Below are 269,942 nucleotides of genomic sequence, written 5' to 3' on the forward strand. Positions count from 1 at the left end.
TGAACTACGGTTTAGAGAGAGGCTTAGCGCTCACTTTATCGTGCCTACAGGTGCCTACTTTTAACACCTAAACATGCTTTCCTGGACAGTTTTTTATTTGGGACAGCAATTCAATGGACTCTGCAGGCGAATTTTTGATCTGGGCATCGACGTCGCCATAAGGTGCGCTGTAAGTGCGATAAGATCGCTACGCCGCGCCATATGCTGTAAATGCGACAAAAAGCACGGGGGAGGGTGAGCCGAAAGGATCGGGGATTCTTGCGCGCGTAAGGAAGTGGGCATGCGCGAGGTCGTCTCGTCCGCGCAAGGAAAGCGGGGGTGGGGGGTTTAGCGCGAGCCTTCTCGCCTGGTCAGGGCGGCGCATGGCGCGGATGAGTATGGCAGCGGGGATGTCGGCGGTGGGTGCAAAGCTTAGTCGAACCCAGACGGCTGGTGGTTTCAGGGGCGATGTGTTCTTGCCCGCTTCGTGAGCACTGATGCGACAGGCAGCAACTGCCGCGTCGCTGAGAATACTCGTCATCACACCAACGATGTGACGCCGAGTGAGATGTCCTCGTGTTTGCCTGTGCACGCATGGTACCATTAAATTAAAAATTAAAATATTGGATTTTACGTACCGAAACCACGATTTGATTATGAGGCACGCCATAGTAGGAGGCTCTGGAATAATTTGGACCACCTGCGGTTCTTTAACGTGCATCTAAGTCTAGGTACATGGGTGTTTTCACATTTCGCCCCGAGCGAAATGGGACCGCCGTGGCGGGTATTTGATCCGGCGACCTTTTGCTTAGCATGAGGTCGCCGCCCAATACCATAGCTACTGAGCAATCACGGTGGGTGCCGGGCACCATGCTTGTTAATATAGTTAGTAGGCGAATGTTTTCTGCAATTCATACAGCTGATAGAACTACAAACCTTATTTTGTGTAGCTCCCTAATGCTTTGCTATTGCTGGCAATGCTTCGCCTTTCTGCCGAAACTGTCATTTTTTTTCTTTTTGCTTCGAGGACACATTGGCTTTCTTCTTTCCACAAGATCTCGCAGCATTAACATACGCTGCTGCTAATGGCAACCTACCTCGCAATGTTGTCTACCAAATAAGCGCACACACAGACTTCAGTCGAGCTTGTGAGGAACTTCCACCACTTGCCTGGCATTGGTCACTATCGCCATAGAAAACGAGCACCAAAAGTCTCCTCATTCGGAAGTGAGCACGCAGCTCATTGTTGCACTGCAAGCATGGATTTCGCACAGAAAGGTGCAGCGTTGAGGAAGGTTTACTGCCGATTGGAGCTTGGATAGGCTTGACTGTAGAATGCGCTGCTTGTGTGTTAGGCTGAAACATGCAAAGTTCACTAGAACTGCTGTCGCCTGTAGCTATATGTGATGAGCTTTTGTGACTGCTCTGTTCCTTTTGTGGTTGTAGACATATACCAGCCAATGGCCGCTTACCTGAACTTTGCACTAGACCACCAGTACCTATGCTCCTTTGCAATAAACGCTGGATAGCGCACAGCTCTCCCCGCACTTTTGCTTTAAATATGCGAATGCGCATCCAAGGAATTTTATGCTCTAACAGTCCAGCATTTGATTAGACAAAAAACAGCTTGCGAAGCGCAAAGTCAACAGTATGCAAGAAATGCTTAAGATTAAAATCTTGTTAACAGTTATCGAGTCGTCACATAATTGTGGCAGCAGCTGTCGAAAAATATTATGCAAATGGCAGTATTTGATCAGGCGACCTCGTGCACAAGGTCAACGCCCAATACCATAGCCGCTAAGCAACCACGCCGTGAACAGGTATTCTTTATGCTCAACGAAATTTCGAATTTCTCGCAAATGAACACTCGAGTATTTGGAAATATTGGATGCGCTTTGTAGAAGATCACAAAACAATAGACGGGACAGGCGCAATGCGCCTGTCCCGTCTACTTCCCTGTGATCGTTTTGGGTGTGGGACGGTGTCGAAAGCTTTGGATAAGTCAACAAAAATGCCGTCAATCTGTCCGCCTAAATCTAATGGCTGACAAATATCATGCGTGAATTCGATTAGTTGGGTAGTGGTGCTATATCCGCGACGGAAACCATGTTGGTAATGGGATAGGATATTGTGGCTTTCAAGAAATTCCGTGATGTGTTTAAAAATTATGTGTTCGAGTAACTTGCATGTGTGGGCAGTTAATGAAATGGGTCTGTAGTTCTGCAGAAGTTAAGCGTTACCGGATTTGTATATCGGAATGACCGTAGGAAGCTTCCAGGATTGGGGAACAGTGAAGGTGGATAATGATTTACGGAAGATAACGGAGAGGTATCTGCTTGTCCAAAGGGAGTAGCTAACGAGGAAGGAATTGGGTATGTCGTCTGGGCCGCAGCACTTTTTAGTATCTAAATGAAGGATCATGTTCAGAACACCTGAACTAGAGATGACGATGTCTTCAATAGGAGGGTATGGGTCACAGCTAAAAGGTGGAAGTGAAGAGTTATCCTGTGTGAACACGGAACGAGAATCGGTGTTAAAAGCGGAAGCAATCGTGAGTGAATCTGAAACTGCAACGTCCTTAACAACTAAACTGTTAGTTGTGCTGTTACTTGGCATTATCAATTTCCAGAACATACGAGGGTTTGTTTTCATTAATTTTGGCAAAGTAACAGCATGGTAGAAATCGTTGGCAGGTGTAAGTTTCTGGCGAAGTTCCTTCTTGCCATCATTGAACTCTGCATTTTGTCTGGATTACCATTTCTTTTAGACTAGCGCAATCGCGAAACACGACGCGATAAATGCAGTAGTCCTCTTGTCACCCACGGTGAATTAATATTTTTCTTTTTTGTTTTCAGGGGAACAAACTGGTTAATACATGTTTCAACAATATTCTCAAAAAACCCTACGGCAACATCGACGTCATTGTTCAAAGATAATTCATGAAACTTCTCAAACGATTCGCTAAGTGTGTCGGTAATTGCAGCATCGTTGGCACGGCTAAACTCACGAAAAGTGCAGTACTCAATCCGCGGTTTGGGAACAATACAGCAAACCGAGAACAGTACGGCTTTGTGGTCAAAAATACCATCAGTAACGCAGCACTGGAAGCCACTTTCTAAAAGACTTGAGCCAAGAAAAACTAAATCTAGGACAGCCGTTTCCCTGGTGTTCTCGTGGACAATCTGTTTAAGACCGAGTGATAGGGAAAGGCGCAAGAATTTTCTTGAGAGTGACACGTCGGAGCCGGTAATGGTGAGAGAGTGCCAGTGAATGCCTGGTGCATTAAAATCTCCCATAAGTATTATATTTGATAATTTCAAATCATGCAAAATGTTGATGAGAAAACCGAACTGATCCCTACAAGAGCCAGGAGGCCGGTAAAACACTGCAATTAGCACGGATGACCTTTCAAATGAATCTTGCACAAAAGCAATTCAATTTCACATGGGGTCTCAAGAACTGAAAATTTCAGGTGGGACTGTATATAGAGGGTGACACCGCCGCCTCTACCATTTGGTCTGTCAACTCTTACCAACGTGTATCCACTTAACGCAACTTCGGAGTCGTATATGCCGTCATGTAGCCATGTTTCCGTAATGCCTCTAATATGGGGGGAATGAGCAGTTACTAGAGAGATGAAGTTGGAAAATTTATTGAGAAGGCTTCTTGCGCTAATATTTAAAACTCGGAGGTCATTGGTTTTGCGATGAAGGAGTCAAGGCGGAGAGACAGGTGCGACGCTATTTAGTGCTGTGTTACGATGTAATTTCTCTAATGTATTAGAAGCGCTGTTCCAGTTATAGCGAACGCGAACTTTATCGATAAATATACGGTCAAACAGTATGCGGACCGTGCACCCGTTGTTCCTTGAACTCCCAGACGCTTCCCAAAGTTTTTGCGGATATTTCGGACACGTAGTGAAAAATCTTCCGTAATACGGTAATCGGTTTCTTTTAGCTTGTGACTACTTTTTAACACCGAAACTTTCTCCCGATAGTCCATAAGTTTCATAATCACGGGTCGCGGACGGTCACGTGAAGGCCTTCCAAGACGATGGCATCTTTCTATTTGAGGAGAGCTCATTTTAAGTTTATCCTCAAACCATATTGCAATGTCTGAGGACAGGCGCTCATTATCTTCACTGGAGGATTCTGGCAGACCATGTAAGATTAAATTGTTCCTTCGAGCACGGTTTTCTAATTCATCATATTTAGTTGAAAGGTTGAGAATTTCGTTTGTTAGACGTGCGAGTTCACTTTTAAGGCTGCCGCTTGGGACGGCAGGCTTATGTGAGGACTCCAGAGCGGCCAGACGCGATTCGATAGTCTCAAAAAATGTATTAACAGATTGTTGAAAGTTTTTAATTTCGGCGATATCCTCAGCTAAAAAAGCGATATCAGTAAAGGGGAAGAGTAATACGACCATAGTAAAACACAGAGCGCTACAGGGTACAAGGGGTACGAAGTGCTCCAGGGTATGAGGAAAGGTGTAATGGTTCGAGCACTTACTTTTCGAAATGCGATTGTTTGCTTGAAATTAAGGGTGCAATCAGGATGCGATGGCAACCAAAGGTTAGTGGGACGTCTCGCATAGGGCCCTCACGGGAAGACTACAAATGAAGCTGTGCAGCGTGATATGGGCTTGACAAGTTTTGAAGGGTGGGTAGTTCACAGTCAAATTGATGATAAAGAACGACGGAAGAATATCGAAGAAAGGAAATGGGCTGGGAGAGTGTTGAGGTATTTGTACATCAAAGACATTAATTCACATGGAGGAAAAGAACTAGGAAGCTTACCAGCAAGTAAGCGGCATGCAGGGTGAGGAACACGGCAACAAAGAGCGTCAAGTGGAAAGCCAGAGAGGCCGAAATAATCTCATGGGTGGCGGCAATGGAAAATAAACCTGCCATGAGCAACTACTTAAGAGGAAAAAAAAAACGGAATCAGTAAACAAACAATTTATGATAACTTAAAGGGAAGCTCATTACTTTTCGAAGCGAGATCAGGATGCCTTAGAACACGCACCTATAAAGCGAGATATTAGAAGGAAGAACAAGCATGTGCTTTGTGCTGTAAAGCTGGAGAAACGATTGAGCATGTTTTATTAGACTGCGAAGATCTTTGACTAGCGCTGGATTTAGGCACCAATGGTCTCCTGAAGCTCTTGGGTTTAGCGAGTGCCGGGGAAAAGTAAACGTGTCCGCAGGAGAGATTAGTAAGAGGCGATTGAAAGATTGGTGGAGGAAAAGTAGGGAAAAGTCAAAAAACGGAGACGTACAAGAACAAAGTTCGCAATAGGGGGTCAGAAGATTTGGTTATGGGAATTCATTGTGCATTTTCTTCCTTTTCTTTTTTTTCTTTTTTAAACTACTTAGGACATTAGGCAGTGTAATAGCAAGCCCTTGGTGGCGCAACCCACTGCCCCGTTGCAACAACATGCTGGTGACGTCCATCCATCCATCCGTGTCAAACCCTTGAACTAAGGTGCAGCTTAGCCCTAGCCGAAAAAATTCCTGAATCAAACAGCGCGAAGACGCCGACGAAACTTTGAACACCTACTACCACCGGGCTAACCGGCTGATTTTTATTATTTTTCTGTCGTTAAACAATATAGAGTGTTGAGGACTCAACGAAAGACGGCACTTGAAAAAAAAAATAGACAGCGATGGTTTGTTTACACGTTGATCACCAAAAGTTATTATGGGTCAATGTGCCTCACGGCGATTAGATTCGCGATCCAGTCAGTACGATCACGCCGCAATCGCGGGCGTTGTATACACAGTCCTGCTGAGTGAACTCGATCACCTGTATCCTGGCTACCATTCTTAATGGCCACCAAAAAAAATGATGCAAATCAGGTATATCGCAGTATATAGACATAGGGCGAGTGACACTGATAATATAAAAGCGAGTTATTTCTTTCTTTTTCTGGGGCATTGCACCAGATTCTCGTTTTGCTCAATTTCTTCTTAAAGCCCAAGAGATATCAGTGCTGCAGTCCAGTCATGAAGATATCAATATGGTCCTATATCTTCGATATGAGGATCAAGCGACAGAACCGGTATTCGGCTTTGACTCAGGAAGAGGACCTCACTGTTGAAGCAATAAACGACAATCTAGTGGGCATAATAAAGAAGTGCGCAATGGAAGTCGGTGGTAACTCCGTTAGACAGCATACCAGTAAGCTATCGCAGGAGATGAAAGATCTGATCAAGAAACGCCAATGTATGAAAGCCTCTAACCCTACAGCTAGAATAGAACTGGCAGAACTTTCCAAGTTAATCAACAAGCGTAAGACAGCTGACATAACTATTTATAATATGGATAGAATTGAACGTGCTCTCAAGAACGGAGGAAGCCTAAAAGCAGTGAAGAAGAAACTAGGAATCGGCAAGAATCAGGTGTATGCGTTAGGAGCCAAAGCCGGCAATATCATCACTAATATGAATGAGATCGTTCAAGTGGCTGGGGAGTTCTATAGAGATTTATACAGTACCAGTGGCACCTACGATTATGATGGAAGAAAGAATAGTCTAGAGCAATTTGAAATCCCACAAGTAACACCGGAAGAAGTAAAGAAAGCCTTGGGAGCTATGCAAAGGAGAAAGGCAGCCGGGGAAGATCAAGTAACAGAAGATTTGTTGAAGGATAGCAGGCACATTGTTCTAGAAAAACTGGCCACCATGTATACGCAACGCCTTCTGACTTCGACTGTACGGGATTCTTGGAAGAACGCTAACATAATCCTAATCCATGAGAAAGGGGACGCCAAAGTCTTGAAAAATTATAGACCGATCAGCTTACTGTCCGTTGCCTGCAAAGTATTTACTAAGGTAATGGCAAATAGAATCAGGAGTACTTTAGACTTCTGGCAACCAAAGGACCAGGCCGGATTCCGTAAAGGCTGCTCAACAATTGACCATATTCACACTATCAATCGGGTAATAGAGAAATGTGCCGAATATAACCAACCCTTATATACAGCTTTCATTGATTACGATAAAGCGTTTGATTCACTCGGAAACTCAGCAGTCATGGAAGCATTACGGAATCAGGGTGTAGACGAGCCGAATGTAAAAATACTCAAAAATATCTATAGCCGCTCCACAGCCACCGTAGTCCTCCATAAAGAAAGCAACAAAACCCCAATAAAGAAAGGCGTCAGGCAGGGAGATACGATCTCTCCAATGCTATTCACAGCGTGTTTACAGGAGGAATTCAGAGACCTGGATTGGGAAGAATTGGGGATAAGAGGTAATGGAGAATACCTGAGTAACTTGGTATTCACTAATGATATTGCCTTGCTTAGTAACTAAAGAGACCAACTGCAATGCATGCAATGCATGACCTGGAGAGGCAAAGCAGAAGGGTGTGTCAAAAAATTGATCTGCAGAAAACTAAAGTAATGTTTAACAGTCTCAGAAGAGAACAGCAGTTTACGATAGGTAGCGAGGCTTTGGAATTGGTAAGGGAATACATCTACTTAGGGCAGGTAGTGACCGCGGATCCGGATCATGAGACTGAAATAATCAGAAGAATAAGAATGTGCTGGGGTGCGTTTGGCAGGCATTCTCAGATCATGAACAGCAGGTTGCCATTATCCCTCAAGAGGAAAGTGTATAATAGCTGTGTCTTACCAGTACTCACCTACGGGGCAGAAACCTGGAGGCTTACGAAAAGGGTTCTACTTAAACTGAGGACGACGCAACGAGCTATCGAAAGAAGAATGATGGGTGTAACGCTAAGGGATAAGAAAAGAGCAGATTGGGTTAGGGAACAAACGCGAGGTAATCACATCTTAGTTGAAACCAAGAAAAAGAAGTGGGGGATAGGGGAGGAGATATAATGAGGAGGGAAGATAACCGATGCTCATTAAGGGTTACGGACTGGACGACGTGGCCACAATTAGTACATGACTGGGGTTGTTGGAGAAGTATGGGAGAGGCCTTTGCCCTACAGTGGGTGCAACCAGGCTGATGATGATGATCTTCGATGAGGTATATCGACGTTCTTATCGATATTGTCACGAGAGGAAAAGCCAGTCAGTCAGTTCTAAGCGAACGGCCGTTTACAGTTCGTTTTTTGCAGCAGCTGCCACGCACACTTCTTCTTCCTCGACTTCTAGCGTAACTAGCGCGTGCCATTACTCCTCCCTCCAAAAAAATAATAATAATAAAATAAAATAAATAAATAAAGTTGGGGAGAGGTTAAATGCCACAAGGAAAAAAATAAAAGAAATGAGAAAGACAACGGACGTGACGACAGGGGCCGCATCACAAAGTTTGTGGATGAGAGTCAGCGCGAATGGTAGGGCTTCATCCTGGTAACGTGAACAATATCAGAGGAACGTGGTCGACGGGAGTGGTGCGAACTGTCGGCTGGAATAACTTCGTAGTTCACAGGACTTAGACGACGCAAAACTATGTAGGGTCCAAAGTATCGGCGCAATAATTTTTCTGACCGGCCTCTCTGACGTATAGGGGTCCGAACCCATACAAGATCTCCCGGGTTGTATGTGACGTCTCGGTGGCATATGCTGTATCGACGAGCATCTTGACTTTGTCGGGATAGAATTCGTTGCCGCGCAAGGTGCCGCGCTGCTTCGGCACGCTGAACAAAGACGTCTGTATCTGGTGCGGTAGGTTGCGACGAAGTTGGTAGGAGCATCACGTCGAGCATAGTGGTGACGTCGCGTCCGTAGACCAGACGAAAAGGAGGAAACCCGGTGGTTTCTTGTAGGGCAGTGTTGTACGCGAATGTCACATGCGGGAGCAGTTCATCCCAATTTTTATGGTCCGTGGCAACATACACGGAAAGCATATCCGCAATCGTTTTGTTGAGACGCTCAGTTAAACCGTTAGTCTGCGGGTGATACGCAGTTGCCGTACGGTGCGTTGTCCCGCTCAGCTGCAGGATATCTCGGACCAACTGGGCAGTGAAGGCCGTACCACGGTCTGTGATGACGACAGCGGGAGCACCATGTCGAAGGACGATATTTTTGATGAAGAAGTTAGCAACATCTGAAGCAGTAGCTCGCTGAACGGCTTGTGTTTCGCAGTATCGAGTGAGGTAATCGGTGGCGACGACGATCCAGCGGTTATCAGCCGAAGACTTGGGAAACGGGCCGAGTAAATCCATCCCGACTTGTTCAAAAGGTGAGCAAGCAGGTCGGACAGGCTGAAGCAGACCGGCTGGTTTCAGTGGTGGAACTTTGCGACGCTGGCAATCTCGACTACTTCTGACGTACTGCTTCACGGTTTTTGTGAGTTATCGCCAATAGTACCTCTGCTTGATCCTCGCGAGAGTACGCGTGAAACCAAGATGCCCGGACGTTGGTTCGTCGTGGCATGCACGCATAACGTCGTCGCGAAGAGTAGCGGGAACAACGAGCAGGAAAGCGGTTGCCGTAGGCTGAAAGTTCCGCTTGTATAGGATGTCGCCACGTAGGCAGAAAGATGACAAGTGACGCGCGAACTGCCGTGGGGGTTGTGGGCGGCTTCCTTCAAGGTATTCAATCAAGGGCTGGAGCTCGGAATCTTGGCGTTGCTGTTGAGCAAGGTTTAAAGACGGAAGAGTACAAAGAAAACCCGAATCGTCGTCAGTATCTAGTGGTGCGGGTTCGACGGGGGCGCGGGAGAGACAGTCGGCGTCAGTGTGTTTCTGGCCAGACTTATAGACGATGGTCACATCAAATTCCTGCAACCGAAGGCTCCATCTTGCGAGACGGCCTGAAGGATCTTTGAGATTCGCCAGCCAGCAGAGAGAGTGGTGGTCGCTGACGACACGGAAGGGGCGTCCGTACAGGTATGGGCGGAATTTCTGGATAGCCCATATGACTGCCAGACATTCTTTTTCAGTTGCTGAGTAGTTTTTTTCAGCAGCAGACAAGGTTCGGCTGGCATACGCAATAACGCGCTCAACACCAGCTTGAAACTGTACGAGTGTCGCTCCGAGACCAACGTTACTAGCATCAGTATGCACTTCTGTGTCAGCCTCGGTGTCAAAGTGACCAAGGATCGGTGGTGTCTGTAGACGTTGCTGAAGGTCGTGGAAGGCGTCGGATTGTGCCGGGCCCCAAACAAATGTGACGTCGTTCTTGATGAGTCGTTGCAATGGTTCGGCAATTTCACAAAAATTGGGTACAAAACGGCGGTAATACGCGCAAAGCCCTAAAAATCGGCGGACATCGTGTTTTGTCTTCGGTATCGGGAACAGAGCGACTGCCGTGGCTTTGTCAGGGTCAGGGCGCACACCGGTGCTGCTGACAATATGACCCAGAAATTTGAACTCCTCGTAGCCAAAGTGACATTTTTCGGGCTTCAGGGAGAGGCCGGCGGTGCGGATAGCTTGAAGAACCGCCGCAAGCAGCTGGATGTGTTGTTCAAACGTGGTGGAAAAAACAACTACATCGTCTAAGTAGACTAAACACGAGTTCCACTTGAGGTCAGATAAAACTGTGTCCATCATGCGTTGGAATGTGGCCGGAGCGGAACACAATCCAAAAGGGAGGACCTTAAATTGATAGAGACCGTCGGGTGTTATAAACGCCGTTTTTTCCTGGTCCCGTTCGTCAACTTCAATTTGCCAGTACCCACTACGCAGATCCATTGAAGAAAAGTAACGGGCATGTCGCAGGCGATCCAAGGAGTCGTCAATTCGAGGAAGTGGGTAAACATCTTTTTTCGTGACCTTGTTCAGTTTGCGGTAATCGACACAGAATCGTAGTGAACCGTCTTTCTTTTTAACTAATACAACAGGTGAAGACCAAGGACTTGTCGATGGTTGAATGACATCATCGTCGAGCATTTGTTTAACTTGATGACGAATAGCATCCTGTTCTCGTTGCGACACGCGATAAGCGTGTTGGCGAACAGGTTGGACGGTCGGTTCAGTGATGATTCTGTGTTTGATTAAAGGAGTCTGTTTGACCTTCGACGTGGTGGCGAAACAGTCGCTAAATGACGATAGCAGAGTGAGGAGCCTCTCCTTCTCGTTTTGGTCTAGCTGTGGGTTGACGTTGATGTGACTGGTCAAGTCCACATCGCTGGGTTCCGGAATCGGGATTGTCGTTACCGAAGCACAGGCGTTGGACTCGGCCACCGTTTCAAAGTAGGCCATGGTGGTATGCCTCGCAAAGTGCTTGTATTCGCCACTGAAGTTGGTAACTAGAATCGTGGTTTGCCTATGTTGGAGCTCTACGAGACCTCGTGCGACGCCGACTTCGCGATCCAGCAATATGGCGAGGTTACCTTCGGCGATGCCTATTCCTAGTTGTTCTTGGGGGCATTCAACAAGGACGAAGATGCTACTGCGAGGCGGTAACGTCACGCAGTCATCGACCACGCGTAAAGCCGTGCGGTGATGTTCATCCTCCACACTCGAATCCGAAGATACATCGTTAGAAAAAGTCACGAACAAGTCACGAAGGTTAATGATCGCCCCATATTCCTGGAGAAAATCCATGCCCAGGATAACTAGCCGAGAACACTGGGGCAGCACAAGGAAAGACGCTACGAAAGTCGAAGTAGAAATTGCAAGTCTGGCGGTGCATCGTCCAATGGGTGACACGAGGTGTCCTCCGGCCGTAATCAGATGTGGGCCGTCCCACGCTGTCAGCACCTTGCGTAGCCGAGTGGCCAGTGAAGCACTCATAACCGAGTAGTCAGCTCCCGTATCGACAAGTGCAGTTACCGGATAACCGTCGATTGGAGCAGTAATAGCAGCAGAAGTTCTTTTTGCAGTTTCGAATGAAGGCGTCAGCGGTACGTCGCGAGGGGATGGCGTCGGCGGAGGATATTTGACGGTTCGCATGACAGCGGCCTCACCCCCGGAGGTCGCCGTTTTCAGTTTCCCCGGCGCGGGCTTCCACCGTTGACTCCAGCGGAATCAAAGGCGGGTCGAGCACGGTTTGGTGACGCGTACCGACGAGGTGAAGGCGACCGGGACTGTCTTCGCTGTTGGGCAGGAGGAAGCCGGTTACTTTCTAAGTATTGCTCGATGTCGTGCGGGCGTTCGCCATAGCGCGGGCAACGGGCGTCCGGATGGTATCCCCGCAGACCAATCTGTCGGTACTGGCAGTCGCGATACATGTGACCAGCCTCCCCGCAGTGATAGCACAACGGACTGTTGTCGGGGGCGCGCCATACTGTAGATTTGCGCGGACCAGGATGAAAAGGTGCTTGCGGATTCGTGCGGTGGATCGGACTTGGGGAGCGTCGAGAAATCCCAGCAGGCGGCTGCGACGCGGAAGCCCGAAGAGCATCCGCGTACGAGAACGTGGGAGGTTCGGGTCGTGTTGGAGGCGAGGGATGAACCACTTTGCCGATTTCTTCCCGAATGACATCCGTAAGAACCGCGGCACTGGGAGGTGCCGGAGCTGATGCATAGGACTTCTGCAGTTCTTCTCGAACGATTTGTCGTATTAGCTCGGTAAGGGACTCCCTGTCATCATTTGCAGGTACGAGAGAGCATGCAGCAGTCATGGTGGTCTGGCGTTCATACTGCGAGAGCCGCTGCCGAAGAATACGTTCCATAACTGTTGCCTCACGAACGAACTGAGGGACTGTTGTAGGAGGATTGCGCACGAGGCCCGCGAAAAGCTGTTCCTTTACGCCTCGCATTAACAGACGCACCTTCTTGTCTTCTGGCATTAGTGGATCGGCCCGACGGAACAATCGCGTCATGTCTTCGACGAACATGGCGACGGTTTCGTTTCGCATTTGGAACCTCGAAGACAGTGGCTGTTCGGCTCTTTCTTTTCGTTCGGGAGTGCAGAAGGCTTCGCAAAGCAGTCGGTAAAACTCCTGCCAGCTGGTAAATGAGGCTTCGTGGTTCTCGTACCATACTCTCGCCGCGTGTAAAAGGGAAAAGGAGACGTTCTTCAACTTACGGCGATCGTCCCAGTCGTTAAAGGCGGCGACTCGGTTGAAATGGTCCAACCAGTCTTCAACGTCCTCAAAGGCGTCGCCATGGAACGGGTCAGGCGTGCGAGGCGCGTTGAGAATGCATGGTACGGCAGCATTTGGGATCCCCTCGGTTTGGCTTGCGGTAGTTGTTGACATCTTCCTCATGGAGCTTGCCAGGGGGCTGTATTGCGGTGGAAGACCTTGGAGGCGACGGCTGCTTCGATAGATTTCTGCCTTCCCCGAGGTACTGGCGTCGGTAGCTTCTGGTTGAGGACCGGTAGGCATACGATGGATACGTACCCAGCACGTCCACCAGTTTGTCACGAGAGGAAAAGCCAGTCAGTCAGTTCTAAGCGAACGGCCGTTTACAGTTCGTTTTTTGCAGCAGCTGCCAGTTACGCTAGAAGTCGAGGAAGAAGTGTGCGTGGCAATATAATACTGTGCTCGCCGACCAGAAATATTGATATATCCCTCAATAAGTGTTAAATATTGTCCCATATCTGCAAAAAGAAATCAAGGGCACCGTTGCTATTTCTCAACTTGTCAATCTCTTGGGGATCGCATGTGATAATCAACAGAAGAAGTCAGAACAAGAATCGCTATTCATTCATTTTACTTAAAGGACCACAACTCGCTTTACATGGAAATAGTTCTTATGCGGTGACGTCAAATTGTATTTCTAATATTTGATTTTGTGAGAATAAAGCAACAAGCAAAAGAAAATGCCGAATTTGTTGTCACAAATGCAGAATGGATTTATTTACCATGAAAAAGGTACAGAAGACATGTGACGGTCCGGAACAGTCGATCAATCCAAAATTTCGCGCTGCTTCTTCCTTCTCTTCCACGTTCCTCCGATGCGGCGTTACATATTCATCCGGGGTAGACGATGCTCACCGATCGAGTCGGAGTGCGCGTTGATGGCACGGTTTCAATCGTGTGACGTGCACAACTTGAGTCTTGCGTGAACGGCGGTGTTCAGCCGTCACTTTAGCGATGACTTAGGTCATTTCACTCAAGCATTTGAGAATGACGAACGGGCCCGAATACTTAGAGAAAAACTTTTGGCGAATCCGCCCTTTCGGGACCGGTGTCCACAGCTACACGAAGTCACCGGTGGCGAATCTGACGGGCAAATGTTGTGTGTCGTAGCGAGCCTTAGCATGAACATGCGATGATAGGATTCTGAGCCGGGCAAGTCAACGTGCTTCTTCGGCACGGCACAATATCTGCGTGAGAGAAGCATCGTCGTTAGGTGAAAAATGAAGTATGGTGTCGAGAAAAATTTGAGGATGGCCAGCGTAGAGGAGAAAGGATGCATATGCTGTAATTTCATGCTTGGCTGTGTTGAAGGCAAACGTGATGAACGGTAATACGGCATCCCAGTTCTTATGCCCCGTCACACATACATTGAAAGCACGTTGACGAGAGAGCGATTGGTGCGCTCGACTAGACCGTTTGTTTGCGGATGGGAAGGCGTGGAATGAGGATATTGAGTTCCACAAAGGCGTAGCAACTCTTCTACGACGTCAGCGGTGAACTGCCGGCCGCGATCACTTATCACCACACGAGCAGCTCCGTTGCGGAGGATAACCGAATGCATAAGAAACCCCGAAACATCGGATGCTGTATCTGAGACAAGTGCCATTGTTTCAGTATAACATGTTAAATAATTCACGCACACGTTTATACAGCGGCATCCAGTGGAAGACTTGGAGAAATGACCGACTAAATGTATACCCGCTTTCCCAACAGGTGAATTCGGCGGTCTAACCGGTTACAGAGTTCCTGCAGGAGCTGTAATTGGTTGTTCGTGCGTTGGCAGACATCACAGGTGGCGACATACTAATTGGTTGTCTTCCATGACTGATGGCAGTAGAAACGTTGTTGGAGTTGGTGCAGCGTTCGATCGAATCCAAGGTGACGGGATGTAAGGTCGTCGTGCATGCCCCAAAGTACTGCAAGGCGCACGCATTTCGGGACGACGAGCAGCAGTGCTGCACCGTTTGAATAATTCTTGTTAAAGCAGACCATCGCGAATCACAAATGGCGTAGCCCGTTCGGATATCTGGGTCGCATCAATAACCAGCTTTAGTGAAGGGTCGCGCTGTAGGTTGTTCTTGAAAACGGCAGTCAGGAAAATCTGACGAGATTGTAGGTAAAGGGACCGTGAAACGGTTCGGACAAATTTTGTAGACGTGTAGGGTACAGGGAAAGTTAATTATTCGCACCACAATTTGTGTGAAACGTGTCATATTAAGAGAGCTATGGACGACTACAAGTTGGGATCCTCGATAACCATGCATTTTCTCCTCAATTCGTTCGCCGAGTGATCGCGGCTAAGCTCCGCCTTCACTGGCTCTGCGTCATGATGGCACGTCATGTCGTCGACTTCTGGTTCTCTATGAGCGAGCGCGCGAAGCCTCTCCAAGCTCTCCGCCAGCTGCTTGGCAGCCGACCTCAAGCGAGAGCTATCGAAGTAGCGTGCGTTGCGAGCATTCTGTCGCTGCGCCGAACGTGTCTGGTATTCCGGTAACCACAGGTGAGCTGGGCGTTTCGACGGAACTGTCGAGGCGTAAACTCAAGCTGATGAATGAACTTTAGCGCAGACGTATGTGAGCTGCCTGATCGGTCTCCACGGTCCAGCCACCCGCTGGCGCAGAGCTTAACCAGCCAAACAAAGAGCTAATATTGCTCAAACGAAGTGTAAAAAAATTTTCAACAGTTACAAAAACAACGTCTTAACGATTACACTCCTGCGAGGAATGTGCACCTGCAGCAATGAAGAATACATTTCGTTGCTGCTACTGTGTGTGGTTGAGCTCTGTGCCACCAGGTGGCTGCCCCCTGCAGACCATTCACATTTGCGCTTCTGTTCATCCCCTGAAAGGACACGCAAGGGGATACGGCCAGGCCCTGTCCCCTTGCGCTTGTGTTTATCCTAATACCGGTCTCGGGAAACGCTATTGCGTTAGTAATCTTCCGGTGTAAAGTGACGTCCGCAAACGCGTAAATCCTGGTGCCGATCGGATAGCTCGCCCTACTGATGTCAATTGGGTGATTTACGTCATATGGGTAGGGGCGTCTAGAAATTCCACCGAGCAGTGTGCTGCAATCGGCAGCGATGAACACTTCTAAACCTTATATTAAATTACACGCTTTACGCGGAGCACTTAGATGCACCAGTTAATGATCAGAAGGACCTACTCTAACCACTCTGTACGTTTGTACAAAATTGTCAAAGTATTTTCAAAGTCCCTTTAAGTAGTTGTAGGAGTCGTCATCATCAATACCCTCGCTTTGAACGGGAAGACGAGATAAGCAGTCGGCATCTGTGTGGCACCGACCGCTCTTATAGGCAGGTTGCGAACGTAGTTCCCGCGCCTACTAGGGCGCCCCTCGCGGCGGCGAGCGCGGAAACGGCAGGATACGACCGGCCCGCTTGCGTTCGGAAAGCCTGTCTGTGCACTGTTTCGCGCGTAGCTGTTGCCTTTTCTGAGCAATGCCGAAGTTCAACCCGAGCTGTTGAGTAGTGGGCTGCAACAGCACATGCACCAACTCACGAGGAACAAAATTTTACAGGTTTCCAAGCCGACCGTATGAAGCAGAACGGCGTCAACACTGGATAGCGCTCGTCCGCCGGCATAAGCTGTTTTATGTTCCGGCGTTATGCCAAGTGGGTTATAACGCTGAATTTCTTGCTTTTACAGCAATGATGGTAGCAATGGGACACCTACAGTCAGTGGCGTAGCTAGGTCGTCTGGCACCCGGGGCCCATAGGTCTTCTGTCCCCCCCCCCTCCCCCGGGTTTATTGGAGGAAGGCGAGGATATCAACAATTTCCGTGTGTCTCCAGACGTATATGACACCCCCCCCACCCCTCTGGCCCCTTGCACCCGGAGCCCACGCCCTCACCCCCCCCCCCCCCCACTTTGCTACGCCACTGCCTGCAGTGCGTACCAGGATATGCATCAAAGTAGTTTGTTCCCACTTTGTCCCGCAGTGAGGCTGTGGAACTTCCCAATCCTCTCCCATTCAAACAGCGCTAGGGCTTGCTGAGAGATTTGAGGAGGGGTTGCAGCCGGCTGAGCTGGCATACTCTCTTCTGCGCCCAGCTTATCAACGAAGGGGCAGATGAGATCACAAAAATTTTTGACAACGTGGTTTATTGGAACCTCCTTTGCACGCACTGAAAAATAAAAGTATCGCACTTCCAGTAACTTGGACGAAAATATTTGGACGAAAATATTTTCCCAGCGTAGTCTAACACAACTGGTAAGTTCATCCCCCCTTTTTTTTTGTGTTTGGGGAGAGCAACGTTAGAATACCTCTGGTAGGTCTTACGAGTCGTTCGTACGCCCCACGTTCTTGGATGAGATGTTTTGGATTCGTATTTGCCGTCCTGTATGTACAGGGAAACTACCGCGGCGTCCTTGCACTTCCCTGCGATGCCAGCACGGCAATCGCAGCTCCCCGCTAGGATTTGTCTGCTGTCGCCGATCTTTAAGAATCCATTTCGCTTACGATTTCATGCGTCCACACCGTAGATAACGAAGTAACTTACGCTGAGCTTCACGCATCTTGCTGGTGCATTATTTTTCGTTTGCGGAATAAACCTAGCAGTCACTTCCTATCAGTGCGAGTTCAACACTTTCCTCACGTCGTAGACGTGCCCCACTTCAAATGGACGACTTCCTTTCTCTAAATTCTTTTCACGAAAAAAGCTATGAAGATCTTGTAATTCCCGAAACCCGGTTTCGCACCATCGCTACCGTTTAACAGGGCGCCAAACACGCAGCGCGGGCTGCTGACGCCGTGAGTAATCCTACCACATTCGCGCAACTATTCGTCAGATGGCGCTAGGCGTCGGAAAGACAGGGCACCGCCTAGCACTTGCAACGTGCCCATAAGCAATAGAAAAGTCGTAATATTGAAGACGGAATGCCATCAGAACCAACCACCCAGCTGGGCCACGCAGTCCAACAGTTGGCGGAGAGAATGATGGTCGGTCACAATATTGAAAGGGCGGCCACACTAATAAGATCTGAACTTGTGCATAGCGTAAACAACAGCGAGTTCAGTGACTGTGTAATTGCTCTCTGCTTTTGTCAAAGTACGACTTGCGTAAGCAAGGAGTTGTTCGCGTATGACATGAAGCTGCACGAGCACAGCGTCAAGATCCATACGATTTGCATGCCTATGCAGTTCAGTGAACGCCTCAGGATCGAAATGACGGAGAAGTGGTTCAGGGGTGAGCCACTTCTCTTCAGGTGCTGGAAGCCGTCTCGCACTGAGCGATGTAGGGAGACTCATTCCGGAGCAGGTCAGTCAGTGGACAAGCAAGGTGGGCGAAGTCTTTAATAAACCTGAGAAAAATAAGAATAAAGGCTCAGGAAACTTCTGAGGTCTTTCACTGTCTTCGGCTGCTTGAAGTTGCGAACAGCAAAAATCTTTTAGGGATCTGGCCATATACCGTCCTTGTACACGATATTTCCTAGCTCAAGGGCTTGACGCTCATCGAAACGATACTTCGGTGAGCGCCGGGGTTCTAGTCCCACCTAAACAAAAATGTACCAAACTTTTATTTTCCAAGACGTTAATTTAATTTGCTTACAGGAACCACGTTGAGAAATTGGACGCCAATCCGATCATTTTTTACTCGTTTTTCTTTTCTTTCGCCTCCGGCCATTTTTGGTACCGCCCATCGGCCACGCCGACGGATTTTCGCGTAACGGGGCGTGTAATAATTTTGCATTAAAACTTGAAAATAATGAACACTGCAAAAGCCTCAAAGCCTTTCATTGACACCTATCCCACAGTTCAGAGTGGCAGACGCTTGCCGCGGGGGCCAGCCACAGCGTACTGCTGCAATACGAGCACTTCGTTGCGCATGCACCAGTTCTTCAATTCACGAGGTTTCTGTCGTAGCTGCGTCGTGATCACGTCGCGGCAGCATGTGCAGCTCATGGGAAGCTGACTGGCAGGTTCTGGCAGTCTAACACTACTGGTGAATTCCACTAGTCGATCTAACGCGGAGTATTGAGTCCGGGAGCGAAAATCCAAATCCGTCACGGGGCGACACAATGCAGATTGACCAGCGAAAAATAAACATGCTCCGGCAGGGAGCGCGGCGGAAGTTGGATGTCTGCCATATCCGTCAGCGATAGCGCGACTTCATCATTTGCACCTTAAATACCATTTTGTAAAGCACCTACAACTCCTCGTTCCTGCTGCTCCTTTCCGAGGAACTGGATCTGCTGTCAGAACCGCTTAAGGCAAGAAGCACTGCAACACGGTTCAACGACGCCATTTTGAAGATGTAAACAATGGCACAGGTTTACCAACCAACGCCCCAGAAAGAGTTGGGAAAAGCCTAGCCACCCGAACAATCCCGAAGTGACGCCAACGCTTCGTTGTTGGAGTTCCGGTGAAATTCGTCTCTACTCGGCGGATGAACGAGGAGCGCTCCGCCGCGGAGCCCGTTGATCCCAATCGACCGGTGCAACACGCAAGGTTGCTCTAGATCGACCAGTGGAATTCGATTTCGTTCTCACCGAGCAAGAGGACGCGCTCCAGATCTGCCAGTGGAATTCACCATATCTTAACTATTCGGTCTATTGGACGCCACCATGTACAGTCGACCGATTTTTAACGGTACCTCGCGAGCGGCGGCTGGACGGCCAGTCAGTGCCTTCGAAGATCAGCAAGAGCAGCGCACGCACACCAAGTTCACTGGACAAGTCGCTATCTCCGATAAGCCGTGGAGCTTCCACCGACTCAATCGTGCCAAGGGCTGGGTCGTGCTGGTGGAGAGAGCCTAGGAGGCGGAACAGTGAACTTGGTGCTCATGCGCTATTCTGGTTGATCTTAGAAGGCGCTGGCCGGCCGGCCAGTCGATACTCGCGCGGTAGTGTCAAAGAATCGGTCGAATGTACAACGTTGAGCAGTAAGATAAGCAATTGAACAGCGCCTTTCGAGGTCAACAAACGTTTATTCGGCGAAAACAATAAACGCTACACTATATTCGTCCACAACGTAAGAATGAAATGTTACATTTACGCTGTCCAATTCAAACACAACTTGCTCGAGCCAATGAGGTTCACTTATTTCCGTGATTCCAAGTGGTTTGGCATGTTTAAAACTGCTCTTCTTTCTGCACATATTTGTCGTCGTATCCCTGCTTTTAGAATGAAACTTGAACGTCGTGTCAAATGTTATGAATTGTCCTAATAACGGTGCTCCACCAAGGGTAATATTTTAGCTTTAGCAACGAATTGTTCTTGGCCAATTAGCGTAGCACTTACAATAGCAGAGGCTCTGGGCGAAATAGAGGTGAAGGAAAATTGCACTGCGTTTTTGTGGGTGTAGTTTCCACTTAGTTTAAGTTGTGGCCGACGACAAACGCCAAAGATTGTCCACCAACATATCCACCAAATATTCCCTCGGAAAGATATCTTCGCCAACAAGAAAACGAGTTTTCAAAGCGAATAAAAATTCAAATATTAAGGCCACTTTCGGAAAAACGAAAACCGATATCACTGAATCGTGGTCACAAATATGCAGATATTGGACCAAAATGCCTGCAATATTTTTGCAATTTCTTCGTTGCTTAATTTTTTTCAAACGACTAATTCCAGGTTCTTTACGTCGGGAGTCACTACCGTTTCGATTATTCTTTAAATGCAGTGCATTTTTTAAAAAGAATATGCAGTTGGCGATATTGTGTTCTTCCCATGAATTTGAATACAAAATTAGAAAATTAGACTTGTACTTGCGTTGAAGCACATTCTGTAATTTCTGTTTTCCTGCTGGAAAGTTCAAAATATATTGCCGACGAAACAACATGCAAGGTATTTTACGCATTTGCAGTGCAATGTAACGCGTGCTGCATGCCTTCGCAAAGGAAATCATCCTGAAATCACGTGTGACATTTCAGCGAAGTCACTTGAAGTTATTTCCTCAGCAGCGAGAGCTTAGGACACTTAAAAGCTATTTGTAATTGAGAGCAACTAGTATAAGGCATCTTACTCAAAATAGGCATCTCATAAGAGAAGCGCCTTCTTTGTGAAATTAGGTGACAATTGCGGTATTGACGAATGCAGTCGATAGAGTTTCGAGCCACTTTTACATGGCATAAAGCAGGAGGAATTAGGAACCATTCTGCTAACAAGGCGAAAATTCCGGGAGCACTAAAATATTAAAAACATGATGGGAGACATACTGCTATCGAAATTAGAGACACAGACTATTCTTCCATATGCACATTGTATTGAAAAATAAAGCAGAAAGAGAAACACATAAAAAGCACACAGCACTACATAAGTAATATTCGCAACTGTATTCACACAGTTACATATACACAAAATAGCATCATAGACCTCTCGCAAAAAAGAGCGTATTCTGTGTTTACTGGTAGTGGTTATATTGATTTCGCTTTCATAAAATAACTACAGCTACTGGTACGATGTATTTAAACATTGGCTCGTCATATTTTGTTCGACAAAATAGGACTTTCCATAGTTTGATGCGTGTACTGTATATTGGCGCCCTACTTTTGAAGAGTGATAATGGTCTTAGAATATACACCGGAGTGTTATTGCTATATTTATATGGCACCGTCATGCTATATGAACAAAGACTTTGGCCAGGCAATGCAGAAAACCGGCTCAAAATATGGTCGGTTTGCATATTGCAAGGTGCACTGAAGTTATGTGTCTACCATTAGCGTTTTAACAGTGGCGTTGTTCTAAGTCGAACCTGCGGCCTACTTTGTCTGGTGTCACGCAGAGGGGCAGGGGGCAGAGTGCGCGTGGGGAAGGGGATAGGAGAGGGGTATAGGAGCAGGTGCTTCGCCGGCGCGTCGCCCTTTTACTCCATGGATTCCGCTCGGCGCGATCGTGTGCGCCGACGTTGCGGAAATCCCGAGCTTCGAGAGCGAGAAGCGCAAGCAGAGCGCCAGCCGAGGGAATCCGCCGACGATCGAGAACGGGAAGCGCAAGCCAAGCGCCGGTGTAGGCAAGCCAACCTCAACTTTCAAGAGGAGACAACCCAAGCCAAGCTGCAGCAGAGGCAAGCTAACTCTCAACTTCGAGAGTAGGAGGCCGAGCATAGATGTCGATACAAATAGATTCCTCCCACGGAGGGTGCCGATGCGCGGTTCAAGAGAGAATCCCTCGACCGTGAGTGCGGCCGCAGCTGCAATGTGTATGATAGACTGTGGTTTGATAACAACCTCACGCAACTGAAGAGTGTGCGCAATCCGGAACCGAAGCTCGAATCAAGCAAAACGACAACGAAACAGAAGACTCATGAAAATTGCGAAAAACACGAGTTAGAACTTGAGAAAACGACCACCAGTTTGGGTGTTCTGACAGCTTTCACTTCGTGGAACTGGTTTTAGATTTTTTTGTATGTTACGCCACTAATGTAAATTCCATAATTTAGTTTTACTCTAAATAAGAAAATAATTGCGTCAACAACGAATTGTAAGTATGTAATTTGATACTGCGTTGTAGAACACGGGCCAATACGTGCAGCCCAATACGTGCAGTTCAAGGCCGCTGGCTGTGTGTGTGTGTACTCAGACAGACTCCTGTATAGATATGGTGCATACATAGTGTATACTTCCACAACAACAGTATGGTTGTGGAGGCGTACACCGAGTGTATTGATAGATTCAACAATGATTAAAAACGTTCGACTGAGAATAACATTTCTTGTGAGAACTACAGGCGACTGTTGTAGGAGCAGAAACGATTACTTTAGCTTTGCTAGCATAGCTTTACAGTGAATTTAAAGCACTCCATGTGCTTAGGCCTTGAATGTATTCATTTATGTGCAAATGAAGTGTTTTAATGTTGGCGAAAAGTAGTAGATGGAAGGAAAGACGGAATAGACGCTTTGTACGAAAATTCGAATAAGATTTCCGATGTGAAAAGCGGAGAAAGAAGAGTCACTGAACTGCCATCTTTTCTCACTCCGCGAACAGGGAGACCATCTACGACATCACACAGTCATTTTCCAAGTCTTATGGGCTCATGGCCGAAGAAGGGTAAGCTTCGAGCTACCATCTTTCACTTTAGAAGTCGTAAACAATCTGCTTGTAAAACACGAAAGTAAAAGCGGGAAGAAAGGCCAGGAGTAGTTTTGGAATATGAGGTTCAAATTGTGGCTCATGCCTACGAGAAGGCGCTTCGGAACGTTGCAATATTGACTACTTTAGGAAGTTGTTACTGCTAGTTGAAATGCGGACATAATGAAACATAGGGATCTAGAGAGCATACATGGAGAACATAGAGAACTATAGGGATGCAATACGTACGAGGGTCTCCAGGTATATGTATGTGCAAATGTGTAATAGTTTCAGGACTTATATTTCGATATGCGATAGTTTTCTTGAACTGAAGTGTACATCCAGATCTCCATAAGGTCAGTGGAACGCCTCGCATTGGGCGCTTACGGGAAGACTACAGATGAAGCGGTGAAGGATGCGCTGGACAGGTTTTGACGTTTGGGAAGCTCAGAGTAAAATTATTGGAAAGAACGACTCAGGAATATCAAATAAGGCAAAGGGGTTGCGAGAGTGTTCATGCATTTGTACAGGAAAAAACATCGACTCATGCTGGAGGAAAAATAACTAGGCAGCTTACCAGCAAGTATGCGGTAGGTATAGAGAGCAACATATAAACAATGAACGTGAAATGCAGTCGGAGAGGCTGAGACAATCTTCTAGGTGGCAGCAATGGAAACACCTGCCATGAGAACCTACTGAAGAGGTTAAAACTTAATCAGGAATGAAACATGCTTTGATAACTCAAAGGAAAGCTCTTTTCGAAGCGAGATCGGGATCGCTTAGAACACGCACCTATAAGCGAGATATAAGAAGGAAGTAGGTGCATGCGCTTGCCGCGGTAAAGCTGGGAAAACTACAGAACAAGTTTCATTAGAATTTGAGGATATCTACCCCACTTGCCGTTTAGACTCCTCTGGCCTCCTTGAAGCCCTTGGCCTTGGGATAGCAGGGGAAAATAAACACGTCCACTATAGATAATAGTAAAAGCCGATTGGAGGTTTGGTGGCACAAAAGTAGGCAGACGACAAACAACGCAGGTGTACAAAACGAAGCCCCCTATTGTGGTTAAGAATGCTTGGTGCTGAGTATTTTTTTTTAATGCGAAAGCATTCTAGGCTCGTGAGGCGAAAAATGTGGTGTTGTCGTTACACGATGGTCCAAGAAGGATACGAGCCCTCAATCTTTGGTGGGAGTCGAGCCCATGACTTTCGGTGTGAACGCGAAGATGATTAATGAACTATAATTAAGATTTATGGCAAAGAAGTCCGACAAGGCTGTGGACGGCACGATGGACGCGGACAAGAAGACGCAACAGCGTAGGCTTTGCCAGTCACACCAGGAACAGCGTCTAGCCCGAGCCCCACTTCAGTAGCATTGGCGATGCGGCTGCGGAGCTCTGCACGGTGCACTTCTTCCTTACAACTTCCCCCCCGCTGAAGACGGAGCCACACAGGAGGCCTAAGGCGTCGTGAGGACGAAGGGCTCGTGATACGGCTTGAGCCGATCTACGTGCACAGTTTCGCGGCCTCGGAGACGCAGGTCCGTAGGGGGCATCAGAGGTTCGATTACGTAGTTCACCGGAGAAGTTTGCTGTAGAACCCGGTAGGGCCCATGGTATCGGGATACAAACTTGGAGGAGACACCTGGTGTCGATGTAGGAGGCACCCACAACCAAACGAGAGCGTCAGGCAAAAACTGGTGGTGGGAACGCCCGTCGTCATGACGAAATTTCTGTAGGGCTTGTTCTTCCGTTGTAAGGGAGAGACCTAGTTGCCGACAATCTTCTGCATACCGGGTGGCTTCGGAAACAGGTGTGCCCTCTGATAAGTCGGGACGCTAAGGAAGAATAGTGTCAATGGGAAATGATGGTTCGCGGCCATATAGAAGAAAGAAGGGAGAAAAACCCGTCGTTGATTGGGGTGCCATATTGTAGGCGTACGTGACATAGGGAAGGATGAGGTCCCAGTCGGTGTGGTTGGAGGCGACATACATCGAGAGCATGTCACCAAGAGTTCGGTTAAAGCGTTCTGTCAATCCGTTTGCGGGTGATATGCTATGGTACAGCGATGAATAATGCGGCATTCAGCGAGAAGTTCTTGAATGACATCGGCGAGATAGACGCGGCCATGGTCACTCAGGAGTTCGCGGGAAGCGCCGTGACGTAGAACGAAGCCTTGAAGGAGGAAGGAGGCGACGTCATGAGCCGTCGCGGCTGGCAGAGCGGCCGTTTCTGCATACTTCGTGAGATGGTCTACAGCTACAATGACCCAGCGATCGCCAGCAGCTGTGTATGGCAGAGGCCCGTAGAGGTATATGCCAAACCGGTCAAAGGGTCGCGAAGGGCGCGGCAAAGGTTGCATTGGTCCAGAAGGGCGGCAAGGATCAGGCTTCCGGCGTTGACATTCTGTACAAGAGCGAATGTACTTTTGCACAGATGTGTACATAACACGCCAATAAAACCTATGACGTAGTCTGGTGCAGGTCTTGAAGAGACCAGCGTGTGCGCACTGAGGGTCGGCATGGAAAGCGGCGCATACATCAGTGCGGAGCTGGCGAGGTATTACCAGCAGCCATTGGCGGCCGTCGGAACTGTAGTTACGGCGATAGACAATTCCGTCGCGGATGGCGTAGTGTGAAGCTTGTCGGCGTAACGCTCGGGATGGTGGGCGTGCGGGTGAATTAGAGACCTAATCGATCAAAGATCAAATCCACGAGTCCTTGCGCTGCTCCAAAGCCATGTCGACAGAAGTGATTGGAAGTGGGTCGTCTAGGACGGACACACTATGTCGGCATGGACAGGCGAGCGCGAAAGAGCATCGGCATCGGCGTGCTTCTTGCCTGAGCGGTAGACAACCCGGATATCGTACTTTTGGAGCCTCAGTGCCAACCGGGCTAGGCGGCCATAGGGATCCTTGAGAGACGACAACCAGCAAAGTCCATGGTGATCTGTAACGACATCGAAGGACCGCCGTACAGGTATGGGCGAAATTTTGTGAGGGCCTAGATGATCGCGAGACATTCTTTTTCCGTGACAGAATAGTTCGCTTCAGCTTTCGTCAGAGTGCGGCTCGCGTAAGCAACACCATATTCTTGGCAGCCGGGCTTTCGCTGGGCAAGCACAGCGCCAAGACCAACACCGCTAGCATCCGTATGGATTTCCGTGGGAGCAGTTGGATCGAAATGGCGCAGTATCGGTGGTGTTGTCAGCAGGCGACGTAGCATTGCGAAGGCATCATCGCAAGTCGGGGACCACGCGGAAAGATTAGGGTCTCCCCGAAGAAGCTCTGTCAGAGGTGCCATAATCGAAGCGAAATTTCGAGTAAAGCGGCGGAAGTACGAGCAGAGGCCAGTGAAACTTCGCAAGTCTTTTAGAGGCGTTGGCCTCGGGAATTCTTTAACAGCACGGAGCTTAGCGGCATCAGGGAGAACGCCGTCTTTCGACACAACATGTCTGAGAATTGTCAGCTTGCGTGCCCCAAAGTGACATTTTTTCAGATTTAGTTGGAGGCCAGCGTCACTGAGACAGCGTAAAACCTGCTCCAAGCGATGAAGGTGAGTAGGAAAATCTGGCGCGAACACTACTACATCATCCAAAGAGCACAAGCACGTGTTCCATTTGAGGAACCAGGAACAGCGTCTAGCCCGAGCCCCATTTCAGTAGCATCGGCGATGCGGCTGCGGAGCTCCGCACGGCGCACATCTTCCTTACATTAGAGACAATTAGGCCACTCGATCCCACAAACATTGGTGGGAGTCGAACCCACAACTTTTGATATTGTTACGGTGAAGGGAAGGAAGAAGTTGGATTGGACTAGACGAAGACGAAGTCTGGCAGTTGCCTGAACGCCATTAACATCAGTTGTAAATATACATTATTTTACACTCGTGGGCCTGCTTTCTTCCTGCAACATTTTGGTGGAAGATGCGGGGTACATTCACGGAACTTCGCAGCGGACGTCATCTACCTGCCGCCACAATGGCAAATCAACCAACACAAGCGACAACGCCTCAGCAACTCTTGCCAACGGTCATCCTCACTCACCCGCGGGACCCAGGAACATTTTGTGGCACGGACAACACCGACGTCGAGGACTGGCTTACGATGTACGAGCGAGTGTGCGACAACAACAGGTGGGATCCAACAATGATGCTAGCAAACGTGATATTTTATCTAAGAGAAACTGCGAGGCAATAGTACGACACACGCGAAGCTGACCTAACGAGCTGGGATGTCTGCAAAGAAAAAATGCGAGACCTGTTTGGCAGACCTGTCGGTCGACAGCTGGCAGCAAAAAAAGAACTTGCATGCCGCGCTCAGACATCCACAGAATCCTATGTCATGTACATACAGGATGTGCTGGCCCTCTGTCACAAGGCTGATGACAAAATGACCGAGGCAGACAAGATTGGTCACATACTGAAAGGTATTGCAGACGATGTCTTCAATCTCTTGATGTGTAAGGATTGTGCCACTGTGGATGAAATTGTAAAGGAGTGCCGGCGCTTCGAACAAGCGAAGAGCCGCCGCGTCGCACAAACTTTTGACCGATCGCCCAATACCGCCGCGACATCTTCTTGCGAAGACCCGCCGCGGTTCGTTCAGCCCGCATGACCGGAAGATATCACGCGCTTCGTTCGCCGTGAGCTTGAGGCCATGGCTCCGGCTCCAGTTCGTCCCGACTGTCGGGAAAGCGTGCCCGCTATCTCCCTCATACAAGCGGTCGTTCGGGAGGAAATAGCAAGTCTGGGCATTCCATCTCTCTGCTCGGTCCGCCATACAAACACCTACCAGATTTCTCCGGCCGCTCCCTCCCAGACGCAAAACTTTCCGCCACCCCGTCGCAACCCAGCTGACTGGCGCACAGCGGATGATAAACCCATCTGCTTTAATTGTTCCGGTATTGGACACATCGCCCGTCATTGCCGCAACCACTGGTCGTCGCCTCCTCGGTCATCGTCTCCGAGTCACTACTGCCAAGTACCGGACAATCGTACTTTCTCGCCCTATACGCCTACTAGGAACATCAACGCCGACAGTGCTGCACCAAGATCTAGCCGCTCCCCGTCTCCGCAATGTCGTAGGTCCCGTTCGCCTGTCGTTCACCGCTCTTCGTCCCCTTCTGCAACCGGTCGCTTCGCTTCGGGAAACTAGGCGGTGCAGCTCCTTGAGGTGAAGCTGCAACTACGACCCGGCCCACAAATCCTCTGTTGATCCTGCCTACATGTGGAAACCTACTGGACATCGAAGTTGATGGCGTTCCTTTTAGATCTCTCGTTGATACAGGAGCGCAGCTTTCAGTTATGAGCGCTGCTCTCCGCCGAAGGCTCAAGAAGGTTCTGACACCCACCGTACTGGGCACTGTGCGAGTCGCCGATGGGAGTACTTCACCTGTCCTTGGAATGTGCACAGCACGTGTGACCATTGCGGGCCATTATGCCGCTGTTGTATTTATCGTCCTTGAACACTGTCCGCACGACCTAATTTTCGGCCTCGACTTCCTTTCGAAACACTCTCCCCAAATTGACTGCTCCGCAGGTGTTGTACAGTTGGATCTGCTGCTTCCTGCCGACAGAACAACTTGTGCTTCACACCGCTTATGTTCTGCTGAGTTTGCAAGGCTGTCTCCACAAGCGGTTACAAATGTCCTCCTGACGCCCTGTCCTGCCGTACCTGATGGCGAGTACGTCGTGTCGCCGCTTACTGACGTGATCTTGTCGCGCAATATTGCCCTGCCGAGCACCTTAGTTTGCACCCGCGAAAACAGCACTCGCATGCCCATCCTCAATTTTGGATTTTCGTCGCATGTGCTGCCACACGGTATCGCCATTGCGCATATCACTCCTTTGGAAGAATTTGAGGTTTCTTCTTTGACCTCTGAATCCTCCCTCAGTACCAACGGACCATTGTCACCTACTCCTCCGTACTCAACGCCTACAGACGATGTTTCTAAGATGAGCGCCCCTCACCTTCCTTCCGAGCAAACAGCAGCTCTTCGTTTCCTCCTGTCATCTTATCGGGACATCTTTGATTTGGACGACCGCCCACTTGGCCAGACATCTGTTGTCACGCATTGCATCAACACCAGTGACGCCAGCCCCATTCATAGGCGGCCGTATCGTGTCTCCGCAACAGAAAGGGCCATCACAGAAAAAGAGGTAGACAGGATGATGGACAAGGAGATCATTGAGCCTTCAAGTAGCCCGTGGGCATCACCAGTTGTCTTAGTAAAGAAGAAAGACAACTCGTGGCGCTTCTGCGTTGACTACCGTCACCTCAACAGGATAACAAAGAAGGATGTTTATCCCCTGCCTCACATTGATGACGCTCTTGACTGCCTTCACGGATCCCAATACTTTTCATCAATTGACCTCCGCTCCCGCTATTGGCAGATTAGCGTCGATGAGATGGACCGCGAGAAAACCGCTTTCGTCACACCAGACGGTCTGTACCAATTTAAAGTCATGCCCTTTGGATTATGCAATGCGCCAGCTACATTCGAGCGCATGATGGACTCTCTCTTGCGTGGCTTGAAGTGGTCTACATGCCTCTGTTACCTCGACGATGTGATTGTGTTTTCGCCGAACTTTGAGAGCCATCTGCGGTGCCTCACAACCATACTCTCCGTCTTTCGCAGGGCTGGCCTTCAGATAAACTCCTCCAAGTGCCATTTCGGTCACCGTGAAATTAACATGCTCGGCCATTTCGTAAACGCCGCCGGAATCCAACCTGATCCACAGAAAGTTCACGCCGTGCGAAAATTTCCTGTACCTTGTTCAACAAACGATGTCCGTAGTTTTCTGAGCTTATGCTCTTATTTCCGGCGATTTGTGAAAAATTTTGCCGACATAGCTCACCCTCTCACTGACCTTCTTAAGAAAGACGTCTCTTTATCTTGGGGTCCACTGCAGGAGAAAGCGTTCTCTACCCTGATTCAACGGCTTACAACTTCCCAATTCTGTCACACTTTGACTCTTCTGCGCCAACTGAAGTACGAACTGACGCGAGTGGTCATGGCATCGGCGCTGTCCTCGCTCAGCGCCAACAGGGCCAAGACCGTGTCATCGCTTGCGCTAGCCGCCGTCTTTCCACGCCTGAGCGAAATTACTCCATTACTGAGAGAGAATGTCTCGCGCTCGTATGGGCGATCGCAAAATTTCGGCCATACCTTTTCGGTCGGAGCTTCTGCGTCGTAACCGATCATCACGCCCTCTGCTGGCTCTCCTCTTTGAAGGACCCAACTGGACGACTTGAACGTTGGGCCTTGCTTCTACAAGAATATACATTTTCTATTATGTATAAATCAGGGCGCCTGCATAAAGACGCTGACTGCCTGTCCCGCAATCCCGTGGATCAACCGGACGATACCGATGCAGACTCGGACATAAGTGTTATATCCCTCTCCGGCTTCCTCCATATTGGCGACGAGCAGCGCAAAGATCCTGTTCTTCGAACAATTATGGAACGCCTAAGCTCCTCGCTCCATGACCGGTCCCTCCGGATGTTCACCTTGCGCGATGGAACTTTATACCGTCGTAGCGTTCGTCCTGACGGCCCGGAGCTCCTCCTAGTCGTTCTCAAGCACTTTCGACTAGCCGTGCTCCAGCAACTTCACGACGCTCCTACTGCTGGACATCTGGGCATCACTCGTACATACGACCACCTGCGGCAACGCTTCTTCTGGCCCGGCATTTATCGCTCTGTGCGCCGTTATGTTGCCTCTTGCGACCTATGTCAGCGCCGGAAGACGCCTGCTATACCTCCCGCTGGTTTGCTGCAACCAATTGATATCCCTACAGAGCCCTTCTACCGGGTGGGCCTAGACCTCCTTGGCCCCTTTCCAATTTCCATCAAAAGAAACAAATGGATTGCTGTAGCAACCGATTATTCCACGAGATATGCCATCGCACGAGCGCTACCAACCAGCTGCGCCACAGATGTCGCCGACTTCTTACTATACGACGTCATCCTGCACCACGGCGCCCCTCACCAGTTGCTGACGGATCGCGGCCGCTACTTTCTATCGAAAGTCGTCGACGATCTGCTCCGCTCCTCTTCTACAGAACACCAGATTGCTACCGCGTACCACCGTCAAACGAACGGCCTCACCGAGCGACTCAACCGCACGCTAACTCAAATGCTGGCCATGTACGTTTCCGACGATCACCGCGAGTGGGACGTCGCTTTACTATACATCACTTTCGCATACAACTCGTCCCGTCATGACACTGCCGGATTTTCACCATTGTACCTGTTGTATGGCCGCGACCTCACCTTGCCCTTTGACACGTTGCTACCTTCCGCAGTAAAAGCACCCAGCACTGGTTGCGCTCGCGATGCTATTGACTTAGCCGCCCAGGTCCGAGAAGTCGCCCATCATCGCCTCGCAGTCTCGCAAGCTTGTCAAAAGCGACGCTACGACCTTCGGCACCGAGACTGCAATTTTTCACCTGGTTCCCTTGTCCTTCTCTGGACGCCTTCACGTCGCGTCGGCTTGTCGGAAAAACTACTTTGCCGTTATTCTGGTCCGTACCAGATCTTACGCCAACTGTCCGACGTGACATACGAGATCGCCACAGTCGGTCAGCCTTCAGTGCCATCCAACGTCACCATCGATGTTGTTCACTTCGCCAGGCTGAAGCCCTATGTCCCCCCATTAAGTGATGCTCTATAACTTGCACCGGGACGGAGCTACCCCGCCGGGAGGGTGATGTTACGGTGAAGGGAAGCAAGAAGTTGGATTGGACTAGACGAAGACGAAGTATGGCAGTTGCCTGAACGCCATTAACATCACTTGTAAATATACATTATTTTACACTCGTAGGACTGCTTTCATCCTGCAACGATATGAATTAAGGATGTGGTAATTGATGTATAGCTAATTAAGGTACATTTAGTTAGGCACTCAAACTCACGACCTTTGGTGGGAGTCGAACGCTCAACCTTTGAAGGGATTTCAAACCCCGACCATGGGTGCTAATTAAGGTGTAGAAAATTAAGACACCGTTAAGATGAAGTTAAAACACTCGTACTCACGACGTTTGGTGGGAATTGAACCCACGGCGTTTGATGGTAATGAAGGTCAAAATAATTAGAGAACATTTAATTAGGTTACAGTTTATTAAAGCACTCGAACCCGGGTTATTCGTTGGAAGTCGAACCCTCGATCATTGATGGGAGTCGAACCTATGACCTTTGGTGCTAATTAGGGCGAAGTTATATTCAAACGACTGAAAGAGCTGCTGTTTCCGAAAGCAAATATGCAACTGATATCGCATGACGATGAAGTACCATCTTTCGTTCTTTTTTCTATATTTCTTTTATTCTTTACTTTCTTGCGCATCTTACAATGGGCGAGACCCGGCAGAGATGCAACGCAGTATTTTTTTTCACTTTTCAGTGCGGATGTCTCTGTTGCTGACACAAAACGCATCCCACAGCATACAGGTCGCTCTTGCCAAACAACAGCTGAAATTAATTACATTACCAAATGGTACATGGCTGAATAACTAAATTGTTTGGATTTACGCGCCAAAACCATGATTTTATATGAGACACACCGTAGCGGGGGCTCTCGAATAATTTTGACCACCACGGAATCTTTAACCTGCCCCCAGCACGGAACACGGGTGTTTTTGCATTTCAACCCCACCCAAATATGGCCGCGGGGACCGGGATTTGGTCCCGCAATCTCTTGCTTAGTCGCACAACACCATAGCCGCTAAGCGACCGCGGGTAGTGATACTACCTTGCCAGCTTTGGATTTGGTCACGTGTTATCACAATGATTTCCTTACTTGTAGTGTGCTAGACAATTCGCACATCCTGTATTCTGCTTTAGTCATTTTGATTTGTCACTTTAGGCTGTGTTGTTCCGTCAATCATTTGTGAAGAACGAAGACAATAACTAACAATTGCTAGTGTAGATCTTACGCATTGAACAGACCTAAAGTATTACACGTTGTGCTCGACCTTGCATATCGTCTAAGGTTGAGGCCGTATATATTGTTCTGGATGTTGTACTACACCAACGTGCCCGATTACATCCGTGGGAGAATGAACTCAGCAAAAGTTGGGCAGTTTGAGCGAGGTTACAGATTAGCGACAGTCGATATTTACCAAACTGTGTGGTTTCTGTTGCCTATTGCCTTTGAGTTACGCCACATGTTGCGGGAAATCAACGGTTCACCGAGAGACTTGAACCATGATCCGTAGCTGTGCATATACACCACAGGTGTACTGCGGATGTGGAACACCCACTTTGCTGCAGACTTACTTTGCAAAGCGTGATGTTTCGTGTGCGTTGCACATTCGCCAGTCACGGCTGGCTAACACTGGCCCTTAGAGTGGCACGTGCTAGGCGTCAGAGGCTTGTGCCAATTCTTGCGCATCCAAGATATTGAACAAAAATGTAGCAGTCGCAGTGGCTAAACTTGGTACATTATGACACACGTCATGCATAGCTCCCTTCTTTACACAATCTGTCTGCTTCCTATAGTATTGGGTGCTAGGTAACAGAAAGAAAGATAATTCAAAAGAACCTAGAAGCTCGTACTGGATAGCGTGGTTTATAGGACAACGGGGCGCGCCGGACAACAGAGATGAAAACACAGCGCTGGAAATGAATTTTTTAGAAAGCCTTCTTGAGGCTGTGACGCGACATTTCAGCGCGAAGAAAGGCCGCACACGAATTGCCACCAGCACGATAATTTGATGAGTTCCGGAAAATTTGATTTCATGACCTTTTAGTGTCCCTTTCGAAGCTTCGCAAAGCAAGACCGTGCTGTTCAGACTACTACCAGACACGAAGCTCAGAATAATACTGAGGATGACGACGCTGTCCAATTTACACGGGCTGCCTACGACCTTGTGTGCCACTCAACACGTTGTAAATAAAAGGTGCGGAGTAAAAGACGGCAAAAAGACGATAGCGCCCATTGAGGTAACTCCAACAGATTTACCACTAAAATGCGGGAAGCAGAGGGTCCCTCATACGCTGAAATGTATCCGGGGCATTGCATAATCCCCACTGCATTATTTTGAACTCACAGAGGCCGTCATGTGTATAAAAGCAGTCATGTTATCTCCAATATGGCCGTACTCGAAGTGAAGGTCGATAGATAAAAACAAATGCTGCAGATCCAACAAGTGGGAATCTTTAGACGGCGAAGCTTTGTGTGAGTGCATAAAGAGCCGAAACACACACAAGCGCGGGCGCGCAAAAATTATGCAGAGCCTGTTGTTATGCGAAGTTGCTGATTACTACCGACTACGAAGGACGCCCTGAACGCATCATGGCGTTCAATTTGAGTCCATTCAGTCCGCAAGAAGCACTTGCTTCCTCATTACCGTGCAGCCGCGGATGCGCGAATGGGGCATTTTTTTTCTTTTTTCCTTCCCTTTCCCGTATGGCCAGCGCCGCCGCCGGATGGATGAGCGTCCCCTCTGGAACGCGGTGGTAGGTTGCGCCACCAAGCTCTTGCTATTGCACTGCCCAATGTCCTACCTAGGTTAAAAAAGAAACAGAAAAAAAACGGGATAAATTCCCATAACCAAATTTGCTCCAGAGTTCGCCGTTGCCGCGGAGGTGAGTGCCATCTGGTGGTGGTGGTGCTAGCCACACAGCGGCACGCGGTGCGCCCATGCTGCGCTGTGACTGTTTTTCCCATTCTGTAAGAGGCTGCAGTCCCTGTCGCGAAACGCGGCGAGGGTTGTAAAGAAAGCCATCGCATTTAATGTTTTGCGCCTTGTAGGCAATCCAGGGTGTCCGACGCAGTGCATAGCCATCTTTTTTTGCTATTTAAAAAATGCCAATCGTCCACTTAGAATCGCCTGATGTCAACCTTATTTCTGACGAGTATGACATGGGAAGCTCAAGAGTGCAGTGAAATCTAGAACAAGCCGTCGTCGACTTCCTTTTGTAATACTTGGCGTTCAGTAGGGAAGACGCGGTAGCGACCTACGTGCACTGGGCTGACTTGGCCGGTGTGGATGCCGTGCTTCACAAGAAATATTTGGCACAGAAGCTGGTCACCGAGATAAAAAATTTCCCAGTACGAGGGTCGAAGGCAAAGAAGGGCATCCGCAAATTGGGCTGGTAGGTCAGGAGCAGTCATTGTCTTCGAAGTATTTCACGCTGGAGATGTAGGGCACGAACCAAGAGTTGTAAGTAACAGAGTGCCACCACTTATGGTAGAAATGTCGCAGGCCGGGGCAAGGATTGCAACGGATGAACCGTGAGGTAGTACCCGATGGCATAGGCCGTAGTAAGGCAGGTGTCATTGATGCTGAGACCGTTTGCAATCGTCGTTGGTGACGTGTGGATATAGCTACATAACTCACGGTCGCGTGAGGTAGGCCAACATAATCAGTGGAACAAGTTGACTCGCGTAAGGATTGAAAGGCGCAACGAAATCGGTTAGGGCGAGTTGTACAATGGCTGCAAAACAGTCAACAACCGCTGAATGAACTGACAGAAAATCAAAGACGATGGTAATTTTGTGGGGGCACAGCTGCAAGATGTAGAACAAAAGAGGAACGTGGCGCCCGGCAGCAGTGGCACAGGTGGCGCACCTTCCTGTGACAGCCGGTGTTTTCCCGTCGGCGTCACGGACGACAGATAGTGCGGCACTAGTTGGAACTTTCTTTAGCCACGCGCGCATGTTCCACTTGTTAGCCGATATGTCCGCTCCTGTGTCTCAGTGCTCTTACAAGGCATGCCCTCTACGTCCGCATATATGAGGTTGCAATGGCCAGGGAGCGTTAGAAAAGGAATTTCGCGCAGGGTAGTCATGACACGTCTTGTAGCTGCACCAGTTTGTTTTCCGAAGAACGGAGGCAGGAGTAGGGAGACAGGGAGCTATGAAGCAGGAGAGAGCGACGTGGTAAACGGCAACGGTTTGGTCACGCAGGCAAATATGTCGAGCACGGTGTCTTCTTTAATGTGTGCCAGCAGGCGGTGATTGCCATATGACAGGTGTTTGTAAAGCTTGACCGAGGCTGCAAGTTCCAAGGACTTCAGAAACGGCGGGAAATATGTCCAAGGCGTCCGCACCAGAAGCAGATAGGTCTCCCATTGGAAGTGCGCCATTTTGCCGAAAATGAAGATGAAGTGTACGAACTTCGGGATACATCGGGTGAGCGGTATTCGGGTGGGTTAACAGGGCAACGAGATCTCAGTCCAATGTTAGCCCATTTTTGACGCAGAAATAACGGGAATTGTTCCTTGGAAATTGTCTCGGGACACGAACCAGCGAAAGAGCTAGAGAAGCAGCTTTATTTTCCTAGCGGACAATGCCCTCGAAATTGTGCCATGCAGCAGGAATGGATGGGAGACGGAGGTCTTCGAAGTTTTAAGGATAAATGACCATTGTTCAAGGCATTAGGCGCAAAGTACACCTTCACTCGGCGTATTCAGCACGAATATGTAAAATTCTTTCTCTGTCAGCCTAATTGGCATCATTGGGGATTTGTTTAGCATAGCGTTGAAATGAAAAGAGGAAAATGAATGTACGCTTTTCCCATATTCAATTTGTCTTCCTCCTCCCAGCTCATAGCAACAAACCATTACTGTCGAACCCTGTTGTTTGTTCACCTTAGTAAGTGCATTTGATTTTGCTTAACCAGAGCAAGAAACAAAGTATGTATACTTGATGTGCTTTAGGACGCAACAGTACTTTATTTTTCGGGATACCGCACTTGACTAAAACTACGTTTACCGTTTTCTATACACTCTTGAGGACTTGACTCTTTGCAGCGTGTACTTCCTCAAGTTGAAGCTCCTTATGACATCCCGGAACGTGGAAGTGGTGCACTTCATCCCGGCGCTCACCGTGAGTAACGCGCAACACAACTCAAGGAATGCTCGTAATGCGTGGCGGGTGAGATTTACACATTTCTAGGACGAGGGTTGACTTCCCTTTGCTGTAGCAACCAGGCTGAAGCAGCGCCACTCATGAAATTAAACGTAAGCAAATGGAAATCTATGCACATACTACACCGAGCTTGCATCATAAAAATGTGAACATGTTTTTTTAAAGAGGCAGCTCTTTGTCTTTAGGCTCCTACAAGTATCTCAGCCTTCATTTTGCTAATGATATGTTATGGTACAAGCCTCTAGGCCATCCTGGCACTTACGTTAATTGTGTGCTAAGATAATGGCGCAGAAATATTTCCTCTGTAACTTCGTCTTCAAAACTGGCGCTTCATAAAACACTCGTTCTCTCAAAATTATTCTATGCCTCTGCTAGTGCGCATTCTCCTTAAGCATGAATATTCCTTGGCCATGATACCATTAAAAACTGAGCAGCTTTCTTTTTTCTGTCTAATCACTTCCGTTAGCCGAAGTTGTCTTACATTTTGTGGTTTTATGTGCCAAAACTACGACTTCATTGTGATCCCCACCATTGTTGGGGTCTCCGCTTGATTTATGACCACCTGGGGCACTCGTACGCGCACCTAAATAAAAAAATCAGGACGCATTCTAGCCTGGGAAGATGGTTGGGGGTCCACCACATAGGGTATGGCGACGAGACAAACAGTAAACTTTGGGAAACGTTCTTCGTATTACTGCGATATACTGATTACTGTGGTATACACTGCGATATACTGTTATATACGACGCTATGAGCCATTGCATATTTTGCTTGCTAAGGGGAGTATGAGCCATTGCTTCCGAGGGTATGAGGCATCACAGTTTTCCACATATTGTTCTCTATGATGCTTCCCCGTTTCGATATAGCGCCGACCCGTTTAATCTATCACTACAACCTAGAACTGGGACTGCTAGGCGAACACCCCCGTTGAAATTAATTAATTAATTAATTAATTTATTGATTGATTGAATTATACAATACTGCAGGCCCAATGGAGGACCCAAGCAGGAGGGGCAGGATACATAAATATTTATATGTACATGTATATATATATATATATACATGATGAAGAAATACAAAAGCAATGCAACATATGTAATGATCAGAAAAAAATGAAAGCTACGACTAAGTAAAATTATTAGCAGAACACTGAAGGAAAACAACTAGACAAACATTAGAGCAGTATCACACGCATATATGAGCACTTGCAACCATAATCGTGAAACGGAAAAAAATCAAGTACCAGAACTTGAACGAGCGACCATTGCAAGATGCTGAAAATAATATAAGGAAGACGTGGAATGTATGACACAAAATTCGCGTTTAAAAAAAGCAAAAAGAGAACAGTAACGAGGCTTGCCGACATAGCAGTACTGTTAACGTTAAAGACAGATGCGTTCAATAAAACCGTTGTTTATCAATTGTGATAATGGCAGGCTGTTCCTATCTGCTATAGTGCGCGGGAAGAAGGAAAGCTTAGAGGTTAGTTCGGATGTTATAAGGTATTAAAGAATCAGCTTGACGATGCCGTGTTGGACGCGCTGTAAGTGGTTTAACATAAGCCTGTGGGTAGAGGGACACACAGTTGTTTTTAAGCAAGAAAGAAACTTCAGTCGTATTTTCTTACGTAGCTGCAGCATTTGAATATTATGTTGAATCACTGGGCTAGTACGAGAATCAGTCTATACTTAGAAAAAATTAACCTGACAGGTTTACGTTGGACCATCTCTAAAGCGTTAATGTTAATTTTGTACAGGGATTCCACACAATGCATGCATATTCTAGTTTCGGTCGGACCAGTGAATTGTAAGTCAGTAATCTAGTTCCAGAGAGAGAGCATGCTTTCGTTTGTAGCTTTAGTTTGTAGACAAAGCTTCCTGAAATGCGGGTTACATATGTTAGAATTGGGGCTATTTCAGCGGAGGTCACTGGTTATTGTGATTCCAAGATATTTAGAGTTATCTATTGGCTGACTTTGGTCAGCGGTCCAGCGCTGAGGTTATAGACAAAAGACATTCTATTTTTTTTCGTTGTGGACGTGTAAACTGCTTTTTCACTGTTCAATTCCATGCCCCGGCCACTTCACCTGGAAAGAGTGTTTTGAAGGACAGAATTAAGCATTCATTGATCTCCATGTCAAGTAACCTCGTTAAACAACACACAATCGTCAGAGAATAGTCTAACTTGAACAGGATGACAAATTTCCTTAGTGATGACGTTTATTTATATTAGAAATAGAAGGGTTCCTAGCACGCTACCTTGAGGTATTCCAGAGGTTACTGAAAGTTCGTTAGAAGAGTAGCAATCGAATTAAAGAAACTGCTTGCGATTAGACAGATAAGCCGCCTTTCAGTTAATGATATAGGCTGGAAAGTCTATCGACTGTAGTTTCTATATAAGTTTATTGTGAGGAACAAGGTCAAACGGCTTTTTTAAGGTCTAAAAATATTACGTCAATTTAGCTTCACTTGTCAAGAGCACTTGCAAAGTTGTGAATAACTGCGGTTACTTGTGTTACAGCAGAGAAACCCTTCCGGAAATCGTGCTGATGAGGAGACAGTACGTTGTTGTCACTTAGGCATTTGGTTCTTGCATTAGCTATAATATGTTTGATGAACTTGCAACATGATGAAGTTAGTGATATCGGACGATAACTAGGCACTAGGGTACTGTAGCCTTTTTTCGGTATGAGAACGACACGTGCAGTTAGCCAGTCTGTAGGAAGATTAGCCGAAGATAACGAGGAATGGAAGATAACAACAAGAAAACGGGCTATCGCTTCAGCATACCTGCGCAGAAAAGCGTTCGGTATGCCGTGTGGTCCTGGAGATTATTTAGCTTTGAGGTTCAGTAACATCGACACTACGCCCGGTTGCGAAACAACATCAGAGGTACAGTTACATGACACGCAGTTAAGGTTTATACCATCATCGAAATTTGAAAAAAAAGCTACTCTGAAAATAATTATTGAAGGGCTCCGTGATACATTGTTTCTCGACAATGACATTGCCCTCGTGAACAATTTGGTCAATTGACTTGGTTTTTGTGCTTTGAAAAGCCCAAATTTTTTGGGGTGCCGTTTGAATGAAATTTGGCAATGTATGGTGAAAATACCAGTGCTTAGCTTGCCGTACTTCTTGGTTTAGTTTATATTGGATTTCGTGAATTGAAACACGTGAGGCTCGTTGTCTTAAACACTTTTCTTTTAAGGTGCAATATATCTCTCGTTATCCAGGGAGTAGTCTTGGAAGCTTTCTTTAGTTATATTGGGAATAAAGCTGCTAAGGGCAGTGAGTAATAATTTAATTACCTTAATCCCAAAGCACAGTAGCATTGTTATCGTGAAAGTTATCAAGGCATTGTTCAAGATTATCCAAGACACTTCCGTCTCTCACACGAGAAAAACCTTTAGCAGTGGTTGCTTTAAATTTTTTGGTGTTGAGTTGAAACACTTCCAAAGAAGAAAAATATACCAGACTGTGGTCAGCGATTCCAGGTTCAACCGAAACTAAAATGTTTTATGAAGAACGACTTACAAAAACGAGGTCAAGTATGGTTGCTGACGTACCATGAGTGCGCGTTGGCTGTTTTACAACCTGTTGTAGATTGTGAGACAGAATGATGTCATGCAAGTAACCTAAATGTGAATTACTTCCGGTGCAGAAAACGTTCCGGTGTTAACAATGCCTGTTCTGTTGATTTGTTTTTCAGGAATCCATACTCCGAGGAAGTAATAACATAGTACTTATGAAAAACATTTTCGAGACGAGTATCAATGACACCTTCGAAATTTTTTGATAAAATGGGTGGAACAGTAATGTGTTTACATATACTAAATACAATGCCGGTCCTAATATTGATCCTTGAGGAGCACCATGCTGAATTGCCAATTTCTCTAGGGGTACGCCATTACCCTGAACATACTGCAATCTGTTATTTAAATAGCTCTTTAGCATGTCAGATGCAATACCAGGTATGCCACAACTGTTAAGCTTGCGTAGCAGGATGTTGTGATGAAGACGTTCGAGTGGTCTTTCGGAAATCTAAGAGGCCAATAGTGCACTGTTTCATTTCGATGTTCTTAATAATTTTGTCTTTTACTGTTGACAGTTCCTGCTCTGTTGATTTGTTTTTCAGGAATCCATACTCCGAGGAAGTAACAACATTGCACTTATCAAAAAGATTTTCGAAACGAACATTAATGTCACCTTCAAAGACTTTTGATAAAACGGGGGTAGAACAGAAATGGGTCTATAATTAGATATGTCATTCTTTCCCCCGCATTTATAAGCTGTACATACAAGTGCTATGTTCGTCTGATCTGTGTACACTCCGCTTTCTAACATACGATTTTTGGTGTAACACAAGACGTCACATATTAAAGAACATACATGCTTCAAAGGTACTGCTAGTATACTATCATGCCCACGTTAAAATTTTTTTCCTTATGAATTAATGGAGCCATTTCATAAGTAGTAGTTGGAATAAGCGCAATTGACTTTTTCACGGGAGTAATTAGATTAGAAATTCTGTCTGGCCCTGATGTGGTCCCCGACGTATATATAGAATTGGCCACTTAATGAAAACATAAGTGAAAGCGATTGAGCTATCAGGGCCTGTAAGTTCACCATTGACTGTCATAAAAGTTAGGGGTGGCTCTGACTTACATTTATTCGTTATTACCTAATTTCACGCCAAACTTTTTATTGTGAGACTGTGGTTTCGTAGACCGATCAAAATAGTAAGTAGATTTAGGTACTTTAGTATCCTGGTTAAGTATATTTGTGTATTTTTTAAATTCAATGAGGGTTTTGTCATCACGGCTATTGATAAACTTGTAATGCAAATGGTCTTTCGTCTTAATTATTTTGTATAGTTCCCGAGTCATCTGAGCCTTTTTAAACCTTTTTCAAGTTTTAATTTCCTTTAGTGGAAAGGCATTGTTGTAGCACCAAAGAAACTGTTTAATAAAGCAGTATATGCTTTGTTTACGTCAGTTGTATCGCACCAATTATACCAATGTGAACTTTCAACTATTGTTTTGAACATACTCAACGTGTTAGCAATAATTCCTCTGTGTAAGGTGGAACCTTCATATGTACGTCATGCATGACAGGCAGGAAGCAAAAGATTCGCAAATAATCGCTGATGTCTTGGGAGAGGACACCAGAGAGAATGTTAGTAGATACCAGATTTTAATACATACGTGTAGTAGACTACTTTTTTCAACAGTTAACATTCTGGGTAAAGTTATACAATTCCAGCAGGCAAAGGATGCAACGGCATTATTAAATTTCGTTGCGCATAAATCGTTTGACAATAACTTAATATTATGTCACCCATAATAATACATACGCATCCGGTGGAAGTCAGATACACCAGTAAATTTTCTGAAAGTCGAAGAAGTGCCGTTTGTTACCGGTAAGAGGTCTGTATATCGCAACGACCACTACATTTTAGTAATACAGTAATGCATTCCGCATTAGATTCTATTACGCAAAAACTATTACATAACGTTGGCACAATTTGTTTACCTACACAGCGAGACCACCACCCTTGCAGTGAAGCCTTAATAATCCAATATAAGTATAATTCTCAAAGTGGGGATGATCCTCATGGGATGTTAGCCAGGTTTCTGACCAAAAAATCAAATTCATGCTTTGGGGAAGCAAAACACAAGTACAGATGGGTACAGTTGTGTTTGATACTTCGAGCATTAAAATAAATAGCACTGAGCCAAGCTTCGTCCTGAAGCCTTCAACATTAGAGTCAGCACAAGTTCGCTCCCAGTTCATGGTGATCCGACATTCCATCTTAAAAAATGGACCTTACCTAGTCGTTTTTTCAGATGACCATGATCAGTGATCCTCAGAGCGTCAATCAGTTCACTTTGACATCTTACCCTTACCCAACACCTTACCCCCAATGGTCCAGACATATTTCCATGACACTAATTTCTTGCGCGCAATGGCGGAACCTAACAACTGCTTATTAAACTGAGATAGATGCTCATTATCATAAACGGCCGCTACATCCGAGAAACCAAGCTTACTGTTATTAAGTCTCTGTTTCCTTGCATTAGGACGGAACATGTTGCTTTTTTCTCGTCGAACAAAACTATTTTGTTCATCTCGTCCAAGTTCCCTGTGGGAATGCAGTGACATGTATCAATGTGTAATTCACTGACTGGTTCACCAACTTCAATTTGTTTTAAGACATCAACAGGCTCTGCATTAGCTTTTAGACCCTTTACTTTCAAATTCTTGACCCTCGTGTACCGCTGTAGCTCTTCAAGTTGTCGTGTCCACTCCTTGTTCTCGCTCCTCAAACCTTCATTACACTTAACAAGTTCGCTTACTTTTTTTCTCAGTGCCCTAACCTCAGATGTTTTCTTCGTCTAATCGCAAGTTTCGCTGCAGAATGTCACGCTGTCTTTAGCAGAAGGAAGTTCTCATCTCATTTCGCGCTTAAAATTGTCAAGAGCTCTTGCGAAATCCAGACATATTGAAAAAAAAAAACAAAAAAATGAATTGAATAAAGTTGAAGTCAAGATCAAGAAGTATGTGTCGCATGCAGTTGTGCCCACCGACTATCTGTATGCGTATGCCACTAGAAAGTACACATAATGCATTTCTCCATTGTCGCAAGATACTTGCTTTACTTGCTTTACTAAATGTCGCAAGATATTTTTTTTTCATTCCATATTCACAAAATTTGTTTACTTCTTTTCCTGGTCATTGTGGACTTGCACACATTGATGCTTCGGATAATTTAGCAAAAGCATTGCATAAGGGCCTGTAGGTTTTTTGCGTTTAGAGCCGTGCCCTCTGATTAGCCAAAGTCTGTCGACACCAACAGTGAATCCCTCCTTGCCGTCTACATTAAAATATTTCGCACTTTCTTGGAATGTCTGGTTCATGTGCCTCATAACAGTACATGGTGCCATTTAGTATTCTACGATGTTGAATTTGGCACATGCAGCTTCATATGAGCACGTGTAGCTTTGTATTACAACGGAAATAAGAACATCAGTGCTTCTTCAATGGTCTTCATCACATTGTTGGTGCCTTCTTCAATGTGCGAAAAGGGCTTGTAACAATATTGCTAAGTGTTTGATGTGAGGGTGTAGAATATGCTTTTCTTTTGCTCCTTTTCTTCTTTTATCTGTGGGTATACAGCTGAAAAAAAAATTCGTCAGCAACGCTTTTTGCATGTTGGTCTTCAAATATTGTGGATGATGGTGTGAGCACTCAGGGGTGTGCGTGAAGAGTAATGCTAGTTTGTGCATAATCATATTGTTGCTGCTCGGATGATGACATATTAGGCACATTTTTTTTCATGCAATTAATACAGATGTTTCCATCTTTCTCCTTGTCGCTCAATACTAGTAGACCTATTCGTTTTTCAAATACCTTGTTGTTCATTTTTGTTAGACATCTGCATTATGCAAGTCAAGTTAGTGGGAATATCAAGCTATTTGATGTATTCATGGAGAATTCTAGCCGATTCCTCGTCATATGTCACAGGCAGCAGTTATTCTAGTCTCTCTTCTTGTGCTAAGAGAGCCCATTTTGTATGCCTGCAGAGCAGTTGAGATTTAGAAAACAATGCCAGCTCACAAAGCATCTCATACGGCAATCAGCCAGCCACTTTCGCAGATGGAGAATTCTGCAGTTGTCAATTATACTCTTTCTGTTGCCCTTGGCAGAGATTTTCATTGCACACAGCGGCAATAAATTCTAGAACCATAAAAACGAGATGGCAATGGGCATATATGGTTCAAATTATTGTAGACTATGACCAGCATTGGGTCAACCCATGCTAATGGTCTGCAGTATATAAGAAATTATTACAGTGCTAGTTTTCATATGCTATAGCTTCTGTATGCATTAAGCCCACAAGTGCTTTCTTGGCAACGTCACCCAGGAATGCTCACTCCAAACATTCTGTCACATGCACTTCTACAGCATCTGCTTTGATTTACTTACCTGCATGTCAGTAGGGATGGGCTTAGTTCACTAAAGACTGACTATGCTGCTTTCCAATGGAACCAAACCATTCTTGAAAAGTTCTCTAAATCAGCCTAGCAGGTTTTGAGAACTTTTAATATGACAAAATGACAAAATAAAAAAAAGTTATTTGAAATAGGTGATGCAATGCTGATGATGCTTGGGCATGTATTTCAAGGTGCATGCCCAAGAGCCTTCATAATCTCTAGTAATACTGAAACTGCCAATTTTGTTCTTGCCCTATATTGTCTCTATAGGAAGAGTGCACAACAAAAACCTTGTGACCCTTTAACTGCCTTAGATGTAGGGTCATTTGATATTCACCAATATATATCATACAGGATTTAGATGATGCCTTTAAAGATGTGTTTATCATGCTTACATATAAAGGCACACGGACATTAAGCTTTTGTACTGAATTTTTTAATATAATTCTGGTTCCACATGGGAGCTCTTACGACCAGACCGTGACACTAAAAGCTAGGTGTGCTTTGAGCGTTTCTTAATGTGTGCCAAGACCTGCTTCAATAAATAAAATTTCTTTTGACTAACAACTCAAACAACTCAAACAACTAAATTAAGATTTATTTAATTATGGTGTTCTATAAGTCACAACCAGGATACAATTAGGATGGATGCCATAGTTGCGGACTCCGGCTTAACTTTCATCGCCGGAGGTTTTTTAATGTGCACCCACTCGACAGTACACAAGCGTTCTTGTATTTCGCCCCCATCAGAATGCAATCACCACGGCCAAGATCGAACCTATGACCTCAGAAGCACAATGCTTCTCAAACATTTCTTTGCATTTAGCACAAAATAAGTGTACTATACAAGCTTTTCTACTGCCACTTCTCAGGGAACATGGAACATCACCCTCACTTTCCAAGTGGCTCCTCCCATCACTCGTCAAATGTGCACCATTACAGAAATGAAAGATCAATGCTGTAGTGCAGAGAGGTACTAAGATGCTCGGTTTTCAATGACCTAATAGTGGCATGGCTTACTCATGAACTGCAGCAGGCATCATTTGTTTGTGACCTACCATTCAATAATGTCACCAGATCGTGGAGTCACACTGCCTTTGGCACATGTTTAAATGTTAGCGTTAATGATATATTTGTGCATCACGATATCTTTACAGAAAGGACTTTGCAAATACACTAAAGACATACCTTACGCATGCTTTCTAGTGACAACACTAGAAAAATAACGCTGACAAATTCCGAACATCAGCACTTGCCGTGATTCCCTCTTCATAAGCAGCCCAGAATACATAGAAGCTAGCTTATACAGATCTTGTAAACGTATTCGGGAAAACTAATACGCGAATAGATGTTGGCACTGCACACTCAATAACACTACAAGTTATGAACTTATTGAACTTATTGAACTTATGTTCAATAACTTATCCACAGCAACTTACGAGGAGCACTGCCAAAACGGCCTTTCTTTGAGGATGCGAAATTTCCGCACAGAAGGTACAGAGAAAAATGACGGGAAGGTTTCTTGTGTACAGTATTCATGCAAACAATAAGGGAAAGCAAATAGCCACAACACCTAGCTGTACCGTTAACACACACATTTTCAGCACGTCAGAACGATCGAACATGCGTCCATCCGTTTCGTCTACATATTTAGTTATTCTTTCTTGGGTAGTTTCGTTTTTATTCCCGACAATTGCGACTGCGACAATAGCAGAGCCCCAATTTCTTACAAGGGCGAAATGTTCAAACCATGTCTGACTGATCGAGGAAGGCACCACTGTAGGTTATATGAGGCATACAACTCCCGTCTCCCTAGCCCTTAGGCTCGCTGCGTTCCCAGAAAAACTACAAGGTCAGTTCCCTCCCCCTCCCCCATTCCTTCCTTCTCATTAGCTCTAGTGTAATCACTGTCCAAAGCTGTAAACCACTGAGAGCCACTAAGGTCACCAGCTTTGTCAGAATGGCAGTGTGGTAGTGAGACAGCGGTGCCACTGAACATTCTGAATACCCACCCGGGAACGCTAGTTTTCGGATGACCAGAGACAAGCAGACGCGACGAGCGGATCATACGACACTTGGGACCTCTCGGTAAGCGCTGAAAAGCTTTTCCCTTTTTTAATTTTTACGCGCAAGTGTTACGCGCTGTTCAAATTCAGCGAATATATATCACGTACCTTGGCGCACTCAAGACCGCGTGCATGCGTAAGGTGGGGGAAACAAGAGGTTAGGGCCACTGAGAATTGAAACTAAGTCGTTCAACCTATAACCTATGACTATGTCGTGCAAACTATGAAAAAACCCGCAAAGGGCGGACAAATTAGCTGACCTCTTATGCATGTAGGGCCCTCTGGGCCGTACTTATCGGCGTCAGGGTAGCCTAGCCACCTGCGGGATATTCTTACTGCGGTATGTCTTATGTTCGGTTGCGGTAGTCGGAAGTTCAAATCCCACCCTTTTTTTTACGATGGTGCATCTGCGTATGACATCCTCCAGTGCACTACATCTGCAGGGTTGGACTAGTGCCTGACACCGGCGAAAGATGCCGAGAGTGAGTGGGGCTATACTAATCCAGGTACAACTAAATTAGGAAGGGTCACTACGCTCAAACGAAGACACTCCCTCACCAGAACAGGAATTGACCTCCCTGGTGCGGTATTCGGCCACAACCTCACTAGTGATGGCCCTCAGTCCCCAGCAGCTGCGGAACACCTGACCAAAGCGGTGGTCAGACTTGCAATGCAGCACAGGGTGCTAATCCTTGGGTCTGGACTGGTCGCCATTGGAAACTGACCCTTCCAGCATTTACCACACTAACCCCCTCGAGTGAGGCTAGCTTAGCAGGACTCTCCGAAGAACTATTAGGCACTGTTTGGGATATTATCGGCTTTAGTGAGAATAAAACTGGTGAGGCTTACACGTTGCTGAATAACGGCCATGTCCTCTGCTATAGAGGTCTCCCGGATAAGAAGCAATACGGGGTAGGATTCGTAGTCCATAAGGACATAGCGGGCAAACATTGACGAATTCTACAGAATCAACGAGAGGGTAGCAGTAGTCGTAATCAAATTGAAAAAGAGGTATATAATAAAGGCTGTACAAGCCTGCGCTCCAACATCCAGTCACGACGATGAGGAAGTATATCAATTTTATCAAGACGTTGAATTAGCAATGAAAAAAGTTCAAGCTCAGAATACTGATGTACTGTGTGACTTGAATGCAAAAGTGGGGAAAAACCAGGCTGATGAACAAGCAATTGGCAACTAAAGCGCCGATTCTAGGGATGCAAGAGGAGAGATGCTGGCAGAATTCGCAGAAAGGAATAAGCTTCTAAAAACGAACACTTTTTTCAGGAAGCGTTGCAACAGAAAATGGACCTGGAAAAGCCCTAATGGTGAAACAAAAAAATGAAATTGATTTCAAAATTTCTACCATGCCCAGCATAGTACAGGATGTAGAAGTATTAGGTAGGGTAAAGTGTAGCGATAATAGGTTAGTGAGGGCCAAGATTCACCTCAATTTGAACAGTGAACAGAGAAAAAATTGTTAAAGAAGAAAAAGGTCAATTTAGAGGCAATAAGGGTAAAAGCAGACAAATTTAGGCTGGTACTTGCAAACAAATATGCAGCCTTAGAAAAGAGAGATTATGACGACGATGATGACATAGAGGCAATGAATGTAATCGTAACGAGGCTGGCTTCAGAGCCCACAATTGAAGTGGGAGGCAAGGCGCCAAGGCAACCAGTAGGCAAGCTCTCCCAAGTAACAAAGGACCTAATAAAGAAACGACAAAGAATGAAAGTGTCCAACTCAAGAGATCAGATATAATTCGCGGAACTGTCCAAATTGATCAACAAAACGAAAATAAATTATGTTAGAAATTATAACGTGAGAAAGACTGAAGAAGCCGTTAAAAACGGACGCAGCCTGAAATCATTGAGAAGGAAACTTGGCATTGGACAAACCAATATATATGCACTGAAAGAGAAGCAGGGTAATATCATCAGCAATCTAGAAGTTATTATAAAAGCAGCGTAGTATTCTATACTGACCTTTGCAGTACCCAGAGGACTTAGGACCACTCTATTCAGAATAATAACGAACAGTATACAAAAACTCCTATAACTAGAGATGAGGTCAGAAAGGCATTGCAAGGTATGAAACGGGGGAAAGCGGCAGGAGAGGATGGAATAACAGTCGCTTTAATCAAAGATGGAGGAGACCTAATGCTAGGAGAACTGGCAGCCCTCTATAATAGGTGTATATCGACTGCAAGGGTCCCATAAAAATTAAAGAATGCAAGCATCATACTAATCCACAAAACGGGCGATGTTAAAAAACTGACAAAAATTATCGGCCCATTAGCTTACTCCCAGCATTAAATTATTACGATATCATCGAGCGATGCTCAAGAAACGAGCCGAATCGACAACGACGAAGAAGTTGGTCGGTGCCCTTGGCACGAGCCAGTGTCAGCCTGGCTGCCTGGCTCCAGTGTAAATAGCGTGTAAATAGCATCTTTCGTCTGTATCTTTCCACACAACATTTGTGGTGGAGGTCAGTGATCCCCGTTCTCACCACGAAACTCCGAAGTGGTCGGCATACCGAGCTTGTCACCATGCCTCCCGGTGACAAGCCCGCCTCTCCAACGGCATCGGCTTGTCCGACTGCTCCAATCGTCACGTTTGCCCCACATCGTGACCAAGGTGTGTTCTCCGGCCTGGAGGGACAGGATGTCGAGGACTTGATCAAGCTCTATGAACACGCCAGTGCTAATAACAGGTGGGACCCAATGATTATGCTCGCCAATGTCATCTTTTATCTCGGCGGCACCCCACGCGTGTGGTACCGAACGCATGATGATGAAATAACCAGTTGGGACAGTTTCAAAGAAAAGCTACGGGAACTGTTCGGCGACCCCATTAGGCGCAAGGCTGCCGCGAGAAAGGCTCTTCCGTATCGTGTTCAGTCATCTACAGAGCCACACGTTTCCTACATCCTCAGCGTCTTCGCTCTATGCCGTAAAGCTGACGAAATATGTCGGAAGCAGATAAAGTGGCCCATGTGCTAAGAGGCATCGCCGACGACGCTTTCAATATGCTTGTTTTCGGCAACGTCTCGACGATCTACGCCATTATAAAGGAATGCCGTCGCCTTGAACAGGCTAAGAGCCGCCGTATCTCACACTACATTGCGCGGCTACCCAACACTGCTGCAAGTCGACATGTGAGGGTCGACCACGTCAGACCACCACCTGTGACGACGTCACCCGTATTGCTCGCCGCGAATTCCAGGCCGCCTGTTTGCCAGCCTTCTCCACGACGCCTCCCGATCCGCCAGCAACCACCAGTGCGATGATTCAGGCCGTCGTCAAACAGGAATTTGAAAACATGGGTCTGAACACCGTGTGTTCCACGTCTCGACCCAGCGTACCCCAGTTATCTAGCGGCCCTCCTCGAGCCCGGCAGTCCTTTCTTCCCCCATCTCGCCGCAACCCGTATGAATGGCGTACCCTTGATGACAGGTCGATCTGCTTCCACTGCTGTCGCATCGGCCACGTCGCCCGTCACTGCCGCAATCGATGGCCACCACCTTCTTGGACTCACGCCGCGACTTATTCCCCCACCTTTGGACCTTCTGTACCCTATGCCAACCGCCATGAACCCACTACCGCTGATGCCCCTGCTCCGAACCTTCGCTACAGCCGTTCGCCCTCACCTCGACGCCACCAGTGTCGCCCGCCCCAACCCCGCCGCTTCTCTCCTCCGCCTATCGCTTCCCGGACCCAGCCGGAAAACTAGGCACTGCAGCTTCTGGAGGTGAAGCTGCGTTGTCGACCCCGCCCTCAAATCCTCTGCTCACGTTACCTACTAACCGAAACCTTCTTGACGTTGACGTTGACGGCTATCCTGTCAAGGCACTCATAGATACAGGAGCACATCTTTCTTTCATGAGTGCTGCCTTCCGACGACGACTGAACAAGCTCCTCATCCCAGCGTCGGCACCCGTCGTCCGCGTTGCGGGTGGAGGTACTGTGCCTATCATCGGCATCTGTACGGCACGTGCCAGCATCGCCGGCCACCACACTCCTGTTCTCTTCACCGTAATTGTTCATTGCCCCCACGACCTCATTCTGGACCTCGATTTTCTATCCGCCCATTCTGCTCTTATTGACTGCTCTTCCAGTACCCTTCGCCTTGAGTTGCCGATGCTCGCAGAACCTTTTGACGCACCCCACTTCCGCTTACGCTCCACCGGCTTTCTTCGCCTGCCGCCAAAGTCCATAGCCTACATGGAACTGTTGTCTTTCCCACCAGTTCCTGATGGCGATTACCTCGTCACTCCTCTGCCCGACATCCTAATACAGTATGATGTCACCGTGCCTCACAGTATACTTACTATTACTGCGAACCACACTCGTATGCTTGTCTGCAACTTTGGATTGGCAAAGCACATTCTACCGCATGGTATTAGCCCTGCCAGCATTGATTGTCTCGGCGACCAATACGTGGCAGCGTTATCGACCGATGGTTCTCACGAGCTTAGCATGCCCCTCGCGCCAGCCTCGGGCGCCAATCCCAACATAAAGAAAATGCTCAAGTAAAACTCTTGCTTAGGCTAGTTGGTTCATGCTTGTAGTAGTAAAGGTAAGGCGCAGAAGATCAGGACTCAGGAAGAAGAACAGAAACGACGGGACCGGCGCCACTCACAACTAAGATCCATGTGTGATTCTTGTTTGCTCATTTGATAATATGTGCCAGATAGGATTCCTGAATGGTCAATAGATTGCTGTGTTTTTTACTTCTAAAGTTTTGTGCGTGACTCGGCGTGAATAACCTACATAAGGCAGGCTTGTTGCGAAAATAAACTTAGTTGTGAGTGGCGCCGGTCCTGTCGTTTGTACTTTTCTTCCTGAGTCCTGGTCTTCTGCGCCTTGCCTTTACTACTTCAATAAAGAAAATGGTTGCGACGGACCTGTCCTCTACGCAGGCTGAAGACCTTTGCGATGTATTGTCGTCCTACCGCGATATTTTAGACTTCGACGATCGCCCGTTAGGCCAGACGCTCGCGATCAAGTATGGCATTCTTACTGGTGATGCTGCGCCTTTTCACCGACGACCGTATCGAGTTTCTTTGTCGGAACGCCGAGTAATGCAAGATTAAGTGAACAAAATGCTCGATAAAAACATCATTGAGCCTTCATCGAGTCCCTCGGCGTCACCTGTGGTGTTGGTTACGAAGAAGGACGGCACGTGGCACTTCTGTGTAGACTACGGTCTTCTGAACAGCATTACAAAGAAGGACGTCTACCCGATCCCACGTATGGATGACGCCCTCGACTGCCTGCACGGTGCCAGCTATTTCTCGTCTATTGATCTTCGTTCGGGATATTTGCAGATTGCTGTTGACGATATGGACAGAAAAAACCGCGTTCATCACACCTGATGGCCTATACCAATTTAAAGTAATGCCGTTTGGATTATGCAACGCCCCTGCCACCTTTGAGCGTATGATGGACTGCTTGCTCCAAGGTTTCAAATGGTCCACACGCCTCTGCTACCTCGACGACGTCATCGACTTCTCGCAAACGTTCGACACTCACCTTGAGCGTCTCACAACTATACTTGATGTATTTCGAAAGGCGAAGCTGCAACTTAACTCGTCCAAGTGTCGTTTTGGCCACCGACAAATTACTCTTCTGGGCCATTTCGTTGACGCTTCCGGAGTAAAGCCTGATCCCGACAAAACTCGCGCTGTCCGAGAGTTTCCGGTTCCGAAGACAGCTGCAGGCGTTCGAAGTTTTGTAGGGCTGTGCTCGTACTTTCATCGTTTTGTTCCAGATTTTGCGACAATTGCTAGGCCCCTAACTAATCATTTGAAGAAAGGCGTACAATTTTCGTGGGGTACTGAAGAAGCCGCCGCCTTCTCTCGTCTCGTCACTCTTCTAACCTCACCACCCATCTCACCCACTTCGACCCCGATGCCCCTACAGAATTGCGTACAGATGCCAGCGGTCATCGCGTAGATGTCGTCTTAGCCCAGCGTTAACGTGGCAAGGATCGCGTTATTGCTTATGCGAGCCGCCTCCTAGCACCACCGGAGCGCAACTATTCCATTACGGAACGCGAATGCCTTGCTGTTGTCTGGGCGGTTGCGAAGTTCCATCCTTACCTTTACGGTCGCCCTTTTTCCGTAGCCACTGGCCATCATGCTCTCTGCTGGCTCTCTTCGCTAAAAGATCCTACAGGCCGGCTTGGTCGATGGGCTTTGAGGCTACAAGAATTTTCATATTCTGTGGTGTACAAGTCTGGCCGCCTGCACCAAGACGCTGACTGTTTTTCGCGTTACCCTGTTGACGACTCTGACTCCTCGAATATTGCCAGTGCTTCTTGCGTATTCTCTGCATCCCAGATGCTTCACTTCGCCGACGAGCAACGCCGTGACGCCTACATCCGAGCACTCATCGACCGTTTTGCAGCCTCTCCGGCCGATGCCACTCTACGCCTCTTCGTCCTCCGCGACGGTACTCTGTACCGTCGTAACGTTTATCCGGACGTCTCTGAGTTCCTGTTCTTAATACCTAAACACATCCGCTCCACCGTTCTAGAAGAGCTTCACGAAGCACCAACGGCAGGACCCCTCGGCGTAGCTCGAACCTATGACCGTGCACGTCGCCGTTTTTTCTGGCCGGGCCTTGCCCGTTCCGTGCGACGTTACGTCACCGTTTGTGAACTTTGCCAACGACGCAAGAAGCCTTCCCAGGTCCCCGCTGGTTACCTGCAGCAGCTCGACGTCCCTGCCGAGCCCTTCCATCATGTTTGCTTAGACCTTCTCGGCCCATTTCCGGAATCTACATCAGGAAACAAGTGGGTTCAGTCGCGGCGGACTACGCGACCCGCTACGCCGTAACCTGTGCTCTTCCGAGCAGTTGCGCAACTGATGCTGCGGACTTCCTCCTACATGATATCATTTTGCTGCATGGTGCTCCGCGTCAAATGCTTACAGACTGCGGCCGCACCTTTTTGGCCAAAGTCATTGACGACATCATGCGTGCCTGCTCACTGCAGCATAAGTTTACCGCCTCCTACCACCCCCAAACGAACGGCCTCACTGAGCGTTTGAACCGCACCCTTACAGACATGCTATTCAAATACGTTTCAGACGACCACCGTGACGGGGACCTGTCTCTACCTTACATTACCTTTGCATACAACTCTTGCCGTCTCGAAACTGCTGGCTTTTACCCGTTTTACCTCTGGCATGGCCGCGAACCGGCGCTACCACTGGACACTGTGCTTCCGCCCACCACAGCTTCAACTAGCGATTATGCCCGCGATGCAATCGCCCATGCTGACCATGCTCGTCAACTTGCGCGCGCTCGTCTACAAGTGTCTCAAGACAAGCAGAAACAACACTACGACCTCCGTCACCGTGATGCCCATTTTGTGCCCGGCGCCCCCGTGCTGCTTTGGTCACCATCGCGTAAAGTCGGCCTTTGTGAAAAACTCCTTTCCTGTTACACAGACCCATATCGCGTGATACGCAAAGTGACCGATGTCACCTATGAAATCGTTCTAGCCACGCCCACTAAGTCCTCCGCTGTGACAACTAGTGACATTGTCCACGTTGCCCGACTCAAGCCCTACAACTCTCCACGTGCCTTGGATATTTAACAGCACCGTGACGGTGCTTTTGCCGCCGGGGGGTAATATTACGATATCATCGAGCGATGCTCAAGACACGAGCCGAATCGACAACGACGACGAAGTTGGTCGGTGCCCTTGGCACGAGCGAGTGTCAGCCTGGCTGCATGGCTCCAGTGTAAATATAGCGTGTAAATAGCATCTTTAATCTGTGTCTTTCCACACGTAACAATATAAAATATTTACTAAAATAATCGTCAATAGAATAAGGGCAACATTGGACTTTAGTTAACAAAGGGAGCAAGCTAGCTTCAGGAAAGGATACTCTACAATGGATCACATCCATGTTATCAATCAGGTTATAGGGAAACGCGCACAGTACGATAAGCCTCTCTATATGGCTTTCATAGATTACGAAAAAAAGCATTTGATTCAGCTGAAATACCAGCAGTCATAGAGGCATTGCGTAATCAAGCAGTACAGACCGGTTACGTTAACACCGTGGAAAATATCTACACAGATTCCACAGTCACCTTAATTCTACACAAGAAAAGTAGGAAGATACCTATGAATAAATTGGTCATACAAGGAGAAACAATCTCTCTAATGCTATTCAATGCGTGCTTTGAAGTATTCAAGCTATTAAACTGGCAAGGATAAGGAGTAAAGATCGACGCCGAATATCTCAACAACCTTCGGTTTGCCGATTATATTGTTCTATTCGGTAACACTGCGGACGAGCTACAACAAATGATTGAGGACCTTAACAGGGAAAGTGTAAGAGTGGGGCTGAAGATCAATATGCAGAAGACAAAGATAATTATAAATAACCGAGCAAGGGAACAAGAGTTTCAGATCGCAGGTCAGCCTCTAGAGTCTGTGAAGGAGTATGTTTACCCAGGTCAACCAATCGCAGGGAACCCTGACCTGCGAAAGAAAATGGGTTATATTGGCAAACGGCAGACATCGTGAGCTTCTGACTGGGAGCTTACCGTTATCCTTGAAAAAGAAAGTATACAATCAGTGCATTGTACTGGTGCTGACATACGGCGCAGACTTGGAGACTGACAATGAAGCTTGAGAACAAGTGAAGGACCGCGCAAACAGCGATGGAACGAAGAATGCTTGGCATAACTTTGAGAGACAGAAGGCGAGTGGTGTGGATCAGAGAGCAAACGGGTATAGATGATATTCAATAGACATTAAGAGAAAGAAATTGCGCTGGTCAGGTCATGTAATGCGCAGATTAGACAACTGTTGGACCATTAGAGTGACAGATTGGGTATTAAGAAAAGGGAAGCGCAGTAGAGGATGGCAGAAGACTAGGTGGTGTGACGAAATTAGGAAATTTGCCGGTGCTCGTTGGAATCGGTTGGCGCAAGACCGAGGAAATGGGAGGTCGCAGGGAGAGCCCTTCGTCCTGCAGTGGACATATATAGGATGATGATGATGATCAATATGACTAACACACAAGCTGCAGACATGATAGCTTCAGATAGTAATACGAATATACGAGAAAGCCTAATTAGCTGGTACTCGGAAACTGAAAGACAAATCCCTTTTTCAGCTGCCTTTGAGGTCCATCCTCATTCATCCTTATTTTTGTAGGCACTCCACTTGCGCAAGTACGTTATTGAACAAATTAAATTTTTCAAATTAAAATGTGTCAGAAAATTCGTAATGTACGAGTTACGCAGAACATTCTGACATGGTATCATCGGATTGTAATTGAACATACCAGAAAAGATAGTTCTGTCACGCGGAAACTCAACCACAAGCCCCTTTTCCAGCTGGGATGGCGGTACTTGCCATAGTGTCGTTGCGACCGCAGCACACGCTGTGCGACAGATGCAACGCGCAGAGCACTCCCGCGTCAAATACGTATTGTGTGCGCATGTTTGTCACGTGCGCACGCACGCGTGGGGAAATGCAGCTTCCGTTCTCCTTCTTGTAGGCCCTCCGCATGGCGCAGGGCTTGATTGAACTAACGGAATTTTTCAAACCATGGCGTGAAATTTGTAAAGTACAATTTACGCAGAACCTACAAACTTCATAGCGTCGCACTACAGTTCGAATATACCAGAAAACATCATTCTGTCACGAGGAAACTCAAACACGAACCCTTTTCCATCTGCTGTTTTTTGTCTGAGCATGTCACGAAAAATTCCGACCAACCAGAGGCTAACAGATTTGCTGTAATAGATAGATAGATAGATAGATAGATAGATAGATAGATAGATAGATAGATAGATAGATAGATAGATAGATAGATAGATAGATAGATAGATAGATAGATAGATAGACAGACAGACAGACAGACAGACAGACAGACAGACAGACAGACAGACAGACAGACAGACAGACAGACAGACAGACAGACAGATAGATAGATAGATAGATAGATAGATAGATAGATAGATAGATAGATAGATAGATAGATAGATAGATAGATAGATAGATAGATAGATAGATAGATAGATAGATAGATAGATAGATAGATAGATAGATAGATAGATAGATAGATAGATAGATAGATAGATAGATAGATAGATAGATAGATAGATAGATAGTCCCCGGGGAGTTCGCGAAATACACTAGGATGCCTAGGCACTAAACGTGCGTCTTTTGTTGTCTTGGGGCGCGGCACAGATACACAGTCCAGTGCACGCTTTGGATTAGCGATAAGGTGCGTGACATTCGCTGCCGCTATTCGCATCACCATTGGGGTTAGGCGCTGCTTGCTGGCCACTCAAGTTACAATTATTCAATGAATGCCAATTTCAGTGTAAAAAATAACGAAAGTTAAGGCTCATAGAAATGCAAGGGCGTCGGTAAGGCCCTTCGGTCGCGATCTAATTATCCAAAGAATTGGATTTAACCACAGTCGAAATAACAGATGCATATATTACCTGGATGTTTAGTCTTGCCAGTGAAAAAGGCAGATGTTCCTTGAAGTTTTGTGTCCTGGATTGCCAAATTTATCAGGTTTAGTGAGAACATTGTGTTGAAGAAACGGTTGTAGTCTTATGATGTTTCTTTTTAGGCATTGATTTTTCAATTGAACATAATCTAAAACCTGCATACGTCAGGAAATTTTGAAAATGGAGTATGCTAGACACCGTGCCAATGACCCAAGCTGATGTAACGGTTGATTTCGAGCGTGTTTCCCCCACCAGATTACCCATTACCATATAAAATACTTAGTGACCCAAGTTGGTGTGAAAGAGGTTCGACATGGGTAAGTGGAAGGGCAGACCGACGACAGACAGACGGACAGGTGGTCAGGCAGGCAGGCAGGCAGGCCGCTAACTGGGCCAAATTTCCAAAGAATGCTAATCACATTAAGACCGCCAGGAGTGTCAAGAGAGAGAGAGATAAAGAGGAAAGGCAGGGAGGTTAACCCAATATCAGTCTCCGGTTTGCTACCCTACACTGGGGAAGGGAGATAGGGGTTAGAAGGAGGGCAGTGAGGAAAACGTAAAAACAAAAACGCACACACGAAGGCGTTCCACAAGGCACAAGAGGCGTTCCACACACACAAAAGGCGTTCCAGTTAAAGGCGTTCACAAAGGCCGGTAGAACGCAAAAATCGCAATAGTGCTTGCACGGCCTTCTTCTGTGACGGTAGGTCCTTTCGATGGTGTAAAATTCTTTTTTCCGATAGCGGTTGGTCGTCCTGCTGGTCAAGTTCGTGGCGAAGGCATTCCCTCTATGGACTGTACTGCGGGCAGGCGCGCAAAATATGTTCAATCGCTTCTTCATAGCCGCAGTGGTCACAAGTTACGGTGTCGGTCATCCCTATGCGGAATGCATAAGCTTTGGTAAAAGCAACACCCGACCACAGTCAGTACAAAAGCGTGGCGTCTCCATGGCGAAGGTGTGATGGCGCTCCAAGACTTAATGTTTAAGACGACGAAGTCGAAGATCGCGGACGTGCGCCGCATGGGCTCGCGCTTTGAGACCATTTTTCGGTGGAACGCCATGTGCTGTGGACTTGGTTTTGGTGGGATTGTCTACAGGAAGTGTCCTTGTTCCTGCGGACACCTACTTTCGGCAAGTTTGCCCCCTTTTTAGGGTTTTTTTAACGCTTTTCCTACTCAACCACGGCGCGGCAAAGTTAGGCCTCATCATTAGGCCGAGCCGCCGCCGATGGCACCGGGCTCCGGGGCTGTGAATTGTGGTTGTGGGCCTCTGTGAGGCTGAAGACAATGGAGTACTCCGTTGAGGGAGAGACTATAACGCCCAAAGAGTTCGAGGCTGGAGAATGTGCCTGTGGTTTGCAGGCTCAAGAGCAATTCAAGAAATCTGTATACGGGAACCATCCCGAGAGTAGGCCTAGCGAGAAGAAGGCGGGCAGCGACGGGCGCCAGGCGCACGGAACAGAACAAGCCAAGCGCGTGAGAGCGCCGGTGTAGAAGAAATGGGCACCATTTCTGAAGATGCCAGCCAAGGACTTCAAGGTTGTGTGCCAACCCAAGAATTGGGACTTGAGTATGGTGACGTCGAGGGAACTCGGATATGCCTTGAGAGCGGCAGGAGAACTGACGAATGCGACTGCGGCGGAGGAAGACCTGGTGTGGGTCAACGAGACAAATAACACGATGACGGTGAGCACGCCGTGTATGCAACGCTGTGGGGCATATGCGAATGTGAAGACGCTCAAGCTGAGCGGTCATGACCTTGAGATTTCGGCGTACGTGGCGGTGCCGGAGAACTCTGTGCACGGAGTCATTTAAAACACGTACAACGGATGCCCACTGGTAGAAGTTCGGGCGGGATTCTTGAAGAGCAATGACGGCATAGAAATTTTGGATGCCAGACCTTTGGGAAAGTCGAAGGCGATTCAGATCACGTTCGGGAGGAAGCATCTTCCCTGGCAAGTTATTTACTAGAACTGTTTGTACGCTGTGATTCCTTACAGAGAGTTAGTGGAGGCCTGCTATAACTCCAAACGAGTGGGACATCGGGCGGACGTTTGTTATCGCCCGAAGACTAATTTGTGTCACCGTTGCGGAAAGAACCATCCTGCGCCACCGGAAGGAGAGCCGCTGACCTGCACCCCGGACTGCATCGTGTGCCATGGGGCGCACAACACGGGGAGCCGGAACTGCAAGTTTCGTCTAGCCCGAAAGCAGCTGACGGGCCTGCAGGGCAGTGAGGACAAGGGCCAAGCTGGCAAGGAGGAGCGGTGCTCGAGGCCCAGGAAGCGGTCATCCAGCGGCGCGAGAGACGATAACAAGAGCAGGGACCGGTCCAGTTCCTTCCCACCACTGCCCGAACTCGAGCGTGGCAAAGGAGAACAGGTTTCCAGTCATGGAAGAAGTCCCAGTGCCACGAGAAAAAAGGTAAGCTGGCGCAACGCGGCCTCCCAGAGTGAGACTGCTCGAGAGAAGGAGCTACAAAGGCAGGTGAAGCAGCAAGCTGAGACGATTAAAAAAGATGGAATTAAGGATGGCAGAGATTGAACGCGCGCTTAAAAGCAACAAAGGACGAAGGCTACAGACGCGGGTGGTACAGGCCCCACTGAAAGCGGCGCAGGCGACCGTTTCTCGCGAGAGCGAGAGCACAGCTATGGAAGTGGGTAATCGGGGGATGGTTAAGTGGCCGCCATCGGCGGATGAGAAAGCTAATGCAAAAAGAGTGGCCGAAACTTCAACGGCGGACAAGCCGCCGCCAGTCGTTAAGGTCACTAGTCTTAGGGGGGAAATGGCTGTCCTTGCGGACAGAATAGGAAAACTTATAGGAAAGACAGAATAGGTTGGAAGCTCGGGCCGACAGGATCGAAGCCAGACTAGACAAGATTGAGCGGCGTCTTGACGCCTTCACCAATGATCTGCGGGCTTTCCAAACACAGGTTATGGGCATGTTTCAACAGCTCAATGCTACGCTACAGGCTAGATTGCCTCCCGTAGTTGGCCAAGCGCCAATGTTAGTGAAACTAGTGCTGACTTATGGCCTCTCGCCAGCAAATTGAGGGTTGGCAGTGGAGCTGCAGGGGCTTCCATCGCAAGCGGGGGAACCTGCAGTTGCACATACAAAATGTGGACAGTAAGCCTAACATTAAAGCTTTGCAAGAGGCTAGTGGCTGGGTGAAATTGCCGGGATTTCAGGCATTTACACCGCCAGAGATTGATCGGGGGGGGGGGGGGGAGGTGTATCGAGCGTCTTCACAGCCGTGCTAGTCCGTCGCAACGCCACGGCGATTCAACATACCATAGATAGCAGCCGAGAGGACTACGTCCTGCTAGAGGTTCTGCCCAAAAAAGGATGATAAGAGTCTCTTTGTTCTCAAAGTATATAGTTCTCCGAAAGATAATGGGGTTGGCTTGCCAGGCCACTTGATAAAGACGCAACGGCTAGCGTCTAGGGCTCAACTCATCGTGGTTGGAGATTTCAACGCACCTTATCCGGAGTGGGGCTACATCCGAGCCACTCCTAAGGGAAATAGCCTTTGGCGGGTAGCTCAGGACCTCCAATGGACAATCTTGAACAACCCGCTAGATCATACGAGGATAGGTAACAGCGCTAGCATAGACACCTCTCCGGCCCTGATATTTGTTATAGGTATTAGGGATGCAAAGTGGGTAAACACGGGACAGCCAGTGGGCAGTTATCACTATATCCTTTCAACGGTATTTAGTGCTGCTAAGCAGAAAGACAGGGTGAAAGGAACTAGAGTGACGGATTGGGACAGATTTCGGAAAGTCAGGAAAGACACAGTGAGTGGGGAAATCGAGGACTTGGGAGCCTGGGTTGAGGCGCTCAAGCAGGACGTGAAGATTACCACAGAAGGGGTTCCGACGGCGGAGGAGGGTTTTACGGCGGACTGTTACACATGTGGGAAGCGCATGCGAGTCTCCTTCGGAGGTGGAAGACACAAAAACATAATGGGGTCCTCTGTAGGAAGGTGGCGAAGCTAGAACGAAAAATCGAAACCTTCACGTTTTACTTGCAGTGCAAACAATGGGGGCAGATTTGTGACAGGATGAATGGGCGATTCGGATGCAAAAAACATGGCAGTTGTTGAGGCACCTTTTAGATCCAGTGGCAACCAAATCGGCGCAGAAGGGTCAAATGGCTAGGTTAGCTCATCAGTATCAAGGCACGACTGGGGAGTTTATTCAAGAACTCCGAATTCGTTGCATAAACGGCGAGGCGGGCGGTTGCTTGCCGTATTACTCGGGAGAGGAAAACCTGGAATTAGAGGCGGACTTTACGGTGGCGGAAGTGGAGTTTGCAATGGGGCAGCTTCATACTACGTTGGCAGCGGGTCCGGACGGGGTTACTAATAATATGCTGAGGAACCTGGATTTCAAGTCAGTGGGGGTGCTCACGGACTTGTTGAACAAATATTGGGTGGCCGGTGAGATCCCGGCAGAGTGGAAGCATGCTAGGATTAGATTTATTCCTAAACCAGGGAAGAAGATCCCTATTGAGAATCTTCGTCCCATCTCGCTGACATCCTGCTTGGCCAAATTGATAGAGCATGTGGTCCTCAACAGGCTTCAGGGTTATGTGGAGGACAAGGAGTTGATACCTAAAACGATGATTGGCTTCAGGCCTAATTTATCAACGCAGGGCGTCATGATACAGCTCAAAAAGGATGTGGTGAATCCTGGGTACGGCACGGGCACCAAAGCTATCTTGGGGCTCGACCTCAGAAAGGCCTTTGATGATGTCACCCATGAGGCCATATTAAGGAACCTGTCGGACATAGGACCGAAGGGTAGAACCTTCTGATATATCAGGTCATTTCTGGAGGATAGGACTGCGGAGATTGTAGTCGGATAATTTAAATCAGATCCGTTCCAGTTGGGGGGCAGGGGGACACCACAAGGGTCGGTTTTATCGCCGTTCTTGTTTAGTCTTGCCTTGATCAAGATACCGCCCTAACTGGCAAGGATATCGGGACTTAAACATACATTTTATGCGGATGACATTACTCTATGGGCAACAAGGGGAAGCGACGCACAATTGGAGGAAACTTTACCACAGGCATTTGGTATTGTGGAGGAGCTAGCGGGGGAGGCAGGACTCTCGTGCTCTCAGCTCAAGTCCGAGCTTTTTGTGCTTAGGGATAAACCTAGAGGGATACATGCGAGGCACTATGTGCCGCCACCACCACTATAGGTGAAAGTGGGAGGTGCACCGGTCGTTGAGGTCCAAACGATCAGGATGCTGGGTCTGTATCTGCAGAGTAGCAGGTAGAATAGGGAGGCCTTGGAAAGGCTTAAAATACGGTCAATGCTACCGTGAGACTTATCAGGAGAATCTCCAATCGTAAGCAAGGGGTCATGGAAAAGGACCTGTGGAAGCTGGTGCAGGCGGTTGTGCTCAGTAGAATAGTGTATGCGACGCCTTATATGAAGATGGTCGCGACGGAGAAAGGCAAGGTGGAGGCTATGATTAGGCAGGCGTATAAGGCGACCCTTGGGTTGCCTGACGAAATGTCTACCGAAAGGCTGCTGGGATTAGGGGTGCACAACACCCTGGGAGAACTGCGGGAGGCACACTTGGTGATGCAACTCAGTAGACTCTCCAAAACGAGAGTAGGGAGGGATATATTGGAGAGGATCGGCATTGCAGTTGATCCTCCAGCCGGGGACATGAAAATTCAGGTGAAGCGAGAAATGCACAAGGGCTTGTACATAAAACCTTTGCCTAAAAATATGCATCCGATACATCACGAGAACCTCAGGAAGGCAAGAGCCAGAGCTTTACATGCTAAGCATGGCAAGTACAACGGGGCAGTCTACGTAGATGTCGCCGAGTGTAAGAACAAGGACGCATTTGAAGTTGTGGTGGTGGTAGGGCAGGGACGCTTAGTCACCTCTGGATCAGTCAAAACCCGCTCCTCAGAAACTGCAGAGGGGGTGGCGATAGTGCTCGCTATAGGTAATGCTAAAGCTGACCTGATTTTCAGCGACTCCGAAACAGCCATCCGAAATTTGGCGAGGGGCAGCATCTCTGTCACAGCGGCAGGATTACTAAATCGGGCCACGGGGCGAGGGACTACAGAGGCGGAAATTGTCTTGGTACCGGCACACTCTGGGAACCCTGGGAACGATGCGGCTCACATGAATGCTCGAGGTTTCGTCAGCCGAGCAGGTGAGCCAGACGTTCCGGGGAGGTCCACAAGAGATGGGCTGGTGTCCTCTCACGACATTACTAACCATTACATACTTGAGCGGAGAATTTACGCACCCCCGGACAAGCAATTCGTGAAGGCACAGGAAAGCGTCTGGCGAAGATTGCTGACGAGATCTACCTATAACCCATACATGTTAAAAAAGATCTACCCGGACGTTTAGCCGGAATGCAAATGGTGCCAAGATATGGCCACCTATGGCTACATATTATAGAGTTGTAGCATAGCGCCGCCACCGGGGGGTATTATGCGTGATCCTTCTCTCGAGCAGTGGGAGGCCGTGTTGGTCAGCTCAGACCCGGTCGTCCAGACCAGGGCCGTGGAGTGGGCCACCCAGGGCGCCGTCAGCCATGAGCTGATAGCCATCTTGCACGGAATCGTCCACACATGTGTTCTGACGAAAATAAAGTTTTTCCATCCATCCATGGATCATGTGAGTACAGTCGCGTATTGCTTAAATGTGGCTCATTCCATTGCGACGCGGTGCACTGCCGAGCAAGCAAGCGGAGCTTCCGTGCTGCGTCAGTTCTAGAAAGTGGAATTGGGACTTGGTGCTCCTCAGTATGGGCTGAGCGGGCAGCTTGACCGCCCGTTCATTGCCGATAATCCCGCAATGACTTGGAAGCCACTGGAAGGTTATTTCATGGCCGGCATCACTTATACGGCGTAACGTCTCTGTGATATGAAATATTAATTGTTCGTGCGGTCCGCGTCGTAAAGGTGACACTAGAGTCTGCAGTGCCGCCTTCGACTCCCAGAATACCGTCCACTTCTGTGGCAGTTCATCACCAATGTGATGAAAGGCAGTAAGGAGCGCTGCGAGCTCTGCTGCCGTCGATGTTGTCGCATGGGTAGTCTTAAATTTGATTGTTGTAGCTTTCGCTGGTATGACGATTGCCGCCGCGGAGCTGTTTGGAAGGACAGATCCATCAGTATAAATATGCGTAGAGTCACGGTAGTTCTCGAACAAATATAGTAGCTTGATCTGTTTAAGAACTGGTGATTATAGATTAGGTTTTTTCGAGATGCCAGGTATTGTGAAGTTGATTTTTGGCTGAGTGAAGCACCATGGAGGAATCGAAGGTCTCGCAGCTGGATTGAAACAAGCTGGCAATGATTCATCATATGCGGTTATCGTTTGGCTCAAAGATGTGTGTGGCCTGTCCGCTGGTAAAGAGGCTAAGTAGTGACGAAGAGTCCTAGCTAGATATACGGGTCCTGAGCGCTTCATTTGCAATGTGGGTCTTGACAAAGTGGTCTCTAGCGATTTCTATCGTAGCCACTGTTGAAGCACTCTGAGGCAGGCCTAGACAGATGCGGAGCGCTTGAGCCTGAAGACTTTGTAGTGTGCGTAGATTCATTTTACCTGTGTTGCTTATTGCTGGCAAGCTGTATCGCAGAAATCCTAGAAAAAGCGCCCTGTACAGTTGTAACATGGCATTTGTCCACATTCCCCAGGTCTTGCCAGCGAAAAACTTGAACGGGTGGCAGATGCCTGTCAACCGTTTTTTCACGTATGATACGTGAGGGCTCCTTGACAAGTGCCTGTCGATTATGACGCCTAGAAACTTCTACGATCGGACCTGTCGTATCATTTATCCATTTATCATTGCGCGGTAGTTTGCCATGGGTTGCGAGTAAATGGCACTAGTGCGCATTTCTCGGAGGAAATTTCCAGGCCTCGATTACGAAGGTAGATAGTAGTTTGTGTGACGGCTCTCTGAATTCTTGCTTGTAACTTAGGTGTGTTAGTGCAGACGTCCATATGCAGATGCCATCCGCGTACATTGATCGGCTGAATGTGGTTCGCATGTGCTCAAGGAGAGCAATTAGTGTTAGAGTAAACAACACAGGGCTAAGTACACCGCCCTGGGGGACGCCATGGTAGCTATAAAGTAAACAAGTATGGCCTTTTTCGGTGCTTTCAAAAAAGGATCGCATGGAGAGATAGCTCCGTATCTATTGAAACATCCGAGCGCCCTCTACTACCTCTGCGAGAGCAGAGAGTATGGCCTCATGCCTAACGTTGTCATACGTCCCTTTAACGTCGAGGAATAAAGAAGCGCAGCGACGCTTACTGCATTTCTCATGCTGAATGTAGGTTACCAGGTCCACGATGTTGTCGATCGATGATGGACCACGTCGAAAGCCTGCAATGGCTTCCGGATAGGTGTTGTGGTACTCTAAGTACCACTCCAGGCGTCCTAGAACCATCTTCTTCATTACTTTGCCCGCACAGCTCCCCAAAGCGATCGGGCGATGCGATGACAGTTCCAACGGCGACTTGCCAGGCTTGAGCAGTGGAACAAGGCCACTTGTCTTCCAAGTTGTTGGTAGCATGCCATCTCTGCAAGATTCACTGTACAACTCAAGGAGAACAGCGCTCGCTCGCTACCCCAGGTGACACAGAGCTCGGTAGGAAATTCCGTCAGGTCCTGGCGCTGATGTGCGGCTACACAAAGCTAATGCTGCCTAAAGTTCGTGGATTGAGAATGGTAGATCAATGCGGTGATCACGTGGTGACGGACAACTACTCGAAGGCGATGAAATGTTGGTAGCTGTGAGTTAGCCGGATAATCTGGCGCACAAATCCTCTGCCACGTCAATCTCCCATCTTTTTGAGAGAGGGCAAGAGCATTGAATGGGAATCGCTGTACGGGCAGTGTCCGGAGACCGCGCACCATTCTCCATAGTTGAGATAAAGGCTTGCGTGGATCTAGTGACTCACAGAAGGCAGCCCAACTTTGCGATTCGAGCTTGTCTAACCGTCGCTGGATCTATTTTTGCGTGCGTGTGGTGGTCCGTAAATGGTCCAATGTTTTCGTACGTCGGTATCTTCGTTCAGCACGTCGTCGGATTGCTCGAAGTCGTTCTAGTTCCACATCAAATTCCGTCAATTTCGAAGCGCATGTGAGAGTACGCTTAGTGTCCTGCACCGCGCTCTTGATTGCCTCTTCCAAGTCGAAAGATAGATTCGCGTCGCAGTGTTCTTCCATGATAGACTGAAATTTAGACCAGTCCACTCTTTGGAGGGCATCCCGTATTTTGGAAGGGGACAATCCTCTGATGTTGGTGTACGGGGGGATATGGTCGCTTCCGTGCGTCTCTATGTCCGCAAAGCACCCTGCACGTCTGACCAGGCTTCTTGAGACGAAAGCCAAGTGAATACAGCTGCTGTACATGGAGCGACGTAAGAACGTAGGACTCCCATCCTTCAGCAGCCAAAGTTCATTACTGGAGGCGAAAGATACCAGCGCTCTACCTTTTGCATTGATCTTCGGACTTCCCCAGAGTATGATGGGCGTTGAAATCTCCAATAATAACCCAGGGATTGGGAGTTGAGGAAAGGATGTCTCGTAGTCTTTTGTGATCAAATCACAAAAGACTTGACTTGATGGAGATAAGTAGTCGCCCACAAAAATAAATGCCAAATTCTTTTTCCTTACGTTTAGGCATATATATTGATTGTCGTCGATAGGTGGTACAGGCTTATGAATGTGGGTGAGGTCACGGCGAATAAACACCGAAACCTTACTGTTTTCACCAACAATTGACAACATAAACGATTCATACCCAGAAAGCCTGATCGTTTTCGATAAGGTTCGGCTCGCAAACGATGATAATGGGAAACATATTGGCATACACGAAGCGACGGAAATCCGACAGGCGCGCTCTGAGTCCACGGGCATTCCACTGAAAAATAGCTGCTTCTCGGACCTCATCCCTAAAAGACAGTGGCTCTGGAACAATGATGTACTCAAGCGTTGCCAGCACCGGTCTCAGAGCGTCCAGTACTTGAAGCACACTTTTGGCAGACGGTGTGTGCATGTTGCTTAACAACACGCGAATGGCATTCAGTAATGACTTAATAAGAGGTATCACTTGCTCATCTGTTTTCCGTGACTCCTCGGATACAGCATCATGCTGTACGGGAGGCGGCTTCTTCTGCGGCTCTTGTGGCGCTCGTGTACACGGAAGTGGCGGCCATTTCTTTGTAGAGAGCGATCTGGCAGTTGTCTCCCTTCCAACATGGATGTGTGGAGTGCTGGAAACTTCCGCTGATGGTGCTGCTTGACGAGTTGGCTTTTCTTGAAAAGTTTGTTTTCCGTCGTGAAGACCTTCGACGGGGACGTCGTTTTCGCCGCACTTTCACAGCGGCCTCTTTGTGGGTACAGTTGTCTCTCGCCATTTGTTTAAGAATGGTGATCTCTTTCTTGATCTGGGGACAGTTTTTGGAAGAGGCGCAGGGATCACTCCGATAGTTTGGACACTTCAACGTTGTTACGTTGCAGTTGTATTCTGAGTGGGGTCACGGCCAAATTTCTGCAAACATCCTTCACATGGCCAATCTTCTGACTATTGAAGCATTGCATTGGTCTTGGAATAAATGGTCGAACCTGGTGGCGAAAGTGGCCGACCTTCACGTAGGATGGAAGGCAGTCGCCTTTGAACGTTATCTTCATACAATGTGTGTTGCCGAGGCGACCAACATGCACAATGACACTGTGTTCCCTTGCTGATTTTATGAGAACTGGGAGGTTGCATTTGTATTCTGAATGGGGTCACGGCCAAATTTCTGCAAACATCTTTCACATGGCCAATCTTCTGACTATTGAAGCATTGCATTGGTCTTGGAATAAATGGTCGAACCTGGTGGCGAAAGTGGCCGACCTTCACGTAGGATGGAAGGCAGTCGCCTTTGAACGTTATCTTCATACAATGTGTGTTGCCGAGGCGACCAACATGCACAATGACGCTGTGTTCCCTTGCTGGTTTTAAGAGAACTGGAAGGTCTGCGTTAGGTATTTCATGGTCAATATCATGTATGACTCCTGTTATTGTGGCACCACTCGATGGCACAATGGAGCGTACCCTAATGTTTCCCAGCTGCGTTACATGTTGCAGTATGTTCAGCGCGCTCGGGTTCATCACATCGATTGCCGGGATGTTTCGTAGTGTTTATCCTGACATCCTTGATCTCGTTCGGCACGGTGTTTTCTAGAAACACGGAGAGTCTTTGCCTGTTAAGGACGCGCAAGTTGCCAGTAGCGTTCTGTAGCACAAACAGGATGGAGTGAGGCCATCGTTGAGGCGCTGTTTTCACGGTGTTCGAGCTGGAAGACAAAGATCAGTTGAGAATTCTTCGTTTGGCCTTGCGATACTGGACAAGTCGAAAGCTGTCTTCCGAGGACTCTTCACCTGATGCAGAGTACAGCTCTGTGTCCTCGCTATCACTCGACGTATTTCCTCGCTTCCTCGAACCAATATCCGCGGGTGGATGTAACCCGGGAGGGTCCTCGGGGTGCTGTACATCCATCACCGCGATGAAGGGGGCGATAGGCCCCACAGGTGCAGTGAGATGTCCAGAAAAGCACAGAGACGGGTGAGATGTGTTCCGCAACAGAAGCACTTCGTCTTCCAGGAGTGTCAAACTCTGTTCACTAGGTATGTGCTGGCCATGTCTTACCGAGCAGACAACTTGGGCCACTGAGTATGCGCCCAGTGCGAACTTGCTGCTGGCTGCTGTCTGGAATAGTAAATAACTTGGATTACTGGGTTGGTTGGGTTGTGCCAGTGGACCCGAATGCACAACTTGGATAGGTGATATTGGTATGCGCCCGTTCCCGGTCCAGGTGAGTAAGGCAGCTCATTGGCCTAGTCAAGCTGTTTTCCCCATAGCTTTTAGCCTTTGGTATCCACCAGAACACTTGTAGTACTGGAAATAAAAATAAACTGAGATTGAAATTGGTTGGCGCACCTACCGGGAAAGCAGGGTGCGGCAGCTGCAAGCGTCCCATCCACAACAAGATTCTTCTGTGTCGAGCACAGTCGCTTGAAGAATAGCCATTGTAACAAAGTTGCAGCCTAGGAATACTAAGAATATAGAAGGTTGCAGCGGAGGTTCAATTCGTGGACGCCGATTGCAACATATAATGCCGTGGTTATTTGCCACAGTATGTTGCATTATATATTACGGGTAGCACTGCCCTTTCCACCTTGCACGCACGCAGGAGCCAATAGGTACTTCGAGCGCCACTTCCTCAAGGACAATATGGGAACTCGGTGCAGCGTCAGTGCTGGCCTTTGGCTCCGAGGCCCAGCGCCTCAATGACAGCGCCTCTAAAGGCTACGTGTCAAGAGCGAAAAATACAAGAACGATAGCGGTGTTGACCAGAGTTTTGGACTGCACTATCCTTGGAATCGGTCCATGAAAATCAATCAATCAATCAATCAATCAATCAATCAATCAATCAATCAATCAATCTTCTCAATTCTCTGGAATAGGTCTAAAAGCCAGTACAGGACTAAAAGGGGGCAGGACCGGGATCCTGCCTCCTTTTCAACTTTGCAGTACAAGAGACCAATAAAAAAAAGATAAATATTCCCACAAACAAACATTCGAGGAATAAGGGAATAGAAAGCATGAGGTAAGAAACAGCGGTATTCATTGCAGTACAAAAGAAAATGGCAACGTGCTATGGGAAAGAGAAGCAACATAATCATATAAATCATTGTACTATCATTGCATAAGCATGTTCAGGAAGATTGTTTAATAAGAATACTTGAATGTTAAAAGGGTCAAACATTTCTTGGTATAATTTATTTGATAACATGGGCAGAGTACACGATATAGACTATTCGGTGTAACATGCTCTAGGTGCCGGAAATAACCACAGTTCTTAATCTCTACTCAGCGGAATAAGGGTGTTTTTTTTGAAGTTCTGCCAGTTGACGAATATAATTTTCATCACTTCCTGAAGAAGATTTGCAACTCATCAAGTCTGCTATTGTTTAAAGCACATACTGGTAAGATGTCATATTTAAATAAGAGGTCACGCATTCGGAAACAGTAAGGCACACCTGCAATGCACCTCACAGCTCTTTGTTGAAGAAGGTGTAACTTGGACAAATTTGTGATACGCGTAGACAACACCGAGTGGTGAAGTTATATTGCTCTGATATAATTGGTCTGATAACTACTTAGACAGTCACAAGAAATTGCGGTTAGGTCCTAAAGAATTTTCAAGGCATGAAACTAATTATGCTCCCGTCTGTGTCACAGCTAACGCAGTTGCTGGGAGTGGTGGGTGGCTACATGGGCTTCTGGATGGAGCTGTCCACTCTCAAGGTGGTCTGGCGACTCGTCATAGGGCTTCAGGTAGGATCTGTTTGTTCTGGTACGTGCAAGAAGAGTTTCGCGTGCTTCTGAAGGAGCCAAGTTGCGAGAATTAAGGTGGTTATGCAGAGGAATACAGTAGACATTGAAGAATGAGAGCACAGTGTCTAACGAAGCTCCTTCTTTTAGCAGGTGCAATGAAAAGTTCAGTTTCCTGAAATAAATGACGGAACTTAAAACGTTCATCGCGTATACTCATCCGTTTGAATCTCTTGTGACATATAACGCCTTCGAGCACTTCCATAAGACGTTTCCAGTAAAGCCCGTACTTCACCCATTGGCTTCGCATGCACGTCAGAAAATAATGCTTCCCCCATGTTCAATAAATCTAATGCCGGTGTTCGATCCGTATTTCATGCAACTATCGCCCAGCTTTTTCAAAATCTTCCTGAACAAATACTTTGCACGTGGCTTTTTTCCTCTGTGGCCCCCGTAGGTGCCTATGTTTCGGTGGATGAAGAGCTCTATTTATTTCTATAGTCTATTGTAACGGATATGCGAAAGGCAATGAGGAGGAAGATAACCAAACGAACGAAGAGCTTTGGATGCCGGACTACGCTATCACTATCATCCATCTCCTGCAAATAAATCCATTTCGTCACAACTCCTTCACATTGCAAAGGTGGCACATACAGCTACACCAAACTAGCCCTAGTCAAGGTACTCCTAAAGTTCATTTATATAATTGTTTGTTTGTTTGATATAAACTCAGAGAGAAATTACATTACGTAGAGGTCATTTGGAAAAAACAGCACTCGACCGTGCAACGCGAACTATCAGTACGAAAATGAACATGGAAACAAAAGCAGCGAATAATTTTTGTTCATAAAGCTATGCCGCTGTTGGGCTGGTAGATTAGAGCTCTCGGGCGCATGTTGCTGGTACTCACGGATGGTTGATCACGCTTCGGTGCTGGCAGCCAAAGCTGGTCGTCACCTGAGCGAGATTACCTGACGTGGGGGTCGCTCCTCGGTTTGACAACTTTCATACTGGCTGTCTTGTACGACAGTGGAGTAGAGAAAAAAAGAAAGCTTATGCGATCCGTGATAATTAATGTAAGAAATGCGAATTCCAACACCAAGTGTATGTCATGCGATATCAAGCTTATAGCAGAAAGACTCGTAATCTTTATAACATACACACATACGCCCTATTATTATGAAACTGCTCAGCTATCGCGAAAAGATAAACGTCCTTAAAAACTGTCACGAACTTAAAAGTTCTCACTTCCGTATTTCCGAGGATTTTCTATACGCATACGATCAATCAGAAAAAAAAAGATATGGTAAGCATACAAGCCCTTTCAGGATAAGGGATCCATTCTTCACTTAAGCTTTGACCACGCATTTATTGATAAGGTTAGTTACAATTGCGAAGGTGATAACTAACACCCTCACTAACGGTCTTTCTCGCCCAACAAAAGCTATTTCCAGCGTCTCCACTATTACCCCCTGACGCCTCGGTAACCAACCAAAAAAACACCTATGCGTCTTAAATGTTAATTCCAGAAGCTTAAGTAACAGGTTTCCAAACCTTATTTCACTAATATCGGCCCATTCGCCACATATTGCTGGTGTAACAGAAACATGGCTACATGATGACATTTACGACTGTGAAATAACACCTCCAAGTTTTACAGTTGTTAAAACTGATCGACGTCACGAAAGAGGAGGTGGCGTTGCATAATTTTTATGGTCTGACTTTAAATTTTCAATTGTCCCCAGCCCACCCGATACCAAATGAGCTTCGTGTAATGTCTTTTTCGGAACCATTGCGATAGTACTGGGTATTATCTACCACCCGCCGTCATCGAACATAGCTCAGCTGCTCGCTTTAATGACATTCATGCACGAGCCTATCTTGTTTTCTTCAAGATTGATCTGTATTGCTTATCTTAACGCCCCCGGTATTTTATGGGCATCTTTATCACTCACCGGCTGTGATGCGGAAATAAGCAAAGCTCTTTTATGTGTTTCATTCTATTTTGGTTTAAAGCAAATTCTTGATTCAAACACAAGAGGCGCTGCAGTTTTACACTTAGTTCTTGTTAGTCCCCACATTTTACAAAATGGTTTCGGATGTGAAGTTAGATATGGTATTTAAGACCACAAGGCCGTTCTCGCATCTTTTTTCCGTTCCAGTTTGTAACAATCATTTTGTTTATTCTACTTTCCTTGATTTTTCACACGCCCACGATGCATCTATTATAGGTATTTTGTGCAATTCTTTTGATGATTTCGAATGTCTCAGCGAATCCAATCATGTCAACTTCTTCGGCGGTTTTTTTTAAAAGATTGTGACAAGCAGCATCCAAGGCTTAGTCCCTATAAAAAAAAAGAAAAATCGTAATCTTCCCTGGATTTCGCGTGACATACTTTACCTATTTCGTCGCGTTACTAGGTTAAGGCGTTTAACACGAAACGGTGATCCTGTTAAAATAGCCGAATTTAACGTACCCAAGGCCTCAAAATATTACATTACAAGGTCTAATGAAAAGTAACCGTACAAAACTTTGGGCTTCTGTCTTACCCAGCTCAGCCTCCACTAATACAGTTGTTATATATAATATTACGTCCGATGATCCATGAACTATCACTACCGCACTCAACGAATGCTTTCAATCGGTATTCACAACTGATAACTTTGTCTTACGTAGCTTCTATCATGGCTTACAATATTCAATTAGCGATATTACCGTGGCTCTCAAAGGCGTGTTGAATTTAATTTTGCGCTTAGAGATTAAAAAATCCTGTGGCCCAGATGGCATTACCAACGATTTTCTTGTTAGGTATTGTGTTTGGAGTAGTCGATATTTGGCTGTAATTTTTCAAAAGTCTTTATCTACTTCGACAGTTCCCTAAGTTTGGAAACTGGCAAAAATTCTGCCCTTGTATAATCCGGCCACGAACAGTCAGTCACCTTTAAAACTTCGCGCGATTTCATTAGCGTCTCAATCATTTAAACTTCTTGAACATATAATATTTTATGCATATTATGGAGCTTCTTGAAAATAACATTTTGAGTGATGCCTAGCATTGTTTCCGTCGCGAGTTAAGTACAATAACTCAGCTCGTAGAATTCTCTCATGATATTTCACACGCTCTCGACCCTAGAAATCAAACAGATACCATTTTCATAGATTTTGCCAAAGCATTCGAAACTTTTACACACTCAAAACTTCTCAATAAACTTAGTTACTTAATAACTCTTCCTTAGTTGAATGGATTGCTAGCTTTATACATAGCCGTTCCCAGTATGTTTGGTTTAATTCGTCAAACTCATCTGTAGTAAATGTGACGTCCGGAGTCCCCCGGGGTTCAGTGCTGGGGCCACTGTTGTTCTTACTGTACATCAATGATTTGCCGAAATATGTGTGCTCAAAAATCCGCAGACGACTGTGTGCTGTATAACGTAATTAACACGAGTGCTGACAACCTTTTACCTAACGATTCTTTTACACAATTTTGCAGGTGGTACGAAAAATGGCAAATGAATATAAGCTTTACCAGAACAGTAAGTTTATCTTTTAGTAAGCGCACTTCATTTTCTCTATTTAACTATTTGTTTAATGGCTCTTCCCTTGAACGGATGTCTGAAAACAAGTACCTTGGCCTCATCTTCACACCTAACATGTCATGGTCAAGGCATATTGAATACACATGCAATAAAGCGCTAAAGAAAATAGGCTATCTCAATCTTACACTGCGAAACGCTCCGCGTGAAACAAAATTACCCCCATATATATCGCGCATCCAACCCATAATCGAATATGGGGCCGTATAACGTAAAACTATTCCAATATGTTTTTATTCCAATCTCCTGATGTCAAATTTTCGTAAACGCCGGCACAAGCATCGGGCGGAGACCCGCAGCGTTGTCTGAACAAACCAATCAAATGCGCCCCTCGTTCACAGGAGGTCACTTTTGTTTGCTTCAAAAACGAACAACATTGCCTGCACTGAGCGGCTTGTCTTATCTAATTGGCTCACAAGAGGCAAGGAGCATGCTCAGGTGGAGAGAGATTCGATGGGGCTGAGCCACTGCACTGAATATAAATAACCGAATGAAGAGGGTGGTGCCGGCGTCTGCTATTGGTCCGCTTCCTCTTATTTAGCTTGCGGTGGCTCGTCGACAATCGCGGCGGCATGCAATGGAAGCTTAAGAACGACGCTAAAACGGATCCTCATAAGAGTTTGCAGAAAGAGGTCGTAAACGTGCCGAAAGTTCTTGAAAACGTTACACGGCCACGCAACAAGTTTTATTAAACGCAAATAAACCGATGCTCTCCGGCAGGGGCAAGAAGCCAGTGCCGGAGTGATCGGCGGCAGCCATCTTTTATTCCTTTAGGAACGGGGCAGCCTGTGGCTATTCAGAAGAAAGTTCACTTTTGTTCGGCATATTAATGCATCTTTAACGCCTACACGTCACTTTGACGCAGTAAGTTTTTGAGGTTTTGTGACGTCGCTTGAGAGGCAGGTGAAGTGGGTGCAGCCCAAAAACTTTTCACCAATAGCCGATGGCTAAAGGCCAAAAGGCGTCGAATCAGAAATAACCATTTTTGTTTGGTTTGGTCAAATTATGCATAATCAGAGTGTACACATCATATCAGATGGGGAGCTATCGTGGTTTTTGTGACGTCGCGTGACAGACAGGTGAAGTGCAGGTGGTCCAAGAAAGTTTTTGATCAATCGCGAGGGGCTGATTGCAGAATTTGAAAAGTTTGGAATAGCTTTACATTATAGCGTCCATGGTTGCCCCATCTGGAACGCTTACAAAGTATCTGACAATAACACCCTCAAATTAGTTAAAAAAAGTAATCCGTTTCATATGCCGCCGTTATGACCGGGATTTCCCACCCTCATCTCAGCTTGTGGCAGTAGATTTATAAACTCTGTCCGAGCGGCGTGATATTGAATGCCTTAAATTATTGCATAATCTAACTAGCACTCAACGCTACTCATTAAAGAACAACTACCTGTCTCCTGATAAATTGAAACCTACTAGGAATAACCACAAACTTAACCTTGCACTACTTCAACCGCGTACTAACCTATTTAAGTATAGCTTCGTTCCTCGTACATTTGAAAAATGAAACTTACTCCCAGGTGAAACTAGGCCGCCGCCTTTAGAGGAGTTTTTGTATGAAATAACTTGATTCATGTTGTGTTTGTTAGGCTGATTGTATCTTTTATATTGAAGTTACGTTTCTTAAGGCGTTGTAAGTTGATTTGCGCAGAAGAATGTACAAACCCATTCCTGCCATAGCCCAATTGGGCTGCAGTATGTGAAAATAATAAATAAATAAAAATCTGAATTTGCCTGTGAAGCTGTGATTGATTGTACGTATGTGGTGTTTTCAACCGAGTTCCACACCAACCATCGGACCAACTTGGTTCTCGGGGTATGTGACTGTGGGAATGTGCCACTCGTAAATTAGCTCTTTCACGCCAATTTAGCAAATTACTTCTGCAAAAGCTCGCCAAGGGAAGGAAGGTTCACGCAATAAAAAATTGTAATCTACATGTATATTGCATTAAGCTACAAAGGATACACATAAGTGTTTCTGAAAAAGAAATTCTTGTAGTTAAAAAAAAATTGTATCAGTCCAATTATTCAACCTGGGACCAGCGCCTTTCCAGGCTGGTCACTCTACCATCCAAGCTAACCAGGACATCTGATCGCAGCGCTAATCAGCGACTAAAAGCACAGAAACACTGAATATGGCAAACACCTGTGCGGAAGCCGAAAAGTTAAAGGTTCATGAAGTCAGTCAGTCAAGAACTTTATTGAGGTCCTGAGGAGTTTCAAGCCGTTGGAGATCCCACGCGGGGAACTCCTCCGGCCGAAACCGTAGGCGACGCCCAAGTCGGGACAGGAACGTGGTGACGCTCCGCCAGCTCTTGAGCCCTCTGGACGGCCTTGAGTGGGAGTTTGAGATCCGGGCTTTTGAGGGCTTCTTCCCATTCGGGCTCACTAGAGAGAGGGCCTTTTGGTAACGCGGTACATTGCCATAGCATGTTCGAGAGTGAGCAGTAAAGTTTTGGGCAGCCTGGGCAATTTGCCGGAATGTCCGAGCTGTAGTGACTTAGTAGGCCTCATGAGGTATACGAGTCCGTTTGTAGCATTCGAAACGCGGCCGCCTGCGCGCGTTCGAGTTTGGCGTGCTGGCGCGGGTATTTGGTTCTGCCTTTTCGACAGTGTGAGATGAGTTCTTTGTAAGTGAGTAGCGGGTCATTAAACTGAATGTCCAACACCTCGGACGCCGTTCTCGCGCACGGTCGTGGGCTGTTTCATTGAGGTTAGCTTTTTGCGGGTGAATGTGTTTCCCCATGTAAGCGGGGAACCAGGAGAGGCACCGTTTGTTCTTTTTTGAGCTCGCTAGTAGTACACGCACTACTTCTTTAGATACGTTGCTGCATTCGTAGGCCCGAATTGCGGCACGCTAGTCCGTGAAGACATGAGTAAATGTGGGGTCTGCCATGGCGATGGCTACGGCTATTTGTTCTGCTTTAGCGCTGGTGCTCGTTTTAACCGATGCGGATGATAGTAACGTTCCGTTGCTGTCCACGACTGCTATCGCGAAAGTGGATGTGTTGCCGTACTGGGCCGCGTCCATAAATGCGGTGGCTTCACGATCCGCGTCGATGCGGTCGAGAAATGTGCGGGCGTGGGCCCGGCGCCTACCCACGTAGTGTTGTGGGTGGATGATTCTGGGAAACGGTGAGACTTTGTAGTTGTCTCTAACTTCGCTCGGTAGGGTAACCGCGTGCTCGAGATAGGGAGAAGGGGAGACATTGACTTCGTTTAGGATTAGTATACCGGCTTTGGACGAGGATAGACGGAGTATTTGTACCGTAGTCTGAGCCTCGATTACTTCGTCGATGTTGTTGTGGATGCCTAGCTGATCAACCTTTGCTGTACTTGTTCTTTGTGGAATGCCCAAGACCTGTTTGATGCTCTTGCGCATGAGTGTGCTTAGTTTCGTCTTTTCTATTTTCGTCCAGTTGTGGGCAGAGGCGACGCAATTATAGTGGCTCATAAGGAATGCGTGGTATACGCGCAGAAGTTTATCTTCGCAGAGACCCTTCCTGCGCCCCGAGACTCTGTGGGTGAGTCTGATCATGTTTTCGGTTTTGGCGGTTAAGTGTTTGATCGTGTGTCCGTGGCATCCGGTGGCTTCGATTAGGAGCCCAAGAATGAGTGTGGGGTTGACTCGCAGAATCTGTTGTCCGTCTTTTGTGTGTAGTGCGATCGGAAGTTCATCTAAAGGAGTTAGATAACGGACTCCATGGCAAGACTTGCGAAATAGTAAGAGTTCCGATTTCTTGGAGGATAGTTTCATTCCTGTGTCTCGTAGGTTCTCTTCCGTGGCATCTAGGGCAGTCTGTATTGCCTGCTCCATGGCGGCCAGGGAGCCTCCCGGGCTCCAGATGGTAATGTCATCTGCGCATAGAGCGCAGTTTACGTTTGCGATGTTTCGTAGTTTGTCTGCGAGGGGTCTGACTTAAGTTGTGAGACTCACAGTCGGGCTTCTCTGTCCTTTAGGAAGGAGCGTACGTACTCCTGAAATCTCTGGCCGAGGCCGAGGTACAGACACCAGTACGAAGTGGTGCGAGACGGTGTCGAATGCTTTCATGAGATCGAGGGCGAGGATGCCTCGAACGTCTCTTGTTTTAACGTCGAAGATCTGTCTATTTAGGAGTAACATGACACCTTGGGTGGAAAGGTGGGGTGGGATGTTGTGTAAGAGGAGTTCGTGTTCCTCAATGTAGCCTGACATTCGGTTTTGAATGATGTGCTCGGCTACTTTACCCACGCGTGAAAAAAGGAAGGGGGGGGGGGCGTAAATTGTGCAGGTTAAGTGATTTGCCGGGTTTCGGGATGAGGACCACCGTGGCAGTGCGCCATTGCGTTGGTACCTCTCCTGTTTCCCGCACGTGGTTTATGTCTTTCGTGAGCAATGCAATGACTTAGTCGTCTAAGTTACGTAAGAGTCGATTGGTTACCCCGTCGGGTCCTGAAGCCGACCTGCTGTTTAGGTTGTGTAGCACCTCTCGGACTTCTGCTTCCATGAAGGAGCGCGTGGGTCATCAAAAGAAAATTACCATTAACCGATATCTAAAATAGGAACGCGTGGCTCATGAAAAGAAAATTAACATTGACCGATATGTAGCATAGAGCTACAAGTTCGCGCTGTGATCTGTTAGCCTCCTTTTTCACTCAAATGGTAGGACGACACACCTTGAAAGTCATTTGTTCCGGGACATCAGCACCAACTTTTCTTTAGCTGCGAAATCCGCACGGGTCTGCTTTGTAGTTCATCAGATGACAATTTCTTGTGCCAACATGCGTTGAAATCAGAATTAGAAAAAATAATAAAAAACGTATGCGTTGTTGCGTGGAATCATGCCCATGCCACATATAATCAGGAAATATTTTCTCTATATACACCGTTTCTTCATAGGCGCCACCATGCATGGATGCATGGATGTTATGAGCGTCCCCTTTGGAACGGAGTGGTGGGTTGCGCCACCAAGCTCTTGCTGTTATATTGCCTAATGTCCTACCTAGGTTAAACAATGAAAAACAGGAAAAAACACTATGAACTGGCACAACCAAATCTTCTCATCCCCTATTGCGAACTGTGCTTTCGTACGTCTCCGTTTTTTGTCGTTTCCCTACCATATTGCCACGCAGTGCCGTCATCTATGGGCAGTCGGCACGCTGGCTTGGGCGAGCGCTCCGTTTTTCACGACAAGTACACGCTCGGTGGTAGTTCCTGGCGTTTGGTTTCGCGCTCGGGCGGGCTGTTTAGTATGACATGGCGTCTTCTACGTGGAAAACGGTTCTTTGAGACGTACTGAACTAGTTTAGGTCGGTATGACCTTACTTTCTGCTGGCGTTAAGGCGGATGGAGCACGCAGCGCGATGTGTGCGCGCATGTTTGAGCCTACAATCATCCTCGGAGGTCAATTGTGAATTTCTTATAGTTACATTCACTAATGTGACCTCATCGCAGTATTATCCTCTAGAGCTAAGCAGCAGTTTAGGAGCAATGAAACATACGCGATGATCGTAACAGTGTGGGAACCGTTCTGCTACGGTAGTCCTGAGCTGTGCTGTTATACTTCGACAAGCGTTCAAACTCTGAGCTGCAGATTATATTGTGGCATATCGCCCTGCTGTATTGTACACGCTGAATGAAGATCCAGGCGTTTGCACTTTTCGAAACGTAAGCGGTGACGCGCAATGCCGAGACGAACCTCGTTCTCCTTTATTTAAGTCCCCTTGCTGTGTCACACCATGTCGCATTACCCTCTCTTCAAAAAAGAAGAAGGAAAACATACATAGGCTTGACATGAGAGCGCCGAAATGGCCTAGGACGAACACATAGGCTATAGTCACAATCACTGTGGTGTGCGATATACTCACAAGGCACTGAGGGACAAGCAACAACAAAAACTAACCTAAGCAGCTGAAAACGTCGAATATTAGGCGCTATAGTACTGTTTCAACCACACAAGGTGCACAATCTCAGATTGTGGTTGTCGAGTTTGGGGAGTCGGGCTTCCGTCACGAAGGACTTCGTAATTCACGCCATTAATTCGCTGCAACACTCTGTAAGGTCTGAAGTAGCGACTCAAAAGTTTCTCGGATAGTCCTTTTCGGCGCACAGGAGTCCTGGCCAAAGCTTGATCACCAGGCTGGAACTCGACTTGTCCATGGAGGAGATCGTAACGGTGCGCATAGATGCTTTATTGTTTCTTTGCGTGCACTCGGGCAAGCTGACGGGCTTCTTCCGCGCGTTGAACGAAGAGTTCGTCATCTTGGGTGAGGTGAAGATGATCGATGTTGTCGTACGGCAGCATTGCTTCTTCATAGTCTGCACTTCACGGCCGTAAACAAGCTAAAACGGCGTGAAACGTGTTGTTTCTTGCGTAGCAGTGTTATAGGCAAACATTACGTAAGGGAGTATCTCGTCCCACGTCTTGTGCTGTAGGTCTACGTACATAGACAGCATGTCAGTCATCGTTTTGTTCAGTCGTTCGGTCAAGCCGTTTGTCTGCGTATGATAGGCAGTTTTCCTCCGATGGGTCGTGCAGCTCAGTTTAAAAACGTCTTCAATGAGCTGTGCTGTAAAGGCTTTGCCTCGGTCTGTGATGACGTGCGATGGGGCGCCATGCCGTAGGACGATGCTCTGTATGAAAAACTGGGAAACCTCGGAAGCTGTGCCTCGAGGCAGCGCCTTTGTCTCAGCATACCGCGTTAAATAGTCTGTGGCGTGGATTATCCACCATTTGCCAGAAGATGACAGTGGAAAAGGGCCCAGAACATCCATGCTGACCTGGTCGAAAGGTTTGCCAGGTGGGACAATCGGATTCGGCAATCCCGCAGGCTTTACAGCTGGCGACTTTCGGCGCTGGCATTCACGGCAGGCTCGGACGCACGGCTTAACACAGTCGGAAAGTTTAGGCGAGTAGTAGGATTTACGCACGCTATCAAGCGTTCGCGTAAAACTCAAATGGCCAGATGGAGGCTCGTCATGACACACGAACAAAACTTCGACACGGAGGTCTGCTGGAGCCACCAAAGGGTAGGTCTTGTTGGTGGCAGCGGAGTTCTTATACAAGACGCCATGTCGTAAACAGAAAGAAGCCAATCCTCGAGTGATATGCCGGGGTATTGATGGGTTTTGTCCTTCCAGATGTTCGAATATAGGCCGTAGTGCGTCGTCTGCGCGGTGCCATGTCGACAAATCACTGAAGCTTACGGCGCCAAGGAAAGTGCCGTCGTCCTCAATGTCTTGGTCGGTAGTGTCGATAGGTGCGTGTGAGAGTGCGTCAGCGTCTTCGTGTATGCGGCCCGACCTGTACACGATGGTCACGTCGTACTCCTGCAAACGTAGAGTCCACCGTGCCAGTCGTCCAGGAGAGTCCCGCAGATTTGCAAGCCAGCATAGTAAGTGATGATCGGTTACAACTTTGAATGGGCGGCCGTAGAGGTAAGGTCGAAATTTGGCCAGCGCCCATACGATAGCAAGACACTCTTTCTCCGTGGCGGTGTAGTTGGTATCTGCACGCGAGAATGTGCGACTTGCGTAGGCGATCACTCTTTCAATATCTTTCTACTGTTGCACAAGCACCGCACCAAGACCAACGTTACTGGCGTCTGTATGAACTTCCGTGTCCGCATCCTCGTCAAAGGGGGCCGAAACTGGTGCTGACACCAGACGCTGTCGAAGCTCGGTGAAAGCAGTGTGTTGCTCTGAGGCCCAGACGAACGATACATGACAACGATGCAGACAAGGAAAGCATCCATACTATGGATGCTTTCTATCTTGCATCCTCTTCAGCTGCAGCTATTGTCATTTAATTCTATGTGGTACAATACTTGTACTCTATCTTGTACCTCTCCTGCTGCGGATATTGTCCGCAGTATTGTACCGCATAGAAATAAATAAATAAATTAAAGAAAAATTAAAGCACAGGTAACTAAGATATACTTAATAGGCACTCTAACCCACAATCTTTAGTGAGAGTCGAACCCATCACCTTTTGAGTTATAAGGGCAAGTTAATTAGGGCACATTTAGTTAATCTGGAGTTACCAAAGGCCCTCGACTTTTGCTGGGTGTCGAACCGTCCACCTTTCGTGGGAGTGGAAGATACGACCTTGCGTTGTATCTTCCTTGTGATGAGCACTGCTGTTGACGTGCCGCTCGAGTCACTTGACTCCGCCAGTGGCGCCACTGGCGCCACTGGACGTCACCGTGCTTCTGGTGACGTGGCCACTCGAGTCACGAGGTCGCAATGCTTTCGCATTCATCCACGGTAACTGAGTGCCCCTTGAATTTTTAAAGTAAAGCGGTATATAATTTTCTCGTGTCCTTTCTCGGTAAATACTTTTGTTCTGCCAACTGCCCCTTTAGAAAAGCAATTCTCTTTAATCTACAGCCCAACCAGCTTCCTTGCAGCGGGGAAGAGTAGACCCCGACGAAAGTTGCAAAAACTATGGCGGCCGCTCTGGTGCCGGGCATCAAGGACGTGCAGGGCCAGAAGCCTATCAGGAGGCGCGGACTTCGTTCCTTTAGGACTATTAAATGTTATTTCTCTCCCTGCATACGGATACGTGTTAATCGCCGTGTCGCACTATTCCGCAGGGCTGCCTGGCGTCGTCAGCGGGTGGCCGACTTGGGCCCTTGGCTCGAGCGCGCGTGCGCTTCGCCTCGTGGCTCGTGCTCGTGGTGGTGGCCGGCGCATGCGCCTTGGTGTGCTTGGCCAGCTCAGTGTGGGACGTGCGCAGCTTCATGCAGTACCGCACGACTGTGTTGTTCGAACAGCAGTCGCTCTCTGGAATCGCATTCCCCGCCATGACCATCTGCAATGAGAACGGGTACGCAACATCCGCCGTGTTGTCAGTTACCCGCAAATATCCGAGAGTGCTACTTACCAGGGCCCTTCGATACTTTTCATCTGGTCATTAAACTTCCCCGGAAGCTTCATATAGGGTCAGAAGGTGGTACCAGATGCGCTGGCGTAAGTAGGTGAACAATTTGTCGCGCAAGATGGCCGGGCTGCACGATCACGCAAATCTTTCACGAGGAAAGATGTCTCTCCCACATTTATTTCAGCGTGCTTGTAGAGAGAACATGCAACGCAAACTTTTGGCAAAGTAATTTATCGTGCGATGCGGTTGTGTTTAAAATTTTTTGCGGCGCCATTTTATGATTGAGGTCGACTCCCTTACCCTTAGCAGCCTTCCTTGCACAAACTGGTTCGTTCTGCTCTGTCTATTTGCACATTGTCTAGTTAATTCGCTGGATAAGTCAGTTCTATTTGGTTAGCTAGTGCAGTCGGTTAGTTATTAGTTGATTAATTAGTAAGTTGCTTATATTTGCTTAGTTATAGTTAGGTAGATTATGAGTGAATAATGCCATTTCAGTTAGATCACTTAGTTAATCAATTGTTTAGCTGTGCCAGCATGATTAGTTAATTAGTCTTGTTAGTTAACTTATTTATTTAGTTTCGTTGGTGCAGTATTTAGTTATTATGCAGTTAGTTTATAGGTTCAGTTGGTATGGTTGCTGTAGTTTGTTACGTTAATTATTTAGTTTAATTAACGTAACAGTTGTTAGTTTAGTTAGATTGGTTACTAAGTTGGTTAGTTATTAGTCTAATAATTATTTAGTATTTAGGTATTTTTTTGATTGCTTAATCAGTTGGTTAGCTTTTAGTTTATTAGTTAGATGGTAAGTAAGCGTTCGTGATTAGTTGGTAAATAGTTTAGTATTAAATAGTAATAATTTAGTAACGATTTATTTAGTAAATATTGTAAGCACAATTAACGTACTTCATCGTTTTCATCTGTACATCGTCATCATCACCATCGTCATCATCATCATCATCATAATCATCATCAGCCTGGTTACGCTCACTGCAGGGCAAAGGCCTCTCCCATACTTCTCAAACAACCCCGGTCATGTACTAATTGTGGCCATGTCGTCCCTGCAAACTTCTTAATCTCATTCGCCCACGTAACTTTCTGCCGCCCCCTGCTACGCTTCCCTTCCCTTCGAATCCCGTCCGTAACCTTTAATGACCATCGGTTATCTTCCCTCCTCATTACATGCCCTGCCCATGCCCATTTCTTTTTCTGGATTTCAACTAAGATGTCATTTACTCGCGTTTGTTCCCTCACCCAATCTGCTCTTTTCTTATCCCTTAACGTTGCAGCCATCATCCTTCTTTCCATAGCTCGTTGCGTCGTACTCAATTTAAGTGGAACCCTTTTCGTAAGCCTCCAGGTTTCTGCCCCCAGGTGAGTACTGGTAAGACACAGCTATTGTACACTTTAATCTTGAGGGATAATGGCAACCTGCTGTTCATGATCTGAGAATGCCTGCCAAACGCACCCCAGCCCATTCTTAATCTTCTCATTATTTCCGTCTCATGATCCGGATCCGCCGTCACTACCTGCCCTAAGTAGATGTATTCCCTTACCACTTCCGGTGCCTCGCTACGTATTGTAAATTGCTGTTCTCTTCCGAGACTGTTAAACATTACTGTAGTTTTCTGCAGATTAATTTTTAGACCCACTCTTTTGCTTTGCCTCTTCAGGTCAGTGAGCATGCATTGCAATTGGTCCCCTGACTTACTAAGCAAGGCGCTATCATCAGCGAATCGTAAGTTACTAAGGTATTCTCCATTAACTTTTATCCCCAATTCTTCCCGATCCAGGTCTCTGAATACCTCCTGTAAACACGCTGTGAATAAAATTGCAGAGATGGTATCTCCCTGCCTGACGCCTTTCTTTATTGGGATTTTGTTGCTTTCTTTATGGAAGACTACGGTGGCTGTGGATCCGCTGCAGATATCTTTCAGTATTTTGACATACGGCTCGTCTACACCCTGATTCCGTAATGCCTCCATGAATGATGAGGTTTCGACAGAATCAAACGCTTTCTCGTAATCATTGAAAGCTATATATAAGGGTTGGTTACATTCCGCACATTTCTCTATCACCTGATTGATAGTGTGAATATGGTCTATTGTTGAGTAGCCTTTACGGAATCCTGCCTGGTCCTTTGCTTGACAGAAGTCTAAGGTGTTCCTGATTCTATTTGCGATTACCTTAGTAAATACTTTGTAGGCAATGGACAGTAAGCTGATCGGTCTATAATTTTTCATGTTTAATTTTCAAGTTAGTGTAAGCAGTATTAACGTACTTCGTCGTTTTCATTTGTACATAACCATCATCATCTTCCCTGTTCTTCGACTTCTTTGCGCATGAGCTGGGACATTGCCTTTTTGGGAATAAACAGCGCTGGACAACTTGATCGGTCTCGGTACTATAATATTAATAAAAATTCAGTATTTTGGTATTCGTTTAGTAATCAATTGGTTAGCTTGGTTACCTTGAAATGCTGGTTTTAGGCACAAATATATAAAGGTGCGACGTAAATTTGCTGTGTAGCAGGTTTATAACGGTGGGGTAGATTTATTGATGAGTTAAGCGAACGTTGCGAAAGCAGTTGAACCTGGAAAATAAACAAGGCGTTGTAGTTGTTCCGAAACTGTTCGCGTTTACTTTTCTGAACAGCGTACAGAATGAGGGCGTCGATTAACACGTTGTGTCGACAATATTCACACTGCCATACATGCAGTTGGCCCTAGCAAAATAGTGAGCGTACGCAAAGAACGCCTGCGGCTTCCGTTCCGCGTCTGCTCTAGTCCGCCTTCTACGGTGCGTCCATTGCGGGCACTAAACCAAGCTCTCCTATAGCCTTATGCCTAAGTTTGATGGCCAGATAAAAGTACTGAAGGACCATGGTACTACTCAGGCAAGATCATGAGTCGTTAGTTTGTGAGTCAATATATTATTTTTAGGAGCCGCGTCCAGTACTGTTTCTTCCAAAAGTTCTATTTTGAGGAAACGGGGGAATCTTGAAAGGAAGCTCCCATAGCGAGCTAATAAAGCGACAGATATATTACAAAGGGGCACAAGACACAGATACACACTGTGGGGACGTCGCGATTCCGCATTTCGCGCCTGTAGGCCCCAGTCATGTCCTGCCGCACCCAAAAGCGCTTAGCCTTAGGAGTCGCTACTGGCCGTGAAACGGGTGCTACCCGCCTTCCCCGCGAACGTGGTCCGTCCTGCAACGAAGCTAGGGCCACACGCTACGGGCGCAAATGGGGACGCAAGGCCGGCAGGGCAATGTGGACCAACTGCCGCGGTTGCTAACCACGGGCAAGCCTGGCCGTGTGCCGCGGGTGCATTCTGGAGCAGCCACGATGAGGTGATAGCCACAATTGATGGCAGCGCCCGACAGCGCACATGAGTGTACTTCTTGTGTTTTGCTTGTTACATGCGGTGCTAGATCACCCTGCAGTGCCGTACAAACAATTCAGCACTGAACATGCAGTCCACTTCTAATATCACCTTCTATATTTTTGCTTTCTTTACAAATTCGTAAAATGTTTTATCATCTGAGTATCTTTTAACTAATGACTTACTTTTCTGAATATTTAGTACTTGTAGTCAGGTAGTTTCCATCATTTCAGTATTTTGTACACTGCTAGACAAGAACTCCTGGATGTATAGAGGAAGCAGAAGAAAATCGCCAACTCTATATCCGCAAACCATCTGCCCCTATAGGCAGAGTAGTACGTCAAAAAACTCCTTCAGCAGAACTTCGATACCGATAACAGGGAACTCTAAGCAATCGAAAGACGCGAGCCATCACTCTTCTGGCCAAGACGGAGCCGAAGGCCGTCCCCAGGCTATAGTGCCTAGAATATACTGGCTAGTGTGCAGTCCACGGCCTCCCGGATGGCACCAAATGCAATGAATGCCGGCGGCTGCCGCTAGGGGCGCTGCAGTGCAGGTGGGTGCCGCGGCACCATCCAGTCTTCGTAGCCCGCCGTGTTTCCGCAGCATCGGCAAGCGGGCTGCTGCGCTTTTTGTTTTTATTAAGCTGTAGCAGCAGCACAGTTCAAATGTGGGCAGCTGATTTATAAATCAGGGTTTGTTTCGATTACAACAGGCTTCTCTAGCGCTTGTCGCTTGCATGAAAAGCATGTGCTCAGCTGGGCTTCGAGGTGGGAACCTGATGTGTTTCTATGCTGGAAAACGTAATTTTCAAGGCAAATGCCTTGATCTCCATTTTCCAAGGCCATGTTGCGAGGTACAGAACATATCACACGATCCAAGGAAGGCCAGAAACGAACCAAAGCATGTCCAGCCGGGTATAAGAGATGCTAAATGATTAGCAAATTTAATTATTGATAATAGTGCTTGGATTAAGAGGGATTAGGCTGAATTAGAGGGATTAAGCTGTATTAATTAAGGAGGATTAGGGTGGATGAAGGAGGATTAGGGTTAGAGTAGGCTTTACAAAGCGATCGCCTTCGTACGTGTCTCTTGGGCGATAGCTAAGGACACTTGTTTTTTTTTATTCTAGCGATGATGGCAGAGTAATTTTTAAGGGTAAGTTTTAGGTTACATTTTTCATTCTAATAAAGTAAAGGAATTCTAAGGTTACGTTACTGTTCTATTGATGTTATAATAATGCATAACCATTCAAAACCGCTGTAACCGATCATCTTTTGAAATGACTTGAATTTGTCTGTTCTTTCTTTTTATTTTATTTGCTGGTATTTCTGCCTGTTATTGTTGTCCTCATAGGTTTGAATGTTTTTTTATTGTTTGTAAACCATGTACCCATCTGCTCATAATTCCCATTGGACTATGAGGATAGGATAATAAGCAAAAAAATTGCCTGTAAAATGGACTGCACGTGGTGTTCCGTGTACTATACATTTTTTAATACCTGGTAAATACGTGCAGATTTATTTTTATGTCTGATATACGTGAACAAAAATAGGATACAGATCTTTCATTTAAGCGTAACAAAGATTTTATTCATGCGTAAGAACAGTCAAACGGAGGCATATAAGACAGCCCTAGATGAGATAATGCACACATACATGAAGATAATAGATCGCGCAGTGACGTAGTTTAAGGAGCTTCTGCCGTTGCCTTTGCGCTTCCCTCTCTTTGTTGATGCCTTTTACAAAAAAACCAAAACCTCAAGAAAATAGAGAACTTTGCAAGTGCTGTCAAAGCTGGTTTTTCACGCTCTGGTCACCCTAGTTGGGAAAAGGCCAGCTGTCTGCAGCTGACCTGAAAAATCAGCTAGACTCGCTACTGGTAACTTGTTTCTGCTGAAGCGGTTCTGCCTTCACAGCGGTTCACAACGTCTGGCTAAGATAGACAAGCAAGGCCTCCATTGTCAAAATGGGAAGTACAATAATGAAGCAGCGTCGTTACTAGCTTCAGCTTTACTTACGCAAAGGAAGCCTGCACGATGTGGTCAAGAATTTTGGGCAGTGATCTTTCGTGCAACATATAACCTGCAGTATAGTAGATCAAAGCACTACTGCTCATTTTTTCTTGTTTTTTACCCCTGGTACTCAGGAAAAGTAAGCTGAATGCTTAGCATAATGCTTAGCATACGATGGAAGAATACTTCCACCGTGGGCGTGTGTTATCGCGGGGAATCTCGTGGACAACGTCATTCACGGTGATAGAGAACGCGCGCTCGGCTAAGCTGTTTTCTAAATGTTTTTCACAAACCGCAGCAGTTGGTGCCGGCCTTCTGTCCGTTCTCCTGATCATTCTTGCCCATTCTGCTGCCGCTTCGTATCAGATGGTAAAGTGAACAAGGATACACGCCCTTTGTTCGAGCGGTAACCGCTTCTACACAACGGCACAAAGCAGGTCCTCTCCTTGCATTGTTTCTGTAGCTTCGGCATTTTTTCACCGCCGCCGCATAGATCTCGCAATGACAGGCACACGAACATAACAACCACGCACTCACTCTTTGACAACACCAAGAACAAACACGCAACGCTGCTATAACACTGAAAACACAAACACAGAAACCGACGCAACAGCTGCGAAACTGATATGCGAAGCAGACGACACACGCAGTCTGCACCCACCCGTGTGGCAGCGACCTCTGCCGGCCATCGTGGGCATTCATTGCAGGCGGCGCCACGCTCGCCCATTGAAAAGAGCTGGTGGACGGCACACGTAGGCAGTATATTCTAGGCACTATACCCAGGCAGCCTGTAATGATGCGTTACATCTCTATTTATTCAAGCATTAAACATGCATTTCTACACACAAACGTGTAGATATTCTCAATTTTTGCAGTGACTATAGGCGATTGTAGTTCCTTGTCACACAATTCAGCCTTACTCAGTCCGGTTCTTTGGGTTTCTCCGCCTGGCTTTATTTCAATTATTCTGCATTAACTGTCATTGTTAGCCGAATTAGGGTAATACTTAGCACTTACTGTATGTATTAATGCTATGCATATTTTTTACTGCATTACTGTATTCTGCATTGCTTTGGACCTTCTCCTGCTTGGACCCTCATAGTCGCACTACTGAAGAAATAACTAAAATAAATAAATCAACACAATTACTCGATCATGCACACTAATGGCACCGAGGAATAAGTGCTCGAAGGCCTCACCGAGACGTACCTGGGAGTCGAGCCACAACAGAATGCGCAGCGCACCATCTACACAGCGTACGAGGGGGAAACGAGGCCGGATCTAGACTAACCTTTCAACAAGGCGGAAATCATTACAGCCTTAAGAAAGCTCACCAGCAACATGACGCCCAGACCGGACAAAATTAACGACTGGACAATTTGTAACTTGAAAGATGAGGCAAAGGCGATCTCACAAAGATACCTCATCGAAAGCTCGGAGACCGGCACTATACAGGCCGCCTGGAAATACGCTCACCTGAAAATAATCTGAAACCTTGCAAGCCCATCCAGCTGCAGAATCTGCGCCCGATCTCCATCAAGTCGTGCGCGGCGAAAATATTAGAGCACATGGCACACAATCGACTATCTCTCTGCCTGGAAGAAGGGCGACCCAATGCAATGTTCCATTTCCGGCTTCGCCTGTTACCTCAGGACATTCACATCTATTGAAATCAGTGATTGATAGCCTCCGCAGCCGCTTCGAGTGCTATCCTAGTACTCTACGTGAAAAAGGCATTCGACAACTTCTGGCACGAAGCGGTGCTTAACGTCCTACAACATACCATCTGCGAACGAAGGATGAACAACTGCATCTGTGACTCCCTGGTCACCATTCGACCCACACGGTGACCGTAAGCCTGGGGAACCTCAAGACCAAGTGATCCAAATACTGCATTAAGGAATGCCCAGAGATTGGTGATCTCCCTGTCACTGTTCAATACAGAAATGAAGTGACTACGGGACCACCTGGAAACAATCAGTGGTATTCGCTACGCAATAAGCGAGGACGACCTTACCGTGTGAACATGCATTAGATCGACGGGTGAACGACACGATACCTAGCAAGAAGCCGTCGCCAGATGAAGTGTTACCTACATCTCTGCGGTCTCACGTACTCCCAAGAAAAGGGTATTTTTTATTTATTATTCATTCATACCTCAAGGGTCCAAATCGAACATTACATGCGGGATGGGCACGTAAAAGGCGGAAATTATGATGATGACATTAGAAAGGTAAGTCGGAAAGCTCGGTGGCAGATCTAAAGCGCGCTGTATCGTGGGTGAGTGCAGTTTGTATCGGAAGGCCATTCCAGCCTCGGACAGTTCGGACGAAGAATGGCTGCAAGAAGGTAGTGGTGTAGGCTTGTGGGCAGGATTACCGCGTTCAGATGGCCTGTTCGACAAACAGGATGAGCCAGCTGGATCAGCTGGCCGTCACGAGGTATGGAATAAAAAAAACGGTGATAGAAGCATAAGCGAGAGATGGGACAACAAGAGGCAAGAGGCGCGATAGGTCTAGTTTAGTATTTTTTGTGCATTTGTTCCTCAAATGCCCCTGGAGAGAGGTTTTACAAGAGCGGTGGGCAGCTTCAAAAAGAAGGTCTTCGATGGCACTCTTGAACTGAGTCGCACGGGAGTGGTGCACCGTTTCCTCAGGCAAATCATTCCAGTCTCTCGCAGTACGTGGGAAAAACGAATACAGATAGGATGATGTGCGTGCATGCGGGGGGTATACTGACTGTGAATGTTTACTCCGGGATGAATGCGGTGAGCGCGCGGTATGACGCCGTTACTAATCGGGGCATGATAAAACTTGTGATATAGAATGAGCCTGGGCACTTGACCTCTTGTTTCTACACTAGAAAGATTTGCATGAGATTTTAACCCTGTCACACCAGTATATGAAGAATAGTCATGGAAGATAAATCGGCCTGTGTGGTTTTGGGCAGATTGAACCATGTTAGAAGCATGGTTCAATCATTGATCATTGATTGCATGATCATTGATATTGGCCATTGATCAGCATGATGGTCCCAAATTGAGCATGCGCATTCAGGGTTGGGCCTTACGACAGATTTGAAGGCAAGAGTTATTAGCGAAGGAGGGGCAAATTTCTGACTTCACCGAAGAAAGCCCAGCGTGCGGTTAGCCTCGTTAATTTTAGCGATGTGAGACGACCACGAAAGATCCTGCGTTAAAATAAGTCCCAGGTATTTATAACACCTTAAAGATGATATTACGTAGTTACGTAAGAAATATGGGGGTGCTACATAAAAATGCTTACGGTGGAAAGAGAATAATGAGGTTTTATTTATATTTAACGACATTACCATGTCTTACACCATTCTTCAACTGTTTGTAAGTCATGCTGTAGGACATGGATATCTGAGCTATTGTTAATGGGTCGGTAAATAACACAGTCGTCAGCAAATAAGCCTATGTTTGAAGATATATCATTAGGAAGATCATTAATGTAGATTAAGAAGAGAAGGGGGCCAAGAAGAGTACCTTGAGGAACACCAGAAACCGCAGGAGACAGAGGAGATGAAAAGTTATTTGCAAGAACGAGCTGTTGCCGGCTGATCAGAGAACTGCGCAACCAATTATAAATAAGGGGATTGATATTCAGGACAGAAACTTTCAAGACGGCTTTGGGGAACCTTATCAAAAGCTTTCGCGAAGTCTAAAGACGATGAGTCTACGGGTACATTAAGGTCTAATTGAGAACTGATGTCATTTATAAAGAGCGCAAGTTGAGTATCGTAAGATAAATTCTTAAAGGGACACTAAAGAGAAAAATGATTGCTTCTGGATCAGTAAATTGCCTCTCTACTGCACCAAAAACACCGCTCTTACCACGATAAGACGCTTGGTAAGCCAGAAAAAGCGCAAGAACGAAAGACGGGTGGCGACGTCCCTTGAAGTTCTCGCACGTGGTCGCTGTGACGTCATGGATTTTGATGGCATCTTCTAGGGCCTACTTAATTATATAGCCGTACAGAGTGACTACATTGTTTTCTAAAGAAACCAAATAGTCACCATGGCAAGTTTCGAGAACCTTTACCGACGGGGCCCTAATGCGAAAACATACTTTGGAATCCCTGACGTCACTCTGACGTACAGGCGTCGGGGTAATGGCGCGAAATTCAAATACTGATACTTCGATCTTCATTTGCTCGTCTAATAATTAAACTATAACTTTCAAATTACTGCGTACAGTGTTCTCAAACAATGCTTTATTAGTGCAAACTGATTTGTTGTTTTGCTTTAGTGTTCCTTTAAGAAATCCTTGCTGCCTATGATGAAAAAGTTAGAAATTAGAAATCTAACGATGTGGGATAATATTACATGCTCCATCAGCTTGAAACAAACACTGGTAATGGAAAATGGCTGGTAGTCAAGACTCGACGTTGAAGAAGCTTTTTGGGAGACTGGAATGATCTCACCTGTCTTCCAGTCCTGTGGCACCACTCCAGACGAGAGTGGCTGTTGAAAAATGTGTGATAAAATGACACTATTCACATCGTTTATGTCTTTAAGCACTTTCGCGTTGATGTCGTCGATACCAGACGATGAAGTTAGCTTCAAATATTCTGTTATTAGCTTTGAAGCGCTTGTGTAATATGAGTAATCTGAAAGAACAAATCTAGCGGCACAGTTCTGAACAGATTCAAGGGCTTTAGTGAGATTAGTTTCGTAAGGGTGAAAGATAACACATGCCTGTTCAAATTTTGGTCGCACGACTGTGTTATAGGCAACTGATTTCACGGCTGGTTGTACCATGAAGAGACTATGGCGAAGACAGCCAAGAATTTTGTTAGCTGAAATAATTATGGGGCTTACATGATTTGTCCAAGAGAAATCTTTGCAGAGGTGAATTCCTTAGTGCATGAAGGAGTCGGTGGTAGCTATAGGACAGTTATTAATCTTGTAGGCAGGGGGAAGCAGTTAGGTAGACGATGGAGTGAAATATGTACAGTCCTACTAATGTTCAGGGATATGAACCTCGTAGCACATCAGTCTTGAATATGAATGAGATCCTCCTAAAGGGGAGAGACTTCAGCGACGTTATTGCCAGGGCGGTATAGGACACAGTCATCAACGAAAAGACGTATTACAGCAATTACAGTAAATGGCAGGTAAATAATGTAGATTAAAAATAGGAGTGGACCAAGAACAGTGCCCTGAGGTGTACCAGACAGAACGGAGGAAACGGAAGATGTAAGCTTTTTAGCATCTACTAACTTCTTTCGGTTAGTTAAAAAACACCTAATCCAATTAAGTACAAGTGGGTGGGTGTTTAGGTGTGATAATTTTAGCAGAACACGAGGATGTGGAATCTTATCGAAAGCCGTTTCGAAATCTAAAAACAGGGCATAACTTGGAATGTTATGGTCGAGGTTTAAAGGGATAATGAATAAATAAAGCTAACTGCGTTTCACGTGAATGATCTTTCCGGAAGTCATGGCTGTTGATTAGGGTTAAAGAACTGCACTGAAGTCAGGAAGTTAGCAATATGAGAGTACATGACATGTTCCACAATTTTGGAGCATACGCTGGTGAATGAAATGCGATGGTAGTCACCTGGGGAGGACCTATCACGTTTCTTGAAGACTGGAGTGATCTTCCCTGTTTTCCAGTCTCTTGGAACAGTGCCTGTGTCAAGTGATTGCTGAAAAATGATACAGAGGATTGAACTGCACACATAACTTCGTATTTTTTAACAGTATGGCATTAATGCCGTCTATCCCACAGGTTGACGAGCACTTCAGGCCATCTATAACCATAACGTTCACTTCTGGCCTAAAATCAATGCCTTTCATTGGTGGAAAATCGAAAAATGATAAATGTAGAAGTTCATTGACAGTTATTTTGTAAACGTTCAACAAAATGCAAGATTGAGCACCAGGAACGTATGAGTCAGAAATGGGTGAGTCAAAATTATCACATACAGAAATATAGCTATTATTTTCAGGTTTTATCGTTTTCCAAAAAACGTCGCGGGTTACAGCGCAACATGTTTGGGACGGCCGTAGAAAATAAATCTCGTTTCGCGTGTGCTTTTAATGAGTTTTATTGTTTACTGGCTTAGTTATGTGTTTCTCAGGCATAAAGAAACCTGTTGGTTTGGCTACGCAAGATAATAGTTTTTTCTTATTGTTCAAGCGCTTTAATGTAGTGTTGTACCAGGGGGAACGCTCTCATTCATTTTTTGTGATAGTCCGAATGTAAAGACTTTTTAAACGCACCATTTTGTTTGGAAAACTGCCCAGTTAGCCGACTACAAGCGAAAAACTGCTCGATTTAGGCAATGTTATACGTTTTCAAAGCAAAGTGACCGCATATAAAGTAATAGAGTGTTTGATTGGGCTGTTGATGCAACGCTGCGTGACATCGCACGATGCTTGCGTCAGCTGTCACGCAAATTTGACGTCAGGAGATTGGAATAAAAAAATATTGGAATAGTTTTACGGTGTAGGGTCCCTGATTCTCGGCGCAGTAACGTACGGAACCCGTCACCTTGGTCTTAAGAACAGCGAAAGTGACAAGCTGAACACTAATACGCAAAACCTTGGGTTTCCCTCGAACGGTGAAGCTACTCAGTGTGAACATCCACAGTGCTTGGGAAGAATATAAGAGGCCCGCAACACAAGTCACATTACGCAACTGAAACCCACCACTATGGGTAGGAACACGGTAAGAAGGCTTCGCTACGCACTCAAAGACAAATCCAGCAGCAAATCTGTGATCTCCCTCTATGCCATAGGGAGATCACGGTGGCCAGTGTACCGAGAAACATGCACACAGAATACAGCAAGGAAACGAGGTAAACTGGATTAGAAGCTGCGAGCACGGCCTACGAAGGAATGTGAAGATGGAAAGTCAGATACGCCGAGGCAGCAAAATACACGAACAGGGTGGCACACATTTCAGCGTTATCAATGGCCAGCGAGAAAAAGTAGCAGTGGCGTCAGTGGAAAAAAACGGCGATAGTCAGTGCTGTCACATTGGGGAAGCGAGAGAAAGAACACATCTCCGTCATCACGGACTCGAACACAGCATGCAGAACCTTTAAAACAGCCACATTTCCAAGCAAGCCCTTTACACCCTGAGGAAACTCGAAAGTCATCCAGAAATATACGCTGTTTGGCCCTGTGACATGAGTACCTCACGGATAATCTAGCGTTTCACGCCACTAGCCCGAGATCACATTCTCTGATCTATCCTTTCGAATTCGCGAGCCCCGTTAGACCTACAGGAAGACGTGCGGAAAAGTTGCACATACATCCTGAACCACTAGAGACACGGAAGCAGAACTTACCCACCCCTGCACTGCAAGCTAAAGAGGCGGTGCTGTTGCGGAAACTGCAGATTGATACATTCACGCACGACACCAGACCGACCATTGTGCAGTAGGTGACCCAGCTTACAAGCTCAAGTCATGAAGACCAGCCTTGTTTGTTGAACCGGGCCAAGCTATCGGCTGAGTGCCACGGTATCCTGTACTAGGGACGCCGTCCAGCTCGGAGAATTCCACTTTCGGCTTACATTTATGAACAAAGTTTATTCTTCATTCTCACACTCTTCCCAGGTATTTCTTTGGCGTGGTACTACATAATTTAATACATGTTTGAGTACCTCATACTAGTGCACTAGAGTAGTGCTTGTTGCCACGAAAGTTCTGTTTGCCGTTGACCTCCGTTACACGGTCTGCTTTTTGCATGCCTGTAGTTTTGGTTTTTCATAATATTTCATAACTGCGTTTCTACGGGTGATATAATTTTTTGCTGCATTGTGTTGCCACAAAACCTTGTAAGTGCTTGCCTTATTATTTTTAGTCGTGAGTAAAATGTATGTCTTTTCCGCGAGGAAGGACCTCCTCAAGCTGTCCTTTCTGTACTTCAGAATATAAGCTGCACTTTTAAATAACTCGTGAAATTATAATAAAGATTATTACTTTTGACACGCAGGGTGAACATCACCAAACTATGCATTGATGCTGACCGCGGAGAATGCTCGAACGCTTCTTTCGTAAGTCAAATGTTCTGATGTATCTTGTTCTCTTTGTAGGGGGGCTACATTTGCACTATGCTGTTAACTCTGCTACCGGAAATTGTATCCCGTTAAGGTGCTAAAAATTAGGTTCAGTGAAAACACAGTTTCACCACGCTTTCTACATCGTCAGAATAAAAACAAAACATTAGGAATTTTCCACCATTCACAAAGTGTCAAATTTACAGAATGTGAACTGTATGCGAAAAGTATCCACGGGAGGCTCAAAGATGACATCAACTGTTACACATCTGGCCTACATGGAAGTACCGATGCAGTCAATTGAAATAGGTGTTAGATATGAAACTGCATGTAACATGGGAAACGTGTGAAACATTTCAAAACCAAATAAAGGGCGTCAGGCAGGGAGATACGATCTCTCCAATGCTATTCACAGCGTGTTTACAGGAGGTATTCGGAGACCTGGATTGCGAAGAATTGGGGATAAGGGTTAATGGAAAATACCTTAGTAACCTACGATTCACTGATGATATTGCCTTGCTTAGTAACTCAGGGGACCAATTGCAATGTTCGCTCACTGACATGGAGAGGCAAAGCAGAGGGGTGGGTTTAAAAATTAATCTGCAGAAAACTAAAGTAATGTTTAACAGTCTCGGAAGAGAACAGCAGTTTATAATAGGTAGCGAGGCACTGGAATTCGTAAGGGAATACATCTACTTAGCGCAGGTAGTGAACGCGGATCTGGATCATGAGACTGAAATAATCAGAAGAATAAGAATGGGCTGGGGTGCGTTTGGCAGGCATTCTCAGATCATGAACAGCAGTTTGCCATTATCCCTCAAGAGAAAAGTGTATAACAGCTGTGTCTTACCAGTACTCAGGTACGGGGCAAAAACCTGGAGGCCTATGCAAAGGGTTCTACTTAAATTGAGGACGACGCAACGAGCTATGGAAAGAAGAATGATGGGTGTAACGTTAAGAGATAAGAAAAGAGCAGATTGGGTGAGGGAACAAACGCGAGTCAATAACATCTTAGTTGAAATCAAGAAAAAGAAATGGGCAGGACATTTAATGAGGAGGGAAGATAACCGATGGTCATTAACAGTTATTGACTGGATTCCAAGGGAAGGGAAGCGTAGCAGGGGGCAGCAGGAAGTTAGGCGGGCGGATGAGATTAAGAAGTGTGCAGGGACAATATGGCCACAATTAGCACATGACCGGGGTAGTTGGAGAAGTATGGGAGAAGCCTTTGCCCAACAGTGGACGATGACCATGATGATGATGAAAAAAGGGTAACCCACTACACGATGACATACTGATATGGAGAGCAAACACACAGACGCGTGCTGTCCAACTAGGTTTTTTTTAATGCCTTACAAGTAATATTTAAATAAGAGCAGTAGTCAAATAAGAAGTATTTCGAGTTGTTTGTAGTACACTTTAAGTGCAATTATTTTCATCGGTGCTTTGATGCACTCCAATAGCATGCTCAATCGCACACACAGCGCTTGAAGTGGAGATTCAATCAAATCAAATTTATTTTAACATACAACTGATGTGCACTTGTAACCCTAGGTTCTTGAGGTTACAATAGTTGCTTGTAAACAAGGTCGCTTCTGCTACGTGAAAGCACAAAATAATGGTAGCGTAATGCTTCCGACTATCCTGAGTCGCGCAGGAACGGTATAACACTGAACCATAACAGATCTTATCGCTGGCCCACCGGCTTCAAAATTTTGATGAATTCTTTACCAGAAGAATGCCACGGACGAAAGACCTCGTCATAAACTATGTGTCCGCAAACCCACAGAATGCTTGTGTTTCCGTAGACTACAAAATTATTCTTCCGCCTCTGGCTTGTGCGGGACATGTTGCCTCGCCGCGTATAGCCTTTCTGTTGCTTTTTGAAAAGTCAGACTGAAAGCCAGGGAGGGGTGGTCCTCAGTTTTATCAAATAAATGAATGAAATATAGACTAATCATTATTATTTCAGTTAGTTATTTAATTAACACTCTTTTCCTCCAAGAGAGACCATTGCTGCCGTTCGTCCTTGTTGGCATGAGATGGTAACAATGTGAAACGCCGGAGCACACGAGGACAAAATAGCCAGGGCTTCACATCGCTGTTATGCCAAAGAGAGTCAACGGGGGAGACCTGCACGATGAGAAAGGATACGGCACTTACGCAATTCAGTGGCGAGTGCGAACAAACCGCGCTCTTTTCAGGCTGTGTTCACTCAAAGTGCGATATCAGTGGCTGCCGCATTCCCCGTCTTCCTTGGTTTCTTCCAGGCGTACGCCATAGGTACGAATATGGAATTGATGAAGCACCTGCTGCACTACTCTTACCCCATTGCGTACATGGTGGATGATTGCAACATGAAGTTCACCGGAGAGACCTGTCAGAGCTTCAGCTGCACGCACTTGTAGGTATCTTCCCATTACTGAACTCTGTTCCAAAGCAGTCATTTGGTGGGGCCAAAATGACGACAGGCTGCGAATAAGACAAAGAAAAATGATACATTGGGAAGAACTCATTGACATGTGTCATGATAATGGCCACACTGAGCATTGCCGGAATAAGGGTCATTATTTGGGGAGAGGAGGGGGAAGCTTTAGGTGTATGAAAGTGTTTCGTCGCAGTATGCAGAACAAGAAATATATTCAATCCTTCATAGTTGGAAAATTGTGCTATGAATTCTGGCTGGTCTCGTCGACTCCTCGTTGACGAGAATCTAGACAGCGAACAGCTACATTCTAGAGATGCTGTAAGGAAGCCACATACGCACGCTTTCATTGTGTTTGGGTATCGTTTCACCGATTAAATTGTGCCTTCCTTTGCCTATACCCTCCAAGGTTTGGCATTGCTGGCGCTGGGTTGCTTAATATCGCGGCATATATGTATATATAGGAACGTCTGCATATTGCCCGGATCCCGGGTTCCCGAGATGCAGGGGTACTTAAGCAGGGTAATGTGATCCGCAATATCGACGATATAGTAAAAGCAGCAGAATGTGGAACCTAAGTGGAATCACGCAATATTGATTGAAAGTTGTAATGCACAGGATAAAGAGACTCCCGCTATTAGCGGCGAGAATCAGGACTGGCGCCCTCTCGCGAGTGACGTCACGGTCAGGACGCCGCTCGCTCCGGCTCGCTCGGCTGCCGCGCGCGCTCGTTCCCTTCGTGTATACTTGAGGTATGGATGGCTCGAGCCGTACGTATAGAAGGATACGCCGGCTTCTTTCAGCTACCATGCCTTTATCACAGTTTCTTCTTCAATAGCGCGTGTGTCGAGAAACTTTGCGGTTTGGATATCGCAAGCTATGTAGCGTAAAAGGGGTCTACTGGTTTTGCAATGCATATATGCGCCGTGTCTATCGGTAAATTTTGCTTAAAAAGAAAGTCCGCAAATTAAACACGCGAAGTTGTGTATGATGCCTCGCTAAACACTTAACATTCCCTTAGTATTTAGCTATGCGAGACATTGCATTTTACATGGAAGAAAAATTTTGGGAATTGGTGTCAGCATGTTATCCGATGTTAGAAAGACACTGCCCAGCGAAGCTGTCATTATGATTCCTATTACTCTGGTGTGTTGTTCTGTTCTAATATGGCCATTAATTAATGCGTAAAAATAGATAGGCGCGCATTTCTTATGAAAAAGTTTGCTCCTACTTTCATCCCCCTCTGAAATAGGCCTCCAAAAAACTAATTGCTCATGGCTGCTAACACGACGGCGCGTCATGCAGAGTATTTACGTAGTTAATTCGCAAACACCATAGTAGAAATCACCTAAGAGAAAAGTTTCATTGTTAAGATCGTGAGCCAATTAATTGAAAGTGAAGACATGTTTCATAGTGGCCCTCAGTAGCCTTTCTCGACAATATGGCACACCCCTGATCACGTAACGGTAGCTATTGACTGTCCGTATGGCGAGCCACGCTATGTTCGCGAAACCCATCAGTTGGCTACAGCTTCGAATTGAAACCATAAAGCATTTTTTACAACGCCAACTGGAATGGCTAAAATATTCCCGACCTACTACAGCGCAGCTTAGATTGCCTAGAAAAGGAAAATTCAAGCACCTTCTGTCTAACCATGTGTCGATCCAGCGTTCTTTAATTATACAAACGGATAACTATTCGCGTCGTCGGTACATAAAAGAGAACGTTGCCCAACAGCAGGCTAAATAAAGTTTGCTCCAATCCAACCGCAAACATTCATAAAGAAAGCGCCACAAGAATTGCATATATTTTCACTTGATTTCTGACCCTCCACCGGGGAGGGGGGGAGGGATATTTCGGTATCTTCAATATGTCCCATACTACTAGTGATTGACGCTTCGACTTCTTTCTGGCTGCAGCCATGTGGTCCAACAGGCATACTTCACTAAAAAAATTGGGCCGAGCAGCCTGTGTCAGTTCGATAAACAGATTCGTCTTGTATATTCCTCAAGCTACAAGCACCAGTAAATTTCTCAAGTGAGTTGAACGTGTAGCACGGAAAAGGGAATATATATTGGCACATTCCTATTTGTATTCTGTAAATAGCTGTAAGCCTTCAATAACTTTAAATCAAATTTCCGCCGCTTAAAATAAATACTTGACGAACCGCCTAATGTTGACAAGCAGGTAAAGAAGCAAGTGGTGCTTGTAGAATCTAAACTCCAGTATTAGTTAAGTCCCCGTGCTACTGCCAAGCGTTTCTGTGAAGAAATGCAAAAATTATTCTATAGAAATGCAATATTATACCATGAACTTCTCGTCGTGAGGAAACCTGTTTTAGCGGAATAAAATCAACGTAACTGTTGTAGAAGTCATATATAGCCAGCGTTTGTGACATACTTGTTGCACCGCGGCAGGTATGGTATCATAACTGTATTCCTATAGGCTATGTTATTGCGATTGTCCATCCGCGCATGGAAAATCCGCAGTGGGCTGGTCTGCGCTCCTTCGCCTGGCAGTGTAGCGTTGCCTTCGAGAGCTGCATTGTTGTCTAAGAAATTAGCTCTTTGAATAAATGTTCGCAAAGGAAGACGTCGTAAAAATATATTTGAGACGACCACCATAAGTATACAAACAGAGAGAACCAGGGCGAACAAACGAAAACACCGCAGAAAGCACCGCGACAACGCCCGAACTGTAGCAGACGACAGGCGCGAGTCCGTGCCCTGACGTCACGCGACCGGCGCTCGCCGCGCCCCTGTAGTTCGTTCTCGGGGCTAATAGATAGCAGTTAAGTTAAATGGGCCTTGGAAGACATGTCCTCGGGAAAGCGGCTGGAGGAGATGGAAAAACAAGTAATTTATTCAAAGGTGGAGGACATATTATGCTTGAATAGTTTGCTACTCTTTATATACGCAATGGCTAGGTCACTAATTCATAAGAAGGGAGACGTTAAACGATTTAATAGGTATAGGTCAATTAGTATTCTTTCAGTATTCTATCAAATATTCACCTAGATAATATCCAATGGAATAGGGGAAACATTTCACTTTAATCAGCCACGAGAGCAGGGTCTTACCAGGTCTTATACCATACCATATACAATACCATGCTCATACCAGGTCTTACGTTCTCGACTAAACTATTCCTCGGAATTTTCATAATGGCAGCCCACAAACAAGTATGAAACACAACATTCACAGCGAATGTATTTTATCTTACATCTTCTAGACTAAATTATTAAAACTGCAAACAATATCAGTGCTCAAACCTGAAAATTGTCATTATGCTGGTGTGGCTCGGTGCGGGTGGTGTGACGACGCCTGTGCAATATCATTACATCAGGAGTTAAAGCTTTCAAGCGTGCCAGAAAATTGGCCCATCCGCGCATGTGGCGTTTGCGTTAGTCGGCCTCGCGCACACCCTCCGAGAAGTTCAAGCCAAACGCTAAACGTTGCTGTCGCAGTCAGTGCTTCGGCCAAGATGGCCGTTTTTTTTATGTACGCGTAGCTCACTCCCTCTCCCTCCTTCATTCCTTCTGTTCGACTACTATTTATCACTGAAAGCCTCCATTCTGTGAGCTTCCGTCTTGTACGTGGTTAGTACTGTTCAATGCGAAGGCAATGACCCTTTGCTATCACATCCATTGAGAGGTGCAATTGATTCTATTTTTGAAAGTGTGTACATGGCGTGCAACGTCAAAGATTACGGCCTATATTTCCAGCATGCATGCAATTCCTTTTTCAATGCTACCTGCGCCGTGAGACTGACAGTATTTCGGTATCGAAAGCGTTCTAGAAGCTTTCCGGGATGCGACAAGCTTCAATGTGCAGCAGCGAAAATAATTCACTTTGTTCAAGAAATAAATAAGGTACTACAACTCCTACTCGAGTATTAATAAATTGAAACAATCCCATTTCTTTCATGGCGTCGACAGAACATCTAAACAACGCAAGCATGGCGTAGCATAGCAACAACCTTATTTAAACATCGCATAACGTCAAGATATTCAGTATTAACGCATCCAGTTTAATATCTGCACCGAAGAAGCTTCGCTTCCACCAATTATCGCAGTCCTTGGGATCCGCATATTTCTGCAAGTTACCACGGCATGAAATCTACAGAGAAGGACGCCAAAGAAAGGCTCCCTGACTTTGAGGCTAGCACGTTTGCTGGAAGGTGTTCACATTAAAAGAAAAAATGCGCATAAACCCTCGACGATGATTGTCAATCTACGCGAATAGCCCGCACGAACGAACGAACGAACGAACGAACGAACGAACGAACGAACGAACGAACGAACGAACGAACGAACGAACGAACGAACGAACGAACGAACGAACGAAAGCATGAACGAGAGAGAGCGAGAGTGATTGCGAAGACGAAGTGGCGCTGCTTTTAGCAACCCCTTAGTTAGCACAGCTCCGAACGAAAAAACGAGAGTACGAGCCACAGAGAGAGAGAGAGAGAGAGAGCGAACGATCTAACGAACATTTTTGTTGCCGAGTCTGTCCACCAACCGGCGCCCGATTTGCCACGAAAACTGTCGAAAGAACGAAAGAAATCTGTTCATTAAAGACATTGGTTCGATGGCCACTCCTTTACTAGTCGCCCTAAACAGTTCGCGTTGCTCTGGTGGTGGAGCGGTGGCACGGCACGGGCGTCGATAGCTGCTCGCGCCTCGTGGAAACAAAGGCGTACAGTTATCTTTGACGCCATAGCATCTTTTGGCAGCTCTCACTAAGCCTGATTCTCGCGGCTGCTGTCTAGTTCGGGCGGGTGTGAGTGACGCGGCATTGTTCAGATCTCCCGGGCTTCCTGGTTCAGCGCTTTTGTTTTAATTAAGCAGGCGTGGGTATACTTCACTTCACGAGCGCGCTTCGATGGCGTTACCCACTCGGTTTCGCTGTCGCTGCCCACATTTTCATTCATGTGGCCCCGTTCAACGAGTGATTCAGCCACTGTAAGACGAAACTCCAAGAGCTTTCCTGTTTCTTTCTGTCGCTTCTGCTGTGGGCGTAAGTATTGAATGTATTATTTCTAGGTGACTGCATGTTACCTACAACAATAAGCACGCCAATATTGCCGAGCTGAAAGCATCCCACCTTTGTGTTTCTGACCCCTGTTCACAACTCTAACTCACACCCTGATAGCCTGGGCAGTAATTCACGATTTAGCATAAATAATACAAAAAAAAACTAACTGAATATCATCAGCAGAAATTAGTCTGCTGCTGAACTCGACTGTGTAAAGTATCTACTTGATTTTTTTCACTTAAATTAATGTTGTTTTTTGCATAGTGTATTAGAGCTGAAACACCCTGTGTGCTGTTCACCTCAAACAGTTCTGACTACACAGATATTAGTTATTACTGCGATAGCAACTACATCCTCCTGACTTCCGGATTTGCTTTAGGTTCAGAGATTTTCCTGAAAATTTCAAGACATGATGTGTAGACAACAAAGATAAAAAAAATGAAAGGTGCTTATTTCAGTAATGTCCTTGGCCCACGGCATGACACGAAAGCCTTTCGTATCATGCATTCGACCTAGTTTTTTTGGAGCGGGAACGTATCCACTTCATTTCGGCGTACATGCAACTAAACTTTTCCATTCAGCATACTCCCTGTATCATTATGTTTCCAGTTAATCCTACATATCACGTTAAAACGGTCAACAACACTAGAAACACCACTTACTTCTCCTGCGGCCGCCGGAAACGCCGCTCCGCTCAACGCCTCCATGTCGTCTCCTTTAATTCCGGATCCACTGGCACAACTTCGACAAAACTTCATAGATGGCGCTAGCAGCTGTCCAAAATATTGGGCTGGTTTTTACGCGGGAAAATACGCCGCAGAAGGCAAGGTGGCGCAGTATTTGACGTCGAATATATTGGACAAATATCCATAGCTGGAACTCACGAGGATATGGACACTCTAAGCGCATTTGTGCCGTCGCCGTGATGTTCTGTATCAAGTCCAAAGGCGGTAACATCGCCGCTGCGCGCTCCATACTGCATCTGCGACAGAAAGCGTGGGAGGATGAGCCGACGATGGCGTCTCAATCTCGCGTGCGCAAGGGAGGAAAGCGGGAAGGAAGCGCGCCGTCTTCCATCGTGCGCAAGGCATCGGGAGGAGAGAGGGGGACGTTTTATTACGGTGGCTGCTGCATATGGCGCGTGCCCTATACTGAAAGCGATCTGCGAAGGGACAGAATGCGCGCCGATTGCTGACAGCTGCATGCGGGCTGCGTTTTCGCCGCTTACTTCGCGTTGAAGCAAAAGGCAGCGCGAAATTACCTCGCTGCTGCTGCCACGCTTCCTGATTGCAGCGTTTTGACAGTGAGTTCCCGGGGTCATCGAGTGAGTGAGTCATCGAGTCATGTGTTCATGTTTGCTTACCCGCGTGTGACACCATGCTCGTTAATTTAGTTAACAAGTCAACGTTTCCAAGTTTATACGGCAGATGAAACAACTATATTTGGTTCGTATAGCTGACTACTAATTTCCTATCGCAATCGATGCTTCGCCTGTAGGGCAAAGGTGCCAGTTTTTTAGTAATGCATACGCTGAACTTTTTGTGAGAAGTGCCGCCTACACAGAGCAATTTTCTTGGTTTTCTCGGCTTTCAGGTGGCGGCTCACATACACGTCAAATTGGAAGGCGATGTGTTTCACTTTCCACCTCACATCGCAACGTGACGATAACCATTCCTATTCCTACTGGTCTTGCAGCGAGCCATGGAAATATCGTAAGTGCCACAAGCCCACTCCCACCGACTCCCACTAGGAGCTCGAAGGCCTATAGGTAGATATCAGCAAAACGAGAAAAATGTTTACCCTGTTCTCGTTTTGCCCATCGTCTTGAATTTCCATCTCCGGCCCTCCACGTGTCTTCCTGCAAGTGAACATGTTCCACAAACACATTTCACGGATGTGTGTTTGAACTGAAACTCTGATATATCATAGGGAATGATATCGCCTAAAAGCTGATGTGAGAAATCTCACAAGCTGTCCTCTACCAGAATTTCAGTTTATACTAGGCATCTATTGAGTTTTAATGAAGTTTAAAAAAAACACTAAATTGAGCTTCACTGCTTATTGAATGTAGTCATTAGGATGTCGAAACACCTCGGCACAATGAATTTATAGCTGACTTCATTAAATATAGTTTCAACGGAGGTCCTATTGAGAACATTAGTCTAAAGTATACCTTTAAAGAAAACGTCAATTTGTATTTTTTCTAGAGACAATTCCTTTGGACAGAGACTATGGCATTTTTTAAATGAGGAAAAACTACTTTCTTCTTAGTTTACACTGAATCACAGTTTTTTGTAATTTCAACAGAATTGGTTTCTGCAGGCTAAAGGAAGAATTTTCTCAAGATATACTATGTTCGTTTCTTTAATACCCTCAATAAACATTTGTGTGCACCCACTAATCGTAGGCAGAGAGATCTCACGTGCTTGAGGCAATTATATTTAATTTGTGTTGAAAGCATGCAGGAGCTTCGGCTAAGTCTTGCCGTGGTCGTAGCTGTGTATATGATGTGTTACAAGCTGTACATGACTGTTTCGTAGTCTTTGAATACTGCTGTCCGGAGGGAGTAAAAGTTACTTCGATTAGAAAGTGAACTGTGTAATGTGTCGGCAAAAGCCACATTATAGTCTAGCAATGGAAATAAAACAAAGTTATTACTGAAGTTGTCATACTTAAGAATAGTAAATTCGTGTAACGCTTGTGCTAAGAGGAAGGCTTTGCGAAAGAAGGAAGGACGCTTGCTTGCAAATGTTCAACGCGCTTTGGGGCGCCCACGCCCGGAGCGCTTTAATGAAAGGAGACAAAGCGGAGCATTTGCGCAAGCTCTTGGGCCGTTTGGTGCATGATCAACTAGTAAAAGGGGGTACCAGCGAAATAAGAGAACGCGTACACAAGGAAAAGGTGTGTTCCGATACAAAACTGGCCCCGATACACGAGACACGGGCGTTTTGGCGTTTCGCTCCTGTCGAAATGCAGCCGGCTGCGTCCCGGATTTGGTTCCGTGACGTGCCTAGCAGCACAACACCATGGCCGCTGCGCCACGCCACTTCCAACAACAAAGCCTTCGGTGTCGCAGGCTTGGAGCTGTCGCTAGCGGTGCAGCGTGAGCGCAGCGACGAGGAGGAGGAGGTGGCGCCGCTCTCGGCGCTGCTGCACGAACAGGGACTCTTCACGGCCGGCATGTTGAACCCGTTTATATTCACCTACGGCGAGAGATACCTCATCTCCGCATTCCAGGTGCGTGTGCCGTAGCGACTCTTATATGGCTTAACGATCACCAGCACGTTCGCGTCAAAGTCACGAATACCACCCGAATTGGAGCAGTATTGCTTGTCTAGGAGGACTGGCAGTCGGCACGATTAGACTGCGTCGGCGGTGTAGTCTACAGCATACCGATATCGTTTGTAGCGGGGCAGAGAGGCCGCTGCATAAATTGTAAGACTGCGCGAGCATGAATATACGGCGAGCAATGAATGGGGCGCTCGGCTGGCCGCACCATAGAATAAAGAAGATACTTAGAGAAGGGGAACTGTACCTTCCGCCGTGGTTCGAAAATAAGCAGCGGCAGCGCATGGAACTTACTTTGGCGGACGCCAGATGACGTTGCTCAATCCGGAAGCGGAAGTGCAAATTTTTTTTTTTAGCGCAAAATTCAATATGGCCGTTTTTTGCCGGTCGCGTACGCTGGTACGCGCCGTGCTTGCTCCGCAGGCTATGCGACATGCGTCAATGCCTTCGCTGCCGCGTAGCTGGTGCGTTCTAATTGCCAAGAGCCTCTACTGACGCCCATACAAACAAGCCACAAGTGAGTGAACAGAACGCGCGACTTTATTGGCAAAAGACAAGCAGTGTACATTCTCGTGCAATAGCAGAAATAAAATTTGCATGTCGAGATACGCTGGAATCATTGACGCGAGCTCGTAAACGGCTCACCGTCGTCGTCGCACGTGGTGGTCAGGTTAACGAGCAAGAACCAGCAGCGGAAACATATTGGACAGAGTGTGCCACTTATTTGCAGCGACAGTCGCCGTTAAAAATGCCCAAGTTGCATTGCGAAGCAATCGGGAGACGCAGGCATCTGCTGCTGCAGCCTACACAGCGACATGGGCTACCCCAGATTTTAGCCGTTCACTCCTTTCCAACCTGCACGTTTCTTTTCTTTCGGGGGCCGCTAATGTGTGGCTCACACTTGGTGTCTCACATTGTCTCGCTATGGACAAGTCGCTTTCGTGGGCACCGCCTCCATCAGCTACTTTTGCGGGCCTTTCCACCCATCTAGCTATCAACTTCATACGCATCGGACTATGTAAGCACGTATGCTGGTCTCCGTACATGCCTAATCGCGGCCGAGAAAGGCCAGAGGCACAATATGCCCATTGCTGCAGCAGGAAAGCGCGAACGGGGAGCACGAATCACGGTGCATGATAATTGGGAGTCTATGTCGCTGTGCAGGCTGCAGGAGCGAATGCTTACTTCGAGAGACTGCTTCCCAGTGCAACTGACCAGGCCGCAATGTTCTAAAAACATAACACTGCGACCATAACCAAGTGACATAACAGCAAAATTAAACAGCAATCAGTCACCGCATGAGGTTCAGACAATACATTATACATCGGCGATGAACCATATGGCAACAGTGAGCATTCACATACACGAGTCTCTTAGGGTACATTGAGCTGCCTACCTACAGGCGTAGTGCCTGCCTTCGTCGCACGTGGTGGTCTACTAACGAGCAACAACCAGCAGCAGAAACAGATTGGACAGAGTGTCCCACCTGTTTGCGGCGACAGTCGCTGTTAAAGATGAGCAACTTGCAGTGCGAAGCAATCGGGTGACGCAGGCATCTGCTGCCGCAGCCTACACAGTGACATGGACTACCCATCATTTTAGCATTGACTCCTTTCCAGCCTGCATGTTTCTTTCTTTTGGAGGCCGCTAATGTGTGGCTCACACTTGGTGTCCCACATTGTCTCAATATGGACAAGTCGCTTTCGTGGGCATCACCTTCATCAGCCACTTTTGAGGGCCTTTCCACCCAACTTCATACACGTCCGACCATGTAAGCACTTATGCTGGTCTCCGTTCATGCCTAATCGCGGCCGAGAAAGGCCAGAGGCACAATTTGCCCATGGCTGCAGCAGGAAAGGGTGAACGGGGAGCACGAATCACGGTGTGCGTAAATTGGGAGTCTATGTCGCTGTGCAGACTGCAGGATCAAATGCTTACTACGAGAGGCTGCTTCCCAGTGAAACCGACCGGGCCGCAATATTCGAAAAACATAAAACTGCGACCGTAACCAAGTGACATAACAGCAAAATTAAACGGCAATCAGTCACCGCATGAGGTTCAGACAATACATTATACATTGGCTACGAACCATCTTACAGGCATAATGCTTGCCTTTGTCACATGTGGTGGTCTGGTAACGAGCGAAAACCTGCGGTACAAACAGATTGGACAGAGCCTTGCACCTGTTTGAACCAACAGTTGCCATTGAAGATGAGCAACTTCCATTGTAAAGCAATCAGGTGACGCAGGCATCTGCTGCCGCAACCAACACAGCGACATGGACTACCCGGCATTTTAGCGTTAACTCCTTTCCAACCTGCACATTTATTTTCTTTCGGGGGCCGCTATGTGTGGCTCACACTTTGTGTCCCACTTTGTCGCAATGTGGACAAGTCACTTTTGTGGGCATCACCTTCTGCAGCCATTCTTGCGGGCCTTTCCACCCATACGGCTATCAACTTCATACACTTCGAACCATGTAAGCACATATGCTGGTCTCCGTTTTGAGCAAATCATGGCCGAGGTAGGCCACAAGCACAATTTGCCCATGGCTGCAGCAGGCCAGAACGAACGGAGCGCACCAGTTACGGTGTGTGTATACTGGGAGTCTATGTCGCTTTGCGGACTGCAGGAGCAAATGCTTACCTCGAGGGACTGCTTACCAATGCAACTGACCAGGCCCCCACATCTGAGAAACGTAACACAGTTACCACAACCAAGTGTGGCAACAAAACCAGATTCTGCAATCAATCACTTCACTGTAGCTTGCACAAAGACCCAGGCTATCAAGGAAGAGGAGCAATCATCAATGAGACTAGGAATATGGAAAATGAGAAAGCTTGCATTCAAGAGAGAAGCCACTCTGCTCTGCAAGCATTGAAGGCTAAAAACATCAAGAAAAGTAAAATGGTGCATGGCACATGTGCATAGGTTAATGCAAGACGCATGCCGATGCTGCATCAGCTATTTCAGGAGAGTAATTGCGCATGACAACATACACTCGAAGATACTGCTACAGATATGTTAGGCTGCTAGACAGTGACTGGTATTAAGTATCAGCGAAGAATCGGTTGACCTTTATATTTGGATGAGGATGAATGACCTCTAACAAAAATGGGCAATGAGAAAGCTTGCATTTATAGAAGAAAAATTACACTTGGCACAAACGGAATTAACATGGCTAGGAAGCTGATTAAGGGCAAACTGATGGAACTCAATCTTTTGGCCAGCGTCGTCCGTGCTTGGTCAGATGTTGCAGGTGCATCTGAAGACGAAGAATTTCTAGAAAGTCCTTTTTGAGTTACCTGGATGACTAAGCCAAATGTCCGTGCTGGTGGAATGGTGGCTGAAGCTCTTTGCAGTCTTAACACAGTCCTTTGCAGACTTGATATCTCATCCATATTCTTGTGCATGTGCTTCTTTGTTCTTGGTGTAAAAGCCTTGCAAATTCGGCTCCAGCCCCTTCCTGTTAGTGCAGATAGGAGCTCCTGTGACGACCAAGATGTGCTTGGCATAGACTCTGTTGGGGCAAAACGGTGACACATGAAATACAGCACAGATTAGCCAAATTTATGGGTGTTTTATATGTTCGAACCAATTACACTGAACCATAAATATGAACAAACATTCATATCTGCTGCAAACAGCAAGCCAATACAGCATAGATCAAACATATTTATTTCTGAACCATGTGTTGTTTACCTTGTAGTAGTAGCCAATGTCCACACAATGACCTTGTTGTAGCAGGCAGCAGCTTCTGTTTAGTGCGTGGAGTGTGTTGCTTTATACTGGCGCCGTCCTCATTACTGCATGTCTGGAACAGAAATTTTGACTGAATCAGAAATTGAAAAAGCAAAGTTTTGCAATATGAAATGCAAAAAGGTGTGACATATATGTTGTAATGATTTGCGACTACAGAACACATGCAAATGTACACTGTCTGTTCTAGGTTGCTTAAGCAGCATGTTAAATAAATATTGCTATTGTCCATAAAATTGAGGTCTGCCTAACTACAATGCATGTCAACAGCGCAAGTACTATTAAGATCACAAATGAGAACATTTGTGGGTTCATTTATACACTAGAAGTGATCACACTGCTAGTTCTACAAGCAAATGCATGAAAGTCATGAAGCTATTAGAACTGATGCATTATTTTTCTGCACGAACGTGATGCACCGCTTCACTACTGCAAAAATAAATGCCCTACGGTAAACCAATCTGAACAGCAAGAACATTTGGAACCAACAAGTACGAAATATGGGTGAATTATCATGCTTGCAACTGTTTAATACATTAAATTCTGTACTTTCACTTCATTTTACCAAAGGATTATTCGGTTTTGTGGACGAAAGACGTTGCCGGCCGACTCGAAAAAAAAGTTTAACATGTATATTGATAAGGCTACTCAGTCACCTACAACCACGGCTACAATAACATGAAAAATGAGACGCGCGTTCCGATATCGCTCTTTCTTTCCTGGTTGTGTGTCTAAACCAAACGACAGCCTCGCAAGTAAAGGTTTATTTAGGCAACAGCCACTGAGATCCTCACTGCCCATATGTAATGCAGGATCTAGTTCGTTAACTTGTGCCCGCCTGGAAAGTAATGAGACGGATATTATATAACGATTGAAGCAGCGGTGTTAAACGACTCACCGTTATTGCCGTTGTCAGCCGCAGCAAAATCCAGCTCCCGTTTCGATGCAGACCTGTTCCGAATGGCTCACGACCGAAACCCAACTGCCGGGCTTACATGTCCGCTTGCAAACACGTAACTTCACCCCAAGTTACATCGAAGCGCAAGAAACTAGTTTTAGAAACAAAGAAGCAACCAGTCTTGAGTGTACGAACGAATGAATCCGTGCCGCCGTGCACTCGGAAATACCGGTAAAAATTTTAAATCCAGGCCAGAGGTCACGTAAAAGATCGATGATGCTGAACGCTATTTGCGTTTATAATGGCGAAGAAACAATAAACTTACTAACAAAAAGTACAATATCTAATTAGCAATAATAATTTTGCCCTGTTTTTATGTAAAAGAAAATGCTTCGGTAATTGTAAGAGAAAGTTTGTAAGAAAAAATTGCGCTTATTACGACGCCTCTACCGGGAAATGTTGGAACTAACGAACGCATCCCGAGGTGATGCTACTAGGTCGGCTTTGTTAGCAGCGGCGCGCGGTCGATTTTTTCGCCCTCTGTGGCCATTTGTTGAACTTGAGAGTGTGCCACCCCTGGCCGCACTGTAACCGCAGCAACGTGTGTGAACGCTGTCAGGATTGGGGGCTCAATCCCATCGTCCGTGGTCCTTTGCCAAGATTGGAGTACGGCCTGAATTCGAAGGTAGCTGGCCCATGCCGTCGTCCAACTTATTTACGCTGAGATCGTTGATGAAGTGAAGAACTGTTTCTCATCGAGAACGAGGAAAAGGGTTTATTTACAGAAATTAAATCAGTCTAACATGACTGCTTGAGAAAAGAGTATCAGTCCAACATGACTGCATGAGAGAAGTGACTCAGTCTAACATGACTGCTCAAGAGAAGTGTCCTCAGCATTCGCACAACCACAGTTTTTATACACTCGATTCGCCGGCCATACGAGGCGGCGACTGTTCGTTTACTCATCACCAACTCGCCGCTGCTCTGCAGATCAGTTTACAGACACAAAGGCACACACATTCCGATGCCCAAACGACGGCGTTGGAGGGGTGCCGTTCCGGGAACTATCGGTGCCGATCGAGGGTCGCTCGTTGTTTTCCGTCATTCCGAAGCGTGAGAAGCCCCAAAATACGTCGTTCCCGCGGCAGCTTGTCCATGCGTGTCAAATCAGCTCCGCGTTGGGGAACTCCGGAACCATTGTTCAAACACCGAACTCGTTCCGTCACAATGTCGATGGGGCGGGTGGAAGGTGGCGGATTCCAGCACAAAGGCCGCTTCTTCAAACGCCTCCTAGCTGCAGTGACGGAGAGGGTGCGGAATGCGCGTCTTGCCCCCCCCCCCCCCCCCCTGTCGTAATCGGGTGGCCATCTTGCTTAGCGGCTCGCCATTCTTAACAGCGCCTCCATGGCCCGAAAAATCTCGACTGTCTAGCGCTGACAACCGCTAGGCAGGAAGAGAACGGCTGCTGGTCAAGGGGGGATTGAAGTCTTGGCTCGCAGCGACCACTTGTGCATTGATGTCACCGCCCCAAAACATCCAACAAGGACAGGCAACTGCAAAATGAACCCCACAACACGGCTCTGCGCCGAGATGACGTGCATTGGCTCTCACTTTAGACTCGCTAGGCTTAAAAAAAAACAACAACATAAGTGCAGAAACAAAAAAAAATGCTGCATTTCGCTATGCCAATTTCTGAAGCAAATTCCTGCTGACACATTCAGCAATCATGGAGGGAATCCTGCTAAATGAGAGGGGATCTTCTTCGCTTAATAAAATTAACACTAGTAACCCTAAAATTTAGGCGGGACCCCCAAACGCAGAATTCAAATTAGCCTGCTCAAACCATCCGCATTGCTATGCAACTTTCCCTTCTTATATCTAACGGAGAAGTTGTACTCTTGGAGAGTGAGGCTCCATCGGAGCAAACGGCCGTTTTTGTGTGACATTTGATTGAGCCACGTCAGAGGACAGTGGTCGGTCTCGAAGATGAACTTCGCTCCGTACAAGTAACACGACAACTTCTGGGCGGCCCAAACCAACAAGCGCATTCCTTTGCTGAAGCGCTGTAGGCTTCCTCCCTTACATTTAGTTTACGGCTGGCATAGAGGATAGGATGTTATCGTCGCCGACCTGACTAAGTACCACGCCCATACCTCTGTCGCTTGCGTCGCACTGAATTATGAATTCCTTTGTGTAGTCTGGCGCGCGAAGCACAGGGCGAGAAACCAATAGCGTTTTCAAACTTTGGAAAGCGTTCTCTTTGTCCTTATCCCAGTGTACGTTACTCGGTGCTCCCTTTTGGAGGGCGTCTGTTAATGGACTTGCCAATTGCGAGTAATTCGGAATGTACCGTTGATAGTACCCCACAAGTCCCAAAATTGAACGAAGGTCCGTTTTCGGTCGCGGCTGAGAAAATTCTCCAATCGTAGCTATTTTCAGCTCAGCCGGCCGTCTCATGTCCTGACCGACAACATGGCCCAGATAAGTAACCTGCGAACAACCAAACCTACACTTTTCCGCTTTCATCGTTAAGTCGACTTTAAACGTACGAAGCCTCGCATTCTTGTCGTAATAGACTTTGGCGTTGTTTGAGCTATTGCCATGTTCTTTCCGACTAGTTCTTGGGTTGCGCTTAGCCGTGCCAGTAAATTTAGCACGTATTCAACCACTGTTGGACTCTCCCCTCTTTCCTTCCACATCTCTCTTAACATTCTCAGTGGAGAACGGAGTGTCCTCTCATACACTAGTTCTGCTGATGAGAACCCTGTCGCTTCATGTGGAACCGTTCGCAAAGCAAACAAAGTTGCCGGCAGACAGTTCTCCCAGTCCTCCTTGTGCTCGTAACAGAGCGCACGCAAAACTCGCTTAAGCACCGAATGCCACCTCTCTACACTGTTTGACTGAGGGTGATAGACAGAACTGTGTATTAACTTTACCCCGCACTTTTGCAAGAATGTGGAAGTCAGTGCGCTCGTGAATACTGACCCTTGATCTGCCTGAATTTCGGCTGGAAACCCAACTCGTGCAAACACTGTCAAAAGCGCGTCTACTACCTCGGTGGAGCTGAGCTCTTTCAAAGGGATTGCTTCTGGAAACTTGGTAGCCGGACACAGCATGGTAAACAAGTACCTGTAGCCTGATTTTGTTTTTGTAAGAGGCCCTGCCCTGTCTATTACAAGTCGTCTGAAAGGCTCTGTTATTAAGGGCACTACCTTCAGTGGAGCTTTCCAAGTCTCTCCTGGTTTACCAGAACGCTGGCAGGCGTCGCATGATCTTACAAAGTTTTCTACATCTTTGAAACAGCCAGGCCAGTAGTATTCCATAAGCAATCTTTCCTTTGATTTGTTTATGCCTAGGTGGCCGAACCACCCATTTCCATGACAAAGACTCAAAAGGTCCTCCCTATACTTAGTAGGTATGACTAACTGATCTAAAATCCTACCCTTTCGATCTCTGTAATGCCGATACAACAATCCTCTTCTCTCATGTATCGTTACGTTGCGCCTAGCAATGCCTTCTTTAGCTGTGTCATGTAATTTAGCTAAGCTGTCATCATTCTTTTGCTCAGCTGCCAGTGACTCTCTATCCACGCGTAAGAGTTGATCAAAGTTCTTTGAGGCCGGTGATAATAACTACCCTGTCTCGCTTGTGAGCGCGTCTGCTTGCTCTTCCTGCAGGCTAGAACTCTGACACTCTAGTGCTACGCTCTCATTGAGCTGGTCAGCTGGCAGGCTCTCCTCAACTGTTCTTTTGTCCCTCGGGCCTAGCTCGGATTCGGGTATTGAAGTTATCCCCTTTTCTGCTTCCGCTGGAGGAGCTTGAGCATTTTCAGCCGAAAGCGCCGCGATCTTACGAGCTTGGCCTCGGGTCAATGCCTGTACTATGCCCTCTCCCAGTTTGAGCCGTCTGTCACGCAGTAACTGATTCGAACGATTCGAAAAGATGTAGGGATACTGCAGTGACAAAAATTTGGAAACTGCAGCCTCAGTCTCTAGCTCCCCGAATGGTCCACTGATTTTGACTTTGGCCATGGGCAGACACACGCTGTGTTCTTCTACAACCTGTTTTATCCATGCTACTTCTCCGGTGAAGTCATCTACCATCACGTAAGACGGATGGACAATGTCCAGCGTGGCGGCACTGTCTCTTAGCACTCGGCATGGTTTTCCATTAACTTGCAGGTCGTGGAGATATGGACTTAAAAGTTCCATATTCTCATCTTTTTCCTCCGCGTAGGAAAAAACTACGCTAGACTTCTCGCAGTTTACAGCTATATGTCCCAGTTTGTGGCATGTGTAACAGCGAATTGATCTAACAGATTCGAATTTTCTTTTCTGTTCTTTTTGTGCGGTTTCTCCGTTAAGTTTCTCCTCGCTCTTTTCTGCGGGCTTTTCCGCCATGTCTACAGGCTCTGATCGTCTAGTTTGCGCACCCTTTTTGAACGGAAATGGTTTCCGCGGTCCATTTCGACCGTCCCAGTTTCCCTCCTCGGCGTTCAACTTTCTACGGGTTGCGTACTCTTCGGCTAATTCAGTCGCCCTTTCCACAGTGTTTACATTACCTCTGTCTTGCACCCACAGTTTCACAGCTTGGGGGATGGTTTTGTAAAACTGCTCTAGACACATGCATTCAATGATCATGTCTCTGCTGTCGTACGCTTCCGCGCTTTTAAGCCACTCGACTAGGTTGGCCTTTAAGCTATATGCAAACTCCGGATAGCCCTCGCTATCTTTCTTCCCTGTGCTCCTAAACCTTTGCCGAAAAGCTTCGGCTGAAAGGCGGTATTTCTTCAGGAGACTAGCCTTAACTTTTGCATAATCATATGCATCCTGCACACTCAATCTGGCGATTACTTCCGCCGCCTCACACGGCAACATAGACAGCAACCGCTGTGGCCATGTACTCGGGCCGAAGTTCATCTTTTCGCAAGTCCTTTCAAAATTGCTTAGGAACAAGCCTATGTCGGTCCCGACCTCAAATAGCTTTAATAGCCTGTCCATGCGGTACGATTCTGCCTCACTTGATCGTCCCAGAGCGCCTTCACTTCCTTGAGACATCTCCAAACGTTTGCTTTCAAGTTCCAGTTGCATTTTTCTTAACTCGCGATCTTTATCGCGTTCCTTTCTCTCTTGTTCTTTTCTCTCTCGTTCTTCTCTCTTTTTCAGAAGTTCAAACCCGATTTCAATTTCTTCCTCACTGGCCTTTTCGGAAATTAGCTCCAATAATTCCGATTTGAGCATTTCCTTGCGTACATCTAGGCCCAGTTCCTCACCAACAATCAACAACTCGTCTCTCAGCAGTGTCCTTAACTCCATGACTGCTGCTTTACTGCCTTGATTCTGCTCGCTAAATCTAGCTAGGAAAACACAACCTAGCTAACACACAACAATCTAGCTTCCCTACTGTTCTAAACAGAACAACCACAAAATGAAGCCTAGAGAGTCAAAGCAAAAACCACGCACTCACCGCAGATACAGCACCATGTCGCAAAGTCCATCTCACCGCTGTCAGCCAGTTGTCAGGATTGGGGGCTCAATCCCATCGTCCGTGGTCCTTTGCCAAGATTGGAGTACGGCCTGAATTCGAAGGTAGCTGGCCCATGCCGTCGTCCAACTTATTTACGCTGAGATCGTTGATGAAGTGAAGAACTGTTTCTCATCGAGAACGAGGAAAAGGGTTTATTTACAGAAATTAAATCAGTCTAACATGACTGCTTGAGAAAAGAGTATCAGTCCAACATGACTGCATGAGAGAAGCGACTCAGTCTAACATGACTGCTCAAGAGAAGTGTCTTCAGCATTCGCACAACCACAGTTTTTATACACTCGATCCGCCGGCCATACGAGGCGGCGACTGTTCGTTTACTCATCACCAACTCGCCGCTGCTCTGCAGATCAGTTTACAGACACAAAGGCACACACATTCCGATGCCCAAACGACGGCGTTGGAGGGGTGCCGTTCCGGGAACTATCGGTGCCGATCGAGGGTCGCTCGTTGTTTTGCGTCATGCCGAAGCGTGAGAAGCCCCAAAATACGTCGTTCCCGCGGCAGCTTGTCCATGCGTGTCAAATCAGCTCCGCGTTGGGGAACTCCGGAACCATTGTTCAAACACCGAACCCGTTCCGTCACAATGTCGATGGGGCGGGTGGAAGGCGGCGGATTCCAGTACAAAGGCCGCTTCTTCAAACGCCTCCTAGCTGCAGTGACGGAGAGGGTGCGGAATGCGCGTCATGCCCCCCCCCCCCCCTGTCGTAATCGGGTGGCCATCTTGCTTAGCGGCTCGCCATTCTGAACAACGCACTGCAAGGATTTTGCATGTGAACCCATATTGCTTGACTGCACAAAAAATGAAGAGCCGGAGCTCTGGTAACGCGAGGAAGGAATGTGTCTGCACAGTATCGATTTCCTTGTGTGCTAAAGGAATTAAATTCAATAGTGATACATGTGTGTAATAACCTGGACTAGAATGCGCTGTGAACCCTTTGCCTGATATCAAGACGTCGAGGAGTTTTAAACTATACTGTTGTGTGCATTAGTGCTGACTGTGTCCTGTCACATATTTGTCCTCGTCCTCAGCGTACTGTACGTCTACTGATATTGTATCATCGGCAAGCCCGCATTCCCACCTCAGCTGTAGACCCTAATTTAATGTTTGTGGCCATCATTCCTACTTTTGCATCATGCCTCTTCCCGACGAGACGGCATGCCGTAAAACCCTGGATTTCAACTTTAATTTTGTTGCTACTAGACGTTGTCTCCAAGGAATTCAACTCAGTGTGCCCGCTATCACTGTGACCTGTGACGTCTGAGATGTCACAATCGCACGGCAGTTGTGTCAGCGAGCGCGTTGCCCAGACGGTGTACAACGCGGATGGAGCGAACGAGATTTATGTGGCTTTAAAATAGCGAATCACTTATCAAAACTGTGTGGAGAACATGGTACATACGCAAGTGCTGCAAATACAGGCTACGAGCTAGAAATTAGTTCAATGTGTTCCTCCGCTTTATCGCACGTGTGTGACGCTGTGCGCAGGAAGAGGTGCTGTCCCTGCCACCCCCATACGAGACAATGTGCAGCCAGTACGACAGCAAGAGCGGCGAGTACAGCTACGCAGACGGCGTCGTCCAGTCCGAGGTGCGTGCGCGCTGTGCAAATCAGTCACTCTACTCTATAGGTACATTCGGCTTGGTGTTTACTGGCGTTACAGAGCACTCTTGCGGCGCGCCTTTCATTGGACAGGTTCTTTAAGAGCACTGAGCCACCACTCAGTGCTGCTCTCAGCTTCGACCTGGAAAGGCAACTGAGACCACGTGGTCACGTGGTTTCAGCAGCTTATTTAGTTGGCGTGGCTTCTGCCGCACACGTGGTGGCATGCCTCGCTAGTTAAGAATAGAGTTAACTGTAACGGCTCCCACAGGGAGCCAGAGCTGCACTTCTGTTTTCCACGTGCCGCTTCGTTGCCATTTGCCAAGCGCAGCCACGTGGAACTTCTGGGGGGAAAGAGAAAAGCAGAAGGCAGGGAGGTTACTCAGAATAACGTCTGGTTGGCTACCTTACGAACCGCTCCAGAGAAACCGACCTATAGCGACACCGTTCCGCCTTTTGGCCTCGTCAAGTCCAGCGCCATTGCCATCAGCGCCGCGTTGTGTCTGGCACACATGGCAATTCCGCGGATGCGGAACCTAAAGCTCAACGCCGTACCTTGCAATCGAGGTCACTGCTTCACTCTTCGGTAGAAGTGACATTTTTGTCTCTACTGAGATGCGAAAAAAATTCTTTTACATGCATACAATATTGTTGCGCGCATTTCTGCTATTTAGCTGCAAGTAAAACAAAACATAATAAACAAGTGATATATTTTTCTGCTCGATTTCTCAGGAGTGCAGCAGCAAGTGCATTGCGGACAACTGGCAACAACACTGTAGCTGCTTCTCCAAGCTGTACTCGGTGAAACACAGGCGCCAGGGCCCTATCTGCGAGTACATCGATCATCGTGAGTACAATTATTGACTGAGTTCGTTAATCTGCGGACAAAAGAAGAAAGGGGAGCTAGTTGCGTGCGTGAGCACAGAAGAGCGAGATAGGCGACAGCCTTTGACACCGTGGACGTTTGACGTCGCCTGCCACTAAGCAGCCTGTGACCAACTTGCAACCCTGTGGAGTCCACCCGCGTTTTCTGTTCGCTAAACATCATTGTAATCTTCTATAAGCATGGATGAGTGCATTACGGTATCCATAGGTACAGAGCATTCATGTTTCCAGGGGATGGAGAGTAGGGCGGGCTGCGCCCGACCAGCTTCCGCAACCCCATATACGCAGACGCAGCCGGTCGTGAGGAGCCCCACACTAGATGGCACTGCGCAGTTTATTTGGGTGCACGTGATGATAGCCACAGAAGCACGCAGAAAGCCTGGGAACAGATTTCAGGGGAATTAGACGCTGCTCAGAGCGCCTCTACATCCTCTGCCAAATGAATACTGGTGCCTTGCAGCGGTTCTTTATAATTTGACCCGGGAGCAGACCACGCTGACGCAGCCGATCATGACGAGCCCCATGCTAGGTGGCGTTGCGCAGTTGATTTAGTCGCACGTGATGATAGGCACAGAAGCACGCAGAAATCAGCCTGGGAACAGATTGCAGAAGAATTAGACGCTGTTCAGACCACCGCTACTTCCGCTGCGAAATGAAGACTGGTGCCTTGCAGCGGTTCTTCATAATTTGTCCCGGGAGCAGGCCACGCAGACGCAGCCGGTTGTCAGGAGCCCCACACTAGATGGCGCTGCGCAATTGATTTGGGTGCTCGTGAACATAGAGTTACTGTACTGACTCTAGAGGACAAGCTACCCAAGGGCCCATGCATTGAAATCGGGAACCGCAAGAGCGCCGCCATGTTGCTACGCGCCGAGGTTGCCAGCTCCTGAGACGCTTGCTAGACTTGGTGACAGTAGTCAGTTTTAATCCGGCAACACTAGCAGCGTAGCAGCATGGTGTCTCGCTTGTAGTGTCGTGAAGTGGTGTGCGTGCAGCCGTGTGTTTGGGCTTTCTTAAGTTGCTTCTTTATTCTATGTTGCGGGACGGTGTGGGTGTGGTCCATGTTGGCCGCGCAGGTGGCAGTTATGCAACCGAAGGATGATCCTGTTGAAGTTTCTTGCGGTATGCGGTTTTCAGCGGTCACGCCTATTGCTGGAGTGTCACTCGACGAGGTTACGAGCTCGAAGCTGTGGTCAGATTCCTCCTTGGCATTCCGTAATTCTCTTCGCACGGGCGCGGTAGGTTGCAAAAGCCCCTTTCGCGATCTATCGTCGCGACGATAGATCGTTTTTTATTATTATTGTAAATACTGATCCAGCTGTAGGGCACATGTAACCGACAGACGGAAGTCTCAGGAGAGCATCTGAGATTATAATAAAGCAGGCGGCGCAGGAACTCCAGGGCACCCAAGGGACAGTGGGGGGATCAAAGCTCGAAGCAGGACGGTACGTAGGTTGGAGCCGCCGAGGCAGGTGTGTGCCAGGGAGTGTTCACACCGACAGCTCCCCTGGCACGCGCAGCAGTGCCTCGCAAGGTCGAGATATTTTAAAGGCACCTGCGCCCATGATCTTTCTTGTGCCTCGGTGCAGTGAGCATGATTAACGAGAATAAGATGGAGGGCATCCGGTGCAGTCGCGAATGCGTCATGACAAATGTAGCTCGCGTCGCCTGGCCTGTGTAGTAATATCAGAGTTGGTTGTATGAACTTTATGCGTAATACGCTTTGTTACGGTACCTTAACGGAATGGGTCTAGAGGACGGTGTTGGTACATTTTTTCGTACCGCCCTAATCCTATACCCCCCCCTACAAACACACACACATACCCCCTTTTTTCTGTATACATACAATTCCTTGCCATGACGGATCATAGCCTCCTTTATTTTTGAAAAATAGAGGAGGCTATGGACCGATTGACCAGTTCAGTATGTCAACTTGTCAGTAACTGTCATAGGAATCACTAATAAACACAATTCCACAATCGGATTGTTTACTTTCAGTTTTTATTGTAACACTGAGGACTACATAGAACCTTATTTTGTATATGTGAGAGAAGTATGTGGATATCACAAGGTTAAGCCAATGTGCATACACAGACAAAGCAGCTGCTACAACATGAACTGCATTGAGGGCCACACAACACATACGTAATTAAAGGTGCAAAATATAGGGGGAAGCTTCAAAATACGCTCTGTAGCACTGCAAAGTATAACATATATTGTATGTTTACAATAAATGTTCAATAGTACAATGCATCAATGTCCTTCAAGCCTTCAAGTTTATTATCAAGTTCAAGTTTACTGAAGTTTGTTATGAGCATATGTACAACAGGAATCTACTGACACACCCGCAGTCAAGGTGGCCGTTCGAAGTGTGCTGGCTGCGTCAGTGTAAGGAAAAGAAATTGGGTGAATGTCGACACCAGTGCCACTGCTTCTTGCTTCTGACCTGCACGTGCCTCCGGGACATCTTTGTGCACAAGTGGGCTGGTGTGGCGAGGCGTAGGAGTCATCCGAGAGAAAGAGTATCGTTTACATGGAGAAGTGGCTGTTCACATTGCCTGTCGCTTTCCCTCAAATGTTTCCTTGGCGACTAGGGTGACACACCCGCAGCCAAAGTGGCTGTTCGAGGTGTGCTGGCTGCGTAAACGAAAGAAAAATAAAGAAATTAGATGAATGTCGATACCAGTACTATTGCTTCTTGCCTCTTACCTGCATTTGCCTCCACGGCCTCTTGGCTTGCGGAGTTTGTATGAGGGAGCTGCTGTGGCTAGGCGTAGGCATTGTCTAAGCAAAAAGAAAAGGCCATTCAAATGGGGAATTATGGAAATAAATGCAGTTGTTATGTCTGGTTCTTGCACTCTTTTTGGCTAAAAGTTTTCAAACATAGTGTCCAGTACACACCAGCACTTTGACTCCTTCTGCTTTTTACCTGCAGGTGTTGCTGCGAGATCCTTAGTGTGGCTGCGTGCAGCATTGTAACACTTGGTGGAGGCATTTGAAGTGGTAGTCAAAAATATAAAGAAGCATCCCTGTCTGCACTAATGCTTTCAATTTCTAAATGCAGTGGTAACTATCACTATTAGTGCAAGGCCCCCCACATCTATGCAACAAGTGCCATAGCTCGAAACTGAATTTTTCCTTTAGTGTTTCACAAGGCGTCTGATATGTCCAAATTAGATGTGATGTGTTTGTTTTTATTTATCCCAGTGTGGAGAGAGCATCATTAAATTTTTATTTTTGCGTGTCTTGTTTTTTGGTTTATTTCTGAATTTATCAAGCAGCAGTCTCATGATGCTAAAGTGACTTATGTAATGGCAATCAGCTTTTGTTTTGCAGAAAAACAACGCATTCCCTGACCCATTGTTTGACATCCCCTCACTCGCATAATTTCGCATAGTATTCTACCTATATTGACTTGCTTGACCTCCACTAAAGAGTCTGCCATTTTCAAATACGACTCTTTCCTTAAAATCATTCGACACTTCTCATAATTTCTGTATCTTGGGCTTCTGACAGAATACTCTGCATTCACAATTTTTGCTTGTTTCTGACTAGAAATGTCTTCTTTAATTTAGAGGTTAAATTTTACCTTTGGAACACACGGAAGGGCTTGCCATTGCATATCTGCATAAAAGGGAAACATGTTTCATTAAACATTTGCAAAATCCAATTGAAGATTGATGAATGCAGCTTGCAGTATGATATGACTGAATGAGCCATAAAAGTAACTCATCTCACTTGGTAAATTAAAGCACATATTAGTGTGATGTACAAGATACGTTACACTAACGTGGTGGGTTCTCTTGCTTATACAGCAAAATAATCGGTGTGCGACAAAAAATTATTTTTGCATACCCCTGGTACACACTGATTTATGGAAAATGAGCTGGAGCTGTCCACATGATGTACTCATTTTACCTGCGAGTATGGCCAAAAAAATGTGTCCCAGCCGCTTAGTGGTATTCGGGATTATGTCAGTATTGCATATGTGCCTGTTGTCTAAAATAATTGAATTTTGAAAATGCTCGCAGGGATCTGATCTGCAGTTACGGATACATGTAAAAGACTGAGCATCAAGTGCAAGTGAACGGTCCCACAGGCCCGGAGTCGATCATGCAAATAGATTCGCTGCACAAATTTGTGACCAGAAAAGATATTCCACATGAAATAGCATGCAAGGAAGTGTTGAAAATATATCACAGTTAATAAAACGCCTATGCTATTATTATGTGGGTTGATGCGCTCGTTATGCAAAACGGAGGCGTGCAGACAGGACACAAGAGTAGAGTATTTACAAGCAAACAACACGACCGCCGCCCACTTCTGTACTCTTGTGTCCTGTCTGCACGCCTCACTTCTGTTTTGCATAATGAATCCTTACCAACTAGCTCAGCTTTCTGTCGTTCTAAGTCTCGTTGCATTCGATTTCGTCCGCATTAGGCACTCGCCTCTTAATTACTTCGTGGCACAGAAATACTCGGCATCAGGCTGTTTTTCTGCTGTGGCCTTTGTAGAAGCATGATTGTTCAAAGTGCAACAGTTAAACAGATTCTTTGAGTTGCTTGTGGCTTCGCCAGTAGAATTCCGGTGCGCTGGTCCGCCTGTCCAGCAATTTCCTACTGAAGGGAAATGTGCAAATAAAAACACCGCTCTGCATGCAGAAAAATGCTCTACTGTGACGCTTCTCAAACTATTTTGATGCACCACAAGAGCTGCCTACTCGCGTGATATTCTCAACAAGGAGATACATTCGTTTACCTACATGTGAAGGTATATGCCAGAGCACTTCGGGGCCTCGGTGGCACATAGGGCATGAGTGTACCATAGCGTCCGATGTCGACGCACGATCGCATGTCAAACCTAAACTGTACGAAACTACTACGCTTCCAAAACACAGATTCGTAACCGAAACTCGAGTCATCCTTGATTGCATGAATGCTTACTACATCGTGATTTACATAAGTCACGGATTTAGCGATCGCTTTTTGTAAACTCAATATTAACGTACCACCTTCATAAAGCCATCAAGTATGCGTTTTTAGATGACAAAGCATAAGGTGACCTGTACTTGTTTTCAGCCCTTTCAATAGTAATTGCGTTGGCCACATTGACCAGTAGCAACAGGGCGGCGCCCTAGAGGTTCCCACTTTTCCGGCCCAGCTTTTCCTCTAGAGTTGTTCCACTAACTCCATGCGCGTGAAGATAGCCACAGAAGCACGCAGAAATAAGCCTGGAACAGATTGCAGGAGAATTAGATGCTGTTCAGACCACCGCTACTTCCGCTGCCAAATGAATACTTGTGCTTCGCAGCGGTTCTTCATAGTTTGTCCCGGGAGCAGACCACGCAGACGCAGCCGGTCGTGAGGAGCCCCACACTAGGTGGCGCTGCGCAGTGTATTTGGGTGCACGTGATGATAGCCACAGAAGCACGGAGAAGTCAGCCTGGCAACTGATTGCAGGGGAATTAATATGCTGTTCACACCACCGCAACTGCCACTGCCCAAAACCTAGTGCCAAAACCTAGTCCTAGTGTTTTACTCGCCTTGCTGGTAATGTATTCCATGTGCTGATTCCATTTGAAGTTAGTTGGCTTGATGACAGGTATTTGAACTCATTTACCGGCTCAATGGCAGCATTGTTGATATTATAAAGAAGTGATAATTTAGAGCGCCGTTTCAATACCTTGGTTTTATTAACACTAATCTGCATTAGCCGCATGTCACACCATGATGATAATGTAGTCAAATGAGCCTGCAGAAGAAGAGAATTGTTAGTCTCAATAATTTGACGATACACGGTACAGTCATCTGCATCTGAGAGGGCTAGGAACTGTCTAATAGGACGTTTTGCAAAGCACTCTACAACTTTCCAACTGTAATCTTTTCCTATCCTTGTTGCTTACGAAATTAGTTCATTTATGTTGACTGTGAGTAATTGAGCAGAACAACATATAGTGCAACTTATTCCATACAATATTCAGCAACATGCATTTCGTCGCGTCGTCTCAGAGTGCATCGGCATATTTTCAAACTCTTCGTAAAGTTAGCTGGGATACCTATCATACGCCACAGCGTCTTTTTGTCTTTCGCGTCATGAAAATTTAGATTAATTTGGACATGCGAAGAGTTGAGAATTTACAAACGCTACTGTAAAATCCCGTGCAGTTCACGACCTTCGACATCGATTTGTCTTGTCTGACCATTGAAAGCCGCCGCAATTTCCGCATAGCTCCTATGTAGTGCATCGAATAGAAGATGGCCGTACACGTCTAATGCGGTGGCGACTCCAGCCTGCAGGAAATCCTCGCCACTGGACTGCGAAAGCGAGGATGATGTTGATGGCGACGACATGGCGATAGTATTGTTATTTTTAAAAAGAGAGTAAACAATGCTCAGTTTGCATTTTCGCAACTCACGCCTGGGACGAGGAAGGGGTGTAGTATTTATTTACTATGTGTGCACCATGTGCACATCTCCATTTTGCCTATTACTAAACTATTGATTGGCTAGGGGCGCCTGTCTCCTTCTGACGCGTACACCAGCCCACTGAGTCAGAACTTCGGCGGCAGAGAAAATGGACATTTCCAGTAGGTGGACACTTACCGAATAAAACCCGTGGTCTATGGGAGTGGTGGCCACAAAGAAGCTGAAACGCCCTGAATAGTGAAGAAGGGACCTGTGAGTGAATTGATAAGATTTATTGGGGCATAAATTATGCGCCACTACTGATTAAAGACAAATCCGGCGTTGTTACTCTATTATAGCTCGCTACTAGGGTGACGTCAAGTAGACGCCACTTTGGCTCGCCTGGGGCACGTGAAAGTGAGCCGGCACTTGCTGAGGACCGAAGTAGGATGTGGCAAAACACCAGTAACAAGAAGCTAGTCATGCATATTGTTCTGCAAGATATATTTGATTCACCAATGTAGACTCTCCCGGAGTGCTGAGTGATATTCTTAAATTTGCATCCCGCAGATTTCTGTCACCAAAAATAGGCTGTAAGCTGTTCTCTGCTTACACGTATGTACGTCCTGTACGTTCTACTCTCGCAGTTCGGTGCACCGACAAAATGAAGCGGCAGCTTTGGCTGCACAGCTGCCAGTCAGCCTGCACCAGGCCCTGCCGGTAAGAACGCCCACAAGGTAATCCGCACAGCACATGTCCTTCACACTCAGCACCCATCGCACGCTCCTTGGTTAAAAACAACTTCCCGTTTTACGGCTGCTCGCTGTTGTAACATGAGAGACGAAGCGACGGGAGACTTGAAGTAGGCCAAAATAAGACTATGAAATATATAGATATTACATCCTTCTTATGCCGCTATAAATCACAGTAGCAATGTGGGTTTGTTGGTATGGGCATCTTCATCCGAGTTCTCTAACGCGAACCAGACTGGACACAAGCGGAGTGGGTCCTGTATGTTTCCTCGTGCAGTATTATTCGCGCTAAAAGCACTCCCATCAAGATACAGGAAACTAGCCAAGCCATTTAATATAGCAGGATAAAAAAAAACGGCCGCATGTTACACTTCTGCAACAAGTGAAAGCGAAAGCCTACTCCAGACTTGGTAATGCGCTGTCTTGAATCCTCGCGTTGTTGCTTTTGCAGTTCGGCTTCTTCGGCTCATTTTCGACGCTTAACTGCGGCCAGTGGCGCAGTAACGGTGCGTGTGTGTGTGTGTGTGGGGGGGGGGGGGGGGGCAGCCAGTTGCCTAGTGGTGGGGGCAGGACGTCATATACGTCTGAAGACCCCCTTTTTCCACCGGCTTGATTGGGCGTAAATAGTAAAGAATGCTCCCGTAACCAGCAGCCCGAGCTCTTGTACCCAATGTACCGGATATTTAGCGCCGCAGAATTTTCCGCTGCAGCTGCTGCAACATACTACGTAATAATTGTACGAATGTGCTGGCTAAAACATTTTATTCGCTAACTGGTGGCAAAACTACTCGCCTTAGAGCAATGTTTCGTGTGCGGTGTGCTCCTGCGCTGCCCTCGTGTCCCACCATCGTTTGTTGGTCGTCAGTATGTATACAGTGTTCTATTTATCAGTTTTCTATCATTTGTATTACTTTTGTATCAGTTTCGCGGTGTTGAATAAAAATACTGTCTTCTAGACAAAACTAACAGTCTCTTTCTCACTTTGTTGTTGTCACGGTGGCATCCCATAGTGCAGGGTGTTCAGCCCTATTCTCTTTAACATAACTATGGTTGGCCTTGCTGAAATATTACCCAAGACAATTCACCTATCAATTACGCTGATAATATTCGTTTTTGGTTTTCTGCGGTGACTAGTCTTCAAGTGCGCGTGAGAATTCAATTGGTAGCTACGCAAACGTGCTCGTATGACCGCAAACAAGGCCTTAGTGTGTCCAACGAAACATTCGCGTTAATCGCGTTTACGCGCAAACCCATGACACCATACCATGTTTCTCTCAATGGCCATGGTACCAAATACAAGAAGTACCACCGCTTCTTAGATGTGTTTATTTACATGGGTCTTTCACGGAGCGGCCACTGAATCTACCCGAAGCGGAGGCTAATTTATATTGTACATATAATGAGGTTTCTGTGCGGAAAAACCTGGGGCACCTGGGTACGGGGACGGGTTACAGTCCACGATGCAGCGGTACAGCGCTCGGTTTCTGGGCGTCTTACGGTGCAGCTTGCCGGTTTTGGTGAACACATGTCAATATTCGTGTGATCGAAAGTTTACAAGGCCAGGCTCTACGAACATGTCTTAGATTTCCTCTTTGCACCTCGACTCACGCAACAATCATGATTGCTAGAGAATACTTGATTCCAAGACATAACGATTGACAACCTTAGAGCACACATTGGACATCTGTGTCGCGTACCCTGTCACTATATTGCTGCTTTGCCAGCACAAAGACCTCGAGCCAGATCATTTTCCAAACTTGTAGCGACCCATCAAGGCTACTTTCAGTCGGGCATTACGCCAGCAGCAAGGCCACTGCGAGCCGCTCTGCTGCCTGCGATCGCCACAAGTACGCGCCTCACGATTCCGGGAATTACGAAGAAGAACCGTCACTCAAGAGTAACTCTGCGTCAGTTAACTCTGTCATTAGTGAACGAGGCACATTACCAAAGAACACACATAAACACCGATGGATCTGTCTCAGCGACCAGCTCCACAGGCACTCTCATCATCCCGGCCTCACAAGTCACAATTACGTTCAGAGTGTCTCATATAATGACCTGCACGCGAACAGAACTTGCCGCTCTACGCTCCACTCTTAATCACATCGCACAAGCCAAACGTCTAAACTAGGTTGCTTTTTGTGACTCCAAAGCAGCCCTACAGAGTTCGCATTGTCCTTACGAGTACTTGGAGTTCAGAGTCCTTATGACGCAAGACCCATGCACAACTGGTGTTTGAGACTAGAGAGCTTCTCCATCAAGCCCTCATAAACGGACATGCCATCATCTTCTAGTGCCTTCCGGGGCGCTGTGGCATCGTTGAAAATGACATTGCTGATGATGCCGAGCGGTCAGTCCATAAGGAAACCTTGACACTTCCTATACCCTTATCAAGGACAGACGCTGCGAGGTATGGTTTACTTGCTCAAACCAAAGCTGGAACTTTGTGGAACACGCCGATTTTCTCCAACTGCCGTCTCCACCGGATGGATCGTACATTGAAGCTGCAGATTCCATCGAACTTATGCCGCCCTGATGCAACTGTACTGTGGCACCTCTGGATAGGGGGGCTTTTACGAAACCCACTCATTCCTTATTGGATGAAGCGACACACCGATTTTTGACACGTAGAAATATGAAGAGGCGATCGAGCACTTGTTGCGTTTTTGTAATCTCTGTGACATTGAGCGCGACGTTCTTCAGAGGATGTAAAACCTGTTAGATAGCAGACCATTTTCAGCTACTAAGATTCTCGGACCATGGCCCACAGGTCACAAGCTTACAAAGCGACGCGGGCGCTGCTACTTTTTATGAAATCGACTGGCCTCAGTGACGTTACAGGCGTGAAGTTATGGACAACCGCACGTATCACACAGATAGTAATGGCGCTCTTTGGCCGTACCTTGCGCCAATAAACACCACACATTAATTCTCACCGATAGTACATAAAGCCCCTCAATTTTGCAAAAGTAGTGTCACTCTTAGATCTTTCCGCCTCCCCGCTCTCCCCAGCATTTCCTCCTCCACGCCTCCTGATGCCCCAGCCTCCCGCACTCCTCCATTGGCCAAAGTGTGTCACATGTAAGCACGCAACGTGCTTTTGTATATTTTCTTTCTTTCTAGCGCGCCCCGACTTTTATTGCCGGCCTATTGCGACAGAGGTTCGCGCAGACGGATTGATTGCGAGAAGTCGCGGGATCAAATTGCCGCCGCGTCCGCCGCATTCCCATCGGGGGACATGCAAAGACGGCGGTCTCCCGTGCATTGGGGCACGTTAAATAACACCACCTGGTCAGAATTATTCCGAAGTAATACATCACGGGGCGCGCCTTATAATCGGATCGTGGTTTGGAACGTAAAACCCAAGAATCAACTCTTTCTCTGTCTTGTGTGCCTTGATAGTTTACAACGCCGAAGAATACAGACGCACGTAGTACACAGATATAAAATTAGCGCTTCAACAAAAGTGTTACTGCTGCTAATGAGGGGGAGGCGGATGATTATCTTTGGAACCTCTGTGCAGTTGTCCCATCAAGTTCGTTCTTGCTACCAAATTCCAAGCACTTGAACTGTAATGAATTATTAAATAAGTGGTTCATGTGTTCGTACGTTGTTAAAATTATCAATACTTTCTACGCGTGAAAACGTTGCTCATGGCTGCCACAACTCGTGCATAAGCTACACACATCTGTAAAGGGTGCGGAACGGAAGCGACCCTGTTGCAATGCGTTGCGGGCTCCACACAGTTGGAATCTTTCGCGCGCCGGTACAATAAAAGTATCATGTAGGTACGTAAATGAACCCAGGAAACCACGTACACATATTTTCGCGCCGTCAAAACCTGAAACTGACGTAATTACGCGCGTGTTTGAGCACACTGTGTGCATGCATCGTGTTTCAGCAACTCGAAGTCTCAACGTGCGGGCGCTTTGCGCCCTAAATAATGGTCCTTTTTTATTTTTTGCACAATTCGAACACGACATTATTGAGACCAGTTACCTACTGAAGAGGCAACATCTCGCCTCAAGAACTGCTCCGCAGTACTCGAACGAACTTTTCCGCGGATTTCTTCTCGTAGCGCCTTAGCCGTCGTCTGCTACGGCCGGGCCAGAATGGGCGCGGGGTGGAACGGAGGAGGAGACGTCCATCCCTCTCCTTTCTTTTCTTCCCTTCAGCCCCATCCCCTGTGTACAGTAGCAAACGGATGGGCGTCTGGTTGACCCTCCTATCTTTCCTTCCTTCTTTTCCTCCTCCTCCTGTTGTTCATGTTGTGTGACTTGATGTCACAAGTACAGTGCCCTGTTTCAGCTGCACGAAATTTTACAAAAATGTGAATATTGTGACGATACCTCCCAATATTCTATCAGGTTATGTGTCTTTGTCGCCACTGGCAACTCGGTATCGTGCAAAGTATGGCAAATAATTATTAATGATATCTGAAATAACTACTTAATCGGGAATTCTAGAGCTAACATTGCAATACGAGAATTGAGGACCTAAAGCCGTGTTATTAACTGAACAAAAACTTCTATAGACAAAATCGTCTTGGGTGATAGAGCCTGCAGTACTTTGGTACTGAGGGCGACCCAGTATGGCAGTACCAAAAGAAATATGAAATAGTGCACGAGTGACGTCGATCTCTTTATTCTCTCCACTGCGAGTGCTGACCAACAGTAGCGCACGCTTTCTCTGGCACGGGCTTCATCGCGGCCTTCTTGTTTTTTACATGCTCACGCCAGGAAGCAGTGCCCCTCCACCCATTGCTGACGATGATAGTTTCTGTACCACTGGATCGGACGCGGCGTTCCTTTTTTCAGGGCCAGCTGGGGCATGAGCCACTCAAGGCTTTCCCCTTGATAGCATCGATAGCAGAAACTTCAGAAAATGTCTCTGTAATATACCTTTCCCGGGGTCCGTGTCACAGCGACGGTAACGTCACAACGGGACATTACCAACGCACGTGCAGTGGCGCTGGTTGGCAAAACACCACCACCGCTGGCTCTTGGCGTGGTGCAGCCGCGCAGTGCTTGGTGCGAGTGCGCGCTGCGAAGTTTTATATATATATATATATATATATATATATATATATATATATATATATATATATATATATATATATATATATATATATATATATATATATAGAGAGAGAGAGAGAGAGAGAGAGAGAGAGAAGCTTGCTCTGCTTCTTACTCCAACTTTTGCACAGCTTTCACTCTGCTGCTATCGCTATCATGCACACCGCAGGACTACGGAAGATGACACAGGCGACGTAAGAAAGCATGCCACGTTTGAGGAGATAACGATAATTTTTAATAATTTATTGGCACCCCTTTCAAACAGGGCGGTGAAGATACTCACCTAGCCAGCTTGCGTTAATCAGGTATGCTATACATGCCTTTCATTGTAGCATTTTAGAGCGCAACTCTTAGGCGTCCGTTCCTGCGGCGAGCGTCGGTGTAGCCGAGCGAACGAGCTCAGTGAAAGATGAAAGAGGAGAGAAGGGCGCAGTAGACCCATGAGGTGGAAAGCGGAGAAGGAGGGTATGGCGAAAGCGTGAGAAAAAAGGCGTAGTCCGGCGATGTCTACGAGATTGCGCCGGAATAGCGCGCGTCGTCTGGGAGATCTGTCTGCGGAGGCTGCTGTGAAAACCGTCCACGCGTCACCCACGCGCTCCTTCTCGCGACCTCCCGATAGCGAGGCAGTCGCGCCACACTTCACTCCATTTGCAACTGCCGCACGAGAGAGATTGCCCGCGCTGGCCAATATATCGCGAAATGATAACACGTATAGAGCTGCGCTAAAATTTCGCATTAGAGAATTCTAATCGTCATTGACTTTCTTTCCGCCAATATCATAAACATCTTTTTCGTATCTCAACAGCTGGCAGGCTATTTCTTTGCATTCTAAATCCAAGCGCTTTTTAAGGTGCACGCTGTACGGGTTTTACTTGGAGAATACCTTCGCATTCATTAGGATGTACTGAGCGGTCTCAATTTTTGCTTCCGCATACACATGCATTTGCTTTCGCAAGTATTTGTTTCGGTATGTTCTTGTCCTTAAGCTACAATCTCGAGCATCAAACAGGACGTCACTGCTCTTTGTGCTGTACAGATTTTTCCTTCTAATTTCTTTCTTACCATTCTAGTAAACATCCTCGGTTGTTATTTTCATTCTTTGCAACCATTTCAGTGTCTGTTTTTCCCCTCACTGTTTTACCAATCACTCCTAGTTGTCTAAGTACACTTTGAAGTACCCTGTACTTGATTGCCAAATTTCTTGGTCTCTTCCTCCATTCAGTGCCCTTGTTCTTCAAGCAAAAATACATGTCATTTTGTGGGTTTGCGTTCGTCCGCTTCGTCGCTGCGCCATAGTGTAGCGTGTTTTGGGCATAGGGACCGCATCGCGGCGAAAACGCTTTCGAACTACGCGCGCGCGTGCCGCCACTTTCCCTCCGTCTTTCTTACGAGAGCACAGTACAGCAGCAGGACAGTAAAGCACTCGCTGATCTCCGCACACAAACGGACCAGGGGATCACTCGATTGGCCTCTTTTTGCGCGAATCGGCGCCCCCTCTATCCTGGCGGCTCGAGCTGACCGCGGATGTGGGGGCACGAGGAGAAGCTATCTGGCGACGAAACCGTGCGTGCTCAATTCCGATTCTCCTGGCCAGCTCTTTTCTTGACCGGCCCCGCCGAGGGTCCTCGAGCTGAGGCGGGTTCGCACCCATTTGCTGCTCGTGTTCTGGAGGATACACCAAAGAGACGCTGGCCACTTCACGTACACGGTCGTACTGCGCCGGTTGCCTACGGAGGTTATGGCGAGCTAAAGGAACCTTGCCCTGGTTAGCGTGGTTGTTGGGAGCCACCCTCCCGTATAGCGGCGTGTTACAGCTTTCTCTGACGCTGTTGTGTCACCCTTGATTTGCGGCAGCTCCTGCTCATGCGCCCCAGAGTGTAGCAGTTAGACAAAGCCACCGCAATCATGCGATAAAAGCCTTCCTTGTTCTCTGGACCTTCTCCTTACGGCGGTCTGTCTCGCTCCCAGTGGAGACGGAACGACTGTCCGCTTCGGGTGTAAGAAGCATGCGGCTGAGCTGATGCTCCCTGGCTCGGATCCTTTGACCTGCGCGGTGGCCTACGTGACACCCGATAGAGCACCGTGAGACGGAGATCACAACTTTAGCTGCCCATTTATTTTGATCCATGCACCTGAGCCTTTCTTCAAACTAATTTATTTGTGAAATTCTCTAACTTCAAAAGAGACCCAATCTATGTGCCCTATAACGTAAAGCTATTCCAATATGTTTTTATTCCAATCTCCTGACGTCAAATTTGCGTAATCGCCGACGCAAGCCTCGGGCAGTCACCCGCCGGGTTGTCTCAACAAACCAATCAAATGCTACCTCGTTCATAGGAGGTCACTTTTGTTTGCTTGAAAAACGAACAACATTGCCTGCACTGAGTGGCTTGTCTTATCTAATTGGCTCACAAGAGGCGAGGAGCATGCTCAAGCGGAGAGGGATTCGATGGGACCGAGCCACTGCAGTGAATATTGATAACCGGATGAAGAGGGTGGTGCCGGCGTCTGCGATTGGTCCGCTTTCTCTTACATAGCTTGCGGCGGCTCGTCGATAATCGCGCCGGCCTGCAAAAAAAATTAAATTGTGGGGTTTTACGTGCCAAAACCACTTTCTGATTATGAGGCACGCCGTAGTGGAGGACTCCGGAAATTTCGACCACCTGGGGTTCTTTAACGTGCACCTAAAGCTAAGTACACGGGTGTTTTCGCATTTCGCCCCCATCGAAATGCGGCCGCCGCGGCCGGGATTCGATCCCGCGACCTCGTGCTCAGCAGCCTAACACCATAGCCACTGAGCAACCGCGGCGGGTACGCCGGCCTGCAAGGAAGCTTAAGAATGGCGCTAAAACGGATCCGCAGCAAGAAGAGTTGGCAGAACGAGGTCGCAAACGTGCCGAAAGTTATCGAAAACGTTACACGGCCATGAAAAAGTTTTATTACACGCGAATAAGCCCATGCTCTCCGGAAGGGCTGAGTAGCCAGTGCCTGAGCGATCGGCGACAGCCATCTTTTATTCCTTTCGGAATGGGGCAGCCTGCGGCTATTCAGAAGAAAATTCACTTTTGTTCGGCATATTTATCCATATTTAATGCGTACACGTCACTTTGACGCTGTAAGTTTTTGCGGTTTTGTGACGTCGCATGAGAGGCAGGTGAAGTGGGTGCAGCCCGAAAACTTTTGACCGATAGCCGAGGGCTAATGGCGAAAAGGCGTCGAATCAGAAAAAAACTATATTTGTTTTGTTCGGTCAAATTATGCATAATCAGTGTGTACATGTCACATTAGATTGGGAGCTATCGCGGTATTCGTGACGTCGCGTGACAGAGAGGTCAAGTGGGGGGTAGTCCCAAAATGTTTTTGACCAATCACGGTGGGTTGATTGCAGAATTGGAATAGGAAAGTTTGGAATAGTTTTACATGTCACCCTGCACGGCCTCAGTTGTGGTTTTGCCGTGGGCCCCGAAAGCCAACCGGCCTACCGATCTTTAGTTAACTTCCAATACCGACAAGATATCCGATTTTAAGCACAGACTAGCGTTTTCGAACATTATAGTTGGCACCAATACTCCTTTCCAGACTCCATGGACGACTTTAGGTTGGCGCAAAAGTGATCTATGTTTCATAATCACTGCATTCCGTTTCCACTTTGTTTTCAGATTGGGTTGGTGGGCGCTTCAGTAAGCCGTTCATTCATTCATTCATTCATTCATTCATTCATTCATTCATTCATTCATTCATTCATTCATTCATTCATTCACAAATTTTATTAGAGTCCTGAAGCCCGGTCTTTTCAGACCCAGGCGGCCACGTCCACGTCGGCACCGTCAGGCCGAGCCTTATGGAGCCATCGTCGACCCTCTGGCCAGCCTGTAGTTAATCTTGATATGAAGAGCTTGATATCACGTTGTGCCAGTAAAGCCATTTTTCGTCGGGGTCGGCGAGAGTCGCGGGACAGCCCGTCAACATGTGTCTGATGTCAATGATGCCATCGCACACGTTACATTCTTTCCCATTTCTCTTTCGGGGTGAATATTATTTACGATACACGGAGTCGGGTACGTCCCTGTTTGCAGTAAACTTAGCGTGACTGCCTGAGCCCTGTTCAACTTTACGTGTGGCAGTGGGAATCGCCTACGCCCTAAGTAGTAGTATAAAGTGATGTCGTTGTAAGTTAGTAAATGATCTTTATGCTCCCCGGAATGGTAGTGGGCATGACTTCGGTTCTGACCGGCGCGGCAAGCAAGTGCTAGTGCCAGATCACCTCGTTGAGGTTGAGCCAAGTCTCGTCCACTTGTCCCATATGTGCAGAAAACAAGCGGATTTCAGTTTTGATAGTTTCGACCTTGTCAATAATTTTAGCCGCAGTCCCGGCGACATAGCCTTTGTCAAAGCTGGTAATTGCTGCTTTGGAATCGGTATAAATGACCATTTAAGGTGCATGGTGGCTAGAGCAATTGCGGCTTGTTCCACCACCATGGAATCCTTAGTGAAGATGGTGACGGCATCCGGTACCTCGCCCTGGCTGTAGACCACCACGGCTGTGTAGGCCTCGTTGCCTTTGACCCAGGCAGTGTCTACGAGAGCCGCCTGTTGTCCTAGCTGTTTAATTTTTTTCAACAAAGCTTTCGCTCTCGCTTTTCTCCTGCTAACATTGGGCTCCGGGTGCATGTTTCTCGGGAGGGGTGGTTCCGATCGCGTCTCTAAGGCCCTCGCTCAACTCTACATCGGCCTCCTTCGGTTTCCTCGATCTATTGGGGTCTGTCACTATCGCTTTACCAGAAAAACCAGAATACCAGAACTAAATACCAGAATTACCAGTTCTGGTATTTCTGTATGTTCTATGTCTGCAAATAAAGAATTGCATTGAATTGAATTGAAAAAAAGCCTGCCCGCTCGCGGTTTCCTCAGTCTTTCCTGCTGCGCCTTTTGTTGCGCTTCCGCCATCTCTTCTAACATATTGGGTACGCCTCAGTCCATGAGCTTCACGTTCGAGGTGCTGTTGGGTATACCTAGGGTAGCCTTGACTAACTTTCTGATCATAGTGTTGAGCTTGTTCAGCTCGGCCTGCGACCATTTCAATAGACCTGCCACGTAGGTGAAGTGACAGAGAGCGAAGATGTGCACTAGCCTGAGAGTGCTGTCCTCACCCAGGCGCCTGTGTCTGTTTCTCATCCTCCTTAGCAACCTGATGACTTGGTCCGTTTTGTTTCAAATGTGTTGAATGACATTTATTTATTTATTTATTTATTTATTTATTTATTTATTTATTTATTTATTTATTTATTTATTATACATACTTTCAAGGCCCTAAGGCACTATAGAAAGGAGCGGTACATACAAAGCAATGTAATATGCAGACAATGGTATGCAGGCAACGTTAAGCGATAGCGTGGTGGACTGCTGTTTTGAATGAAGTTGCATCTGTGATCTGAACGATGGAAGCAGGAAGGTGGTTCCAGTCGACACTTGTGCGGGGTAAAAAAGAATCATGATACTTGTTCGTTCGGGAGGATGGGACGGCAACTTTATATCTGTGGTCTGAACGGGACGAAGTGTAGGAAGGTGGGGTGATAAGTTGATTCTTGAGCACCTGGTTTGAGTGATAAACCTTGTGAAATAGGCAAAGACGAGCACATTTGCGGCGTAAAGAAAGATCTGGCAGATTCAGGGTTATTTTCATACATGTAACACTGGAATGGCGGGAATAGTTAGATAAAATAAAGCGAGCTGCTCGATTTTGAATTGCTTCAAGTGTTACGGTTAGTGATGCTTGATTGTTATCCCAAATGGCAGATGCGTATTCAAGTTTTGAGCGAACTAGGGTTTTGTAGAGCGTCAATTTTACCGAAGTAGGAACGTTAGAAAAGTTACGACGAAGATATCCTAGCATACGATTAGCATTAGCAGTAATATAATTAGTATGCAAATTTCATGAAAGATCATTAGTTATGTGAAGGCCAAGATATTTGTGAGCGTTAACGGATGCTAATGAAGTGTCATTCAGTACATATCGACACTGATTGCTATCGCTGGTTCTACGTGATATGCGCATTGATTTACACTTGTTAGCGTTAAGTTTCATGAGCCATTTTTTAGACCAGAGTGATATGTTGTGAAGATCTTCTTGCAGTTTATCTGAATCATCAGGGTTAGTAATCTTTCGGTATATTACGCAATCGTCTGCGAACAAATTAATTGATGATGACTTTACACAGTTAGGGAGATCATTAATATAAATCAAGAAGAGTAGAGGCCCCAAGACGGAGCCTTGTGGCACTCCGGATGTAACTGTTAACAATGCAGATGAAGAGTTATTGGTTGTGACATACTGAGTTCGATTAGAAAGAAACTGTTTAATCCAAGACAACACATTTGGGTCAATATTAAGCTGATTAAGTTTATGGATAAGTAGGTTATGACACACGGTATCGAAAGCTTTGGCAAAATCTAAAAAAATACAGTCAATATCGAATCCTTGATCTAAGGCGGCAAACAAATCGTTAGTGAAGCAAAGAAGTTGAGTATCGCATGAAAAAGTTTTTCTAAAACCGTGTTGAGATGGATGGAAGAACGAGTTGCTTTCCAGGAAATCGATGAGGTGAGAATAGATTACGTGTTCTAAGAGTTTGCATGGAATGCTGGTTAATGAGATGGGTCGGTAGTTCTCGGGACATAATGCGTTACCTGATTTATGGACTGGAACCACCCTGGCCGTTTTCCAGTCTGAAGGAAGCGATGAGCACTGTACTGACTGAGTATACAGTTTAGATAGAATTATAGATGAAAATAATGCAGTACATTTTAACATTTTTGAATTAATAAGATCAGGGCCTGCAGAAGCTGAGATCTTTTGATTATCAATCAAACGGTTAATACCAACCCAATCAAATAATATGGGATCCATAGCACAGAACAAGGAATCAGGAATATTTGGTAAGTCGGCAAAGTTATCATCACAAAAGAATGAGGTAAACACTTCATTTAACACGTTGCAACACTGGTTTTCGTCAACATCACTGCCATCTACATGAACTAAATGAATGGAGTCAGCTTTCTTGTCGCCAACAATACTCCAGAATTTACGCGGGTTAGTTAGTAAGAGGGATGGCAATGTGACATTAAAATAGGTTTTTTTGGCATTGCTAGCCGCATAAACGTACTCAGCTTCTGCACGATGGTAAGCATCCCAGCGATCGGCAAGATTGGTTTCTCTGGCACGACGGAAGATACGTTTCTTTTTGTTGCGAAGTCGCTTAAGGTGATTATTGAACCAAGGTGAGCGTGAGTCATAAGGAATCTTCCTTCGAGGTACATATCGGTTAATTAAGTCGAGCAATTTATTTTTGTAGAGCTTCCAGTTTTCTTCGACAGATTGTTCATCGAATTTGATAAGGTAGTTGCTGGTAAACGTTTCCAGTTCACTGGTCATTGAGGGTATGTCAGCGCGGTTATAGCCAACAATAATTTTAGATCGTCTCTTGGTAGATACATGCATTTTCAACGTGAAATTAATAATGGAGTGATCACTTACACCTTGGAGGTAAGTTAGTTTACAAACAAGGTCAGGCACAGTAGTGAAAATAAGGTCCAGGATGTTAGATGACGTAGAAGTTTTACGGGTGGGTTCATGTACTAACTGTGACAGGTTAAAGTCTGAACAGATATTCAGACATTGTGCATCCTCGGATGAGCTTTTTGCCAGGGTATGGAACCCGAAATCACTTCTCCACAGAATATTAGGAAAATTGAAGTCCCCCATAATAAACAAAGGTGACGTAGGGTACCTAACAGTTAGATTGTTGAGAACATCATGTAAATCATCGCAGAAAGATTTTGGTGCTGTTGGGGGTCTATAGCAAGCGCAAAAAAATGCAGTCACGATTATCAATAACAACACGTACGCACACAAGTTCTAAAGCAGACACTACTGGAACATTAGATGAAGAAAGTTGGTCATTCACAGCAATTAAAACACCCCGCCAGCACGAACATCACGGTCGTACCGGTAGATATTGTAGCTTTTTTCACATTCGAAAATCTCAGCGTTTCTTATTTTTGCCGAAAGCCACATTTCTGAAAGGACAACTATGTCAGCTGAGCATGCGTCAATGCGAGATGATAAAGTAGTTCGTTTATTAAGAATACTGCGTGCATTGGTGAAAAAGATTGAAGCACCATCTGCAGAGAGGGGAGATAGCTACGCCGATCTGTCATGCGCTGGGTTAGCAGGTGCTTTGCGAGTGGAAGTTGCACGCGCCTCTCCAAGGGATACCAGTTCACAAACAGTGTCAGTGACTGCGCTGTATATGTAGGCTTTATTGTTAATGACTAGTTTATTAAAACGAAGTGAAAAAGGCTGGCCGCTAGACTTGCCGAATTCGAGAAGTTTTTTTCGTGTCAATCGCGTTGCCCTGCAGAAATCTTCGCTAATGGAAACACCTGTACTTTTCAATTTAGATTTCTGTGAGAGAATACTTTCTTTGGTTTTGAAGGAAGAAAACTTCACGATGATTGGGCGTGTCTTATTTGCAACATAAGCACCCAACCTATGTGCTCTCTCCACCATGCCATCTGTAATACGCAAATTTAAATGGCATGAGAGAAGCTCACAGATATGCTCTTCCGATTGTGTCCAAGTCTCGGAAACGCTGTCCGGGATGCCAAAAAACAGTAAATTATGTCGCCGTGACCTATCCTCTAGATCATCAAGACGCGAGGCCAACGCAATACTTTCAGACTTAACGGCCTGGGCAACAGAACTACTGATATCTGCTGTGGGTAGCGCTGTTTCAAGACATTCGACAGTAGATTCAAGATTTGCCAATCTGCATGCAAGATCTGCGACTGTATGTGAAAGTTCCTCTTGGTTTTCTTTTAGCTCAGCAAATGCATGCATCACCTCTGAGTGGCGATTGTCGATTTTCGTTGAAAGGGCTCCTATGGCGTCAAGCAATTCTTTGTGCGATTTGCCAGAGTCAGCGTTTAGCGGACCGGGATTTTCTTCTATATCCCCGCAAAGCAGTAAAAGTTTCACAACAAAAATACATTGAGGTTGGTACCTCCCGCTGCTATGTGGAAGCCTGAAACTCTAATCTTTTCGACCTGCTTGATCGTGGGTACAGCGCGGCAGCGTAAGTTAATCTTGGTTTCCTCCCTGGGGACTTAGCTAGCCCCAGGCTCTTTGACCCCTACCTCGATGTTTTAGGACCAAAAGCTCCGATTTTGCCGCCGAACAGTTTAGTCCCATCTCGCCTAGTGTGCTTTGTACGGTGTGTATGCTCTCTTGCAGTCTGGTCTCCGTCTGGACTACGTTACCGCTGGCGCTCCATATGGTAATGTCATCGGCCTATATTGCAAAGTGTGTACCTTCTACAGTCTCCTGTTTCCTCGCGACTCTGGTCATTGCTAGATTAAATAACATGGGCGAGAACGCGGCCCCTTGCGGGGCGCCCCTGTTTCTCAGGTTCATCACCTTCGATTTTAGTTCTCCAAGCGTGCGACTCGCTTGCCTACCGCCCAGAAACGTGTTGACTATGCTGAATATCGTCTCGCCCAACCCAAGCTCGGACAAAACCTCGAGGATAGCCTTGTGCTATATGCGATCAAATGCTTTTTCGACGTCTAGTCCCAGAATCCCTCTCGCGTGCACCGGGATAACTCGTATGAGCTGGTGTTTGATCAGGAGCACGGCGCCCGGAGTCGATAGCCCGGGGCGGAAACGCATCATGTTATACGGAAGGATGTCGTTCTGCTCGACGTATCTAGTGAGTCTGTTGAGAATAACGTATTCCATAGCTTTACCTATGCACGATGTAAGCGAAATTGGACGTAGGTTATCCAGGTGGAGCAGTTTGGCCGGTTGGGTATGAGGATGGCGTTGGCCATCTTCCATTCCTCCGGATAGTCTCCCTTTCGCCACAACTCGGTGGAATGGTCCGTCCAGGAAGTGATCGAGTCATCGTCTAGATTCATTAAGAGTTTATTGGCAATACCGTCGGGTCCGGCTGCCGATCTACTAAAGAGACCATGGAGGGTGGCCCGTACTTCACCCTCGATAAAATCGTGGTCCATTTCCTCACACGGTCCTCTCATGTATTCTACGCGTTCGTCATTATCGCCCGGATGTTTGAGCGGGAGATGTTTGTCTGCGAGTTGTATCACGACTAACTCCCGATTCCTGTACTGGCTGACCTGATGTACTAGTTTTGTAATTGCCGCTCTATTGTTTGACTTAGTTTCGCTCTCGTTCAATGGGTGTTTGAGGATGTTCCAACTGTCCTCGTGTTGGATTCTGCTGGCTGCCAAGTGGCAAATTTCGTCCCACTGCTGTTTCACAAGTGCTCTCGAATGCTGTTCGATCTTTCTATTTAGCAACGCTCTCTTTTTCCTGAGCTTTCGGTTCAGTCTTTGCGTTTTCCATCTTTGCAGGATGGATAGTTTGGCCTCGATCAGATGCGCGAGCCTACTGTCTATACTCTCTATATTTTCTTCGGTCTTAATTTCTATAGTGGCCTCCCTGAGGTCCACTTCGAGCTGCTTGACCCAGGTCTGGAAGGACTGTCTGCCCACTTCTATCGGTTCCGATTCTAATATCTTCGCTCTAACTTTCCTAAATAGGTCCCAGCCTGTGCACCGAAACGTTCTAGTCTCGCTTTTCGGCATGCCTATACCTATGTGTATGACATAATGGTCGCTGCCTACATCGGTGCCCGAGTTTTCCCAACTAGCTTGTTTCGAGTTGTTGCAAAAGAACGTCCCTGCACGTGGACGTGCCACAGCGGGTGGGGAAAGCCGGATCGGTGATCAGGCACAGTCCCAGGTCCGTGGCAAGTTCCCATAACCCATCACCTTATTTTGTATTCCAAGCGTATCCTCACGCGTATTAGGGGGCGTTAAAGTCCCCTGTGATGATGAGCGGGGAGCTCTTTGCAACTGCGAGTGCCTTGTTGAAAAGTGCCCTAAAGCTTTGTTTCTTGTCGGTGGGACTGCTATAAATGTTTAGGCAGAAGAGACTCTACGCCCTGCCCTTGTGCTTTTGAGTACGACTTCTACGAGAGTATACTCGATTTTACTCAATCCGAGATGGATATCGTGTTCGATAAAGGGTAGCTTTTTGTCAACGGCGGTTGCCAATCCCCTCCCGCAATCTTTTTCTCTGCATATCGATTTGTACCAGGGTAGCTTGACTTCGTCCGCTAAAGTTTCCTGCAGCATAATTACTTTGATTTGACCCACATCGATCTAAATTATTGGCGCAGTGATGCCTTTTTGTTGAGGAATCCGCCACAATTCCACTGCCACACACTAAAACTGTGGGCGCTATCCATCATTATTGGATGGGATAATTTTGCTATTACCCGTGATCGTTCTCTTTGGAGCGCCCCCTGACGTACCGCAGAGCGATTTTACGCTTTCTGATCCTGACGGCAAGAATTCGTCGTCGTCGCATCTTGTTTCGAGTTTCTTGAATCGCTGTTCGACCGGTAACCTCCATTTCCATAGTTTATCAACTTTAAAGTTCGTCCTTTCCGTCGTCTCTCCGATTTCTTTCATCACCTCTTTAAGCTCGCAGAGGACTGTTACTGCTCTTATTTTCGGCGTGGGAGACTTGTCTCCCTCGCTTGGTTCGCTGGTTTGACCTACTGGTCTGGCTAGTGCTATGCTGGCAGGGCTCGGCTGTACCTTCTTTTTGAGTTCTACTACCTGTTTGGTCAGCTCTTTGTTAGCTTTCCGCAAAGAGTTTACCTCCCTAATCAACTGTTCTATTCTGGCATCATTACTTTCAGTCACCGCCGGCATGCTGGCGCTAGCTACGATTCTCACCGTACCTTTGACGTTATCCGCCCAGGAGGTCCCAACTGTCGGCTTGGCACCAGGTGTTCCGTCTTCTAACCGCAGCCCCGCTCCTCCCGACTTGGAGCGGCTCCTCTCCCTCGTGGCCGATCGCGACCGGGCGCGTTCCCTTCGGCGAGCCCGTACCACAAAGCATGTTTGAAATCTGCTTGCACGCCTTGTCTCCGTTGAGGTGGTCTCCTTCACAGAACTTGCACTTGGGCGTGCAAACGTGGTCAGCTCGTGGGTTGAGAGCTCCACACCCTCTACACTGAACAGAGTCCGGCGTGGAGCACACGTCCGAGCGGTGTCCTACCTTACCACAAGGGAAGCACACATCAAACTGTTTCCTGCAGCGATAACATCTCATCAAGGTCGGCCTGTAACGCACAAAGTTTGGCACTCTCAGTCGATCGAAGAGGACGATGACTGAGCCCGACGTCTTGATGGCCTTGGCGGCCTAAGCGAGCGCGTTGCGCTCATGCACGATATTCCTTCTAATAATGGACTGAAGTCCCTGATGTTGACTCGTCTAATCACCACTTTGCACGTGGCGTGCGGGGCCGTCTCGTACGCATTGACTTTGTACTCCATTTCCACGATTTTAAAGGACTTGATTCTCACGTGCCTCGCCGCATGGTCTGGTTCAGGCGGGCTGACCACCTCTATATTTTGCGTGAAGTTGGTGCCCACCACGTCTTCACTTGCTTGCTCTGCCGTTAGGCCTGAAGCCTCGATCACTGCAGTTCCAATATCGGTGGTACTTACTTTGCTCAAATTTAGTCCTCCACGTGGCTTGATTATAATCTTCAGATGCTCCTCGGGTGGTTGGCGCATCCTGGAGGCCTTGATTATACGATTCTTAATTGCGCCGGCATTGGTCGCGGGTCCCTTGCTGCCGCCGGTAGCGGCATCTCCGCCAGACGCTTGCGAGATACTTGGCGTCGCGTTGGCCGCGTCGCTGCTCTTCTTTCCAGCACGGATCGTCGTCCGGTAGCCACATTTGAAACGAAATCTTCCTCGTTGTTCTCTGCCTCTTCCATACGGGAGTCCGCCATGCGCGCCTGGCACGTAGCCGGCAAGGCCTGATGGGCGCTACTCCTCGCTACGGTTATCTCCGCACGTAGTGGGATGAACAGAGTCCAATAAAATTGCCAAAAATTGGTTCCGATCTCGAAGCTTGGTATCAGTCGAGTCTGGGCAACTTTACGAATCTGATGATGTGCTTGAAATTGTCGTACCTCGAATAATTGGCCAGCGGAACATCCAAAAAGATGGAGCCAAAGTAAGAGACGCGTCTACTCCGTGCTCTTCTTCTTCTCTGTTTATGTATACGCCGAGAAATTTAACTTACTTGACTATGGGTATGGCTTGCTGTTGAAGTGACATCACGTAATTACTCGTCTTTTCTATAAAGATCATAATTACCGATTTCTCTGTTCTTAACTTAGGGCCTAGATTTGTCGCTGCGTTGCAACACATACTCGCAAGTGACAGTAAATCTCTCACATTGTCCGCTGGTAGCATCATGTCCTCGACATGGATCAGTACGGGGACCTTCTGTTGCACCATTTGACCACTGCACGTGTATGATAAAGCAAATCCTAATTCTCTGTTTTCCCGACGACTTTATATGTCCTTAAAGGGCCCCTCACCAGGTATGGCCATTTTGAGCTGACAAGCCCAGATCATACAATGCGCGCCAACGATCGTGCTTGCAAAGAATTACAGCGCTAAGCGCCACGGAAAGGCCTTAAGTTTCAAACCGAATGCCGTTTCCCTCTTCACTCGTGGCAATCCGCCCGGAGAGGGAGGCTGACATAGTCGGACTCCTGCGCCTACGTAATCGTGTTCGCAGTGTGACGTCGCTCGTGGCGACACGTGTCTTCGATAATTATTCAAGACAATATCTGTTATCAGTGCGACCTGTTGATTGAATTGCCGAATTGAAGTTTAGAGAAATAATAAAACTCACAAACGGAATGCCTGCGTGTTTTTTTGTTTTACTTCACACCGAATCAACAGAGATGTACTTCCGCTTCATCTGCTTGCTCCCACGGTCGTGCGTTCACGTGCGTAGGTACCGAAACTATGCCATTTTCTACCGTGTTCCAGCACGTGATCACGCTCTCCGATCGGCTTGTTCTGCCTCAGTATTCGCGTAGCACTGAATTATACCGCTATTCACGTTTCCTTGTGCACAGCGCGGTAAATCGTGCGCTGCGCGAACGAGGCAACAGCTCACGCGCGGCGCGGTCAGCGGAAATGCGCAGCGCAGGAAAGAAAAAAAGCGAGGAGAAAAAGAATGAAGGCGGGGCCTGTAACGTGGGCGACACGCGATCCTCGAGGTCTGGTATCGGAAAACGCAGGGAAGGAATTTCACTTGCGAAGGCTAGACGGGGCGAGTGGACAGAGCGTCTTGCTTTGCAGTGGAGCCCGACTGCTGAAATCATGGGTTCGCGGCACTTAAATATTTCTATCTCGACTACTGATGAGCCGATTTGAAAAATGTTTCGGCAGAACGCTGCCTAGAGGACACGCAACAACTTCCAGCGTATAATCAAAATTTTCTATGGGCCTGGTGCGGGGTCCTTTAACATAAAGCAGGAACAACAATGAAGACAGAGGACTTCCTTGCTTAAGTCCTTGGTGAATTTTCCTGACTTCATTACAAGCGAAGACCCTTTTTCGATAACCAATTTTTTGGACATTGCAATCTTTTTCGTTGAACTGCCGCCTGCGTCATACAATTGGTTTTCAGTAGATATTCTTACGGGGTTAAAAACAGTCAGACATGTATTTACAGAATATTTACAATAATTATAGCAGCTGACAAGATGGTAGACAGCGCGCGAAGACCAGAACATCGTCTTCTTCCGACGATGATTGAAACATCTTCTTCGTCAGCGTGTCACATGACCCCCGGCGGCTGAAGCATAAGCTCGGTGCTGGTTAGGAGGTGGGCGAGTGGTACAACTTTACACGCGCGACGTGGACCACGTCGGAGCGATGCTGAGCCACGGTTGGCTCAAGAGGGGTGATTTCGTACGTGACGTCAGTTACTTGACGCAAGACACGGTAAGGGCCAGAGTAGCGTGAAAGTAACTTCTCCGAGAGGCCAACGTGTCGCGACGGCGACTAATGGAGAACCAGGGCGCCCGGTGTGTAATGGACCTCACGATGGCGGGCGTCATATAAGCGCCGCTTATTGTCCTACGACTCTACAAGCCGACGTCGGCCAATATGGCGTGCTTCTTGTGCTTTGAGGATGGCTTGATGGGCATACTCAGATGTGGAATTCAGACTAGCAGGCAGAACGGTGTCGAAAGGTAACGTAGGGTCGCTGCCAAACACGAGTAAGAATGGAGACAAGCCTGCGGTATCATGGCGAGATGAATTATAGGCGAAAGTAACGAACGGCAGCGCAACGTCCCAGTCGCGATGGTCATCGGAGACATATAGGGACAGCATGTCAGTAAGGGTGTGGTTAAGGCACTCGGTTAGTTTGTGGATGGTAAGCAGTAGCAAGTTTGTGTTTAGTCGCGCAGCACCAGTGTAGAATGTCATTGAAAACTTAAGAAAGAAAGTAGCGACCTCGGTCGGTGAGGAGCTGTCGAGAGGCGCCGTGGTGAAGGATGACGTTTTCTAGGAGGTAGTCGGCGACATCGGTTGCACAGGTTGTCAGAAGAGCCCATGTGATTGCATATCGGGTGGCGTAGTCTGTTGCTACAGCGATCCACTTGTTTCCTGAAGCAGACGTTGGAAAAGGGCCTAAAAGTTCAACACCTACACAAAAGAATGGTTCTGATGGTACGTAAAGTGGTTGAAGGCGACCAGCGGGGAGTGTGGTCGGCTTTTTGCGCCGTTGACTAAGATCACATACAGCGACATAATGGCAGACGTCATGGTATAGACCAGGCCAAAAGAAGCGCCGACGAACGCGGTCATAAGTCCGTGACACGCCATGGTGAGCTGCAGTCGGTACATCCTGAAGCTGGGCGAGAACAGTCTGACGCAGATGCTCACGCACAACGAAGAGTCGGGCAGGGCCGTCCGGGCACATGTTAGAGCGGTACAATACACTATCTAGAAATTCAAGCATGCGAAGGGAAGGATCGAAGTGAGCCGTTGAATAAGGAGCTGCAAGGAGGCGTCCCGACGTTGTTCGGCTCCAATGTCGCGAAAAGCAGCCAGAGAGAGAATGGTGACAGGTATGCCTGCCGTAGAAACGTCAGGAGGGTCGACAGGATGGTGCAACAAGCAGTCCGCATATTGATGTAACCGGCCGGTCTTGTATACACCTGAATAGCTGTATTCTTGGAGGCGCAGAGCACAGCGGTCAAGGCGCCCTGAAGGATCTTTTAGGGATGAAAGCCAACACAGAGCGTGGTGATCAGTGATGACTGTGAATTGGCGGCCGTACAAATAGGGGCGGAATTTACCTACTGCCCAAACAAGAGCCAGACACTCGCGTCCGGTGATAGAATAGTTGCTCTCCCCAGAGGAAAGAAGGCGGCTGGCGTAGGCAATAACGCGTTATCGCCCATGTTGTTTCTGTGCCAAGATAGAGAGATGGGTGCCGTGGCCACTGGCATCGGTACGGACTTCTGTTGGAGCTGACGCATCAAAGTGGGCGAGAATGGGCGGGGACGTAAGCAGCCCAATCAGCTCGGTGAAAGCGCCAGCTTGCTCAGGGCCCCAAATGAATGCAGCGTCTTTCTCGAGGAGCTGATTTAGAGGGCGCGCAACGTTCGCAAAATTTCGGACAAACCGACGGAAGTAGGAGCAAAGGCCCAAGAAGCTGCGAACATACTTGGCACACGTTGGCACGGGATAGTCTTTGACTGTCCGTATTTTATCGTGATCTGGGCGCACACCAGAAGAATCGACAAGATGCCCTAACACAGAAATTTCACGAAGACCGAAAAGGCACTTGGACGAATTTAGTGGTGGCCCCACCTGACGGAAAACAGATAGGATCGTCGATAGGCGCTCAAGGTGCATCGCAAAAGTCGACGAAAAGACGATCACGTCGTCATGTAACAGAGGCAGATGGACCACTTGAAACCGTGTAGGAGGGCGTCCATCATTCGTGCAAATGTGGCCGGGGCATTACATAAAACAGAAAGGAATCACTTTGAACCGATATAGGCCATCGGGAGTAATAAAAGCTGTTTTCTCGTGGTCCGTGTCATCGACGACAATTTGCCAGTAGCCGGAGCGAAGGTCGATGGACGAAAAATATTGTGTTCCATGCAGGCAATCCAGGGCATCGTCAATGCGTGGTAGCGTATAGACGCCTTTCTTTGTTACCTTGTTGAGGTGTCGATAATCGACGCAAAATCGCCAATTGTTGTCCTTCTTTTTAACTATTACAACAGGGGATGTCGATGGGCTGCAAGAAGGTTCTATGACGTCTCGAAAAAGCATCTTGTCAACTTAGTGTTGGATGATACGTCGCTCAGTAGGCGAGACACAGTAGGGTCGCCGATGGATCGGGCTCGCATCACCGGTGTTTATTCGATGTTTTACGACAGATGTTTGTCCTAAAGGGCATTCTCCAAGGTTGGATGTGTCCCGGTATGAGGCAAGGAGGCAACGTAGTTCTTGAGCACGCTGGGGAGGAAGGTCGGGAGCAATCATTTTTGTTAGGGCATTCAAGTCTGAAGGAGCAGGAGGCGAAGCAAGAGTTGAACACGAGGACCTGTCACAAGTTAAAGCCGAAATGTAGTAGTCTCTGGCTGGCGTTATTTGCGCCAGGGATATTCCGCGCGGGAGTACTTGTGTACAGAGTCCAAAGTTCACAAGCAGAAGGCAGGACGTGTTGTCTGAAATGGTAACGACGGTGTGAGGAAAAGCGACGTTATGCGAGAGCAGGACATCCGTATTAGGAGATACGATGCAGTCACCGTCTGGTACAGGTGGAATGGGGGAGACACCTGTGTAGGTAACGGCATGGTGAGGGAGGCGAATATGCTCTGTAAAACATAGCCGTATCGGAGCACTATCGGTAGGGTCAATAGCAGCAGGTAGAGCGAGTTGCACACACGCCAGCAGAACAGTTTATCAAAGCGGAATGTGTAGACAGAAAGTCAAGGCCCAGGATGAAATCGTGAGGGCAGTGCTCTAGTACATAAAATAAAACAGAAGAATGATGTCCGGCGACACTCACGCGAGCTGGACACATGACAGTAACGGCTGGTGTTCCACTGTCGGCGACTTGGACCACAGGCAAAGGGGCAGGAGTGATGACTTTCTTGAGACGATTCCGAAGCTGAGCATTCACCACAGATACGTGCGCACCAGTGTCAATCAGAGCCGTAACAGGTACACCATCCACGTTCACGTTAATGAGGTTCCGATGTGTGGGCAAGGTCAAAAGAGGATTTTCGCGTCGGGTCGGTTTGGCGGCATCACCTCCAGGTGCTGCACCCGTTAGTTTTCCGGAAGGAACTAGGGGACGGTGATGGGCGAGATGGGGGCGATCGGAAGAAGCGGCGACGTGGCGAAGGAGAGCGGCTAGAGCGAGTAGGAAGAGAAGTGTCGCCAAAATTTGCTGGCTACGTTTGCGGGGCGAACCGGGGAGCAGCATGAGGGCCGTGGGATGGGTGGTAGGACTAGGGGGCTGATACGGCCACAAGTGAAGCATATAGGCATGTCGTCTGAATTATAACATTCGGCCGGGTTGCGATACCGCGTTGGGGCATTCAGGTTGGCGGTGCGTATGACACTGCTAGACGGAGTGTAGTCGGGACGATTAACCGAGCAGACGTTGGTCAAGCCAACGTTAGCCAATTCTTGGCGCACGACGGACTGTATCATTGAGACGGTCGCCTGGCAATTGTCGGGGCCATGGGTTGGGGTCGTGACAGGAGATGCGGCTTCTATTTCACGTCGGATGACAATATAAAAGAATTGGTCTACTGTCTTCCTCATCAACGGCTGCTAAGTGCATTAGAAGAAAAGATAGCGGCCTTCGGAGAAACAGAATTTCAGAATGCTTCAGGAATTCGAAATGATACTTTCCTAAGTTTGTTAGAATTTTATTCGAATTACACCGCTGTGAAGATTGAAAGAAAGTTTTTTCCTTCAAGAACGAGGAATACGTATAGGGTCAGCTGTTCCTCCAGTTCCTTGCGGCGTATTCTTGGCCTATGTTGTGACGCGCATATATTGACATGTGCAGGATCCTCGCGTTGCTAAAATATGCAGGTATATAGACGATTTTCTCATAATATTAAGACATGTTTCAAGTCATGAATTGCAGGCTGATGCCCATGACATTACTAAGGTGTTCTCTTCTAGCATTGCCGGGCTTACTTTCTCTTGGGAAATTGCAAACAAATGCCAAATACAGTTTCTGGATTTAATTTTACTATTAAAGGAAGACCATACATGTCGGGAATTTAGTCCGAGGTGTAAGAAAGGGCTACTTGTTTTCAGTAGTGCCTATTTCAAGCTTATTAAAGAGGAATAGTAATGAATTGGCTTCATTCAACCCCAATGAAGACGTTTCCATGTTATGAGCGAAAGCTTCAGCTTCTAGGTGACACAGCTGAAAGAAACCGGATATCCTTCGGTTTTAAATACCGTGGTTTCAGAAGCGTTGCTTCGAAGATCAAGCACTCCAGTTCAAAAAGTAAGCCTGATCAGCGAAAAAATCCGGTGCAGGTGATCCTATAGATTGAGAAACTGCCACACAGCATCACGAAGATAGCTTCAAAGCATCAGGTCCCGATTATGTTTTCTGCGCCGTGTAAAACATTCAAACATTTGTCAATGACTAAAGAACAGAATTCGCTGCCGTGCACGACTCAGCACAGCAATACATTCACAGAATGTCTGGGAACTGTTGTATATGAAGTTTCTTTGAGTTGCGGTAGCTGTTATATAGTACAAACGGGGAGATGTTTCAACGAGCAGGCCAAGGAGCATGATGTCAATGTACGCAATAAGACTGATGGATTTTTCGCTGAACGTGGCAAGGTGTGTGACTGCAAGCCAGGATTTCAAGATACTAAATTTCTGAAGAAAGCAAGAGATAGGGCCGAGCGACAAATTGTAGAAGCTGTTTTTATTAAAAGATCGGCGACAACTACGCGTGTAAGTATCCATTTTGTTGACTGACTCTGAGTTCCATTTTCTTGAAGACTTCGTTTCGGTCTTAAATGTATCACCGCTTTTTATATGGTTTTGCATCTTCATTAGAGACGCCTGCGCAAGCCAAGGGTGTGGAGTCCCATGTTCTGTGCGCATGTTACTTGTTTTTCATTATATATTTTTTCTGAATAGGGACTTCGCCTTAGCCTGGAGCATTGGGACACGTGGCGATAGCAAACCAAGTTCAATAAACCTATCTTGTTATTTCTGTCACTGTCGATTGAGCCCACTATGCTCCCAGTTGTTTGCAGTATCTTTTTTTGGTTCCATCGCTCGCACCTATCTTTTCACGTCATGCCTGCCTGGATCGTTTTGGTTGGTCACGTGGGACCATTTCTGAGTTAACTGTGGTGTCATGTGGCAAGCCATTGAGCACAAATAGGCTGGTTTCGCTGTAAATAAAACCAGTTGATAGTCAACGCTTGTGATGTGGTTTTGTGTTTATCTCCGTCTGAGTACGCTCTGCGCCTTTTGAGTAGCTATGAACAACCTCACCCAAATCAAAGTTTTACTTTGCCATCCAACTTATGCTTGGTTGTCTCTATATGTCTCTGAGCAGCTCCGCGAAACCGTCATCTACGCCATTGTGTTTGAAAATATCCGATAACAACTTGTAGCTGCGTGTCTATTTGTTTGTCTGCGCATCTGTGTAACAACTGTGTATCTGAGCGTCGAAACCAATATTTTCAAGGTGTCATACTGCATAGGCATGTGTCAATATATTTACAACTTTTGAATAATGCATCGAATAGTGCCCTATTGGATTCAGCCATCAATTTTTGTAAATGTGAATATTTTTTTCATACCTTTGAAGTATTTCAAAACGGCCACTGCAGCCACATAAGCATTAAGAAAAGTAAGGCAAATTTTCACCCTGATGGGCATAGATAGCCATAATACGAGATCTTGCGTAGTGGAGCAGTGTGTGCAGTGATCGTTTGCACCCTCTGAAGAACCATGTGCATGAGAAGAAACTACTTGTTTCTCCTAGTACTCCGTTTGTTTTTGAAATACTATACTTTATAACGTTCTATATGGTCGCGGCACAAAGCGGACAGAACACAGGGAGACGTTCTTCAAGAACAACAGGACAAAACCTACTCAAAAACCAACAGAGCACAGACACGGGTTATTCGTCATAGCGTTGTCGTCTGCATAGAGCAAACGCGTCATTTGTCCCTCCATACGAGGGCATCGCCGCGATGCTAGGCAACAAATGTCACTTGCGGAAGTAAGGGCCGCTGCCATAGCTATTTCATCATATACGGCTTCATGCTGACAACGTGCACAAGTTCAGAACGGTGCGTGTGGCGCCGCGTACAGCTGAAATTATGGGGACTGTGCTGCCGCAGCACTCGATATGGTCCGAAGTATCGCCTTAACAGTTTTTTCAGAAACGGAGAGGCCGCGATAGAGGGGGCACTAACGCAAATACTACCAAGTTTTCTGATGAAATCAGCTTCCACAATTACCCGAGTGAGCTGTGAGCTGTGTCTCGCTAAAGCTTCAGTATCTTCCAAGAGGGGCATGCAGCCGCAGTCTCGGCAATGGATGCCCAAGTGGCCTTGTACTTGGTAGTATTGTTAGTGCCCCCTCTATCGCGCTGACCCCTGGTGAAGTCACGTATCTGAACAGATAGAAATCGTAGTGTTTTTTATCCTTTTATATTTCTGATGACCATGCTCTTAGTTCAGTGACTTGCTGTTAGAATGCCCCATGTGACTGCCTTTCATTTTCTGGTCATGCCCTTTCTTGTATATATAGACACGATGTGGCAACGCAATTAAATGTTGTTGGAAGTCAGCGCTATGTATGTCGTCTTCGCAGTCCTTGTCTTTCGCGCTGTACGTTATTTTTGATCATGAATTACCAACTAGCTCAAGCAACCACCTTAGTTAGCAAAAACTCACCGCGTCAAAGTGACGTGTACGCGTTAAAGATGCATTAATGTGACGAACAAAACTGAATTTTCTTCTGAATAGCCGCAGGCTGCCCCGTTCCGAAAGGAATAAAAGATGGCTGCCGCCGATCGCTCCGGTACTGGCTACTCGTCCCTGCCGGAGAGCATGGGTTTATTTGCGTGCAAGAAAACCTTTTGCGTGGCCATGTAACGTTTTCGAGAACTTTCGGCACGTTTACGACCTCGTTTTGCCAACTCTTCTTTGCTGAGGGTCGGTTTTAGCATCATCGTTAAGCTTCCGTTGCATGCCGCCGCGATTGACGACGAGCCACCGCAAGCTATGTAAGGGAAAGCGGACCAATCGCAGACGCCGGCACTAACCTCTTCATCCGGTTATCGATTTTCAGTGCAGGGACTCGGCCCCATCGAATCCCTCTCCATTTGAGCGTGCTCTTCGCCTCTTGTGAGCCAATTAGATAAGACAAGCCGCTCAGTGCAGGCATTGTTATTCGTTGTTAAAGCAAGCAAAAGTGACCTCCTATGAACGAGGAAAGCATTTGATTGGGCTGTTGAGACAACCCTGTGGGTGACCGCCCGATGCTTGCGTCGGCGGGTACGCAAATTTGACGTCAGCAGATTGGAATAAAAACATATTGAAATAGTTTTACGTTATAGGGCCCATGTTTGGTCCAAGAAAGACTGCAGTCTATTATCACGCCAAGAAATCTGTGGTGGGTGACTAAAGGGAGCGCCGTTCCTTCGACGATAGGATAATGTGACATTGATTTGCGCCTGAAAGTCATGACTGCACACTTAGTTGCTGAGAGTTGCAAGCCTCTATGGCGCAAGTACTTCGCCGTTATGGTAGCCACACGTTGAAGCCTTGCACGCACTTGTGGACATGTCACCCCAGATGACCAGATACAGACATCATGCGCGTACGTACTGATACGAGCTGTTTCAGGTAGCTCGTCTGCAAGGCCCACCAGTATGATATTGAACAATATTGGGCTAAGGACACCACCCTGCGGAACACCTCTGCGAACGTCATGTCTATCAGTCGCGCCATCCGAAGTGGACATAAAAATGGTGCGGCCACTGAGGTAACTCTGCAGCCATGCATACATCCGGCCACCAACTCCAATATCCTCAAGCGCCCGAACAATCGAATGGTGCAAGACGTTGTCATAGGCACTTTTGATATCCAGAAATATTGCGCATACCAGACGACGGCGTCTCTTTTCTTGTTGAACAGAAGATACTAGGTCGATCACACCGTCAATGGACGATCGGCCTCTTTTAAATCCATTTATAAAATCACGATGTCCACCACTTTTCTCGAGTAGCCATTCCAGTCTGCTCAGTACCATCCGCTCCATCACTTTACCGACGCAGCTTGCCAATGCTATTGGCCGACAATGTGAGAGATCATGTGGGCATTTCCCATGTTTTAGCAAAGCCACAAGACGACTCCACTTCCAGTGATTAGGCACAGTTGCTGCGTCCCACGTAAAGTTGTAGAGCGTCAGGAGAATTTCTCGAGCTTCTGCTCCAAGATGACAAATCGCGGAGTATGTAATTCTGTCTGTTCCTGGGCAAATTGACCGGCAAGAAGTAGATATCGCAGCGTCGAGCTCGTGCATAGTAAAAGGCTCGTCCAGACGGTGATCACTACATGGTGGAAAGTCAGTCGTGACTGCGTTGGTATATCGTTAGATGAGCTTACAAGTAATTTGCAGAAGTCATCGGCGACCTCAATTTCACGCCGGCCTTGCCGTACGGCTACAGCGCTGAACGAGTGAAGCTGTTGTGGAGGCAAGCGAAGGCTTCGTGCAATTTTCCAAATTCTAGAGAGAGGTTTTCTCGGATCCAAAGAGCCACAGAATGATCTCCAGCGTTGTTTGTCAAGCTTGTCAAGGGGGCGCAGGACATGACGCTGAGTCCGGCGTGATGCAGTGACGCCTAATGGTGAGTTGGTCCTTCTGTATTTCCGTTCTGCTCGACGCCGTATCGCACGAAGTCGCTCATACTGGTCATCAATAGGTGATCTAGGTGAAGGTGCGCTGAGGTGTTTTGTTGTGTCGCGTAAAGTTCTCGCGATGACATTTTCAATATTGTATGGTGCTTGGATGGCTTGACATATGGTGTTCACAGATTCTCGAAATGTTAGCCAATCGATAGAACGCCCAGTGTGCGGAGCTCGGGGACGTAACCATTTCAACTTTCAACTGAGTACATGTTGGTAGATGGTCACTTCCATGGGTGCCGAGATCAGTACACCATCGTGTAGCAGACAGCAGGCTTTTTTGAAACAAACGCAATGTCAAGACGACTGCTGTAGTAAGAGCCTCGAAGGTATGTTGGCGAGCCATCATTGATCACCATCAAGCCTTGACTAAGCATGAAGTCAGCCAAGTGTCTACCACGGGCGTTCGTCGAAGCAGAGCCCCACATGGGATGGTGGGCATTAAAGTCGCCGATGACTATGGGGGGACCCGGACAAGTTTTCAGTATGGACAGCAAATATGAACAGTCTATGCTCGATGTTGGGGGTATATATCCGCCAAATACTGAGAATGTGCGCCGCTTGCACTTCAGCGTTATGCAAACGTACTCGTTGGAAGCGTGCGCAGGAATGTCTTTACGAAGGCACGTTAAATTCCGACGAACAAAAGTGAGCACTTTGCTTAAATTTTGGTCATTCCTTGAGCACAGTGGCACATATCCAGATAGGTGTAGTAAAGACGTCATTTTTGATTCACATATTACAGCCACGGGAAACTGGTATTTGAACATCCATTGCCGAAAGTCTGCGAGTCAGCCTCGCAGGCCTCTGGCATTCCACTGCATTATTGCAGATCTTCGTAATTGGTTTTCTAAAGAGAGCGCCATGATGCCTTATTGTAGAGCCGCGAGGAGCGGTTCCAAAGCATCTAGAACATGTAGCGCGGTCTTAGCAACCGGCGTCTGTAGTCCGCAGAGAAGTGAACGCATTGTAGTTATCAGGTGTTTCAGCATACTTCGTATATTTTCATTTTCTGTCTTATCATTCTCAACCACCTTTGCAGGCACATCATCCGACGCATTCAAGCCTGTTTGTTTGGATGGGAGCGACGGCCAGTCAATGTCAGAGACGGTAGGCGGAAGTGTCGTTTTATGCTGCGCATGTGTTCCACGTGCTGCTGCCGAAGAAGGTAGGTCGAGCCCGCATCTTGATCGCAGAAGCAAACTTGGCAAGCGAGGAGTTTGCCATGTGGCCGATGGTCCATCTGTTCGGGAAATACTCTTGTCTTGCTTTCGTCTGTGCCGTGATCGGCGTTTGCGGCGGCGTATGAATGTAGCAGCCTGTCTGTGAGCGGAGTTGTCCCGCACCATCTTTCGAAGCACTGACATTTCGTCCTTGATTTTCTGGCAGTCTTTTGATGCCGCTTCATGTGAAACGGCGCAATTAGGACATGATAGGGCAGTAGCATCGCAGCTATCATTTTGATGGGCCCCTCCACACCGTTGGCATGTTACGCCGCCCTTGCAAGCTGCGCTTACGTGTCCTATTTTGAAACATTTCTGACACGGCACCGGTTTTGGCATGTACGGACGCACACGGTGTCTTACGCATCCTACTTTTACATAGTCAGGTAATGTTTCAGAGTCAAAGACTGTTTTAATACACCGGGATTGACCGAAGTGGTGAATCTGCACTATTGGAGCGGTGGAATCCAAAAGCCTCTCCAGGACACTGTCTGCGATTTCTTTGTCCACGCCAGAGATAACGCCAGTCGAGGTTCCTTTTCCATGCTCGAAGAAGGAGCACACTGGGATGTTTCCTAGTAGTGTGGCAGCCTTTAGCGTATCCAGAATTGACTTATTGTTCACGTCAACCGAGAGGATGTTCCTCCGTGCTTTAATTCTGAACTCGCTGACTTGGCCTGGCGCAATTCGCTCAAAGTACTCTGTGAAGCTCTGCCTGTTCAAGGTATTCAGATCGTCGGTAGCTGTGGTAGGGACGTAAACAACAGTGAATTATTGCTTATCAGTGTCGTGCCCGGGCAACGATTCGCTGTCTGTTGAGGTCCTCCTGAGTTTTCTCTTCAAAAGGAGACACACGGCAAGTGTGAAGCCGTTGTCCGATTCCATTTCTTCAACCGTTGAGCTGTCTGAAGACTCAAGGGCGATAGTGGAAGGGCCAGTGCAGTCCCTTGTCTTCGATGCAGCCAGTGGTGGACGACCAGGGTCAAACGCTTGGTTGGGATTCCTATCCCCCATCCCGGAGGTTGACGTTGTGCCCTTTGACAGCCTCTGATGTCCGAGACACAGGAAAATGAAGAGACCACAGCTATAGGCGTTCTTCTTCCGAGGCACTTCTCAACATTTCTGGCATCAGCGTGGAGCAACGTAGGAGCGGTCTCATCGAAGTGAGCAAGCACTGGGGCTGTCTGGAGACGTTGCCGCAAGTCGTTGAATGCACTTTGCTCTTCGTTGCCCCATACAAAAGCAACGTCGCCTCTCGTCAGGCCAGTTAACGGCGACGCAATGCGAGCAAGGTCTGCAATAAACCACCGCTAATAGGCGCATAGGCCGAGGAAGCGCCTGACAGTCTTTTTATTGGATGGTACGGGCAGCTGTGTGACGGCGGCAATTTTTTCAGGAACCGGGCGGACACCTGCGTGGCTGATGACGTGACCAAGAAACTGTAGTTCCGCGAAGCCAAAGTGGCACTTCTCCGGCTTCAGGGTGAGGCCGGCGGACCGTATGGACAGCAGAACCGCTTCAAGCCGTTCGAGGTGTTCTTCAAACGTTGCGGAGAACACGATGACGTCGTCGAGAGACACTAAGCAGGTTTTCCACTTCAGACCAGAAAGCACAGTATCCATGAGGTGTTGGAACGTAGCAGGGCCAGAGCACAAGCCGAAAAGCACGACCTTAAATTCGTATAGGCCGTCTAATGTCACGAAAGCAGTTTTTTCACGGTGTCTGGGGTCTGCTCCAATTTGCCAATATCCACATTTTAAGTCCAATGAAGAGAAGTAACGTGCGTGTCGAAGCCGGTCGAGTGAAGGATCTATACGGGGAAGCGGGTACACGTCCTTCTTTGTCACCTAATTCAGTTTTTGGTAGTCCGCACAGTAACGAAAGCTGCCGTCTGTTTTCTTGACTAGAACTACAGGAGATCCTCAAAGACTCGTTGATGGTTGGATCACGTCGCCTTTTGTCACTTGTCACTTTTGTCACTTGTGTGGCTGCACGTTCTCCGGGGGCCACATGATAAGAATTTTGGTGGATTTGTCTTGTAATTATTCAGTGCTTTGTTTGAGGCGTCCGACTGACCCTGCACGTCGAAGCCAAGTAGTCGTTGAACTTTGCCAATAGCGTAAGACGCCGTTCTCGTTCGTGCTGCGATAAAACAGTGATGACGTCAAGTACAGGAGCGGGGTATTGCATAGGTGCTTCTTCAAGTAGTTAATAGCAGCCGCGAACATCTGAAACACCGTCAAAATAAGCTACAGCCGTGCCATCAAGAGAGTGCCGTCTCTCTGTCCTAAAATTTGTTAGCAACAGGTTCGTGCAGCCGTCGGTGACTTTTACGATTCAAATATTTGCAGCATCCAGGAAGAACGATGAAAGCGGCCCCGAAAGAAGAATCCCCGATTTTAATTCTAGCAGTAAATCTTCCAGCAGGCATCAGAAATTAGCCGCCTGCCATCCTTATGTGAGGTACCGTCCATAGCATCTTCGCTTTCTTCCGGCGGAGGACGAGTTCCTGAATTACTATAGAGAAGTCGGCACCAATGACGACTAACGCTATCACCGGCTGCCTATCCACGAAAACATCAATGTCGGCGCTCACAATTTCTTCGGTGCTTATCGGCTTCACGTCGTCCTGCAGCGACAGTGTTGGGGGCTTTTTACTGTCTTACGGTGGGCCTGCAACCTTACCCCCAGAGGTTGCCTCCTTCAGTTTCCCTGATGGGGGCAGGGCGACCTTCGTCATCGGAGGTCAGCAAAAGCACGCCTAGTAGGTGATGCCATCTGACATGGAGGGGTTGGGGAGCGCAACCGACGGCCGAAATCGGACCGATCATTGGGCGCAAATTCATCACTTGGGTGTGCTATTGAAAGTCGCTCAAAAGCAGCGCCATCGCGGCGTAGCATGGCGTTGTCATTTGCACGTCGAGCATAGGACCATGGATGAAGAGGTCGAAATGATGTGTCACGATGCCAGCAATGACGGCAAATATGTCTGGCACCTCCGCAGTAAAAACAGAGTGGGTGCCTATTGACAGTGCGCCATACATCAGTTCTCAGAAATTGCGGGCGTCCCATAGGGTCGTTTTGCGGCATTGACCAAGGCGCAGCGAACGACGGCTGGCGTTATGACGGCAGCCGCATAACGACTGCGCGCCTCGAAGCCTCCTTTTGCGTCGGCGACCAAGGAGCGGCTGTCGGAGTGTGGTGACACACGCGACAGTGTGTCAGCGTCTTCATGCTTGTGGCCGGACTTGTAAAGGATAGTGATGTCAAATTCCTGTAGCCGCAAGCTCCACAGTGCCAGTCGTCCTGAAGGATCGCGTATGCTTGCCAACGAGCATAGGGCATGGTGGTCAGTCACCACACTGAAAGGAGGGCCGTAGAAATAAGGACGAAACTTCGTGATCGCCCACACAACCGCGAGACACTGTTTTTCTGTGGTAGAGTAGTTCGCCTCGGCACTGGACCGCGAGTTCCTAGCGCTGTTTCATTGCCGTCTTGACGTTGAACGAGTACTGCGCCGAGATCGATGTTACTGGCGTCAGTCTGTACCTTGGTGTGAGCGTCGTCGCCAAATTGTGCCAGGACGGGTGCTCACTGCATGCGTTGTCGTAGTTCAGCGAAAGTCGCCTGTTGCTCATTGTTCCAGGCAAATGGCATGTCATTCCTTGTAAGGCGATTCAGGGGTTGCGTTATCTGCCAGAAGATTTCAATGAAACGGCGATAATACCCACACAAGCCTAGGAAACGCCGCACGGCCTTCTGTCGGCCTGAGGAGGAAAAGCGGTTACCGCGGCAAGCTTGTCGGGACCGGGTCGCACTGCTCTAGCGCTTACGACAAGAGATCACGTCCGCATCGCGTCTACCGTGCTCAGACGGCTCCTGCACTCATCAGGTGCCAACGTATTCCGACGTTGCGGCGCTCTCTCCAGCCATCAGCGCCCCTTCAGCTCCACCAGAAGACCACCCTCCAGTGGCTTCGTTGTCACCGCCATTGCGTGTACAGCGTTACTATGCTCCGCATCCTGCCAGACCCATTTGCTACTACTGTGGCTATCGAGGGCACATCTCCCGATTTTGTCGAAGGCGTCAATATGATGAGCAACGTGGCTACGCTCCGGAGGAACGCACAAGCGTCCATCCAGCATTGGGCTATCAGCGCACGTATTACCGCCTCCTCTTATCACCGGTCACCTTCTTCTTCCTACTCTACTGATATGCCTGTGGATTCTAGTGCATCTCGCCGCAGATCGCCGTCTACACGTCGTCGTTCGGTGTCACCTCTCCGACCCGCTTCTCATGTCGCGAACGCACCCTCAGAAAACTTCCCGATGCAGTTTTAGGAGGGGAAACTGCATCCAGTGGACAGCCTACAATTCCTCCTGAGCGACCGTCCAACGTGTTGACAGTGTTTGTAGAAGGTGTATACGTCGAAGCTCTCGTTGATACAGGCACTGCCATATCGATTATTTGTGCTGACTTTTGTTCCCGCCTCCGAAAAGTGACCACGTCTTGCTCCGGCCCTTCTCTTCCGGCCGCGACCAACGCTATTATTCGTCCAATCCCGCAGTGCACTGTTTGTGTGTTCATTGACGGAATTCGTGACCACATTGATTTTGCGGCATCTCGTGAGTACCGATGAACTTATCTTAGGGCGCGACTTATCTTTCGCGTACGCTTCTATCTCTTGTCGTCAGGGCCTCATACAACTGGATTCCACAGGCGCTTCTCTTTCTAACCATGAAGAATGCATTCGTCTCGTCACCTCCTCGGATTAGGTTTTTTCGCCATCTAGAGATGTGATTATGTCAACTCCTGAAATATTGTGGATAGCGACGTACTCATTCTGCATTACGGCCATACCCTATCTCGAGGGATTCTGATTACCCCTTGCCTTATTCGCTTCTCTGAGGGGTCTGCATTGCTTAGCATCTTAAACCAAACTCCCGAACTCCAACTGTTGCCTCGTGGATCAACTGTCACTTGCGCTGTTGACACTCATCCCGCTGCAATTATCACACTTTCAACAGTGCCACCAGGGTCAAGTTCGCCGCCAAGTAATACCTCTTCCACACCATTGTTGGCAACCATAAGCCCTGACCTAGCGCCTGCCGGGAGTCAAGATCTCCTCTCACTATGGAACAAACACCGTTCCTTGTTCGACATCAATTCGCCCGTCCACAGTATCACTGCCACCAATACTCACCACATGGAGACTGATGGCTCCCGCATTGTTCAGTGGCGCCCACATCCCATGTCTCTTACAGAGCGCGATATCATCAAGGAAAACGTATCATGTATGCTTAGACGAAATGTCATACGTCCTTCCTCGAGTCCCCAGTTGTTCTCGTGCAGAAGAAAGACGGCTCAGTGCGTTTTTGCGTCGATTACCGTGCACTGAACAAAATCACGCGCAAAGATGTTTACCCCCTGCCACGGATCAACGATGCACAAGATTCGCTCCACGTCGCCAAATATTTTTCTAGCCTTGACCTTAGATCAGGCTACTGGAAAATACTCATGTCTGAATCTGGCAAAGAAGAAACGGTGTTTGCTACCCCTGATGGGCTCTACGAGTTCAATGTGATGCCTTTTGGACTCTGCAATTCGCCTGTCACCTTCGAGCGCATGATCGATAATGTCTCGCGTTGTTTGAATAGGAAAACCTGCCTGTGCTATCTCGACGGCATGGTAGTGTTTTCAATCACGTTCTCACAATATTTGCAACCTCTTGATGAAATCCTTGCCTGTCTTAAAAACGCTGGCCGGCAGCTATACAAAAAAAAAATCAGTTTCGCCAGCAACACCATCAAAGTTCTGGGGCACTTGGTCAGCAAAGAGGGTATTTGGACAGACCCTGAGAAGCTTGCTGCTGTCCTCGAATTTTGCCGTCCGCTGCGTCAAAAATAGCTGCGGCGTTTTCCCGGATTTGCTTCTTAATTCCGGTGCTTCATGAGCAACTTCGCTGCGCTTTCGTCCCCGCTGCATCAACTCCTCGATAGTAATGCGCCCTTCCTCTGGCCCGACGAATGTGAACGTGCTTTCCTGGCTTTGAAACATGTCCTGACGTCAGAACCAGTACTATGCCACTTCGATGCGACCGCGCCCAGCATCCTTCACACTGACGCTAGCAGTCATGGTCTGAGTGCCATTCTACTGCAACGTGAGAACACGTTCCGCGAACCAGTAATTGCTTACGCTAGTCGTACACTAACCACAACTGAGAATTACACCATAACCAAGCAGGATTGCCTTGCTGTTGTTTAGGCAGTGCAAAAATTTCGCCCATATCTTCACGGCTGCCATTTTACATTCGTTACCGACCATAACGCCCTGTGCTAGTTCTCATCGCTAAAGAATTTATCGGGTCGCCTTGGTCGCTAGGTGCTTTGTTTACAGGAGTACTACGTCGATGTCACCTACAGGGCTGGAAAGAAGCATCAAGATGCCGATGCTCTATCTCGCTACCCCCTGCCGAACTATCGCAATTCACCATCGCGTCTCCGCACTAGTGTACGTCCCGAGTCCTCTTCATCAACTTTACCCATCGCAACCCTCGATTCGCTAAGACCCAACAGCCCATCTGTCCTTCTGTCCCACCATCGTGCCGACCCATACTGCCGAACTATTCTCCAAAGGATGGAAGGTTCTTCGTCACCTCCGAACGCCGGACTTTGCCGACAACTTAATTAATTCAAGCTGCACAACGGGGATTTACATCGCTACCACTTATCATGTCGATGGCAACAAATGGGTCCCGGTCGTACCACGTTCTCTGCAACGTGAGGTGCTCGAAGCCTTTCACGATCGTCCGATGGCCGGTCATCTAGATTACCACAAGCCTGAACACAGAATACGAAGTCGCAGCTCCTGGCCTCGTCTGTCTTCAGCCGCTGCGAAGTACGTTGCATCCTGCGTTCATTGTCAAAGAAGCAAATGTCCGACGACAGCTCCTTCTGGCTCTTTACAACCTCTGCCTTGTCCCGCTTCGCCTTTCGAAGTACTTGGAATAGACTTGTACGGTCCTCTTCACACGGCCTCACATGGCAATCGTTTGATTGTAACCGCCGTAGACCATCTAACACGCTACGCGGATACAGCTTCTCTACCATCGGGGACTGCATGCTGAAGTCCTCGATTTCTTTCTACACAACATTTTCTCACGCCATGGCGTGTTCTCCTTAGCGACCACGGCAGAGTGTTCCTCTCTTCTCTCTTTATCGAAGAACACAATTCGCAAGACGACTTCCAGTTACCATCCGAGACCAGCGGTTTGACGGAGCGTTTTTATTGTACCCTCCCCGAAATGATTGCGAAGTACATCCGCCCCGACCACATGAACTGGGATGCAATCCTGCCGTTCATGACATTCGCCTATAACACGACTAACGTACCACCGGCTCTTCGCCTTTTTTCCTCGCCTATGGCCGCTCACCAAGTTTCGTTCTTGATGTATCAATCATTTCTACTCCTGTACCCCCAGCAGCTCCTTTCTCGGAACAGCTTTTGTCTCTCCTCGCGCACTGCCGTCGCCTCGCCCTCCTTAACACCGGCATCTCCCAGGACGCTCGCAAGTCTTGTTACGACTGGACTCGGTGTGCTGTGACTTTTTCTCCTGGCGACGAAGTTCTTTGGACTCCTGTGCGCGTTCCCGGCTTATGCAAAAAATCTTTCACACGTTTTATTGGACATTACACGGTCATTGAGCAGACACCCCCTGTCAATTACCGCTTTTCGCCCCTTAGAACGCCGTCCGTTTACCGTTACCCTCGGACAGAGATAGTGCATGTCTCTCGCTTAAAACCATATACTCGACGCACTTCATAATACTTCCGCGCAGCCAGGCGGCCGCTTCTACAGCGCAAGGGAATTACTGAGCTTAACACATGCCTGACGTTCAACTTCATCCTCTCCACATATCATCTTCCATTGTACATCTTCTTGTACAGCTTGATCCTTGTCGTAGTAGCACGAGCTCCGCTGGAATAAAGCGGTTCCCTAAAATATCATTTCAAATGTATCGCAAAATAAAATCTGCGTGATCAACTATATACATTGCGTTGGTGAAAAAAATTCAAAGTGCCCGAAGACGTTATAGGACGGCAAGGTTTCTAACAGAGCCGTCATGTACGGGCAATGCTTTAAAGTGTGTGATTTAATTACAATGTGCTTTTGGTTTAACTGCTCAAAAGAAACAGCTTCGCTGGAAATTAGGTTGTAATTCTGCAGTCACACAAGTCGTCAGTGTTTTTTTTTGTTATTATTATTTAAAGTAAGGGCTATTCCTTTCTCAAAATGCTTCAGGTGGTAACGCATTCCACTCATTGGTGGTCAGAGAAAGAAGGAAGTGCTTGAGAAGATTGATGTGTGCGAAGTAGGTTGTAAGGGTGCGACTTTGCGTATGTCTGCCTACAAGCTCGTTGGACTTAGAGGGCCTCTCATAGCAAATTTTGGTCATGCGCTGGAAGTTGTTCGTGTCCTCTAAGGAGTGTTCTGTAAGACCTTTTGAAAATAGTTCATTAATAGTAGAAATATAACTATTCCAAGTGTCACTAAACCATGGTTTCCGAAGGTGAGCGTCACCGCCACCATAGACGATCTCTCCACTTGCCCGTCTAGCCTCCGCAACCAAAATTTCTTCCCTGCGTCCTCCCATATCGTAGCCGAAGGATCGCGTGACGAATACGTCATGGCCCCCGCCCCTTTTTTATTCTCGCTCTCTAGCGCTTCCGCTGAGTGGCGCACTTTCGCTGATGGTCTCGCGCGCAAGCTGTTGCGTTTGTTTCGTTTCGCGCAACGGACGATTTTGTGCGCCCTGCACGAGGATACCTTATTGGCGGTATGACTCAGTGGTAAAATCACGAGCTCTGAGGGAGACGCGAGAGGGTGAAAGAGCTTGATCATGGCGCTGGAATAAGATAAAAAATTGTGTAGTTTCGTTCTTCGAGCGCGACTGCACGACGTGGGAACAAGCAGACAGAACGGAAGCACGCTCTTGCTACGGCACGAAGTAGTACGAAAACGCGCAGCTATTTGGTTTATACGTTTTATTATTTTTCTAAACTTTTATTTGTCTATTGAAGTAACGCATCAAAAACAAATAACTGAACTCTTCAAAAATTCTCGAAGTCACGTGTCACTGCGAGTTACGTCGAAACACTGCCATCAACGTAACGTAGGCGCAGTTGTGCGATTGACTCGGCTCGGAGCGCGGCACCCGCGAGGGCAAATGGCGTGTGGTTCGAAGTTTAAGCTCTTTCTGTGGCGTGTCGGGGTGTAATATTTAGCAGACACGATCGTTAGCGCGCATTGTATGCATTGCGCTTTTAAGCTCAAAATGGCCAGACCTGGTGAGGGGCTCTTTAAGCTTCGAGGCTAATGTTAATTTTACGGAAATAAAGTGAGTACTTAAGTGTGCGCAAATAAAGCGAGCCCTTGACATAGAACTGTTCATCTTTACTCTAAGTCAGAGATGTCGTTAGTAGTCATGAATGTTGATGTTTAGGCTTTCCTCTAGTAACCGCTGAAGACGAACAGTTTTCCGTTGCACAATTTCTAGTTTCCTAAAGGCTTTATGAGATGTGGGTCCCTAATGGTACGCGCAGTTTCTAATATTGGTTTTGTTAAATAGTGATAGTCCAATAGTGCAGGGTGTATGTGCAGTTTTTAGTTAGTGCCATAAAAATTCAAGCATTTTAGAGGCAGATGAGCAGGTTTTCTTAACATGGCTCGACTACATTAGTTTCTAGTGGGCATCGTATTCCTCGTGGTCTAAGGTATCGACTGTAGAAAACAGTCCTCTAGTGTTCACAGGACAGACACTTGATGACTTGGTTGCACACCGACATCACTAATGATGAACTTCTTCCCAACAGTAACAAATATAACATTTATAGGCATGACCGTAGTGGGAAGAGGGGTGGTGGTGTCCTGATTGCTGTAATAACCTGCATTCCATCCTTTCTGGTAGCCACAAATTGCCCTGGTGAAATAGCTTGGGTCGCATGCGCAACAGCCTCTACCCCTGTCCGAGTGGGTACATGTTATCGGCCGCCCGACGCTGACCACTCGTTTCTCGATGTACTGCGTGAACGCATTACATGTGCTACTCAACATTGTTCCACGGCTGCAGTTTATATCCTGCGAGACTCTAATTTGGCACTTATTGACTGGCCAAATCTGTCATCATTATGCCGCTTCTCTGGTGAATTTATTAGCTTAACACTATATTACGACATAACCCAGACAGTCGGTCAACATAGCCATGGTCCCAACATCCTAGATTTAGTATTAACTACCTCACCTGATACCGCCGGGCCTATTGCTTACATTGATGGCTTGAGCGATCACAAAATTCTTCAATTAGACATTATTATTCCAGAAACTTTCTATCGGGCTCAGACTAAAAGTATTAGAAATTACAATAAAGCCGACTATAAAAATATTAATGCTGAATTGGCTATCTTTCTTAGTGAAGAGTTTCTGCCTTTCTTTAATTCAAGATAGGTAAACGACTGCTGGGATTAACAGCTCTGGTAAAAAATTACGTGCCAAAAATCGTTATAGCAAATGATAGGTCTAATCCTTGGTTTACTAAGCACATTCGAACATTAAGAAACAAGAAGCGTCTGTATCGGGCGGCCAGAAGAGACAATCAAGCCTCATCTTGGGCAGCATACGGTTATTTTCTAAAATTTTACTGCAAGAAGCTACGCGCAGCCAAAGACAAATATTTCTCACATGATCTGCCATCTCTTTTAATCAATAACCCCAGAAAATTCTGGGAAGTCATATCACCAGGTAACACTGCCCGCAATATTGTGCTACATGATGACGGCGAAAGCCCTATGTCTGACGCTGATTGTCCGGTAGCGTTTAGCAATTTTTTCACATCTGTTTTTACACAGTAAGACTGTTCCACTGTTCCCATAGTTCCCGACTTTGAATATCTTTTTATGGAACCAATAGAAATTACAGCAGATGGCATTTCGTCTTTAATAAGTAATCTGAAATTATCCACATCTTCCGGCATAGACAATATCAACTCAAAAATAGTAAAACATACCATTACAATTTCAAGCGAAATTTTGTGTCATATGTTTAGGAAATCCTTATCATCTGGCGAACTACCCCTGGACTGGAAAATTGCAAAAGTTATCCCTTTATTCAAAGGGGATAACAAGTACTCTCCAAGAAATTACCGTACCATCTCATTAAGTTAAGTCTCATTTCCTGATGTTGAACGGGAATTCCACAAAACCCAGGGTATATCGATACTTCACTGCAACATTCGAAGGTTTCGTAGAAACAAATATACATTGTGTTCCTTTTTGGCACAGCACAATTTTACTTTTGATGTAATTGGCTTAACGAAAACTTGGTTAAAAGAAGGTGAGCATATCTCCATTCTGGGATACAGGCTTGTAAGCAATCCCAGGAATGCAGTCCCGCGCGGTGGTGGAGTGGCTCTACTAATCAAGCAGACGGTACCCTTTAGGATAATCACCGATACTGAGATTAGTAACAGTACGGTTGAATCTCTCTTTGTTCTTTTAGATTCACGCATATTGGTTGGTACAATATACCGGCCACCAAACTCGAGTCTACCCGTTTTTTATCAATCGTTGGAATCTATCCTTTCCACCCTAAGCAGTAAGAGCTATGGTACCATCACTTTTGTTTGCGACTTTAACATTGATACCAGCAAACACACGAATTGTGAATACTCGCACCTACTTGACTCATACAACTTTAAGAATACAATCCATGAACCTACTAGACTGTCACCAAGTGCATCTACAACTATAGATCATGTATTGTGTAACAGTGATAACATACATTCTGGCGTATACGATACGAGTTTTACTGACAACTGCCCTATTTTTATGTTATTACACAGCGCAAATAATACCATTGCAAAAAAGACTATCTTGACAAACCGCAGGATTTATTACAAAATACTGCGGCAAAAAATTAAGGAAATGGACTTTGAAGATGAATTTAGCAGTGACGCTCATATCGAATGCGCAAACTTTGCAAATGCATTAGCACACTTGATATCTCAGTGTACCACCTATAAACAAAACAAATACGAGGAACCTTTGTTCCCGGGGATGAATAACACCATACTTACAGCAATAAAAGAAAAGGACTGGTGGTACCAAAAATGGAAAAAACAGAGAGATAACACCTATCATTTGCAAAATTTTCGAATATCTCGTAACCACGTAGTAGCTCTTATGCGGAGGCAGAAAAAAGAATACAACACATTCTTAATAAAACAAGCACAAGGCAACACCAAAAAGAATGTGGGAAATTATAAAAGGAGTAATTGATAAACCAAATAAAAAACCGATCACTCCTGAACATGTCGATGCCATGTGCGCTGACACTTTTAATGCGTACTTTACTAGCATTGGCCCAAAGCTAGCGGAGCGTATTCCAGTTACTGAAAGCAATGTTGATTGCCCCATCACGCATGCATGTTTTTCCTTGGATCAAGTGGACGAGCATACCATAACCACAATAATATCAGGCATGCCTTGCTACAAAGCTATTGGCCACGATGGCATTACCGTAAAAGCATTGAAAGACAATGTGGATATTCTTGTGCCAGTACTCACTAAAATAATTAATAACTGTATAAGCCGAGGCTCATACCCTGACACCGTAAAGATCGCAAGAGTTTCTCCTATATATAAAACTGGCGACGTCAATGACCCTGGAAGCTATCGGCCTATCTCTGTGCTTAGCATAATAAATACTATATTTGAAAAGGTCAGCGCAGCTCACCTGAAGCATTACCTAAACGAAAACAAGCTTCTAACAGATTCCCAACATGGATTTAGAGCCACTCGACCAACGTCATCAGCAGTGTTAGAACTAACCCAGAGTATATACACAGCTCTACACAAAAACGAGATTGCCGTAAGATTATGTTTAGATTTAAAGAAAGCATTTGACACGGTTTGTCATTCCATACTTCTAAAAAAATTATGAACTTATGGTTTTAGCAAAATTACAATGGACCTCTTTTCAAGCTACTTAAATGGTCGAAAACAATATGTAAAATTTGGCTCCTTTGTTTCGCAGTATACTATTATAGTTACAGGAATTCCGCAAGGATCAGTTTTGGGGCCCATACTGTTCTCCCTGTATGTAAATGACCTCCCAACAATGCTAAAGTCACCAAAACGTATCATGTACGCTGACGATACCGCGCTATTATTTTCAGGTAAATCTCCTGGCGTATTGCAGAACACTATAAACAGCGAGTTATCCAACATATCAACTTGGTTTGCATGTAATAAATTAACGCTAAACAGAGATAAGACAAAATACATAGTATTCAACTCCCGTTATTCCTGGGGTGACACAACAGGCATGCAAATTCACCTTCTAGGTGAAACAATAGAACAACTCGACCACATAAAATATTTAGGGGTATCATTGGACTGCAACTTGAACTGCAGACCACATATATCTAGCATATGCGCCAAATTAGCTTCGGCTTGCTATTTATTAATAAAATGCAGGGAATATCTTGACCTTAGCGTACTTAAAGTTGTTTACTTTTCCATATTTCACTGCCACATCACATACTGTTCTGAATCATGGTCGAGCACATATAAAACATGCATAGATCCCGCTTTCGGTTACAGAAAAGGGCCTTGCGCATTATGACATACACAAGCCCACATGATAATAATGACATGCTGTTCAGTCGTCTCGGTATATTACCATTATCTCTGGCATGCGAAATGAAAGTCGCCATTTTGATTAACAATATTTTACGTGGGAATCACTCATTATCACCAAGCCTGTTTATTACACCTATTCGCAATACAAGGGGTGCAACAAATATAAATTACAACCTACCAATCACTCGTAACACGTATGGGCAACGACTAGAGTCTTATGGTGCCAAAATTTGGAACACAGTACCTCTTGAGATAAAAATGGCCAACCATTTCGTGTCTGCTGTTAAAAAGCTATACCTGTCAAAAAGTACGTGATTTTCCGTCGGTCTGGTTCTCCACTTATTTGATACTGTGCAAGATTATTCCTTCATGTATCTATTCAGAAAGCCTAAACACTTCAGCACAGACCCTTGCAAATATGTTACTTCTACGTATAATATGCTATTTCGTTTTTTTTTCTTTTTATGTATGTGCATGTATTCTCCTGACAGTTCTGTTTTATTACCAGTGATTGATATGCACTGTTTTTCTTTTTTAATGGTTTTAATTGTATGTATCCACCTAACTGTATTAGGTTGTATTATTAAAAACTAGATATGCGCATGACATTGTAGCTGCTACTACATATATGACTATGGGCCTACACTAGCCTTTGGCTACAGACCCAACAGTTCCTTTGTACAAATTATTATCAATGAAAAATAAACTGAATTGAATGGAATTGAATTGAAACATGCATCTGCTGTAAACTACTGGAACATATCATAGCATCACTTATCTACCGCCATATAGAATCAAACGACTGTTTTTGTTTTAACTAGCACGGATTCAGAAAAGGCATATCTTGTGAAACTCAGTTGCTCGAATTTACAACAGAATTACATTCCAGCATGAATAACAAACAGCAGACTGACTGTGTATTCTTAGATTTTTCGAAAGCATTTGATCGTGCCGCTCATTGTCGCCTCATCTCAAAAATATCTGCGCTTCGACTGGATTCATTAACTTTATGTTGGCTCTGGAACTTTCTCCCCTTGCGGCAACAGTTCACTGTTATTAATAACCATTCATCGCTTATTTCTGACGTTACTTCTGGCGTACCGCAAGGCAGTGTCCTTGGTCCTCTTCTTTTCTTAATTTTCATTATTGACCTTCCGGAAAACATATCATCGCACATAAGGATTTTCGCAGACGATTGCATTTTATACCGCACGATAAAAATATCTGATGACCATTTAATATTGCAGAACGACGTTAACCTTGTGAGTTCCTGGTGCAGTACATGGCAGATGACCCTGACCTCAGACAAACGTAAAGTTATGTCCTTGCCGCGAAAACATTCAAACTATCGCTTTTCTTACGTCCTAAATAACACCGCCGTACCTCCGACATCGTCCTACAAGTACCTTGGCATTGAACTTACAACTCAGCTTTTTAACGCGATAGCGTTAAGGAGCTCGTGTCGCAGAAAAGCCGGTGTCGTTGGCGTCGGTGTCGGCGTTGGCGGCGTTGGCCGTGAGTGATAAATCCCAGCAGGCCCTTCATGAATAAAAAATGGCTGTGGCTTAGCTAAGGTTAAGCCCAGGATGCGAAGCATACTAGCCTTTATTTTAGTTGTTGAACCACTGTTTAGCCTGGTGAACTGCTGTTGCTTGGCTATATTTGGTTCGGCTAGACGAAGAAACAACTCATGCGTTACTCTGCTTCGCCTTCAAGAGTGGAACGCGACAGCGTTCCCGTACACGCGCCCGTTCACGCGCCCCGCATTGGACGCGGTGAGCGTCGAGCAACGCAGCGTAAGGCGCGGCAACGAAATGTGCGCCTGAGCAAGCGACGCACGCCTGAGCCTTAGAAACAGCTCGTTTATAAGGCAACACCGCGTTCACTAGAGGCGCTTTTGTACCCCTTTGAAGCATCGTACTCGTGGCTCAGTGGTAGCGTCTCCGTCTCACACTCCGGAGACCCTGGTTCGATTCCCACCCAGCCCATCTTGCAAGAGTTGAGCCAAAGCCACCTAGAAAGTCTCTGTAGCACGCCGCAACCTTCGCTTCTCATTCCAACGAGCAGCTCCGTCTCCAGGAGGCATCTCACCTCGTGAGTGTCTAGCAGAGGCAAGCGCAGCTGCTTATAGACGACCGCACGCCAAGTTTCATCCTAGACGCCAGCGCTCATTTCTCCCCTGGCGGCACGATTTCATCTCCAACGGTGGTTTCCGTCGCCGCTTCCCTTCGCGGTCGCGCCCGCGTTCAGTTCGCGCTGCGCGCGAAACGTCTCATGTTTGCGACGGCGCCTCTTCGGATGACCGGAAATTATTATTGTGTTGTTAACTGTCACGACAGCAATGTAAACATGAAAAGGTTGATGCCACCAGTGAAATTCTGCCGATTCACAAGAAAATGGTACGAAAGAAGCAGACGACAGACATGATTATGCGCCGAGCGAAGTAAACATCTGGCAAACGAAGCGAGCTCGTTTATTGATCACTCCTGAGTGTATGACGGTTTCTATATGTAGCACGTGAAATTAATAATTACTCGGTACATAATCCTTTTATTCATATAAAAACTTTAAGTTAAACGAGCGCTTGTCCTGTCTTCTTTCTCGTGTTTCGTTTGTGTGTGCGCTGTCTAAGAATGGAAACCACGTCTGTTGTATGCGCTAGCAGTGGCCGAAGTTCACGCGTGCCGAGAAATTGAATATGTGCATGATGCATTGAACATGACCGGAGTTCATTCCCGCTTCACCACCGCACCGATCGATCGGGTTACTGGACGATACACACCCGCGTCTTGGTCACGCCGGCATTGCTGAAGCAGGAATGATTAATAATACTTTCAACTTCCGTCTCTTGAGTACTGTTAAAAAATGACCAAGCTGTCTACATTGCTGCCTCTATTCCATATTGTAGGGGACGTACTAGTTAAAGTTGTGTGCGCATGTCGTACTTGTGCTATGCAGCGATATATCTTGTTTATTTCCGCACAGTGTCGATAGAAGTCCATTGTCGCCATCAGAGACAACACGGATTTGTAGCAAACATAATGTGAGAAACTGCAAAAATGACTTTAGCTCGTAGGTGCCGTATGTATGTGCCGCATCGTATGTGCTGACGATTTTTCCGGCGGCACATACGATGTCGTTTCCAATTACCTGCTCAGCGTCCCTTACATGGTTAAGCAGACGCTGCTGTTTCGCCGCATTGCAGCCATAAAAATAATCGTCAAGCGTACCGATCTTCTTAAAGGCAAATATAGCGTGTGCAGTTTGTTTCACACTAAAGGGAAAACTCGGAACGTATTGCGTCGCGATGCGGCAAGCAATGGAGTCATGCGGCGGCAGCAGCTCGAGCAGGCGCACACGCTTGAGGGGCAGTGTCGTGATCTGCGTCGTCTGCTACGGCGGCGCGCGCTGGCCGCATTTTCGGGAAGCGTGGTACTGTCAGGGGCAATGCACCGATTTCATCGGTACTGCGGGAACTGAGCTGATATTCTTTACTAAACGTTGTGCGTCGCCACACTCTGATCCTTCATTGGCGATAATGGAGTTCCACAAACTTCTTTTGACAACATGGTTCATTTGTTCTTTCGAAAGGCCGGAGTACTGAGCGTGTGCACGTATATTTCTTCACTGTGTGTGCTACCGTAATGAGCAGCGACAAAACGCACCAAGATGTGCGCGCAACGTGCTCAGTCTTTGTTTGACTCGAAAGGAAAACAAAGCACTCAACAATGGGAGTCGAACACGGTGAAACAAACGGACACGATTAAATGAACGTTTTAGGTTCAGACAATGAGCTGGAAGTGATTTTTCTCGATAATCTTTCGCTACACCAGACAGACCCTGCCCGCCGGTTGGGAATTGGACACGTCACGCTCGGAACTTCAGTTAGTATCTCGTCATGTCCCCAGCGGCAGCGATGACAGCGCTCATCCTGGAAGGCAGTGAAGTGTAGAATGACTTGATCAGGGATGTGCAGTGGCGTAGCTAGGTTGTCTGGCACCGGGGGCCCATAGGTCTTCTGTCAGCCCCCCCCCCCCCCCCGGGTGTAGCCGGCGGAAAGAGGGGTGTCTTCAGACGTATATGACACCCCCCCTCCCCCCACTGGCCCCTTGCACCCGGGGCCCACGGCCCCCCGGCCCCCCCTGTTGCTACGCCACTGGGGATGTGTTCATTCGCTGCACGTCTCAGTCACTGACGATGGTGGATCGAAGCCTATCCTCGGGTGACTGATAGAGGGGATGTTGCGCCAGCGATACTTTCAACGAGCCCCAGACATTTTAAATGATGTTGGCGCCCGGGGATTGAGGCGGCCGCTCCAAGAGAGTGACTGCGCGCTCTTCTAGCAGTTCTTGCACAGAACGAGCAGTGTGGATCGGCGTCCTATCGCGTTAGAATATAGTCGCCTTCCAGAAACGGGCCGTCAAGAATGTATGGAATCAGTACGTCGTCTATGACTGCCATGCAGCGACGAACTTACATTCGAGGCGTATCAGTGGGCGTCGCGCAACGCTTAGCAAAGAATACCGGCTCCTTTCACGCAGTAACGATGTGATCAGCGCCCTGCACCTGACAGTAGAAAGTTTCTCGACAATGCGGCCAGCGTGCGTCGCCGTAGCAGACGACGCCGTTCAAGATCCCGCCCCTCGAGCATCTGCGCGAGCTGCTGCCGCCGCTTGACTCAAGCGCTCGCCGCATCGCGATGCAATGCGCTTCGAGTTTTCCCCTAAATGTGAGAGAGACTGTACACCGCCCTTCGAAAGAAATGTCCACGCGCACACGCCGCGCGCGGCGCGAAACGTGCCCAAACACGCGCAGTGCAGGAGGCAATCAAGGCGGCGCAAACGAGAGATGGGAGAGGGGTACCACCGGCTAATAGAATTTTGCTCCGCATGCGGCGCTCTCAACGCCGGCGCAGCAGCGCCGCTCTCGGTGCCGTTCTTGTCTATATACCGCCGCGACGCCGCGAGCGACGGCGCGAGTTGGAGCCCCATTTCTCCTCTGTCGTGACGTCACGGTGTCACGTGGTATTGAAGGCGACACCGCCGCGCCTGAGGAGCTGGGTTGAGCTCTCGTAATATGCTTCGCATAAAAACGACTGGCAAGATGGGCTGGGTGGGAATCGAACCAGGGTCTCCGGAGTGTGAGACGGAGGCGCTACCACTGAGCCACGAGTTCCATGCTTCAAAGCGGTACGAACGCGCCTCTAGTGAATGCGGTGTTGCCTTAGAAACGAGCTCTTCTAAGGCTCAGGCGTGCGTCGCTTGCTCAGGCGCACATTTCGTTGCCGCGCCGAACGCTGCGTTGCTCGACGCTCACAGCGTCCGATGCGGGGCGCGTAGTCGCTGCGCCGAAGCCCATTGTCTCACATCCCTTGGCGGGTCGACGGGAACGCTATCGCGTTCCACTCTTGAAGGCGAAGCTTAAGCGTCCTCCAGTTTTTTGGAGTACACACATCACAGCTATTTGAGCAAGAGCTTCAAAAGCTCTGGGTTATCTTCGACGGAACTTGCGTAAATCCCCTGCTACAGTACGTAAATTAGCATATGAGACTTTTGTTCGCCCACAGTTAGAATTTGCATCATCAGTTTGGTCACCACATAAAAATTATTTAGTTGCTATGCTACAATCAATTCAAAACAAAGCATCACGCTTCATCACAAGCAACTACGACAGAACTTGCAGGGTAACTAAGTTTAAAGCAGATATTTCGATCCAGCCACTTGAAACTAATCGCACGATAAGCATTCTTTGCCTTTTCCATAGATACGTTCATGATAATCAACCTCATGTGTTGCCGCTTGAAGTAGCAGCGCGCACTTCGCATCGCCTAAACAATAGCCACAGTTTCATGCGCATATTCGGCAATACACTGTCATTTAACGCATCAGCACTGCCACGTGCGATAACCGTATGGAACAGCCTTCCTGATGACATTACTTGCTTAACAAATCGTGACGCCTTTCTCGAAGTATTGCAAAGCTTCCTGTAGAAACATTGTATAAGGATGTTATTGACCTGCTTTCCTTCCCTGTTTTCCACGCTTGTATTTTTGTACTTTTTGTGCATATGAGTATATTACTGTGTTTACGCTGTCTAAAGCTTAGCCTAGACAAACATTTTTTGAACTTTGCTTTACTTATCTTGTGACTGCCTGTATTGATATTTATAGTGTTTACTCCTGTTAAAACACTTTGTACCCCCTTACCCAATGCCCTTAAATGGGCCTGTAAAGTACTTTAAATAAAAAAAAATAAAAGATAGTGCACTGTGTCTCGTCGTTATAATGCTTGAGCACGAACATCACGTCTTCACAGTGAGGTGCGCTACAAGGGCCTGGTGTTCAGGACCGGCATCGTCACGGGGGCTTCAGACAAGTAAGCAGTCTCATCTAATAAAGAATTTGTAGGAGTCACCCAAAATTTCACTGAATCGCTCTCATGCATGTCTTGATACTGCGATGCGCAACCTTTAACACTGTTCAGCCCTTACGCTGGACTTACCATACCTAAATGTAAACACGTCGACGTTTTTTTTTTAGACTACACAACTGCCATTAGGAAAAGCATACAGCAAATGGCTGAGCTCAAGTGGCTTAGGAGTTCTACAGAGGTTTATACAGTACCAGTTGCACCCACGACAATGATGGAAGAGATAATAGTCTAGAGGAATTTCCCATCCCGCACGTAATGCCGGAAGAAGTAAAGAAAGCCTTGGGAGCTATGCAAAAGGGGAAGGCAGCTGGGGAGGATCAGGCAACACCAGATTAGTTGAAGGATGGTGGGCAGATTGTTCCAGAAAAACTGGCCACCTTGTATACGCAGTGCCACATGACCTCGAGCGTACCGGAATCTTGGAAGAACGCCAACATAATCCTAATCCATAGGAAAGGGGACGGCAAAGGCTTGAAAAATTATAGAACAATCAGTTTACTGTGCGTTGCCTACAAAATATTTACTAAGGTAATCGCAAATAGAATGAGGAACACCTTAGACTTATGTCAACCAAAGCATCAGGCAGAATTTTGTAAAGGCTACTCAAATATAGACCCTATTCACACTATCAATCAGGTGATAGAGAAATGGGCGGATTATAACCAACCCTTATATATAGTTTGCATTGATTACCAGAAAGCGTTTAATTCAGTCGAAACCTCAGTAGTCATGCAGGCATTACGGAATCAGGGTGTAGACGAGCCGTATGTAAAAATACTGAGAGATATCTGTAGCAGATCCACAGCCACCGTAGTCCTCCATAAAGAAAGCAACAAAATTCCAATAAAGAAAGGCGTCAGGCAGGGAGATACGATCTCTCCAATGCTATTCACAGTGTGCTTACAATACGTATTCAGAGGCCTGTATTAGGAAGAATTGGGGATAAAAGTTAATGGAGAATACCTTAGTAACTTGCGATTCGCTGATGATATTGCCTTGCTTAGTAACTCGTGGGCATGGTTGCCAGATCACTCCAACCACAGGTAGCCAATTTGGCCTCCGCAACAGCCCAAATGTAGCGAAAAGCGAAACTTTTGGGTAGCCCAAAAGCTGCCAAAAAGCTTTGTTTGTTGTGGTCATGTCTTAAGCATACTGAATTTTTTCTGTAAGAATACCTACATATTAATTTTTCCACGCATGGCCACGCATGACCTCCGCGCGCATGGTAACGCAGGCCATGCGGCACGGAAAACGGATGCTCCACAAGCGCAAGAAGTGCAGAAACGCACGCATGCAGGCAAATTCATGACAAGGCAAATGCGGTCTTCATTGCAAACGCACTGTTTTCTTTTTCCCAGTGCACCGAAAAATCACGAAAAGAACAACACATAAATTGCACCGCGCAATAAACGCGCTAAGCAATGGCATGCATTCAGACGTTCAGTATTATTAATAGCTTACAGCTCAGGATAATTTCACTTAACACCACACGATGCACTAAACAAAAAACTACAAAAAATTGCAAGACCAAGTCTTGCAGTTGCTACAAAATGTAGTACGATATATAGACATAAAAAGTATGATATCATTAAGCATCACAAGCTTATTGCTAGGTGGAACTGCTTGGTCCGTACGAAATATCAAAGCTGAAACGGGAGAAAAATTCTTGGCCCGGTTTAAAATCCTTGCAGCAGCCTCCGTTCCTGGCCAGGCCAAACTTCAGATGGAAGAGCGCTACCAATGTCTGGTTCGACATTCTATTTCGAAGGTTGGTTTTATTGACTGAGACCTGGCTGAACACTCGTTCGACGGCGGCATTTGATACGAATAGTGATAGGAAAGACAGGAGGAGGGCTTGAGGTTGTGTAGGGAATGGATAGCTGCGGTGCCTGTAGGTCAACTGAAAAGGATATGTTCTATGTTGGCGTTAGAGCAGGGGCAATTTGGGCAGGAAGGCTCCGAGCGAACTGCCACGTAGGCGCCGTGCGGCAGGCAGGAATTTCGACAAATTTCGGTTAGGTTCAGCCCGGTGTTTTCCCTCCGTTCTGGCGCTGAGGTCACCCGCGGCGCACCGTCAACGGGAGCAAAAAGCATCTCATGCTTAAAACGTATGACGCCAAAAGCTCACATGTGGAAAGAGCAACACTATATGTTTGCTGGTGGATGAGTAGCGTTAGTTCGCATATGGAGACGTGTTTCCTGAGGCCAGCTTTCTTAATTAAAATTATCAAAAGGCTGCGATCCTCGAGCTTTTGACATCCATACGTGTTCCCTAACAGAGAACTTGCAAATTTTTGATTTTGTAGCAGACGCGCTCAATTTCTGTATCCTGCTGTCGTCTGCATTTTGATTCCAGCGTGCTTTTCATTTGTGATTACCTATTTTTACTTTTGTTTACAAAAAAAAAGATGTAGCCCAAAAATAGCCAAATAGCCAAAAGAAAAATTCTGACGCCAATTGGGACAAAAAGAAGCCCAATCCGGCTATTAATAGCCCAATCTGGCAACCCTGCTCAGTGGACGAATTGCAATGCATGCTCATTGACCTGGAGAGGCAAAGCAGAAGGGTTAGTCTAAAAGTTATTCTGCAGAAAACTAAAGTAATGTTTAACTGTCTCGGAAGAGAACAGCAGTTTACGATAGGTAGTGAGGCACTGGAAGGGGAAAGGGAATACATCTACTTAGGACAGGTAGCGACCGCGCATGCGGATCATGAGACTGAAATAATCAGAAGAATAAGAATGGGCTGGTGTGCGCTTGGCAGGCATTCGCAGATCATGAACAGCAGGTTGCCATTATCCCTCTAGAGAAAAGTGCATACCAACTTTGTCTTACCAGTACTCACGTACGGGGCAGAAACCTGGAAGCTTACGAAAAGGGTTCCACTTAAATTGAGGAAGAATGGAAAGGAATGGAATGGAAAGGAAGGAAGAACGGAATGGAAGAAAGAATGATGGGTGTAACGCTAAGCGATAAGAAAAGAGCAGATTGGGTGAAGGAACCAGCGCGAGTCAATGATATCTTAGTTGAAATCAAGAAAAGTTAATGGGCATGAGCAGGTCATGTAATGAGGAGGGACGACAACGGATGGTCATTAAGGATTACGGACTGGACTACAAGGGAAGGGAAGCGTAGCAGGGGGTGGCAGAAACTTAGGTGGGCTGATGTGATTAAGTTTGCAGGGACAACTTTGCCACAATTAGCACATGACCGGGTAGTCAGAGAAGTATGAGAGAGGTCTTTGCCCTGCAGTGGGCCTAACCAGGCTGCTGCGGCGGCTGATGATGATGATGATGATGATGATGATGATGATGGTGATGATGATGATGACAGAAAATGGGATCAAAAGCAACAAATGTGGGACGAAGGTTCGCCGGCCCTGTAACCAGGCACCGAGTTAAATTTCCTGAAATGGCGGCCGCGCAGAGAGGAAGCAAAACCGAAAGAATTCTTGTTTGCTGGGTTATCATGGTACCTGCAATTACCAATGTGCTCCGACATCATCTGAAATAGAACCACGTAAGAAATGCTGCCACCACATTTATTTACGCATTTGTTTATCTGCCACCCTGTCCACATTTAAATTAATAATTAAGTTCCAAGTTTTCACATACCAAAACCACGATCTCATTCCAAGTCGCTCCATAGTAGTAAGCGCTCTGGATTAATTTCGGCCACTTGGGATGCAAGCACCTAATGCACGAGCATTTTTGTATTGCGCCCCTAGTGCAGCTCGACAGAACTGCGCCGCCAATGCATGCCCAAGAAATGACATGCAATAAATATTGAGAAACACGATCAAGCATGAGAGTCTGTCGCGTTAGAAAGCTGTTCATGTCAAAGTTCAAAGTGTTGAGTTAGGATTCCTTAATGCATTCAGCTAATCATGCTGGGACCATGGTGCTTTACCGACACGGACATAGACAGTCAAAGAGGGTGCGCTTTGTCTTTGCCCGGAATGGCAACTTCAAGTAGAATCCTACAGTTCGTTCCTGTACTAACGCATTTATGTTTATTTACGAATGAAATATCCTTCTTGCTAATTTTTCTGTTTTCGCCGCGGATCGCACAGCAGAGTTTACATGGTTGGGAGCAATGGTTTCTAAGTTGGAAGCCTGCATCAATGACACGGTGAAATGGGCTAGGTAAGATAACCTAGTGTTCCACGGTATCACCGACCCTTTCACATCAGAAACAGTCGCCGAGTCAGAGCCGTTTGTCATAAATCGTTGACGCAAGAACCAGTTAAACCAGTGACATAGAAAGCACGCAGTCTCCAGCGCTACTCAATCCACTGCCGGGCTATAATAACGTAGCTTGTTTTTCACAAGATCTAGGCTGCAATACTTTGAAATGAGCTTAAGTTATATGTAACAGGTATCGGTCAGTATAACTAATGCCCAGTATGAAACGCTCGGGAAGCACTGATTATTTTGCGAGAAACAAGAACTGTGTACATCTACGGCAGGGAAACATTCGTAGTTTTCCTGCCAGGATAGGTGTACTGTTGAAGAGCAAGCCTTCTATTTTGTCCGCAGTCGCTCGCTGGTACAAGTCACGGTGGTCATGGGTTCCAACAAGAAGAAGACAATCTACACCTTTCCCAGGATACCTGTGAGTGGAGTGCCCGCTGGAAACGCTCTCTTAGATAAGACAGTGCTTGACACTGTCAAGTACTGAAGACAGAATGCTAGGCGAGTTGGTTTGAGTAGTCTGATGCATTATAAGCGCTATAAAAAGGCCACGAAGACATGAAGACAAGATATGACAACGCCTGTCCTGTCTTCTTCGTGCTGACCGCCAGACTACCGACAGTAGCAAGCGACTGCGCGCGAACAATGTGGCCAAGTTTTTCTCCTTTAGGTAAAAGCTGCCCTCCTTCGACGCTGTTTTTCTGCACACGTGGTTTTCTTTTACTGACTTGCATGCGCGACGTGGCAACTGCGCAGGACACCTCGCACTGCAAGTAACTTCTCGCATTTTGTGTTGTGATGTTTACTTTGACTTTTTTCGCACGCAGCTAGCACAGGTCTTGTGAATATCAGCCAATCGCTTTTATTTTCACCTTGAAAAGGTGAAAATAAAAGCGATTGGGGCCTTGCAACCTTTGGCACACCACGGTTTAAGTCATGGTTCCGCACCTTCAAGGGGGTGCGACATAACGCTAATGCACTTCTCTCGCATTTACCGCTAAATCGCCACTGCATTTTTTACCGTTCTCGACCATTGCCACATGACCTTATAGTTGAACTCGATTTCCTCACGACTCATTCCGCTGGTACCCCCGGTCTGGAACTTCCGGCTCCTTCTTAATTTAATGTCCTACCAAGGCCTCGAGCAAATAAAGTGCTACCGTAATCGTCCACCCTAACATTCGTTGAGATGCTCTCTTCCACTCCGGTGAGCGATGGTCAGTACGTCGTTTCATCAATTCCTGATGTATTAGTAACGCGCGATGTCCCTGTGCCTCACTCGCTCCTTACCGCTAACCGGACGTGCCTACCTGTAGCCAACTTTGGCTTCAGTAAGCAAGTCCGTCACAAATGCATGTCGCTTGCTACGCTTTGCGCAGTAGAGGGCGACCACAAAGCTCCGTTTGCAGTAAAGACTCGTTCCGACTAACCTTCGCAGCATGTTCCTTGCCTCAAGGCTACATTGACGCGTATGATCGCGACTAAGTGAGCGATACACCGCCCCTTGGCTACGTAACCTTTGACGTTGAACATCGCCTTTTGCCCAAGCATTATTTGTTAAACGACTCACCAGCGGGCCAAACTAGTCAAAAATAAAGATGGCACATGACGGTTTTCTGCATTAAAAATGATGTTTATCCTTTACCACGAATTGATTATGCTCTAGATTGTCTGCGTAGGGCCAACGACGTTTCCTAAATAGACGTTTCGTTTGTTTATTGCAATATCAGTAGACGGGAAAGACCAAGAGGAGACCGTATTTTTCACTCCTGTCGGTGTGTGCCAATTCAGTCACACCCCTCGGTCTACGCAACGCCCCGCTCCATACTCTTCGCCACCCGGTATTCATAAAAATAAAGTAAAAGAATGTGGGGCAAGCGCGCTCCTACTTATAGCAGTAGCGGGCGTAAAAGCAATCCAAAATAAACGAGAAGGGGTTTGAGACTACGGAAAGCGCGTGGTTGGTAGAAAAATATTCCATTTGAAAAATAAAATTCGGGCATGGTAACGCGTAGCATCCTAAGGGTCTTGTCAGCGAACACAGAAAGCACTAGCGTAGGGAGTTTATTGAAACAAAGCATGATTATTAGTAATAGATGGCTTCAATAACGATGGCGGGGACTGAATGCGCCCGGAACGTGAGGGCGTCCACAAAGAGCACAGGGTGCTGATGTCATCAGGAAGATTTAGGCGGCTTCCAGGTAGAACCAGAAATGCCTGGAAAAAGCATTCATGGAGGCAAGCCGATGACTGTGTTGCGATGACAGCATTTGAACGAGGGATGGAATAATTACTTCAGGGGTTTATATGCCACATGCGTCTCTTATCTGCAGGATGTAACTTTATTTTCATCCTCGTTTGAGAGTTACATTGAGCGTCCCTCGGATTCTATTGATGTTTTCCGTAAAGCAAGGCTGCAACTGACCACGCCTAAATGTTGCTTTGGCCACCGACAAGTAATCGTGTTGAGACATGTAGTTGGCGCTTCCGGTATGCAACCAGACCCAAATTTTTTTTATTATTTTCTTGTACACTGTTCACAGAAAGACGCTCGAAGATTTGCAAAACTGTGTTCCTACTTTGACGCTTGGTGAAAGACTGTGACCAATTGCATGACTACTTACCGACCTTCTACAGAAACATGTGCCTCTTACCAGGGGTGTCGCTGAAGCTGCCGCGCTCTCTAACCTCACCAATCTGCTCACTACGCCGCCCATCTTGGCCAAATTTGGCCCATCTTCAGAGGTTCGAACATGCGCACGTGGTCGAGGAATCGGCTCAGTCTTGGCGCAGCAGAAAGTCGGTCAAAATTGTGTCTTTGCCTATGCCAGCCGGCATCTGACAGCTGTAGAGTACAACGGCTCGATTACCGAGAGGGAATGCCTTGCGCACTCTTGAGCAGTGTCCAAATTCCATAGCACAGGCCATCACGCCCTGTGCTGGCTATTGTCACTGAACAATCCCACGGGCCGGCTGTGTCGTTCGGCACTGCGGCTGCAGGAATATTCTTGCACAGTTGACCACAAATACAGTCACTTATGTCAGACGCAGGCTGTTTGTCTCGTTACCCTGTAAATGAACCACCGGCAGTCACTGACACCGATAGGCCGAAGCTAAACGGAAAAGTGGCAGACGTGATGCATCCGCAGACGTGATGTCGAAGCTAAACGGCAGAAGTAGTCCCCTAGTGTGTTCCCTTTAGTGCTTACGCCCCCGCATGTGTTGCGTGCTTTTGAAGCGGCCACGTGCTGCTGGGATAGCGCCAGCCTAATGGAGAAGCGATGCGCTCCTCGATGTTTCGGGACATTGTGGGTACCCACTAGGCAGTTCGTTTGTAAATGAACATGAATGTTACAGCAGAACACAAACCACTAGAGCATACCTATTACAGAAAAATATTTTCAGAGGACTTACCGGACTATTGAAATGTAAGATACATTTACATATTTAAGGCACGTCGCGTTACAAAACCGCAAATAATTTTCGCTACTTTATCTTTCTTTTTGCCAACTCGAAAACGAAAGATTACGAGTGCTGGACGCTTGAGGACAAAATCCAGCAGACACAAAAAAGTTGCAGTTTTGCCCGAAAGGCCAAGCATCGATTGCGATTGCAAATTAGTGGACAGCTATACGAAGTAAGGTTAGTTGTTTCATCGGCCGTATAAACTTGTAAACATAGGCATACCAACTAAATTAACAAGCATGGTGTCACGCACGCCCGTGCAAACATGAACACATCTCATTCGATGATCGCGAAAACTCGCTGTGGAAACGCGGCAGCAGCAGCGGGCGAAGTCATATTCGTGCAGTCTATAGCTTCAACGCAAAGTGAGCGCTGAGAACACAGCACCCACGCAGCTACGTGCCCTCGACGCACCTAGACTCTGCCCCAGCACAGATCGTTCTCATGATACTTTTCATAGACAGTATTCCTTTTGCTCTGGTAAATGTAACAAGTGTTCGTGTGCCTTCAGATGTTGCTTTGTATTCCTTGTGCCTTCAATATTGTGTAACACGGTAATCTTTTTATAGCACTGTTCCTGTTGGAAATTTGTACTTTTTATACTTTACTGTTTAATATGCCCCCCTTACTTAATGGCCTGCCATAGAGTCTGTAAGGTCACTTGAGTAAATAAAAAAAAAATGCTATGGCAACCTAATGGACAAACAGTACAATGAAAATCCAATGAAGATCCCATGAAAAAAGAACGCAGCGAAAGTACAATGAAGAGCCCATGGAAAAACAACACAATAATACTCCAATGCATATACAATGCACTCACGGTGGCCGCTTTCCCATGACTGTTGAACAATTCCTCCATGAAATATCAATGGAATTTTCACAATTTTTTCTTGATACATTGAAATACCGATGTAAAATCAATAGATTTCTAATAACATATTTTGCAAAGTCTCGTTCGGCAATCACGAACAATCGACTTTAGGCAGCTTTAGCGCGTATCTCAGGCAGCGATAGCGCGAGCGATAGCCGGTCGAACGCTTCACTAATGAACCTGTCGCTCGGTGCACTGGCAGATCAGCAACGCAGAAAAACCCAGGGCTTGCGCGCTAAAAAGCTTATCGTTTCGTTGGCTATGGCTGCAACGCTTTGTTACCCAAGTTTTATCGCTCGCTTGTGTTTGTTTGAGTTCGTTTTATCAAAACAGCAGTCTCGCATTTCAAGGAGTACACTCAATGACGTGTTGCTTATGAGATCATATTCAGTGCCTTGAATCAAGGCACTGATAACGATCTAAGAATTTCTCATTCACTTATTGAGAAACGTAAATATTATGGTTTTATCGTCACATTGCTTCGAACGATTTTGCCCGTTAAGCAAAACCATTATGAACCGTTACGGATAATTTTATTTTCCTTCCTGAGCAGAACCATTTTCAGTGGAACGAAACTAAACCAGAACGAAAACTGTTCCGACGCACCGACTGCAAAATTATGTGATTACACCACGCTTTAACGTTGCCTAACTGTGTGTGTTCTAATAATGTGCTGTTTCTATAAACGCACTTTTTTATGCACAGCCATGAAGATTGCGTTTCGCTCAGCACTTTCCATATCAGAGGTGCTGACTAACACACATGCAGCATCTAGTGCACATATAGATATATCTCTGTGTCTTGCACCACTGTGCAATCTTTCATTTGATAATCAGCATTTACTTTTTTCTTTGTGTGCGTGCTCGTGTTCTGTGCGCTTGCGTTTGACCAAGTTTGACCATGACCAACTTTGCGATCTTGTTCTACGAAATAGTAACTTTAATAAATAGCGAATTTTATGGCTACTCTTGCCGCCTTTTATATTTTAAATATTTAAGCTAGTTACTGCTTCTGGGATGAAGGTCTGTTACAATTCAGCCATGTTTCCAAATATATCCGTTCGACCACACTTATGCCCAAATTGTTGTTCGAACGCGCTTTCCGGTACGGTTCAGTTCAGATGCGGTCCCGCATGAAGTAACCAGCCACTTCGTTTTAGTTGCTTAGCAGTTGCCTGCTTGTGGACGATTTACCATAACGTAATATTTCGCTGAAAGCCTCTCTTTTTCCCCGCCAGATGGAAGACTTGATGATCTACATTGGTGGCCACGTCGACATGTGGTTGGGTTTCGCGCTCATCGGAGTCTGCGGAGCTGTCCTCGACTTTGCCGTCAAGTGTTCCAAGTGGTTCAGTCGGTAGGTACAGAGCCTGTCTTGCGAGATTGGTGCAACAGAACAGTACAATAGATCGACTGCGGGGTGAGCAAGTCAGAGCGGACTCGCCATAACTGATGCGCAAGAAGGAAAGAGGACACAGTCATTTCTTTCCTTGCATTCTAACTCGTTCTTTTTGCACTTGAGTCACAATGAACTGCACAATAGTCTGCCTCTGCAATCAAGAAACGCCGTAGTGCAATGCCACGTGTAATTGGCTCCGTGAACCTGTCCATGCTGCAGGCATAAAATGTTGCCAGGAAGTTGAGTTCCTATACCTACTCGCAATCTTGCCACTGGGCGTCAAATGGTATTCCTTCAATGTCTGCGATGCATTGAACTTCTTGCGGCACCACGGGCAGGAGCACATTGGTGCAATTAGCGGTGCGTGCGTGCTACGTGATAGCGCGCCCACGCAGCCGGGCAGGAAGTCTAAGCATTGGGAGTTGCAGCCAATGTTGCCGCCAACAAGGGGGAACGAAGAACAGGAGGCGCTATTAACGCCAAGAGTTTAACAATCTTATTTTGGCGTAATATAAAGAAACTGAGGCTTCTCTGACACAACTTGATCATGGGTTCGAATGTGAATTGCTTCCAACAGTACCGCCTTGTTTTATCGTTACTTCTGCCAGGATGCTGACATCAGAACAAGGCTGTTCACAAAACCAAGATCGCCAATACGCGGAAAGATGCTCACTCAAAGCCTTCTTTAAACTGTTTGCAAGCTCTCTCGTTTGGTCGTTGACGCAATTGCCAATTTACCCGACGTAGGCCTGACTGGACCCACTCGTCACTGTGCATTTCCATAGGTTATTAGAATTTCGTACACCACTCCCGTGGAACACGGCCCGTAGTGGTTGACGTGCATACCCTGATTTGGGACAGAGTATGGACAGCTTTTTAGTGGCGGATAAAGCAACAGGTACCCCATAATTATTCGGCTTATTCTTGAGGTTGTAGCTAAGCATGTGGAGATACGGCACATATGTGCTCCTGCGAGAGCATTGAGCTTGACGTCTTTGCCCAAGAACTTCGCCACAGAGTCAGCACCGAAGGAGAAAAGCCGGTTTTTTTAGAAGTCGCTGGATTTGGTTATCAAAACAGTAGTTTTTATCTGGTGAACGCACGACCAGACTCCGCCGACTCAAAGATAGTAATAAGTCCGTGAAATAATTACGGTCCTTGCAGTAAATTACCAATAAAATACTACAATCCGTTATAGACATGTTTTACGAAAAACGCAGAAAGTTCACTGCTGTAATGCCGCCGCTGCTGCATTCTGCGTTGAGCGGCAGCCCGCCGCAAGTAACCTAGCACGCGCACTAGCGTTGACCGGGGGTAGCTGAGTGCTGCGATAGTCTTGGGGAAATAATGCGGCGCGCGTGCTTACTGGTCGACACAAAGAACGTCGTCGAAGTCCCGTAGCAACCGCCGTCGTAGCTGCCCGCTTGTGTTGTCGCATCGTAGGGAGCAGCCCAAAGCGACTACTATGACGAGCCAGGGGGCGAAGCCGACAATTTTGCATTGAGCGGCAGCCCGCAGCAAGTAGCCACTGCTCGCACTAATGTCGACTGGGGGCAGCTGAGTGCATGCGATAGTCTTGGCGAAATAATGCGGTGCGCGTGCTTACTGGTCTTACAGCGGCAGCGGCTGCTGCCGCCGCCGCCGCCGCCGTCGCCGCTGCTGCTGCTGCTCAACACCTCCGCTCAACCTCAACAACAGGTTGAGTGGAGGTGCTGTCCTCAACACCTCCGCTCAACCGTGCTCAGGAGCTCCATGATGACCCAACTGCCGGACACCTTGGGTGTGCACGCACTTACGATAGCGTGCGCCGCCGCTTCTACTGGCCCGACCTCGAACGGCGCTATGTAGCTGCTTGCAAGTCCTGTCAATATCGCAAAAAGTCAGCAACGCTTCCTGCCGGGTACTTACAGCCAATCGACATTCCACCTGAACCATTCTTTCGCGTGAGTTTGGATCTGCTTGGCCCTTTCCCCGAGTCCCGCTGCAGCAACAGATGGATCGCTGTCGCTACTGATTCGGCTACGTGCTATGCTATCACTCGAGCACTTCCCACGAGCTGCGCAACGGGCGTCTCAGATTTCCTACTCCGGGATATAATTTTAGTGCATGGCGCCCCGCAACTGCTCCTTAATGACTGCGGCCGCGCTTTCCTCTCTGATGTCATCGCCGATATCCTACGCTCATGTTCTGCCAAGCACAAATTGACTACCTCCTACCATCCTCAGACCAATTGCCTTGCTGAGCGACTTAATCGAGGTGACGCCGAGGTGACCAGCGGTTGGTAAGCCGGGAAGTTAATGGAGCGCAAGGGACCGGGGGTGCTTAGCAATGACGAGAACCAAGGCAGGACCGTTGGGGTGAATGTATTTTTGGTATAATACGCTATCCCAGAGAACAAACAAGTGAAGGTGCGAATAGGAAGGCGAAGATTCCAAACGATGAATGATGGAACGCAAGGTGGCCTCACGGTGTTGCTCGTTTGCGACGTGGAGCAGTTGAGAAACAGAGAAAACGCAAACATCGGTATCGGTGTCAGGAACGGCGAGTACTGGTAAGATCCTCGAGTGACGAAAGCCAGCAAAACGCGTGACGGTCCGTCATTACAACGTGCACGCCATACAAATACGGGCGGAAATAGGCGGCAATGGCGAGCTACATGGCCAATTCGGTGGCAAAGGAAGCAAATTTATTGGCCTGTCGTTCGGAGTTCTCCACTCAGCGAGGGTGCGGAATTTGGGAGGAGAATACAGGTTGCTGCGAAGCACAGCTATCGGTACCAGTCTGGCGTCAGGTCGGGAGACAGAGCAGGTAGCAGGAAATCCGATATTGGCCTGAATCATGGAGATTGCTGATGCTGATTGGTCAGTGGGGTGGTAAAGTGGGCTTTCATGGAACGATAATACCAGTCACGTTCTACTGAAGGGGTCTGTAGTGCTAAAGGCGACGCAGGATGACGTCACAGCCGTGTCAGGGAGACGAGAGAGCGGTGGAATGACGCGGTGCCTATTGGCCAGCTCGAAGCGGCGGCATTCTTTGACAATGACGTAGATGGTGGAAACATTGCTGTAGATCAACAAGTTGAATGCGTCGTCCGCGATCCCTTTGAGGACGTGGTCTACTTTGTCAACGTCGCTCATTTTCTTGTCTACTTTATCACAAAGAACGAGCACGTCTTGTATGCACGAAACATATGATTAATTGACAGACTGTACTCGCTCTTTTCTTGCAGCCAGTTGGCGATCGGTCGGGTTTCCAAAGAGGTCGCGACTGATTCATTGAAGCCATCCCAGCTACACAGTTCTGCTTGTACGCCCGGAACCAGACATGCGGTGTTCCGCCCAAGTAGAATGTTGCATTTGCTAGCATGATGGTAGAAGAAGAATACTGGGGTGTTCGTGCCAAAGCCACGATTTGATTACGAGGCACTCCGTAGTGGGGGACTCCGGATTAATTTTGACCACAACGTGATCTTTACGGTGCCCCCAATGCACGGGACACAGGCGTTTTTGCATTTGGCCGCCGTCAAAATGCGGCCGCCGTGGCCGGCATTTCAAGCCGTGACCCCGTGATTAGCAGTGCAACAGCTAAGCCGCTAAGCCACCCCCACAGGTAGAGTCCCAGCGGTTGCTCGGGCTAACACGCTCCTAGACGCAGAGCCAGTCCTCAACGCCAAATTATCTTGGCCGGACAATATCCCAGGATCGCGGGGATTAGTAACCGATTAGTACGTTCTTGTTGGCGTCGCACATATAGATACTGACGTAGTGTCGTTACCGGAAGCCATGGTAAAACGTATCCAGCTTTCAGGGATGGATGTATAGATCTTATGGGCGTCGCCTTTGGAACGGGGTGGTGGGTTGCGCCCCAGAGCTCTTGCTATCATTTTGTTGTTGTGTGTTTTAATAAGAATCCACAGGTCGAGTCCTGTAAGAAATCGTGACCATATCTTTGTTTCTATTCTTATCTTCTGTAACCCCCCCCTTATGTAATACCCCGACAGGGGTCCTTAAGGAAAAATAAATGATGATGATGATGATGATGATGATGATGATGATGATTATACTGCTTTGTGTCCTACCTAGGTGAAAGAAAAAAAAAAGATAAACAAAACGAATACCCCACCATGAATTCCCATAACCAAGTTTTCCGACCCCTTATTGTGCGCTTTGTTTTTATACGGCGTACCCTTTTTGCCGTTTCCCTACATTTCTTCCACCAATCTTCCAATCGCCTCTTGCTAATCTCTATTGGGATGCATGGATTGAAGGTAGGAGCGTCCCCTTTGAAACGGGATCATGGCTGTTGCCACCATGCTCAGCTTTTTATTTTCCAGTGGAATGCCAGAGGACTTAAATCACGGATTTCATGTTTCCGCCAATACGTTTTCACGCACCGATTTGCTGTAGTGGTAATATGTGAACCGAACGTGTCCAAAGCGCTAAGACTCTCTGGATACGAGCCATTATGGCGTCGACGTGCGGGCAATCCAGCAAAGTAATTGTTTACATCCGTACAGAACTGACTTACATTCCCCACTCGGTGCAGCCTCATGATGGAAACCAATACGTGTGTCTCCGCATTACAAAGAATAAAGTGGCCTTCACCCTTATCGGCGCCTACATATCCCCATATAGTCGGTTCGACGGCGACCGGTTGCGAGACATCCTGACGGCGACTACTGGACCCTGGATTATCACGGGAGAATTTAATGCTCATCACTTGGCTTGGGGAAGCTCCATAATAGATCCCAGGGGCCGGAAACTTGTGGAATTTGCTTCCGACCATGAACTTAGCATTATGAACGATGGCAGTCCGACGTACTTGCGTGGTTCGAACTACAGCAGTTGCTTAGACTTGACCTTGGTGTCACGGAAACTTGGTCAAAATGTTCGATGGTTCTCTGACATCGAGACTCATGGTAGTGACCATATTCCAACCTACTTAAGTATCACTGGATTTGGAAGCTTCTGCTCTTGTACTTCCCAACAAGTATATATAAGGTGGTCAACGTATAAGACAAAGGTGGAAGAGGCATGCAAAGAAGGATTTACCGGCACCATTGAGAACCTTATTACAAGTGTACTGGAATCGTCTAAGTACACATTTACATCCGCTAAAAAACGTACGGATTTTGACATGGAAGTTGAGCGACTTCGAACGATTCACAAAAGAGCCGAGAGGCGATACAGGCGCACGAAGTCAATTCATGACCTTAGAGTCGCTCGACGTATACAGAAGAAAATCCAACGTCGTATGGACAGGCTGGAGGAACAACGGTGGAAGACGTTCTGCGAATCACTTGACCCCCGCAAGCCACTGTCTATCATATGGAGGACGGTGCGCGGCCTTGGCTCGTCTCCACAGCAACGACACCCATTCTCATCCCTAGCCCTCTATCAAGGCCGCTCACAGGTCGATATAGCCGAAGACTTCTGTGTGAAGATTGCGGGCAGTGTGGTCACCATCAGTAGCGAAATTCTTGGTGAGGTTCCTGCGACACGCTTCCCAGAATTGAATGTGTCCTTCTCACTTGAGGAATTGGACGCTGCTCTGGCCTCATGCAGGCGCTCATCGTCGCCAGGACCAGACGGCATCACTTACGCTGCTTTATGCCACCTAGGTGAAGGTGGCCGAAGCAGACTTCTGGAATGTTATAACCAGTCATGGAATGATGGCGTCGTTCCTGAGCGGTGGAAGTCCAGCCGCTTGATACCACTTCTGAAGCCTGGAAAGTCGCCACTTGACCTAGCGTCCTACCGACCCATTGCGCTGTCCAGCTGTGTTGGGAAGGTCATGGAAAGAATGATTCTCACCCGCCTAGAATGGTATCTTGAGCGCCACAACGTATACCCCGATGCCATGGCTGGTTTTAGAAGAGGCCGTTCCTCTATTGACAACGTCATCGACCTAGTCACGTCTGTACAACAAGAAAAACACCACAAGCGTATATCGGTTGCACTATTCTTCGACGTGAAAAGCGCCTATGACAATGTAACGCATGAAGCCATCCTTGATGCCCTGGAAAATAATGGAATTGGTGGACGCATGTTTCGGTGCATTTGGAGCTATCTATTCAAAAGATCATTCTTTGTGCACAGTGCAGATGGCCGAACTACTGACCATTACACTTACCGTGGCGTCCCTCAGGGTGGGGTTCTTAGCCCCACTTTGTTCAACCTTGCAATCCTTGGCCTTGCCGACGTTCTACCGCATACAGTAAACCTTTCAATGTATGCTGACGACGTATGCATATGGGCCTCGGCAGTTACACGTCTCCAGGTGCGTGCACGGCTCCAAAAAGCAGTGACCCTAACATCGTACCTGCGTGCGCAAGGCCTAAGCATTTCGACCGAGAAGTGCGCCTTAGTCGCCTTTACCCACAAGCCCATGACCTGGTACTCCATTTCTATTGACCACCAACCAATTTCCTACGCAAAAACTCACCGATTCCTAGGCGTTATTATAGACAGAGACCTTTCATGGAGCCCCCACATCTCATACTTGAAGAAGAGGCTTACTTCTATCTCCCATATACTAAGGTTTCTTGCCGGTAAAACGTGGGGCACATCCGTGGCATCTATGCTTCAACTATACAGGACGCTCTTCCTAGGATACTTGCGATACAGCACACCAGTGCTGTCCAATGCTAACAAAACTAACATCCATGTCCTACAGAGCATTCAAGGCCAAGCCCTTCGAACATGTCTGGGGTTACCTCGAAATGCTTCAACCGTGGCAACAATTGCCACCGCGAGAGACAACCCAATAAGGACCTATATAGATATCGACACACTCCGGGCGCATGTTCGCCATATATCCAGAGTCCCTGACCACCATCTCGCCCACTTGCCTGAGAAAAGACCCAAGGCAGCGTTCTCCAGATCGATTGCGGCTAACCGGCACTCTTTCTCTTTGAGGCACGCACCCGCAAGAAGAACGCCATCCCCTATGTGGTGCTTAAAGAAGCCTCCTGTGTACCTTGCTGTTCCAGGAATAGTGAAGAAAGCTAGCCTGACCACCGCGGCTCTCAAGCAGATCACATTGGAACATCTGCATTGTTCATACGCTAACCGAATTCATGTTTACACGGATGGTTCCGTCTCGGAAAATTCTATGGGCGCCGTTGTTCTACCATCTCAATCGGTCGTCATCAAGTTCAAGACTTCACACGTAACGACATCTACAGGTTCTGAACTGGCCGCTCTTCGCGCTGCTGTCGAATACATTGAAAAAGAACCGCCCAACAAATGGGCAATATTTTGTGACTCGAAAGCAGCCCTCCAGAGCTTGCGAAGTTTACGACGTGGCAATTATGAACAGCTGGTGTCACAAATCAACGAAACCTGCCATTGCGCATCTGAAAGAGGACATGATATCATATTTCAGTGGCTGCCGGGATACTGTGGCATCGTTGGGAATCACCTCGCCGATGACGCTGCCCGACGTGCCCAGGCTGGCTCACCGACACTCCTTATACCTTTATCCAGAGTCGACGCTGCAAGAGAGCTTCGCAGTCTTGCTCGTGCAATCACGTTAGGTTGCTGGTATACACCACAGAACTCTAAGTGTCGTTTACACAGCCTCGACCCATCACTGAAACTTACATTACCAGTGAACCTTCCACGACGTGACGCAACACTGCTGTGTCGGCTGTGGGTAGCAGTAGCATTCACCAACTCCTACAGCTACCGTATTGGAATGGCGGATTCACCAATGTGCGCTAAATTCAAGTGTGAAGAGACCATCAGTCACCTTCTGTGCCACTGTTCTCGCTTCGATAATCAACGTGAGACTCTCCAGTGTGCCTTAAATAGACTGGATGACAGGCCATTTACGGAAGCGAAGATCTTGGGAGCCTGGCCTAACAGTTCATTGGCCCAGAAAGCAGTTCGAGCGCTTTTTCGCTACCTGAAGGCAACAGACTTGAGTGCCCGACTATAGACATCCTACACTTAAGTTCTCTCTCTTCCTCTTTCACTCCCCATTCCCCTCCCCATGTGTAGGGTAGCAAACTGGACTCAGTCTGGTTAACCTCCCTGCCTTTCCGTCTTTCCTTCTCTCTCTTTTTTTCTCTCTCTCTCTTTTTATTTTTGTTTAACTGTGTTTTAAGTTATTGAAATTCGCCATTTTCTTTGAATACGTCTTCCTACATTTTTAACCTTATGTCGCCTCTCTGCTTTTGAGCCACCGATTCTCCTATCGCTTTTTGCTAATTTCTACCGCATATTTATTTACATGACTATTGTCATCTCTGAACCCTACAGGGCCTCAGGAAGCGTCACAGTGCCCACATCGACATCGGGATGGATGCCATCATATTATAGTATGAGATGTTCTATTGTTTCTACAGATTTACCAGACACAGTAAATATGTCGTCTTCGTTAAATTTCTTTTTATAGCTCCGCGTTCTAAGGCATCCTGACCTAGCTTCAAAGAGTAGGGCACTGCCTCTTGGGTGGACAAAAACGCTTCCTTCCTGATCTGCTCTTTCCAGTATCGCTATAGTTCAACACTATGCTTTATTTCCATCGAATTTATCCAATTTTTAACTTCTGCGTTTTTAACGTGTCGTTTATTGCTCTGTCTTTGACCGTCCTCGTGTCTGGCATACTTACTGGTTAGCTTCTTAGTTGTTTTCGCCATTGTGAGTCAACGCTCTTTCCATATAGGTATTTAAATACCTTAATTGCCCACCTGTTATCGTCCAATTTCCTCAGGCGTTTTTCGTATAGGATTTTACTCTGACCTTCCCGTGCTTCGAACGATGCCCAGCCCATATACCCTTGTACTGCTTCATTTGTGGTTTTCCCGTGGGCACCTAGTGCTAACCTTCCAACAGCTCTCTGATTTACTTCTAGTCTCGACTGAACTTCTGCCCTTAAGCACAGGACCGCATTCCCGAAAGTAAGCCCCGGCACCATTACTCCCTTCCAAATACCTCTCAGTACTTCATACCTGTCGTACCCCCACAATGCCCTATGTTTCATTATCCTGGCACCTCATCGCCCTTTTGCTATGAGAGACTGTTCATGCTTTTCCGTGTACATATGGCCTTTCTTTATCCATAGCCCAAGATATTTGTGTTCGGCCACTCGGGGTATCTCATGGCCTTGTATTGTAAGCTCCTGATCAGCTGTATTCTTGAAAAATATCCCACCAGAATTAGCTGCACTAAGACTGAAACCTAGACTGTCTCCTTCGTCTCCACAGTAATTAACCAGAGTTTGCAAATCTTCCTGACTATCTGCTAACAGTATAATATCGCCCGCATACATTAAACCTGGTAGTCGTTGCTCAACAACCTTTCCGCCTAATCTGTACGACAGATTATACCCTAGATTGCTTCCTTGTAGCCTTCTCTCCATACTTATCACATAAAGCATGAACAGCAGCGGTGATAGAGGACACCGACTAATCAGCGCTCCTAGCGGCTGCTGTTGGAACCTCTCCTGTTTTCAATGGGACGGGCTCATCTTTCGGTGGTAATGAAATCCCGGAGGCGCAAATTCCACGAACTCCGCAGAAAAGCACATTCTAGGAGCTCTACTGCATTTCACAAATGCCGCAAGGTTACCATCGCACCTTCAAACTTGATTCCTACGACGTGTAAAATTTAAACAATGGGATCCTATGGAAGCTATCGAAATTACGTCTCGTTTTTCAGCGCAAAAAAACGGCCGCTTTAAAAAAAAACTAGGCGGTAACCTCAAAACCGCCTGGAGATGCAAATAGCATTTTCACGTAGCATTCATTTCAGTCTGCCATCATGCCTTCACGTGAATAAAGAGCCGTTCCAAAACGACGTTTTCTGGAACGAAGTCGCGTCTTTGACCGTAGTACCTTATTAACACCCATCGTATCAAACCGCTATTGGTGTGCGCCGTGGCTGAGTGTCGTTTTCAACCGTGAGATAACGGATTCCATGCGGACCTAATGGCAACTCTTTTTTCAAGGTTCTGTGTAAAATGCCTCAAAAAAACACCCCACCCCAGCAATCTAAGGACACATGCTCAATTGCCTCTGGTTTTTTGCATAATAAGCAATGAGTACCCGAGGGAACAAATAAACCCTTTTTTTCTAACCATGTTTTAACTGGTAAGGTTCCGGTCTGCAGCTTAGCCAAACGAGCATATTTAAAGCTTTTCAAAACATCTTTTCTTTTGCCTGTACAGTATAATTCACGGTACGATGGCACAGGAACTAGCACATCAACAATGTCTTTGTACAGTTTTTCCATGACACCTCAGTCGAATATTGCAAAGAAAAACGCACCGATAAGAAGCGGGAAGATGGCACCAGTTCTTTTGGATATCCCCATAGTGGTCCTTGCTGAAACACCGAAAACACAGCAAAATCCCGTAGCAGTCTACCCAGCCTCAGTTGAATCATATTTCTTAGAAAGATATAATTTTTATCTCTGAGAAAAACAAATTGACTGACGAGTTGTCTCACATACAGATGCACTAAACCAAGCCCACCATCACTCCCTCTATTAAACTTAATTTTTCGGCTCATTTTCTTCCCATACAGAGCTCCAAATAATAACCGCGAACACTCTGTGCATTTTTTGTACACTTCTTGTACCTGCTGCAACGCAAAGCTTGCATTACATACTATACCTTGCTTTAGAAATGAGTTGCAAGTCGTGGCCCGTGCGAAAATCGACTTATCCCAGCCTTTGCACTTTTGCGCATTTTCACGTAACACCTTCGTTTGTTTTTCCAATAAGGCTCGTTATCACAGTAGTATTGCAGGGGCACTCCTAAATATCTTGTCGGTATTTGTTGCCATTTAATGTTCAAAAACATGCTTAGTGCAACGTCCCATTCCCATGCCAAAACCCAAGGCACTTGTCCCACTCTACTGCACTGCCACTTGCTTGACAAAAACTTTTTACAACATTTAAGGTATGCATTATACTTTCATGATCAACACAGAAAACTGCAATGTCATCAGCGTAAGCAAGAAGGCTTACCTTGGCTTGATGTAAGTGAAATCCTCGTATCGCGTTGTTCCTAATTACGCTTAGACAAAAAGGTTCAATATATATAGAATAAAGAAGCGATGATAACGGGCACCCATGTCTGACTGAGCGCTGCACTAGTATATACTCACCTACTGATTTGTTTATTATCAACCTCGTCGTACATCCGGCGTGAGCCATTCGCGCACCTTCGCTGATCACATTGCCTACACTAACATCTTCAAGTATCTGCAATTAGTGCTTGATAAAACCAAATAAATAACAACGTTAAAGATAGAAAACAGGGATAAAACTTCCCAGAATCCAGGAAAAAGCAAATCACTGCAATCGCCCATTGTTCATGCCAGCACCTTTCAAATAACCTTGTTCTTTTTCCAATAGACGGACTGACAGCTTGCTTGTGCAAGCACGCTGTTCCAGTATCATAGTTGTGAAAAAAAAAACTTTTCTTGGAAGGTAGGCGTAAGTTATGATCACAATGATTTTCTTCCTATGCACTTGTATATTTATTTGCATTTTCTCTCTTTCTTGTTGTTGATTATGTTTGGTTTCATCAAGTACTGGTATTTATAAGGTTTTCTTGCTGTACTACTTTCTGGTAACCTTTGCAGATCACTTAATTTTCACAATAAACCTTTTTAATAGAAGTTAGCGTACCCTGTTGTTGCTCCACATTATACACTCTCGCAACATGGTCTAAATCAAAGACTTTATAAGGTACACGGAAGCATCGTAAGGGCCAATAAAATGGCTTGTTGCAACCTAAAAATTAATAGCCTGGCTGCAAATGGCACAAGAGAGCACATAAGATGGACAAGAAAACCGAGGTGATCTGACAGAAACTTTAATGTACACGGAGAGTAAATGCTGGCTGACAAGCAATAAACCCGACACACACAAAAAGGAGAAGCAAAAACTAATGTGTGTTTCCTGAGAGAAAATGAATTCGTCTCTAACTGTGGATATGCTTATGCAAGATACTCCCACCCTTTTTGATCTACAGCTTCCATAGTTCTTTATACAGCCGATCAGATGCACAGAATGCTAGCTTCTTCCTTTACAATGCTCGATTGTCGAGACATCTGAGCATGCATTGTAGAGGAAGAAGAAGCTAGCATTCTGTGCAGGTTTGATCAGCTCTCTAGAGACATATGGAAGCTGTAGATCTAAAAATAATGGGAGAACCTTGTGTCAGCGTATCTGTTACGCTTTCACAGATGGGTGCGTTTCTTGTCGGGATCTGTACGGGCACATATCAGCTTTTGCTTCTCCTTTTTGTGTAACTTCGATTTACTCCTGTCAACCAGCATTTAGTTGGTGTGTTCAATAAACTTTCATTTCTTAGCGTGCCTTATGATCGTCTTGGTCACTAGCAGGAAGGCGTTCATTTTTTTCTGTTATTGTTTGCTAAGTATTGTATAATGTTATGCTTTCCATTTACAACTACTTTCTTATTCCCCCTCGCAGCCTGCGAGGTTTATAAATGAATAAATAAATAAATACATAAGCACATGGCATTCATTTCTCTGCATACACCTCTTACCATACCTCCGTCAACAAAAGTCACTGCATTGATGTCTTGCAGTGCGCATCCACATTAACTGCCATTTTGCATTTTGGTATAGTTTGTGAACAGTATAGTGCATAAACATTACATGATATAAAAACTTCGCCTCTGGCGCTGATTGCGCTTGCGCCACAATACTTCTCGCGGTGCCTGCATGGTGGTCCGAGGAGCGCGGCCACGCTAAGGCCCCTTGAACTTCGTAAAGTAGCGACACTCTCCTCCTCCGCCTTCGCTCCTCCTCGTTTCTCCTCTCTTTCACGTTCCCTCTTCGAATGTGCGCCGCCTACACTGCTCGAGCGTAGCAACGGCGCCAACATGCGCTCCTCGCCACTCCGTAGGCACTTCTCGAGCAAAAATGGCGCTGATGCACGGCGCGAGGGCCCACGTGATGCTATTAGCCCAATAGCGACGCAGCGTCGGCCAGAGCGCGCGAAGAGGAGGCGGCATTCGTCAAAGCGTGGCGCTACTTTACGAAGTTTAAGGGGCTTTAGGTCACGCGCGCGGTGTTACCTCTAACAGTGGCTGCGCCTGTACATCACTGCGATGGCAGCGCCACAATTTGATATGAACACGCTGGCTATAGGATGCGGGCAAATGTTCGCGGCAAACTCCAGAAAGTTTGAATCCTGAAATTTATAAAAGCGAAGTTTCATTCAATGGCTGGTAATGAGAGGGAGAAAGAAAACTTAATTGTGTTCATGGAACAAAATCACATTGATAAGCTTAGAGATATAGTCACTGCTTAACACTTTCGAAATGAATAATTATAGCTTGCTATCCACACTGAAGTTTTTCTAGCTTTGAACATTGAATTGCAGGCAATTCAAGCAGGCATACAATTCTGCATATAGAATCCCTTTAGGAATACCCGATACGAATGAGCATTGAGCCTTTCCTTTGTAGTCTCCTTGGCTGAGTAACCTAGTTTGAAATGACTCCCGTTGGCATGTCATAACAATGTTGATCTATTACCTGTTAAATTCATGACTAGCTTACGAAATCTGGATGATTGCTATAAATTACAATGAAAGAACTATATCATCTAATAACATTAATAACAATATTATTTATTTCCACAAAACAGGCTAACCGTGAGCAGAAAGGTTAAAAGTGGCTGAGCAGAAAGGCGGCTGAGGAGAAGAGTGAAAAACCCTACGGCAAGTGCGCCTGCCGTAGGCCTAGATTCCTGCATCGTGCACAGCACGTATTGATGTGGTCCTCTTGTTAGAGCTTCACAATAAACTAACAGCACGGGCCACAGGACAACAAAGTGGACTAGCGGCATATCTTTTAGAATACCATGGTGTCACGTACAGGTTTGTACACAAGTGATGGTAGCTGGTCAAAAAATTTGATGCGTCAGCTTTTGCGCCTTTAGAATTATTCAGAGGACTTATATTATTCACAGCACGCGCACCGCTATGGAAAAACCAAGCAAGCGCTGAGGTTGAATGTCACAACACAATTTCCTTTCCGCGTTCAGTATTCCCACACCGATCATTTGCGGCTTCGTTCAGAGGCAGACGTGGGCTTTCGGGTTGGTGCTTGTTGTTACGTTTCGTGCAAGAATGTGGTTAGGAGCTGGAGCCACTTTTGTGCAATCACGAGCAATATACACACATCATTTCTCCAGAAGTTGACGCTGAGCGCCGGTATGGGGTCCCTAGTCCGGGACCGCCGTGGCTTCTGCAACGGCTTTGGCTCGGGCCACCAGGGCACGTTGGTCCTGGAGGGTTGAGCAGCCGAGCAGGGTGGCCTCCCAGTCCTCTCGCGTAGTGCGGGGGTTTGAGGGGAACGCACCGTTGGAGGGACATGCCCACGCCATGTGGTATGTCCGCAAACACGCCCCCACAGTGCAGGCACTCACCCGAAAATGCCGCGTCGAAGTGTTTCAGCACCGCCAGGCACAGTACTCTTTTCGTGTAGACAGAGAAGCCAGCGCTCCTCCGTCTTTTTGAGGCATTTGCAAGGTGGGAAGTATGGGCCGTGATTAAGCTGATACGGCTGTGTGATTTCTTTAAAGTTGATTGCCGATTTGAATTCAGAGACCTCGTCGACGGGTGATAGAGGCGACGCCCGGAAATGAAGCCCGTGGGCTGCAGCGTCGGCAACATCGTTCCCTTCTATTCCCTGATGAGCTGGGGCCCAAATGATGGAGCGGCGGGGTGGAATCCCTGGTTCTCACATTTCTTAAGGATTTGAAAGGCACGATATGGGATTAGGCCTTGTTTGATATTGCGGCAAACACCCCTCGAATCCGTAATGATTACTCGAGACGCGGGATCCGCGGCAGCAAGCACGATAGACACCTCCTCCACGTGAGTAATATTGCGGACCCGGAAGGTGAGGCCATTAACGGGTGTGGTTTGATGGACGACTGCCGCTGTAAACCAACTCCCGTGGTGAGGGCTGGCAGCGTCCGTATAGAATACTCCTGGGCGATCTCCATATGTTCTGGTGATCCTTGTAGCGCGCGCTTTGCGGCGGCCCTCGTGAGTATCTCGTGTCACGTTATTAGGGCGAGAGTTTACCTGTAAGGTGAGACGCCAAGCGTCTTGCAGGGAGACTCTGGGTTCCGTGTGGCTTATATATCGGATGTGCAAGCAGGACAAGAGGCGGCTTCCCGCTGGTGTTTTGCTCAACCGCAAGAATTGATTGTTAAGATGAGCCTCGCGTAGTTCCCCAAAACTATTAGTCATCCCCAGTTCGAGGAGACGTTTATTGGACGTAGTAATGGGGAGATCGAGGGCTCTCTTATAGATTTTGCGTAAAATCACCTCAAGGATGTTTTCATCGCATTTGCGTAGGTGGAGGTAGGGCACCGAGTAGAGTATTCGGCTGGTTACGGATGCATTCGCTAGCCATAATTTCCGCTAGCCATAAAGCGCCTTTGCATCGCAAGCCCTTCTTTTTATTGGATACCCTGCAGATCATACGACCCACTTGGTCCCCCACCTTACGGAGCTTTTGAAGAGTGGTATCAATTTTGCGGTTCCTATGTATGCAAAGGCCCAAAACTCGTATCTCGTCGCGTTCCGGCGTGGGGCCTGTACATAGGGATTGCTTGAGTTTGGTGGTGCACTTCGGGTTGGGTCGTAAGTGCACAAATTCCGATTTGGTCGGGGAGCATACCAGGCCGCATCGACGGGAATATTCATCCACAATAGCCGCCGCATGCTGCTGGTTGGCTTCGATTGCTCCAACCGATCCGTGAGTAGCCCACAATGTGATGTCATCGGCATACAGAGCATGTTGCATGCCTGGGACCTCACCCAGTAGGGCAAGGAGCTTCATCATGGCCAGATTGAAAAGGAGTGGTGAGAGTACCGCTCCCTGCGGGGTACCTCGTGTACCGAGCTGGTACGGGCCATGTTCCGTGTCTTGTATCCGGATAAAGGTTTGGCGGTCTGTGAGGAATTGTTTAATGTAGTTGAAGGTGTTGAATCCACAGTCTACCTGGGATAAGTGGGTTAGGATGATTTCGTGCGTGACGTTATCGAAGGCACCCTTTAGATCTAGTGCAAGGACTACCTTACCGTCAATAGGGTGTTCGACTGGCTCGAGAATCTCCGTATGAAGTTGTAGTAAGACATCCTGCGCGGACCTGTGAGGGCGGAAGCCGTACATGTCCGCAAAGATGTGTTGAGTTTCTAGATTTGTGGACAATCTATCCCGTACCATAGACTTCATCAGCTTTCCCAAACAAGAGGTTAGGGAGATGGGCCGGAGATTGTCTGTGTTTATGGTTTTTCCTGGTTTAGGGATGAAGGTTACCAACACCGTTTTGCAGTCAATGGAAAGAGGGGTGTAACCTTGTCAGATTGCATTAAAGTAAGTGAGGAGCTGCTTGCTCGTAGGCTGGGTCGGGGAGGTTGGCTAGAAGCTTTACCGTTACCTTATCCCTGCCCGGAGATGTACCTCGTTTCATTTTGTCAAGTGCCGTTTTGAGGTCAGGAAGCTGGAACGGTCGATCCAGCTCAGCGTTCTCAGAGCCTGCATATGAGTACGCGTGACCTCTTGCATCCTGGTGTGTGGAGACATATTTGTCTCTGACGGAGATAGCCAGTGCGGCTGCGTCTCCGTTAAAGTTGTGGATCGCTCGCTGGAGGTGTTTATGGGTTTCTGTTCGGGTTCGCGTAGAATACATTAGGGCGCGGAAAAGACGCCATGTACTCCGGTTCGACATTTGTCGAGTGGCCGTATTGCATCGGTCTACCCAGTTGGAGTCGGGGAGCTGGGCCGCGTACTCTGCCGCCTGCTGGGTGAGTTCGGCGATGCGAATTCTGAGTTTATGGTTGTGCTTTTGCCGGCGCCATCGGCGGACAAAGCTGTGCCGGGCCTCCCTAGAGGTGAAGGAGGTGGTTGTCCACCGCCGGATTCCCCTCAGAGAGCTGAACCAGCTGTTCAGTGTTTGTGAGTTGCATGATTAGCTGCTGGGACCAGGTGGCGTACCCCTGTTTCACTATAGGTTGTGGGTTGTTGTAGTTGGAACGAAATTTTGTCCAGTCTGGAAGGGTTGCCCTGTGGTGAGGACGAGTGAGGGGTGAAGTGCGGATTGTGGTCGTGAGAATGCAGTGGTCGCTACCGAGGGTTTCCTCGGTATTGCGCCAATCTGCGTATCTTATGTTTTTAGTAAATGTTAGGTCCGGGCAGGTATCCCGAGTCACGGAGTTCCCAATCCGAGTGGGTTTGTCAGGGTCCGTGTGAAGAGTGAGGCCCAGCGTAGACGCAAAGTCCGCCAGCTTGCGTCCGCGTTTCTCTTCACGGTAGTAGCCCCATAATCGACTGAAGGCGTTGAAGTCTCCAACAATAACAATTATGAGGGGTTCCCTGTTTGCCACTTTTAGTGCCCTCCTGAAGAGATCAGCAAAAGTGACGTTTGGTAGTTTTGGTGAGCTATACCCATTTAGAATGTGAAGCGGGGGATCGTGTTTTCGAAGCAGAAGAGGAGTGCATACGAAAAAGCTACATTACAGTCCAGGTTCACAGAGGAGGCCATATAATTTTTATGGACAGAGATACAGCTCTGTGCGTCCTGCTGATAGCTTATGTAGTTCGTGAAAGTGACGCCTTCCCCCGGCTCTTGGAGGGCTACTAAAGCAGGAAGTTGAGGGAGGGTTGTTATCAAGAGTCTAATGTCAGCTCGCTTGGTGCGCGCCTTGAAGCCTCGACAATTCCACTGCAAGCCTTTCAACAGTATTCGAGTTGCGTTGTGATACTCGGAGGGATTTAGGGTGTCCCGCCATGTTGAGCACTGGGATTTAAAAGGGTCAGGTGCGGGGCTTGTTTTGAGCAGAGGCCCAAGGTAGACAGGAAAACCGACGGAATCGGCCCTGCCGGAGAAGATCTTCCTCCTCGCTCGGAATTTCGGTTCTGCTCTCCTTAATAATTTGACCGACAAGGCGCTTGACTGTGCCTCTCCGTCGGGTAGCAGGAGTAGATATTCAGGTGTGAGCAGCGATAAGCATCGGGATTTTGCGGAGGGCTGCGACAAGAGCGGCTGTGAATTGCTCTTGGAACGTCTGAAGTCTAGCGTTCATTTGCGCTTCCAACGCGTTGAGCCTCGCCTCTATCACCGCGTGATAGGTGGGCGCTAAGTCCGATGCGGGCGCATCGTAAGTGATCGCTGTGCCGTAGCGCATTGTCTTACACCCCTTGGCGGGTCGACGGGAACGCTGTCGCGTTCCACTCTTGAAGGCGAAGCTTAAGCGTCCTCCAATTTTCGCAGTGCAGGTTGCAGCATGGGCTCCTCCGCACAAGGTACACTGTGGGAAGCATTCGTGCGGTTCGCGTTCCCCATCAATGAGATCGGCCGCAGTCCCACACAGCCCGCACTTGTCCGCGCTGGGACCGGGACAGACGTCCGCACGGTGGACGACCATGCCACACTGGGCGCAGGCAGGGATCGTGCGCCCTTACGGGCGGACTTGTATAAGCGTAGCCTCGTAGTGAATGTAGCGTGGTTTGTTCTTGCCAGCAAAAGTTACTCTTGCCTTATTTGATGCTCCGAATTTCCGGACCTCCAGGATTTCTCCGGAGCGCCACTTGAGACTGAAACGCAAAATTTCATCGGTATCCGTGTTGCGCACCGTGACCACACCGTAATAGATGTTGCCGCCGTCTTGCCGGAGATGTCCGAGTAGGGGCATTTTTCAGGCGGGAAAGTCGAGCTCGATATCTCCGATGATGCGGTCAGCGATCTCGGGCTTTGCAGTGTAAACAGGTATAATGTTCTGCTCCTTAATTGGGAGAACCGTGATGACTTGTGCGCATTCCGCGCCCAGGTAGGCGATGAACACTCTGCCGTATCCGGTTTCATGTAACTTCTCGTGCAGAGACACCCGTGCTTGCGGCTTCACAACAACGATATCCTCCGGGGCTGGCTTGGGCGTTGGAGGCCGAGATTTACCATCCGAAACGCGCGAAGCTGGCGGTGGTGGCTTGCAGGGGCGAATGCCGGCAGCAGGAGCGGCCGAGGAGGTCGCATCGATGGCCGCCGTGTTTGTCGAGTCCTGCGTTCGTCGAGCGATCGCGGCAACGAGCGCGGGGCTCTTCAAGGTTGAAAGCGGCTGCTCTCTATTGCCGCTGGGTTGTATGATGACCCAGTTCATCGAGTCTGGGTCATATCCTCGGTATGTGGCTTGCTGAGACATCTTGCGGTGGCGCGGAACAGCTACCACGTCGAGCCGCGGGGCGGCGGCTCCGCCGTTAGGCTTAGCCGACCCGCCGGCGTGGCCGACCCATGAAACACTCAGGAAAAGCTTTAAATGGGCCCACATCACAGGAAATCGTATCCAGGGATGCCGGATGACGTTCGGCGTCCGATAGTCGTAGCGTGGATGGGCTCAAATGAGAGTATCCGCGGCTCCTGCCGAAAATCGGCGGAGCCGATACGCGGCACTTCCGAACAGGGGCACACACGTGGTCGGTTCGCCGGCCACGATCGGCCTCATCTTCAAAGCGATCTGCAATGTTTGCAGAGTGCACGTAGTGCCGGTAGCTTCGTATGCGCTGTGCTTTCTACGTTTCGTTCGCGTTGAGTCGAGAGATACATGAAGGTCAATTTGATGGCTGCTGCTATCGCGTTTCCTCACTCAATCTATTTTGACAGCCAGTTTCCGCGCTCATCGAGCGAAATGTCTTCATGTTTACCTGCGCGCGCGTGACACCGTGCTTGTTAATTTACTTAACGCACGTTGGCGGGCTAGTTCCTTTGGATTCATGATAGAATGTGTAAGCGCCACTGAACGAGGACGTAGAAAGAAACAGACACGCAGAAACAGCGGTCTCTATGTGTCTCTTCCTACGTCCTCGTTCACTCGCGCTTACACATTACATCATTCTTAAATTATTGTGCGAATTTTTGCAAGTTTATACGGCCGATAAATCTACTAGCCTTACTTCGTGTAGCTATCTGCTAATTTGCTATCGGAATCGGCGCTTCGCCTTTCGGGCGAAACTGCAAATTTTTGCCGTCGCTGTGGTGTTCTGTTTAAGTCCAAGGGCGGTAACACCGTCGCCGCGCGTGGTATATTGCACGTGCGAGTGAAAGCAGGCGAGGGAAGCCGACGATCGCCGCTCAATCTGACGCACGCGAAGGAAGGAAGCGGAGGGCAAACGCGCCGTCTTCTGTCGCGCAAAAGGCCGTGGGGTGATGGGAAAAAGGAAGGGGGAGGGGGCGGGTTTGTGCTCCGGCAGCAACTGTGCATTTTGCGACCGGGCGCCTGGGGAACTGACGATCGTGGCTCAATGCGCGCGCCATATATGAAGGAAAGCGAAGGAGGCAGCGGAGGGGGTAACGTGGCGGCTTCGACTCCGACGACAAGTGGTGCTTAGCACGGCCTCACGCTGTCGCGCGTGCCGTATTTTGAAAGGCATTTGCCGACGGCTCATAACTGTGAGCGCTTTGTCCTCGCCCATCTAGCGTTGAATTGAAAGACCACACGAAGGTCACTTCGCTCTGTGCTGCTGCTGCGCTTGCTCGCACCAGTGCTTTTACAGCGAGTGTTCGCGCTCATTGAGTGTGGTGTGTTGATGTTTGCTTGTGCACGCTGACACCAAGCTTGTTAATTCAGTTGGTAAGCGAATGTTTCGAAGTTTATTAGGCCGATAAAACTACTAAAGTTACTTCGTATAGCTGTCTACTAATTTGCTATCGCAGTCGATGCTTTGCCTTTCGGGCGAAACTGCGACTTTCTTAATGCTTCCCCTTCTGCTTGGGCCAAGTTAAGACTGCAGTATTTGTAAGTAAATAAATAAATTACGTTGTTACCCGGTCAATGAAAAACGCTCTTCGCGAAAGGCATTATTTCAGAACAGGGCCGGTGCTTAAAATGTTTCGCAGATAGATGTACCTTAAAATCACGTTTACGTTTAGGCGTCTTCTGGATTGTTTTCGCTTTCGAGGGGCAACTGTAGTTACGATGTACGATTGCTTTCACTCATTTTCTTTTTTTCTTTTTTTTGTCAGGAACAACCTGTCGGTTGAACTTCTACTGGAGCCACCTTATAAGGCAGACCGACCCCAAGATCCTGACGAGAGGATAGGGGAGCCGTCTGTTTTCCTTCTAGCATTACCAGAATAAAGCCAGCTGGTGCTCGCATCTCTCGGACCTCGCAACTCGCAAGAAAAGCGCAGAAAATTTTGCCATGGTCGACAACTTCGGTACGCGATTGAAGGTGTCTTCCGTGCACGTCTGACAGCAATTGGTAAATAAATAATTATGCAAATTTCTGATTTCCCTTTCCCTTTTTTTGATTTTTGTCTGATTTTCCCTTTATAATTACTTACCTCCACCTAGCGGGTTTCCGCAGAACTATTACGTCAAGCACTTACCTTTCCTTCGAGTTGTCGATAAATTCGACTTCGCTCTGCCACCTGCTAGCTGCCTGGTTAGCGCCGATGGCAGAGCGGCTACCCCGGAAGGCGATGGTTCCGGGTTCGAGACCCGGACGAGGACGAGTTTTGCTTTAACTGCGAGGCTTTTCTTTCGAGAAACCCGTGTGGGTTTCCTTTCTAGCATGTCTACGATTGGGTGAATTTCTGATTTTGCCTTTAGTAAAAGTTTACGCCTGCTGGAATTGGCCGCATTTACCTAGTCCTCAAAAGAGGGGAGACTGATTCGTTTTTCTTGAGTTGAAAAGCTGATTGAATGTCAAAAGCATATTATATCTTGTTCAGAGGGAAAGTATCAAACACAGACAGTATCTCTAAGCTGCTGCATGAGCTCTCTTTATGAATGACAATGGAATTAAACTGTTTACTTTTGCAAGTTTCAGAATGCGAAGATTGCGAAATTTTCGAGGACACCACATCAAATCTCTTAATATATAGAGGATAAAAGTTTTCATAAATATAGGTACAGACTGAACACACAGTACCGGCCTGTGCTTTTTTCTTTTGCAAAACATGGCGGCAAACCCCGCAGAAGTGCGATTCCGTCTGTACATGTATTCAGCCTTTGTGTGCACCTTCTATGCGCATGTGTGTGTATGGCGTTCTGATATTTGTACTTGCAGTGCGGTAAGCGTTGTTTTCATATAATGCGCCAGTCATTTTTTCACCTTTGTGCTGAAATATGCCAAATGGGGCTAGCCAGTAATGACCTAGATAACCAGAACTATTGATAAAAATATGATGCAGATGCAATGCACTCGTAGGAATCTAATGAAAGGAAACTTTCAGGCAACAGTTAATTAAAGTTTATAACACTAACTGCAATGTATACTATTGTCCTTATTTTCATTCGCTGCAACACAGACTCTTATGCAATGTTTGCTTATGCGTTGCATAGGTCACAACTTTAATATCATGTAATGTATACATAGCTCGGTGACTCACTCAAGAGTCGGCTCACTAAGACTTCAACTAACCCGTAAGGCTGAATTCGTCTGAGAGTGGCTGAGTAGAATTTCGGCAGAGTCTGGGCCTGTGTGAGCTGGGCTGGGTATAGTTTTCGGAAATATGCACACACATGCCATGATATTGTGTCATGATTTGGCGAGTGTGTTCACACGTCTTCCGTCGCACTCAAGGCACCGAGGAGAGGGGGAGGTGGGGTTCTACTCAAGCGGCTGCTGTGTATGGCGCGGCCGCCTGACTAGCCATCTGCGACGAGGAAAGAGCACGGTGAAAGAACAGATCTACCGTGGTACAGAGTCTAGGTGAGGCAGGGCCTGATAGCTTCGTGTGCGCTGTATTCTCGCCGTTCGCAATGAAGTGGAAGGCAGCGCGAAGGTCAATGCGCTCACTGCTGGTGCCGGTTTTTCTCATCGAGTGAAATGTGTTTATCTGTGCCTGTGCGCGCGTAACATCATGTTTGTTAATTTAGTTAGCAAGCGAATGTTTACGCGTTTCTACGGCCGATAAAACTGCTATCATTACTTCGTTTATCCGTCTATTAATTTGCTATCGCACTCGATGCTTCGCCTTCTGGGCGAAACTGGGGCTTTTTCTCCTTAGCTTTTATTGCCACGATTTCTCTTTCTTTTTACCATGATGGGCAGGACCGCGAGTATTCGGCGTGCTTCCCAGCACAGTTCGCGCAGTGGGCAGTGTTTTCGCACGTTTCTTATATGCGTTCATGGGCACTACACTTACCAGAAGTCAATCAGCCTTGACAGTGATACTGAAATAAATGACTGATTGACTGATGGAACTGTCGTCCAATTTTTGACACTTAAAACATTGTAGCGGCTCTGGTACATATGACCTGACATGAATCTTGACATACCCGGGCTCAATGGTCTCGGTTGGCAAACTTTATATTGTGGGCATTTAATTTATACGCTGTTCTTTGTCATCTGTACACGATCATAATCACGTGAGGCTCACAAGGCCTTCTTCTTCATCATCGCGTCTTGGCCTTTCTCTTGAGTGTGATCTGTGCTATGGGCGTGGTCGGTTCGCCGCATCTTGAACACGTAATAATGGTCATGATAATTGCTGCATCCCAAGTGAGGGAGTGCGCCCTACGGCCCTCCGTACTTTGCCTCCCCGGTCAACCTCCTGGAGCTTCGATCAGGTCACCCTTTGTGCCAGCTGTCCGCCACCATGTCGCAGGACAAGCCAACAGGCACTTCTGCTTCAACCATCTCGCCCTCGACTACCCCAGCCTCTCCATATTGGATTGTCAGTGGGCACCAGCGTGATCCCCATCTGTTTGCTGGACGTCACCGTGAAGACGTCGAGGATTGGCTGGACGACTACGACCGAGTAAGTTCGGCTAGCTTGGACGATGCGTCGAAGCTACGTCACGTTGCCTTTTATCCCGCAGGAGTCGCGAAAAGTTGGTTTTTCAACCGTGAGGTTGATTTCACGAACTGGGGCGCTTTCAAGTAGCAGCTCCGACAAATCTTCCGCACCCCAGGGGTGCGTTCCGCCCTAGCAATGAAGACGCTCAACACTCGGAAGGAACAACTCGGGGAATCTTGTACGTCGTACATCGAGGATGTGGTTGCTCTTTGTCGACACGTGAACACGGCCTTGACCGAATCAGACAGGGTTCGCCACATCCTCAAAGGCATCGGAGCTATCGCTTTCATTGCGTTGGCCATCAAGAACCCCGCTACCGTGGCTGATATCGTCACTGCTTGCCAGCGCCTTGACGGACTCTAGTCGAAACGGTTGCAGCCAGACAACACTGCAAACACTAGCGTCTACAACCCCACATTATGAGCAATTATCTGCGCAATAACTCGAAAGCTATCTTGACTTCGCCGCAGCGTCCATGCCTCCACATGCCTCGGATACCAATCTGCGAGAAGTTGTCAAGCAGGAATTGGCGTCCATGGCTGGTGCAGCGTACACGGGCTCTCTAACCCCTAGAGCCCCACCAACGTACGCATAAGTAGCCGCAGTTTCTCCAGTCATCGTTCCACCGATGCATCCAAAACCAACGCCGGCCCACATGATTTCCATGACTACCTGCGCACGTACGCAATCAGCAGTACCGTCGTCCTCGTCCCATATGCTACTACTGTGGCTATGGTGGCCACATAGCACGTTTTTGCTGCAAGCGCCAGCAAGAGGAAAGAGAGAGGGCAATGTAGGAAGGCAGGAATGTTAATCAGTCAAATGTCTGGTTGGCTGCCCCACGCTGGGGGAAGATAGAGAAGAGAGAGAGAGAAAGTGTACAAACGTGTACGGACAGTACTTGAGTTAAGTCGTTCGCGTAAACCAGACGTTCTGAGAAAGCACAAAAGTGTCTTCACTGCCTTCTGAGCCGATGATCGGTGGGGACGTTGCTCTAGTAGTGTCTGTTCACTCAGAGGACGATCATCTAATTTCCTCAATCTGTTGGACAGAGATTGTCTTTGTGCTATAAATTGAGGACAATGGCACAATAAGTGGTCAATGTTCTCCTCGCATCCGCAAACATCACATGCAGGACTATCAGCCATTCCAATTATGGCTGAGTAGGCATTCGTGAAGACAACTCCAAGCCACAACCGACATAGAATATACGCATCGCGTCGGTGCAGACCGGCCGGAGGTCTGAGTTGCGGTGACGGGTTTTGTCTGTGCACCCTTGCGCGCCTTGTAGGTGCGGTATTCCACTCTGCTAAGGGGATCTTGCGTGCTAGAACGCGAAGTTGTCTCGCGGCGTCGGTCTTTGAGAGAGGAATGGGGACGCAGTGGTCTTCTTGGTTTGACGTTCGAGCTGCCTTATCTGCGTCATCATTGCCAATGATACCGTACTTACCTGGTATCCATTGAAAATAAATATCATTGCCTTTTATCTTAAGTGATGGAGAAGTTCCACTATTTCGCACGTGAGCTGATTGTGAGTTCTATTACGGAAAAATGACTGCACAAATTGCAAGGCTGCCCTTGAATAGCAGAAGACTGCCCATTTTCTAGGAAATTCAGCATTTATCAATGAAGCGCGTCGCGGAGAGCGGCGAGCTCTACAGCTGTAGACGTAGTGACATGAGAAGTATTGAACCGCTGCGTTATTTCTCATTGTTAGTATAACTACATGGCCACCGGAACTGATTGATGTAGTTGATCCATCAGCAAACATCTCTCTCTGTGTGTTCTGTGTGCTGCGTAGACAAACAGAACTGGTGCACGCAAGGTAAAATTTACCATCAGCTCACCACTCTCGTGTTAGCCTAAAGATGTAGAAGTTAAGCTTTAGCCGTCAACATCACCGCTAATTATCGTCAATCAAAGCATCCAACACGGAAAGCTTCGCTTATAATCGGGTCCCACACGCGTGGGGTCTGCATATTTTTCTTTATACGGCCTCCGCCTCCATCTGCTGCCGGCAACGCGTTCACCACATGACCGACACGACATATTCACTTCATTCAGATGACGCACCACTTCACTTGCTTGCTGCAGATGATACCGCGCTATATCCGCGCCATCAGAGAATTGTTACTATCGCGTCTGGCGTCATTGACGGCAGCGACGCGCTCGTACTGTCTTGCAAGAGGGATAGCCTTTGCGTCAAGGCTGGTTCGATTTGATAATGGCTCTGCACTTCTCTACGCTACAAGCCCGACATCCGAAAAGATTCGCATACCTAAAGGCAGTACATTGGCTTGCGCCATTGAATCAGAGTCAATCTCTGTTGTTTCCTTGAAGGCAGCTTCCTCTGAAGTTCCTTCTATTGGACGGGCCGCATATCCTTCTGCTTTTGCAGATGCCATCATTTCTAACCTGACACCTTCACAGTGAAAACAGTTGTTTGCTTTGCTCCAAAAACACGAAGCTTCGTTTGACGCGCATTCCACTTCGTTGGGAAAGACTTCGACCACGACGTATCGGATAGAGACGGTACAGCCATCGTGCGCCGTCGACCGTATCGCATATCGCTAGCCGAGAGGAAAGTAATTGACAAGAACGTCACCAACATGCTCTAACGGAACGTAGAAACGGTGGATCCATAGTACGCCGTCGAACGTATCACGTATCGTTAGCTGAGAAGAAAGTCGTTGACGAGAACGTCACCGACATGCTCTAACGGAACACAATACGCTTGCCTGCTAGCCCTTGGTCATCCCCGTTGTTTTGGTTCACAAAAGAGACAGCTCTTTTCGATTTTATGGCGACTACCGAGCACTTAATAAGATAACACGCAAGGATGCATACCCAGTGCCGCGAATAGACGATGCCTTGGATTCCCTTCAACGTGCCGAGTACTTCTCGAGTCTCGCTCTCCGTTGCGGCTACTGACAGATACCTATGCATGACGCCGATCAAGAGAAAACAGTGTTTTCAACACCAGATAGGCTCTACGAATTTAACGTCTTGCCATTCGGCCTCTGCAATCTGCGCGCAACGTTCGGGCGCATGATTGACACCATTCTTCGTGGCCTGAAGTGGAAGACTTGCTTGTGCTATCTGGACGATATTGTTGTTACTTCGTCAACCTTTTTTCAGCACCTGCAACGTCTCAACGAAGTTCTCACGCACCTTGCGAAAGCTGGACTTCCGCTAAACTTCAAGAAATGTCATTTTGCGAGCGAGACAATTAGGCTGTTAGGTCATATTGTGAGCGAATACGGAAATCGTCCTCACCCTGACAAGGTTTCGGAAGTTCAGCACATTTCTCGTCCCGAAAAGACCAAAGATTTGCATAGTTTCCTAAGCCTCGCTTCCTATTTTCGCGGATTGATACGAGACTTCGCCTGAACAGAGCCACCTCTACACAAATTACTGGGTTGTGATGTTCCCTTTGTGTGGTCTCCCGAATGTGAATCAGCGTTCGCCCATCTGAATAAAGCGCGCTCTCACATCTGAACCAGTACTTCGCCATTTTGATGAAGCTGCTCCTACCCTCCTGCATACGAATGCTAGTAGTCACGGCATTGGTGGCATTCTTCTACAGCGAGACGGCTCTTTACGGGAGAAGGTCGTCGCGTGCGCAAATCGCGTTCTGACAAACGCCGAACAGTAGTGCACCATCACGCAGCTGGAGTGCCTAGCTCCGTGATGGTGAGGTCGGTCTGTGCAGAAGTTCCGACCTTGTCTTCACGGCCGCCATTTTAGCATCGTTGCAGACCATCATGCATTGCGCTGGCTTTCGATACTGAAGAACTTGTCTGGACGACTTGGTCGGTGGATTCTTCGTCTGCAAGAATACGACTTTACTATTACCAACAAGTGCGGTAAAAACAAGAGGATGCAGACACGCTTTGTCACTGTCCGCTTCCTACGACATAATGCAATCGGCCTCCAAATGCCTGACGTGACAAGCTTTCGCACGATCCCTCTTCACATGCTTTCTGAAGAGATGCCTCCACACGACAACAAATTTTTACAACCTCAGAAACTTGCTGAATTTTACTGTCGGCGCATGATAGACCACCTTCAAGGAGCTTGGCGACCATCTAACGCCTGCCTTCGTTGGCAGCTGACGCAATCTAATGTTGAATTCCAATGGCGGAGTCGGAGCAGCCGACGGACTCCGCGAGCGAGCACTCGACTCTGGCGTAGAGCAATGCCTCCAAATCCGCAAGTGGAACACAACCTGCGCCGCCGGAGCAAGGTGGAAGCAGAACTTCTATCGCCGCGTTAACCAGGATACCTTGCGTATTGTCATTTTCTTCCGCTGTTTGCTACCAGCACCACCGCGCCGGTCACTCGTCTCTTCAGCACCGTTCACCTGTTGTTTTTTTTAAATGTGCGGAATGGATATCTCGGCAAGCGTGCAGCAGATTTTGCTTCCTCGCAAGTCGTGACCGGTGGCGCCTCCCAGCAGACAAACGTGGTAAAGGAAATATGTCACTCAGAGTTCCGGTCCACTCCGCCAATTTCGCCGGAGCACCTTTTTCTGCTCCACGGAGTGACTCCCGCTCTGAATCCACTCCGACTCTCTCATTGGAACACCTTACTCCCGCCCTCACTCTGTCATTGGAACAAACTTGCTCCGAAACGAGCAGAAAAACTTGCTCCGACTCTGCCATTGGAATTCTACATAAGATTGATAACCGTGTTCTGTACCGCCATGTCTATCACCCTGACGGTCAACGCTGGGTTCCTGTCCTGCCACACTGTCTACACGCTCATGTCCTGCATGCTTCCCACTACCACATTACTACTGGTTACCTTGGTTTCCAGAAAACCTATGACTGTATCAAAGGTAGCTTCTACTGGCCTGGCTTGTCCGCAAGTGTACAGTGATATGTCGCTTCCTGTGCCTTATGTCTTCCTCGAAAGCTCCCTACATCAGCTCCAAGCGGAAACCTGCAACCGGTTCCGTGTCCGTCGCAACAATTTAAAGTCATTGGCAATAACTTGTATGGTCCTCTTCCTGTGACATTCAGCGGTAAACTATGGATTCTCACAACCGTTGACCACTTCACACTCTATGCTGAAACAGATTGTGTGAGTTCTGCCTCGGCCTCTCAAGTTGCTTCATTCATACTTCAAGCCTTAATGCTGCGTCACGGTGCTCCTCGCGTCATCCTGAGCTACTGTGGAAAAGCATTCCTCTCGCAACTTGCAAACGAAATACTCAGAGCCTCCAGAACCACCCACAAAACTACCTCTAGTTACCATCCAAAAACCAACGGAAGAACAAAGCGATTTCATCGCACTCTGTCAGACAAGATAACCGCGTACATCGAACTAGATCACAAAAACTGGGACACAATTTTGTCTTTCTTGACATTTGCGCATAATCATCATCATCAGCCTGGCTATGCCCACTGCAGGGCAAAGGCCTCTCCCATACTTCTCCAACTACACCGGTCATGTGCTAATTGTGGCCATGTTGGCCCTGCAAACTTCTTAATCTCATACATCGAACTAACTTTCTGCCGCCCTCTGCTACGCTTCCATTCTCTTGGAATCCAGTCCGTCACCCTTATTGACCACTGGTCATCCTCCCTCCTCATTACATGCCCTGCCAACGCTCATTTCTTTTTCTTGATTTCAATTACGATGTCATTACCTCGCGTTTGTTCCCTCACCCAATCTACTCTCTTCATATCCCTTAACGCTACACCCATCATTCTTCTTTCCATAGCTTGTTGCGTCATCCTCAATTTAAGTAGAACCCTTTTCGTAAGCCTCCAGGTTCCTGCCCCGTATACGTGAGTACTGGTAAGACACAGCTGTTATACTTTTCTATTGAGGAATAATGGCAACCGGCTGTTCATGATTTGAGAATGCCTGCCCAACGCACGCCAGCCCATAGTTATTCTCATTATTTCAGTCTCATTATCCGGATTCGCGGTCACTACCTGCCCTAAGTGAATGTATTCCCTTACCACTTCCAGTGCTTCGCTACCTATCATAAACTGCTGTTCTCTTCCGAGACTGTTAAACATTTAGTTTTCTGCTGAAAAATTCTTAGACCCACCGTTCTGCTTTGCCTGTCCAGGTAAGTGAGCATGCATTGCAATTGGTCCCTTGAGTTAGTAAGCAAGGCAGTATCATCCTCAAATCGCAAGTTACTAAGGTATTCTCTATTACCTCTTATCTCCAATTCTTTCCAATTCAGGTCTCTGAGTACCTCCTGTAAAAACGCTGTGAGTAGCATTGGAGAGATCGTATCTCCTTGGCTGACGCCCTTCTTTATTGGCAGTTTATTGCATTCTTTATGGAGGACTACGGTGCCTGTGGAGCTGCTAAAGATAGCTTTCAGTATTTTTACATACGGCTCATCTACACCCCAATTCCGTAATGCCAGCATGACTGCTTATGTTTCTGTTGAATCAAACGGTTTCTCGTAATCAATGAACGCTATATATAAGGGTTGGTTGTATTCCGCACATTTCTCTATCCCCTGATGGATAGTGTGAATATGGTCTATTGTTGAGTAGCCTTTATGAAATCCTACCTGGCCCATTGGTTGACAGAAGTATAAGGTGTTTCGGATTCTATTTGCGATTACCTTAGTGAATGCTTTGTAGACAACGCACAGTAAGCTGATCGGTCTATAATTTTTCAAGTCTTTGTTGTCCCTTTTCTTATGAATTAATATTATGTAGGCGTTCTTCCAAGATTCCGGTACGCTCAAGGACATGAGGCATTGCGTATACGGGGTGGCCAGTTTTCATCTTTCTGTATCCTAAAGTTACGCCTAGCATTCTTCGTTACATCGCTTTTTTGCGCGGTCTTTAACTTGTTCTCAAGCTTCTTTTTCAGTCCCCAAGTCTCTGCCCCATATGTCACCACCGGTAAAATGCACTGATTGCATTCCTTCCTTTTCAATGATAACGGTAAGCTCTCAGTCAGGAGCTCACTATGCCTGCCGTATGCGATCCAACCCATTTTTATTCTTCTCTGAATTTCCTACTCCTGGTCAGGGTTCCTTGTGGTTGCTCGACCAAGGCAAACGTACTCCTTCGCAGGCTCTAGAGGCTGACTTGCGATCTTGAACTCTTGTTCCTTTGCCCGGTTATTTATCATTATCTATGTCTTCTGCATATTAATCTTCAACCCCACTCTTACACTCTCCCTGTTAAGGTCCTAAACCATTTGTTGTAACTGGTCCACAGTGTTGCTGAACAAAACAATGTCATTGGCAAACCGAACGTTGCTCAGGTATACGCCGTCGATCCTTACTCCTAAACCTTCCCAGTTTGATAGCTTGAACACTTCTTCCATAAACGCAGTGAATAGCATTGGAGACATTGTGTCCCCTTGTCTGACTATTCCTTAAAGGTATCTTCCTACTTTTCTTGTGTAGGATTAAGGTGGCTGTGGAATCTCTGTAGATACCTTCGACAGTATTTACGTAAGCGGTCTGTGCTCCTTGATTACGCAATGCCTCTATGACTGATGGTATCTCTACTGTATCAATTGCTTTTTAATAATCTATGAAAGCCATACAGAGAGACTTATTGTACTCTGCGGATTTCTTTGTAACCGGATTAATGACATGGATATGTTCTATTGTAGAGTATCCCTTCCTGAAGCCAGCCTGTTCCCTTGGTTAACTAATGTCCAGTGTTGCCCTTTCTCTATTGGAAATTATTTTGGCAATTATTTTATACAATACTGGGATTAAGCTAATGGGCCTATCATTTTTCAGTTCTTTAACGTCTCCCTTTTTGTGGATTAGTATAATGTTGGCATTTTTCCAGTTTTCTGGCACCCTTAATTGTAGTTGGCAGACACTTCGTATAGAGAGCCGCCAGTTTTCTTAGCATTTCTCAATTTTTGATTAAATCGACTGTTATTCCATCCTCTCCTGCCGCTTTTCCCCGTTTCATGCCTTGCAAGGCCCTTTCTGACCTCATCTCTATTTGTTGGAGGAGTTTATGTATAGTGTTCATTATTGTTTCGAATAGGATACTCCTGAGTCCTCTGGGTAATGTACAGGTCAGTATAGAATTCTCCCTCTGCTTTTATTAATACCTTCAAGATTGCTGATGATATTACTCTGCTTATCTTTCAGTGCATACATCTTGGTTTGTCCTATGCCAGTAAAGATACACTGTAAGAAATGTTTACACCATTTGTGATGTATATTTGCCATACAACGATAATCGTCATCTGGCTTGCCCGCATTTCCTTTCTTGAAAACGGTGCACTCGTTACTTCCCTCTCGAGAATGCTCTGTCATGCTGATAACACGCATGTCGTTCGTGACTTGTAACTATACCGGGCTCGCAGCGTTAAAGAAAGGAAATGCGGGCAAGACAGAGGACGCTTATTGTTGTGTGGCAAATACGCACCCCAAAGGGTGCAACTGTTTTAGAGTGTATAGTTTTATTGTCCGTATGTACTTGCAAGCACGCACATGCTAATCAAACTAGCAAGCGTGGTGTCACGCGCGCGCAAGCCAACATGAACATCTCTCACTCGGTGACTGCGGAAACTCGCTGTCAAAACGCTGCACTGAGGAAACACGGCAGCAGCAGCGAGCGAATTGACCTTCGTACAGCCGCTCGCGTCAACGTGAACTACGCCGCGAAACCACATCGCAGCGCGCACTCTGTGCCCGTCGCAGATGGCTTGTAAGGTACAGCGACCCGGCCGGGCGCGCGTGGCCGCCCCGGACGAGATTCGAAGAGGCAGGTGAAAAAATTGGATAAAGTGCTGCGCAGTAACTGCCTCTCAGGAGACGACACCACAACCGCGATGCACAGGGGGAAACGGGAGTGAAATAGAACCCACGCCCTCTCCGTGCCCTCCCCCCGAAGCCTTGGGCACGATGGAAGGCGGTGCGCTTCCTCCCCGCTTTCCGTCGTTACGTGCGCGAGATTGTGCCGCGATCGCCGGCTCACCCTCGCACGCTTTCACTCGTAGATAGAGCGTATGGCGCGCGGAGACGGTTTTATCACCCTTGGACTTTATACGGAACCTCACGTCGACGGCAGAAATGGGCCAGAAGTGTCCATATAATTGATATCGCAATAAAAGAGGATTCGTGTACAGCCCCTTTTTTCGTGCTTGTGTTCAAGGTCAAAGTCCCAGGAGCTAATGTGACGCGCATATGTCGAGCGTCATAACGAAGCACAAACTTGTTAGGAAAGAGTGCTGAGGCTGGTCAGTTGACGTGCTTCCTCGGCACAACATAAAGTCTGTGCTATTGAGTGTTTGGTGATCAAGGATGGTTATCGATAAAGCTTTGGGGATGACGAGCGTAGAGAAGAAAGGTGCATAGCTTGTGACTTCTTGCTTGGCCGTGTGTGTACGTAACAAATGATAAATAGAATTCCAATATCTGTTATCTGTGGACACATGGCGTGGTAAGCATGTTGGTCGGAGTATAATGCGTGCGCTCAGTGAGGCCATTTGTGTACGGGTGGAAAGGTGTTGAGCGCCGATAATCACGTCCACACAGACGCATATAGTAGTTCCTCAACGTAAATGTCTCCGTCACTGTAGCCATTTGGTTGTCTCTCAGTGAACTGGCAAAAAACCACTCTGTAGCCGGGCAGCAAGAAGCTCTTCGCGCGCCCTTCTACTTCCTCTTTTTTCGACTCCGCCATGCAGCGTGACAATATTATTATGGCGAAAGCCTTAAATCTCCATGTTAACCGATAGCGTTAACGGCCCCGTGTCACAGGAAATTCAGCGTCGGTGCACAGCGTCGACCGTCAACTCGGCAAAAATCATTCCGAACCACGCATACCCAACTACGTAGACCCTCCGGATAGACCCAAGAAGTTACTGAACTATCTGAATTTCTCAAAGCAAAATGCGTCAGAGAAATCGTAAAGTACGACTTACACACAGCCTACAGACATGATAGCGTCGAATTGTAATACAATAGAAAACGTAATTCTGTTACGCGGAAACGGAAACACAACCCCTTTTCCAGCGTTTCTACCGTGCATAGACCGGCCAAGCAGGTTCGAGATTCGCGCCCGTTGGCGCGCGCAAATCTCGGAGGTCACGGAGTGACGATTCCGGTTTCGCAACATCTCCAGATGCCGCTCGCCTCCGCCGCATCACCGCCCACCCAAGAGGCCGCGTTGCTGCCAGAAAGCTTGCCTTTGTGCATAGCATTCGCCTCCAGCGCCTCCCGGTAAATATTACGGTTACATAAGCTGCAGTTTCCGGGAAACGTGAGAAACTGTCGGGGATCTTCAAATACTATCGCGTTCCACTCTTAAAGGCGAAGCTTAAGCGTCCTCCAAATTTCTTCAAGGTCGCGTTGTGAGGTACAGAAAATACCACGTGACCCAAGGAAGGCCAGGAGAGAAGCAAGGCATGTCCAGCAATCTATAAGAGATGACTGATGATTAGCAAAGCTAATTATTGATTGTTTAGTGATTCGATTAACGTTGATTAGAGTGGATGAAGGTGTATTAAGTCAATTAAGGAGGATTAGGGTTGATTAAGGTAAATTAAGGTCGATTAAGGTGGCTGAAGGATTGAGGTCGGTTAAGGTGGATTATAATCTACCCATTTGCAACAATATAAAACACGGCACCGTAACCTCTGCTTTCGTGCTTGGGCTCCCTTCATTGGCATCATGCAACCCAGCCACCAGCTTAAAGAACGCAGCTCGAACTGGTGAGACTTTCACTTCCAAATAAACATTCTATGCTCTGCCTGGTGTTGAAACAAGCTCACAGTACTCTTACGCAGATTCAATGACGACTCAAACGAAAGAGAATCAACCAAGTGACGACTCTAAAGAACACAAGGCCGATGTACACTCAGCCACAAAATATTGCAGGACGCGCAAGCACGAGGAGAAATATGGCGAAATAAAGCCCCTTATTGTTCGCAAAGTAACGGCACGCTTTGAGAAATGCCGCCTCCTCCTCGCGCGCTCTGTCCGAGGCCGACGCGGCGTCAAATGGCGCTGTGCATCAGCGCCATTTTTGCTCGAGAGACGTCTACGGAGTGGCGAGGAGCGCATGTTGGCGCCGTTGCTACGCTCGAGTACTGTAGGCGGCGCCACGGCCGAGGAGGGAGCGTGAAAAAGAGGAGAAACGAGGAGTGAAGGCTGAGGAGTAGAGTGTCGCTACTGTACGAAGTTTAAGGGATTTTATGGCGAAACGGCCCTCTGCGCCTTCTAGCGGCGCACCCCCGTTGTGGAGACCATCGCCTGCACGCATAGAGTTTCTCACTATAACACCTAGAGGGAAATCCGGCGCCACCGTCTATGGAAGTTTCTCAAGTGGCGCCGTGCCGTCATGGGAATGACGGCATATGTGATATGTGTCCGCGAGGCTCGTGTTGGCTGGTGTTGTAAGAGGCTTCGTCTAGAACGTTGATATGGCTACACAAATAACGCGTTCTTAAGTAAAATCTTCATAAAATGTTTCCATTGATGCATATTACATCTTTACTCACCTATAATGCATGACCAAGCAAAGAAAAGCAAGAATAGACGACAAACTGTTTCAAAGTGAGCGCGAATCTTGTCGTCTGTCTTCCAACTTTAGCGGCCCACTGATACTTTTTACATATCTTATAATTGTGCATGCAACAAGTTCTCAGAGTTAAACAAAACATGTTTTTGTGTAATAATAAGCTAAAACAGCTTTTTACGTGCTGTTTTAGTAGAAAGTGAATCATTGTGATAGACGGAATGGTGCTGCCAGGCGCATCTTCAATGTGTCCTGGCTCTCCGAGAACGATGCCAATCCGAAGTCACCATATACCGGCATTGCCATGCTTACCACAGCGCAGCAGCGCCAGATTTCTCTCTAGGTAGTATAGTGAGAAACTCTATGCCTGCGCTCATGCGCGTCCCTCCTGGACTGCAAGCGTGCACGTTTCCGCGCTTCCTCCTTGCGATAACCGGGTGCAGCCGAGAGGTGCCCCTCTTGCGACTGGCGCTGTGGCGGCTTCGGCGGGCAAAACTTTGTTTACGTAACGGAAATCAAGTGTTTATTTTCGTCTGGCCTGCCTTTTCTGCCACGCTATTCTGTGAGAGAACACCTCGTTCGTAAAAAGAGAGAAAGAACGAAGATTGGCAGTGACGCGTTTCCTAAAAAACAGTGACGCGTTGGCGACCGGGCGCTATGCGTCCGTGCGCGTCACTCCGCCAGCCCACGCTTCACATAGTTTTCCTCATCGAATCCGTCACAGCGTCAGCCGCAAGAGGCGCACCTCGCGGCCACAATCGGATATCGCCGGCGCGCAAAGAGGAAGCGCCGAACCATGCACGCTTGCAGTCTCAGAGGGACGCGCATGCGCGCAGGCGACGGTCTTGAGCAGTGGTCTCGACAACCGGGTTGTGTCGCTAGATGCATGGGAGGAGGGCCGATTCGACATTCGCCACGCGCCCCGCAATATTTTGTGGCAGAGTGTACGTACATGGTAGTTCAAGTTATTCGATAAATGGTGATTATCTTTCTGTTCTTTTTTTCATGCTCATTATTTACTCATTCTTTATATTAATCGTATCGTATTTGACGGAGACCGTGAGGTCTGTGATGGAATGTGGTTAATCATCGAGTATACTGGGGTCACCCAGTCAAAAAAAAAAACAATTGACTCCAATTGGCTTTTCCAATAGTGATCAACTGGAACCAATAGGAACCAATTGGAACCAATTGGAAAATGCCTACTTCCAATTGGTTACGATTGGGTCAGAGGAGGAACCAATTGGAGGTGCCAATTGGAATGAACTGGACCCAATTGGAACCAATTGGAAAATCCCTAGTTCAAACTGGTTATGACTGAGTCAAAGTGAAACCAATTGAGTCCAAATGGACTTGCCAATTGGAATCAACTGGGCCCAATTGGGAAATCATTAGCTCCAATTGGTTACAACTGAGTCAGGTATGCAACAAAGTCCAATTGGCCTTACCAATTAGAACCAGCTATGCATGCCCACCTTACATTTCTAACTGAATCCAACTTGACTACCAATAGGAATAAACTACAACGTACCGAACTGCGAAATCGTACTTCCAGTTCACTAAGCCATTCAAGGAAACTGCAATGAGGTATATAGATATATGCATGCAGTATGAAGGCTAGCAAACCTGTTTCCGATAGCTGGAGTCATATATATATATATATATATATATATATATATTCATGTATATATATATATATTTAGGTTTTCTTTGTGGGGTGTGTCCTGAAAGATAACTTATTGGGCTGTGAGGGACATGATGCATGCACCGTGCACTTGGGTTTGGTCAACATGCATACATTATTCTTAATTTATGAAGTAAATATAAGAAATGAAACTCAGATTTATTCAGGAACACGAAATCCAATCATTTATTCATGAAACACAAAATCCAATAAGAACACTAATTTCACAAATGGTCATGATGCCTAAAAGCAAACAGTTTCATGAGTGTTACACACGAAATGTGTGCTCCAATCGGCTATAAAGCAAACAGTTTCACGAGTGTTGCACACGAAATGTGTGCCCCAATCGGCTATAAAGCAAACAGTTTCACGAGTGTTGCACACGAAATGTGTGCCCCAATCGGCTATAAAGCAAACGGTTTCACGAGTGTTACACACGAAATGTGTGCCCCAATCGGCTATAAAGCAAACGGTTTCACGAGTGTTACACACGAAATGTTTGCCCCAATCGGCTATAAAGCAAACAGTTTCACGAGTGTTACACACGAAATGTGTGCCCCAATCGGCTATAAAGCAAACAGTTTCACGAGTGTTACACACGAAATGTGTGCCCCAATCGGCTATAAAGCAAACGGTTTCACGAGTGTTACACACGAAATGTTTGCCCCAATCGGCTATAAAGCAAACAGTTTCACGAGTGTTACACACGAAATGTGTGCCCCAATCGGCTATAAAGCAAACAGTTTCACGAGTGTTACACACGAAATGTGTGCCCCAATCGGCTATAAAGCAAACAGTTTCACGAGTGTTGCACACGAAATGTGTGCCCCAATCGGCTATAAAGCAAACGGTTTCACGAGTGTTACACACGAAATGTGTGCCCCAATCGGCTATAAAGCAAACAGTTTCACGAGTGTTACGCACGAAATGTGTGCCCCAATCGGCTATAAAGCAAACAGTTTCACGAGTGTTACGCACGAAATGTGTGCCCCAATCGGCTATAAAGCAAACAGTTTCACGAGTGTTACACACGAAATGTGTGCCCCAATCGGCTATAAAGCAAACAGTTTCACGAGTGTTACAAACGAAATGTGTGCCCCAATCGGCTATAAAGCAAACAGTTTCACGAGTGTTACACACGAAATGTGTGCCCCAATCGGCTATAAAGCAAACAGTTTCACGAGTGTTACACACGAAATGTGTGCCCCAATCGGCTATAAAGCAAACAGTTTCACGAGTGTTACACACGAAATGTGTGCCCCAATCGGCTCTATAGACTACTTTACATAATGCTAAACGAAGAGAATAGAAGGTGAAGGCTATACAAGAAAGCTGCAAATGTGGATATTTCCAAATCAAGCTGATAAACACATCACACATCCCTAATGTGCAACAAGCAAAAGCCAAAATTACCCTCATACTATAATTTCGTGTCCCTTCAGGACAGTGTGTGTGAATGCGCAATTCAAAAAATTTCGCATGGTTTGTAGTGTTACTAAAATCATAAAAATATGACGTCAAGATAACCATAACAGATATCTAATTCATTTAAATTATAAAATTTTAACCACTTATTCTTTCTATAAGATCTTTACATTTTGCACTGCAAAATTGGCCAACTGTGTTTATTAAAGTGAGCATTATTATGCTGAGGAAAAAGTCTATAGTACTGACAAGCAGTGCCCAAAGAGGTGGAAAAAGACTAAGTCATTATCATCATCATCAGCCTGGTTACGCCCACAGCAGGGCGAAGGCCTCTCCCATACTTCAACAACCCCGGTCATGTACTGATTGTGGCCATGCCGTCCCTGCAAACTTCTTAATCTCATCCGCCCACCTAACTTTCTGCCGCCCCCTGCTACGCTTCCCTTCCCTTGGAATCCAGTCCGTAACCCTTAATGACCATCGGTTATCTTCCCTCCTCATTACATGTCGTTCTCATGCCCACTTATTTTTCTTGATTTCAACCAAGATGTCATTACCTCGCATTTGTTCCCTCACTCAATCTGCTCTTTTCTTATCCCTTGACGTTACACCTATCATTCTTCTTTCCATAGCTCGTTGCGTCGTCCTCAATTTGAGTAGAACCCTTTTCGTAAGCCTCCAGGTTTCTGCCCCGTAGGCGAGTAGTGGTAAGACACAGCTATTATACACTTTTCTCTTGAAGGATAATGGAAACCTGCTGTTCATGATCTGAGAATGCCTGCCAAACGCATGCCAGCCCATTCTTATTCTTCTGATTATTTCCGTCTCATGATCCGGATCCGCCATCACTACCTGCCCTAAGAAGATGTATTCCCTTACGACTTCCAGTGCCTCGCTGCCTATTGTAAATTGCTGTTCCCTTCCGAGACTGTTCAACATTACTTTAGTTTTCTGCAGATTAATTTTTAGACCCACTTCTGCTTTGCCTCTCCAGGTCAGTGAGCATGCATTGCAATTGGTTCCCTGAGTTACTAAGCAAGGCAATATCATCAGTGAATCGCAAGTTACTAAGGTATTCTCCATTAACTTTTATCCCCAATTCTTCCCAATCCAGGTCTGTCTCTGAATACCTCCGGTAAACACACCGTGAATAGCATTGGAGAGATCGTATCTCCCTGCCTGACGCCTTTCTTTATTGGGATTTTGTTGCATTCTTTATGAAGGACTACGGTGGCTGTGGAGCCGCTATAGATATCTTTCAGTATTTTTACATATGGTTCGTCTACACCCCGATTCCGTAATGCCTCCATGACTGCTGAGGTTTCGACAGAATCAAACGCTTTCTCGTAATCAATGAAAGCTATATATAAGGGTTGGTTATATTCCACACATTTCTCCATCACCTGATTGATAGTGCGAATATGATCTATTGTTGAGTAGCCTTTACGGAGTCCTGCCTGGTCCTTTGCTTGACAGAAGTCTAAGGTGTTCCTGATTCTATCTGCGATTACCTTAGTAAATAGTTTGTAGACAATGGACAGTAAGCTGATCGGTCTATAATTTTTCAAGTCTTTGGCGTCCCCTTTCTTATGGATTAGAATTATGTTAGCATTCTTCCAAGATTCTGGTACGCTCGAGGTCATGAGGCATTGCGTATACAGGGTGGCCAGTTTCTCTAGAACAATCTGCCCACCATCCTTCAACAAATCTGCTGTTATCTGATCCTCCCCAGCTGCCTTCCCCCTTTGCGTATCTCCCAACGCTTTCCTTACTTCTTCCGGCGTTACCTGTGGGATATCGAATTCCTCTAGACTATTTTCTCTTCCATTATCGTCGTGGGTGCCACTGGTACTGTAAAAACTCTATGGAACTCCTCAGCCACTTGTACTGTCTCATCCATATTAGTAGTGATAGTGCCGGCTTTGTCTCTTAACGCATACATCTGATTCTTGCCAATTCCCAGTTTCTTCACTGTTTTTAGGCTTCCTCCATTCCTGAGAGCATGTTCGATTCTATCCATATTATACTTCCTTATGTCAGCTGTCTTACGCTTGTTGATTAACTTCAGAAGTTCTGCCAGTTCTATTCTAGCTGTAGGGTTAGAGGCTTTCATACATTGGCGTTTCTTGATCAGATCTTTTGTCTCCTGCGATAGTTTACTGGTATCCTGCCTAACGGAGTTACCACCGACTCCCATTGCACACTCCTTAATGATGCCCACAAGATTGTCGTTCATTGCTTCAACACTAAGGTCCTCTTCCTGAGTTAAAGCCGAATACCTGTTCTGTAGCTTGATCTGGAATTCCTCTATTTTCCCTCTTACCGCTAACTCATTGATCGGCTAAGTCAGAACTAATCCAAAGACATTAATTACGGCGTCCAGCATGTGCCCAATTTTCGTGCAGTAACAGGCACTTTTCTGCAACCAGGGGCACAGTAAAAAAATCCGCAGGTGAAACTGAAAACCAATATTGCTAATAACATAGTGAGGCACATAATTGCACCTTTTCATCATATTGGCTACATTGTAAATGAGCTTGGTACTGGCGAGATGTAGGTATTTCCTTGAGTCTTTAAAAACACACAAACAGTCGCAATCTTTGTAGCTGGAATTATAATTTCCGTTGATAGTTCTTCTACAGCCTTTAACATGTGTTGCATTGTCACTAGACTGTACTTTAAGGGCTTGCACTTCAAGGGCTTAACAACAACAAAAGCTTCTGATTGGTTTTTGCAAATTATGTTTTCAATAATTGCATAGGTATTATCAATAACTTGTACTACAGAACTATTAGTTCTTTTTCCTGCAGAATACTCTCTCCCAGTGAAAACAACACTTCCCTTGAGCATTCGGGGATACTTCACACTGTTGGCAAGTTCACTAGCACCTTCAGACAGCCTACTTGATAGAGAGAATGGAACACCCCTTCCAAACAAACGAACATCTCCCATCACTTTGAGGGTTTTCTGAGTTTCCTTGGCATCCAGCGAGTTGCAGTAAGCAAGAACTCTTGGTTCAGCAGCTGTGGCCAATAGAACCTCAATAGTTTCCTCCATTTGCAGCATATGGCAGATTTGGTGGGGGATCCCATTTGCTGACTTCACTGCCTTTTTTAGGCAACCGTTACCCGCTTCAAATGGAAATGCAGAGTGTACCCAGAGAGGACCCCACTGGTGCACACTCTTTCCAATATGAGTTAGTTGGTGCATGTTAAAGGTCATGGAACTTTTACCATACAACAGCTCAGCTCGAACATGAAACTCTAGTAAGAGTTCTTCGCAAAGAGTAAGGTGTGACGATGCGATTTCTTTCTGCAGCATGATATGCAATGCTTCCACCAGGCAGGCCCAATGTTGTATGCATGAGCGATCAGCTATGCCCTCTAAAACTGGCAAGCTATAAAACAGGAGCCTATTCTCCCATTCCTTTGCTTTCCAGAATTTGCGTTCCCTTGTTGGCCTTGGCATTCTTTTCACATTTGCAGGAGGAGTGATTGCCATTATTCTTGTGTCAATGACACCTTGCTGTGCTCCCATATAAAACTTGCAACTAGTGTCATCTAACCACAGTTCCATGAACTGCCTTGCAACACCAAGCAATATGCAATGCATATAGTCAGGGACGAACCCCCCCACTATATTAAAGTGCTCCAACTTGATCAGTGGCGACACAGTTCTGACACCATTTACGGGCCTGCTTTCAGCAACAGCTTCTCGCATATCCTGCATCATTTGCAGCTCCGTTCTTTCCTGTACCGTTTGCTGTACTGGGTACTTTGTGGAACGTAGAACTCTTTCGCCCTTTTGAAGGCACCAATTGCATCCGTGATATGCATTAAACTGCATTACACCCTGCATTGGTGCCCTGGCGACTGAATCTACAGCGCAATAAATGCAGAAGGCCTTGAAATTTTTTGTACTGCCATTGTGCTCAAGATTGAATCCTTTCTGAGAAAGGTCATTTACAGAATCAACAAATGCATCCTGAAAGAGCACCATGTGAGGCTTTTTCTTGCCAAACCACAAGGCAGCCAAAATCACTTTATGCATTCTTTGTGTGACTGGCAGTTCATTTACAAGCAACTGAATGGGCCAAATTGCAGTACCACTTGATTTAAAAAGGGGTGCGCCATCTGCATTTAACATAAAACTAATTCTATGCCCAGCATTTGCTGTCGAGGCCACAAAATCACGGTACAGGTCTCCATCCCAAATATCTGAAAAACTGTCTTTTGCTTCAAGAGGCTTTGTCAGGTCTAAGAAGTCGCATCCCTTCAGTGCCTTTTGGAGTTGCGAAGGTATATCAAAAATACAAAAAAGATACATTGTTGACTGATGAAAAACATATGTTGCGGTTGCATCGCGAGCACTGAAAGGGCGAACTTGGATCAACGCGACCTATGTACAAGGAACATTCTGGACAAAAGAAATGGAAACTCATTGGCGTGCCAGATCCTTCAATTATTTTCTTTAGCATGTGCTGAGAATGGGCAAGAACTGGCCTTTCAAAAAACAAGTTAATCATTTCAACCAAATCCATTAGTGCTGAAAATGTCAAGCTGTGCTGGACAGCAAATTTTAAGACCATGAGCAGAATATCACCTTTCGAAACTGCAACACTGTCTTGAACAATTTCGCCAAACAGTTCACCTAGCAGACCGCAGGCAGAATTCGAAGAACAGGGAACTTCAATCTCTGAGTCTTCCTCTTGAGCATATGGCTGGCTCAAGTCCTCCCCTTGTCCAGATTCTTCGTCTTGAGCAACTGGCAGGCTGCAGCCCTCCCCTTGTCCAGAATCTTCGTGTTGCGCGTCTGGCTGGCTGAAGTCCTTTTTTTCTGAGGCTTGCTCTTGTGCATCTTTGTTAGGTTCTACCTGTAAATATATTATTGTTTGTGAACAAGCAGTAATATTAAGTAAATCTCGCCTATTTAAATATGAGTGAGAGGTATCATAATTTGATTTGCTCAGTGCCCTAGAGAAAATTTCAAATGCTGAGCTGGTAGTCTATCTGCTTATCGACAACTAATGTAGTCCGTTTAGTAAGAAATGCATCAAATAGAAAAGTTACACAAGGAAGTATGTCGCAGGAATGCATTTGACCAATTGTTGATAGAATCGACTTGGAACATCGTGTATGCTTACCAAATCGACATTTCCGGGAAAGACACATCCGCGCACATTACTGCTGGAGAATTCGTTTATAGCAGACGCTGCACGACCGTCCTGGGAATATTCCATGCAATGTGCGTCGACCGGCGCAGTTGACGCCTCCGCGTTGCATTCTCGGTGCGTCATTATGCTGTCGTCCAGGTTAAGATCGCAGGAAACACTGCCCGGCTGGGATTTCTGCAGACAGCGCGCCATATCTGGTTACCTTTCGGAACTCGATCATTCGACATGCGCACATCAGTCGTAAGAAACTTTGAATTACGTACCGCTTCTGCACCTGCCATTCGGAGCCGCGCCGATGAATCTGTAGACCTAGGCACGAAGAACTTGGCACCAGGATTCAAGTATTTCTTGTAATGTCCACGCTTCTTGCGTTTTTTCAACGGTTCCATTATTCTATTGCAAGTCGTGCCACACTTTAACTATAGAATAAAGCTTTGACTACCACACGCTTTAAGGTCTGGGCAACCCTACAGGAGAAAGCATAGTGGTGAACACGCTAAGTACGTCGATGTCGATGTGTTTTTCTTTTGCATTGGGTCGCCGCAGACATAGTGAAGAGCAAAGACGCGGTGAACCCAAAAATACTAATAAAATAAATTATTAATAAACAATTTACATTGTATACCTAGCTCCAAAATGTTTTCATTTATTTCTTCACCCACAGTGTTGTCATACATCCTTTTGCAATTAGTACTTGCTGACAACGTTATATATAATTATGTTTCAAATATTTTATATGGTGGTAAAATTTGAAATACAACACAATATATATAAATAACTACGATCTGACATTTTGCCTTGAAAGACATAAAAAAAAACAGTTTGCATAAAGAAGCATAAAAAGCAGGGTTGTTATAGCAACACTGTATCGCGTTTAGACAACAACACGAGGTTAATCACGAGGCTCGTCTTTGTGCCCGCTACGCTTCGATCGTGGTTGTACTGCGCGCGTGATCGAAGCACGGAACCAGAATGATAACTCATGCGTACGTGCGTTACCAGGATGACCGCAGATGTGCGGTGGTTAAAATTGAAGACGTCAAAGGATTTAAGGCGGACGATGACTTCAGGACAACATTTTATAGCGTCAAGTGGATCGAAGATGGCGAAGCGTATTTTTATCGCGCCAGAATTCTTCTCGTTGGAGGTAAGCTTGCTAATTCATGCAAACTAGCTGCAACGTTTTATTTGTGTGTGAGTGTGTGTGCGCGTACGTATATATATATATACGTACGCGCATACGTGTATATATATATATATGTATATATATATATATATATATATATATATATATATATATATATATATATATATATATATATATATATATCAAAGTATACCCTATCAGCCTCGATCCGCACGTGTAGATCGACCGCATATCAGTTGTCAAAAGCAGCACATTATTGCATTAAATGCCATTGCCCGTTTGGTATGATTTGTGCTGTTGAGCTGTGTATATATTTCGTATTCCGAAATATTTTTCAGCCATGTAACCATAAAACAGCTGAGGAATATTCCTCAGCCGGTGAGCAATATTGCTCACAGGCTGCATGCACATGTGTGAGCACAGTGTGCTCAGTGTGCTCACTATTTTTTCCCCAGATCTGCAAACGTATTTGACAAATTCTCACACATACCAAGCAACCAATCGTAATGGATACTGGCTAGTTCACTTAATTAGCTTACTTATATTCCTGACCTGTGTGGCTTAACAGTTATGCTGCTGAAAATTCTATCATTTCTGCGTAAATCCTGTCTTTAAATGCTTGACGAATTTAATGTATGCTGGAATGCCATATATATAAAATGAGAGCATGCTTTTAATTTGAGGACTCTTATAGCTAAAGGGTGTACCGTGTTGCAAACTACTGCAGGCTACTGACCCAGCATCAGCATTATAAATTGGGTATTGTTTTTCTTTTTTCAGAGTCTGAGGATGACCTGAAAAGCAAGATGAAAAGCGGGCGTGTTAGAGTCCGAAGAATCCTCAGCAGCGGTGACAGTGAGGAGAGCGACAAGGACGTCACAGTGCAGGTAAGGGTATTTTTTTCGTATAGTGGTGATATTTCTTTTGTGCTTGCGAATGAAGAGTGACGTAATATCCATGTGATATGCTATTTGCTTCTCTTTACAGACACAAAAAAACAAAAAACGGGAAGGGCCCAGCAATAAATTGTTGGAAATACTTGCTGCAAAAAAGAAAAAAGCTAACAGAAAAAGACTGCACCGAGCAACAACCTCAACTTTCAGCAGCTAAAGAAGAAGTGGCCCGCCTTAGCTCAAGAGTTAAGGAACAAGAAGAAGAACTTAAAGAGCTCCGAGCTCTAAATAGAGAGCTGCAGTGAAAGCTGTTGCATTCATTGGACTGCAAGCAAGGTAAAGAGTTTTTCTTTGGTCCGTGTGAAGAACACAGTAGAAGGAGCAGTGATCAGGTTTTGCGGGCAGTATACTCGATTAATAAAAAATAACCATTGTTTTGATGCTTTTTCATATTTCACTTCGTGCAGCCAATTCACAGGAACCACATTCAGCATTGCCAGCAGCACAGGCACCACCGTACAGAAGTCTGTCGCCGGAGAAAGCACAGGCACCTCAGCTGCCTGATACAGTATGCAACTTGTCATTTATGAGTTCAGGAAGAAGAGTTTATTCCTATATTCCTTCCCTTCAACAAGTGTATAGCTGGCATATTCAGTTTTTGTTGGGTTTTCTTTAAATTTGTGATTTGTATTGTTTTACAGACTGACATTGGTAGTGGGCTTGAAATAGCAAGCTCTGCTTGGAGGCGGATACAGACCAATACAAAAGACTCTATGTTTATTAAAGACCTTTTAACAGCGGTGTGGAGTCCAGCAGAGCTGCTTGGGCGGTCTCTGCAAGGTAACTGCAAGTTAACAAATTTCCTATGGCTATTTTTAATCTGTTCTCTAATTATCTTTGCATTCTTCTTTGTTCTAACAACCCGCCGTGGTTGCTCAGTGGCTATGGTGTTGGGCTGCTGAGCACGAGGTCGCGGGATCGAATCCCGGCCACGGCGGCCGCATTTCGATGGGGGCGAAATGCGAAAACACCCGTGTACTTAGATTTAGGTGCACGTTAAAGAACCCCAGGTGGTCAAAATTTCCGGAGTCCTCCACTACGGCGTGCCTCATAATCAGAAAGTGGTTTTGGCACGTAAAACCCCAAATATTATTATTATTATTTGTTCTAACACTTTGCAGGAAAGCACTGTCCACGCTTTCCCGACCGCCCGAGAAAAGAGCCGCTGTCGCCGTGGAAAGTGTCGGTGATACGCGGTGAGTGAAGAACAGATAAGTCATCATGTCTAATACTTCAAATTGTTATTAACTTGGTTCGGCTAGTGAAACTTTACATTTCCTGCTTATTGTGTGTGTATTTTTACTTTTGTTCCACAGAATGCTACAAGGAGCGACTTCAGAAAAAAGGACTGGTGGCTGAATTGATGCCTGAGGCATTAAAACGAATGAATCGCTTCATTGTAGAAAAGATCAGCGACATCGAGAGGATGTCCAAAAGGTTTGAAAGCTGGCTAATTGCATGGTCACATTTCAGGCCAGAGAGATGAAGTCGTAGGAAAATTATTTTGCCTGTGCATGCAGTGTCCACAGTACTATATATATGCATGCAAGTACTCCGATCATATTTAATTGCCCACAAATATTGTCTGCAACTACCTTGGTATTTAGAGACCAGCTAGCTTTTAGGAAATTGTCAGCACATTTGTCATTAGAGAGCTTTTGCCATATTCTCCATGCGCTACAATTTATAGTGCCTGCATATTCATTTTGCTTTTTATTCCTACACTGTTTCGATCAGAGCAACCAAGGAGCTGCCACGAGACAGACCATGAGTATCGATCTGTCATCTGAGCCTATCTGCAGTAGGATTTATTTATTTGTTTAATAAAATTTCACTACTTCATTTGCTTTGTGTATTGTTTATAGCCATTTGGTATTGACTGTATTGCCCGTTGGTGCAATTGGTCATTCCAACCAATTGGTGCCCATTGGGTACAATTGGTCACTCGCAGAAAAGCCAATTGGTCACATTCCAGTTGGTCCAATTGGTCCAACTGTGTACTAATTTACGATTGGAAATTTTCCAATTGGTACCAATTGGAAATTTTCCAATTGGTACCAATTGTTTTTTTGACTGGGCAATTAAACCCTCACCGTTAACTTTACCCACGCTGCGACTGATTCTCGCTTCTTGTGGGCACCAGCAAGGCCACCTTCCAGACACCGTCGCCTCACAGGAGCCCTGCTTAGTCCAAGCGAACTCGCTCCATCTCCTAAAGAGTGCACTACGGCGGCTTTGGATCAACACGTTCATATCTACGGCGGTGCACACTTTACAGGAGTGAAGTGCAATGTGGTTAATTTTCGACTATATTGGCGCTAATTTGGTCAGCACTAACATCACATACTCTGCGTCTAATTCTCTCCTGTGTCATCATGACCTACATTATTTTTTTACGCCGCTTGCAACTCACTACGACACTCTAAAGCAGAGAAAGGACAGTTTTTTTCTTGAAGTGGTTTCGAGATAACCAGATACTCCAAACCCGTGTGAAGTCCTCTGAGATGACGGTATCTTCCATGAGATACCGCACTTTCGTCCTATATTTGGTACAACTTTCGTGGCGTTTTACACCACTGCGAACGGCCAGGCGGAATGGCTCCTGCACCGGATGAACATATTTAAGGTTTACAGAAATCTTAAGAATCACCTGTGGCAGGTAGCACAAGTCTAGCCCTTGAGCTGGATTATTCAGAGGCGGGAATTACGTGCACGAGAAATCGAAACATAATAGACAAATTTTAAAAATTCACCAATTAACTTTAAATACTGCACACACTGCAACTTACGAATTGCAGCCGGTCTTCTGGCAAAGCATATCCACTTAAATGAATTCCCAGAATGACGCCATTTTCGAGATATTGCCAAACCGCGTGAGACAAATTACACGGGCGTTCCAGTTTTGTTCTACAATGCGTGAAATAGCAATTTGTTAAGTGCAACAACAGTGAATTTTTACTGCCAGCTCGATGGCATATTGTAGAAACCCATGCCACCCTCAAAATTCTGACGAAGTGGCTATGCCTTACAATTTGGCCGTCTGCAATTCGTTAATTTCAATATGCGACAAAAATGAATCTGTCAATTCTCGCAAATTATTTCAATTTCTCGTGCAAGCAATGTCCACCTCTGAATAATCCACCTCAAAGGCTAGAAATATGCCACCTGGCGCAGGCGATATTTAAAAATTGCGTAACTGAAAAAAAAAAATGGTCACCCCGTATACGTGTGCCTATTGTTGTGGAATAAGAGACGGAGAACTTTGAACGTATGGACAAACGACCGTCCTTTCGCTTCGAGCGCATCAAGAAGACTGCTTTATTTTTCACTAGAAGGTATGGGAAATGGGAGAGAGTAGTGAGAAGGAGAAAATCATAATACACACAAGCATTCTTGCACCACGCACGTGCCAGAATCCGCTCCACACTTGGAAGGCACCACCGCACCGCCGGTTGCTGTTTGTATACATCGCGCCCGCCAGTAAGGCACGTAGTTTGAGGGGTATCAAGTGTCTGGCGCCTCTGAGAGGGAGTCCTCCTTGCCACCTCATCGGCGGCCCGCAGCACGGGGGTTTATCAAATGTCCGGCGCCGCTGGGGAGGGGGACTTTGGCTCCAGAACGGAGGATATACAACACCTATGCCAGTATTCATCACAGATACATGAACAGACGAAATTTCCGATAATTTTCCAAACATAAACACTGCGTTTACTGAAGCTGCTGCGGCTGCTGCAAAACATGTTCACAGCTGCACACCAGCACACACGCCAATGTCCACTACATTATCTCGCTCTTCACGCAAAAGGTCGCGGCTCGCAATTAGCCGTGGTGTCATTGCAAAGCCGGCAGCAGTAACTGTAACACTTACACAGAAAGAAAAATTAAAGAGCCATTTCGAATATTAAGTTTGCTTGAACTTTTAGCCCCAGTAAAACTTTTCAAGCTTCGAGCTCTTATTTGGCACAAATATATATTTTATTGATATGATATTGCAGGCCTCCCAACCACTTAGGATATCGAGCGGGCCCTGTGGTAATCAAGAATAGTTGGAAGGTCCCAGAAAAAAACTTAGTGCCCTTACTCTCTCTGAAGGATGACCAGCGGAGCTGTGTATGCGGGCCCCTTAATGGCGAACTGCCGCGGGTCGGCCCGGCATTGCACTACCTCCGGGATCGGCCCACGTATGGGGAGTTACGGCTTACCAGGCCAACGACACGGAAATTTTCTTGGACGGTAGAGGTATACAGCTACACTGTAAAATTCAGATTCACTGGCCTTTTGTCACACGCCTCCTTGGAGTGCAATAACCGAAACGTACATTGCAGCCTCTGTAGTGGAGGGCCCTGGTGTTGAGCGTGGTGCATGTGCACTTTTGCATTTAAAACGTATAACATACATAACATAAAGAGCAAATGCTGTCAACATGGGCTTACATTTGACACTACTGCTCTCAGAAACAATCTGCACAGGCAACAGGAGGGTGACTGTTCTTTATTTGGCACACACACATAAAAAAAGTACACTGAACAAAGTTTTTGAATCTCCTCTCACAAATTTGCCGGATTGACTTCAGGAAATGACGCACTTGGCCCACTTCAAAAACCGCTTGAGATGAAGGCACTTTAGCTGACAACAAAGGATCTACTGGCATCACAGGATCATGGTTTATGGACTACTGCAAGCCAAAGCAGCAGCCGCAGCAGCACATGCTCCATGTGGCATTCTGTAGTCAGGGGGAGCGTTTAAAGTTAGGAGACACGATGTGCAGTGCACAATGAGCCAGGCTGTTGTAAAGGGTCACAATCTGTAGTTTGCCCACAGCCAGCAAATTCCTGCGTGCACAAATAGCATTATCCACCACAACCAGAGATGAATACAAACATTTTTGCAGACACTTCAAATTATGTAGTTTAGAGGGGATCTGACACACCCCCAACTGGTGTCTGTGGTCATCAAAAAGGCATTATAACGATACCGTGCACTGCTCATTAATGTATGCAGTACACCTTCACCAAAATACTACAAAACCTGCATGTGCGCTTTTAACCGATGGACACTCAAGCAACGAGAAGGAAAAGATATGGACAACACATCAGATGAGCTTTGAGCTAGTGATGCAATCGACTCTACAGTGGTTGATTTTGTATTTGGATTAAAATTTTGAAGCCTACCTTGTGTGATCGACATTTCAGCACCAAAGTCCTTTAGAGAGACCAAGTAGCTGTCTGCGCAACGTTTTAATTTCTTTAATTTCTTGTGCAGCCTCTGGCCATTTCTTTTGTGACTGCAGGAACTGACTCTAGCTCTACGTTCTAAAGTCATACCTGATTTAAAATGTCGGAAATGGCCAAAGGCAAAGGCTTGACAAATAGCTTTCACAATGAATCCTATCAAATACTGCTAACAAATCTACAATTTATAGCAATCTTCAGGCGCATTAACCGGGTAATTTTATACAGTAGTGAAATTATGGCTTCTAGTTTTGTTCACCACAATACGTTTCTGGCACAGGATGCAAAACACTGACGTTACATGCATAGGCAAAATTTCATTAGTGTCTGTACATTGTGCACGGAATTGGCAGGCCTGCCTCTTGCGCAAGACAGCTGCCACAGTTTCTGAATAAATCATAGCCTTTTACAACATACACAGCTTCGGCCAGTTCCATGAACAATGCCGTTGGCTCGTTTTTCTTCCCCAAGTAGAGAACCGTTTCCTCTACGCACATTGTTTGCGCCAAACTCTGTTTTAGTCATGGATATAGACTTAATTTTAATTAATAATTTAATTGTAGGGTTTTACGTGCCAAAACTACTTTCTGATTATGAGGCACGCCGTAGTGGAGGACTCCGGAAATTTCGACCACCTGGGGTTCTTTAACGTGCACCTAAATCTAAGTACACGGGTCTTTTCGCATTTCGAGGCCATCGAAATGCGGCCACCATGGCCGGGATTCGATCCCGTGACCTCGTGCTCAGCAGCCCAACACCATGGCCACTGAGCAACCACGGCGGGTGGATATAGACTGCCTACATTGACCAAGAATTTGTGCTTGATAAATTGTAAGTTCCTACTTCTTGGCCACTCAGTTTCCTAATATCCCGGATACATACGGGAACACCAAAGTCTTGATGAACACCGATTTTTTCACACTTATCTTAAAGTGCTGCTGACAGATGGGGGAAACAATGGCATTGCTTTTTGTAACAGAAATTGATTTGACAGATATTAAACAGTCAGTGCAAATTTTAGAATGCAAGGACCTCGAAGGTCTCTAGCCAGGGCTGCGCGCCAGATTGACGAGCAGTGCAACAAACATTTCTAGAGCAAAAAAACTGTTGATTGCCTCGCATTAAGAGTAAATAAAATGTCAAACTAGTTAATAGCTACGTAAACTAAGGATTATTTCACTAGCTGTTACTTAGCATGAACTGGTTTCTGTCAAGCATCTAAAGGGCCTACCACACATCACAGGTGTGCTAGCTGCTGAGAGTGAATAGTTCTTTTCTACAAAGGACTATTAGGTCAAACTCTTCCCTTTGCTTCGAGTTGATAAATTTCACTTCGCCCTGCGACCTGCTAGCCGCTTGGTTAGCTCCAATGGTAGAGCAGCTGCCCGGAAGACGGTGGTCCCTGGTTCGAGCCCCGGACCAGGATGAATTTTTTTCAACTGCGAGGCTCTTCCTTCGAGGAACCCGTATGTGTTTTCTTCGTCGCAATTGCTATGATTGGGTAGATGTCTCATTTTCTTTTTAAAAAATATATGATCTTTCAGTACAAATAATTTACTTGCCACTAACACACATGCGAAAAAAAAAACCACGCCATAAGGAAGAAAACTGCGAACGACAAGGAAAAACAAACCGGCCTCCGAATGCCGCCCGCCGTTTTTAAACACCAGGGCGCGTGGCACACATCCGCGCAACTCCCCCTGTTCCTTTGTGGCAAATGGACGTGCTTTGGGGGGCTCCTTGGTGGCGACGAAATCATAAGTTTTTGTGCATGCTTTGAGCTTTCTTCTGTTTCTGATTTGCAGATTTTTTAGCCTTTATTAGTAATTGGGTGGTTTCTTTTTGTTCTCTCTTGTATTTCGTGTGACGGGTGTTTCGTGTACATTTCGTTTTGCAGGATGGTTAGAGCGTCATTTCGCGCCGCGTGCTTCAACACGCGCAGTCGGGTGGGATGTTGAGTGTTTGTAGCCTTTAAATGGTAGCTTGGAGGCGGCAAGACTAATAACTATTAGTAGTTTTACTGTGTGTGTTTTGGTAGGAATGTGAGAGCGTGGCCACGTGGTTGAGCGCTTGCAAGAGCGTGTCATACCGTGGGTCTCTGCGGCATTGATTGCTTTTAAAACATTGGTGAGGGTTGCTTTCCAACATTTTTAGGATTTGGATCCTGTGCGTAACGGTTTTTGCTAAAAGGAACGTGCTCTGCATTATTATAGTATTACACCAGAAAACGCCGTGCAATACATGGCAAGAAAGCCGGGAGAGCGGGCAGGGTGAGGGGGGACCCTCAAGACAGATGAGGGGACGGATGTGAATGGAAAGGGAGTCGAGTCAACCGGCACACACGTGATGTCGATACTAGGCTGCAGAAAATGGAGGCTTTCCAGGAAGAGCTTGCCAAACAGGTGGAAAAGCTCAAAAATGAGCTAAATAGGAAGCACGATCCATGGAAGGTGGTTGAAACAAGACTTGAAGCAGCCGAGAAAAGGCTGAACAGGGGCGCCATTGTGAACGAGAATGTGCGTGACAATGGAATGCAGACCCCCGACGTAACAGAAGAGGGAGTGCCAGCAAAGTGCGTGGAATGCGTACAACGTGGCGAAGGGTTAGCTGGAAAGTGCGGCTCCTACCTTGAGGCCACTACACGGAAAAAGCAGGAGCACAGGAGACAATGTCCCGTATCGAGCCTGAATCACGCGGAAAATGACAAACGGAAGCAGGGAGAGGTAGGACAGAGTGAAAGGGTGATTATCGCCGGCGACTCAAACTTTAATATTTGTTCAGAAGCAATTGTGTAGAGGGTTAAATGCGATAAAGCAGTGGCGGTAGGGACATTTCCAGGGCGGAAACTGGTTTCTGTCATGGAGCGAGCAAAAGAAAAGCTAGCGGAAAATGCCCACGTGCGCAGCCTTGTCAAAGTAGCAGGTGAGCTAAATGACATCCTAAACAGGAAGGGGACAGGACTAGCGCAGCGCTTGGCGAAGGGGGTAGATGACTTGCGCGAGCTATCCCCCCAGGTGCACATCGTGGTGTGCACGGTGCCGGAAGTACCGTGTACACCACAATGTGCTCTTGTACGTGACAGTCACGTACAAAGAGCCGTAGTGGCTGCTAATGAGGCAATATGGAAAATGAGCCGAGCGAAAGGCTTAGAAGTTGTCGAAGTAAACAGGGAAGTGAGAAGGTGTGGTGGTTTTAAACGAGACTGGATCCACTTCAATTACAGGCTGGCACGAGAAGTGAGCTGGCGACTTGGTGGTCACGCTGTGGCTTTTTAGGGGGCCCACGGGTGCTCAGGAGACCAAAGTAGGTAGTTATGAAGAGGATCCCCTAGGGGAACCACATTATGACATCGCCGTTGGTAACAGAAAAAGGAGGAAAGCAAGAAAGAGAGCTCACCATGCAATAGGCTACATAAACATGCAGGGCGGCAGAAGAAAGGAAAAGTGGGCAGATATCGAGGAGCAGTTAAATATCGAACAAATAGGCGTGTATGTGGTTACAGAAACGCACCTTAGAGACTCAGAAGAGCCTCCAGGGATAGAGAATTATGTTAAGGAAAGGTGCAACAGAAGTCGGAAGGAAAGGGAGGAAGTGTCGGAATTCTCATCCATAAGGGAGCCAAATAGTAAATTCAAAATGTCAAGAGCATCTTTGGTTAACAGATTCAATGAGTGGGGAAAAAACTTGGCTGGGCGTTACGTTTTGTGGACCGGAAATAATTGCACAGAGAATAATAAAGATCTAATAGAATGCATAACCGCTGATATTATGAATTTCGGGAAGGTTGCTGAAATTATTCTATTAGGTGACATAGATGCCCACATACATGATTTAGATGGCTATACCGACAACTGGAAGCCAATGTTAGACGTTTTTGAGCAACATAACCTCGTTATCGGGAATACAGGACCTAAATGTGAAGGGCAGATCACGGGGCAAGTGGAAAACGGGCAATCGACCATTTATTACTGTATAATCACAGAAGGAATTCATGATAAGTTGAGAGAAATGGACATTGATGAGGAAGGGTATAGCAGCATAGGAAGTGACCATAACGCATCATATTGAAGATGGGATATGTAGTGGGGAAAGAGAGCAAGGAGTCCAAATGTGAAGTCCAAATTTGAACGCTGCACAAATAAAAAAATATAGTCACTAGAGTCGAGGAAGAACCTGGCAAATGGCCAAGTAAGGATTGGGAATACAGTGAGCTTCTAAGTGTAATAACGACAGAAATACGGAAAGCTGGTGGAACAGGGAGATAGGAGAAGCAATTTTTCTATTCTTACTTTGTCATGGGTGATATATTAGTTTCGGCTGGTGTCCTCACTAAACTAATGAAGGCAGCTTCGTCACGTTTGGTGACTGTAAGGACAAACTAATAGGTGATGTGGAGGTAAAGTTCAAAATAGATGGCTTTCGTAATAAATTATGTATGCGAGCACTCCAGCGTGTTTGAGCGTGTCTAACGAGAGCGGAAGAATTGAGCCCGCTGCTGTGGCAGCACTATAAAAGTCGCCAAGACCAAATTTAGCAAAATTGGTGGTGCCCAATGGAAACTTCTGTGCGAAATGGTTGGATCAAGTACAGCCTTTGTAAAAATTTTCTTATTCAAGCATTAGAGCGTGTGATATGGCTGCTATCAACTGTGCTCCCCAGTGTCTCGACATAGCTGCAGTCTACAACAGGTTCATATTTTGTGGAAAGTGGAGGGAGGCCATTGTAACTGCGATGTGTGACAAGATTTTTACATTCCTGGTCCGGTCAAAAGCGTAAATAGTAATGAGCCGTTGTTTTTCTTTCCTTATTTTCATGCGTCATAACACCTTCCGTCTTTGTTTCAGCGATGTCTTCCATGAACGAAACAATCCATAATGTTTATATTTGGCGAAAAGAAAAGGCCCGTTATCACCAATGTGTAGGCAAACTTTAAAGATAAAGAACTGATTATGATATTTTTAGTGTATTACGCATGTAAGCTATTCGGAGCTTTATGGATGCGTTTTGCAAGCAATATTTATCCCATTGCCCTGGAATAACTGTGAACTCATCATCATCATCATCAGCCTAGTTACGCCCACTGCAGGGCAAAGGCCTCTCCCATACTTCTCCAACTACCCCGGTCATCTACTAATTGTGGCCCTGTTGTCCCTGCAAACGTCTTAATGTCATCCGCCCATTTAACTTTCTGCCGCCCCATGCTACGCTTCCCTTCCCTTGGAATCCAGTCCGTAACCCTTAATGACCATCGGTTACCTTCCCTCCTCATTACAAGTCCGGCCTATGCCCATTTCTTTTTCTTGATTTCAACTAAGATGTCATTTACCCGCGTTTGTTGCCTCACCCAATCTGCTCTTTTCTTATCCCTTAACGTTACACCCATCATTCTTCTTTCCATAGCTCGTTCCGTCGTTCTCAATTTCAGCAGAACCCTTTTCGTAAGCCTCCAGGTTTCTGCCCCATATGTGAGTACTGGTAACACACAGCTGTTATACACTTTTCTTTTGAGGGATAGTGGCAACCTGCTGTTCATGATTTGAGAATGCCTGCCAAACGCACCCCAACCCATTCTTATTCTTCTGGTTATTTCAGTCTCATGATCCGGAACCGTGGTCACTACCTGCCCTAAGTAGATGTATTCCCTTACCACTTCCAAAGCCTCACTACCTATCGTAAACTGCTGTTCTCTTCCGAGACTGTTAAACATTACTTTAGTCTTCTGCAGACTAATTTTCAGACCCACCCTTCTGCTTTGTCTCTCCAGGTCAGTGAGCATGCATTGCAATTGGTCTCCTGAGTTACTAAGCAAGGCAATATCATCAGCGAATCGCAAGTTGCTAAGGTATTCTCCATCAACTTTTATCCCCAATTCTTCCCACTCCAGGTCTCTGAATACCTCCTGTAAACATGCTGTGAATAGCATTGGAGAGATCGTATCTCCCTGTCTGACGCCTTTCTTTATTGGGATTTTGTTGCTTTCTTTGTGGCGGACAACGGTGGCTGTGGAGCCGCTATAGATATCTTCCAGTATTTTTACATATGGCTCATCTACACCCCGATTCCGTAATGCCTCCATGACTGCTGAGGTTTCGACTGAATCAAACGCTTTCTCGTAATCAATGAAGGCTATATATAAGGGTTGGTTATATTCTGCACATTTCAAATCTGGTGGAAATTGAGTGTGTGGGAGGGGGGGGGGGTGCGTTATAAAGCACTAAAGCATTGTATACCCCCCACAGCAGTTGTATTGGTGGTTTTTAGCAGCTTCGCTGGACATCCACTGTCGTAGGGCCGGAATGGCGAGTCCATTTTTGTGTGTGTGTGGGAATATTGCAAGTAACGTATGCTGATTGTACGTCGTCGCCTATAACCTCGACAGTACTATTACCTAAACTAGCGATACATTTATGTTGTAGACTTGAACGGCAAGCGAGTGAGCTAAGAAACTTTGTTGTGAATGCCTGCAGAACGGTTAGCCTTCCCCTGTTAGGGAGGCGTTACCGTGACGCGGCCATGACGTCTTCGCGACATGTGGCGCCTCTACTTCGGCCGCGGCCGCACTATTCCCTTTGGTCGACCGCCCCTGCCCCTCTTTTGGGGTGGCAGCCTCCCTCCGGTTTCGCTCGGTCGTTGTCTATCGAGGGCAGCCGAGATGTGCTGGACGGCCTGGGTTTGGACATCTTGGTCATAGCACCTCGTTGCGGCCTCGAGCCGCGGCGGGATCGTTGTTATCGTTGCAGCTTCGTGCGGATTCTTAGCACAGTTCCAAAGGATGTGAGCTGCAGTGGCTCTTTCCTTTCGGCACACACAACACAGATCACTTTCATAAACACTTCGGCACACGTGCCTCATCAGCACCGAGGTGAATAACGACCCCGTTTGAAGTTGTCGATATAAAACCGCCTCCTTACGGGTCAAGCCCGGATAAGGTGGCGGCGTAGCCCTTCGCTTCACACCACCACCATTCACCATTTCACAACTTCATTGTAGGAAGTCATTTACAATTCTTTCTTGAATTATTTAAATTCTTTGTAGCAAATGTGCCTTTTTATGTACGCTGTACTGCTGCTACCGGGTGCAATTCGAGACTACTCTGGGTGCACTCATTGCCTTTTGCCTCTGTATCATCTTGAGATGTTATATAGTTGCAAGAGATAAATGTAAATTCAGCTCATTTTTCAGGCCCCGTGGTTCACCATATGTGATTTGATAAATAGTTCCCTGTCAGTTAAATATACTTATCACAGAAGCATATATATATATATATATATATATATATATATATATATATATATATATATATATATATATATATATATATTGACACGTGTACTTATCTTTATCGGGCGACCATGTTTCGCCGCTTAACAACTGTAATCGCACAGCGAGGGACGCGCCTGAATGTATCCGATGTTTCTGGAAAGTTATCGATGCTTCTACCTGGCTATCTGTTGTCGCCGAACCTTGTGTTATCTGATTTCGCCGCGAGAACGCGAAGCTATAAGAGAACAAGTCGACGAAATGCTGCGCGACGACATCATCCAGCCGTCGAAAAGCCCGTGGGCATCCCCTGTTGTCCTGCATGGTGAAGAAAAAGGACGGAACCCTACGTTTCTGCGTCGATTATCGTCGTCTGAACAAGATCACGAAGAAGGACGTATACCCCCTTCCACGGATAGACGACGCATTGGATCGGCTCTGCAACGCTAAGTACTTCTCCTCGATGGACCTCAAGTCTGGCTATTGGCAAATAGAAGTCGACGAAAGAGATCGCGAAAAGACCGCCTTCATCACCCCAGACGGCCTCTACGAGTTCAAGGTTATGCCATTTGGACTGTGCTCGGCGCCTGCAACGTTCCAGCGCGTGATGGACACGGTTTTAGCGGGATTGAAATGGCAGACCTGTCTCGTTTACTTGGATGACGTCGTTGTATTCGCCGGAAATTTCGACGATCACCTTAAGCGGCTTGCCACAGTACTAGAGGCCATCAAGTCAGCAGGGCTCACTCTGAAGCCAGAAAAATGCCGCTTCGCTTACGACGAGCTTTTGTTCCTAGGCCACGTCATCAGCAAATCCGGAGTACGCCCCGACCCGCAGAAAACAGCTGCCATCGCAAAGTTCCCGCAGCCCACCGACAAGAAGGCAGTGCGTAGATTCCTTGGCATGTGTGCCTACTACAGGCGCTTTGTCAAGGACTTTTCACGCATCGCCGAGCCGTTGACACGTCTAACTAAATGTGATGTTGAGTTCAAGTGGGAAACGCCGCAGGCCGACGCATTTGAAGAACTCAAACGACGCATGCAGTCGCCGCCGGTACTTGCGCACTTCGACGAGTACGCCGATACAGAAATCCATACTGACGCCAGTAGCCCAGGCCTCGGTGCCGTTCTAGTCCAGAGGAAAAACGGAGTCGAACAGGTGATATCTTACGCTAGCCGGTCGCTGTCAAAAGCGGAAGGCAACTATTCTACGACCGAAAAGGAATGCCTCGCCATCCTTTGGGCTACAGCTAAATTTCGCCCTTATCTTTATGGCAGGCCATTCAAAGTCGTCAGTGACCATCACGCTTTGTGTTGGCTAGCGAGTATAAAGGATCCTTCAGGACGACTGGCGCGGTGGAGCCTCAGACTACAAGAATACGACATCACTGTAACCTACAAGTCCGGACGAAAACACTCCGATGCCGATTGCCTATCACGTGCCCCCATTGACCCGCCGCCGCAAGATGACGAAGATGACGACGCCTTCCTTGGCATGATAAGCGCAGAAGACTTCGCTGAGCAGCAACGGGCCGACACGGAGCTAAAAGGCCTGGTGGAATATTTGGAAGGGCACACCGACGTTGTCCCCAGGGCATTTAAGCGCGGACTATCTTCCTTCACGCTTCAAAACAATCTCCTCGTGAAGAAGAACTTTTCACCAGTCCGCGCCAACTACCTTCTTGTTGTCCCGTCAGGACTTCGTACAGAAGTATTGCACGCCCTACATGACGATCCGACCGCTGGACACCTCGGTTTTTCCCGGACACTCTCGAGGATACAACAAAAGTATTATTGGCCGCGCCTGACCGCCGACGTCGCCCATTATGTCAGAACATGCCGAGACTGTCAGCGACGTAAGACACCGCCGACAAGGCCAGCCGGGTTACTACAGCCAATCGAGCCTCCTTGCCGACCATTCCAGCAGATCGGGATGGACTTGCTGGGACCCTTTCCGACGTCAACAACCGGAAATAAGTGGATCGTCGTGGCGACAGACTACCTCACCCGCTTCGCTGAAACTAAAGCACTGCCAAAAGGTAGCGCAGCCGAAGTGGCGAAATTTTTTGTCGAAAACATCCTGCTTCGACATGGCGCCCCAGAAGTCCTCATCACCGACAGAGGAACGGCCTTTACAGCGGAGCTCACCCAAGCCATTCTGAAATACAGTCAGACAAGGCACAGGAGGACCACGGCCTACCACCCGCAGACGAATGGCCTTACGGAGCGGCTGAATAAGACCCTCGCCGACATGCTAGCGATGTACGTCGACGTCGAACACAAGACCTGGGATGCCGTCCTGCCGTACGTAACATTTGCTTACAACACGGCGGTGCAAGAAACAACACAGATCCCGCCGTTTAAGCTGGTTTACGGCAGGAACCCGACGACGACGCTCGACGCCATGCTGCCCCACGTCACTGACGAAGAGAATGTTGACGTCGCTAGCTATCTCCAGCGCGCCGAAGAAGCCCGACAGCTCGCCCGCCTACGGATCAAGAACCAACAGAGGACCGACAGCCGACACTACAACCTCCGACGACGCTTTGTTGAGTACCAGCCCGGCGACCGTGTTTGGGTTTGGACACCGATACGCCGACGAGGACTCAGTGAGAAACTACTCCGACGCTATTTCGGACCCTACAAGGTCATCCGACGTATTGGCGCTCTGGACTATGAGGTCGTGCCAGACGGCATTTCGCATTCACAGCGTCGCCGCGCACAGTCCAAATGGCATAACCTTGAACTCGCGAAAAGACCGCCTTCATCACCCCAGACGGCCTCTACGAGTTCAAGGTTATGCCATTTGGACTGTGCGCGGCGCCGCTGTGAATGCGAAATGCCGTCTGGCACGACCTCATAGTCCAGAGCGCCAATACGTCGGATGACCTTGTAGGGTCCGAAATAGCGTCGGAGTAGTTTCTCACTGAGTCCTCCTCGGCGTATCGGTGTCCAAACCCAAACATGGTCGCCCGATAAAGATAAGTACACGTGTCAATATAGCGAGGGACGCGCCTGAATGTATCGATAACTTTCCAGAAACATCGGATACATTCAGGCGCGTCCCTCGCTGTGCGATTACAGTTCTTAAGCGGCGAAACATGGTCGCCCGATAAAGATAAGTACACGTGTCAATATATATATATATTGACACGTCAACTCGTTTATCTTTTACGGGTGAGCGCTTTTTGAAGAAATGGCCATGGGCAGGTCATGTTATGAGGAGGGAAGATAACCGATGGTCAATAAGGGTTACGGACTGGATTCCAAGGGAAAGGAAGTGTAGCAGGGGGCGGCAGAAAGTTAGGCGGGCGGATGAGATTAAGAAGTTTGCAGGGACGACATGGCCACAATTAGTACGTTACCGGGGTAGTTGGAGAAGTACGGGAGAGGCCTTTGCCCTGCAGTGGGCGTAACCAGTCTGATGATGATGATGCTTTTGACGTCTAAGAAATGTTAACGCTCAGTGCAGGACGCGTCTACATGTATCAGAAGTTTCTAGAATGTTATCGATGCTTCTATGTGCTGTCTATTGTCGCTGAACCTTGTGCAATCTGATTGCATGTATGCGCGACGCAAATGGTGTAGAACTTTGTGGAAGGCACGCGGGTCCCAGCGGTTACTCTGGAACATTCAACGACTGGTTTATAAAAGCCGACGCGATTGACCCGCTGATCAGATTTCGACGATCGCCAACTGTGTTCACCGTTCTTTAAGTGTAGCTTGTTTTCTTGGGCAAAGTTTCGCCCAATAAAAGTTAGTTTCGTCTTTCACAGTATTGCTACTGTGTTCTTCATACGTCACTCAACGTGACAATATACAGAGAGAGAGAGAGAGCGAAAGGTTAGACTGTCTGCAACTTGCCCTCTTCCGCCCCCCCCACAGACACTCTAGAAATAGTAGGGTACGCCACTGCATGTCTTTTACTGCCGCAGCACATCAGAAAAAGCTGTGAAGGCCTGCCAGTACACTTATTTCGCCAAATCCGTGCTCATCCTGTGACAGTAGGCAGCGGGTGCACGCGTCTTTTACTAAGGAATGCATACTGTGTCCCGTGACAATTGCCCCTTCCCGCGCTTGTTGAGCTTCACCGCAATAACTCGCGCACGATTCACCGCGTAATATTCTTGTAGTGTGGCGAAGCTGACTTTCGGCAACCGGCATTATGCAACGCGTCGTGCTTTCCGAGCTTCAAAGCCAATCGCGAGGACCACAAAGGGGGAGTCGGTGCCATTTCTGACAGAGGCCAATTCTTTCAAACAAAAACACGGCACAGAACGGCAAGAAGCTTAATAGCTAACGCAGAAGCAGCTAGGCCTAGCGGTGCTGCGGTGGTGGCTATTGCTGCCAACGGATCTGCGCGCGAGTGCGCTGGTTCGAGGAGCGACGAGGTAATCAAAACGGCGGCGGTGATGGTGATTTTACTAATGCCGTTTCGGACCTTCCATGACGGCAAAAAGTCCGGAAAATCGGATGGCGAAGGATTCTTGCATCTGAAATTTCAGACGTTATTATACATAGGCTCTATGGGGTACGTGGTGGTGCCGCGAAGCCGTCCGAATTATCGGGCACCCGGAAAGTCAGTCGTTGACTAAACACTGGCAACTCCTCCTACTCGAGCCAGCTTTACCACGACTTTCTTTCCCTTTCAATAAAGTTACAGCTAATTTTCCCTGATAGAAGCGCAAATTCCCTGAGTTTTCCCTGAATTTTCCAGACTATTGAAAATCCCTGAGAATTCCCGGTTGGTAGACACCCTGGAATCCTAAGCAATGTACTGCGGTGAAGCATACTAAAAGCGGAAAGGGGGCCACTGTCACTGGACATAATAAGAGTTGATTAACTATACACTCATGCACGCGCCGCCTCTCAGGTCGCCTAAGTGGGACATACTATGCTGGGTGATAGCGGCCCCCTCCCACTTTTAGTATGCTTCACCGCGTAACAAAAACGTATTGCGGCGAAGAAGCAGTATATTTGGATTGAGTGAACAAATAAATGGTTTTTACAACAGTACAGAAATAAACTCGCACCATGCATCAGCGTATACCACACCGAAGAGCGTCGTAACAAAATCAGCTGATTCACACAGCCCGTGTATCCCCCTTATCAGTCGTAAAGGGTACTATGGATATTACAAAATTTCAGACACACAGAAGTACGTTTATATTGTTACACACGAGGTGTTTAATGCAGAACCAGATGAATCTGGGTCATAGGCGCGTTTCGAGCGGTCCCGAGGCAGCTTGGCTCACATCGTTCTCTTCTTTCTTCCACCTCGTTGTCTGCGCGGCAGCCGTGGATAATAACTGAGAAGACATTTTCCCGCTGGCCGACGAAGCCCACCGGGCGAGTCAGCAATATTGTGGGTTGTAACGCCTCAGACGCGCGACATGTGTCACTTCAACCTTGGCCGAGCGTCGTCCACTGCTCTCGAGACGCGCAATGCGATAGTTCACTTCGCTGAGACGCTACAGAATAACGTAGGGGCCGACGTAGTGGGCGAGAAACTTGTGGCACAAGCCACGCTTCCGCAACGCCGTCCAGAGCCAGGTATCCCGGATCGAAGCAAACGTGGCGGTGACGCCCGTCATAGCGTATCTTGGACCGGTCCTGCGATGCCAGGGTGCGTAGCATAGCGAGGCGTCACGCTTCTGCTCGACAGAGGATCTCATCAATCAATTCGTTGTCATGAGCGAAGTAGGGAAACATGGTGTCGAGCGTGTAGCGGGGCGGACGAGCATAAAGAAGGAAAAATGGTGAGTACCCAGTAGCGTCGTGTCTCGCGGTATTGAAGGCATAGATAATGAAAGGCAAGATTCTGTCCCAATTCTTGTGTGCTGAATCGACGTACAGGGACAGCATGTTGGCAAGCGTTCTGTTTGTGCGCCCGACCAGACCATTACGTTGTGGATGGTAGGGCGTAGAATGGCGGAAGCTACATGAACACAGACGAAGGATTTCTTTAACTACGTCCGCGGCAAACTGTCGCCCGCGATCGCTGATTACTATGCGAGGTGGTCCATGTCGGAGTATAACGTGAGCCAGCAAAAAGATAGAAACTTCTGTAGCTGTGGCCGATGGCAACGCGGCGGTCTCACAATAGCGGGTAAGGCGGTCTAGGCAAACGATAACCCAACGATTGTCCTTGGAGGATCGTGGGAAAGGGCCCAGAAGATTTTCAAAGGGGACTAACGCTAGAAGGGGGAACTGGTTGAAATAGGCCATGTGGCGCTTGTGGCGGACGCTTGTAGCGCTGGCATTGAGAGCAGCTGGCGACGTACCGTTGTATATCCTTCCGCATGAGCCATGTCAGCAAACCGGGGAATGAATCGGCGAAAGTAAGAGCACAATCCCAAGAAACTTCGTAACTGCTTGACAGAGTTGGGTGCCTTAAATGCTTCTACGGCCGCAGTCTTTTGTGGATCTGGTCGGATGCCTTCTTTAGCGACCAGATATCCTAGCACAAGAGTTTGTCGTTCCCCAAAACGGCATTTTTTTTATTGAGCACAAGACCTGCTTTCTCCAAGCAGTTCAAGACCAAGTCTAAACGTTTGTTGTGCTCGCTACGTTCGCCTGAAGATCACAACGTCGTCTAAGTAGCACATGCAAACTTCCCATTTTAAGCCGCGTAATATATCGTGTCCCTGAACCTTTCGAACGTTGCGGGTGCGTTACACAACCCGAAAGGCATCACATTAAACTCAAATAATCCGTGGGGCGTTACAAATGCTGTCTTTTCTCTGTCGTCCTTGTGTATAGGGATTTTCCAGTAACCTGACCGTAAATAAATAGAGGAAAAGTAAGATGCCGCGAAGAGCCAGTCGATGGCGTCGTCAATTCGTGGGAGCGGATATACGAGGTGTGCCACAAAAATAACGAGACTGGTCCAATAACTTATTGTACTTACTGAATCAGTTCTCTGTGACATTATCACCTTCAAAGTAGTCTCCTTCAGCATTCACACACTTCTGCATTCGCTGCTGCCATTGCTGTTAACAGTTCTGGAACGAGGTTTTTGGAAGGCCCTTCAGGAGATTCTCCGTTTTTGCCTGAACCTCTTCAACTGAGGTAAAATGGGTTCCGTTTAAGCAAGATTTAACTTTAGGAAGTAAAAAAAAGTCGCATGGAGCCAAATCAGGTGAATAAGGAGGATGCCCCATCACAGTAATGTTTTTACTGGTCAGAAACTGCTTGACAGATAGGGCCGTGTGAGCGGGTGCATTGTGGTGGTGCAACAGCCATCCATCACTCCACAGCTGTGACCTTTTTTTCCTAATTTTTTCACGAAGTCTTTTCAGTACTTCAATGTAGTTGTGTTGATTAACAGTCTGACCACTGAAAACCCACTAAGTTATTACAATTCCATTAATGTCGAAGAAGAAAATTGACATTGCCTTGAATTTTGATTTTGACATGCATGCTTTTTTAGGTCTTGGGGATCCTGGAGACTTCCACTGCATTTACTGGCGCTTACTTTCTGAGTCATAGGTAAAAATACATGTCTCATCACACGTTACAACAGATTCCAACAAATTTGGCTCGTTTTCAATGCGTTCTAACATGTCCACACACACGTCTTTGTGGCACTGTTTTTGGTCAACGGACAGAACTTTTGGAACAAGCTTCGCACAAATCTTCCTCATGTGTAATTCGTCCGTTAAAATGCGTCGAACAGCTTCCCTATCCAAGTGAACCAACTCCACCACTGCATGAACACTTAATCTTCGCTCACCACTGATCATATCACGAACTTCGGCAATGCTTTGGTCCCTAATCGCTGACCTTGGGTGCCCAGCACGTTCATCATGTTCCACACTGTCCCTTACCCCTGAAAACCGCTTATGCCATTCAAACACACGAGCACGAGACAAAGTTACATCTCCATAAGCCTCGAGTATTATTTGAAATGCTTCCATGGCTGATTTCTTAAGTTTCACAAGGAACTTGATGTTGATTCTCTGTTCGGTTTTTACATCGGACATTTTCCCGGCAGAATGCAGTTTCACGTGTTCACTCGATGACGCGGCACTCCCAACTGGCGTGATCGGTTCCATCGAAACTGGACGAATGAATAGAGGAGGTGTGTGGGATTACGTCAGGGAAACAGTTGTTGCCAACTCCACTCTTTTTTCAACCTACACACTTAGTCTCGTTTCTTTTGTGTCACACCTCGTACATCTTTCTTAGCAACGGCGTTTAGGCGACGATAATCAACGCAGAACCGCCACGTACCGTCTTTCTTCTTCACCAATATCACGGGTGCTGCCCAAGGACTGGACGATTCTCGAATGACGCCTTTGCATAGCATTTCTTGGACTTGATCCCTGATTATCTCGCGTTCTGACGGGGACACACGGTAGGGTTTTTGTCGGATTGGCTGGGCGGCTCCTGTGTTGATGCGGTGACGACTTCTGGACGCAGGAATCGATGGCGGGCCGTCGTGCTGCGCACAGTCGAATACCGAGGTGTGTTTCGTAAGCAGGGCCGTCAAAACTCGACGCTTGCGATCACTGAGTGATTTATCAACCATGGTGTGTATCTTCGAGCTCGCGGGGCTCGAGGCACTGGTTGCTCCTCCATCGGGTAGCTCTGTAAGTACTGCCACCGATACGGGCGAGCCTTCCTTAAACGTGGTAATCTTTAGGCCTTGAGGTAGCACTGCCGCTTCAGTGGAACAGTTCAGCGCCCACAGCCCCGTGCATCCATTGGCCACTGAGACCACGCAGTGCGGAACTTACACGTTTTTCTTGAGGCAGTCCCGATATACAGGTTCCACTGCAGCATCGAACGAGATAGGAGTCGGAGATGAACAGGCGACGGCAACACGCATCGGGGATAATGCGGGCACAACTGTGTCATCAGACACGCACAACACACTCCCCGAGCAAGCTGAACCTTCAAAGAGCAGAGGCGAAACACGGGTGTCGACACTGAGTTTTCCCGTGCGGCAGTCAACATTGGCACCGCACAATTGCAAAAAGTCAATCCCCAGAATCACGTCATTCGAGGAGCGAGGAAGAACAGTAAACTCTTCATTAAAAACTTTTCCGGGTATAATGATTCACTACTGACTCCACGGAAACTTGTGCACTGGTCCCAACGAAACATAATCTTGTGTCCCAGAAAACCTTTAAACCCCACACTCATGACCGAGACAGTTACTCCCGTGTCGACTAAAGCCATTGTAGAGACCCCATCAATCAGTACACGAACCTTATTCTTCAGCATGAAAACAGTTGGAGGCAGTTGAGTCGGCAGCGCACATTTTCCAGCTACCTCACCTCCATCGGCCGCGCTAGCTAGTTTCCCGGCGGGGGCGACACGAAACGGCGCCGAGGCGATGGTGACGTGAATCGCGGCCGAAAGGATGGTGATTGGGAGGCTTGGAAGGCTGGTGGTGGCGTCAGAGTACTGTCGGAGGCAGGGGAGCGGTAGCGGTTCCGGGTTCTTTCTTCTCCAGCTGAGTAGGTCTCCTGGTCGGTGCATCGGTCCTCTCGAAAGTGGCTTCCTGAAGCGGAGTCTCCTGGCCACTGAGTGCGCAGTGTACGACCGCTAGACCGCTGTTAAGAACGGCCAGCTGCAGTGCAACTTTGCCAGCCATTTACGCCAGCGGTGGCAACCTCATCTTGGAACGCCGCCGCCAACCTCTAGCCACGGCGTGACTAAGTCGACTTTGTGTCAGGAACAATACGCACGTCCTCCACTCTCCGTCGCTTCAGCTAGGATGCGTTTGACGAAGCAGGCTTTGTGCTGAAACCGCCACCATTACGCTCTAGCCTCGTCGCCGTTGTGACTGAAGGAGTTCGACGAAGCAGGCTTTGTGCGCAACACGACAACGCGGACCTGATCTGCTACTAGGGCGGCTCCGAGTTCTACGAAATTCGTGTGGTGTCGGTTTCGGACCGTGAACACGTGCGTGTGTGTGTGTAAACCGTCCCGCGGAGAGGCGGCTAGTTTACGGGGACTAAACGAGCGTTCACGTCACATTGTATCGTGGGAGGACCGAGTGCTTAAAAACTGCTGTTGTGCGGATGCTCGACGCACTTTCTTGAGCAGTCATGTTCGACTGAGACACTCTCTCAAGCAGTCGTGTTAGACTGACGTACTTTCTCTCGCAGTCATGCTAGACTGATGAACTGCATGTAAATACTGTAAGTAAACCCATATTCCTCGTTCTCGATGAGAAGCAATCCTTCCCTTCATCAACGTCCTCAGCGTGGATAAGTTGGACGATGGCATGGGCCAGCTACCTTCGAATTCATACTCCAATCTTGACAACGGATCACGAGCGATGGGATTGAGCCCCCAATCCTGACACCGCATAGTCGGCGCTAACGGTCCGTAGTTAGATGCTCGGCGTCGGCTACAGTACCTAGCTATATGGCCAGGCATCGCACAGAAGTAACACACTGACAAAGGGCGAACTTCAGAATGCGGATTGAAGTATTCTGCCGAAGACATCGGTTGAGGGTAACAAGCCTCTTCCCCTTGGAAGTCGTATATAGGTAGCGGCAAGTCTTCGTGGACGAAAGTTGCGTGGGCGTGGATCAAAACGTTGAGGCGGCGAATCATTGCGTGGTGGTTCGGTCGTACCGTAATGCGGTTCGTCTCTGGAGCCGTTAAGATCCGCGACGTTCACCGAGTGGTCCCAAGTAGCCGAAGGAGGTGCCCAAAGAGTGCCTCGGAAAACAGAGGAGCTGCAGCGTGGCGCCGCATAGCGTGCCTGTTCGTCATGCCGCTGGAGCTCCTCGCGGACTATCTGGCGGATGGCGGACAAAAGGGCTGGGTGCGGAGGACTCATGTCAACACTTGCTACGGTCGTTACATTGGCCAGCCGTCCAAACTTAGGTGTAATTCGCCATGTCTTCAGCGCCTCGAACGCACGGCATTGCAGTATCAGTTCTGATGAAGTGTTCAACTTCTTTTTACCAATGAGGAAGTTGTACACGTCTTCCACTATTCCTTTTACGACGTGCCCCACTTTATCTTCCTCTGTCATTTGAGGGTTGACGGTTCGGCACAGCTTCAAAATTTATTCGATATAGGTAGTGCAAGTCTCGTCGGGTACCTGAGCTCTCTGGACTAATGTCAATTCCCCACGTTTCTTTTTTGCATCTGAGTCACCGAAACACTCCTTGATCTCTTCAACGATGCGTGTCCATGTAGTTACCATGCCTGCGTGGTTGTCATACCATACCAACGCCATGTCGGCCAAGAAGAAAACAACGTTCCTAAGCTGACCGGCAGCGTTCCAGTTATTCAGTTATTGTATTGGCTTACCCTTTCGTAATAGGTAAGCCACTCATCCACATCTTCTTCTGGCTTCGCCGAGAACGTGCGTGGCTCTCGGTAGTGCCGGATAGGGACTGGGCTCGCCAATTGAGGCACTGCTGGTGAGGGTATTTAGCTCTGTGGTCATGATAAAGCGCGACGGCGAAAGTCCGGCGAGGCGACGGCTTCGGCGTAGTTCTTGTGCTGATGGCTCCGTTGTAGGTCGTGGGAGTTACCCCGCACAGCTCCACCAAATGTTACACACGAGGTGTTTCATGCAGAACTAGGTGAATCTGGTTGATAGGCGCGTTTCGAGCAGTTGTTGTTGTTGTTGTTGTTGTTGTCCTTAGTGGCCGTGGCACATACCCACAGTGGGGGATTGGCCAAGAATCGGGCGGTTTAATTAGGTGCCTAAAAATAATAATGATAACAAGGGAGTTAACAATTTGGACGTGTGGGTTTAAAAGTAAACGTTTTGTGTTTGGAGAAAAAGGAAATAATCAGATGAAAACCGGGTATAAGATAATAATAATAATAACAATAATAATCAATAAAAGATAACAAATAAAAAAAAGCTATGGTTGGGAGGGAGAACGATCAATCTAACATGGAAATCGATTGGTTTCAATGAGGTAATTTTGGATCGCCAAGCAAACATTTCTGTTGCTGAACCCAACAATGGAGGCTCCAAAAGACAGGATCACAGGCACTGATAAAGTTAGACCAATAGAGCGAAGCGGGATTTCGAGTAGTCGTTTTCTTATAATAGAAAAACGTCTGCAAGAGAACAAGAAATGGTCGATTGTCTCTGCTTCGCCACAGAATGAGCATAATGGTGAGGGGACCAGACCAGACCTGTGGAGGTAGAAGTTCAATGCAGGTATACGGCAGCGCAGCTTCGTGATAGACACTTCAATTTTCCGTGTTCGGCAAAAATCTCTGTTCCAAGGGTGCAGGAGATGTCCGTAATCCGCAGAGTTAGTAATTGCGGAGCCTGATACTGATTGTATAATGATACTCCTGCGAAATCTAGCTGCAGTAACATAAGCAGTCAAAGGGCAGCAAGGAAGAATCGGGCCACTTATCGATGCCTTGGCTAGAGAGTCTGCAATTTCATTAATGATTAGTCCTTTATGGCCAGGCACCCAAATCAAACGCACGTTTCTCAAGTAAGCAGGTACCAATGATTGAAATGTCCTCATCACGCGAGAATCACTAGAAGCAGTAAGGGATGAGCACAGTGATAAAGAATCAGTGACTATCACGGCTGACGTAATTGATGGTCCTAACTTGCGTAATGCCAGCACCACGGCCATGAATTCGGCTAAAAAAATCGGTATGAAATCTGGCAGCCGAAGAGAAAATGTCCAATCGAGAATCGGGGAAAAAATTCCTACACCTGACTTTTCTGCACATTGTGAAGCATCTGTAGCAATTACAACGTTTGTTTGAAGGTTTTTCAGATGATCATGCAATATACCGTCTAGAATATGGTGTGGAAGTAATTTTGCATTATTAGGAAAGATGTCATCAAATTGAGTATCCGTGGCAACAGCTCTGTCGGTAATAGGAAGAACATCGCATATGCGCACGCCCAAAGAGTCAAGTAATTTTTGCACAAATATAATTTGCGGATTATGTAGTCGCGGCCAGATGACACCGAAAAACAACGCAGGTTGTGAAATAAAGATTATTTGGGGATGACGCAGTGGTGATTCGTAAATCCTTAAGAACGTCTGCACCGTGAAAAGCCGGAACCTGCACGGAAGTGGCGGAACACGGGATTCTAGATAAAGAATAGAATTTGCAACAAATTTAGGAAGACCTAAACACAGACGTAATGCTTCTCTTTCTAAGAGGATTAGAGGACGGGACATGTAGGCTGGAGCTCCAGAGAAGAGCACGCAACCAAATTCTAATACAGGGCGAACGTACATACGATATATCATTAGGAGTGTATCTCTTCTCAATCCTATTCGACGACTGCTCAGCCTACGCAATATGCCAATTGCACGGGTACCTTTCCCAGTCAAATGATCTATGTGTGAGCGCCAGTTGAGAGAGGCATTATAAATAATTCCGAGGTATTTAACCGATTCCACCTGTGGTATGTCTTGAAGGTGGTAAGACAATGAAATGTGCACTATGTCACGTATCGGAAATACGAGAACAGCACATTTGCTGGCATTGAGGGTGAAGTGACTAGTATCTAACCACCTCTCCAGATCATAAAGGTAAGTTTGCAGCCGTTGGTATAGCGTGTGGATGTCGTTTGCAGATGCAAAAAACGCAATATCGTCTGCATAAACATAAGTAGTTATTTCTTGATGACAAGGTAATGTGCTCATGAGAATATTAAAAAGTACCGGGGAAAGAACTGAGCCTTGCGGTACGCCTCTCGTTTGTTTGTGTCTAGAAGAACAAACGCCGCTTGCGTAGCAATAGAATTCTCTTTCACCTAAGAAAGACCGAATCCACGCTACTATATACCCAGGAACACCACAGGAAGTTAACCGATTGATCAATATTGTGTGCTCCACAGTGTCGTATGCTTTAGCGATATCGAGCGTCACTAAGGCAGCGTATTGCCTATGACGTCGAGCGAGTTGTATTCGGCTTTCTAAGTCGACGTGGGCATGCCAGATGGAGCAGCCGGCCCTGAAACCAATCTGACAGGGACTAAGAAGGGAATTATCATTAACACATTTCATGATGCGACGGTGAAGGAGCCTCTCAATGAATTTTACTACGTTTGATGTAAGCGCAATGGGCCTAATGTTCTCTAATGCATACCTTCCTTCTTGTTTCTTAAGCATCAATATTACCTTGGCAAGCTTCCAGTGCAACGGAATCCATGCATATTTAATTGAATAATTCACCAGGTCTAAAAGAACGCTAGGCGATTCCTGTAACAATATTTTTAACATTGCATTTGTAACGCCATCAGGACCAGGGGCTGAATTCGGTAAACATAGTGAAGTCTCATTTAGTTCAGCTAAGGAAATTGGAGTAAAGTCATCCCAAGGACCTAATGTAGAATGAATAGCCGGAAGCCTGGCCGTAAATCGATTTTCTAAGCCTTCAGCAATCCCTGCTAGGGAGGCGCTCAGTTCCTGTGGGGTCAAAACAATTGAATCTAATGTTAAGGGTGTTGGTAGCACCTTTCTAGCTCGAAGGAATGAAAAGAAAGCACGCTTATTTTTTGAATTAGATAGATAATCGTAATGTCTAATATCGTATTCCTCTTTGGCTCGATTAACAGTACGCTTAAATACACCAGAATAAAACTGATAATTTTTCCAATTGGTCGGGCACTGATTATGCAGAAGCGTTTTCCAAGCGGCCTTTCTTTTTCTATAGTCCCGCGTACACTCGTTATTCCACCAACGACAAGCGGTGCGTTTAGCCAAAGGGATGACAAATTCAGCTTGCTTCCGGGAATCCTCTAGAATTGAGCAAATGGTTGAAGCGATTTCCTTATCATTGGCATTGGCAAGTTTCGAAACGGCAGAACGCAAGAAAGTCTTAAATTTCGTATGGTCCATAAATGTGCATGCCCGGTAATCTAAAGATGTTATTTGACAATTGATTTCAAATGACACAGGAAGATGATCGCTGTTGGTTGCTGATTCAACCGCTACCCACGACAAAACCTTGATGCCAGCGCTACAAAATGTCAAATCTAACACTGAACGGAAGGGTCCTCTAACAAACGTTACTTGTCCTGTGTTCTGACATGAAAGGTGACTATCAATAGTCCACTCCCAAAGTCGCTTACCACACAAATCTGTTTTTTGTCCCCACGACACGTGATGTGAATTAAAATCCCCTACAAACAAAATTTCTTTTCTACATGCAGCCACAGCCCTACCAAGTTGACGCGTACTTTGCACACCGATGGGGAAATAAGCATTTATAATTGAAAATGGATGGTATCCTGGGAGACATAAATCTATGGCCAAAATTTCACAGTCGCAGTCCATGATTTGAAAAGAAATTTTTGCCTTGTGACAAATTTTACTGGAAACAAGTATCATTAATCCTCCACCTCGCGAGTCTCTATCTAATCGGAAGGACCGAACACCTTTTAAATGAAAATTTTTCTCTGGTGAAAGCCACGTTTCTTGAAGAAGTAAGATATCTGGATTGAATTGAATAGATAGGCAAGATAAATCTGTTGAAGCTGAAAATATAGAACGACAGTTCCACTGCAGCACTTTCAACTGTCCAATGGTGTTGAACGCACAGCAGCGGCAACTGCCGCCTTTAGAATACGTTCTGTAAGCACAGGAGTTGGTTGACTCTTTTTTGATTTGGGTTTCATAGTTTTTGAAATTGGGGACCCCATACGTTTGGGAGCTCGAGTGTCAAGTTCCATGTCTGTGACAATAACAGTGTCTGAATAAGAGGGCTCATCCTCGCGTGTTTGGACTAGCGAAGTAGTGTCTGTGGAATATTCTTCAACTGTGGAAGGCGTCTCTACCTCGTTGCTAGGCGTTCGAGGTGTGGCGTTAGATACTGGGCACTGTATTGGTGTCCTAGTTGGCTGCATTATTTGCATCATGTGACTGGAAATGATTTGCGCTAAGCAGTCAGAGAGACTGGATATCAATTTATCCATCGCTTTAGCCATTGCTTTTTCCACAGCAGAGTCAATTGCTTCTGAGAGGTTAAGATCCATGCTCGGAGTGTTGCGCGCTGTAACACCAGAGTATCCGAAGGCCCTGTCTTTGATAGCTGAAATTGCATCTCTTCGGGAGCAACGATGGCGGTCGATTATTTCAAGAATTTGTATTTCTTGAGCGCGAGCTGAGCAGTTCGAATAGTCTGCTGGGTGTTCTCCCCCACAGAGGCAGCACTTTTGAGATTGAGTAGAGCATTCACTTGGAGAATGACCATCCCCACAGGTGCGGCAACGCAAACTAGACTTACATCCTCCTGCACTGTGCCCGAATCTCCAACAATTCTTACACTGGATTGGACGTGACGCAAGCGGCTCTACACGGAACACAAGAGGCCACACCTTTATTTCAGATGGACATGATGTGCCCACAAACGTTGCAATAACAGATTCTGTCGGAACCCTCTCGTTATTGGCCAGTCGATTGCAACGGTAGATGGCAATGACGCCTGCTGCGGATAGCTTGTCCAGGGTTTCAGTAGGACTTAATCGGGAGTCTACGCCCCGTACAAGACCCTTGGTGCACGCAAGGTGAGGCGGAATAAAAGCACTCACCGGGGTGGAAGCGAATGAAGTGCATTTCAAGAGGTCTTCTACACAGGTCTGGTCGGGTGAACGACACACTATACCTCCCCGTCCGAACGCTCGTACATCAGTGATGGTCTGGAAGTGGTTAGACGTGGCCTTGAATGCCTTCTGGACAGCCTGAGGATTCGTGATCCTGATGGAGCCTCCATTGGTAGGCACAAGCGCCACAGGAATGGTGCTGACGCCACTGCGAAAAAATAAATCTATGGGCAATTCATTAGGTGGCAGGGATGCTGACCAGGCGGATCGCGCCTGGCCAGGAGAACTGGTCGACATCAGCTCAAGACGGCTGACGCAAGGAATGCCAATCAAGCAGGAAATAAAATACGCTTATTGAGACACCTTAAACCACCCGATACTCAGCCAAAACACCACTGCAGGTCAACGAAACGGTCGCTCTGTCGAGGCAAGCAGGAACCAGGGACAACCAGGGACGCCCGAAGGACGCATACGAAGGAGGAGCTGCCTTGGACCGTCGCTTTTGGACCGTCGCGGCTGTTCCAAAAGGGCACGGTCTGCGCACAGGCTCTCAGAAGTGTTACAAAGAAAGAGATTAAGAAACACGTCATATACTGGTTCCCGGCACACTTAGGACCAAAGATCGGCGACGTCCCTAACCTTAACGAGGCGGCACACGAGGGTGCGCGCGCGCTTACAGTCCGAGGCAACTTGGCTCACGTCGTTCTCTTCTTTCTTCCACCTCGTTGTCTGCGCGGCAGCCGTGGATCATAACAGAGCTCATGGAAGAAATTGTCGAAGCCCAGCAGCGCGCCCAGCTTGCTAGGCTTTCGACGACGCCTCCGGGGCGCACGATCCTAGGGAAGCTAGGCTTTGCTCAAGGAAACATAAAAAAAAAAGACTTTGCGGACCTCCCACGGGACATCCGTGCCAAGATTACGGTACGACCTGTGCCCAGAAACGTACACCCCGAAAACAACAAGGGAAGACGACAAGCGAGAGGACAATTCCTCCTTAACCAAGCCTCGGCGAACCGCGAACGCTCAGCTTTTGTGGACGCGGCTGCATACGCGGGAAACGAAGCTTTCGCAGTGGCGGTTGTGGACGGCCGCGGATCCGCAAGACATGCAGCCACGGTCATCGCAAGGAAGCCTGAACAGGCCGAACAGGTCGCGATCGCTGTTGCGCTCACCGACGACAATCTTGGCCATATCTACAGCGACTCCATAGCCGCTATCAGAGCTTTCCAAAAGGGCACGGTCTGCGCACAGGCTCTCAGAAGTGTTACAAAGAAAGAGATTAAGAAACACGTCATATACTGGTTCCCGGCACACTTAGGACCAAAGATCGGCGACGTCCCTAACCTTAACGAGGCGGCACACGAGGGTGCGCGCGCGCTTACAGACCACGCTGCTTCACCCGACCACTCGGAGAACAAGGACACCCCCACTTCATACAATGAAATCACTACACACTACTACCTACAACGTAGATAGTATAGCACGCCACACCGCATGCTCACTCGAGCTCAAGCGGTTACACTCAGAATGCTACAAACACACATACCCCACGCAAAACAGACTACACCATTACATGCCTGAGCTCTACGACAAGTCTTATTGCACCAATTTCAACAGATCCCTTAACGTATATCATATACTCTGGCCGTGCTCGCAAGCTCACATAAACTACGAGCAGGACAAGCGCAAGTTTGAAGGAGCAATGCGGAGCGAAGAACTCGCTCCCCAACTCTGGGCCGTCCAGCAGGTCCACGACGCCGCCAGGAAACTCAACCTCCCGGTTCCGTCGTGGGAGACACCCACTCCATGAGAGCCCAACGCTGTCGTGGCCTGCAGGACCTCGAATAAAGTTGACTTCCTTCCTTCCTTCGTGACAATATGTTTACGTTCGTACTCCTTGCGTAAAACACTGCCAGAACTTCCAGAATAGAAAGTAATTTACAACACACAAACGCAAAGAACACAGACATATGCCTCGTTTTCAACTCTGACGTCATGCAAATGACATATAGCACGGAAAAACGTGCACATGATGTGTGCTAGCATCGTAAACTTCATACTAGGCAAGGAGCCCACTACAGTCCCGCGACAGCCGCTAATGAGACCAAAACGGGAACACATGTCTGTGAACGCGCAAATTGAGCCCCCTAAGCCACTCTGCTCCTCCACCACCCCGCTGCACGGCTGCACCACTCGTTTCAAGCACAGCACACCTAACACACATTCAGCGCTGAACAGTGGGCGGTCGATGCAGTTGCATTTACATGACTTGCAGCGAGCACTACATCCCTCGATGTCCGTTCAGCAATGTCGGACATGGCGACGCCATATCGCGGCTCGCATAACTTCGCTGCCGAGGCGCTAGGCCACTTCGACATTTCAATTGTCACCACGGCCCAGTTCTCAAGGAAGTACGGGTCACACAAAGCAGATTCTGTAGTTCCAAAGCTCACAGAGGCCAAATCTGCACTGCTGCATCACCACTACTCATGGCTTTCCGCCAAGTAACACAGAACCTACAAGCAACACACAACCAACGCAAGCACCATCGTATAAGCAACGTTGAACAACGCGCGGTCCGCGCGGGCCAGTGAACGTTAACGCCGAGTACGAACACGCCACGGCGTCGCTCGGCGCCACTACCGCGCCTTCTAAAAAATCCCTAAATGATCCTGTCTCTAGGCGCCTAGGATCAGGTCACGTCAGGGATTTTTGTACGACAAGAGTTTCCTTCCTCCGTGGCACCTAAGATCAGGTCACGTGAGGGATTTTTGTACGACGCACGCGCATGAAGCTGTCGAACGTTCATGAGAGTATTAGCGGCGAGAATTAGGAGTGGCGCCCTCTCGCGAGTGGCGTCACGGCCAGGACGCCGCTCGCTCCGGCTCGCTGTACGTATCGAAGAATACGTCGGCTTCTTTCAGCTGCCATACCTTAACCCCAGTTTCTTCTTCAAAAGCGTGTGAGTCTAGAAACATTGCAGCTTGGATATCGCAAACTGAGTAGCGTTAAAGGGGTCTACTAGGTTTTGCAATGGATATATGCGCCGTGCCTATCGGTAAATTTTGACTAAAAAAAGAATATCTGCAAATTCAACGCGCGAAGTTGTGTATGATGCTTCGCTAAACACTTAACATTCCTTTAGTATTTAGCTATGAGAGGCATTGCATTTTACGTGGAAGAAAAATTTGGTAATTGGCGTCGACATGTTATCCAATGTTAGAAAGACACTGCCCAACGAAGCTGTCATCATGATTCCTATTACTCTGGTGTGTTGTTCTATTCAAATATGGCCATTCATTAATGCGTAAAAAAATAGGCGCGCATTCCTTATGAAAAAGTTTGCTGGTACTTTCATCCACCTCTAAAACAGGCCTCCAAAAAACGAATTGCCCATGGCTGCTAAGACGACGGCGCGTCATGTAGAGTATGTACATAGTTAATTCGCAAACACCATAGTAGCAATCACCTGAGAGAAAAGTTTCGTTGTTAAGATCGAGATCCACTCAATTGAAAGTGATGAAATGTTTCATAGTGGCCCTCAGTAGCCTTGATCGACAATATGGCACACCCCTGATCACGTAACGGTAGCGATCGACTGTCCGTATGGCGAGGCACGCTATGTTCGCGAAACCCATCAGTTCACTACAACTTCGAATTAAAACCATAAAGCATTTTTTTACAGCGCCAACTGGAATGGCTAAAGTATTCTCGAGCTACTACACCGCAGCTTAGATTGCCTACAACAGGAAAATTCAAGCACCTTCTGTCTCACCATGTCTCGATCCAGCGTTATTAACTATACAAACGGATAACTATTCGCTTCGTCGGTACATAAAAGAGAACCTTGCAGGCTAAATTAAGTTTGCTCCAATCCCATCGCAAACATTCATAAAGAAAGCACCACAAGCCTTGCATATACTTTCACTTGATTTCTGACCCTCCACCGGGGGAATTTCGATATCTTCAATATGTCCCATACTACTAGTCATTGACGCTTCGACTTCTTTCTGGCTGCAGCTATGCGGTCCAGCAGGCATACTTCACTAAAGAAATTGGGCCGAGCAGCCGCCTGTGTCAGTTCGCCAAACAGATTTGTCATGTATATTCCTCAAGCAACAAGCACCAGTAAATTTCTCAAGTGAGTTTGATTTGATTTATTAATTTCCATTTACACACACACAAACGTACAGAGGAGTGGTATATGGAGGTGGATGAGGGAAAAAAGCCGCACAGACGCGGCTTGAGGTAACCTCACTCCCTTAGGTACAATATGGCTGCATGGGGTAACACATCAAGCGCCATATAGATTACATTTATATAGTGGCCATAAAACATTGCAGTTATACAATATATGAAAGAACAGTGAAATATTTCCACAATAACAATGCAAAACACACTGCGGCATTGAAATAAATAAATGATATACACTTATAGACAAAAAAAGAGGAACATAACATACATTATTATTCATTAACAAACGCGCTCTAAAGAGGTGAGTTGAACGTGTAGCACGGAAAAGGGAATATATATTGGCATATTCCTATTTGTACTCTGTAAATAGATGTAAGCCTTCATTAACTTTACTTCAAATTTACGCCGCTCAAAAAAAGTAAACACGTGAAGAACCGCCTAATGTTGACAAGCAGTTAAATAAGCAAGTGAGGCGTGTAGAATCTAAGCTCCAGTATTAGTTAAGTCCCCGTGCTACTGCCGAGCGTTTCTGTGAGGAAATGCAAAAATTCGATATTATACCATGATACTCGTCGTGAGCAAACCTGTTTTAGCGGAATAAAATCAACGTAACTGCTGTAGCAGCCATATATAGCCAGCTTTGTGACATACTTGTTGCACCACGGCAGGTATGGTATCATAACTGGATTCCTATAGGCTATGCTTTTGCGATTGTTTATCCGCGTATGAAAAACCCGCAATGGGCTGGTCTGCGTCGCTTCGGCTGGCACTGTAGCGTTGCCTTCGAGAGCTGCATTGTTGTCTAAGAAATTAGCTCTTTGAATAAATGTTCGCAAAGGAAGACGTCGTAAAAATATATTTGAGACGACCACCATAAGTATACAAGCAGAGAGAACGAGGGCGAACAAACGAAAACACCGCAGAAAGCGCCCGGACAACGCCCGAACTGTAGCAGACGACAGGCGCGAGTCCGTGCCCTGACGTCACGCGAGCGGCGCTCGCAGCGCCACTCGCGTTCGTTCTCGGGGCTAATGGTTCCTGAAGCACCTGTAGACACTAGCGCCACATTCTCTCTATCACTCTAAGAACAGTTTACACCCTTTGGCTTGCCCCTTCTGCCACACAAAAATAATCGTCATCTGACTTGATGCGTTTCCTTTCTTTATCGCTGCAAGCCCGGAACTTTCCAGGGACGAACGGCACGCGCGTTATCAGCATAGAACAGTTTACACCCTTTGGAGTGCCTCTTCTGATAACGCGCGTGCCGTTCGTTTCTGGAAAGTTCGGGCTCGCAGCGATAAAGAAAGGAAACGCATCAAGGCAGATGACGATTATTTTTGTGTGGCAGAAGGGGCAAGCCAAAGGGTGTAAACTGTTCTTAGAGTGTAGGGCATTATGCCCATAAAAGAACCCGTGCCAGTTACTCCGCGTTCTGGTACGCGAGGAAGACGGAAACATGAATGGAATGTTTCACTGCAGTTTTTTGCCTTTTCCTGTACTAATGCTTCTCGTAAATCTGAGAACATGGCGCCGCATGAGGCCGATATGTTTTGTTTGTTTGAAGCGGCAAGCATAAAGTTTAGGTCTGCTTTCCGCAACACCAACTAATGGAAAAATATATGGGCAAATTTACACACGAGCGATACATATCTGCTTGCAGACAAGAAAAATATTTGTTCTCGAAAGGGAACCGTGCAATAACATAGTAGAATGAATGACGACACTGCGACCGCGGCCACAGTTCACGCGCTGTCACCGAAATACATTAAAAATCACTAAAACGATATTAAGAAAGGAAAGAAAGGCATCTATTCCTAAGGCATAAATACATGCCATATCCAATTATAAACACAATTTGAGCGGTCTGATTGCAGACAGTAGTACCCGAGGCAGTGCGAACAATACCGCCGAGCAGAATCGCCAGCAGTTTCCAATGGCGCGACCTTGATGCGGCCCAGTCCACTTCGATCGCAGCGCCGCCACAGTATCTTTCGTCGTCGCACGCCTCACTGCAAAGCATGGGCCCCCCAACCGCTCGTTTCACTCAACCGCATTCTAGTATACTCTAGACAAAACCAACAGAGCCGCCGTAGTACAGTGAACTAGAAGCAATTCTAGTACACTGTAGCCGTAGTACAGAGGCTAGAAGGTTTTCCTAGTGTCGTGAACGGCCGCCATTACAAGGGGCCCCTGTGAAACCAGTTTGGATGCACTGCGTAGGTGGCGCTGCAGCTACCAGGCGAGTGGGTTTGGCCGCGCTGTTCTATGCGCGCCGTTCGCCCAGCCAGTTGGCAAGTGCGCGCGGGCTGGGATTTGTGCGTGATTTGTTCGTGCCTCTCGATGCACGTGTGATAATGACGACAAAAAAGGTCACACGTGTTTCGTGCCGCTCTGCAAAGGTGGCTACAAGACGTCGAAATGAAAAGTGTCGTTCCGCGCCCCGTCCGACTCTCATCGGTTGCAAGAATGGGCTCGAAACATAACGCGAGATGACAAGGCTCTCGACGAAACCTGTGGCGTGTGCTCAAGGCATTTCGACGAACGCTACGCTCAAAGGACGAGATAAATTGCTACTTTGTCCCGGCTGTTCGATTGAGCCTCTCTCACCTGGCCAACATACACAGTATGGAAAAGTGTACTTCTCGAAAACCTGCACTGTGGCGACGTCCGATATGCAGTACTTGCCTACGATGCAAATACTCAAGAAAGCTTATCTTGAACCAGTTCAGCAGGCAGCATAAGAAACAACTAGCGACTTTGAAACAAATAAATGCAAGGGAAACGAAAATCCCTTGACTTACTCCCCCCCCACCCCCCCCCCCAAAAAAAAAAAAACTTTCAATAAGACCGTCGAAGACCTCCGGGCACTCATGCAGTCCATGCCAACTATTGTGCTGCTTTCCGAAACCAGGCAAAGAGATTTTTCTTAAATCGTGTATAAACCAGTTAGAAATTTCTTTCCTTTGTTCTTTTTTGTCAAGTGAACATATTTGTCATGTGAACATTTTTTTTTATTGTCGTATAGGAGATCCAGTTAGGATTCCTTGCTTTGTTTTTTCGTTTCTTGGTCAAGTGAACATGTTTGTAGGTATTATACATAATTAATTAAATTGATTTGAATGTACAGTGTTTGTATATTGCTGTATGTGAATTGTTATAACCTTCCTGTAAAAAAAAAAATTGTACTTCGCAACTTACCATGTCGAAACTGTGCCTGCGTGAATTCAGGGTGTCTAGGGCCTAGTCAGGTGACCACGTGTGTCACCTTTAGCCCTCTTCACCCGGACAACTGTATATTGTCTAAATTTCAATAAAGTCAAAGGAGAAAATCGGAGGCCTTCTTCCAAAGCAGCGCCTTGGTGTGAAGGCATGTTTCGAGGCAGCTTCCAGAATGTCAACCCGGGGCATGCGGTTCAATCAGCTGTGGGTGTTGGAATGTATCCTCATGCGGATGAGGAGCCCACAGCTCCTGATCCGCATTTGCAAAGGGACAACGTCAGAAACATCGACATGACAGAACGGTTTGCAA

At 47.0% G+C, this 269,942-nt stretch overlaps 3 protein-coding genes and 2 long non-coding RNA genes across 5 annotated transcripts in view; 3 read left to right on the forward strand and 2 right to left on the reverse strand.

The window, feature by feature from the left end:
* LOC139055670 (uncharacterized) overlaps positions 1–41,049 on the forward strand; it is a 194,490-nt gene extending 153,441 nt beyond the window's left edge. Inside the window, exons 10-12 of the mRNA XM_070533198.1 lie at positions 22,871–22,933; positions 36,708–36,783; positions 40,963–41,049. Coding sequence (XP_070389299.1) covers positions 22,871–22,933; positions 36,708–36,783; positions 40,963–41,049 — 226 coding nt within the window. The remainder of the gene's footprint in view (positions 1–22,870; positions 22,934–36,707; positions 36,784–40,962) is intronic.
* Positions 41,050–70,701: 29,652 nt separating this feature from the next.
* Positions 70,702–208,781, forward strand: LOC135897870 (uncharacterized). The gene is made up of 13 exons (XM_065426562.2): positions 70,702–70,769; positions 82,947–83,179; positions 96,603–96,663; positions 98,937–99,070; positions 105,721–105,839; positions 107,204–107,364; positions 119,106–119,207; positions 119,952–120,066; positions 127,156–127,228; positions 177,494–177,553; positions 182,148–182,223; positions 187,376–187,494; positions 208,559–208,781. Exons 1-13 carry the CDS (start codon positions 70,707–70,709, stop codon positions 208,671–208,673), a joined length of 1,431 nt encoding a protein of 476 aa, XP_065282634.2. The 5' UTR covers positions 70,702–70,706; the 3' UTR covers positions 208,674–208,781.
* Positions 110,449–112,279, reverse strand: LOC135897869 (uncharacterized). The gene is made up of 3 exons (XR_010563178.2): positions 112,073–112,279; positions 111,118–111,229; positions 110,449–110,935 (listed from the first exon to the last, which is right to left on the reverse strand). It is a non-coding gene; the product is annotated as an uncharacterized lncRNA (long non-coding RNA).
* An 18,345-nt stretch (positions 208,782–227,126) lies between the features above and the next one.
* LOC135897919 (uncharacterized) lies at positions 227,127–231,563 on the reverse strand. The gene is made up of 3 exons (XR_010563197.2): positions 231,371–231,563; positions 231,078–231,281; positions 227,127–230,807 (listed from the first exon to the last, which is right to left on the reverse strand). It is a non-coding gene; the product is annotated as an uncharacterized lncRNA (long non-coding RNA).
* Positions 231,564–233,190: 1,627 nt separating this feature from the next.
* LOC139046756 (BEN domain-containing protein 5-like) lies at positions 233,191–235,396 on the forward strand. Its single transcript, XM_070533199.1, has 7 exons — positions 233,191–233,202; positions 233,456–233,483; positions 233,615–233,715; positions 233,849–233,987; positions 234,329–234,403; positions 234,524–234,644; positions 235,351–235,396. The coding sequence occupies exons 1-7, from the start codon at positions 233,191–233,193 to the stop codon at positions 235,394–235,396; spliced, it is 522 nt and encodes a 173-aa protein (XP_070389300.1).
* The last annotated feature ends 34,546 nt before the right edge of the window (positions 235,397–269,942 follow it).

Source organism: Dermacentor albipictus, chromosome 2 (genome assembly GCF_038994185.2).
Source record: "Dermacentor albipictus isolate Rhodes 1998 colony chromosome 2, USDA_Dalb.pri_finalv2, whole genome shotgun sequence".
Lineage (NCBI taxonomy): Eukaryota > Metazoa > Arthropoda > Arachnida > Ixodida > Ixodidae > Dermacentor > Dermacentor albipictus.

Coding starts and splice junctions, on each gene's coding strand:
- LOC139046756 (XM_070533199.1), top strand. Junction 233,716..233,848: donor CACCTCAGCTGCCTGATACA/GTATGCAACTTG, acceptor ATTGTTTTACAG/ACTGACATTGGTAGTGGGCT. Junction 234,404..234,523: donor GAAAGTGTCGGTGATACGCG/GTGAGTGAAGAA, acceptor TTTGTTCCACAG/AATGCTACAAGGAGCGACTT.
- LOC135897870 (XM_065426562.2), top strand. CDS start 70,707: ATGGGCTTCTGGATGGAGCTGTCCACTCTCAAGGTGGTCTGGCGACTC. Junction 96,664..98,936: donor AATGCTCGAACGCTTCTTTC/GTAAGTCAAATG, acceptor GGTTTCTTCCAG/GCGTACGCCATAGGTACGAA. Junction 107,365..119,105: donor ACCTCATCTCCGCATTCCAG/GTGCGTGTGCCG, acceptor CGCTGTGCGCAG/GAAGAGGTGCTGTCCCTGCC.